This window comes from Cygnus atratus, chromosome 10 (assembly GCF_013377495.2).
Source record: "Cygnus atratus isolate AKBS03 ecotype Queensland, Australia chromosome 10, CAtr_DNAZoo_HiC_assembly, whole genome shotgun sequence".
Lineage (NCBI taxonomy): Eukaryota > Metazoa > Chordata > Aves > Anseriformes > Anatidae > Cygnus > Cygnus atratus.
In genome coordinates this window covers 13,436,206-13,717,440 of record NC_066371.1, presented here as the reverse complement: position 1 = coordinate 13,717,440, position 281,235 = coordinate 13,436,206, and the positions used below count along the sequence as shown (strand labels likewise).

Here is a 281,235-nt window from a genome sequence, read left to right as displayed (position 1 = left end):
CAAGTTTACTTTAGGTACATACTTAAACACATCTCACATTGAAAATGTGGGACTTCACAATGAAAATTGGGACTAAAGCAATCCTAGATAATAACATTTGCTGAAGAAACATTTCCCTGAATTATTTGCACTGGTTAAAGAAAGTCTTTTTGAGTATTAAGTACAGCTTTAAAATAGGAATTATTTTGGTCTGGGTGGTTAGATGAATTTAATGAGGTAAAGGGAGTAGAAATGGGAATGATAAGTTATGTTGGAGAATAACATAGGAAATGTCTACTAATGTATAATACTCCAACTGATTTTTTTTACTGCAGGTGCTACTTCTATACTGACATAACAGGATAGATTCAACTTTTTATTAGAACCTGGTTTACCACTGGAGGAGGAGGGTGTTTCTGTACTCTAGGGAAATGTGGAAGCTCAGCAAAAATAACCCCATGACTGCAGATGAACACCTATATTGATAAATCTGTAAGTGATGCCTAGCATTAACTTTCTTTCAAAATTCAGGTGCTAAGATCTCATAGGTCTGCTCTTACTGCGTAAAGGCACAGAGGCATCATTGTCAGTGGGTATCTCTGTACTGCTTGAGACTGCAGAGAAGCAATTGCTGAAATGCGCTGCAGCATTTTTAGCTTCCAAGAATCAAAAGTGTAAAAATGCATCTTTCAAATAGCTGGAAGTGATACAGAGGGCCAGACTGTCTTTAGTCTGAGGAGGGGTTGCTCTTGAAGGTAGTATACAGGTATCTTGATCTTGCTTCAGTTCAACTTCAAGATCTGATAATCAACATGTTGTAGCTGTGTGAGTCTACAGGCCCAAAATTACTAGTAAAGTGCTGGGTTTTTTTGCCTTTAGCCACTGGAATGTACTTATTTGGTCTATGGTTGCAAACCCTTTAGCATTATTGATCCTGGGACTGCACTGAAGCTGAATAAATCAAAAAGAAGTTTAATAATTTTCTTCCATTTTAAACTTCAAAACTTGTTTCTTTTGAATTATATTGCATTCAAGTTAATTACTGGTATTGCTAGTGTTAGAACTGTTTCATATCACACCTTTATTTGTTAACGGGGAGCATGAGTGCTTCTTTTGGGGGATGTCTTTTTGCTTTTTTCATCAGGAATTTTAATCTGGTTTTGGAGTTAAATGGAATGGATATTTTGCCCAATATTGTTCTCCTGAAATTTCCAGGCTAATCTATTTGGGAAACATGGGAGATATTCTCAAGAGACATTTCTTATTGCTTAGCTACTGAAACACCTGCTAAAGCTGAGCTCTTTTGAAAAACTGAAAATTATTTAAATGTGAAAAAGAGTGGGTTGATCTGGAAAAGAAACTTCTCAAAAGACTAAAATTAGAATGGAATGTGTTAGAAGAGAAATACTGGTGGGGGAGGAGGACTGAGGTTTTTAAAATAAAAATGCTACTGCTTAAGTAATGATCAAGGAAATTCTAGTTAGGATACTAGCTGTTGCTCCAACCCAGAGCAATTCCTGAATTCAGAAACAGAAATTTCAGAAAAATATCAATATACAATACAGATTATTTATTTATTTGTTTATTTATTGTGGTAGTTCAAAGCAAGGCTTGGTTTGATGTTTATGAGTGAGACTTTTGGGCAAATGCTGTTAGTATACCAAATAAATGGCTCTCCTTTTAGAGCAACTAATAGCTGAAGGAACATGCTTTGCAGATTAAGTTCTGCTCTCCCGAAGTTGCCTGAGTTGCCTTTTCTGCTTGCAGAAAGCATGTTAGTGTGAGGTAAGCTTTCTTTTTTTTTGCTTTCAGAGATTTGTGTCTTTCTGTCTTTCACTCTATCACTGTGTGTTTGGCTTTTGTCTTGAGTAAAAATTCTAAATAGTTGTCTGAAGGCTAACAGGTTCCATGATGCAGTGTTTTTTTTTCTTTTTGGCTCAAGTACAGTTCTACCACCTCTTCTCTTACTTGTGAACTTTTCGTAGTACTGTAAAGTATTGGAAGATTTTGAAGGAATCCCATTACCTAGCAGGAAATAAGAATCTACATTGTATGTAAAATGGCAAGGAGCAAAGTCCCAAGCACTGGATAGTAGTGGGAAAAGTATCCCTCTGTTGGAAGATAATAGAAGACTTCACAAGAAAAAAAAGAAATGACCCCAACTCAAACTGAGTACTTTTTCTTCCAGTTTGCGAGTGGGCTGTGGGTACACTCTACAATATTTACGGGTGCCTACTTTAGAGGTAACCCAAAAGGATGCTGGTCTTCCTTCAGGGTTGTAGAATTCCCTTCCATCATGGTGTGGCATGCAGCTCTGCCACACTACCCTTGCTGAGAATTCATGCAGAGGTTGATGTGCTCCTTCCATCATTGTTTCTCACACCCACAGTGCTGTAGTGAATGTCAGAGTGCAAGTAGTGCCAGCAGCCTTTTCAGCTCCCGTACAGGGTGTTTTAACCTCAGCTTTATTCAGAGTAAACATTTTAATTTCATAGGAAATTCTGTTAATTTCAAACCCCATTTCCCATGGGATTTAAACTTCTTCAGTCAGCTCTGTAAAGCACCATTCTAGTGTCCTGGGTCACAGAACCATTATTCTTAAATCTCTTGGTGTTGGTCATACATTATCTCACTGAGAAGTAGCCACTTAAAGCAGAAATACTTATTTCCTCCTCCTGACTTTTAAGTCTTTGTGTGGAATACTTCATTTAACCAAGAAGAGTAAAATGTTATCAAAGAGTAAAATGAGTTATCTTCATTTTAAATCCCTTGATTTTATTCTTCTTAATTTTGTTGGATATATTTTACGCATTTTGGAAGTCATGGGTACTTCCTTTAGAGAGACTTGACTGCGGTATTTTGGTTTCTTCTCTATACATTTTTAAAAAAATTCCTATAGAGCTTTTTGCTATAGGATATTTAAAATCTGAGGAGTAGGAAGGAATTGAATTTCCTGATTTAAAGTGACTCAGCTACGGCTGCCTCCTTGTTTTGTAATAGATTCTCTGCATCTAGCTCTAACCTTAGCTGGCACTAGGTAGAGCTATCAAATGTTTTCTCAATTAATTTGTCATTCTTGCACAGAGTCAGTTTCTAAGCTGTTCCTCAAGGATCCTGGAACAGCTTTCTGGTTAGCAATCATTAACTCCAAAAGTACATGACTCCATGTCATAAGGCATCACTTGAGGCCATTTCATCTCAAGTTATGTCAATTATATGCCTGGCTAACGGGATCTCAGTAATATTAAGAGATTACTTTAGTTTGTTAATATTGCTTGCTTTCATAGTATGTCTAGTCACACACACACCTGCTCAAACCTTCTTCACATAAGTTCAGTCTAATAGAAAGAGTCGTTTCATTTCTATTTGAAACTTAGATGGTGGGGGTGGGGTTTTTGTTCAGTTGGTTGTTTTTTGTTTTGTTCATTTGTTTGTTTTTGTACTATGCAAATTAATTTTAAAGCATTTTTTTGAGCCTGAAACTTTTCTTTGTAGGATTCCTGAAACTGTGTGTTTCCCTTTGGGGTAGATTTTGTTCGCAACTTGAGAAAATTATTTCCACTGACAGCTTAAAAAGAAAGTTGATATTTGTGGTTATGTATGATTGAATATGTTGAAGTAATAATGTGGACAAATCTAATTAGTCCTGTCCAGGCAACTGAAGACCTTGAGCTTGCTTTATTAGGATTAACTACTGCATACATGAAAGAAATTTAATTCAAATTTCTATTAATCACAAATACTGTTCTGCCAAAGCGATTTTTTTTTAAGACATACTAGTCTTCTGTTTGTATGTCACAGAATTCCATGTCAAGGTTGATTTTGTACGCTTACATCTTTGAAGTTATATGTCCTAAAGTTAAATGCACATGAAAGTATTTCAAGTATTGTGGCCCGAATGATTTCAATTTAGAAGTACAAATCAAATATATATATTTACATATGTAGAGAGATACTCTGGTGGTGCAAAGCCCCTAAAAATTCAGTCTGAACTTTCATTGTCAGGTTCACTTCTTTTTTCCATCCCACAGCATTGTTGAAGTAAGGTTCTCACTGCCAGTAAATGCGGCACAGTTTCATGTCCCTGTCATCTCTTTCCCATCTGCCACTGGACATTGCTTCATCCAAAGATGAGGAGAGGAACAGTGGGGAGAGCTCTGGCTGGAACTGCCTGTGATATTCTACACATGTAAAGGAGGCATGGAACGTCATCTAAAAGGACACAGAATTAGTTGTCTGTCTGTATGTGTGGCTCAGTACCTGTACTTCAGTGCCGTAGGAAATTTCAGTTTTGTGAGAAGCTGCCTGGCAGAGCATGTCCCATCATCCTCTCCCCGAGAGTGGACCAGTCCTAGTACACGTGTTGTAGGAAAGAAGGTATTAGCACACAATGAGAACCTGTCCTGTAGTATTAATGGTGAGTAGGAGCCAGCAGTATGTCTGCCCTGAGGGCTGGACCTCTTGCACTCGCAGCGTCTGGATGTGTGAACATGCTCCTCCAGCCGGTGTTACTGACAGCCCTCCCAACACGTCCTCTGCACTGTGTGGCAAATGAGGGGGAAAACAGACTGTGGTGGAGTGGTGCTTAGCACTTGGCTGACCAGTTTCAACTGGGATTCTGGAGCAAGCTTGTGTTTGTTCCTGTGGTTCTTGATTCAATTAAGTTTATAAGACTAAAACTGAGTTCTATTGAGATAGCCCTTCCCTACCTCTCTGTAAACCTATTTTATTTGCTGAATCCTAGCGTTGTGTTGATTTGTGTGTCACAAGTTATTGAAGAGCCCTGTGAAATATTAACTCTTGATCTGCAATACTGCCAGCCGCAGAGATGCCAGCATGTTTGCTTTGAAGGCTTGGACCAGCCCTGGGAGCTGTCTGCCCATCTTTGTAAGGATCAAGGAGCCAAGGCAACACAAGCCAGTATGTTGTGGCAATGCCATAGACCAATGATGTCCAGTCTTTCTGTCCATCCCAGACAGCATGGATAACATGGTCTCATCTAGAGAGACACAGGGATGTACACGTCAGTCTCTCTAACAAGTGTTTGGACATATTTTAGGCAGTCACCTCCATTTGTGTGACAGTTGGCAGAGAAAATCTCATATGTGAACAGTCATTGCAAAAATATCTCACGTGATAGAGCTACATACAAGCTGCTGTCCTGTTGTATGATGGAAGCGAAAACAAATTATCAAATAATGGCCAAATGATGAATTTATTTTTCTGCTGGACTGTATGTTCAGCTCAGGAGATGAACATCAGCCCTCCTTGATATAGAAATTAATAGATTCTCTTTGAAAAGAGATCAGAGAGGAGCGTGTTCAACTATGCGCTGAAATGCAGAAGTATAAATGCTAAACTAAATCCCAAAATCTGAGTATATGTAACGACAAAGGGGAAAATGTATGTAAAGTGCACAAGCAGACTTGCTGTCATGCTTTTTTTTAAAAATTGTTCATAGTAACCTGAATGTTATTTAGAATGCTTTCTGTAGGCACTGAATACTGTTTATGAAGAAACTGTGCAATATTTCTATCCTTGAAAGTTGACAGGGATTTATTAAATATCTTATGGTGTTTCAAATAATAGTCCTAAGGTGTAACTCTTTATATGCTTTCATGGGAGGCAAGAAATGTGAATCCAAAAGGAGGTGGGACGAAGTAAGGGCAGCACTGAGCATCAGTTCATCTATGTCTGCTCCTGCAGCAGTTGCAGACTTAGCAACTCTAGGGCTGCAAGGGAGGATGAGCCCAGGCTTCCATGATGGCAGAAGTTAGACCTTGAATTCCTGTGTTTCCTGCACTGGAGGGCAAAACTGAGGCTACAGTAATTTGTTTCTCATTTAGTCCTTCATCTTCTATCTTTATTTGTGTCACCAGAGATAGGATCACTCTGACAGCTGTAAAATTTATAAAGGGGGAGTAGGACGTTTCGGACACTTGCCTGCCTTATTTGTGATAAATGAAGAGCCCTATCCATGCGCAAAGTGAACTGCAAAACTTGGAGCCTGTGCTGAGTTCTAGCACGGTGCATGGAAGAGTTCTGACCTTGCACTGTTGGAGACAGGGTCCTGTGTCTGGCATCAGAGGTGTCTGGTGTTTCTCACATTGCTTTTTTAAATTATTTTTTATAGGAAAGGTGTAGTCATGTAAAAGACTCCTGTGCTCTCTTTTTTGACTAAGAGCCTGTATTTTCCTTCCCACTGCTTTCCTGGACTTTGTCATCTTTACACTGTTATTGGAAGTGAACATTCTGAGATTATCTTCTGACTATGTAGTGTAATTACTGGCAGACCCAGGCAGCAGCTACTGACAAAGAGGAGATAATGTCCCTTTGAATGTCCCCAGTTAGGATAATTCTGTTTTTTAGCTGTTCATTCATTAGCAAAGAAGTAAACAGTGCAGACAGAAGGTTGTGAAGCAAGGTGTTTATTCACTTGTTTTCTAGCCTTCTCTCCAGATTAATGAAATGACTCATAGACAGTAATAACATGCCTCGGGGAAAAGAAAAAAAAAAAACAACCTGGAGGTGGGACGTGTGAGGCCAGATCTTTGTCAGGACACCCACATCTCCCCATACCTCTGTATATGACTTGATTCTCTCTATTACATGTAAATGGTGGATCAGTTATAAAGATAGCCAAAACCAGCAGGGCAAAAGAATCAAATTGGCATCTTGTAAGTGCAGGTTGGTTTAGATGTGTGCAAAAGAAAATGATTGCTGGTGAGAACGTAAGACTATGTTACTGCATATGAATGACTGTGTAAAGTTACTGATAAGTATTTTCCTACCTTCCCTTCTACCCCTCTTTGTCAAAGAGGACAAATGGTGTGTCTCACACAGGTGAGTAACACCTGTTACAGTTCTGGCTCTGTGTGCTGCCAAACATACTCTCTGTGCAGTTTCTAAAATACTGATTCCAGACTCACGCTCAAACCCATGTCAGTCCTATGTAAAACTGAAGATAGAATAGTGAGACTGCTCTGATTTCAAAAATACTCAAGAGTTTGTTGACCTTTTAGAGTATAGAACTGAAAGACTTTGAAAGGTTACATGACTTTTGGGCAGAGAAGGAAACTGAAAACAAAACTAGGTATCACAGATGCACTTTCAGTGGTGCACCATCTCTTACACTTCCCAAGAAACACTCAGATCCATCTTTGTGAAGATTATGCATCTGCTTTGGAACTGTTTACTAATAAAAATTGGCTAATAAAACTTTCCATAATAAATGCTACGTGAATGATGAAGCACAGATATATTTTTGTTTAACAGCAGGATTTTTCAGCAAGATTGAACAAACTGAAAGCAGGGCAAGAGAAGAATAATAATTATGGAAATTCTGGTAAGAATTAATTATAGCATACACCACCAGGCAGCTCTGATATGTAAAAAAAAAATAAAGTGAGAAGCACCTATGTGTACCTTCCAGATACAGAAAATACTGCTTAGCCTTTGTATTAGATTCTGAAACAATGATTATTTCTAACTGCATTATCTAAAAGGAGATAGTATGTATAATGCAGTCTTAAAGATCTCTTTGATTATGATGGCTGTTTGTCCATGGGACTACATATCACATGGAAACCTAAACCCAGCAGCTAGCTCCTAGTCTCACAACTGCTTAATTTATAAATTCTCCAAAATTGGTATATAGCCAAGATGTTCTGCTATTTATTGTTACTTTATGTAAGGCTGTTTATTGGTGGTTTCTGTGTTATGTTTCATTTTGAGAGGAGACAGTATATCTAGGGTGGAGATTTAAGGCACACAAACCACACGCACAAAAAATAGTATGAAGCTGGAGAAGGAAGAGGAGGTTGTCAAAGCCTGTAGAGAAGAATTGAGGATAATTAATCAGACAAATGGAGATAGAGAGCAGGTGTGCAGAGGGAATAGTCTGATAGGAACAAAAGCCAGTGGAATGAAAATGAATGTCAGAAGAGGTGAGTGACTTTTTCTTTATTTTATAAATGGTGAACTGCGGCAATGAAAGTTTTCTTTGTCAGCCTGAATTTTTATTTAAAAAATAGTCTTATAAACATTAATCAAAGCAGTAACATTTTAGATGTTTTTGAAAAACAAATTATTTAGTAGAATTAAATTAATTCAATGATGACCTTTTAAACAGTGTTATATGACACACACACACACCAAGCTTATAAATTCCAGCAAACGATTAAAATATTTTACTTGAAAAAGTAGTTTTTATAATAAGGGTAAAAAAGGAAATATATTAGAGATGTTAAACTAGGAAGAGAAAGGGAAATGTAGGGCAAGGGCAAAAACAGTTTCCCCCTGGCATGTTTGTAAACCAAACCTTGCAGGATTTAGGTCAGTACAGGAGGCAAAAAATATGGTTTATATAAACCAATGTCAAACTGAGCAGTTAAGGTTTATATCCAAACAGACCTCTCATCTCTCTGTGCAACAAAATAGTGTCACCTACTTCTCCAAGGAGCAAGATTGTGGCTGACAACCCTGAAGACCATCAGAAATGGAAATTCATTCACTGCTTTTGCAAAGAGGAGCAGCTGGTATCACTTACTGTTTTGAGATAAGAGGAAGATGCTCTTTAATTCCCTGTTTACTTTGCAGTTCCTACACAGAGCTGCGAAGGAGCCTGTTGCTGCACTAAGGCTTTTCAAGTCTGTCTGCACTTGCTCTCTTCTCAGGGCAGGACTGAAGTATTATCCTCACCACACCATTTTGTTGTTCCCTTTAGGCTAAAAGACTGAAGGGATGAGCAAATAACAAAGTTTTGCAGAGAAGATGAGAAGGGCTGGCTTTCTTAAATTAATGAAAGTAAAATTTTGGGTGAGTAATTTTTAATGAATAGAAAGAAACAAAAGGAAAGAAACTTGAGGGATCCAAAGACCATGATACTAGAGCTTTGCAAATGGGATCATCTCAGATGATAATATACCTGAGCTGGTAAGCTGTGGTTAGGATACCAAGACTAACGTGAAAGCCTGCTTCCTTTCTTGTCCTCCTCCTGACCAAGCTGACTGGGAAATGCTAACTGTAATGGTGTGATAACAATACAGCTGAAGGAATAAGGTTCTTTAATAATAACAGTCTGAAATATTATCTGAGCCTACTTAGAGTGTTAGAGCAAAAAGAGGTGTGTGGGTTAGGTGCTCTTGTGACACGGGGGTACAGGTAGGTGAATTCAGAGCACTGATTCAGATCACTTCTCCCTTTCATTTGATTTCATTTGAAGTTAGGCCTTCACCATAAACTTTAAGCTGACAGTAAATTACAAATTATTGTAATTTGTAAGGGGCCCCAATATCAGGGCCCCCTGCCCCCAGCTCCATCCAGCCTGGCCTTGGGCACTGCCAGGGATGGGGCAGCCACAGCTCCTCTGGGCAGCCTGGGCCTGGGCCTCACTGCCCTCAGAGTAAAGAATTTCTTCCTGATGTCTAATTTAAATCCACCTCCTTTTGGTTGGAAGCCATTACCCCTTGTCCTATTACCACACCCCTGCCAAAGAGTGCCTCCCCAGCTTTCCTGCAGCCGCCTTCAGGCACTGGAAGGCCACTGTGAGGTCTCCCTGTAGCCTTCTCTTCTCCAGGCTGAATAGCCCCAACTCCCTCAGCCTGTCTTCATATGGCTTCAGCCCTCTGGTCCTCCGCATGACCTCCTCTGGACTCTCTCTAACAGAACTTTTCTAGCTACAGAGGAAGCAATCTACCAGAATTGTAGCAATGCTCAGCATTTTTTATTTTTTTTTCCTTTCCAGGAATATTTTTTTAACCTTTTTAGTCCTTTTTGTTTTACATTAGAGAAGACACTAGCAGACACTGGTCTGGACTGGTAGCTGAAGAAATTATTCTGTATGCAATCTTAGCAAGGTAGACTTGTCTTCAATCTGTCCTCTGTCCCTATGGATTTAAACCAAGATGCAAAAAAGGGAAGAAGTGCAGTGGGATCACACATGGGATATTTGCAAGTTTGCTTTCCCTTGAAGTTCAGTGAGATTTCTGCATGGAGGTGAGCAAAAGGCAGTCATCCCTTAGCAGTAAAAACTAGCCAACGTGGTTTTTCCAAGGTCATCACTGTTCTCAAACTCTTTGTACAGCAGCTCCTCTATAAGTAGTTGAATTTTGTACTCTTCATTACCTAGTAACCATACATACTACTCTTGAAAAGGAAAAAAATAAAAAGAATCCTACTTCCGGGCTCTGAAATCTTTTCACAATAGATGAAAATGATGATATGTAGATGCTTACTTATTCTCTGCCATGTCTAGCTGTGAAATTAAAACTATACCGATAAACGGTCTGGGATTAGGGATCTTTTTAATGGAGTTTTTTTCTTGGAGTTCTTTGGCTGTTTTTAAATTGGCCTTTGCGTGCTGTGCTGTCACATATGCTGCCATCCAAAGGGTTTAATCAGTTCCTTGTAACATGAAAGTCCAGGAACATCTTTCCTGTATTGAAAATAAAAATAATTTAATCCATATGAATTTAGCACTTGTAAAAGAAGCAGACTTGGCAGCTTCTGAGGAAAGTCCTTTGCTTAGCTATAAAACAGAGCCATTGTATAGCTTCCTTCTGTCTGCATCAGCCCTAAATGAGATTTTTCAATACCCTTAAACAATCATTCTCTATGTCAGATGACAGTCTGAACTCCACATTCAACCTGTGGTCATGACATCAATGAGGCAGGGCCTGCATCATGAGCTCTTTACATTGGCATTTAAACCATGTGACCTTGTAGTGAGGTCACAGCTGCAGGAATAGTAGGTTTGGGCACTTTCATCTTGCACTTCAGGGAATGCACATATATTCTAAATAACATTTTCCTCTTATTCACAGGCGAAGATATACATGGAGTTTGCAGTCCAGTTCCATTTTAAAAGTAAGTTATATGATTAGCTTTTAGATTAGCAGTTCTATGTTCACTTTATTATCTGGAATAGTGTCTGCATTATCTTGTATGTAACTTAAAGATTGATCCGGTAATTTTTCATGCTTTACCCATAGGAGGATGCTGCCCTAACCCGAGTAAATAAATAAATAAATATAAAATCCGTAAAGCCTCTACGTGTATGTTGGTAGGTCCTTTTTTTCTCCTTGCCGAAGGGGAAGTTGTAAATTCCTTCTTACTGATCCCACAGGTTAATAATGCAAGTGTTTAAAGCAGTTGTGAATCAGGAAAGTTAACAAGAACCCACAGAACAACCAGAATAATTTCATGAGAAAAATGACTTTCATAGAGAAATCTGTTGTCTGTCTCTTCATACATGGTGTTCACCCTAATCCAAGATGAATTTCTTTTCATCCTTTAGAGATCTAAAAACTGAGAGTCATCTTTTATCTGCTTAGTAAGGATAAAAATGTGCCCAGAATACTCTAGGGCTGCTGTGTTCCACGTGGTCCCTTTGTGCTTTTTGTAATGTACTCAGAGCTCACCATGGGTGTTCTTACGTGGTTTCGTTTATTTTGTGAAGCCTACTTATTTTTAGAATAAATTATGCTCTGCTGCAGGGTCCCAAAGTTTCATAGCTGTGTGAAGGAAGAAAAATGCTCTCAGAAATAAATCTTAAAAGAAAGAGATTGAAGGTGCTACCTTGTCCTACTTCTGCAGCTGTTAGGGAAAAAAAAGGTGTATGGGGGGGTTGAATTAATTTGAAACTGTTGTTTGCAAAAGGTGTCTTTCGTTCAGGGGGTAGTATCTGTACGTAATACATTTCAAAGGTGTACGCCATAAACCAAATAAGTTAAAGTTCTGATGAACGTAGACCTTGGGACCATGACAACAGCAAACGCTTCAGGGATCATCCGTGGAAAGTTGTACAGAGCATGGCTAATCCAGTCATCATGCGCAGCCCTTCTGAGCGGCAGGCTGTCATTACAAGAGAGTGAGAGTGTGTGTGCGTACATAAAAAGGTATAGATGGATGCAGATATATATATATATGGACAGACATGCACGTTCCCCAGCTAAAGGACAAGTCATGTGCTTGTAAGAGGTGGAGGGAGACTGGAGGCACTGGCACTGGTGTGAGCATGATGCTGCCAGGCCCACGGTCAGTGGTGGTGACTGGTAGCAATTCCTTGCTCTTTGTAAGGACTAACGGCTATGTTGTACGTCGTTCACTTGCTTTTGATTCATTCATAATGCACTGATATTTTCTACAGTACAGTTGTATTCAAGCTCAGAATTACTTTTTCATGATTTTGTTTATTGTGTTTTATCTTTTTTTTTTTGCTGTTATTTTTCACTTGATTTGGGGGTAAAATTACTGCTGAAAGTCGTATTTGAAAGTTAGTTCTTATGCCACCATTGAAAACATCCACGTCTGTCACGCCTCTGCTGTTGTATCTGATCAGAACAGCTTTTCTTCCCTGGCCTGACAACAGACTGGGGTTCTGTTTTCCAGGCAATGCAGAGGTGACCAGCTGAGTATAAAACATCACAGCACCTGCAAGATATCACACATATAACGCAGCAGACCTTTGTGTTGGGGTGAGGAATACTATGCCCCTGTTGGCAACAGACATTGACTTGGGAAATGGCTGGTGTATCTTTTTTGTTGTTTTCCATAGATTTCAGGTGTGGTTTTTTTTTCTTTAACATGGGCAGTACTGCTCCTTTCAACATCTCTTACCTCACAACATCAGAGGAAGTTACAATGTAAAATATTTGCTGTTTTCCTTTAATTAAAATTTGAATTTAGGAGTATGGATTTTAGATTGTGTTGTATTTTTCATGGTAAAATACAGAAAACTGTGTGTGTATATGTATGTATACACATACATGTATACATATTTAAACTTGAGGACTTTAATACATGCCACACCTATATAGGGGTTGGCAGGAACTGAATAAACAGCCCTGTAAGTGGCCTCAGCAAGTGAGCGTTGTGTGCGCAGCATTAGGCAAAGGAAGGTGACTTTTAAGGCCTAGGCAAATTTGAAAAGTAATCATAAGACAAAGCATAGCTTCATCTGGAGACTGTCACTGAGTTCAGCAAGTCTTGTTCTTTTAGCTTAATTCACTCTCAAAGTGAATTAAATTCCCCTGAAATAAATGTGTGTAGGAACAGTTCTGCTTAAAATACAGTATTTTAATCTGATTTAACTTGCTAGATAGACAACCAATAATTTTCCCCTTATCTTGAATAATTCTATATGCAGATAACACTGTAGGGTGAAATAAATAAGGTTACTTTTTTATTTGACTGGATTTATTTGCAAAGAAAAAACAAATGTTATGAAGATACAGTATTCTAGCACCTATCTGTTAGCTTTCTATATACTCCCTGCCAACAGGGTTAAAAGCAAATGATTGTGGTTCCTTTTCTGCTCCTCTTTCAGTGATAATTTAACACAAGCAGAGATTATTATCTGGAAAATTCAGATAGTGAATTCTGATAGTCTTCCCCTCATATTAATCTGCCGTTCTTGAAAATATATTAGGGTTAGGAAAGTTACCATTTATTATGAGTAATAAAGACCAAAAGGTTGCAAATGGGTTACCTACAAACCTATTCTTGGTCATTTCTGGTGGGCAGTTTTGGCTGGGAGGATTTTGCTGTCACATTTTATCGAATCTATTTTAGTTGGCTTTTCTTTTATTGCTGCACCATAACTCCAGTCATCTGAAAATCTTTTCCACATTATTCTAATTATTCTTTTAAATTTATCTTCTCTTGCTCTTTTCTGTCCTCCTTCGGTATATCGCAGTCTCATCTTTATTAATAAGTACTTTGTAGCTTCAGCGTACTTTGAGGAACAGTAAGTTGTTCATACAGTTCCTATTAGGCAAGTTGTACACCAGTGAGAAAAATGAAATAGGAAGAATTAAATGATTGCCTCACGGGAGGTTTGTTGTGCAGACCAGGACTAGAAATCTATTTCTAACCTTCCATTTTGTGATTCAGGTGTGGCTTGCATTTTTCTTTCCTGCCTTCTCATCTTTATTTTTCTGACCTGTGTTGTTGTCTCTTTCCTGCCTGCATAAATTGCATAATTGCATAAAAATGCCTCTGCATTCATTCAAAAAGCAGCTCCTCTGACCAGGGCCTCCGCTACATGGCTTTATGTGCCAAACCCAAGCTTGTTCTGGAAATGCTGATTCAGCACAGAACAAGGTAGCTTTGTGGCAGTGACAGTATTCTGTGAAAAGTGTTGGAAAATATGCTTGAGCTAGACACAGCCACAATTCTTAACTAGCTGATGAACCTTTCCAGAAGCTTTTCTTAATGAGAACATTACCCTTAGATGGGGACATTTCCCGCAGATGTTCTTGTATGGTTACAATCGACTCAGATTCTGCAAAACTGCCATTTTTCCTGTGCCTGCTGTGAAGGACTCGGAAGCAGGATCCTAAGGACTAAAAACCTGATTAGACAGCACTGTCACCTAGAATTCAGTCATGTCCAGCAACAAATCTTCACCCCTTTTTCTGCTCACTGTGCACTAAGTTAATGATTCTATTTCCTTCTGAAATCAGCTGGTGATGCTGGTATCTGCTCATCTATTCTTTCATGTAAGAAATTAGGATTATGTCTATAGAGGTTCCCTCTGGTGTAATTTTCTCTTGAAACCCAGAGAGCTTTATAAGTCATGTCAGGAGAAGTAAGGTTTTGAGGTATTCAGAATTCCTTTATTCATGTGTCACAGGTTCACAAATCTAAAACAGAGGTTCCTGATGAAATGCAGTCTTTCCCAAGTAGTTCCTGGAAAACAGTATAAGCTACCTAACAGTTAAATAGCATAGTAGGAGTGAAAATCTCAAGTGTGGTTGAACTTTGTTCATCTGTTTTATCTGTTTCTTCTCTGTATAAGCAGAGTGTTCCATTCCAGAGAAGGGAGAGAAAACTTTTAAATACATTTTAAGGTCCAAACTCTGTGATACATAAGGCAAGAAAAAGCTATTAAGTGTCTTGTATTCTGTCTCTCTTACTGTAAGACCAAAAGTATGAAAAATGGTGTATGAATGTGGAGTTAACTCAGCTAGAACTGATAGGTCTCCACTCTTAGTCAACCGAGGCCAGGGGGATGATTTCAAAAGTGAATTGCAATTAAGAAGTGCGGAGAATGGAAGGTCTGGGATCTGCTAACAGGGCAGAGCACCAGAACCAAGTCCGGTTCTTTTAGAGTGCAGCCTGCCATGAGGTAGCCTTGGTGGAAACACCGGGAGGGTTGCATACGAATAACCATCAGAAAAAATGGCTGAGTGGAACAAGCACCTATCTTGTTTGTGTTTATACTGTTTTTCACAGAATGGCTTTTAAGAAAAAAAATCTTTGATAGTAAATGTATAGATGTGATTTACACTCAACCTTCTGTTCAGAGCACACTGTGAAGGATATGATATCCTTTCACAGAAAGCCACTTCAAGCTTTCTGTGGAAGTCAGTCCAGCAGCAAAAAAATAAAAATAAAAAATAAACCCTCTTGCCTATTAAATACTCCCTATTCCTATTAATTCCCTATTAAATATTCCCTATTCCCTATTAAAATTAATTGTAATGATAAATGGAGGGTACGCTTTTAGGAGGAAGGAAATTTTCAGTTCCCAGTTACCCAGTCTGAGAGAAGAGAGAGACCATGGTTTCTGTCTTGAGTGCAGTTATTGAGTTGTCATCTGGCGATTTCCAGAGTATAAAAATTACTTCTAAGGGCCTCACTAGAAGAAAAGTTACTTGACTACTGCAGGCCTTAATTCAACTAAGAGTTGTATTTCCATTGTAATATATTTTAGCAAACTGCACACTAAGCAGTACGTTGAAAGCATGTGCATGCCCAGGGAGAAATAGGGCAATATCCAGTAAGTAGCTGAGGTGTACTCAAAGCGTGCTAGATTCCTGATCACTACAAACAGCAGCTTTTCCCATTTCTCGGTTGCAGCTGGTTTAACTAGACCCTGGGACCCTGTTTTGCTGCCCTGAGTTAACAGAGAAACATACATATACAGGCAGAATTGGCTTCAAGGGATTCTTGGGGGCAGGTAGAAGGAAAGAAACCTTTTCTTTCTTTCTGTGGAAGAGGTAGATCTAGGCTCTTTGTCTCTTCTGGGCTGCATGAGCTTCAAGCCTTTGCTGTTCATTTGCCAGGAAAGCACCCATACGATTAGAGATTTGCCAGTAGCAAGGAAAAAGGTTATGATCTAGGGGGCTGCAAAGAATGAATAAAAGGGAGAAAAAGTTTTATAGAGTAACAGTGTGGCCATCCATCCAAGGTTTCTATTTCTGTTCCCAGGGCTGTCGATATCTTCTGCATTCTATATTGGGTAATATACCTAACCAGTTTTCCACCAGTAAAGCTAATTAGCACTCATGTGACCCTTGACTGACACAGCTAATTGTTTCCAGTTCTAGCACTAGCTCAGTTATCAGCCTGTGTGACATTGTGTGGTGCAGATACAGGCTGAATCTTGATGTCTCAGGTTTGAAAAGCATATTTGTAAGTGGGTGTGTCAGACCTGAGATGGATGTGATTTATGAAAAACTTCTTCAGCCTTCACTGGCTCCAGTCTGCTGGGGACTTTTATTAGCATCCCTCCCATTGGTAGAATAAAATCAGTAAATTATTTCTGCAGGAATTAAATTGTGGCTGCATTTATATACCACACAAATGCCTGAAGTATGTCACTGTGGTTTTTCAATTACATATATATATAATATTTTACTGAAAACTTTTTATAAAAATATATTTATAAATATATAATGTTTTACTGAAAAATTTTACTAATGCATAAGAGAAGTAGTTCTCTACACACTGGTACTAATAAAAATGTTTTCCTATGCATTCATGTCTTGCTTGCGTGACCACAGTATCTAATATGCTGCAAGTTCAAAACATGGTTTTTCTTTTCATTGTGGTGCTTATCTGTTTGTCAAGACTTGCTCTGCTGTTGGTAAGAAGGTATGTACACACCAGTGTTTTCCCCTCTAACTCCCTATTTTCTGAAGCTATAGGATTTAGATGACTCCTCAAATCAGCCAACAGGTTGCAGGTGGAACAAAAGGAAAAGACAGATAAGACTATTGTTTCAAGCAAAATCAGTTTTCATGGTGCATTTTTCTGATGGGAAAACAGGCCAAAAATGCCTATTGATTATGTTTCCATAACTTAATATTTGAATGGAGTTTGGTTTTGTGTGTGTGTGTATTTGTTTCTCTGTTTCAATAAAAACAGAGAAAGGAATTATATTGTTTTAATGCTTAGGAAGCTCTGAACTTAGAACAAGAAAACTGTGCCTAGTAGGAAACTGCATTTATATTTTTTTTCTGAAATCCCCACTTGAAATGATATTTTTCAAGCTCAAAAGTGTGGTTTTATCTTTGTAATGACATTGTTAATCAACTGATTCCTTTATCTCCCCTGGAGATTGTTTTCTCATCTGAATGCATGTGAGTATACAACACCAGAGAAGTTCCTAAGCTACAGATACCAAGAGTAGCTTTGGGTTTTTGTTTTTAATGTAGCCTGCTGAGGGTTGTACAGCAAAATGGTTTGTTTACTCTCTGCAGCTTCTCTGAGTAGACTTCTGTGACAACTAGAATTTAACAAGTATAATTTCCTTTCATAATAATTTTTTTTTATTTCAGAAGATGTACATCATTTATTTTTCTTCCAGTTACTGTGCAAAGTCAACTTTAAATCAAACTACTGAGGAGTTGTAAACTTGTAAGTCCCTTGACACTGAAATGCAGAAAGATTACTCAATACACAGGGAAAATACAAGTGGCATATAACCTCCTTTTTACACCCCATTTCAAGATATATTAATGAGATGACAGATCACATTTTATATAGCTCTTATCTGAAGAACCACAGAGGTTTTGCCGAATGAAATATTAATTCCTAGTTCAAATGCAAATGCCTGCAAGGTGAACTGATGTTTATCAGCTCAGTGTCTTCTATTAGGAAGACGACATGACCGATACTGTGTTTGATAAAGCTGTAAGTGGATTCAATAAGTTTGATTGCAACCTTGCTAACCGTTTCCTGAGGAAAAAACTAAATGCCAGAAAATCCTCACTGGACTTACCAACTACCTGGTATTAAAAATATCTTGTGATAAAATTTGTAAGATTCTGAGTAGTCAGTTATTTTGAAATACTTCACTTCTGACAAACTTCTCTCAAATCTGTTTTTAAAAGTGCAGCCTTAGTTTTCAAAGGAGTTTGGTAGCCTTCTAAAATCCCAGTGTACAATTAAAATTCCTGCTATGTGTCATCAGATTTGAAGCAGCACATTGTCTCCTGCCTGATAACATGCTCTGATACTGTGCTAGCCCTGAGGAAATCCACTCCCTGTTAAACCTCCAAGGAAATAGAGAAGAGGGACCTCCTGGCTCAGAGTTGAAGCCGTTTCCATCATAAGCAATCATATCAATATAAACCCATTGGGCACATGGATTAGGCTTAGTCTCAGAAATGTAAGTTGTTCCTAAGGCTCCTCTTGGAAGACTGTGACAGAATCTTATTCCAGCTTTCATCTTACTACAACCAGTTTTCGTCTACTCATTCTTGATGTGGATGTTGTTTAGCCTGGATCATTTTCTTCTTTCCTGCTCACTTGTCTGAGTTTTTGATGCCCTAAAGTGCTTAAAATAATTGTTCTTCTCCTAGCTTTTTTTTTTTTTTTAGGTAAGCTAAACAAGCCAATCTTTCTATTTATCTTGCATAAGATAGGCTTTCTATTCTTTGTATCTTTATAGTAGTTCCTCAAACCGTTACTGGAGCAGGAAATTATTAATCACAGAAACACACGACCAGCGTTCTAAAGGAGGCAACTTACCCTGGGATATCGATACTTCTCTACCTCCTCTTGACCTTTCTCTGCAAGTCCTAGCATTGCACTTCTGTCTTCATGACTGTGTTTTACGCAGGTGACCTGGGATCAGCCTCAGATCTACTAATAAAGAGAATCAAGTTTGTTTCCCTCTATAGGGGGAAAGGTAAGCCAAGGTTTACAATATTTTTATTTTTTTATTAATAGTAGCTGTGTATTGTTGAATTTTCATCTATGTTGATTGTTCTCTTAAAAAAGTTCATCCAGGAGTAAAACTCCTTTGTAAAACTTAGCCTTTACATGTGCTGATCGTACCTCCCTTATATCATCAGAAACTCCCACGAGTGCTCTCCTACTTTTTGTACCAACATTATTAATTAAAATACTAAATAAGAATGCTCCCAAATGCAAAGTTGAGGAACACCAGTAGTGATCATCTTCATGTACAGCATTTTCCCAGTCAGTACAGCCTTCTGTCAGGTTTTCAGACATTTTTTTAAACCATCTTACAGTTCTTATACTGGTCTCTTTTACATTTCCTTCATGGTTTCTTGTGAAACAATATCATGTAAATGTGTAAAACATGACTGTTTTAGAAAGATGCAGATTGCTGTACCATTTCTCTTGTATTAAGTTTCCTTGGATGTAAATAATTTTTAAATAGGTGGCAAAGCCAAGTGCCTTAGGCGTTTCTTATTTGAAGTTACCAATACCAAGGTGTTCATAGCCCATCATAAAATCTAGCAAACATAATGTTTTGAGATCTTTTGATAGATTTTGTTGAAAACAGAATAAAAAGAAATTAGGTTACTTAAAGATGAAGATGAGGTAACTAAACTAATTGAACTAAGTCTGAACCAATGCAATAATTCAGATTAGTGTATATACAAATTAGTACACTGGTAATGAAGGCAAAATGTGAAGCTGACATTACAATTTTCTAGTCTTTATTAAATAAGACTTGCACTGTCTACTGTGGAGAGGATGTGAGGGGCGAGGTTCTTTCAAGCCGGGTACCCCATCAGCTGCTCTGGCTGGTGAAGTTGAATGATTTAGCTACAGATGGGCGCTAGGTACAAGTGCCTCAGCTTGTGTGTTTGTTTGGTTATTAAACCTCCTCAAAGGGAAGCTCTTAACCCTGATGGTTAAGAGCTGATTTGAATTGTTATGGCAACCGGGGTTTTTAACTTTTGTTATACTGCTTTTGTTAGCTGAAAGCAGGCAGCGGAGGCTTAGTTAGTTTAGGTATAGTAAAGCACGTGTGCTCTCATGTCTGATTAGGCAGTGACTCAGGTGTTTCCCCTTCTCCTTCTGCGTGGCATCTAAAGAGAAGAAAGGAATACATGCAGCCTCCAAAATGGTTGGGTCACTCTGGATGCATTTTGCCCCCATGCAACTTTTTTTTTTTCTTTTCTTTTTTGTAGGTGCCTTTTGCTTCGGAAAGAATGCTTGTAACTTCAAGATCTGCTGGAGCCCAGGTATAATGGACTGTCTGTCCAGTCCAGTTCTCAGTGAGCAAAATCCTAGAGGTGAATCGGAATAGATTTTATTCCAGATATGTGATTGGTTTCTGCTGGTCATGTTACACTGCCAGCATTTTACCTGGAGTAGTGTCTTGTATACCACAGGCAGTAACCATAATGTCTTAGAATTATCTAATAATCTAATCAGAATATTTTTTCCATGCAGATGTTCTTGTCATGGTAGATTTCAGTGTGCTCTCCCTTCCTCTCTTGTAAGCAGTTCCCCAAGACTCTTTGCTAAATAAAAAATCTGGGAACTTATCTTAATGCACAAACTGTTTTACATTTTATGCAAAATTTATGTAGAAAATATTATGCAAAAAAAAAATTTAAAAAGAGACTGAGTGTGTGATTTGAAGTTTCAGAGGGCTAACTTAAATAAAACCTTGTGGTTCTCATCTGCTGAATCTTTTTCCATTGCTTGATTCCTGAACTTTGGATTTCTTGCTGGGGATCACTGATGGGCCTGACATTGCATTCTTTGTGGGAACTAGGAGGAATGCAGGCAAGATAATAGGGCTATAACTACCCAGCCTTTCTGTGAATATTTTGGTAGAGATTTAAGATTTAGTCTGTTTATTATCAAATAGATTAATTATCTATTATGCAGTAATAAAATGATTGCTATCACTGAAGAATTACAGTGAAGAGGAGCAGTGACTTCAAAGAATCAGACAACTACAGCGAGTCTGTGATTTGCACACTTGAAGAACATATTCTATCTTCAAGCATGGGCCACCTGAATGAAAATCTTTTACCTGGGAGAAAAACAAGTCTGTGCTTCTTTCAGTATGTGTGCTGTTTCTATCAGCGTTAATTGGAGTGCTGGGTAAAATTCATAAAGGAAATAGACCCTGAACTGTTGTTTTCAGGCAGCAGCAGCAGCAGAAGCAGCAGCACAGCAGATCCTGCAGTTGTGTATTTGTAATTGTGCCACAATGGAACAAGCCCTGGAGCGAGCAAAGGGACTTGGAGATTTCCCGCCTCCCTGGCAGCTTTTCTGACTAATTCAGCTGTGCTGGCAAGTGCTGCCAGTCAGCTACGTGCTATTTTCAGAATAAAGTGTATACAGCAGCAGGGAAGAGGCCACAATAGTGAAATTTCTCCCTTTGTTTCACATGATTATATGTAACCCTTCTGGCATGTGTGAAGGCTGTTATGTGGGTGTGACGTGACATCAAAGATCCTCTTAAGTATTAACGAAATGTTGGCTTCTAGCTGCACGATCCAACTGTCCTTAAATTCTGTCTCTAAGAGTTTAAAATACAAATACCTAGAGGCCTTTTCAGTAGCAGTTCTTCCCTTCTTGCAAATACATCTGAGATCGTTGCTGGCCTGGGAAAGTGGTCTGTTTTCACTGAGTAAGAAGCAGATTGCTTTATCTGAAAATTTTGTCTTCCTGCAGATTTCTCTTCAACCCCTCCCAGCTCACCCCAGCTTACCCTGGCTCTGCCGTGGGCAGGGAGGTGCAGGGCTTGTTCTCAGCTGAGGCTTCCTCCATCCCGCTGACCTCAGCTCTGCACCGGCAGTAACTGGGCAGATCCAACTTTCTTGTCCCAGCTTGTGATGTCCCAGCTTCCACCTGGCTCCAGCCTGCTCCTTCCAGCCCTGTCTCGCAGTGGGCTGGGACTCCCCATCCTCAGATGAGACTCCAGAGGAGGTCCTGCTTTCTGCTCTCTTCCCCAGCTTGAACTTAGACTTAAATTTTAGTGTGAAGAAGGTACAATAATAATATCAAAAAAGCATAAAGAATACCAACAGGGCTGATTTTGTTTGATTTTTCTTAAAATAGGGAGAAAACAGAAAAAGCTTCTTCCAGTATGAAATCCATTTATTCTACCCAAATGAGACAAAAATATATTTGCAAAAAAGTGTAATAAAGAGGTAATTTCTTTGCATACAGTTAACTGGAATGACACGAGTGACCAGTCTGTTGACTCCTGTTTTATGCAAACTTTTTGTGCATCAAAAATTATTACCACTCCAGTTTAGAGACATTTTGACTATAAGACCATTCCTTTACTTTTGCTTGGTAGCCTCCACATTCTTCTCAAACTAACAGGGATTTTAGCTATTCCTTTGTAGCCCAGCAGAGGCTGGTTCTCTCTTTTCGTCTCCAGTTCTCTTGAGATTACTTTCTAAATGTACACCAAGGTGCTCATCGTTATCTTTTAAGCCGAGGGAAGCCTGTGGGGTCTTTCTTCTGAAAGCTTCCCAGATCAGATAAGTTAGAAAGTGGATGGACATGGAAGGTGAAATTCAAAAGCAGCGTAGACATTGCCTAGCAGTGAAAGTTTGATGAAAATTGTTTCAGTTAATTTTTCAAAAGTGGCCAAAACTTATTTTTACATTATAATGTATTTTCCCTACTTGAGCTTTGTTGTTACAACCAGCCAAGCCATTTGTCTGTAAGGAAAACAACTTACTCTGAAGGTGACATTCGACATGAAAATGCTCAGGTGAAATGAATAAACCTTTGCAAAATTATAACTAACTGAAAAACGAGTGTCAGGATATCACGTGTCAGGACAGCTTTAGGGAATAGTATGAGTTCTGCTTTTGCACCTTTATAGCAGAATCCTCAATGAGTTCTAGAAGGAAATATTTTAGAATCTGTTAACGCCTGTAAAAGTGACAACTGAAGTTTTTTGTTGTACTGTTTAAATATCTCCTTGTGTTAGTATTGCACTGCTCAGCATAAAAGTCTAAATGGATTTCTTCAGCTATCAGAGTGAAATAGTATATAATATCCCAGAGCTCCTGCAGCAACAGTCCATTGCCAGGGCTGCTGCTATTAGAATGATGATAATTTACAGGAGTAACTATAAGTCAGTCACATTTGAAATAAAAACTGTGGAAAATATGTTGCTTTTTAGGAGATGCAAATATATCAGCAATATTGATCCTGGTGCCATATGATGTTCTTGCTGAATTCAAATGTGAGAGGACAAAACATAAAAATGAAGATCTGGCTGCCTATCACATGATTCAACAGCCATCTAGGGGAAGGGATATTGCTTTGTGTTTCTCCTCCCTTTTTCTGGTTAGAAAAAGGTGTAAAGGGAGAGCCTCCTTGGTTTCTAGCTGTTTGCTTTGCTGAGAGAAATTCTGGATTTGTTTTTGAATAAAAAGCTATTCCTTGAGGCTAGAGCATAAGAGGCTTGAGTGAAAGAGCTTGCTACCTTATAGTGGGTAATTCTTGTCCAAAAATGTAGTGCTTTTGAATGGTATATAGGATCCTCTCTCTCTCTCCCCTGAATTTTCTGCTTTCTCTTTTTTTCTGCAAGAACAAGAACATTTTCATTCTCTGCTCTCAGATGCCTGGAAGTACAGACTCAGTGTAACCATGTTGACTGTATCAAAAAGTGATGAAACCTTAGGGTAGCTATATATGAAGATTCTTATCTGCTAGGAAAAAATATATATAATCTACAAACAAATAATTGCAGAAAACTGCATGCATCTAAAGCAAACAAACATATCCCTAAACATTCTTCTCAAGATTTCATGTAAAAGTTTTGGGCAGAATTTTACAACCAAAGCTATCCATCTCTTCAGGTAAAGACAAACTTAAAACTTATTTTTCAGTACTGAAACTGTAACTGAAAGTGATTAAGCATACTCTAATTTATTGTCATTTACAAGCCAACAGCAATATATATATATATCCTACAAATCCATATGGTGATATGCAAGCATCTCTCTCCAGTAGTACATGATTCAAAAATGTCTGTGCCAGTGCTTTAAGCAGTTTCAGAGTAAGCCTTTGACTAGTGTCATAAAGATCTTCTGTTCTTTCCTGTTTAAAAAAAAAAAAATCTGAAAACAGCTGCAGAATTGGAGCTGTATCTGTGCACCATACTCTTTCAGATCTTTTCTAGGGCACAGGCCCAGGTGTCTTGGTTTTGTTACGCAGAAATATCCGCATTTCTTGGAATTGTTTGCAGTAGATTCTCATTTACTTATTTCAGCAGTCAGAATAGCTTTTTCTGCCTCTCTGATTATGAGTCCAGATCGTGATAGCTTTATGGTTGATTGGATGATGTGCCTTTGCAGTTTTGAACTTGCTTGGTTTACTGTTTACTATGAAGTTGGGTGCTAGGGCAGCACTGAATCTAAAAAGGCAGCTCAGTGCTGAAAGGAAGGAACAAGTGCTGATATTTTCTCTGCAGTCCTTTTGTCATGTTCTGGTGAATCTCTAAGCTCTTGTAGCTCTTTGAGCAGTGGCTTTATCCATCTTCTTATTCCTGCTGTATTTGTGATATTCTAAACTGCATAGCATTTCCCTGATTATCATTTCATGTTTCCATTTGCATTTTACATACAAAGGTTTTCTGTTGGAGGGGATTAGAAACCCTGATTTTTTTTCCATATTACCAGGGTAAGATTGTGTGTAATATCTTTCACAGTTCTGGCTACCAAGCTGTCGTCATCTACTTCAGTCATGTTTGTGTCTGAAGACACGCTGCTGGCACCATTTTGTTTTATCTGTGCTAGAAGACTGCCTCTTCTCCTTCTGTTCTTATGCTGATCGAAGTCCCAGATTTTTCCTTAACAGGAAAGTTAATGTTATGTTTCTGTCATTGCAAATTCTCATGTTAGTTGAATAATCCTGTTTTTAACTTTCCAATCCATCATTATAAGGTAACATAACAAGACTTCAGTGGGAATACGGTTGCAGCATGATCTGTGTTTCATCATCTCTTGAGAATGTATGCAGCCACGTAAACCTGCTGGCTGCCTGAGCCAAAGTGGGCCGCTTGTAAGAATATGAGAAAGCACAGCACTTGGATTTGGGGCCAGGAGTGCTAGGGGGTGATGCTGGTCATATTTTCGTTTTATTTTAATTTTTGTATAAGATACTGAAGCTGGCCAAATGATTGAGAATGTTAGCAGGTATGGTCTACAGGAGGATTTCAGTGTAGGCAGGTGGCCGTTCTTAGAAGATAATAGTACCAGCTACAAGATTTTATCTATATTTAAATTGCCTTAATGAACAAGCAGGTTTCTATACAAAACTGTTTTTTTCATTACACAAAAATGGCAAGAGGAGGAATATTATTTTGAGGGGGAAAAAAAAACAAACAGTAATATCTGGTGAAAGACATAAGTTATAGCCGTTGTTCAATATGGATCAGTTATTTTCTGTATGTGGCTTCCACATGGAAAAACTTTTCTGTTGGAAAAGTTTTTTGAGTAAATGAATTTTGAATAAATCAATTATGTACTTTTCTAAGAATTATAAAATTTTGATCTTCCATTTTTGTTATTTCTTTCAATCATCTCAGTTCTGCAATGAAACAGAGCATTGTCACATGAAGTCTGAGAATCAGAGAATGGTTTGGGTTGGAAGGGCCCGAAGCCCACCCAGCCCCAACACCTCCATGGGCAGGGACACCTCCCACCAGCCCAGGCTGCCCCCAGCCCCATCCAGCCTGGCCTTGGGCACTGCCAGGGATGGGGCAGCCACAGCTCCTCTGGGCAGCCTGGGCCAGGGCCTCACCACCCTCTGATTGAGGAATTTCTTCCTTACAACTAATATAAATCTCCCCTCTTTTAGTTTAAAACCATTCCCCCTTGTCCTAATATTATCTGCCCAAGTAAAAAGTTATTATCTCTTTCCCTCTTCCCTTCTTTCCTCAAAATATCCAATGAGTCTTTAAAACTTCTGTAAAGCAAGAGAAATTTGGCAGTTTTTGTCCTGGAATTCTTAGATTAAAACAGCAACCAAGAAAACCTACCTTAGACCAAAGAAAGTTAATTTAATTTCGGACTCAATGTAATGAGACTGTTATCTTGTATTGTAGAATATGCAGATAAAGTACAGCTTTGAAGATACTGTAGTCTGATAAAAGACAATTTATCTACTGAATGTATTAGGCTCACAATTATATGGGTGGACCTAAACTAATTAACACCAAAAATGTATGTATTGCTGCTGTCTGAAGGAAACTGATGAGCAGGAAATGTGTAGATGACTCGGAGAATGAGAATTGGGTATGCTGGAGAAATCTGGTTCAGAAATGCAGTTATTTTTTATATATTTCCATGTGGAAATGATTTCTCCCATATTAAAGAAATCTCTCACAGCAAGAGAATCAATATCTGTGAACAACAACTTAATTGGTTAAAGGAAAGTATCCCATAGAAGGGCCTCTGCCATGATGATCCAAAAAAGTTCACTGGGAATATCTGCAAATAATAGCAAAGCAGCTTTTTTTTTTTTCTCCAAAAGGAGGGAAAATATGGATGCTTTTTCTATTTTATTTATGCCTCTGAATTGTGTGGTTTTTTTTTCATTGAAAATGTGCATGTACTGAAATTTTTAAAAATATATTCATCAGAAGATTTGTACACCAGTCAAATGCATGCAAAAGGATGCTGGTTTTGAGATTTCTTTTCTTTCTCAAGAAAACAATGGTATGAGGAAAGAATAGAAAGAACCTACATGGTTATATCTTTGACATTTTTCAGGGTTGAAGACCTTGGGTCCTTGCTTACATACCGTGGCTGTTTTCAAACCAAGACTGTTGGGAAATTTTTTGGATCAAAACCTTTGCTGCATGTACATCAAAGGCTCTCCTGTGCTGCACTGTGCCTCTTGGAAACAGCACTGTTCTGAAGTTTGTGTAGCCCCTGTTTCGTAAACAAGAGTATCTGACAGTTAACGCTGGTGCTGCCAGTCTTCAGCAACTGACTTTGGGCTCTCTCTCTTAAATCTCTCTGACTTCGTGTACCAAGAGACACTGAGCTGCTTGTTCTCACTTGCTCGTGGTACAGCTGCCACTCCAGGGCCTGCAGATGAACCCTTTCAGAAACAGACCTGCGAGCCGTGTTGCTGTTTCTGTGCTGGAGTTTGTGAGGTTTGCATGTCCCAGTGAGAAGGACCCATCTCTTAGGACTTAAACTGAACATAGGGAACAGTGCAATCCTAATGCAAAGTGACTGAAGTGATTATAGCTTTCGAGGAGTTTCTAAATGTAGAGAAAAAGCCATCAGTGATTTTTACTAAGTGTTAACAAATAAACCTGATGCATGCAGAGTGTGGTTACCTAGGAAAATTTAGGGAGTTTTAATCCTGGGAATCAAAGCATTAGTACATCGCCAGGGGAAGATGATGAACTTTTATTTCCAAATGCTGTACATAGCTCAGCCTTTCTGGCAATGTCCCTGGGATTATATTCATTTCTTTTGAAGCTGCAAATTGATTAAATTAAATTAAATCAGTGAAAGGCCACTAATGACATGTTTTGCTTTTCCTTTTATTGCAGCAGCATGTTAATCTTACATTTGGAGTTTGAATCACATGGTAGCTGGCTGTTCAAAAGAGCAATTGGTCATGGTCTAAACATGCACAATACAGTGAAGCTTCTCACCACAGCTATTAAGGAGAAAACAAAGAAGGGAAGTTGTACAATCGTGCCTCATGCTCATATTTATAGAGATGGAATGAGTGCTTTGCTTCAATCTTTTTTCTTTTTCCTAAATAGTTATGTGAAACTTTAATGTTCTCTAGTTCTAGTGCTGAAATATCTTTTCCAGAAACATTGTTCAATTTACTTCTGAAATGGCGAAAACTGTGTGTGTGTGCCTATCACTGGACTCCAGGCTTGTGCAAGTTGAAGTGGTAATACCAGCTGATGAAGCGATAGATATTTTTCCCCATATGCAATGCACATAGGAGATGAGTTGCTCTGGCTCACTGGGACAGCGTGGGGACTCCTGTCACAAGCTTTCAGTGGAATCTCATGTTTTATTCCTTATTCTTTTTGGCTCAAGTTTACCTGGTAACTGCTCTTTTTGCCCCTTTCTCACCCTCTCTGTTCCTGAGCTGTAGCGAGGCTTTTTGACATATTGAAGCTCTCCATCTCTTGCATCCTGTCCTTTCCTGGTGTCCCTCTGTCATCACACTGCTTCTCCTTATAGCTCCAGAGTATCATTTTGCCCTGGGTGGTAGTATCAACTACTGTGGATCATATATACGTATTCCATATAATGCTCTAAGTGAATCCTTAAATACTACGGAATTGATGGGGTACTTTCCACCACTATATTTTGTTTACATAGCACTGGCTCTAGCTTTATGTCTGAATACGTTTAGATTGTAATTTCTTTGGTATAGGAACTGTTTCCGTGCCTCTGTGTGTCCACGGTACCTACAACAGCAATTCATCTTCTGTCTGTTGAGAACCAAAGGGAGCTGAGGTATACACCATATACTTAGCGTATTTGAAAATATTACAACTACATTTATGCTTATTCAATAGTCAAGTTAAAGACAAAATATTTAAAGAGCTGTGTGTTCATGCAATTCCTGTGACTGTAAATGAGATTTAGGCATTAATTAAAGTTGCACCTTAAAAATTCTTTTTAACCTCTAAAACTTTTTTAACCATCATGAACTCAGTGTTGTATCTAAATTTGTATAATTTACATTTTCTACCCATCTCCATGCAAACTGTAATTATTCAGGTTCCCATTTTGATACTCCCCAAAATGTGATTCACATCCCATTTATACGCTACCATTGCCATTTAATTAAATTAATTCTTACAACACCCTCAGGTAACAGAGCAGATAGGTCTCAATTCCAAATAGACTTCACTGATTCGATCAGTTTTATTTAGTCACAGACTAGTTTTTCTGAAAAGCTCGTTTGCTCTGCAAGCACTGCAAATGCTCATTTATCTAAGCATTCAGCATTGTGGATATTCAGCAGAGTATTTTGGAAAACTTGGCTGTAGTTGCTGGTGCTGAGCCATACAGTCTGTCTCAAAAAATTCTCAGATTTTATTTTCTCAAGTTCTCTCAAAGTTGGGGATGAGGAAACCCTTTGAAACATGTATCTAGGCTCTAGATATTTCAGAAATGAAGTGGTATTTCTGAAAAACTCAGTTGGGATGTCTTGCCAACATGGATCTTAAGCAATGGTAAAGCTAGAATTGGAATAATGAGAAAAATAGAAAATGCCTTTGAAAGAAATTCCAAGATTGAATTATGAAAACGTGGCATCTTTAAAGCTTTTGAGATATCAGGTCATTTTGCTAGTCAAGCACATACATGTGCACCTATTTTGAAGTGTAGTTACACAAGTTCAGTATTTGAGATATACGTATACTTTTTAACATCAGCTTTCACAGAAGGACTAAATTTGAGAGAAGAGAACCACAACCTCTGAAAATTACCTTCTCAGAGGAGCTTCATTCTGAAATTCCTCCCATTACTAGCTGTCTGGAAACAAAAACAAGCATTCTTAAATAAAATGCACCTTTTAGCCATGTGAGTGATTGTCCTTGTAGTTGTAAAGCTGTGATTTTTATTTTTATTTTTTTTATTTTTTTTCTTGGAGGAATCTCTTTGTATCTGTTCCTCCCTATGAGGTTCTTGAACACTATTTTTCATATAAACCAGCTTTACTCTGTCAAGCAGCAGAGTCACAGGAAACCAAGGCTCCACAGATCCTGTACGGTCCTCCCACTCAGTATTGCCTGGCAAGCCAATTAGCTTGATATTTTTATCTCTAACTTGATTTGGAACTAATTGTAAATTGCTATTTTACCATTCTGTTTTCTGTGATAAATGCCCTACTCATTGTTAGATCCGCTCCTAGGGCAGCTGAATCGCCTTCTGCCTGTGCCACGCTCTGTGGCTCTGGCACCCAAGGATTACGGAGAAGCAACATCTTGATCGTAGCCCGGAGCACAGGGGATGTGTTCTCTCTTCCCAGCAGTGCAGGCTTTCCTACCATACCCCTCACTGCAGTGAAAATATTGTTCTATATTAAGGCTCTTGTCAGTTGTTTAGTATCCACTGAGTTGCCCTCAAAGCAAAGCCTAATTCTGTACACTAAATCTAGAAATCTGGAGACAGTTCATGTTTTACTCTAATTCCGTGCTTTTTATTTATTTTTTTATTATTATCTCAGTGTCTACCATTAGAAACAAATTATTTTAAAGCTTGAGATGTGGTTTTTACCATAGAGTACATCTTCCTTTACAAGTTTGAAGTAAATCTTTCAATCATTACCATTTACTGCAGTTTGCCTCACATCACTGAGTGGTATCAGAGCACAGAACATGGACTGCTTCTGGTTAAAACTAAGCTAGAATATGCACTCCATGAACACTCATGAACGTCCATTAAGCAGCTAGAGAACATTAATTCCTGGGCCCGTACCAGTGCTTATCCCAAGTGATATATATATATAGTGGACACTGGTTTGTCAGCATTGACTGTTCAGCTGTGCAGATGTTCTCCCATCTCATTTTATGGTGCAGGAACAAGGAGGTGAAGGTATGCACACGATATGTGTAAAAGTGGTGCTCTGGTCTGAGGAGGCTCTTCCTTGGCCCAGTAGGGGGAAGTTCACTGGAAGTGGAGAAGTAGGATCAGAGAAGTAAATAACTCTCTACTCATTACTCTCTTCTCAGGAAAATTTCTGTTCCTGTTTTGAGCTCAGGTAACTGAAAAACTTGCTGGCTGTTTCCATTAAAGCCGTTGAGCAGGCATAGTTCTCTTAACTGTGTTAGTTTAATTACCTTGATCCCAAGAGTGCGGTGTGCAGACCACCGATAGAAGAAGCTGAAAAGCAGTTTACAGTCTGACTTCTTAGTGTGTGCCTAAGTAACAGTGTCTGTCTAGCTACAGCTAACAGGAGACTCACAATCAACTGGAAAGACCCCTGAGGAAGGATGGAGTACATTGCAGCCATACCTACTTTCCAAGCCTGCCTCTTCCCTACAAATCTTCGCTACCTTACTCCATATAAGTACTGAAAGAAAATGCAAGATTCATTTATCTTGATTTGATCATCTGCATCTGAGCTTTTCATCTAACTCCACTGTGGTAATTCAAGCAAGCAGTTCTCTTCCACAGGCAGCTGAGTTCATGGAATTGTATATTGAAAAGTCTCACACAAAAGTGAACTTTGTGTTCTAAATTACTGAGATGATGCCTTTTCCATTAGCACTTTAATTGAGGCTTTTGCTGCAGCAAATGTTTAGCACTGTAAGTAATTGGTAAAGGCTGCTGACCTGATAATACTGTGATAGGTTCAACCTAATCTGGAAGAAAAGCCATAAAACAGTTAGTGCCTCAGCTAACCCAAAGAATCTTCAAAAAAGAAAAGCATAATCTGAATGTTGTGCACAGCAAGTTGAAACATGCCTGGAATATTGCAGAAGGGCAACAGTGAGATGAATTTAAAAAGACTGCTCATTTTCCATGCATTTTCCTGGGGAGTGGTCACACAGCTCCCCTCAGTCTGCTTTTGAATATCCCTTCAGCAACAGGAACCAGTATGCCATGGGAAAATGCTGTGACTGCTTTTAGCATCACAGAGTCATTTTTTATTGGAAAGTGTGCACAAAGTCATTATTTTATTGGAAATTCATCGTCTGCCTTCTAGTGTGTAGACTGTCTACCCATCTGAGTCTTAACCACTTGAGAACTGATTCAAGAATTCTATCATTCAAAAGCAGTAAAAGGTTAGAAAAGCCGATAGAGATTAGACGGTATTAAGAAGTCTTTCTCCTTTTCCCTAAACACAGAGAAGCTTGAGGAGACTGGGTAAACTACTTAGCAAAGAGTGTGAAATGAGTGTGAAGGCCGCAGCAGAAGCAAGTTGTTTTGCAGTCTAATCCATTTGCTTGGGAGTGAATCTTGAACTGGGTGTCGTTGGGTGCCTCCCCTGCCCAGCGCTCTGTTGTGCCAGGGAGATGGCAGTGTGATGGCACGCCGCATGCCACGGCCTGCGAGGCCCCACCAGCCTCACCTTCCAGCCCTGCCAGCATTTCATTAGAACCCAGAACTAGGAAGAAGAGATACGTGGGATCGTGCTGATCTTCACTTTGTTGTGTGATGGAGGTAGGACAAGGAGGGACAAAGACCCCATCTCTTTCTCTGGAGGTAGAACTAGGTCCTCCTTTCCAGACCTATGCTAAACCTGGAGCAGAAAAAGCAAAGCCTTTTCAAGTGGCGAAACCCAGACTGAGGACTCATGACAGGCAGAGAGGAAAGAGCAAGCACATGAACAGCCAGATAAAATACAAATGTATGTAATGCTTAAGTAGATATCATTAGAGCTGTGAATTTTGAAAACTGGTAATATCCATGAATTTCACTGGTCAGTATTTACCATCTCACCGACACCCCGCTCACTAAGCCATCATTTCCAGGATTTATTCAACCATTCCAAATCTCTGAGCAGATTCAGACAGCTGTATTTTGAAAATGAGCAGGTAAACCCGTAGTTTTCTCTTTAATACCAAATGTAGGTGGTATTGCCCACTGAGACCAAGCACAGTCTGTCAACATGCCAGTGAGAGTTTTCATATATGTAGCATCTTTTGTTTTATTAAGCCTGGAAGGAAGTTTTTGAACTACAAAAATAAGAAAAATCATGGGATCTTAACAGCTAAAACATTTTTTCCTGGCTGTGAAAATTCCAAATAAGCCATGTTTTGTGGTGATCTTTTTTTATCTTGAGACTGTTCAGTCAATTTATAATGAGGCTTCTCTTCCTTGACTCATGCACAGATGAAATTTTGCATGGGAAAAGATACAAAAATATTTTTAATTTTAATTTTTTTTAATTTCCCATAAAACATGCATAATTAAAAAACAAAATACCACATCCAGCGATGTAACTTCGAAGTAAGACCTTAACCTGTGTCATTTACTGTAGAAAGGCCTACAGCTTCCTCCTGAGGAGCAGAGGGGCAGGCGCAGAGCTCTGCTCTCTGGGGATGGCGACAGGACCCAAGGGAATGGCATGGAGCTGGGACAGGGGAGGGTCAGGCTGGGTGTTAGGGAAAGGTTCTGCACCCAGAGGTGGTCGGGCACTGGCACAGGCTGCCCGGGGCAGTGGGTACGGCACTGAGCCTGTTCAAGGAGCATTTTGACAACGCTCTCAGACACAGGGTCTGATTTTTGGTGGTCCTGTGTGTAGCCAGGAGCTGGACTGGATGAGCCATGTGGGTCCCTTCCAACCTGGGATACTCTATTATTCTGTGATGATTCTATGATGTTATGTTATATTCATATAAATATATTTTCATTTTGAGTATCAAATATAAATTTGTGTTAGGGTCACCTAATTAATATTTTGTTATATAGAGAATGGTACCAATAACCTACTCCTGAAAGACTGGAGTTTAAGAATTTCACCTGAGAATTGCATCAAGATTGTCCTTCCTGGTTGAGTTAATGAATGTTTCTTCAGGTGATAGCCAACCTAGAGTTAAAAACTGAAGCAATGAAGAATTTTTTACATCCTCTGGTAAATTGTACCAATTTACTCCCATGATTAAATATGTGCACCCATTCCAGTCTTAACAGGTCATCATCACTGAGTCTTTTGATCTTGGAATCCCTTTGTCTGCTAGATTTAAAGAGCTATCAGAAAAGTCCTTGTATATATACTTATAGACTCTGATCAAGTCATATCTTACCCTTCTCTTTGATAAAACTAACAAGATTGATCTCTTTAAATCTCTGTACTCAGAAGATTTATTTTTCAGAACTCAGATTATTCTTTTATTATTTTTTTTCTTGAACCTTTCTGATTTCTTTTTGGAGTAAGGTAGATATCAGTAGTTGGCACAGTATGTTACAATATGACCAGGATGCAAAATTATGTGGTTAGATTAGATTCATGCAAATTAGATAGAAATAATTGTTTTCTCTTTCATTTGAATCCATCCAAGCTCCATGTTGCTCTCACTGAGACTTGTAAGAGGATGACGTTTGTTATCGTTAGTTATATCGCTGATTATGGTCTGATTGTGTCATTCAAGCTGTCTGGACTGAGCTACTGCTAGTAGCAGTAATAAAATCTTCACAGTGTTGTATTAATCTTTAATAGATCTGTAATGCCCAGGATGCACAATAATGGTATTTTAGGAATGCCAATTACCATTACATTTTTCAATATTATAATACTTCCGTCCCCAAAGCATTTTAGCTAACACATTTATATGACATTAAGTGGGAAGCTTCCCATGATTCATATTCATTGTAAATAGAAAACTTTTTTTTTTTTTAATATTTCCGCAAATAGTCCTAGAGAAATTAGGCATCTGTGGATTGTAAGGATCTGAATTAGTAAAAGCCACTTCTGGAAGTATATCAGATGTCTTATAGCTTCAGAGTGCAAAGTTCCTTGCATAGGATTCATCAATATTTTATAGCTTCCTTGAGGAAATTACGTGGCTTTGGTTGGTCTGCAAATCAAGTATTTCCTAGGCTGCAATTCATATAAATATGTATTTAGAATAAACTATTAAAATATGGCTTCTTAAATCCAGGCAGCTCAACCAAATCCTGTCTGACTTTCTTTGTTGTCAGCAAGCTAACTTACTGTGTACATATGTCTTTTAGTTTGTTGTAGTTTTATGGGATCATTTCTAGTATAATATTTGGAATGTTTTGTAGAGTTCCCAACTGCTCTTGGCTATGATTGGTAGATGTTATATTGGTTTCATTATTTTTTTCTAATATTGTGCTAAATTCCTGCTGAACTGTCTGTACAAGGATATTCTTTGCATTAGACATGTTCTGTGCTTGGGAAGAACGAGTAGGCTCCCATACAAACTGCTTAATGTACATTCTGGGTGCTTGTTTTGGCTCCTGGATCTAACATATATCTTGCTACAGCAGGAAAAAGTCAAGTAGGTTGATACCTCTTTTATGGTTCCATCATGGAGTAATTTCCCTCCCTCTAAAAGAAAACAGTGACAATGAATTTACTTTAAAAAAAAATTTAAAAAGGGGTGGAGGGAGGGAAGGGGGGAGGAAGGCTGTAAATTAAATATTTATTTTACTACAGTAACAATCTAATACAAGATAAACCTTTTTACTGTATGGCAAGGTCTTTCTAATGACCATTGGACTTGCAATGATCTCCTAACAGTGACTCTGTCCTCTCTTTTTCTAAGCAAGGCAAGCAAAGTTTCTTCTTTTCATGTCTTCTCATGTAATAATGTTCCATTTCCCTACCTGTTCTAATAGCCTTTCTTTGTACTTGTATGAATCTTGCTGGAACATGGATGATATAATTACATAAAGTACTCCAAAGTTTTTGCACGTAAGTTTTACCGATGCTTAGCTAAGTGGTCTGTTTTCAACGAAAATATTTTGTTTCATCCTTGTATCATGCTTGCTTTTTTTCTGTGTGGTTGCACTACAAATCAGGCAGTTAGCCATCCTGTGATCAACCACACACAGACTTTTTCCCTCCTCAGTCATTTTCAACCAATGAATCTTAAGCTTACAGCAGAGTTGTAATTTCTGAGAGCATGATTTTCTAATTTGTACTATTAGCATTTATGCCATACTGATTACTCTGTTATTAAAATTATCCATTTCTTCCCAGGATACTCTGATCTTCCACTGTGACATTGTATCTCAGTCAGTTAATATTAATACAGTTTCTGGTTGTTGTGTTTTTTTTTTTTTTCCTGTTAGTTTATTTTTGGTTCTGGAAGTGCTGTTTAGTAAATACTATGTGAAAATATTATCTCAGAACACCTGAAGACTCTGGCCCCATTGGCATCCGTAAAGTACTCAGCTCCCTTACTAAGATCTTTCTTTGCTTCCTTGTGTACTGTTTAGTCTCACTGAATCCTGGGTAGGTTACCTGTAGATTATCCTAAATATAGTTTTATCTAGAAAAGTAATTTTGTATTTAAATAGAGCTTATGTTTTGTTACACTGCCTCTTTTTCTTTAGCATTGCATTCAAAAACATTTGAGAACTTCTTATGCTACATATTTTTGACTGGTAGGTAAATAGTTGCTTCGATCACCTATTCTGCCTTCTTAAATGAATCTGTCTCATTTTAGGACTGGGATCAAATGATTAAATATTTTACAAATTTCTGATTTCAGAACAGAACACTAAGGTGTCAAGATATTCTGGAATGTGGATATTTATACTGCAAGGTTCCCAACTAGATTGTGTTGGACCCTCTGACCTTTGCCTCTGACATGGGTTTCTTGTCACATTTCACCAAATGGCTGGTATTGATTTACCATTCAGCACATGAACCTGCCCCTCAACCTTACTGAAAATTAAAAGAGTGGTGTTCTGGATTACCCTCACTGCAATGTATCTCCACTTTTTGTTTTTTTTAAAACAAATAACTGACTTTTTATCATTATTATTGTTGTTATTTTGTTGTCTTTTCCATGACTTAGTTCAAATTAATTTCTGGAAGCTCTCACTTTCTCCTTTCACATTTTATACTCATAATTTGTACCTCTCTCTTCTCACTTCATCCCTTCCTAAAGCCCTGTTTGTTTTTTCATTTGACCTGTTGGCTTTGTTTGGGGTGCTTATTCATTTGGAGCCTGTTTTTACTGAAGTGTTTTTGCTTGGTGTTCGAATTTTAGTAATACTAATCTATTGCTTTCACATTGAACATGAAGGTCTAGAATTTATTTAAGTTTGTAAGTTTTTCAGACCAATTATTTTCAGTATACAGTTACCATAGTTACTCAGATTCTTCTTTTAAAATCAAGATTGAGTCCAATGTTTGTTTACCGTTTCATTTGAATTGCATCATCTTAGTTCCTTCACTCCAAGGTTATTTGATCAACTCTTTTGTAATGTCCTTCTTGCTAATCCAAATCACATTCACAACAGTATCGTTTTATGTGAATTTAAGAAACATTTGGTAAAGAAGTCTGGCAATGCTCAAACTAATGAGGTTATGAATGCTACCGCTGACAGGAACATTTATTTTCTCATCTCTGTCTGGAAAGTTAGGTCCTATGCTGATACAGTTTCTAGAAGCCATACAATTATTATTTTTTAATCAAATCCAATTCTAGAATGCTCTTGAAAATCTTGAGCAAACTCATTGTTTGCTTATCATCCCCCCAAAATATTTTGACTCAGAAATTATTTTGTCTGTGCTACCCACATTTCTTTAATCTATCATGCCCTTGTTTCATAATGCTAGTATTTCAGTATTTCCTGCAGTTTTTCTGCAATTCATTTTTATCACTTTTCATTATTGTTATCCTTAGATGTTTTCATCAGATTCTTTTAAACTACACAGTGGATATACAGGTTAATTATTAGTCATTTAGACAGCAGTCTCACCCACAACAGTAAAATACTTCACTTGCATCATATTGATATATATTTATTTTCATTTATTCTCTTTTATTTCTCTTTTTGTAATGTTTATATTTTATTCTTTAGGAATGCACAATATTTCATAATTCCAACCATAACATGTTTTATGTAGGTAATAAATTTTTCTTGCCCATTTATAGGCACCAATAGAAATTTTAATAACATTATTTCTTCAGTGACTTGTGCACCCAAAAATGTTTCTGTTCCTTTCCTCAAAGTTATGTGAGTTGGTCTAATAAAAGACACTTATACTCCCTTCATTACTTATGCTAGAATGAGCACTTTGCGAACTGCAACAGTTAGTACAAATTCCAAACTAACTAGTAAGGTATAGTACCTTTTTTTTTTTTTTTTTTTTTTTTAGTGGGTGAAAAACAGATTTTACCAGGTTGCAATAGAATTAGTATTAGCAGAAGATTACCTGTCTGCTAGGAATCCTGCCATTAGCTCAGTGGCTTGAAATGTTAAATCTCTGCTGAACACGTCCTGTCTAGAGTGTGACAAGAAACAGCCGTCACAGGTCAATTCGAGATAATACAGTCGAGCATTTTGAGAACAAAACAAACAGTATTTTGAAATTTCAGCAGGGAAGGAGAGATGCATCAGACACCAAAAGAAAAAAAATCATATTAAGAGGAAAATGTAAGAATTATACCAAAATTTGCACTCTTCTAATTCTGAACAGTAACACATTTGTAGCAGTGCACGCTGAATCTGGATGCTGAATCTGCATGCTGAATCAGGAGCGGCTGAGGGAGCTGGGATTGTTCAGCCTAGAGAAGAGGAGGCTCAGGGGCGACTTTATCGCTCTCTACAGGTACCTTAAAGGAGGCTGTAGAGAGGTGGGGGTTGGTCTATTCTCCCACGTGCCTGGTGACAGGACAAGGGGGAATGGGCTAAAGTTGTGCCAGGGGAGGTTTAGGTTGGGTATTAGGAAGAACTTCTTTACTGAAAGGGTTGTTAGGCATTGGAATAGGCTGCCCAGGGAAGTGGCTGAGTCACCATCCCTGGAGGTCTTTAAGAGACGTTTAGATGTTGAACTTAGTGATATGGTTTAGTGGAGGACTTGTTAGTATTAGGTCAGAGGTTGGACTGGGTGATCTTGGAGGTCTCTTCCAACCTAGACGATTCTGTGTGATTGTGTGTGATCTAAATTCGTGTAGATCCTTCTCCATTCCCAATAGGGAAAAAATAAAGGAGTTAATAAAAATTGCCTGAATCTTAACTTCATAATCCTAACAGGTTCAGGTAGTCAAGCAATCTGTTTGCAGTGTATGTTTGCACTTTGGTTGACAGGCATGTTGAATTTTTATATTGGTTGCTGGATTTAGTGCTACTAAACAAATATATGAGTTTGTTTATTCTGTGTAGGAAGGTAGCAATGTCCATAGCCAATCCAAAACCTGATGGAAATGTGACAATATGGTGGATAATTTATAATCGTAAATGAAAAATAAATCTTCTGAGTCTGTCCCCTGCTGTGTACCATGCTTTGCAGGAAAAAAAATGTGACTGTAAAAACAACTTTTACAAAGTCTCTTCTACATCTTATGTTGGCTTTAAGCGAATGAATGGGTTTAATATGGATGCTGCCTTTACACTTAAAACTTTTGTGGCTGAAACACTACCTGGGTCATAGCAGGTTTCTTCCTACCTTATTATTCTTTCAGTTTTTGAGATTTTTGTGCCTATCACTGAAAACTTTACAATACGGGTATACCTTCCTCTTTTGATGGCCTGCCTTCAGATGGAATATATCAATGAGATCTTTCTTGAAGAACTGTGCGCTTCTACTTCTGACAGACAATTATGTTAATGGATGGTATAATGCTAGTTATTTAGTATGTTGATGGCAACATAAAGAATTAAAATTTTATTGCATAGCCTTACAGGAGGTGAGAAACATATTCTCTGTCTTTAATTAGCACCTGTACAATCTTAAAAGTTGTTTGTTTGTTTGTTTTTCTCCATGTGGAGATGGTCTGCTTAATCCGGGCTTTTTCTCCTAATGGCTCAATCAGTCACTCCATGATAGGACATTTCTGTCTGTTTATCAGGAAAATACCTCTCATTTAGACTGAGCTGCTGTTTGCATGTCTGCTACAGATAGATAGCATCTTGAGGAGCTCTAGGCTAAGTCTTTACTGTGTGAGTTTACACCAGGGATATTCATTGAGCATTTGGGGGGAGACAGGACGTGAATCTGTGCCCTTTTGCTTGGTGAACAACTGTCAGAAATTTTCTGATTGCTAGAGTGTAAAGAACGGCACTAAAGTGAATATTCAATATCCTTGAGGGGACATATGGATGTCATCTATTTCTGAGTAGAAGATTGTTGGGTATATTAAAGAGTTCCTTGCTAGTTTGACTGTACTACATTAAGGCATTAGATTGTGTTTATGTGATTATTGATTACTTCTTTGTGGTGATAGCTGATGAGGTGTCCATGCTTTTGTTGTTTAGATGAATCAGCTGCTGGTCACTTTGTGTTGATTCACTTTCAGAGCTGGATGTAAGTAGACTGGATGGATTTATGGTAACTTAATCCTTTTCACTCAGAGATGTGCCAGTTTTTGTAATTGTTGTTCTTGACTAATTGTTCTGCTGTGTCAAGTAACAAAATGTTCCTACATTCTCTTATTCTGCTCAAGATGATCTTGGTTCCATCACACTGGTCAAAACTCCTAAAATATGTTTCTGTCAGCTTTTCGTTTTGTTTTGTTTTGTTCCCAGTTAACCTAAGTGACACACCTTAGTGTCTTTCGATGTAGTTATGGTTTCGGCATGAGTGAGACCAGGCTCCAAAGGTTTGATCTATGAAAGACTGAAGTGGAATGCTGGGAACACAAGTAGAAGATCTCTCTCTCTTTTTCTTTTAAAGATTTGAATATTGTAATGTCTTTCATAGGGATTACACTTCCAATTCTTTTTGGAATCTGAAGTTCGTATAAAGACTTAACCATTATCTACTTTTTAGGTAGAAAATCTCCCTCTGGGCACATGACACTAGCAATTAGAAACTTGGTTTAGCTATCTATTGAACTATCCATATTTTAATTGTTTCAATTTAGCAACAGCAAAAAGATAATCTTTTAAATATTAATTATATAAATATTAAATATCAAAAGGCATTATGTATTTTTTTGAATATACATATATTCAATACTGTATTTTGGTTAAAAAAAATCAGACAAACATAGAGGATGGTTATCATGTTTTATAAATAAATATGTAATTAATACGGGCAGTACAATAGAAGGAAAATGGTAAACACTGCTTCTTGGGTATTGAGCACCTTGCCATGACTGTTTATGCCAGTCATCGTGCTTCTAAGTAGTTGAACTGGAATAGTATGCCCCCGGCTAAGCTGTGTGCACCAGCCATCTGCAAAGTAAAAACGAGATGAACGTCGGTTCATCAGGAACATAGGTTCATCAGGACTTCAAATTATTCATCTCAGTCCTTCCAGACTCACGTTTTTCCTATGCTAATTTCCTATTGTTGATGATAGTTTTAGTTCCAGGCAAGAACATATTCTCTGTACAGGTCAAAGGGTGGTGGCCAGAAATAACGTAGCCCGCTGGTCCTGCAGCTCGCGTGGTGACCAGCACGGCCAGCTACTGCTTTCCTCATGAGGACGCGGAGGAACGAGATTTGGGGCCGGCTGACGCCGGGCCGCGGAGCAGGGGCAGGAGGCCGTGTCCCGCCCGGTCGCAGCGACCCTAACAGGCGGCGGCGCGCTGCGGGCCGCCATCGCTTCCCGGCCACGATCGCTTCCCGCCCGCGGCAGCACCACGGAGAGCGCCAGGGGCGCCGGGCCCACAAAATGGCCGCTGCCCGGCGGGCCCCGCGCCGCGCCGCAAGCGGGGGCGTCCAGAGCGCCGGTAGGGCCGCGGGGCCTGGCGGAGGGCAGCCCGGCCGCGGGTCTTCCTGCCCTGGCCTGTCAGACGGTTCAAAGGCAAATCAACCAGCGCCCTGTCTGTTTTACAGATCGACAGCGTGTGCCAGGGAGGGAGAGCAAGCTGTGAGCCTTCAGCCCCTAACCCCGGAGGTACGTTAGGTTGTTTTCTTCCCTACAAACCAAGGCTCAGTTGTCCTTGAAACAAAGCAATAACATGAGACAGAGCACTGGAGGAAAAAACAAACAAACAAAACAAACAGTAATAAATTACTCTGCATTCCCTTGAAGAGATTTGGCTAGGGATTGGTTAAGCGACATCTAAAAACACTTAAGGCAGCCTCTGAAACGGCAGCCCTGTTGCATTTCCAGGAGTGATGCAACCAGTTCTCAGATGTTTTCTCTCAGTAGTATAGATTTCTTAGAATCAAATCTTTCAAGGCAATAAATAAATATATGATACCTAAGATCAGAAATGAAAGACCACCACCAACAACAAAAAGACAAAAAAAAAATGTTCACAAGAAGAGTTCGCAAATATTTCTGAAGTCTCTTTTCAAAAAATGACAGGAGCTAATTGTTACTTTGGAAGGGCTTCTTATATCCTGAACATTAGAAGAAATTAATAGGAAAAGGTACCAATTTGTCACAACAATGCTAATTAACATTTTATAATTTCTCTCTCTCTTACCAGGTAATTTGCTGTAGTGAGGATATTAGGGATAAGTGAGAATAAGGCTGCAATAGTGTTTTTCTTAAATTTCTTGAGTATATATGAAACATGAAGATTCAAATGAATATTTACCCTTTTTACAAATTGAAGAACAAAGTATTCTGCTTTAGTATCAGGAAAATGTTTGTTCAGCATGAGCTGTTATGACACTACGGTGATGACAAATAAAGGTCCAGCTGACTACAAAATTACCACCTGCACTGAATTTTTAGTAATTATACGTGATGAACGCTATTTGTATTAACACATTAGTCAGTCCATTCTCTACTTTTCTGCTGAAAATAAATTAAAATAATTGTCTGCCTTAATTTGGACACCTTCTAGGCAAACAACATATAAACTTACAAATTGTTTTATGTTGGCATAACAACATTGATCCGTATTTGTTCTTATGCAAGTCCTGCTCTTTCCTGATTTTAAAATTGGTTTTCAAGCAATGTTACAAATAGAGTAAAAGTAAGTTAGCATATTTGTAACTGCAAGTTGTGTTCTTTGCTCTTAGTTGGTCATTGTGGATTTTTTTTGTTTGTTTGTGGGTGTGTTTGTTTTTTTTGGTTGTCTGATGTTCTGGAGATATTTGAAAGTACCTCTTTCCCCCTCTCCTTGTCCCAGGATGACTTTAGCTTTCCCTTGCTTTGAAGATTAGACCAAAAAATACAGGAAGTACTGGAATATTTTATGCTGACTTCCACTTCTAATGAAAGAAAAATTTTGGTGCTAAAGGAATGGAAAGATTGAACTATGGTCACTGAGAAGTTCCTAGGATTACCTGAAAAATACATTTCCTGTGTCGCACGTGATAAGGTTAGATGTGTTTTGGTTGCTTTCAATCATAGGCTCCCATTTCAGGCATTCAATAATGAACACATGATAGAGTCATAAGTGCTAGCTGGAAATGCTGCCTGGCATGTAGGGGTTGGCTTTCCTTGCCTGCCGCTCTGAGAAATGTTGAGGTGTGGGAGTAGAGAAGGCTACTAATAAAGAGCTTGTTCTGAATTAAAAAAAAAAAAAATCTAAAGATAATGGTCTTTAAAATCTTCCCTAATCCTGAGCAATAATCAGAAATTATACTGATGAAAGCGTATTTGGGTGAATGAGGTTGTGGGGCACAAACACTGCAATGGCTAGTGCTGTAAAGGAAAATACTGCTGTCCATTTGCTACCTTTAGATTCCCACTGTGGCAGTTTAGTCCTTTCTTCTTAAGGAAAAAGTCTGTGAGATGGCCTTGGGCTATAGGAAAAATAATATAATTTGGATCCGTACATCAAGAGCTGAGACCTCGCACTTAAAAGTTTCAGATGATTACTTCATCAAAACAAGAACAGCTCAGTTATTGAGATCTGTGAATCCTATTTTGAGGGACAAAGGAGAAATGCTTTGTGCTTCAGAAGGACCTGTGAGGTTGTGGGAGATGATGATAGAGTGTATTTGCTTTAGATCCTTTTGCTTCTCCTTGCAATTTGTAATTTTATAGGAAAGCCAAGTTGTTTAATGGCTTAAACCATCTTATGAACAGGGGAAGAATATGAACTATAAAAGAAACAAGCATGCAAAGTTGGAAGTGTAAGTGTGGAAAAGGAAGTAATGTAAGCAAATAAGCTGACTGTCAGAGGGAGGTTAAAAGTCATCGCTGATTTTCTCTGATAGCAGGAGATCCGGGCTGTGTTTGTAAAACAGATTTGCAGTAATAATGGAAGTAGGAGTACCAGCATCTATAGCCCTGAGAATGGGGAGAAAGGGTAAAGTATAGGGATGCTCGTACCTGAAAGGGAGGGCAGGAGGTGTTATGTTCCACAATACTGTAAGGCTGAGATAACTGGGAGGAATTTGCTTGCAGGGAGGTATGAGAATCCCTGCTTTCTGCACTCTGACCTTCCATTGTCCCTTGTAGAGCGTTTGAAAGGATTGTACAGTTCCCTTGATCTATTTAAGAGAAAGAAACTGTGTCAAATCTCTCCATTCCCTAGCCAGCTGTCTTTCAGATCACATCTATATTATAGCAAGATAGTATGATATAAGATGTACTTTAATTAATACTGTATTGAACATTAATGTGTGTTCTGCTTGGTTAAGGGCAATTGCATTTGTGGTAACTTAACCATGAGCAATTCACCACATTTCTGACACAACAGCTCCTGTACATGCACAGTAGTCGTTAAGTAACTTTTATCAGAGTTATGCAAAATAATTAATATTTTTTTTCCCTGTGACTTTCTGTAAGGGAAAGCTCCTTTTCTCTGAAAAACGTTTGGGATCCATGATGTCCACTGGCAGTTGTTCTTCTTGTAGGAGCTCTGCCATATGCAGCAAATTTTCAAATTTACTTTGATTGATGAAGTTAATTTTAAAAACTTCTTAACAAAACCTTCAAAACATCTAAATAATCTAATGAAGCAAGCATTGGATTTCAGTTCTGCAGTGGTGGTTTTGAAATGTGCACTCCACTTAGTAAGGAAAATTTAAAAACAGCTCCAGAAAGACAGAATTTGGACATGTAACCCTCTATATTTCTTGCTTGCCTTTGCACAATACTATTACACTTTTCTGTGCTTTACAGAACAGTGTGAACAGTAGTCAGCTGTGTTGAGAGGTACAAGAGAGAAGAAATGGTTGTTTTGCAGCCCCGCACAATAGTCGCTGTTTGCGTTGGTCTGTCTCTTCTGCATATGGATGATCCAGAATACCTATTTGCTGCCTGGGAGATTAGTGCTGCTGCCTGCTTACAGGATGAGGTGTTTGTTCTATGCTACGCTTTGGCTAAGAATATTTACCAAAGCAATCAGTATGTACGTAGAGGTGGTAGGAGACTCATTAAGCTGGTGAATGCGAATCAGAAGAACAGGTGTAAATATATTTGGTAGCTTTAAGTTATGCAAACTTGCATCCCACTAACACTACAGTTAGATGTACTGTTTTTTTTTGTTGTTTGTTTTTGTTTTTTTTTCTTAAGCAGGTCATGCACCCCTCTAGTAACTGTTCAAAAATAGGTATCACCAGCAGCAGTGCAGAAAAGTGTTGGAAAGACATATGTAGTAACACTATATTTCACATACAAGTAATCTATCATCAGTATAACTCTACCTGCTAATGCTATTGTTTGTATGTCCATGATGTGGAAATAAAAAAACCAGTTGTTCTGAAGCAAAATGTTTTAGTTTGTTGCAGGTCCTGTTCTTTCAGCTATTTTGTAGATTTCTGTGTCCTCAAGTTCATTAAACCTTTGGAGGTTCGCTCCTTCAAGTCCACCTTCATTCCATATTTACTTTAATGAGAAGCATGAACTTGGACATGGTTGTATTTTGAAGAAAATTCTGCTTTGTTCTTTAATTTTTCTTAAGCAGGAAAGGGATCTGTTTCGCTGCTCGTCAATTGGCAGCGAGAAGTATCCATGAAGTGCTGGGGAATGAGGAAACAGAGAGCTTGAAGAATTAACTGAATGTCATTACAGAGGTTTTCTGCTCCCAAAGTACTAGCAAGAGACGAACAGGTATTTATTACTGAAAAAACATACATCTGAAGTTCTAAATACCAGCAGCAGCCTATCTCCAACAGATGCAACTCAATGTCAGTTTTTGTCCCTTTGGAAAGCTATTTCTGCATGCTGTGGGAGTGCCTCAGGAAGGGAAGTAATGAAGCTATTGTAAATATATATGCTTAACTATGAATCTGAATTAAAATGTGATTGAATAAGTTGGGGTTTCTACATCAAGAATGTAAAACATGCATACTTATTGGCCGCTTTCTGTTTGTACTCTGCACATGAAAATCCAACAGCTCCAAACCAAACAAAAACCTAAACAGAAAGCTGGCCATCTTCAGTGTTGAAAAGTAAGTTGCACACGTTAAAAAAATAAATAATGAAGGTTTCCACAGCAACCTAAGTTCTGTAGTGCAAATAGATGACTTTCATTCTGTTTTATTACATAATGATAGAACAGATATTCTATAAAAAGTGTTGGGTACATCTGAAGTTATGTTATTAAAAAGTTTCATGTAATCCTAGAACTTTACATCAAGCAATTTGCTAAGATTTCTGAAAATGCTGTAGAGAGAGTGTTGTTTCTTCCTGTAGCTTTGGGAAGGCTCTGACTGGAGAAAAATTGCTAATATGCTGGGGGATTTGCAGAGACCACAATTCCAGTTAAAGTTTGGGATTACACACCTCGGCTTTCACTGTGTCGTGAGGAATTCAAATTCGGGTTCAGTGGAAAGATAACCGATTGTTGCGCCACCTGTCCGCATTTTGCCAGGTGCTTAGAAGCTTTGGAAATTAATAACAACGCGTAATGTAAAATAAGTCGGTGTCGTACACACGCTGGTCTCCCGAGGGGCTTGTGAATTTTCGCCTCGCAGAGAGCCCATTCCCTTTTTAGCCCGGTGCCCCCTCCGGTGCCGCAGCCCCCGGGCGCTGACAGGACCTCGGCCGCTCCCCAGCAGCCGTTTCCCGCCCGGTGCTGCGGGGCGAGGGGGGGGGTACCTGGGCCATTGGCTGCCGCCCCCGCGCCTCGCGCCCGCGCGCTCCTCGTGCGGCCGCGCGGGAGGGGGAGGGGAGGGGGGCGGGGGGGAGGAGGCGGTGCGAGCCGCGCATGCGCGCTGGGCTCCGCTGAGGTGGTGGGGGGGGCGCGGCAGCGCGAGTCCTTCGGCGGCCGTGACAGGAGCGGCGGCGGCTGGGGGCTCCGCGGGGCCGCCGCGTCGGCAGGGCCGCGCCGGGAGGGCCACCGGGCGTCCCGCCACGCGTCCTGCCACAGCCCGGGCGCTGAGAGGAGCCGCGGCCGTCGCCCTTGCGGGCGGGACGGACGGGCAGAGGGAGGGGGCGACCTCCTCTCGTTCCCCCTTCTTCCCCCCATCCCCTCGGCTCTCGCCCTGCCGGGACTCCTAGGGTGCGGGGAGCCCAGGCGGGGGCTGCCTTGCGGCGGCCGCGGAACAGCGCCCCCGCTGAGGGGGGAGGAGGAGAAGCCAAAGCCGCCCCCGCTCCATGAGCGGCGCTCGTCTGCTTCGCTCTGCCCAGGGGATCCGCGGCCGGCCGCCGCCGCAACAGCAGCAGCAGCATGTGGAGCCCGACCGAGGAGGAGAAATACGGCGTGGGTAGGTGCTGCCGCCCCTCGGCCCGGCCACTCGCCCCCACCGCCGGGCCCCGGCCTCCGCCGCCGCCCCGCGGGGGTCGCCCCCCGGCCGTGCTCGGCTCGCCCCGGTGCTCGGCCCCGGGGGTCTCCCCGGCGGCGGCCGACGGGAGCGGGCTGCGCGGCCCGGCCGCGCCCGCGGCGCTCAGCCTTTCATCGACTTAAGCACGCGATGCTTTTCCCCCCGCCCCCCCACCTCCCCCCTCCGTCTTAATCCGCGCTTTGTGGCGAGCTTGTTTATGTGGAGTTTGGAGCACGGGAACGGCTCCGGCGCGGTGTCATTAGGGGGCGTCGGCGATGCACCTGCTGCGGGGGGCGGGAGCGGCCGGCGGGGTCCTGCGGCGCAGCGCGGGGCCGCTGCCGGCCGTGGGTGGGAGCCGCGCCTTGCCGCCCCCGAGCGCGTGCCCTGCTTCCAGAGCTCGCCCCCGATGGCTTCTCCCTTTTTTGTTTTGTAAACGTCAGGGTTACAGAGAGTACCGAGCAATTTTTGGTAAGTGCAGGAATGTTGTGCATCATCAAAGGAAGGCACGGTCTTTCCTTAGCTTCCTTTTTATTTTGGTTTAATGTTTCAAATAAACCGTTGACGTGATGTTCATGGAATAATAATAAAAGTAGGTAGTGCATGCCCTGGCTACTTAGCTAAATGCTTTGTTAAAGTTACAGTTATCAGGTGTACATATAGTTACGTAAGTTCCACAGTGGGTAGTGATAATCCCTTTCTGCAAATATTTTTAAAATATATAATCCGACTTGTTACGAAGATCTATTAACTTGTATGGTAAAGTGGGATTTTGCAGGTTAACTTGTATGCAATTAAGAGCTGGAGCGCAACAATGCTTATAACAAATTCTGAAAGTGTCAGTAAGCAACAAAACGTATCAGAATGCTTTTTGCTAGTTTTTCGCCTCGTGCAACAAATGCTTTGCTAAATACGTCCCATACATCTTCATAATAAATAATAGAATTAAGGAATGAACTTTTTTTTTAAATAAAAAAAAAAGCAATCAAATTTAGTGTTTTAGATGTGAAACCATAGGTATGGAACAAACATTGAGAATATGTAAAAGTAACAAGTTTGGTTACATGTTGTGTGGATGTTTAGAGAATACAAAGTATCCCAGCCTTGTTCATACCTTTACTCTTGGTTTAAAAAAAAACAACTAACAAAACAAAAAACAAAACCACCTCTGTTGTCCCAGTACTAAACTTGCTGGTGTTATTGTAACATATGCTGCAGAAAAGAATTGTTTTTTCAAGTCTTGTTGGTTTTCCTGTGTTCTATTGATGTGGTCCCTTTTCTTTGCTGTGAAATACCAGTGCCGCAGGGTTTGATATTCAGAGTTGTGTGTGCTGCTTGGCCACTGTTCTCAAATAAGAAAATACGTATGCTGTCTTAACTGAAAAGCAGGTGGACTAATTTTGTTTAGGGAGATGCATGAGGGGATAAGGAGGAAATCTCAAGGTTGTAAACCAGTCTCGAAGAGGCATCTAGAAGAGAGTGTTCACTGAAGTAATCATTTGTTTTTGTTCATTCTGTAGTTCTAGGAATATTGCTGAGATTTTTTTGTTGTTGTTTCAGGCAACGCATGTATAGGTAGGTCTGACATACTAGGTGACTCTTTATGAACTTTGGTGCTGTCTAGACAAGGGTGTGTGTTTGTTGTTGTTACTATTTTTATTGTTGGGTTGTGTTAATTACTCTTCCTATAATTGAAATTGGTGGTTAGTCCTCTAGAGAGGGATAGTAAGCAAAAAATGCTGCTTGTGTCTGGAGCTTAGTTACTACAGGTGGTGAGAGAAGCACCAGAACTTGAGACTGGTTGTTTTCGTGCATTTTGGAGAAATTAGGCTATGGAAGGTATAATGGTATTGATAAAGTGTTATTGTTAGGAGATGCACTACCAAAAAAAAATCTCTATATATAGATTTTTTTTTTCTGATGCAAGTTACCCTGGTTTCACAAGCAAAATAATGCATGCAAAAAGAAATTTCTTGGTATGAGTTACTGCTAGGAGTTTATGTTTGGGTTTTATGAATTGTTTTTATTGCTGTCTATCCAAAGAAACCCTGCGTATTTTCTGCATGCTCTCCTTAAATTATGAGAAGTTTTTGCATTGCCTTTGGATTAGGACAATGGATGTTATTTCTCTATTGACAGAAATTGGGTGGGGGAAAAAAAAAATCAGATTTCTGCAAACATCACAATACCACGAACAGATTACTGGTGGGATACTCAGGTATCTCTGGAGAGCCAGGCCTTGCTGCCTGCTCACCTCTATTTGTCAGAGCAAAGTGGTGATACAAAGTAGTTAATTCAGATGCAGTTGGCTTTGTTGAAGGCAAATTGGAGGTTAGGACACAGATCACATAGCCTGGGTCAGAGATGATCCTTTATATACTTTTTTTTTTTCCCAGAAAGATTCCACATTTCCCCTCACAACAAGTTGCTATGGAAGGGTTTTGTACTCTGCTTTCAAAGACTGTAAAAAGACATTTCTCACATGCTTGCTGGCACCCTTATACATACATGCGCCCTTTACAGCTACCTGGGCTGCATGAGAACATGTTAAATTTACTGATGTGAACATCGGTGGCTTTTTCACAGGTTTGAAGTTCTCCTTGCCTGTCCAGCTACAAGTAAAAGAAGTTTTTGGTGCTTAGAGTTCTGTACTGTATTGCCCAACTCTACTGCAGGCCCCTGTATACTTTTGCAAGAAAGATATTGAAAGGTTGTTTGGGATGTTTAAAATAAATATATGAAAAACTCTAACAGCACTGAAGTTCTTCCTTGCTTGTCTTTCTCAGCTACAATGTGCAATTGGCTGTGAATAATTCCCTTCAGTTCCATTTGCAAGTACTTATATTCAGTGCCTCTTCTCCTAACTGTGCTTTCAAAACTCTGGACTTGCTGTTGGAAGGCAGGCAGTTCTTCTACGGGCATTGCTGAGGATGGCCTGCTGCAAAAGCTGCCAGTGAGACTTCCAAATGGATTATTGAAGATAACGAACTCTAGCCCTCTAGTGTTTTAATACTTTTAAAACAGTCTCTGTCTGAATGAAAATATTTATTGAAGTGATGTCATTAGTTACATTAGGCTTCTAAAGCAAGCATTAAATAATGAGAATGAATTAAAAGAAAAAGCTGAGAAGGTGAAAGATCTTTTTAGTAAATAACTGCTAATTAAAATTTGTCAAATGCTTATGAGCTGATTATGTAATTAATTAGGCTGTCAATTTCTGCCGATTTATTTTAGTGCAGGGAGCATGTTTAGGTGATTCTCAAGAAAAAAATAAATGTATGTAGTTAATCCTCTACTTTATATGGCTGACTACATTAAGTATGTATGTGTTAAATCACAAGGGTGGAGGAAAACCTGCCTTCATAAACAGCACCTATTATTCTATTCAGAGTTACTGGGTTAGAAGCTGTTCATTGGTTATTTAAAACAAATTTTGTATGTTTATTTTCACCACTTAATTGATAAGAATAAAAAGTAAATCTGTAAGCACACATGCACAAAACTAATGCTTCCCTTGCTGCTTCCACAAAAGGATGGAGCATCTCAATGTCCTAGTTACAGTTCTGTACTGCAGCTTCTGCTTTTCGATCACTATCTTCCTTTCTGTTTCCTGCTGCTGAACGTTGGTTTGCACGCTCTGCGCTTCACAGTGATGTATGGGAAAGCAGGACTGCAAGACTTAGAAAAGGTCTGCCTTCCCTGAGCATAGCTCATAACATACTGCTGGTTTTCACCTCATCATGTAGAAGGCAGTTACTAAATGAAGGAGTGCTTTGAGTTGATGAACACTGCAGCTTCTCTGCATCACTGGAGCAGTTTATTACAAGTTTAAAATGAAAAGTTTATGAGAGATTGGAAAAAAAAAAAAAAACCTCCACCAAAGTAGGAGAAACTCCATCTTCGATAACCTGGGAAGCCACGTCAGCCATTGCAACTAGGTTCTGTGTTGCGGGATGTATATTACACTTCATCTTCTCTCTTACCTTATTGCCAGAAACTGTAATAGCTTGGCAGCAGGTGGGAGGTGACTAAGGATGTGCTTTAGTGATCTGTCTTGGGACCGAAGCTGTACAGAGGGACGTACTCAAACCTTCTGTGTAACAGGGTTTGGGGAGGTGCTGCTAATACCTGGGGACTTCCTGATTCGTCAGGAAAACGAGGTGATCAGTGAATGGGAGTAATTTTTAGTTCTATTAAATATTTTGCCCAGAAGAACATGTTTTTATTCTTGAGAATGAACAAAAGAATTCGTTAGCCAGGGGTCATGAAGGAAATATATAGGTGTTATTTGGCTGAATGAGGAACGAATCACACCTTGAAATGCCTGCGGAAAAGCGCAACTCCGAAGATGCATCTGAGTAGAGACTTCCAGTATGGTCTCTACATGCAGTAGAGACTTTCAGGCAAAGTTTAGCACAGCAGCGAATGATTCAGCTGCAGTCTAGTGTACGGCTGCGTTCCTGTTACTGAGGTGACCTGGGGATTGAATATACTTCTCTGCGAGGAGGCTGATGTGTCTTGACTCCTATATTCTAGACAAGAGTGACCAAATGATAATGACAACGTGATTACTCTCATGAAAAGCTGGCCTATGGGTCTGGATAAGAATTAATCTATTGCTAGTTTGAGATCTAAGTATTAGTTGTCCACAATTACAGTAGAAATTGGCCAAAAACTTCTAAATACAGGAGGAATGAAATTGAAAAACAGTTCTCAAATGACATGCAAAGGCAAGGAATCGGCTGTTTATGTTGGCCTTTTACGGTGTGGTTTGTATGGATGTAGGTGTGATCTTAGAGTCAGAAGTGGTAGTATTGCAGTGTGGGTTTTAACTTGTGGTGTTTGGTGGTTTTGAGAGCGCTTCTCCGCCTAGTCCCTGTTAAGCTGTGTGATGTATTCAGCTAGGGCTTTAGGACTTCTGCTGGTTGCCAATGGGATGGGGATGGCAGTGTTTCCTCTCCGGTTCCAACCACAACACAAAATGGGTTTTGTATTTAGGCTGACTTCCCGAGGGTGAAAATCTTTGTGTACGGGCTTTCTGTCCTCACGTAACAACACCTCTTCACCAGTGATGAGCACCATCTTATGATGAGAATTGGCAGTTTGAGGCATACATTTCCTACAAATGTTATGAAAATTGCTGTTTGGCTGGGGAAGAAGGAGTTAGTTGGTGTTGTGTGGATAGACATGCAGATAAACAGCTGCTGACTTGCTGAAAAGAATGGATATCCGAGTTCTGTGAGGACTCTTCCCGATCCAACTTTGTTGTTCGCTTGCTGGAGAAGGTGGAGGGGGAGCTGTTGGTGTGAGCACAGCAGCGACCGGGAGGGTGCTGCGTGGGCAGGAGTGCTTGGAGCAGGACTGGGGGTGGAGAGACTGAAGGTCTGGTGGCACTGCTCTGGGTTTGTCATGGGATTATTTGTGAAAAGGAGGGGATGGGAACATAAGTACCCGTTTGTAGAAAACTAGGCTTTTCGTCCTTATTCAAGGAACAAGGTCTTCTGTGCACTTTTGCTGCGGCAGGTACCAGTTGCGGTTAAAAAGAAAAGTATATGCTAGTGTGCCTTGAATGCTTCTACTTCTTAGAAAATTTAGGTGTGTGCTTGATGTTTCTTATTTGTATGCTTTGGGTTTAAATTCACTGTCAAGCCTGTAGGACAGGAGGGGAGATTCTTCAGAGTGAAGTTAGCAGAGAAGAGTAGAAGGTAGTTTCAGTTCTTCAAAAAGAGAAGGCAGCATTGGAAGTTAGTGGGGGACTCGGGTGCCTGGTGCAGGTCGTGGCTTGCAGTGGTATGGTTTGTTAGTTCTTTCCTTCTTTCCTTTTCGTAGCTAGTAGCATAGCTCAGCTGAACTTGAGTCTCGCTTTCTTGCAGAGCCTTGCTTTAGAGTAATTCTGTACTTCTGTAAAAACCCAGAGTCCAGGACAAGCATCAGGGAAACATGTGAGAACTATTACCAGAACTCATGATCTAGAAAAGACTGTACTGCATATTGGGTGCCATTTAAAAGCCCACAGAAAGGGGATCATTGAGCATGGGGTAGATTTTCTTTCCTTGTCATCATGAGCGCAGTGAGATGTACGTACAGCAGCTTGTCTGATTAATGTGTTAAGCAGCGATTTGGAACACAGTTCTTGTGTGAAAGAGCTGTAAATGCCTGATGACCTCCAACAATTAATGTAATCAGTAGTCATATGCGTGTCATGGATCAAATGGGAGATCTTTTCAGATGTGGATGTGAAAACACTAACCAAAGAATTGAAAGTCTGAAAGATTATTCAGCAGTTACAGATTCTGGTGCAGCTTCTTCTCGTGCTTCAGGTAGAAATCCTGGATAATTTTTGGAGTTGGTTAAGTCTGTGTTCCTTCCTCAGCTGTGATACTCACTGTGGAAGAGGCTAAAGGAAGCATACAGTAGGATCTTGGTTGAAAGCCAGTTGTAACTGACAACAGTCTTTCCACTGATTGGTTTTGTTATGAATCAGCCTTAATATCACTACATTTTACTCCTTGTTCTGTTTCAAAATGTAAGCTCACTGAACCTCAAGGCAGAGAGATGAAATATCTCATTCAAATGACTGATGTTAAAAATCAAACCTCTGTTCAGGTGTTTGGGAGTCAAAATCAACTTGCTGATCTCTTCTGAGATCCGATCCTGGAAGTCTCCCTTAAGCTTTTTGTAGCTGGTTCCTTCCTGTCAGACGTATTGTAGTGTTCTTTTTGAACAAAGAGTCTCCAGTGAGGACTGAGGGTAACGGTGGGCCTGAGCAGGCCAAGTGCTTTGCAGAAGAGTTGTGAGGTGGTTACTTACTGCTGGGGATGGGCCTCTGCTTCAGCACCTCCCTTCATTTTCTTCTCTTGACTCTTTCTGGGTATTAAGCCTTAAGAAAGGTGTATGGCAGGTTGTGCTGGCTAACTGCTGGTGGTTGGGAGCAGGTCATTCTGCTTTCAGTGGTAAGCTGGTACCAGTTACTCTCTGAAACATAACTAAGGGTTTGTCTAGGTGTTACAATGTAAGGAAGCTTCTGTGCAAACAGTGTGGCACTAGGGAGTGGTGAATGATTTTAATTTTCTTTATTTTTAATACAAGTCTGTGAGTTACCCAGCATGCTAGAGTGTAGTGCAGTGTGCTTTGGCAGATGGCTCCCTCTTCTATAAATGTCTTGTTTCTGAGCGTTTGAGCAGCAGGGGACTCTCTCTTCCCTCTAAATATGCTTAAGAATGAGATGTTTATGCCAGCTGTAGATCTAGTGCACCTACCCTTTCTGTCTTCTTGCCCCAAAAAATGAAGCCTTGCATACATGTCAGGGAGACCCAGCGGAACTGTTGATTGACCCGAAGCTGGCTGAGAGCAATACACATCTTCTTACGGGCCTGTTTGGGTATTGGGTTGCATGCAGTCCTTCGTCTTGCTGGGGTCTGTGGTCCACCCTATCAAGTCAGAAAGGCAGCAGGAAATCTTTCCCAGTGGAGTATCTTAGGCAGCGCTGGATAGTTCCTGTGGGGAATGGATACGGGTGATTCCAGTAGCTGGGTCTGAGCCCGGGAGGGCAGGAGGAGATGTTCGCTTCACCTGTGCTCTGCCTTTGCAGAGGATGATGCCTGTGAAATATCTGCGTAAAGTTGCCCACTTCACCGAAGCGCATGTTTTCTCGTTTTTGTGTGTATGGCTACATTATATGCATGGAGAGAGTGTAGGTACACGTAAGAAAGTGTCAGCCAGTGTGGGATTAATAAGACAAAAATATGTGGATTATGCTAAAAATAGTTTGCGGTTCGAACTTAGATGTGGTGGTGGTGGTTTTTCATGGTCTGTAAATGGTCTTGAGCTGAGTGACTGGCAACTCAATTTTTGGCAAACGAAAGAGGCAGCAATGTAGCTTCAATGAATGCAGGATCAACCTTCTTGAAAGCAATAACTTTCCCTTGACGGCTGCTGTTACGTGCTGCATAAAATGGAGCTGCACGCTCCCCGTTACCTGCCCCCCGTGCCTAAGTGAGTCCCCTGCAAGCCCATTTCCCGTGGAGGGGAGGTTGCACTGATCGGCTGTGCTGCTGCAAGGGCTCCTTGGTGCGGGCTGCAGGAAGGCCTGGCTCTGCTGCTCGCTGACCACGCTTGTGCTCCTGCTGTCAGTAGCTCCTCACTGCCCTGGCACGCCCCTGGCATTTGCAGCTCGCTGCTCGGCCTGTCTGCTGTTCCCTTTCAGCCTTTCTGAATACGCTGATCTAATCAGAACTATTTAAAAACAAAAGAAAACAAAAAAACTGCTCTGCTGTGTTTTTTTTTTTTTTTCCCTCCCTTCTGCAATGTATTTGGTTCTTTGTGGTCCAAGGGTTTTCCCCCAAGGAAGATTCTTTTTGAAGAAAAGGGTCTTGCAGAAATGGCTTTTTTTTTTTCTTTTGTCTCTGGGGATGTGGAAGTAGAGAATAGGGCTCTTTCTCTAACTTTCTTCATCATAGCAATGCCCGAAACTGTGACTTCTGGTCTTGGATTCTTGTGTTTTTTGGTGCTGGAGTGACTGTGCTTCAGGTTGCTTGCCCAAGACAATATTCTCTTTCTTGTTGTTGTTAAAAATTCAAATTATTTCAGACTGGGTGAAGGATGCAGTAAGAGAAAAAGAGGATTTTGATAATGTGTCAAATGATGTTTATAACATTAAATAATGTGTTTGCTTAAGTCAAGATTAGAAGAGGGAACAATTCTGTAGATCTCATAAGAAAAGCGTCTCCACTTAAGTCAGGTAAATACTTCATTTCCTAGAAGGTTAGTAGCAAATGGTTGACCAAAAAGGTCAAAGTTCTCGTGTGGGGTTTGAAAGGTTTCTTGGCAGTCTTGCAAAAGCTGTCTTCAGATCTCCACAAAAAGTTCTTGTGCGGCAGACAGCATAGGCTACAATACAGTTTTCAGCTAGGATGCAGAAGCTAAATATGCTTTTATAAGTCTGCCATCTTCTTCCCATCCTCCTCCAGATGGGAAATTTGCAAATCAATCTTAAATGCCAAGGTATATTCGCCTTATGAACTTAGCAGTTAGACATCAGGACCAGAAGTTGTGGTCAATGTAAAATGGAGTAGGATATAAAGCATAGCAGCACACCTGCGGCTTTGGTGCAGGTGACTTGGCGGTGCTCTCGTAGCTCGCTGCGCAGCTGACTGTGTCCTTGGGCAGCTGAGGTGGTGAGGCTTCCACCTCGGAGCAGGCAGGCTGATGAGCTGCAGCAAGGTCTGCGGTGCTGCGGCGTGTGGAAGCAGGGGCCAGCAGGGGCTTGTTCGTGGGCAGCTGCTTCATAGGAAGCCACCGGCAGGGCAGAGCCCGACGCTCCGAGTTGACCAGTGGAGGCAGAAGGAGCCTGGTCGTCAGTTACTGTACAGGATGCTAATTTTCACAGCCAGTGTGCTGAAGCACGGGGACAGGCTGCCTGGAGAGGTGGTGCAGTCTCCATCCTCCAGGATGGTCAGAACCCAACCGGTGCCTTACTTTGCTTCCTGGTGTTCACCATTGCGGTGCGGCCTTGGGTGGCCCATGCTTGTTGTGAGGAACATGGCGAGCAGCATGCTGCGGGTGGGGTGTTTCTCCTCCGTGCAGGTGAGGTGCGAAGCAGCCTTTGTCCCTAATTAAAGGGCAGAAAAAGAAGCTGCTGCATTTTCTTCCCCCGCAGAGGGAATGATGCAGGGATGAGGGACTTCTGTGCCCCCAGAGCATTGGGAGTAGAAGTACAGGAAGGGAATGGGCGACCGGTGTTGGTGCCTGCCAAGTTAGAAGCTCAAAGTCAGTTCCTTAATATAGGTAAGAAAGCGGACAGTGCTGTGGGCTTCTGGTCTATATTTTTTTTTGCCCATCCTACCTCTTGTCACCAGGATGTGCAAAACTATTTTAAACAGCTCATGATTTTCGAGCCTAACCTCTATTTTTATCCTGAAGGGCGGGGGAAAGATGCTAGCAATAATTCACTTTGCTAGTGAATGATCACCTTTCTTCTCAGGCATCTGTTTCCTTTTTTACACGAATATTTTCATAGTGCTGGTATGAGTCAGTAGGAAGAGGCGGTGTTGCTAGGCAGCACTCTGAGCGCCGTGCAGATGCCGTGCGATGGCAGCGAGCTGCCTTGCAGCAGCCCGATGGTTGGTGGCGGTGTCCCTGGCCCAGGTTCCGCGCCGCCCAAAGCAGGCAGCAGCTCTGACAGGAGCAGATGCTGCCTAGCAACTGCCAGTGCTCCCCGGCCTGCCTGGAATACCGGCACTTAATTGTAGTGTAATTTTGGAAATACTCAAAGCCTTCCGTGGAACAGATTGGTTTCAACTCTGCAGCATATTTTTCTTCCTCGAGGTTTTCCCTAAAAGTTTGTGTAGACCATTAATAAGGTCAAAAAATTCTTTAGCCCTCTTCTTCATGTCTTCATGTCTTTTGTTTAATCCCTCCTCTTCGGTTGTAATGTTTGGATGGCTTTTAATCAGCTTTTGATAATCTTTTTTGTGTGTGTATTACATTAGTCCCTGGCAATTCCAATCGGATTAGAGCCCTGTTCTGCACTGTGTGTACAGGGATTTTTGAGTATACCCCTTCCTGCAAAAACATTGTGGTGTTTTACTTGGGTAGGTGTTCTTTAGGTTGTAACTGGATGGGTCCTTTCCTTTGCACCTGAATTCTTTATATTACCTGTTTGCTTAAACACAGTGGTTTGGAAGTATTTTGTTTCCTGTTTTCTTTGTAAGCGTGCATGCTGGCTGGGGCCTGAACTTGCAAATAAATTTGCCTGTCTCAGATTCATTCCTGGCAAATAATTGAAACCTTCACTGACAATTAATCATGTAAATACTAGGAGGGTATAGAGTGAAGGTGAAAATACTCTTTTAGGTATTTGTAGAACAAAATGAAAATGTTTTAATTTTAATTTCCTTGTGCTTCTGTTCCCTTGTCAAATATCATCAGGGTCTGATGGTGCAGTCTCTGAAGCTGCCAGGCTTAAATCAGGTGGTTCCACACACAAAAGAATAATATCGGCATTTAATTTTGTGATAAAAATGTGAAGGCCTTTTTTTCTTCATAAACTGTTTTTTATTCTTTTAAATGACCAGGCCCGTGATTATCTGTTTGCAAGAAGTACTGTTTTTTGCAGCAAAAAGGGTTGTGGGTTCTGAGACTCAGACTGGAAGGTGGTTTGGGAAGTATTAATTCTTTCTGCCTGTAGGAGCGGTTGTTTAATGCAATTGCCTCACAACCAGGTATAGCTATGTCTTGACTCTTAGGTTAATTTTCTTGTGCAGTCATGTTGCTGTGGTTTATAGGGATTTTTCCCTGTTTGCCATGTACAAGTGCAAAGAATCTGTCACCCTTCTTGGAAAATGAATTACTAAGGAAAGGTAGCCTCGAGGATCCTAAAACCATAAATGGTATGGAGAGGAAGAACAGAAATTGATAGTTCACTCTCTTTTAGTACAAGCCAGAGGGCATTGGTGATGCAGGAGCTGAACAAATAACAATGCTTTCTGTATGATGCCTAAGTGAAGTAAAAGTTCTGGGACAATACAGCTGTTTCGGGTTGGTGGGGTGTAAAAACATTTGAGAGGCGCTGTAGAGGAAAAGGTATGGAGCGTTTTATTTAATACATACATAAAAATTAATGCTGGTAGCCTCTGATTCAGGAAGTCCCAATGCAGAGATGGCTCAAGTTGTGGAAAGCTACATCCCTACCCTATTCTAATACCTTTCCTTCACCTCCTTATTTTAGCCTTTGCTAAGGAAAAGGGATTGTATTTAGAGCCATCTTTGCTCTTGCCTAATACAGCAACTCTTAAGTTACATGGGGTCATTGTCATTGTCTAGGTACTACAGGGAGCAAAATCGAGTTCATCTTATTCAGCTGTTAAAACTAGCTTATAACTGTTTGATATGAATCCATCTATTAAAAACATCTAATGTGGAAAAGCTCTTTAGGGAAACAGCTTATCCTCTCTGTAAACTTTAAGTTACCAGTCTGGAGCAATTACATCATTTTCTTCAAGGCCAATCAATCTTACGGGCAGTCTCAGAGATTGACTTGTACTCCATGTTACCCAGTAATAGTGATAACTGGCAGTGGTCAAATGGGAAGTTAAAATTTAAACTACAGTCTTGCATATAAGACTACGTAAGAAATGGTTGGAATTCACTGTGTTAGAATTGGGGTAGGAAGAGATCTTCGCTGGTGGGTAAATATCACTTAGAGTATCACTTTGTTTAGCAATCTTTCCCAGATTTGGAAATACACTGTAAAGTTAGAAAGATGAGTGCGGAGTTCAGATAACAGTTTTTACCAGTATACTTCTGCTCATGTAATTAGTAGTTTTCAGAGTGACCCACTCTTAACAGTTTTAAATTAAAAAAGAAATGAAAAATGCTTCAGGCAAACAAAGTTTACTATGACATTGGCAAAACAAGCAAGCGAATAAAAACCCTTTATGGACCACGGCAAATTTGTTGTAGAATTCAATGTTTTATACTCCTTTACAGGGGCTGTGAAATTCATGTTTATGACATGCATTTACTCAAAGTAAACGTAAACACCAAATTCTTAGCTGGTGTGATAGATGTGAATTTAAATATCGTTATGTATTATAAAACATAAATTACACTATCAGAAAAAAAAAATCAGAACTTTGGCATTTGTAGCATAGAATCCAATACAGTATTGAATGGTTTGACTATAAGCTGGTAGGGTATGGAGATAATTGATTTGGGTGTAGAGCTGCACAACTACAGCTGTGCTTCTCCTATGCATTATCTTCCTCATTGCTTTTGAAATCATTTGGCTGAAGATATGCTTGGGGGCATAGCCTGAATAACTTCACATTGACTGTAGTACAAACCAGATACAACAATTAAATGGCATGCTTCAACCTCAAACACCTCTACATTCTGTTGGTGTCTTCTAAAAGTATTAGAAGTCACCAGAACTTTGGTCAGACTGATAATAATGAAGAGAACTGGGATGAACCATCGCACAGCCCAGGAAGACTTGTCTTTTGGAGCAATGAATAAACACGGATATGTTGGAAGTTTGCAAAATGGCGATCCTTACAATGGAAGGAGTGCAGGAACCTTCTGTTTCTTTTTATCGTGTTATGCAACTAAAAATGACCCAATGAAACAAACAAAAAGCATGGTCACAACTGATAACTGATGTTATTTTTTTCCCCAAAGGTAACCCATAGAGTTCATTACCCTAAGATGTTGGTGAGGCCAAGCTTGGAAGAGAAGCAAAAATGTTTTAGTATATTGGATATGCGATAGCATATATGATTTCTGTTGTGGAAGAGAAAACATGAGAAATAAAGCAAAGCCAAAAAAAAAAATTTAAAATCCCAACTTTATGATCAGAAAATCATAATTTAGACTTGGAGAAGGAATGAAAACATGGAAAACTCTTGAACCCATTTTGTTTCTCAGCCCTTATTTAAATAAGGACTTCTAATTTTCACTGGTGTATGAGGGAATTTGGAGAGGGAAAGGGCTCTGTTCCCTTATGAAGTAAAACAAATGACTTATTGTGGGCTGAACTGATTTTTTATTGTAAATAGTTTAGTATGCAATGTCAAAATATTTCTGTAGGCTTTACTGAAATGTGTGGAAATAGGTTGGAGAATGATATATGCAGAAGGTGCATACATGTGCCAAGTTCATAGTGCTGCAAAGTAGGTTGATTTATATACTAAGGAAAGTGGTGTGGGGGGCAAGTAGACTAGCTTCTGCCTGACATTTCATGTGGAGGTATCGTGCTGCACGGTTCTCTGGCACTTACCTGTTTTCCTTTTAGCTTTTCCCACTATTCATGTGAAAACATGGGGCATTTCTCTTACTGCTGTTACGGTGTAACTGGCATAATCCATTGAGAAGAAACACATCTCTGGAAGCAATGAGATTCAGGTGAGACTGGGTGGGGAAGCTGGGACACAGAAATTGGATTAGAAGCAATTACAAAGTGAAAGACCTATTTTAAACTGTGGCGCAGCAAAATGAAGGCAGCTCTGCAGTCTGAGTGTGCTTTTGGTCCTGGCAGGAGTGAGTGGCAGTCGCTCCCTGTTCACCTTCTCCATGCAGCCTACCAGTTACACTTCCTGCATTCCTTTCAGCTCTCTGTCTTACTGGTGGAAGCATCCTATCCTGGCTAATAATTCAACATACAAAGGTCCCTGTGCAGCGTTTGGTGCATCTTCTCTCACGTCTTTCCTGTCATAGCAAGGTGAGAGGACATCGGTGTGCATATGAGGTTGTTAGGGCTGTTGGCCTCTGTGAAACCACCGCCCTGTAGGCAAACTGAGTGGTGTACGTCTGCCAGTTCTGCACGTGGCTGTCAGGTCCTTCTGAAGCTCATTGGTGCCTTTAGTAGCATCACAGACTTTCTCACTTGGCTATATGCTGGCTTTCCTGGATCCCTTAGAAATACCTTATAAAGAATAGGCTCCAACATGGATCCCTTTAGAGCTTGCTGGTCAGTCTGTCTTCATGAAGAGAACTGACTTTTCTTCTGTTTCCTACCTCTGTGCTAGTTATTGATCTGTGCAAATGTCTTCCCCCTTTATCACAGCCAAGCTCAGCTTCTGCAAGAGCTCTTGACAGGGGCTGTTCTTTAGCTTTTCTAAAATCCCAGTAGCTTGTATTGATTGGATCTTTGTCCATATGGCAAGCAGCTCCTTTAGTTATCTAATATATGAGGAATCGGCAAGCCACGCAAAACCAGTGGCTCTTTCTTAGAATGCTGTGTGTAGCTGCACGCCCTTCGATTCTGTCCTTTTGAGACAGTTTCTCTTACTGCTGGAGAGTTATAATGCAGCTGCTTACACCGTGGCAGGGCATGTCCTTAGGCAAGGGAAGCGCTTCTGAGGCTGTCCTCTCCTGCCTGATCTTTGGATTTCCGAACTATTACTCCAGTCCCATCTGTTATGTCCCCAGTCCCTTCATGCTGTCTCTCACAGCTGGAGAGCGAGTGCCTGTGTGAATGAGTTTGTGCCTTCCTTACTGAAAAATTGCAGAGGAAGGCGTTTCTTTTGCTGTGGCCCACTTCAATACGGTTCAAGTAGCACAGCTGAAGAACCTCTGCCCTGTAGATAGTTCCTGTGCATGGTGCTTCTTCAAAGCTGTCCTTTTTGGCAGGATGTTGGATTTAACTGCTGGCTGACATTAAGCTTGGGGAGGGATGACATTCTGACATCCTTTATAAGGCTGGCTGGTGAGGGGGTTTAGTATCTGAAAATCTGCATGTCTGTCTTGGAATCCGAGAGGGATTGTTTAGATCTGTTAACTGGTGGGCAGAACCTTTGCTGTGTGGCTGATGTGAAGATGCACTACTCTATTCTGGGGACTGAGGAGACCACTCTTGAAAGAAAAGATGGAGACTTACTGAGGGGTGGACTGTGTAGATAGAAGTTTGTGGTGCTACAAAGAATGTCTTTGTGGGAATGGCAGAAGTCAGATACTGGAGTCCTGTCTGTAAATGATTTTCTTTAGAATGGTTAAATTATTCTGTATTTCCCATACACGTTTGTGTTCATACTTCTGAAGTAATTCTGCAGAGAAGAACTGTACTTAGAAGTGACTTCGTAAATAAGATTTCGTACTGCATTTTTAGCTTAATAAAGGAGCACCATCCATAACTTTGGCAATAACCTTTGGAGTCATACATCAGGCTATAAAACAGCTGCAGAGCTCTGGGATTCTGTCACAATCAGTAGGTGTCTTAACATGTCTGAAATCAAAAAACTGTAAAATTTTGGGATATGTGAAATAGTTTTAACAAGATATGGCTTGATGTACTATGGTGGACTTGGTCAGCTTATTTGGGTTGTTCAGCTTTTCCTGACTTTTGTATAGTTTAGCGTGGCTGAAAAGTCTCCTACCCTTGAGATTTGGCTTCTGTTATTCTGAAAATGTTTTGCTATTCACATGTCCTTTTTAAAATTAATGATTATTAAAATCATCAAACAGCAAACTTGCATAATGCACAAATCTATTGGTGAAGCAGTTAATTTCATACTGCTCTATTAAGAATGAGGAACAGGAGGTAGGTGTTATTTTTGAGAACTTTCTAATTGAGATGGTCATCTAGATTGTATTTACAGCTGATGGAGTCAATTCGTTTGTGACTTATTTATTCTTTTTTTTTTTTTTTTTACTCAGGTAGACCTAAGAAAAGAGCTTTGGCCATCTCATGACTGAGTACTGTGAATTATAAAGAGCCCTTCTGAGATTTTCCTTGTGTGATCAGCAAAAGCCTTTTATAAACGGACAGTTTGCTTCTATAAACTAACAGATCTATTAGAATTATTTCTTATAGGCTTAAATATATTTAAGTCATTATTCCTGTCCTTGTTTTTGAAATTGACTATATGAGCAGTTGAAAGACTCAGTACTCTGTTTTCATAGTACTGTTCTGTTAGTGGTCCTTGCAAGCTTGCTCTTTATTGCTACGAAGTAGGCGGGTATCTGATGACCAAGGAGCTATAGGGTTTGCATCATATCCAATTCTTCCCTGGCTACATCCTTAATTCCATGGTTTTTGTATAGGAGATAATCGTTATAGGAAGCCAGCGGTTGTTCCCCAGTTCGGAACTTCTAGTGTGGTGTTAACCTGCAGCAACACTTTCCAGCTTCAGGTGTTTGTTGAACTCACCTGAGTGAGACCAGTCAGTCATTAACCTGCCTGCAGCTCAGATGGCTCTTTGTCTTCAGGCACTAATTGTGATGCGTCCCATGGCCTGCGTGTCCCTGTGTCTTGATGATCTTGGCATGTGCAGAGAAGTTGAAAGTGGCCGGGACATGGGATTTAATATTTTTACATACATAATAAATTTGTAATCCTCCTGTATCTAGAATTACCCTCTTACATGAATACATGTTGTTACTGTATTAATATTTCTCCATTTTGGGGGTATTTTCAATAGGAGCTTTTCACCCAGGATTTTACAGCGTTCTCAACATATGCTAGAATTTTTTATTATTTTGGGTAGTCTGAATGGAAGAGTAATGTTGTTTGAATATAGAACTGTATTTTGGACAACAGTTCAAAAGAAGTTTGTACCTTCCTGTTTGGGTAAAATGCCTTATTAGGGGAAAAAGAAATCTGGATTTAAAGGACACTGTTATCTAAATTACTGGAGGGGTGAGGAGCAGCACTGGAGGCTTGATTCTGGCCTGCCAGCAAAACATTTGGCAACTGCCAATGTTTCTGCACTTTGGGAGAAGTGTTAAGTGGTTTTTCTTTGATTGAAAACCATATTTATGAATTCTTCATGGGTGAAGAATGAATCCAGTATGCTGACAAGCTCAGTGTTTTCCTTGGATTATGCTGTCTGTCTTACTCCAGTCTGGAGCCAGTTGCTGTGTTTCTCCTGTCTCTTAAGTAAACAAGAATTTCAAACCTCGTTTAACCAGTGCTGTCTTCTGTTGGGCTGTATGAGCTGAGAGTTTTGATGGAATCCCTACTTTTTTCCTTTTTAATTAAACAGTGCACTGACTCTCAGAGCAAACATTGGATGTTTTCAGATTTTGATTCAAATTTTTTCTCATTACTTACATTTGTGTGGGTGATGCCTGCTTCATGTAATTCGATTTTTTTTTCCTTGATCTTTCCCTTTATGACAGCTTGTATGCATTTAATCTTTGGTAGAGATGTTTTTTATACCACTTTTTTTTTTTTGGCAATTGAAGGGTCAAGAAACATACCTTGTGGTAAATGGTGCAGCAGTTGCTCTTGGTTCTTTTCTTGGCGTTCTTCTTTGAGCTTGAACTTCTTTGTGAACTTCCCTTGTAAGTTCTGCACAAAGCAACTTAAGTTGTAAGAAATCAGTGGCTTTGACATAAAAAGGTATTCAGGGAGGAGATGAAACGTAGCTCCATCCCATCGAAACATCTCAACCATATTTTGAGCTATTTTAAGGGGAGTGTTCTCTTAAATTGGGAAAGGGACGTTGCCCACTGGAGGTCACTATTCCAGCTCTTGGAATTCCACTTGTGGTACTCTGTTGTGCCTGTGGGTGACACGCAGCGAGTGCCATGTGTTTGAGCATGCGTTTACTCAGAACAAGGTGCTCAGATGATTGAATTAAATCTGTGCCTGTGTAAGATTTTAAATGCTGCTGAACAGGCATATGGGGCTTGGGGAGTCTGGGGAAGAAACCTTATTTGCGATTCATCCTTTCTTTTGGTATGTCATTGTTCTGGTAATGCCCATGACCTTATTGCATTTTGATAATTGTGGTCAAAGAATGTATCTTTATACAATACCATATTTGTTTTGCATAGTTTGTTTAGTAATTCTTAGTTGATCTTCATATTTTCTGAAATGTTAGGTTCATATTCTCCCTAGTTAATGAAAACTACTGATACCTTGAAAAATATTTCAGATGTATAACATGATAGTTGTTCAGTGCTTCTGAAAACTACAGATTCCTATGTAGTCTCACATGTATCTAGTTAAACATAATGTATGTTAATATAGGATTTTTGTAGTGTATTAGCTGCACAGATGGTACCTGAGATGGCTTCAACTTGAAGGAAAGTGATTTCAAAGAAAACAAAAGGAAGTCAACGGCAGTAGTCAGGACTGCCTGGTCTATTGATGTAGTAGAGAAAGAATTGAGACAAGGAAATCTTTGTATCCAGTATGAATCTGGGGTTGGTGATTAAAGTCGTTATGAGCCTTGCTTAATTCAAAAGTCTTTTAAAAAGCACAGCTTTTATGCTACTGCTGAGCTTAACTTGTGATAAGGGCGAAAATAAGGATATCTGATGAGGAGAGTTGGCTGACAGGTTTTCTGGGCAGCTGTGTAATAGCTATTTTTAAGTAGGAAATGAGCTAAAGTGCTAGGCTTAGAAGAAAAATTTACACGCAGACTCATCCCTCACATGTCTCTCTCTTTCTTTTTTCCCCACCCTCTAGTGATATGCAGCTTCCGTGGAGTTGTACCGCAAGGCTTAGTCCTGGAACTAGGTGAAACTGTCCAGATCCTAGAGAAATGTGAAGGTAAGTGTGATGTTCAAGTGGGAATCCTATTTTCTATATAAGAATACAAAAATATTTTAATACGGCAGATTTTAATAAATTGCTTGGAAATCACGATGCATCAAAGCACTTGGATAAAAAAATCTAATCTGACCCACTTTCTGTAGGAAAGGCTGAGTGCTTTTGGCACTAATCCAGTCTGATAGGGGGTCAGTGTGTTTTAAGTTAACCATCTGTCCAGAAAATCTTGAACCCTGACATGATTGTTTTATTGTAATTGGGTCTTGTAATAAATTTTCAGTGTGTAAAGTGTAGAATTTCTTTATTTGTATTACTTTAACTGTATTTTCTTTAACTGCATTTTCTCAGTGTTATATATTTCAATTAACTATATCTGTGTTTATTACTTAGAAATATCTGAACACATGAAAAATACTAGTTATGAAACAGAGTGACAAAGAATTTGTGAACAATGCTGGAGGAAAAAAAAATGTTTAGGGAGAATTGCTTTGCAGTTATCTTCCCATGTGCTTTTATATCTAAAGGAAAATGCTATTGTAAATGTTACAAATACAGTTCCTTCTTACATGGCTGGAGATGTCTGTTTGAATAAATTGCACAATCCTCTTTTATTCATGTGACTAGTTTGATTGAAGTTGTTGCATTTAAAAGGAGAATTTTTATCTTAACATTCAGAGTAAGCAAATGGTGTAAAACATTTATTGAGAAATAGGTTGACGAGATACGGTATCAGAATGTTTCACTAAATTCTGAGATTGAATAATGTAACCTTAATCCTGAAGTATTAAAAAAACAAACTCAAAACACAGATCCACAAATTTGAATTCCAAGTTTACATTCCACAGTGTTATAGGTTTGTTTTTGTTTGTTTAGTTTACTTTCCTTTTTCATCTCCAGCGTTAAAGTTGCTACATAAACCTTTTGCATGCATGTCAGAAGACTGCTTTTCTTCTGTCATGTCTGGAACTCTTTTGCTCTTGTCTTGTATTCAGGCATTTTGTTTGTTTACCTGCTGACTTAACTCTTCAATGAAAAAGTAACCTAATGTATGCAGCTTTCCAGAATAGTAATGGCTTCCTCACTTGCACACATAAAAATTTGAATTAGTCTTGCAGCTCAGTGGTGATGTTTAATCCATGGAGAAGCATGCTATAAACAATTGATGTGTTGTTATACCCAAGAATTGATAACGTGCTTGTTGTTTTTTTTTAAGTGTGGTGTAATGGGCTAGGCTTTATTCAAATACTGGATGTTGATTATGTTGATTGTCATTTTTTACAAGGTATTGTGAATTAGTACATGGTGCAAGCTGAGGAAAAATTACTTGATGAGGATAATGCAACTCTAAGGGAAAACAGTATATATTGTTGAAAGTGGTCATAATATTTTTCAAACCATTTCCAGTAATCTGGGAAACTTTCAGAACTCTAGGAAATAAAGGCACAATAACAAAGGAGCAGCTTGTTCACAAGAAAGCAAAAGGTTAATCCAGTCTGTCTCTTTACAGTGTTACAATAACTGGTCTCTGTGTATTCCCTTTGCTAGTAGTTTTGAGGTCAATTCCTCAAGGGAAGTTTGTGTCAGTCTTCAAGTTGTTGAAAAAGGAGGCCCTTGGAAAGAGTCCTGGGTGGAAGACATTTGTGCTGGTGATTTTTTTTGCTTGCATGTGTTTTTTATAAGCCCCCTATCCTGTCATTTTGTTTGAGATGCCTTTAGCGTGGACTTCACATATTTAAAAAAAAAAAAAAAAAATTGATTATTATACAGTTCCAGATGTTGTTATAATAACTAAACTCCTCTAGATATCTAGTGGTGAATGGAGTGAAATCCAGCTGGCGACCGGACACCGGTGGTGTTCTCCAGGGGTCGGTGTTGGGGCTTATCCTCTTTAATGTCTTTATTGATGATTTGGATGATGGAATTGAGTGTACTCTCAGTAAGTTTGCAGACGACACCAAGCTGGGGGAAGTGTCACTCTGCCAGAGGGTAGGAAGGCCCTGCAGAGGGACCTGGACAGGATGGGTTGATGGGCAGAGGCCCATGGGATGAGGTTCAACATGGCCAAGTGCCGGGTCCTGCACTTTGGCCACAACAACCCTATGCAATGCTATAGGCTTGTCTCCACAACTTTCCTCTCTCTGATCCTCTTTGAGTCTTTCCATTTATGATTGTGCCACTGAGAAAGAACTGAAACAGTGGTATTCTGTGATGTACTTGCCATGCACTGGGAAGGTGAAAGGGTATGGCAACAGTGTGCCACCTACAGACGTTGAAAGGCAGAGCTTTCTAGTCTCAAGTGACAAGGCATGAGTACGTTCGTTGTTTGAGGTGCATGAGGACTGCACAATTAAGAACGCCCTCTCTTTGTGTCACAGTGGCTATTGCCCTGCCACTGACAGTAGCTGTGAGTGGCATTCTAAGTAAACTTACAAAGACAGTTTTGTCCATTTATTTTTGTTGGTAGGAAGCAGTTTTCTTTAGATTATAAACACTTCAACTTAAGTGGCTTTAATTATTACTTTGAGTTTCCTATATATTCACTGAAAAAAAAGAAATGGAAGGTGATGCCTGATGTACCAATTAAAAGAATGTTATCTTACCCACGTGAATTCTGGTATCCACACAAATATTTAGTTGCATGGTTTAATTTTTGTGTATATTAGTAGTTGTGTTCTTAATAAGCATAATACACGTAGTTTCCTTGGACAGCATGGTCAGATGAAGGCTTTCCAGTATTTGGGACAATTAAGAGCAGAGAGAGCTTGTAATTAGCTTTTCTTAATTTTGAAGAACTCTGCTTGAGAAATGGTGCTACTGGTGTGCCATCATGTCTCCAGTGAGATACCCCTTTTTGCTCCTTGCATTTTGTGGAGTGTGCATGGGGAACTGAAGTAGCTTGGACCCCTGCAGCTGCTGTGGAAAATTTTGCCTGGCTATTCGAACTAGCCTTTTGGAGAGCAGGGATGGCTTCTGGGTGGCTCTCTATTTGACTAGGGCCAAGATAAAATGCTGTGGTACAGTTCTACATCTTCTGCTTTTGTGGTGGCATCTCTGACTGCATTATTAGCATCTTCCTGTGGTTCTGCTGGCATCAGGCTGCTCCCTGAGGTGGTGTTGGCAGCCTGGGCTGGCATTCATCTGCTGCTCATCCTGTCCTGGCGCTGCTGGGAGCACCAGGCTCAGAACAGAGTGGTCTTGGCATTGAGTGGTGGTTGCAGTGTCAGACAGCTTTTGCTAAGCATCGTTGCCATCCCTCTTCTGGGTCACTTTGAATACTGTTAGCTGCACACAAAGATACCCTGCAAGCAGCTTACGTGCAGATTAAATGGTAAAAACAATTATTCATTGACCAACATGTGCAAAAGATAGCTTTCCTTCAGATGGGAGGGTTACGCACAGCACTGCAAAGTCTTATCAGTGTAAAATTCAGAATGAGTAGCTAAGGTGTCTGTGTGTGTATACATATCTATAAAATATATAACCTAATAGATGTATAAGATTATATATATAATTATACCTAATTTAATTAGGTATGCGTATTGGAATAAAAACTAAATACAGTTCGCAGGTTGAACTTCCCTACTTGGCTTTGGTATTAGCTATGGAGCAGTTTGAAAAAAATGATTGTTAAATGTAATAATTAAATAAAAGTAATTAAATAGTATTCCATAAGATAGTTGCTCATAATAAAATACTTTGGTACAATTTTCATAAAAGAAATCAGGTCTTTTTTCAATAAATCCCTAATTTGGGGTTAAAGATGCAGGGTGCAAGATCATGCTTGAAATTTTTGTTTGGTTTATAGTTAGCTGCAGAAAGTCATAATGTTGTCTGTGATAGTGGCCTCGTAGCTGAAAGTTGTACTTAATGAAACATTTTTTTCTTAAACACAGAAGCCTAGTCACTAAATAGATTATTCTGCCACTTAAATAACAGACATGTTGGGATTGAAATATTTGAAAAAAGTTCTAAAACACTGAAGGTTGTCAGAGTAGCAGAGCTGCACATTTTAGTTACAGAAACCCCTGGAGTTCTATTTTAATTTTAAAATATTTTTCAGAATTTGAAATTTTGGTTTCACTCTTAATTTTGACCTGGTCACTAGGATGGTAAATAAAGCTGTCCCTAAGGGAGACGGGTATAACTAACTACTGGTGTGCAGCACACTTTGTTTTTGCAGATTTTTGTCCTGAGAATCATTTCTTGCCTTCTATGTTTTTTAGTAGATTCTCAGAACAATTGTTGTGAAAGTTTGCTTTTCTTGACAAAATTAAGGTAGTGAAGGAAACTTGGCCTAGGCAAATGTAGTGCCTCAGAGAAACTGCTTTTTGGCCCAAGCTCTGTTTGGAGAACAAGTTGTTTATAATGTGATTGCTGCTGCCTTTTACATCTGATTTCCTCATATTTAAAAATCCAGTCTCCCTTTGAAGAATGCTCAGAACCACTGATGAGCAGGGCACCCTTCTGATGGAGCTTTAAGTAGAGGTAAGGGAGTAGAAGGCTGTTATTGGATCTGACTTGACTTTGTTGTGTCTCTTGGCACCCTCTGGTTAACAGCTGGGCTGGGTGCTCTATCCCGGTTACTCTTTTGTACCTTTATATTGTAGCAATTGCAACACGAGACCCTGGTTTTGCCTTGTTTAAGCTTGAGGGTGAATTCTGCTTGGCATCACAACATCTCTGTTTTGGAAGACTTTTTAATTAAAAGCTTCTAGTTTTTTATCCTAAAATTGGTGTTTTGAAGAGTTTCAGAAAGCATTTTTTTTCCTTGACATGTCACCTCAACAGAGACAGATATAGAATCATAGAATATCCTGAGTTGGAAGGGACCCATAAGGATCATCAAGTCCGACTCCTGGCACCGCACAGGTCTACCCAAAAGTTTAGACCATGTGACTAAGTGCACAGCCCAATCTCTTCTTAAATTCAGACAGGCTTGGTGCAGTGACTGCTTCACTGGGGAGCCTGTTCCAGTGTGCAACCACCCTCTCGGTGAAGAACCTCTTCCTGATGTCTAGCCTAAACTTCCCCTGCCTCAGCTTAACACCGTTCCCGCGAGCCCTATCACTGGTGATAACAGAGAATAGGTCACCTGCCTCTCCACTCCCCCTCGCGAGGAAATTGTAGACCTTGATGAGGTCTCCCCTCAGCCCCCTCTTCTCCAGGCTGAACAGGCCCAGTGACCTCAGCCACTCCTCATACGTCTTCCCCTCTAGGCCCTTCACCATCTTTGTCGTCCTCCTCTGGACACTCTCCAACAGTTTCACGTCCTTTTTGTACTGTGGTGCCCAGAACTGCACACAGTGCTCGAGGTGAGGCCGCACAGCGCAGAGCAGAGCGGGACAATCACTTCCCTCGACCGACTGGCGGTGCCGTGCTTGGTGCGCCCCAGGATGCGGTTGGCCCTCCTGGCTGCCAGGGCACACTGCTGGCTCATATTCAGCTTGCTGTCAACCACAACCCCCAGATCCCTCTCTGCGGGGCTGCTCTCCAGCGTCTCGTCGCCCAGTCTGTACGTATAGCCAGGGTTGCCCCATCCCAGGTGCAGGACCCGGCACTTGCTTTTGTTAAACTTCATGTGGTTGGTGATCGCCAACCACATATCTATATGTTATCTATATGATAGATAAAAGGTACTGTCCAGTATTTATCAGTCTTTTTGAAGCTGTATAATTAGTGGAATAAAGGTCTGCTTCCTGACTTAAATCCCAACAACTGGTCAGCCCTGCAATTTAAATTTAGGTTTGTTTTCATTGTATGCATAAGATCTGGAGTCATGAAATTTAAATTTTGGCCAAAAAATACAAAGCTTTAAGAGAGGAGCTTAATAATGCAAAATGTGATTATCAAATTTCTAGTTAGACTTCACATGGTAATGTTTTAACTGTAGCTGGGAATTCACTACTGGAAAAATTGTCAATAATTTGTGATGTATCCATGAAATTGTTCTTTATTCTGCCGGTTGGAGAACATGAGGCTGCAGCAAGTATTGGAACATAGGCTTTGCCTGGAGAGCCGGCTTTCAGAGCAGGAGCTTGTGTTACGTGTCCCTGTGCTTTCAATGTAGTAAATCTGTGGATCTCAGCAGTACAGTATGCTGCTGCTTTCCATCAACAGACCAAGATGTCCTGGATGCTTGTTTGTGTAATGTTCAGGGTTGTTATTCTGGGTTTTGAGCCAGCTTTGAGCTAGCTTAGTTTCCAAGGCGTTCTAATCATTTTAGAAAAACTTGGTTCTTTTTGGACTGAGGGATGTTAAGTCTTGATTTCTCCAAAGCAAAGCTCAGAAGTGCTAGTCTTTCTGTTCTGGATACATCCTTAATTGTAAAATCAGGGAGGGCTTGATGTATGAAAATAAAAGATAGCATTTCACGAGTGCTTTTCTGCTGAGAGCTGTCTTGTGAGAAACCTCAGCTTTTTACGTTCATGGTTAGCCCCAAAGGGGTTTCAGGCAGTTTTGATTGCTGTCTCTGCTGTTCTGGAGATGCAGGACCCTGTCCCTGCTCTCAGATGCTACTACATACTTGAGTTCTTCCACTCTGATGACCTCTCTTGTTGGATAGCCTTGAGACTAGGACAGATTTCCTGAGAGCAGTAAGGAGGCCGTATGTGGATTATTGTCAAGGATTTTGGTTTTGATGTGAATTAAAATCTTCTCTTATTTCAGCCTCTTTTGCCTGAGTCGTTAGGCTGTCCTTTAGAAAGACATGTTCTTTCTTAGTTCTGTTAAACTCAGTGACTACTCCTGCCCTGCACCCAGCCCGGAGGCATTTTAATGTCAGTCCTATCCCTGGCCACTTCATGAAATGCTTTCCTTGGGAAAATGTCACTTTCTCAATGGAATTTGAACCTCAGAATTGTGCCTGCAATGGGGACAACTTGAAACTCTGGCAAATGGTGGTCTTTGTTAATTATTAAAACCTGACTTTTTGTGGCATTATTTTTGCAGGACAATGAAGATTTGTGTTCTTGTGTTCTTGTCATGATGTTATCTATGGAGTTTTTTCCCCTACAGTCCTGGTGTTTCTTTACTCAACTTTAATATTAGAGATTTATTTTTTTCTGGAAAATAGATAGATATCTTCCAATTAATTTGCTTTGTTTTTCTGCTGTTGAGTACTCAAAAGGGGATTGGCTTTTTCCATGTGACAGATTTCCTGTTGTTTGACTGGAAATTTGGAAAGGGTTATGAGGTGGCTTTTGGAAGGAATATTGAGAGAACCTAGAACAAAACACAAAGGGAAAGATCAAAAAACATTGGTAGCTCTTCTAATCTCTCAGATTATGAGACTGAGATATGCAGGTCTGCCTCAGAGCTTCTTTTGCAATTTAGATAGAAGTTTCAGCAGTAATGCAGTCCTGAGTGATACATCTCTGGAAGGAGTGTTTTTTCAGTCCTTATCAACGAGTATGCAGGTTTCTGGAATAAGGCTTCAAGTTTCCCACACTGTGAATTTCCATATGTACAAGTTGTTGTAGGAGGAAATTTAAAAACAAACAAACAAAAAAAATGCACACACAACAAATCCACCTTTAAGTAACTTAAGTAAATAACATGTGATGCTAGTGTATATGTTTACAATGCGTTTATCTGTCCTGCCTCTTTCAGAGAACTTTCTGAATTCCAGGATTCAGAGGAACTAGTCAGGAAGCCTAGTAATTCTTGGAGCTGAAAAAGCCCCATAGACAAAGAAAAGGGTAGGGACACATTCTTGCAATATACTGATAAGAATACTGCTACTATTTTTTTTCTTTAGCTTTTATTACTGGTCTGCAAGTATCTTACTATGTGAGTATATGTATAGACAATGCATTTTGCAGAAAAAGTTTTGAGCAAGTGGTCATCTTAATGTTCAGTGGGAACAGGCATAATTGTGTGCTGTTGTTTTTGTTTTTCTCCAGTACTATTATCCTGGAAATAATTCTTCCTGCAAATCTCTGAGGGATTATTTTCCTGTGTAGGTTATACAGGGTACAGAGCTATAGATCAGCCTACTTTTCAATTTTCTTGGCTTGTATCAAATATTGTCAGGTAGTATTGAGGAAAACAAGTTGTAAATGATCTTTACCCTGGATTTAGATCTTCCTCCTTAGAAACACAATGATTAGGCTTTATGGTCGGTTAGTTCAGGCACTCTGCTTAGTTTATCTGCACTACGTTGTGCTGTCAGGTGTAGTAGAGTTCATGGGAAAGCATAGTTGGAATAGCACTTTAAGATACAGCAACTTGTCCAGAACACACTGGTATGGATATGATTCATTCAGTTTTCTTCAGTACTTGGATTAAACTTTGTATTACGCATACTGAAAATGAAAACCATGAGGTGTCCAGATCAGTTAGGTTAAGAAAGTGTATGCAATTCCTACTGCAACAATTTGTTTTACTGAGGTGTTATGTCCATCACACTATCAATTTTGTAAATAAGTAGAACAAAAATTGTTTTACATCACCACTCATCAAAATCTATCCATTAGACAGCCTTGTTGTGACACTTCCCTATAAATACACATTGGCACCGTATTAAGTCCAAAAGGCTGCATTTATCCCCAGCTTCTCCAAGCAGATGCAACAGTACTTTCCTCAGTTGTCACCGTGCTGTGGTGTAAGCAGTAGGCTCATTCTGTGCAATCTTCCTGTGTGATCATTTAAATAAAAAAACTATGCTTGCAGCATTATCTGTATCACTGAAGGTGTCCGTTCTTCGTCATTTTATTTACTTTTGACTACGATATAAACCTGAAATTAGTCAGACTTGCTTGTGATATACTTAGTGTTCCCCTTCCTATCCTGTATAGGATGCTGTTTAGAATGGTGCTTCTAATAGACTAATTTTTGGTGTCCTTATAGGAAATCATGTCATATAGTATGAGTATCCCATGAGCTGGTTCAGATCAGCTGTCCCAGCTGTGTCCCCTGCCACCTTCTTGCCCAGCCTGAGCCTACTTGCTGGGTGCAGCAGAGTGGGGAGAAAAATAGCCTCAATGTTGTTCACATGCTGTTCTGCAGGAGCCAAAACATTGCTCTGCTATCAGCACTGGCTTAGCCACCAATCCACAACATGGCATCATACAGGCTGCTGTGAAGAATGTTAGCTCCATCCCAGCCATATCCAGTACAGGGATTCATTTTTGTAAAACAGTTATCTACCTGCCTTCCTCTAGGCTATCCACTAGGTCAAGCAGATTGAGAATATTCTTTGCTGTTGGAAAAGAAAATGGGGAGCATCATGTATGTGAAGCAGTCCGTTTGTAGAGGATGTTGGTGTTCTAAATTTGGTCTTATGCATTAACTTCATCTGTCCTCAAATTCTTACTAATTAATAGTAATTACTAGAAAGTTAATCTGTTCAAATTGTAGATGCTCACAATTGTTGATAATATTAACTTATTCACAATATTCATGTCACTTCATAGACAAGTTTTTCTGTTTCTGAATTTTAAAATCTTTCTCACCATTTCATTTAAGTCAGTAGCCTTTAAAGGAAATGTATCACTAGAGAATGAACGACATAATTCTTAAGTAGTAGCACTTGGCTGTAGTATGGTAATATCTAAAGACGTTAGCACTGAGGTCTAACTGTAGTGCACATAGTGATCACAAATAGCTGAAGTAGCTCCCTGGATTCGATGGCTGTCATGATTAATCCTCTAAAATAAATATTCTTTAAAAGATCTGGTTAGATCACTATTAATGTATTTAAGACTAATTTTAAGAATACAGGTTTAGTTCATTGTAGTCAATAATGTAATGCAGATGCAATTTTCTACATCTATTTAAAAATAAAAAAGCAATGTACCTTTTCTTATTGCTTTGACTTTGAGATACAGAATGAGGTTTCAGTGGTGTTCATTGTAAGCAAATAATGAATTATATCCTACAAGTTAGTGCTTTGAAGTACTGGTGAGCTCTTCCATCTACTGCATCTTGCTTGTGAGGAGGTGGAGGAAACTTAAAACAGAGAAGGGTGATTCTAAAAATACTGTACTGCACTGAGAAAGAAAAAAAGGACAGCCAAGATCTGGAGAGCCTGATCCCCACGATTGAAGGGAAATGTGCAGGTTTTCAAATGTATAAAAGTACCTACAGAAGGGAAGTCAATAAAATATTTCCATGTTCTCAATAATAATAATAATCCTGGATTCAAATAGCGGGAAGGAAAATTCAGATTATGAAGTACGAATGTATTGTCTGAGCCGCTGAAGCAGATTGTGTGGTGAGGATGCACCATCTCCCCTTGGCAGAAATAAACACTGCCTTTCAAGTACTATCCCAAAATGTTGCTTTTACATGCAGTCTTCTTGGCTGATGCTGGTTATTGTGAGAAATTTATTCTGAAAGGATTCATGTATAGCACCATCACTTTCAAACCAGTCTTGGTGGAGTAGCAGGATGTTCATATACGTTCATGTACTGTTTGTGGTTATATGCTTATATTGATGTGATTGCCATGAAGTTTGACCAACTAAAAAATAAATTGAAAACAATTTTATTTTGCAATGTAAACAATGCCATGGGGAAATTTTGGCATTATATCCTATTTACATAAGGAGTTTGTATAATAGAGATGCTTTTTTTCATACTAGGGTTTATGAATGCCTTGAATTCATCAGTTTTCTTTTATATGGATTCAAGTTTCTTTACAAAAAGAAGTCAAGACTAGGAGGCTGTCCTGAAAACAAAATCAAGGCACACTGAGTCTCTAAATGAGTTATGTCATAACTCAGCCAAAAATAGTGCCTTTTCTGAGGTAGACAAAATACACAGTTACTTTGTTCTTTTCTTCTCTATTCTCCATAGCAAATCGCTGATCAGTTCTCCTAGTGCTCTTCTACATGCTACAGATATTAAATTATATCTGTCCTATACAGAAAAAAAAAAAAACTAGGAAGTTGCTGGGAAAACTACTTGGAGGAATTTTTATGGCCCATGGATTTGGATTATGTGTAGTCGCTGAGTTGTATCACGTGTTGGCTATTGCCTGTCTGAGTGCTGGGCCATGGTAGGAGAGCGGCCTACTGGCGGTTGTGCTTGCCGCTTGCCACCCCCCATTTATTGGCCTGGCCAGAGGCTCCTGATTGCTGGGGCTGCGCAGGCCTCCTCCCAGCCAGCGTCCTGGCACGCTCCTTCAGAACACCCCACGGGAGCCTGGCCTCAAGTCTTCAGGTCTGGCCTCGTGTGCTGGGGCTGAAGCATCAGACCCAAATCTGAGGAGAGCAGTAGATTTTTAACGATGATATGAGGCAGTTTTGTGTCGTATGAAGAGGAAGAGCAGCTCACCCACCATGACAACTTGAGTGTGCTCCTTTTCTGTGGTTAAACTAGGTGGTGTTTTCAGCACTTTTTTATCAGGTGAATCGTTGTCTTGCATGGAGTGACATTAATTTCACTAGTGCAAAATAGAAGTAATTCGGTTCTTCTGTTTGACTTGCAGCCTTTGTAGCTTTGGCTTTTACTTCTGATATCTTGTCCTGTCTGGTGCTGTTATCTGATGGGGGGGATGCAAGATTTAGTAATTGGATTTGTGAAATTAAATCCTGAAGTCTTTTCTGTAGTCTCACAGGTATACATAAGACCAGACATATGCAGAGGATTTATCATTGTTTAAACAATGTTAGGAATGTATGATAATAGCTTTTCCTGTCTTTTAAGGGACAGGTTTGGGCAGCCTGGATTTTTTTGGTTGAGATAAACACTAGGAAGAGACTCCTGTATCAGCGTGTAAGAAAAATGTTCACTGCATGAGCGCTGAACACATCTTTCTAACTGGCTTATGACTGAGTGAAGCGACAAAGTGTATATTAAGCTGCTTTTACTCCTGGTGGGAATAAATAGGAGTATTCCAAGTTCTTGATTGCTTATCATAGTTGCAGAGCAGAAAAAAAAAATTGAAAAAATTTGACATGTGAGGCACAATGGGTTTTTGAGATGATCTCAGTGATTGCATAGTTTTCAGTCAGCTTGCTTCTATGTAAAGCCAACGATACCAGAATTTAATGTAGTGTGTTTTGTCTGATTCTAGGCTGGTACAGAGGTGTTTCCATTAAGAAGCCCAATGTAAAGGTAAGTGTGAATAATTTTTTTTAAGTTAGATTTACTACTTTGCTCTTGCAACCCTTGTAAACTCTTAGTTTTCCCTGCACTCAGGATTTTAATTAAATCTAATCCTGCCACTTTCTTCATGTGGCAGGATTAGATTTATTTTCTAAACTGAGAAATCAATACTCGTCACCCCCAAAAAATCAGAATTTTATCCAGTTTGAGCCTCTCTCTACTGCTCCCAAGAAAACAGTAGAATGGTGATGCACTTGCACTCCTTAATTCAGGATTTTTTAAGAACACGTTTAAAATTTTATTATTCTAAAACAATTTTGGAAAAAGTCTGAGAAAGTTTGTTTTAGACTTTTACAATTTAACCAGTGCATTTGGTTGTTTTCCAGTGATACCCTGTTTTGCTCTTGGAGAGCTTTTTCAACTGTTCTGATATATGTATATTTATGTAAATGTATGTATTCAAACATGTAAATAGTTTCTCCTATGTAAACATAATTTCATTGTCTTTTGTTATAAGTCTAGCTTGTATTTAAAAAGAAAAGAGTATCGGATTCTCGTGTGTAACAGATCACTGTTTTCCTGACGTTACCAGCATTATGTTTGCAGAAGCGTAATCCTCTCTTAATGGAACAGCCTATACTTATTTTGTGTGCGTTGGTACACTTATGCTTGAGTATGTGTTCAGTTTTGATAAGAGAGCCCTTCAAACCTTCCTTGGTTTCTTACGTAACTAGCACAGGATCACTGATAGAGACATTAAGTATTGGAAGTGAACCCAACAAGAAACTGAATTAGCGTTTTTTCCTTTTCTAGATATTCATATGGCTGAAAGCATGAACGGTTACTTTTTTTCCTGATGAAGTCATTCCTGTTGTTCATCCCTTCTCCTTCTGCAGTGTCAGTCTTGCCTGTCCAAAGGAAGGAATTTTTCTTAGCATTTTGAATAAGCTTTACTTAGTATTCATTTCAAAACCCTCACCATCCTGAAAATTTTTCTTCCTTTTATACAGGTTTTAAAGCTCTAAAAATTTAAAGCTCAAGCTTGATTACTGAAATTTTTCTGAGAGTCCATCTGCTGTTTTTCACCTGCAGATTAACAATGCTGATCTTGTATTCCCCACTGAAGATGTAGATTTGCCATTCTTACAGGCCGAGGTTGATCTGAGCATTTGGGGCTGTCTTTTTTACAGAGATAATGGAATGCAATGAAAACTTCGGTTAAATTACTTTTCTCCATGTCTCATCTCACAAGAACTGGCTGGCACAGGCAAGGTTAGAATCCAGCTGTCATGGGAACAGCAAAAGGCAAATACCCAGAGCTGTCCTGGATGGGTTCAGACAGCTCTTTGTGGGGAGAGAGGGAGGAAAGAAGGGAAAAAGATAGCCCCAGGGTATGCAAATAATGCAGTATGTTCTTCACCGAAAGACTGGTGTGGGGGCTAGACACAAATTGGATGGTGGGCTCTTTGTTTTTTGTTTTTGTTTTTAAGCCTACATTGTTGTCATTTAATGTAATGCAGCATGCCGGCAGGTAGGCACGCTCTGGAATCATGCTGATGCCATGCTGTGAAATGCCCAATAGGTATTTTGCTGGCTGTGCTGGCTAGCTTACATCTCTCCAGTAAATGTCCCTGGTAGGTAGTACTGGTACTCTTGCCTTTCTGCTAACTGCAAGCTGTGTGTTTCTCGGAACTCATCCCACTTGTCACATCTTTTGACTGCTTGCTTATCACCTATTAGCAGATCATTGTTCTCACGCAGTCTGCAGCAGGAAGAAATTTTTTTAAGCATAGGTCTTTTCTCTCAATCTTGTCCATTCCAAGGCAGCTGGGTAGGATTAGAATGGCACCTTTGCATTTGGTCATAGTTGGCTTACCTATTATTTTTATACCAGAGCATATTTCCTAGAGAACAGTGTTTCTGAACGCTTTAGGAGCTTTTGGGAATGAAAAGTGCTTTGTATAAGTCTTTTTATTATGTTTTTATTGAATACACTTGCAAAACTTCCTTCTGAAGAAACCGGTCTCTTGAAGATGGAGGTTTGACTCAGAGTGCTGTCCTGTCCTAAAATGGATTAGAATGATCGTGTCCAATTTGAATGTTGACTTTTGACTGTGGTAGTGTCTTTGACACAGTAATAGATGGGTTTTAATATGGTATATTGGCAATTATATGTTGTGGAATAGAATATAAATGCTAAAAACTGCAAATGTACTTTTCTAACTTACAGGCTTTTCTCTCTTGCAGGGGATTTTTCCTGCAAACTATATTCACTTGAAAAAGGCAATTGTCAGTAACAGAGGGTGAGTGTTTTTCCTTAAGAAACTATAATTTTTCCCCTTTAGAAGGGAATCTAAGAAATAGTTATTAAAACTTACGGAATGGTTTTAGTTTAGTTTTTGTGTTTATTAAGTTTTTGAAATTTAAATGTTATTCTGTAGAGCTCTGTTATAAAATCAATGGTTTTCTTGGTGTTCTGTAATGTCACAAGAACCAGTTTTATTTACTCCTGTTCACTTTCACTCATAAAATCTTGACTTCAGAGGTATCATCTGAAATGCACACGTTTTAAAGAATTCCATTTATATTTTTCATTTCTTACTGTTCCTCACTGGCAGAATTCTATATTCTATTCTGTTTGCTATGGAGGTACTGGCATGTAGGCAGCAGATCTCACTTCTCAACAGATTTTCAACAAAATATAGCTGACAAGGTAACCATGTTAATTGGAAACTTCAAAAGCGTCTAACCCCCACACCTCACCCCAACGAATGACTGAAGTACACTCTGCTGAAAATCTTTTACCTTTGCTGTAACAGGAAGGCTTATTAGGTTTAATTTAGTTAATATGAATGGCAATACTGATGGCAACATAACATCAGACTTTACTGTATGTAGGCTCTATAACCTGCGAAGTTTCCTGAGATTAACTGAGGCTCCTCAAATCAATATCCTGCATGGTTATGACTGCTTTTACCTGCATTTCCTAGATTAGGACAACTGTGGGGAGATTTAGAAGTGCAGTATTTCATTAGTGATTCAAGGTGGCCGATGAAATGTGGGATATAAAAAGCATTAAATGCCATTTAATGAAGTGCCTGTAGAAAAATATTTGACTTCTAATAATCTTAAATTGTATGATTAGTCTCAAATGACCGAGTGAAGTTTGCAAGGGCAGCTGTAGTATTGATGCTTCTTCACTTTGGGGTGTAATCAAATCTATCTTTTGTGTAGAATGACTATTCCTAACATGTACTCTCTTTAGGGGGAAGAATACTTTCCTGCAATTTATGGTTATTAGTCCTTAATGTTAGTTCAGAATTTTTAAAGGGCAACCTCTTCAGGATATTTGGATACTTACTAGGATAATTAATGTAATTTTTTTTGAAGTAAGTGTCTAAGATAGTATACCAATTGATACAACAGAACATAATACAGTTCCAAATCAGAGCTCATGGTCACTGTCATGTTTTGGTAAAAGAAATTCTGCATCTGTATTTAAGAATATATTCAAAGTGCCAGTATAAACACTTGCCAAATAATAAAGCATGGTATATACTGTTCTTATATTTGGGTCAAAAATGCAATGCAGTGTCATTAATATGTAGGTGTAATATGGAGGAAGTTACAGTTATGGGAATGCAAAGCATTTTATTGAAATGGTTAAGTGTAGTCCTGATAGGCATTCATTTTAAATCCAGCCATACTATTGAAGGCTAATCTTCCAAAATGGTTTATTTTTCAATGATGCCAAGAGTTTGTAAATCCATTTGCAAAAATAATCTTTAGAAGAACTTTGTCCTTTGGCTTTAATATTTTTTCCCATATTAGCTAAAGTATATTGTTATTCCTTTCATCCTTTAGTTTCCTATGGTTTCCTAAAGGAATGCTGAGCTATTTTGAATCCCTTCCCTTTAATAGCATTTTCAAAGATCTGAAAAGAACTGAATTTTCAGCTAGAAGTGGTTGTGGCATCTTTTTTAATGTTAGTATCAATCAAACTTTTGGTGGTGTATACTAAATGCAGAACCTTTGTTTGACCATTGAAATGATCTTTGAATGTGAGCTCTTCGTGTTCTTAGTATCATACTTGAGATCACAAGCATATTCTGTGGAGATGTATTAAAACATGTGGCCAAATTTGAAGAAGGAAAAAAAAAGTGTAGTAGTATAATAGGGCACAGTCAGCGTTTCAGTGGGAATGGTAAGGTCATTGGCATAATAATAGAAAAAGTTGTGATTTGTCTTACTATCCTGGTATGTATGAATTGGTGCTTTCCAGTCCTAGCTTTAATGAGTTCAATGTATACCTAATATGGCCATGCCAGGTTTTTAAGATAGTGATGTTTCTAATGTATGTATATTTTAGATCTTAATATGAGATTTACTTATGTCGTTTATGTGAATTTGTCTTTTTGGTAGCTTGGAAACGAAAAATTGAAGCTTTTGCTTGATAACTTTTCTACTCCAGGAGTACCTTAACCTAAATTACTTTGTGACTCTAAGTTGGAAAAGACCTTCAAGATCACCAAGTCCAACTGTCAGCCTGATATACTGAGTCCCATTGCTAAACTATGTACCTTATGCCATGTCCACACATTTCTTAAATACCTCCAGGGATGGGGGCTCTGCCACTGCCCTAAGTAGCCTGTACCAATGCTTGACTGCCCTCTCTGTGGATAAATTCTTCCCCGTATCCAATTTAAACCTCCTTAGGCACAACTTGATCCAGCTGTTTGATTCATCCTCTTCCCTCCACATTGCATTTGGCCTTAGCTAATGAGGCACAATTATTAGTAGTAAAATTTTCAAAAGCGAAGTACTATAATACTATCATACTATTTTTAATGATGAATTGTTCTCCAAAAAAAAATACATACCGCCAAACAACCCACAACCTTTCAGAATTAAGTACATCTCATTGTTCTCATGTTTACGTCTTAGCATTCATTTAGCTCTGCACAGGGGATAGAACAAATAGTCTAAATTGTTTATGGAGTGGGGAGTTTGTAGCTTCCCTTCCGACGAATTTCAAAATAGCTGTGTGCATGGCTTTACTGCTAAAGAGGAAGGGCTGTGTGTCTTTCACCTGTGTTGTTGGATGTGCTGCAGAGACTCTCACTTGACACAACCTGTCCCAAAACACCTTGTGAGCCAGTGTTTTTCATTGGCACTATGCTAGGAGCTATGGAAAATTCTTCCAACAAGATGTGCTCCAGAAATATTTTTTATTTTTAATGCTCCCTCTTTTAAAAATTGCTGAAAGATCAGAAGCTTGAAATAGACCTTATTTTTACAGTGTTTCACATTTTTCTGTAATGCCATTCAAAATAAATGGCAAGTCAGGGCACTCATGACTCAGATAGTATAATGTGTTACAATGCATATATTAGTTATCACATTCTTGCATCTTAGTGTAATGATGGAAGACAGCACACTATACTTCTTTAATTGGAAAGGAAGACCTTGACCACAAAAGGACAAGCTCTATTCTTTTGATTAGAGAATAGCCTACTCAGGTTTCCTATCCAATATTGAAAAGCCTTCTGGATAGGAAGGGTTCAAAGATGGTAGATCTTTCAGGTAATTGATTATATTGGACTGGCTTAGATGGAACACAAACTGAAGGACCCTGTTTACAGGCAAAATAACGTAACATGCTGTAATCACGTAAAGTGTTTTCACTGACCTTACTTGGAATAATTTAAATATTGAACATGTAACTAGAAAATTCTTCACATAAGCACATTCTTGTTGAATATAGTGGAGGAAGAGTTAATATGATATGGGAGTTGCTTCAGTGTTACAATGGACAAAATGTTACCCTTAAAATATTTTCCTTTATGTTGAGAGATCAAAAAAAGATCAAGTTTCAGCATTTTGCAAATGACTGCTACCTTTAATATTTTCCCTCTTGTCTAGGCAATATGAAACAGTCGTTCCACTTGAAGATTCTGTTGTGACTGAAGTCACAGCAACACTACAGGAATGGGCTGTGCTCTGGAAACAGCTGTATGTGGTAAGAACAGTACCCTTCTCATTGTACGCTGTTTTTCAAGCAGAAGAGACACGTTGCATGCATTCCAGTCCAATAGGAAAAAATCATAAAATAAGAGTTGTTATATTCATTTTGTCTAGTGGGGGGCGGGGGGGGAAGTGCCTAATTGTGGAATCACTGGTCCTATGAACTTCAAATGGGCTGTGCTGGAAACTTCAGCAGTTTTTGAAATTTTACCTTCAGATCTGAAAGCTTCGTAGTTTAAAAATAGGTTTTTTTTTTCTTAATTAAGAAATAGGATGTGTGTTTAGTAACACAAAATTAAAGGTTTGAGTCCCTTCAAAGAATTACTCAGTGCAGTCTGCATTTGTTTTAGCATCTGGGGTTTGAAAGAAGAAGAGGTCAGACAGAAGACTTTCCACAGTATTGTTCCTTCCTCTATTAAAAATGAACATTCAAATATTATCCTCATCTATTTTATATAATTTTCAGTTGCTACCACATAATGTGGTGACATTTTCTTTGCTTTCATTTTTATTCCTATTATACCTTTTTTTTATGGCCAAGTCCTATGGAACAGCAAATAAGAAAATTGCACGTTTGAAAGTATTTTTTTCCTGTTCTATTTATTTATATTTTTTCTTAGTAATTTTAAGCCATAACTGTAAGATTAGGGTCAAGAACTGTAGGTGATACAGGCATGAGTTTCCTTTCTTCACTTACGTTACAGGAATACCTCTACGTAGAGTTTAGCTTCCTTATCTAAACCTGAAATGCCAGTATTTAGCTATCTAGGAAATGCAACCAGAAAAGATCAATTAAATGAGTCTGGTGTATCTGTAACACAGCAAGCCATGTTCCTTACTCCCTTCAAAAAGCAATCGAGTCTATTATGAAATTAGCTTTCTTTTTGTTACTCTCACTTCTTCTAACCTCTTCTATGATGGCACATGGTATATACAATCTCTTAATACTTCTCTTAACCTAGTACTACTTGTTTTTTCCATTCCAAATACTTACCTCTTTGGTGTATGTGAATAAAGTGATCTTTTCTGTTTTCTTTGTGTAAGATAGATTCTTTTCTCTCCCTGGTGTCTTATGAAGAAGGCAACAGTAGTATACTGACAGTAGTATTGAATTTGAGAAAAGGGAATTGTTTTACTGACAAATGGGTTGAACTTCCTTTCTACTAATCTATTTCTTTTTGATTGCTAAAACTAATTCTTGAGGGGAGGGAGAAAGAAAGCTGTAGCTATAAACTTTCAGTTAATGATTTTATTTCTGGGACTGCTTTCTATTCTAGCTCATTATACTTATAACATTGCACACAACATTATTGTATTCTTAAATAACAGGGGAAAGAATTTACTGTTTTTGTGTGACTTTGGAAGTAGGCATCTGTTTAAAAACCAGTTGGTAAAGCTTCGGAGTGGAAAAAAGCTTTTTTTTCTGAAATCATACAAAAATAAAAGTAAAATTATAATACAGAAACAATTACAGAATCATTTAGGTTGGAAGGCATCTTGAGATCATCCAGTCCCAACTGCCTGTTGAAGTAGAGTCAGGTAGAGCCAGCTGCTCAGGATTGGGTCTAGTCATATTTTGGGCACCTCGAACGGAGACTTGACAACTTCTCTGGGCAATGCTGTCAGTGTTTGACCACCTTCACAATTTAAAGAAAAATTTCTTATGTTCAGCACTACTGATGCAGAACTGTAGCTATTTTGACATGAAGGAACAATCTACGCTATTGTTAGGTGGGTAGCAGAAGTTTGTCCCAGTCACAAGCCATCAGTCTTAAGCCGGAGGAAGTGTAGATGGGTGCACAAATGGATGTGGCAGAGCTGGGATCAGGATTTTGTAATTGGTGTTCAGGCTAGAAGCTGTACTGGAAGGTCACATCTTAAAATGTGTTAAGAGACTAAACAGAAATGCTTGCTGTTGGGTCAGCACCAGCAGAAATTTTTATTAATCCCAATCTGTAAAATGAATCATCTAAGAAATCTAATTAAAGTTATTCATCATGCTACTGAGCCTAGTCAGCTTTGTAGAAAAGCCCCATACTATAGTTAAAGTTAAAATGTTAGTCGTTACTGCAGATATTTTCAGGAGGTCAGTGCTTATAAATGGTAACAATAAGCACTTTTACAGTGCAATACATAATAGACAACTGCCAAACAAAACGTACAACATCTCTTAATATCTCTGAATAGACTGACGTGTTCATTTAATGCTTTTTGATGAACTTCTTCCTTGGATTTTGGTTTCAAAGACCAAGTTTGTTTCAATTAAAAATTCCAAGGATCTGCTTTTAGTGATATAGCTGGGATGCATTGTAAGGTTTCTATGTGCCTCTCAATTGAACAGTGGGTACTAGAATATGCTATCTAAGAAGCCTGGAGCAATTAAAATACTTCCTGAACAGGGGTGCGGTGTTGTTTTAAGACAAAATAACTCAACTGGAAGAAATTGAAGAGAGGAGGAGAATACTAGGGAATGCAAGAGCAAAGCAAACTCAGGTTTGAGACATTGTTGTAGAAAATCGGGTCAAGTAAAGTGTTGGAAGTCTCCCTCAGCTCTCTGTGACCAAAGTTCATGCTATCACCAGGAAGAAACTGAGTGGGGAAGTTCGAATACCTTTATGAGAGCCATGCAAGTATTTTTAGTTTGTACATCTATATACTGGGAAGATGAGCCTAAGTTCACTGTACTACACAGTGTTGTGAGATTCTTACAAATTTTTCAATCATCATGAAAGTAAAGTAATAGTAGAACTAGAAGCTGTGACTGTGGAGAAAAAGGCATTTATGGGCAATGAGTTCTGAAAGGAAAGGTTGTGCTTAAAATTAATTTGAAATAAGGTGTTACATGATGTTCTCTGCTTTACTGTATGTCATGTTATAGTATCAGCATCCAGCTACTCAGAACATATCACTTCAAATGCTAAAAAAGCAATAAGGATTTCTGAAAACATAGGAGGTTTCTCTCAAAGTGGAAATGGATAGGGATACAAACAATCCTGGTATCAAAAACATGAGAATTTATTCAAGGTTGTTGTTATTTATATTGAGTTTTTGTAGCAGTAATGATAACCTAGTTAAAAATTGTGTGCCCATCCAAAAAATCTTGAACATTTAATATTTCTGAAGGAGTAAAAGCTTTTATATTTCAGGGATTTTAAAAAGTACATTTTTTTGTTTGAATATGTAGTCTGTGTGTAGATAAATATAGTGTCATGGTATGGCAAAATAAAGCAGTTCTCTTTGTTCTGAGCTGCCTGTGTGCAGGCTTCTAAAATGAGCACAAACAGCTTTAGTAGCTACTTTCTGTCAAAAAGGTCACTATTCTATTTAACCTACTTACTATGGATTTCCCTACTTTTACTGCAATTGTGTGATTATTTTTTTTTTGGGAGGTAGTTCACAGGGACTGAGGTTTAAAACTTGTACTGTGTAAGCACTGTATACTAAGTTGCTCACAACATGGGTAGAGTTTCTGATAACCATAGCTGATGAGGTGTGTACATACATGTGAGCATGTGCTTGTGTGTACGTGTGTGTTGTCACTAAGTGTATGATCTTGTATTTTTATCTTGTGTTATTCTTTTGCCTGGCATTCAAATGAACATTCAAGTGTTCTTTAAGATGAATTTGGACAAGATACCTATTTCATTTTGTGGCAAGCCTAAGAAATTTAAAAGAAGGTTCTACTTGTCCTTTCTTACTATTATAAAGGCTTACAAAGAAAAGATGTCAGGGATTCTCTTCCCTGATACTGCACTTAATATGGAGTGGGAGAGGAAAGAAGAATATAATTAGTGTTGGTACCAATGTGGGCAGATGAGCTTGTTCTTGTGACTACTCCAAAGAGTCAAACACAGGGCAGAAAAGCAAGAACTAACCTTTAGGAGAGACTTCTGCAAGCACAGAGGCGTATAAAAATGCAAAATTGCATTTGTTATGGTGAAATGCATGCGTGTAGCTGTTGTGTAGTTGCCTAGCTCAGTGTATGACTTCCATAGAAACAGAAGAATAATAGCAATAAGGTGAATAACTTTCTCTTTTCCTGTAGGTGTTGATAAGATTTATTTAGAAGTGGTACAAAAATAACAAAGGATGTGCAAGTTCTCTGTCAGCTTTAGTTAATTAGGTCAAACAAGACTCCTGTGAGTTGTTAAGTCAGCTAAAGAGATCACTGAAACTCACAGGTGGAGCATAGTAGCTATTTTAACAGTAAAAAAAAAAATCCTCAGAGTTTAAGATGTGATGTGGGGACTATTTCTGTTGAAATTGCAGATGACTGTAGAGAGACCAAATGTAACTGCCCAATTTAGAATTTGGTTGGATCAATAAATGTAATTCCCTACTTTTAAGCAGAAGGGGAGCACGGGGAAGAGTGTGAAATGACTTCTGGTTTAGTTTTAGGAATAAGATCTACTGCTATTGGGAATAGAGGGAGGTTTTGTTGTGTTTGTGTTTTTTTTGCCGAGTCTGAAACACAATTTGTGTTGACTATTTTTAAGTCTTCTGAGGTTCCTATCTGGTAAAAGAGACTGGGTAAAAGGACTTGGTGCAATTGAACCTGATCTTGGTGTTTTAAGACGGCCCTGGCAACTGTGTAGGAGCATTAGTTCAAAGCTCATCTTTGAAAACAAATGTCCTTTACTGAATCACTAGTGTAATTTGATCTTATATTGAAATATTTTGAGACATTTTTGCATAGTGATATGGCTTTAACTTCAAAACTGATAAAATCATAAACTGATAAATCAGTGCTGATGCCATTTCGTAAACATTGTAGACCAAAAAATGTGTGGTATTATCTAAAAGAGACACGTGGTGTCTGAATTCTACTTTAGAAGGTCTCCTCTGAATGTCCAGGATGGAAAGATAATGTTAAGCATATTTCATACATGTAGTTCTGTGCAAGCAAACTCTAGGAAAGGTCAAGTATTTGTACTTTGAGATGTATGTACAGAGACAGTCTTGCACGTATGTATGTGGTTGCCTTTTCTTTTTGAGTCATTTTCAAGGTTACCTGCAGATAGGAAAATCCTGTAGTGTGACTGTTCAAGCACTGTGAAAGAGACATCTAGAAAGCCTTAAGAGCTTGCCTGGCACAGCTTGATGCTAATAGACTCAGTCGTCGTAGGTTCTGATATTCAGCAGTATTTTTGGATTTTTTTTTAATCTTTCCCTGGTTACAGTGAAGGGTGGGTCTTCATGGAGTGGCCAGGATCTCAGATGAGAGTTCGAGTCAGTCACAGTTGATAGTCTTCAGTGCTGCACCAAACACAAAGGAAACAAAGAATAATTATTTCCACTTTTGGTAGCATCTACTGCTTCGATTTCTCAAAGGGAACAGTACACTGAGAAAACATCTGATTGCTTAGCAACCTAATCAAAGGCTTTTAGCTGATTTGTCATTTGATTACTGGAAAATACTTGAACATTTTTCTTGATTGGATTGTGAAGGGTATGCACAGAATGATTTGGAGCATGATGAACACTTCAGTGCTGTATATGTAAGGTGGATATTTTTATCATTTGTCATGTTTGGTCATGGAAGTGGAAGCCAGAGATAAAGAAGTGTCAGTGTGTTTTCTGTCACTGTTTCTACTCATTATGTTAAGCAGTTAGAAGTTTTTGTACCCTGAACCATAGGCTTTTATGCAGCTTAGATATGCTGTCTTTGGAAAGTCAGGTGAAGTCCTTCTTGTGTATTGTTCAATTGACAACTGCATTTACTTAAATGTATTATGCATGGGTTTTTGGAGGTCTTCAGTGAATGTCATGAATTCTACACTTCTTCAGTGGAACAGTCCTCATGAGGAATCTACACTTGATATTTATTAGGTCACTGCCACAAAATGCAGTCAGCTTCAGTACATCTCCCCTTTTTAGCATGAACTTGAAGTTCAGTTTAAGGGCTTCATATTTTAAGATTATAAACGGTTCCCATAATTGCTCTCTTTGGATTCCATATTTTTAAGAAATTTAATGCAGTCAGCCCTTTGTAGTGACTTGTGGAAGTCTAGGAGCTCTGAGGAATTAAAGCAGGCATAATTTTGAGGAGAATAAAATGAGTTTGTAAGCAAGTCTTACATCATAAAAATTTGAAGAAATACAATAATTGGATTGAAAGTGATTTGCCATTGAAGACCAAGGAGTATATGGATAGTTTTTAATTTAAAGAACAATATAATATCAGTATATGCAGTACATGTCACCTTTCTTATTCTTCCACATAGAAATTCATGATATCATGTAAGGTGATTGGGATCAACAAGCCAGTTCTTATGTATTTAAAATAATTATTTTAATTCAATTAAGTATTAAATTATTTAAAGTGATGGTAATAACAAAAAGCTGACCATTTTACAGTCAGATGAATACTTAGTATGTTTTGTATGGGAGAAATACATGTTTTGAGTTATCATGGAGATAAATAGATTTTAATAGATTTTAAAAATAAAGATAAATGTCACCTTCTGGTGTCCTTGACAGGTCTTACTCTGACACGTTGTATGCAGGCCGTTAAAATCTCCTTTGTAAAGGAAATGTTATTTGGTCATTGATATGGGAGATTGTAATATGCTCTTTTATTTTAATATTCTCTTTTAATATTTTTATTAAATTTTATTATTTTATTATATTATATTATTTTATTATATTATTTAATAATAATTTTATTTTAATATTTGTAATATTCTCTTTTATAAGAGAATAAGTAGATACCTTCCTAATACTGAAATTCACAGCAGGTTTTCTTTGTTTTGAGATTCGTTTTCAATTTTTGAAATACTAGTTAGCTTGTAGTTAACAGAGCCTTTCCTTTTAGAACAATGTCCAGTCTGCCATATGTTGTAAACAGTGTTACAGTATCCACATAAAGTGCAATGGACATATTAAAAGAGGGACTTTGAGTTTATTGAATGCTGGTTTAACATCAGCTCTGAACAAAAGAAAAATTAGTGATGGGAAAGCAGTGGCTGACTTGCAGATGCTTTCAAGCCATTTCTTTTGTACAGAAAATGAACTGAATGCTAAGTTTAGCTAAGACCAGGGAAAGAAGGGTTCAGTCCAAAATTCCAAACAGGAATTTGAGGGTTTCCTCATCAACAAATGGAGAGGCTCATCTGGATTGTTCCCAATATGGTGTTACGACAGGAATTGCATTTGAAACAGTGGGGCTTTCAAAGACATATTTTGAAGAACTGTGGCAGTTTTGTTTTTGTTTTCTTTTTAAAGAATGGAAAATGTGAGAAGGGGGGGAAAACATAGGTAGGGGAAACTAGCAATCTGGCTATTTTGAGCGAGCGAGCTTGCCTGCGTGCTTACAGTTTAGAAGAAAAAAAGACTGATCATCCCTAGTGGGTATTTATTGGAACTAAAAAGACAGTTTGGATTTCATTTTACAGAAGACAGATATTTTTTAATAGAAAAGCAAAGAACATCTGTCCTTTTGGCAGCCTGTATGGCACTGTCCATGTGGTATCAAGAAGCATATTTCACTCTTAGCCTGATTTGTTACTTTCCGTTGTTTCTATCCTTAAGACTTAGGAGAAGGTAACTAATATGTATTAGTTGTAATTAATAATAGTTATTTTCATATTTTTATAATAAAAACATACATATATGTTTTCTAAGGGGAGTGGGTAACAAAGTTTTCCACACCTTCCACCCATTAAACCAGGATTATGAGAATTAGCACATGTAAAGCCATACTGGAAGCCTTGTGGCTGCAGACAGAACAGTGTTGCCGCAGCAGTGAACAGCTAGCGCTTGGCTTGCCAGGTTTGATTACTCTCTGCCCTGTTGCATTTGACTGGGCAGGAAGTGATTGCTGATTATTGTGTCCTCCTAAACAAAAAGGAAAAAAAAGGCATCTTTATTTAAAAACTCCATGGTAAGCTTGGCAAATGGATAGATACTAGTTTTTATGTAAGGTATTACGGTGAAATTAAAATATTTAATATAATTATTAAGGACATTTTCCTTCTCTCTTTAACTTCTAGCCACATGATTATGGATATGCTGTAGAGATAACTGGGAGAAAACAAAACTTGTTTTCAAAGTGTAAGTAGGCTTTCAAAGGCAAGCATTCAACAACCAGGGGAATGCCACAGTTCTCAGTTTAATGTGCCTTTTCTTTAAGGTGTATGGTGAGACCTTTTAGCTTTGTGGTCAGTTGCCATATGGTGTGTGGTAATGAGGCTGCAACCCCCCTTCTTCCCTCATTTGTTCCAGCTGTTCTCCAGTGAATAAGGAGTGTGACAAAGACTTCCAGAAAGGGGGAGCAATGCTCTTAAAATGAAGAAAATGCAGTGCTCCCTCCTTTCTTTTAAGACGTTATAGAAGATATCCCAAGCTAGTCAGACAAAATTAGTGGATACTTTTTGTACTGAAATCTCTCTGCAAAACCAAGATGATATCTCTAGTCTCGTGTATTTTGACAAAACTGTTGTAGGTTTGAAGCCCTTAGATGCTGAATGTTGTGTAGAACCCTTCAGAATGGGGAATGTCTGCCTTTATGGTAAGGTTTGAATAGTTTGTGGTAAGCTAAACATTAGGAACCATACGTTGAGTCACAGGGGATAAAGAAAATCTGAATGGCTGATCTTTAATTGGTAAAAATAAAAAGGGGTTCTGCATGTGGTCATGCAATTAAAAAAATTGTTGTAAAGCATACGTGCAGGAGTGTGGGCTAATTTCAGTTAATGTTTCTCTTCATTTTCTTTAGTGCTTGATTTTCTCCTGAGTGGTTTTCTCATAACATCTGTTTTTGTGAATGATGGAATGAAAAAAAAAAAAGGGAAGAAATACAAATTTTACCCTCAGAAACCAAATTTACACTTACATGCTTCTTTAAATTGGTTATGTCTTTGTTTTGAGCTAACAGTGATTCATGGCCATTGGAGAAATGAGTTCTTTCAGAAACTCTTCTGCCTCTTTCCTCAAGTTTCATTGTTTAACAGAAGTTGTTATACTCTGTTTTACACACAAAGGTTGCTTAAATAAAAGGGATATAAAGAAAGTAGGAGAGGTTTCTATATGCAAACTGTAAAGTAGCTTCCCAAATTTCTGGTGTTTATCTTCATATACTTTTTCTTTCTTTTTGAATTTAGGAGGAGAGCCTTGCCCTAGCTGATTTGGTTATAGATAACAGCTTTGATTTTTGTCATAATTATTAATTAAATATTAGGAAAATACTGCCAAGTTTGATTTCAGTTTTTAGTTGCTATCACTACTCTTTACAGTGAGAGCAAAGATTCTATGACTATACATTTACCCCTGGAACAAAAACCCATGAGATGATATGAGAAGTTAATTCTAAAAATGAATTTAGGGCACCTCTATAATTTAGGAAACAAATATCCATTCCTTTTTAGTGTCAGTATTCACTGTTACTAATACCTTCAGAGCCGATGTGTTTAGATGAGATATACAGTACATGCTACAGAAAAACTGTTGCTGAAATAATAGAAACATAAATCAAGAAAACTGTTGCTGAAGTAATGGAAACATAAATCAAGTGTAGGATTATATAATTTTCTTATAAGCGTGCCTCTCTGTATCGGTGGCTTCCAGTCCATGTGGTCTCAAGTCTTCCTTTGGGACCAACAAGTGTTGCTGCTGCTGACAGGTCCAAAGGGCACAGCAAGCGCTGAGGGGCTTGGCCAAGCGCTTCCTCCCGCACCCGTGTGGCTGAGGGCGGCTTCTGTGCCGTACTGCAAGCAGTGCAGTGACGCGGTAAACTTAGGAACCCCTGTTCTGGGAGGGAGGGAGAGGTAATAGCTTTGGCTCCAAAGAAATATATTTTTTTCGAAGTGGTATCTGAAGTCCATTCTTTTGCACCAAGTCCTACCCTCAGCATTGAAAACCGCATGCACGCGTGACTTCCCATGAGGTTTTCTAGGCCTAATATAACGATATTAATTCTTTCTGCTCTGTTTTGCTGAGGTATGTGTGAATTCTGCAGTGTCCCTGAGCTGGAAGCACTTCATATGTTAGGAAGGTGCTGAGTGCCGAGTTCATTACTGTCATTTTACATTTAGGTACATTTAGGTAGCAGGGGAGGTAACGGTGTCTTTTATATACTTTGCCATTCCACAGCTGCTTAATCTAGATTAAATCACAGTTGATGAGGCAGATTTCAGTTCACATGGTTATTCTTTAGGTATGTCCTTAGAGGGGAGGGGGAATTTGTGAATGTTTGCTCTGTAGTCTGCAAGAGCAGACATTCAGAAATGAAGCTGAGACCACGTCCTTTCAGGAGGAAGTGGGGACTGCTTTTTAATATCTCTTTAGACTTTTCAAGCTGATGTGAGCTGGCACTGCTGCTGAAGCAGGCAGGTTGTCTCTGGTCCCCAGTCACCTGCTCCCGCACTGTGCTTTGCTGCACCGTCCAGCACTGCAGTTGGCAATGATAAGGGGGAGTTCAAGCTTCTATTTCGTTTAATCTGATGGTTAATACCTTTTAATAGAATGGCTACATTTTTGGTAATCAGAGATACAGGTTTATAATTACTATATTACTGCAAGTCTTTGATTTAAGAGTAATGCTTGCAGGTTTCTTCTATGGGATAGCTTAAGCTCAGTTTATTGTATGCAGGTGCACATATTGCATGTGTTTTCTAATTCAACAGATAAAATCCTAGTAGTGCTCCTTGTGCTATTACTTTTCCATACCTTCTCTTACTGTTAGCATTTGATATTTGCTTTTGAGTGAAGGTAGGCCAGTAATGGGTTGAAGGCCATGACTTTGTTTTAGAAATCCATCTGTTTCTGCTCCTTCATTTTTCATAATATATCATCAGAACTTGGGATAATAATTAATAAGGTCTTTTTGTTTTATATATGACCTTGTAATCTTAGCCAGAGTGCATACTGAAGAAATACTGAGTTATCATTTTTAAGGAATAAGGTAGTAACACTTTTGTTCTCAGAATTTGTCTTGACCTGAGTAGCTCAAATTGAATTTGAAGTGCACAGGGCTAGTTAGCTTCCACAGTGAGATAAACTCTGCAGGTTCTCTGCCGACAAAAATATTGCCTAGTGAGTATGTAGTGATTTTAAGTGGTTTTACTAATACTGTCAAATGGACTTGTGGATTTCTTATTAGAAGGATGTGCTTAAAAGCCTTCTACTTAAACATGGCTTAATGAATTTCTAAAATGTGGTATAGTACTTCCTCATATACTAAAAGGAAGTTAACTTATTTTCTGGGAAACTAGGAAATAACACTAGCAGAGGTTTCTTTTTAATATTGTTGGTCTTGTGTATTTATTAAGGAAAAGGAAGCTGGAAAAAACACAGGTGTATTGACAGTTTTTTGTGATTGTGTTGGTAGAGTTAATGGAGTTATTTAATTTACTGGGAATAAAAACAATTATGGTATGTGTGGAAAGAATGGAAGAGGGAAGAAAAAATCTTAACTGCTGGATTTTTCTAACAGCAAATAACAATCAAGGTATTCTGTATAAATAGTATCTTTTTTTGCTTAAATGTAGTTGGTTACAAACTTTCCATCTTGGACCTTGTTGGTCTGTGTGCTGGATCTTGTGTAGACATAGTATATCTTTTAATATTTCCAAAGTACGTGGGAAAAGAAGACTAACCTTCTAATTAAGAAGGTTATTTATTACTTAGGCATACAATGCTTTTGAAGACATGAAACTCCACCCTGTTCAAAAAGACTTGTGCCAATTCAGAACTGACTTGTCACATAGTACAGCACTGGACTCTGAATACCAACCCTCAGAACTCATGATAAACATTGAATTGATTTCAGATAATAATAAAAAAACTCTAAGAAATCACTAAGCATTGGGAAACTTTTATTTGAACTTATGTACAGGGAGCTAAGCAACCCCATTTCTTCCATCGTTTGTCATTTGCCAGATTCTTTCTCAGGCTCTCCATCTGAGCTTCTCATCAACTCTTTATCTCCCTTTCCCTGGTTCTCTATCAGTTACTTTCCCAGCCAGCTTCACTGATGCATTTACTAGTCTTTATTTTGATGAAACTTTAATATGTTTTCTCCTATTACCTGATTTTTTTGTGTACTTTTTACTTTCCTAACTACTTTTTTTTTTTTTAATTCTAAGTCTAGCTGTTATAGAAGGGAACAAGTAGAATAACAAACAGAATAAATTCATTTTTCTTGCAATTAAAAAGAAAAATCTCAGGAAGATTCACTTTTCTGGCAGAAAGTGACATACAGAGCATTTTAGCATTTATTATTTTTATTACTTCAAGAGGACCTTAAAGATGGTGAAATGGGGATATTGCTTTGCCTCTCAAAAGAGGAGAACATTGCAACCAATCCAGTGCTAAGATACAAGCCAGAGAGGTTTTCTGTCAACTTTTGTCTGAGCTAGTATTACAGAATATAAACAGAATGGCAGTTTGTTTTAGGGGAACTAGCAGCGTTGCTGACAAGTTTGGAATCAGAAAGAAGATTTTAATAAACCAGCTAGGCTTTTTGTTGAGTTTTGGTGTCATACTCTGAAGTAGCTGCAATGAGTTTGCTGTCTCAGATCTGACAATAATTGCAGGCATGTCAGCTCTCACTATAGTACTGTTGGCTGTCATCACATAAATCTACATTAGAAGAAGTGTTAGAAATGCAAGTATTCTCGACAGCATTTAAGAGTTATTCTATTACCAGCATAGTAGTCTAGAAATAACATAATTGTGATTTGATATTTCTGTTGAAACCAATAACATTGCAGTGTTAAAGTAGAGAATACTAGTATTAAAATGATTGCAGAAAGAGGAAGGACAGGAGTGGGGCATATCTTCAAAAATTAAAATCTGCTGCATGAAGCAATCTAAAGTTAGTATTTTCTAATTGTTGGCTTTATTCTAGAAAAGCCATACCCTCTTTAAGATATAATTTTTAATACCTTGGTTCTTTCTTCCTGCTCTGTTCTCCAGGTTCTGTATAAGGCGGACCCAGAAAATACATAACTGGGTAGCTCACAAGCATTGCACAGGCATGCACACACACACAACCACATACAATGACAACACAACCGAGAACTGTTGTACATACAGACAATAAACTGAAACACATACTGCGTGACTTTTTTTGATGCAAATAATGGTACTATCTCAGTGTATTCTTACAAGATGATGCTATGTTTGGCACAGTTGCTTTTTTTCTTTGAGAGCATTATTGTGCATTGAAGAACTATTTCTGACAGAGTTCTCCCATTTTATTAGAGGAGAAGAGAAAGCTATACTTATGAGTCATCTTCCTTTAGAGGTCCCCGAGTTGGGCTGGCCAGGGCCTTCTGATGGGTGTGCCTGGCCCTTTGGATGCTCCAGACAGTCCCTTTGCTATCTTTCTTCTACCTCTTTGCCCCAGTATGTTGAATTTCTTTACCAGTTTTAACTCAGTCAAACAGAAATATTATTTTCTTGAAAAGGAGTGGCTGTGTAGAGGGAAGAAATGCAATTTTATTGCTCCTGCCATAGGAGGGACTGCAGTGTTATTTCAGCCATATTGTGAAGCAGAAGGTGATTGAGACAGAAATAAACTATGAGAAACCAGGCTTCATAATGTACTAAGCTTATTGCCCTTGTGCACACTAGCGTCTGTGTGGCTGTGCAGTGGGAATTGTGGAATTATCTGGCTGAATGCTAACCATCTTGAATCCTGTTGCCGTTTTTCTGGCAGATTAGATTCTTGATGTGGCTGCCTGCATGGCTGTACAAGCGCCAGTCACAGTGCATGGAAAGAAGACAACAGGATCAGACAATCAAGTCTACTGTCAGTTGAGACTACTTGATTTTCTTAGCAACATGTATTTCTGATGGATTAAGCTGGCTGTACTCAATGGTACACTTCAGTGTAACAGATCAGTGGTTACTAGTAAAAGGAGTTTTTATAGTATTGGTAGCAGTCCAATAAGAGATGTTATAGGTTATCGCTTCTGTTGTGGAACTTGGTTATTGTTGTCCTTATTACTTATGACAGTTTGGTCTGAAAAATTGGGCAGAATGAGGCAAAGGATTGTCTCACGGCTCACAGTTTTACTTCTGTGTTTCTTAAGTTGTACAAGCACAGAATCATAGAATCATGCAGATCGGAGGAAAATTCTGGGGGTTACAAGTACAACTTCCTCCTCAAAACAGGTCCTATTGGAGCAGGTTGCTGAGGGACTTGTCCCTTGGACTTCTAAGTGTTTGTGGAGATGCCTCAACCTCTCTGGACAGCAGCCTGTTCTACATGTTGACCACTTGAAGCCAGGGATAGAAGAATGGGGGCTTGCTTGATCGTATTAATGATTTCTAAATAAAACAATTGTAATTATTAAAGCCAGGAATGAAAGAATGGGGGCTTGTTTAATTGCATTAAAATAGATATTGCTGAGTGTCTTTGCTTACTACTGTGCAAATTAACCGAAACAAGGAGTCTCAGGGCCCCTCACAGAAGATGTTTCCTGACAAAAATGGGGAACCTGTCTCAAAAACCAGCTGAGACGGACCTTGTGGTTTGGACAAGGGCCAAGGAGCAGCTGAGTCTGTAAAAAGGCAGGGGGTCAACTAGTGGTGATAAAGAGGAGTTATCGGACTTCATCCCCATGACCCCCGGACGACCACCACCAGACAGCACTGCGCAGGCGCAGATGGGAGGAGTTTATGGAAATGACTTCTTGGAGCTAATTTTAATACAAAACGGGGATAGGTTATGCATATGTATAGGTGTATTGGGAAACTTCATGCATACGTAACTTTTTACTGCATTATAACAAAAGCAAGTTGCCATGTTAAGGTGCGCATGCCTTTGGCAGCTATCCTGTATGCGCCAGGCACCAAAAGAAACCACATACCTACTTTATAACTCGTTCGCTTTGAGTTGTAGAGTTCTTCCACGAATCACACCTACAAGTTAAAAATGTTTTCCTTTTTATCTAGTAGGAAGTTCCAGTGTGTGATGCCTTTATTCCTGTTGTGGTATCTCTCTGAGAAGAATCTGGATCCCTTTTTTCTCAATCTTCCAATTAGGTGCAATCTTCCAATTAGGCGGTTACAGGGAAATACTCCAGGTGCCTCAAATGCTGAATAATTGGGAAAAACTGCCTCCCCTGACCTGCTAGTTATCCTCTTGCTAATACAGCCCAGTATGTGTAATAATGTGGTTGGTCTCTGCAGCAAGGGCAGCACTACTGGCTTCTGTTCAGCTTCTTCACCAGGATGTCTTCTGTACAATTGTTCTCTGTCCTCGTTGCATCCAGATGATGAAAACTTTGCATTTGCCTTGGGAGAACTCTGTGAGGTTATTTCTGTTCTGTTTTTCCAGCCTGGCCAGGAAGCTTCTCTGAATAGCAGCCCTGTCCTCCCTCTGCCCCCACGTGTAGTGTCATCTGCTAAGTGACTGAGGGTGTGCTCTATTCCAGTATGCAGATCGTTAATAAAGGTGTTAATACACCAAGGGATGCTGTTAGGAACCAGTCACAAGTTGGCTGATGTGCTGCTGATGTTCATCCACCCTTTGAGCCTGGCAGTCCAGTCAACATCCCACTCACCTTACAGTCCATTTGTTCAGTCCATATCTCACCAACATCCTTTATAGCAGGTGTTCTCCAGATATGTCCTGGCTGTCCCAGGACAACTATCTTTCCGTGACTGCAAATCTTAAAACTTTACAGCCAAGGTTCCCTGTTTTCTAGTGTTAGCCTTCTCTTCAGAAATTGTCACTGATTTATCAGAACCCTATACCATGTACATCCTGAAGTGCAATTACAGGTTGCACTGACAGAGTTAACAGTAAATGTGGGCTTCTGCAGGCATTAGCTAATCCTCCCTTGGCACTACGATTAAAGAAATTAACAGTACAGAATTAAATATAGCACTTACTAAATGGTTTTTAAATGGTTGATTTGATAACAAAGTAGATGAAAATACGGTTATTCAGAGGTGCTGCTTGTAATAGGACTTGCAGTTCTTGTCTCAGTGTTATTCAATAGGCTCATAATAGAAATGAGGAAAAAAAAGGTGCAGTTTCATAAATTTGCTGATGATGCAAAAGTGGAAACTTAAATCATGATTAGTTCAGAAATTGTATAGTTTCTGTCAGATACTTGGCTCATTTAAACAGCATTTATTCTAATACATCCAAATATAGAAAGGACCTACAGATGGTGTTTGTGTCCTGAGGTGCAATGACACTTAATATGATGAAACATTATTATGACTAACCCATTGAACATCAGCCTTTTTCTTGATTTTGATAGCTAAGAGGGTAATAAGTCTTGCCCTTATAGGCAGGGAGCCATCTTGGGGGGGCAAAAAAGGAGAATAATTGAAAATCTCTTTGTATGAAATAAATAATGTGATTAACAGCCACTGGTTCTGCTTGTGTCCTTTTCAGAATGGATGCATTACTTGCTGCAAGGAAAGGGCTGGCAGGAAGGGGAGCCTCGAAAGTAGAGGGAGGATACGTAGAGAGGGCCTTAAGGTTGCCTGGTCCATCTAACTCCTTTGTGACATGTTAATTTCTAACTGTGGCTTTTCCAGCGTGTGCTTGTCTTGCCTGTTTTGTTTTTTTTAAAGGATATTGTGCAACCTCTCAAAGCCTAGTATTTTTTGGCCCATACTGTTAAAGACTTATTCTGAAGCTTGTGCTTAGTCTTCCTGACTTGATGCTTGTTATTTCTCACTCTGTTTGTTTTGGACAAGAAGAAATGACTCCATTCCTGTTCCATGCAAGTTTTTGATTTAAATTGTTTTCCTAAATCTTGTTTTTTCTAGACTAGGCAGCCAAACATCAAACCCAGCGTATCTACTATATTCTGGATGTTCTCATTGCTTTAAAGAATCACCTATTTATCTGCACTTTCTCAGTGTTTAAGAGACAAAGAGAGAAGGGGTGGGGTGGGGTAGGGGAGAAAATAGAGCTGAGAATAATATTCCAGCGGAAGCCTGATCTATATCGAGTAGTGTGAAGAAATTACTTTGTAGATTTATTTCGTCGAACTGCAGAAGTCCAGTGAGGAGTTAGCCTATTCATGACTTACAAATAGGTATGTGGAAGGAGGGTTTCGGGTAGATCACAGAATCATCTAGGTTGGAAGAGACCTCCAAGATCACCGAGTCCAACCTCCGACCTAACACTAACAAGTCCTCCACTAAACCATATCACTAAGCGCTACATCTAAACATGTTTTAAAGACCTCCAGGGATGGTGACTCAACTGCTTCCCTTTGATCAGTGATCAATGACCCAGATCATTGTTAACAGAGGCAATCTGTCAAATATATGCCACAATCTGTTAGTTCTGTCAAAAAAAAAAAGGCACAAAGTTCAGTATTTACAAACTGAAGCCATACAAATTGAGAGTAGGAAAAAAAAGCTACCTTTTAATAATTAGGATAATTACCAATGAGGCCAACTTAGTTATGGAAAGCAGTTACTTCTATATTACTGGTATCTTTAAAACAAGACTGAATTGCATTTTAAATGATCTGTAGCTGCATTATCACACAGGAAGTATGTTGCAGCAATCTGTGTGAGTTTCTATGGCATGTGCCCTGCAGGAAGTCAGACTAGATAATCACAATAATCCTTTATAGTCTTGAAATAGATGAATCTTTAAATCTGTTTACTCAGGACCAGCTGTGTTGAAAAACAGCATTACTAAAATATGAAAAAAATGTTAAGAAGTGGGTATACTGCACTGATGTTTATGATATTTTTTTAGGCAACAGAATTGTATGCAAAAGTCTGGTAGTTTTTTAGGAGTCTTTCTCTAGTGAAGAGAAGGGAGATGGTGCTATGTTGATTCTTGTATGCCTTTCAAGACCTTCTTTGTAGTTTTTGACTCTTATCTACTTGTTAAGGATGACTGCTTATTTATATGTAATTTGTGGAAAAGACTGACATTCAATATGTTTCTTGGCTTACTCATGTTTCAAACACTGTAGAAAACAGCAGGTAGTTTGGATATCTTTGAGTGGGTGATTGCCAGAAAGCCACTTGGATGGTGAACAGGGGTATGAGGGTGAATCAACAGCTAGTTCTTTGGCTTTTGAGTCCATACCGAATCAGCAGTCGAGGGTCAGTAGCATACTTGAAGATACTGCTTTACCAGGTATGCTGTGTTTCAGTCAAGAAATAACGCTGATATATTGCTTGCTTATTCACTGGAATTTTTAACATACATAAAGCTGCATAATATTTTTTTCTTTCCTTTTCCCTTTCCTTTCTTACTCCTTTTGGTCTATGGAGTATCCTGTTTCATTTTCAGTACTGGTGAAAACACATCAGAAGGTCACCCTATTTAAAATAGGTGGGAAAAAGTATAAATAGTCAACACCAACAGGAATGCTTTGGTATTTGCTTTTTATAATAATTAGATTCCCAAGTGAAAAAAACATGTTTTTGTTCTGACAATGTTATGTTCTGACAATATTAGAATCTTTGTATTAAAATCTGGAGTTTTAGCAGCTGCCAACCACGAGTCCATTACAAATATTTGCGGAGTTACTGTCACATACCTGGTATAAACATTTTTAATTTGAAGAGGTTTAGAATTCTTTACCTTTAGGAGCTTTACATGTTTTATCTTACCTTTTTCTGTGTAGCTCTGCCTCTCATCTTTTAACTATTTTAATCTTTTATTTACCAAAAGCTTGAATATTGTAAAGAATTAGTAAAAGCAAGTATATGGGAAGAGGTTTTGTTTATAATTTACATAGTACTTGCTGCATTCTGCTTTTTTTTCCCCACTTTTTGTTTTACTACTAAATAATAATTTGTTTTTGTTGCTGCTCTATTATGAGGTGGCTATGAGCTCACTGCCAGAGTGTACAGCTAGTCTGCTTCATACGTTCTTTTACAGGGTGGAGCTTATTGTCTTGCATTTGAATCAATGGATTGATTACTAACTCTTCCTGAGGCCATATGTGCTGCTGCATTAACTGTCAAGGATGAAAAATTGTTTATATAGGTTTTACTTCAATGGCTCAGACTTTTTTAACAATATTTCTGAATGTTCTGAAATACAGACCATCTTGTCCCAGAGTATGAGAGTTGATCATACAGCACATTTCTGTTTGCTGTTAGCTGTCCTGAAGCGTCTTCCCTAAAACACGAAGGTGCCCTGCACCAAGCACAGCCAACACCACCTCTGTGGTTCAGGGTATCAGTATCAATGTCATTGCCAAATTCTGCTTTTAGTGTGTGCTAAGTAAAAGGGGGTTATTTTTTTCCTGTAAACTGTTTTCATCTTGTGGACTGTGGTTTCTGATTCTGGAAGTTCTTCAGTTATGGTTCACTACTAGAACTTTCTCACAATTCAGGGTGACTTTCTGGTAGTTCATCTTGCTCTGTTTCATCTCTCCTTAAAGAAAAGATTAGGATTAATCTTTCTAAAGTGTGTAAATCAGTTGTGATTTTATCGGTAGCATTGATTCAGTTGTCCTACAATGACAGAAATGTAAATTTGTAATATTTAGTTCATCTTGATTTTTTTAATGTATCAGGTAAATCTGGTAGGTTTAGTCTATTCAGCCTATGAAAGATGCTTTGTATTGTCTTCACTGCTTTTAACTGCACAAGAATAAATGCTACATGTGAAATGTGAATGTAGCTGCACTGAATGCTTATGTGGAAATACGGGAGTTAATGTTAGTTTTATTTCTGAGTAGTTGATTGCAGAATAAACATATGATAAAAAGGGAATTTTCATGTTGTTTGCTGACTCTGAAACAGATTTTTGTGACTAAAATCAAAAACAGATGTGACAGGTGGTATCACAGACTAAGGCACAAGAAACTGATGTCTTTTTTTTTTTTTTTTTTTTTTTTTTTTTACCTGGGATTGCTCCTGAGTTGGAATTGTCTGTTTTGGAGGAATGAAGCTAAGTAGAACCCGTCTATGGAAAACATAGCTAAAATGTTTTTGTAGTTGGACAATATTGAAATGTCTGCAGTTTTTTTTAACTTGTGTGAGAAGTATGTAGTTGGAAATCTGTTGGGATACATTGTCGTTTTCTTTAGGGATTCATAGGAATGTTGTAGGACAAATGGTGGCATCCTGCCCGGGATCACTAATTACAAAGACAGCTGATCAAACTGTTCTGCAAATACTTCTGTATTTTATTGGAATAATTGTGTATGTTTTGCTGTTTTTTCTTAACATTTGAGGTATCCCTAACAAAACGTTTTTACTTTAAAAAAAAAAAAAAAGAAGGATTTTGGCACAATCTTCTCTAACATAATGAACTTGCATGTCATGAGTTGCATAAGCATCCTAACAAGAGACAAAGATTCATTAGCGACATTTCAGTTTACGTATATAGCCTCAGTTCTAAAGGCCCGGTAATTTATTTGGAATTTTTTTCTCTTACTGCCATGTTTGTCAGGTCCAAAGTAGTAATACTGCTTCCAGACTACTCCACATGTATGCATAAGAATATTATTTTTGGGTGCTGTGCCTCACTGTGTGAGGGAAGCTGGAAAAAGTATTAATGTGTCAGCTTATATGCTTGAACACCACTGGATGTGAAGTATCCTCTTAAATATGTAAATAGCATTGAAAGAGCAGATGCTTAAGTAAAATGCAATGGAAGTGTTTTGGGGATTTTTCAACTTTGGCACACCAGTGTAAAGTACTGTTAAGTGGAAAATATTTATCTGACAGCATTTGTTATATGATGTAACTGATTTGAATTTCTTGATAGTTATTTATCATATAAGTTGTAATTTAGACAATATGACTGTTGTTGATTAGTATGAATGTGTTAATTATTTGTTAATAATCAACCATCTAAGGAACCTGAAGGTGCACAAGTCTATGGGACCTGATGAGATAACATCTGCAAGTCCTGAGGGAACTGGCAGATGTAGTTTCTAAGCCTCTCTCCATCACATTTAAGAAGCTGTGGCAGTCTGGTGAAGTTCCCAGTGACTGGAAGAGGGGAAACATAATCCCCGTTTTAAAAAGGGAAAAAAGGAAGACCCGGGGAACTACAGGCCAGTCAGTCTCACCTGTGTGCCTGGCAAGATCATGGAGCAGATCCTCCTGGAAACTCTGCTAAGACCCATTGGAAATAAGGTGACTGGTGACAGCCAACATGGCTTCACTAAGGGCAGATCATGCCTGACAGATCTGGTGACCTTCTACAATGGGGTTACAGCACTGGTGGATAGGGGAAGAGCAACTGACATCATCTACCTGAACTCAAAGCATTTGACACCGTCACCCATGATATTCTTCTTTAAATTGCCTATTCTCTATTTAAAAAAAATGAATATAGAGTAAAAAACCTATGTAAAATACAAAATACAGAGGCTTCCACATCTATTCAATACGGTTTAGCTTCTTTCAGAGTAAAATGTTTTCACTTACTACTTCTCTGGCAGGTAAATACTACCTGCTAGTACTGAGTGCAGGGCCTCCCTCAAATCCTTCAGATTTAAATCTTTTTCAAATGGAGGTCATACAGCTTCCCGTTTTCTAATATATCAGATAAATGGCTTCTTTTGGCAGTGAAAGACAGTAGTTCCAGCAGGAAGCGTTTTGATTGACTATAACAGAGATGGCAGTAGCAGCAGGCTGTCCTTTTTTGGCCAGATATACCAGTGCTCCAAGCTCTGCTGCACCAGAACTTCCTGGTCAGTAGAGGAGGGGAGGAAAATGCATTTGCTGTGGATCAGAATAATCAGTCCTCCCTGTGGAAGACCATATTATTCAGCAATTATGTTTTGAGATATAAAATACCATCATGACCATGATTTTTCATGTAAACAGTGGACACAAGTCTTCAAGCCTGAACAGAAAATGGAAGGTGATGATGTGAGCAGGGCACACTTGATACCAATTCTAGTTCTGGTTATTAAACCACAACTGCAATGTAAGTATGGGGTGTCCTTCATTGCAGGGACCTCATACTAACAGGCAAGGAAGGGCTAGTTGGGGATGGGAAGGTTTCAACCTTCAGTAGTTGTCAAAAGCATCACTTTGGTTCTTCCTCTTGCAGAGGGAGTGGTGTTGAGCACGACTGGCAACCTGCTTGCCACAGGCATCTTCAGTATTGTCCAATTTGGAGATGCTGTCACGAGTCTCATGATGCTTCTAGTTGTTCTCACACCCCCAGCCTCTACGATCTTGCAATCAGGATAATTTATTTTTCATGTAATAAAGGAAAATTGTCATGCTCCTAAGTTCAGAGGAAGTCTTGAAAATGTAACCTGTGAATACTCACCATGGAAGGTCTTTATACGTCTCCCAGAGGAATGGTAGAACTGTCTGCTGTATAAGTCAGCTATACGTACGCCAGAGACTTATTTTTCCTGTAGTCAGTTTATAGACCTCTCTCTTGAGCTCTGCTCATATTTCAGTTTTGTGCTGATCTTATTCAGAGAGAGATTTGGGACTGCATTTTGGGAAAAAGGAAGCCTCTTTAGCATAGCAGTGTGTGTTCTTGAGCTCTTTCCTCTTTGTAACAGCATTTAGAAGGCTGTATTTCTTTTATTTGGTAATGCTTCTAAACAAATATGGTAAAGCAAAGTGTACTGCATTGTCTTTGTGTTATGTCTTTTCACCAGCTATGTGACATGGTGAAGGCTTTCAAAGAAGGGGGGGGAAGGAAATGTGGAGACACCAGGAAACTAAAAGCCAAGATACCATCCCTGATTAAATAGCAAAAACCTTGCATGTATATTTTTTCCTCAGAAGGAAAAATAAGTTTTATGTTCTTACATTTGAAAATGAAAAATTAAATAATGTAATATGCAGAGAATTTGGAACTGTTCTATAAACATGATAGGGATTGAAAAGGAAGGAAATGTTATTAATGCCACTGGTTTTACAGCATTAGAAATGCTGAATGAAGAATTAAATCTCTAAGTTGGTCTGATTAATTATCCCCTTCAATTCCATTTCCTCAAGCTTTGCAAAAAGTCTATTATGACACTATAAAGAGAGGTTAATGTTGCTGCTAATCCTAAAGAATTAGGAACTTCAATCAAATTTCAGCAAAATCTCCCTTGTTCGCATCCTACTTTTTCTGTTAATCAAAGAATTAAACAACACTAATTTCCACCTAGAATACCTGTCTTATTCAGGCCAACTTGTGTGTCTCAGTGGTGATGGTAGAGCCTGAAAGTAACACGAGAATATAAGTACTACTAGCATGAAGTCAGACACTAAAGCCTTGCCAGACTTGTTTAAAAGTTTGTGGCTGTTAGATGTTGTCATCTCTTACTCATTTCAAGTTGCTGTATTAGATAACTCAGGTGTATAAAGGTGTAAGTAAGGGAAAGACAGACCAGTTTAAGATACATGTCTTAAGTGCATGTACAACAATTTGTGTTTGGTGTTACTTACAAACGCAACATAACTGAATATGAAAATGGAAAAGTTATTTATAAAGGAAATCGAAATACATAATTTTCCTTGTACCCTACTGCATTGCTATCCACAAAAACATGTTCTGAGTTGCATCTTTAGGTTAGACAGTTAAGATCTGTGACATGATATGAAAAAATAGTTTAAAGAAAAAACAACACTAAAACTTCGGTTCTTGAAGAAAAGCTACAACCACTCATGAATACAACTTTCTTCATAGTATTCTCTGGAGTCTTCGTATTATTCTCTGGAGAGCTCTAAACTTGAGATGGAGTAGAGGAGGAAGCTAGCACTAGTTCTTCAAAAATTAAATTTCTAGTACATTTCAGATTTTCAGAGAAATAGTCCGAATAATGATTTGTGAATAGTTTGAATATGGACTGCAAGTCTGAGGATGCCCATATAAAATCAGCTTCTGTATAACTTAAGGCTTCATATCATGGGCTTCATTCTTTTGAGAATATATTAGTAAGTCAGAGAAAGTCAGTGATCCTGTCATTTTTGCTTGCTTTGTTGCCAAGAGTGGCAAGGAACATTTTCACTGAGTTAGTGATGCAAGTTCAATGGATCTAACAGCTCTTAGCTCAAGGATTTTTGCAAGAAAGAAGCAGAATATATCCAGAAAAAAAAAGTTACTGTACTAGTTAAGCATGGTATATGATGATTCAGATACTGTCATTTAACATAAGAAAAAGCTTGCCTGCTTACCCTGTAAAGGCTTTATTCTGTTATTTTGCCCTACTTTTGCTTTCTTTATTGGTGTTCTATCATTCTTATTTACTGTTCAAGTTCTCTGTTGGTAATGTGTCAGTATTTTAAGCAACTCTAGATACTTTCATTGGCAAAAGAGTCTGTGAAGAATTTACTAATAACAATGTGAAATGGTCCTTTTCTGTCACTCTAATTTACTCAGCTTTAATACACATTGTCAATTGAAATTCCCTCTAATAGTGAATAGAATTGAGAATCAATTTAAACCAGATTTATCTTAGGGAAAATTTATGTTTGAAGCTAGGGGCTATGAATATTCATAGGAGAGAATAAATGCGATTCATGTTAATGCATCCTTATTAACTAATAGAGAACTTCTGTTCTGGTTTATTTTCATTCTTCTATCCTGAGGTGCCCTCCTTTCTCAATCTGTTTCTTGTTTGAGAAATTAATGTTGTTTGTTGAATGTTTAGTCATATGCCATTTAGGAAGCATCAGCTCAACCACAGACTCTTGTGAAAACTCCAGGATGGCTCCATGCAACCCTTTAGAAAAGTACTTGGTAGTTTTAATGGGGAGAAGTTATAGGTTAGTTTATTTTTGCTTAATATTATTTTCCCTATTAATTTTCTGTATTTTTTTAATGGTTTTTAAAGTATGTTTTAGTTCTACAATAAAACAGGACTCACTCCATGTTTAGGCACACATGTATATGTTTGGCCATTTAATTCATCACGAGTCATACTTAAATATGTAGGCTTGAGTCAATAATTTTCAAAATTTTCCAGGTGGTTTTGTTATGCTTGTAAAGAGCCTAAAATTAGAGAAGACTCTGTATCTCTCTCCTTTATTCATTAATAGCTCTGTCTATATCTTCTAACCTAGAGTTCCTTTTACATAAAACTGTAAGACTGGTTGTATGGAAACATGACAAAAGTCTGTCTAGTCTAGTAGTTAGATTCTGGTCTTGGAGAATTCCGTATGTCTGTGGTGGGGATAGAGGAAGAAACACAATGTTTCTGCCCTGTCTTTAGATCCTCACCTCATCTGTTTATCGTTCCGTGCTGTTTACCATTTCTTAATACTTGTTTCTTGCCATTCCTTATCAGATTTTTTGCATTCAGTTTGGAACTATGCCTTCTGTCACTTTTGTTTACCTTCCTCTCTAGAAGTATGGATTTTTTTTCTATAAAACTATGTCGAGTTTAGTTGTATTGTAGAATCATGTGGGGACATTCCCATCCAGGGTTTTTTACTTTCAGTAACAGAAATCCAGACAGTATCATTCATGTCCTGTATTATAATGGAAATCTAGCCTAGATTCCCACAGGGAAGTTTTTGTTCATGTTGTCTGTCAGGATTTCTCCTTCATAACACTAGGCTTTGTTGCCTGACTTAGCTAAATTTATAGCAGAAATAAAGTTCCTACAATTTTTGTTAAGACACCAAAACCTGCCAGCCACAAGCAACTGATCTGTGGAAGGTAGATGTTGTAGTCCTCACAGAACTGCACATTTTTAAAATAATTGACTTGTCAAAAATATCCGTGTTCTCAACATGTTTTAAACAGCTTCCTCATCATGTTTGCCAAATTTTTAGGATTTGGTGTTTAAAAATTTTTCAATGATTCTGGCTAGGGCTATTCTTGTCTAGAATATTTTTATTTAGAATTTGGGGAATCTTTCACTCTGCTCCTCAGAAATAAAACTAGAACATTTTAGGGACACAGCTGGCCTAGCTAAGTTTGTACTTGTCTTTTTTTTCCACTGCATGTTGGTATTGGCCTGCACCATCTTCACAGCTCTCCTTTTTAATACATTCACGTAAACTATGTTCTCAAATTCCTTTGCTTTGCTGTGGGTGCCAGGCTTGATAACTGCATAATCTTGTATTATCCACATAAGTTTTACTTCATACCTGAGATATCCTGTTTGTGTTAACCTGTGAAGTCTGAACTTTATTCAGCAAGAGGCACCTCATCTGTCATCTCTCTGAATGAGACAACTAATAATTACTAAGCAGAGAGGTAGCTGGGATAATTGGTATTTGTATAAATAAGGTACGCTGTATTTTGATGATCTATTTTATTCCCCCTTGTCTTTTGTATATTTGTTTCCTTGTGCTGCAGTGTCTTGAAACAGGAGACAGTCTTCCTCTGTCCACATAAAATGTCAAAAAAAAAAAAAAAAAAATCCCAAACCCCTAAACCTTAAATATATAGTCATTAAATAGTTTCATACTCCTCACAGAAACATGTGACAGGCCAAGTTTCATGGTGCAGTTTGGATAAACGTATATCAAGGCCAAATATCCTCTAATCAGCAACAACTTTGTCTGCTTTATACTAGAAATACAAGCTTTAAAAAAAAAAAGAGGTTTTAGACACCGAGTCAGAAGCCTCTGTCAAATTCTGACAGTTCTTATCCTTCTGTAGTCCTCTAGAAGAACAGTATCTGAAGTAAAATACATCCTTGTAATTGTTTGATACTAATGTGAATGATTTGAAACAAATTTTGTTTTGGACAAGAAGTCTTAAGAGATGTTGTATGATATTTGCAAATATTGTGATAGTTCTATTAAACTGTTTCTTGTAAAGTTTGTAGTGTTTTAAGGTTTGCATGGTAATAACATTAAAGACTTTGTATAAGATTAAACTGTAAATGCAGCACAAATCTGTAGCACAAGAGCTTTAATATGAAATAACTTGTTTAATTAAAAAATCCAGACAAAACTGGAAAGGCATGCATTTTGTATTATTTTGAGGTTTACTGTTTGCTTTCATGTGCTTATGATGCTTCCAGGCTTTAATATCTAAGATACTGAAATCCATAAGAAGGAGCCTGGGAAACATCTATTCTTGCTCTTAGAACAAAAACAATTTTTGTGACCTTCTCCCCTGTTAGAGCCCAAGGCAATTTTATAGGAGATGTCTTAAGGGATGGCTCTTAGAGTTCTAACTTCTTTACGGTAGTGTTAAATCAAGTCATGATAACAAAATTACTATAAATAGGTCATCTGGCCACAAAGAGAGGCTGTGAGAGAGTTGGGGCTGTTGAGCCTGGAGAAGGCCCCAGCGAGACCTCACAGCGGCCTTCCATTGCCTGATGGGTGCTGCAGGGAGGCTGGGGAGGGACTCTTCTGTCAGGGGTGTGGTGATAGGACAAGGGGTAATGGCTTCCAACCAAAAGAAGGTGGATTTAGATTAGACATCAGGAAGAAATTCTTTACGCTGAGGACAGTGAGGCCCAGGCTGCCCAGAGAAGCTGTGGCTGCCCCATCCCTGGCAGTGCCCAAGGCCAGGCTGGATGGGGCTGGGGGCAGCCTGGGCTGGGGGCAGGGGAGTGGTTGGGCTTTGGGGTCCCTTCCAAACCATTCTGTGATTCCATGAATATACCACCAGTATTTTATATATTTTCATGGTATGTGGTATTTATTTAGAGAGAAGTGACAAAGGCAGTGTTAGTATTTCAAAGCCACTGCAGGCATGAAACAATGAGGTGGTTGTACTGAAGAATGAAGCAGTTTTATCTGCTAGCTTCTGCTTTTGGAATCTTTATGAGGCAGAGAGAAGATACCTGCAGTGTGTGTGTCAGTAGGGGCTTATTTTATGTTGCCACCTGTTATTTAAAAATAAAATAAATAAAGGAGCTGTGCTTGCGTGCCCAGGCACTGGGAGCAGGGCTGCAGGCCTCTGTGAGCAGAGGCGGGCTGCTCCAGAACCAGCCAGACCCAGCTGTGTCTGGCTCCAAATGGAGCTTATTAATCACTAGGCTTTTGTGGTATGAAGGAAGGCATGATAAACTGTTGTTTTTTTTGTTTTTTGACTGCATCAAGCTCTTTACTATCTGCAAATCTGGAATTAAGCCACATTCAACTCTGTTGTAGCTCTCCTTTCTCTCAGGAAAGTACTTCCTTTCACTTCTGTGGGTCTTGAATCTGCAATTCACCTTATATCTGTTTGCCTGAGATCACAGCTACAGCTCCTCTGGCTTTTTTAACCATCATTACAAGAGTGAGGGTTCAGCTTTTTCATCTCAGTATGTTTATTTAGGAAGTCTGAATATGATGATTTTGGAACTGATTCTCATGATTACTTCATTGCCAAGTGTTTTATTGATGGTATGTAGCTCATTCGCTGGTTTAATAGGCCTGAACTACGTTGTTTTCGTCTTGTGTCAGAAAAAGTTGCAACTTTTTTGTTCACGTAAATAGGAAATGTCTGGTTTTATGTTCTATACCTACTGTCTTCAGCTTGGGTTTGATTTACTTTGCACCACATTTAGTGAGAAAACCTGAACACAATTCTAGTAAATTTATGTTTACCAGCTATGCGTGACTATCTTCTTAGAACATTTTCAGCTCTGGAAGTAGATGCCTTTCTGTTGGGTCTGGTGTCTGTATTTCACTTTTTTTTTCAGATGGACCAGAACCAATGTTGATGCATAGTTGAAAGATTGCGCATCTTTTAATCTCAAAATTGATTAAGAACACCAGATGATCCTGTCTGTACTCAACCTGCTTCAGCAAAACAGATGTTTAATCAGGTTCAAACAAATTAATAAACTCCTGAACTCCTGATCAAAATTGAATGCATTGAAATTTGTTTCTGTAACTCATGCAAGTCTAGTATTCTTGCAGGAAAACAAACTCAGGTAGATGGAAATTATTTTTTTCTTGTTACTTGTCTTTGGTAAGATTTGTCTTTGGTAAGATATACAAAAAAACATTTTTTCTAATAAATATATTGTAATAGAAAAACACATTTTTCTTAGTGGATGTTCCTCTGTCAGATCTAGTAGTGATAAATTGAATTTATCTTCATTTAGAGAGCTTTTATGAAATACTCATTTACAATCAGAAATGCAATTGAGACAGTGCTAGCCTGCGAAGTGTCAGTTTCAATCCTTGTGGTCCGTGTTTTCCCCAGGTTTTAAGCTTTCTTAGGCTTCAAGTTTTGCATACAGGTAGGAATGGAGCTTAGTTGTTTCAAAAACGTGCATACAAAAAACAGCATTCAACCACAGTAGTGATCATCTTTTTATTCCTTTTCTTTGTCTCCTTGAGATCTTCATTTATTACACAGGGGCCATTTTCTGCAGTATGGCCGTGTAGACAAAAGCCTTCTTGACACACACACACACACACACACAAAAAGAATTCTGGAAGATACGGGAGTAGCTTGGATACCCTTCCTTATCTTATGGGTGCTTATAAGCAGTCTTTGTTAGCTTCAGAGTTGCCTTCTGGGGGGTTCTTCCCATGTAGTTATTTCCTGCAGGGGAGAACAAACATTTCCAATTCTGTTTTTTTCCACATGTTGGAAGAATGCTGCTTCTGTTGGCAGTGATTGCAGGGTTAGTTGCTTAGGATATTTTTGCTGGTAGTGGGTGTGGTTTTTATTTTTTTTACGTTATAAAACTTTCAAGGAGAAAAGTAGTTTTGCAGGTATATTTTATAATTGTTCTAGTCCCTTTCAGAGTGCAGATAATTAATATTCATTTCACCACCACCACCTATCATAGATACCTGTGTAATTTTCAGTGAAGTAGAATATTTAAAATATTAAAAGTACTTTTCCGAAGTGATAAAACGTTGTTAACTGTTCAGAACACTACATTAGCTTCTGACTTAATGCAGTCTATTTTCCCCTCTCTGTTACTTTAAGGCTAAAACTTTGAATTTATTGTGTAGTTGGAATAAGTGATCCCTGCTGCACATAACGATTTGTTTTAGCTGTGACATTAGGGTCTATCAGAAAATGGACTTCTTAGCAGATTGAGCTCAAAATTTAGCAATAAAAAGCTATTCATTTTAAATAGCATCAGTTAACTCTGCTTTTTGATATAAATATTTTAAAGCTTGTACAAACTGGATTAATGTTCCTCTAGGGTGATTAAATGAAAAATTGGTAACTTATTAATCTCTCTCTTTCTCTTTCCTCTGTTCCTTGCTCTCTGCCCTCACTCCCCCTCTTGTTCTTTCTCTTTCCAAACTGATAAATCTTTCTCTCCCTGTCTTGTCTCCTCCCCGTCTTCCCGGTTTCTTCTCCCCCATTCTTCTTTCCCCCTTGTTTCGCTCCCCCCTTTCCCATTTTTCTCTCTCCAAATTTAATCTTTTTCTTTCATTTTCTTTCTTTTCTTTTTTTCCTTTCTCATTCTTTCTCTTCCCCTCCCAAAAATATGCCTTTACAGAAACATAAGGTAGATCTTTTCTACAAACTGCGCCATGTGATGAATGAACTCATTGACCTACGTAGACAGCTGCTGTCAGGTCACTTGACACAGGATCAGGTGCGAGAGGTCAAGAGACACCTCACAGTGAGGCTGGACTGGGGCAATGAGTAAGTACAGGTACCAGCTGGGTACTGTTTGTTCTGATTACTTTAAATAGCTTTTATTTAAAAAAAAAATATATTTTCAGTAATATTTGTAAGTAGGTAGAACATTTGCTTATTTGGAAGCCAACTTTTTACAGTGAGTTTACTGCATAGGTCTTCTACTACTACTATCAAATGACCAATATGCTTATTAGTAGATTCTCTCTAAGGCTGCACTTTTAAAAGGTTCAGGTCAATTTACTTTATTTGTTTCAGTGAAGTGACCGTTATGCCTGGGAAGATGTGTTCATAGATAGTAAAAAAAAAAAAAAAAAAAAAAAAAATCAACAAAAAAACCACATTTTTTTAATGAAGAAGTATTTTAATGGTTGGTGCAATTACTATAGAATCTCACTGACAACAATGACACTGGAACTGAGGCTGTGATAATGTAGATTTTTGATATAATCTATGTATTTGGCTATTGATGACATTTCTCAAATGTTTAGACTGCTTGGTCAATTTCACTGTGATTTTGTGGAGAATGTTTTTAAAGAGTCAATGAAAACTGCAATTCAGATAGAAGGTGAAATGGTAATAAGCTCCCATTAAACAAAAACTAGCTCTTCAGCAGAATTGTTTTTGTTCTTACATAAAGTGTATCAGACAGGTAAGTTTTGCTTGATATGCATATGACCTTTTCAAACAAAGTATCACCCTCAGGCATATAGCCACTGTTTTTCATCCAGGAGTAGGATTAGTGCTAATTAAAATACAGGGTGGGGCAGGAGGCAGTTCTGTAACTCCATAGCTAAGGAAGAAAGGCAAATATTTGTCACTAACACCTCTTATGACTTCATTCCTTAGTCACCTACTTCAGGTCTTCCTCCAAGAGATATACTTAAACACAGTCATGAAACTTTAGCTAGCCCCCACCCTACATTTCATATCTCCCCTGTGGAAAGAGAGCTCTGAAGGACATTAGCTAATAGATGTCATCAAGTCATTGTTCTGCAGCTTGGTCTTATAGATCATGACCTTCCATTGTCATTCCCACCAGAATAAGTGGGATCTAAGAAACCATGTTTGAACATTATGTAAAACACTTTTTTCTCAGTTACATAAAACATTTTTTCTCAAAGAGTGTATTTAAATTAGTAACAGCAAGTAGCAAAAAAGTTGTAAGAATAAAAAATGAGGAGAGTGGACAGCAATGAAGAGAATAAGCTGCTCAACTTGGTGACTATAGAAAGTTTTTTTTTCAATACACTAAATGTAAAATCATTAAATTCAAATTACATTAAAACTATAAAAAATCTAATGCTTGACAACTGTGGAAAAGCATCAGTTAAATCAGTAAATATAAATATGTTCATGATTAAATTCATTTGCTCAGAATGCTTATTTAGGGGGAAAAAAGTGCTCCTTACTGTGTAAGAACCGGTATTATTCTCACTAAAGAAAAAGGTACATAATATCAAAGATGGATTCTGAAACAGAAGAGGGTCTCAATAAAGGAATTACATAAAAAGGCATATGACTGAAACGATATTTAACTATGTCCGTACACTACGCAATATTTAAATGGGAGTTTGGGAGGTCTTTCTGCAACATCACTTTCTTGTATCTCCCCTGACTTTTATCGTGAAATTCATGACCACATTTCTTAATCTGTTGAAAACAATGGTTTTCATATGCATGTTCACATAGTAATGCCAAATTTCTCAAACAATGACAAAATTCTTCTTTCATATTTGAGATTTGCAAATAAATGAAAAATGCCATTACTAATATGCATTAATATTAACTGAGAAACTTAAATACATGCAGTTTGAGTAGGTATGTAATTGTTTAAGGTAGTATAATTTAATGGAAGACATTCCCCAACCAAGTTACTTAGATGTGCATATGTACTATGTAGCACGTATCATTTAGGGTAAAGCTATTTTTATCTCTACCTTGATCATTAATGCATTGCATTATTTGGGATGGAGTGATACAAACATGAAATTCACATTTGTCTCCACCAGTTAGGAGGTTTTCTTTTCTGTTTTTTTTAGCTAGTATTGTTTTCCTTTAAATAACCTGGTAGTGGTTCTGGTAGTCATCCTGTGTGTTCTTGTGGGAGTTGGCAGAAATCAAAGAAAAAATATATGCCCTGGATTAGTAGTTACAGGGTGGGTGTTTGTTGTTTTGTGTGTGCGTGTAGTTTTTTGTGGGAGAACTCCTTTGGGCTGTTTTCATAACTCCACGGGGAATTTATTTTTTGTTTAATTTTGTATGTTTAGCCTAAAATATTAAGAACGTTTGCTCTGTAGTTTGGTCTATTAAGAATGTAGGGATATAATTTAAAATTATTGCTGCTAACCTTTTGTATTGTTGCTAGTCATTCTTATGATGCAATACTAATTTCTACATACTGTAACAATTTTATTTTTTTGTTGCTTACACATTTTTTTTCTCCTCATTACAAAACTATGATACTGGATGAATCTTTTTTATGATGCTTTATTATCTTTGCAAGTTATCCATGGTTAGGTTACTTGTGTATTCATGCAGTGGCTGGTATTACTGCAGTAGAGCTTTTTGTATTTCACATTTAAAAGAATACCTTCAGATCAGCATCTTAGTATCTTTAGACTTTCAGTTTTGAGCATCTTCGTTTGTATTTTTGTGCAGTTAAAGTCTCATATAGTATCTTTTGCCTGCATATCTTGCTAGATTTTATACAGAACATTACAAATACGTTTTAAAAAAAAAAACAAACATTTCACTCTGATATAATTTGTAAGGACATTGACCTATTGAAGTCTGAAATGCTATTAGAAATTTCCTGTAGTCTATAAATAACAAGGAAAAATTTGTATATCAGGAAACTATTTATATAAAATACATATTTGGAAGTCTGCAGTGATCATGTTATAAAGCTGAAATCTGCAGTTCATCTCAATTTAAGTCAAGTTACAAGTGAAATCAAAACTTGACTTTGAAATATTCCTTTTTTTTTAAATGGTTGAGTTTTTCAACTTTTACTAATGCTTAGTGCTTTAGAACTTGTGAAACGACATCTCTGATAGGAAAGGCTACCTGCAGATGTGCTCTAGCATTCACAAGAGAGGACCGTTGATACTCTGATTTGCATACCTGCTATGTGCCCCAGCACTGTTTGAATGCACTTGCTCCAAATCAGAATTAAACTTATTTCCTAACAAAAATCTTTGTTATTCTAGAGACATACATCAAAAAGGAAGGAATTTGCCTCACAGAGCTTCTGTTTGAAATGGGAATGCTCTGCTTCTGCTCCAGTGCACAAAATTAATTGCAGCAGTGTGTGAATGCTTTATTTACCAAAAAGGCAGATGAAGATTCTTCAAAGTAATTCAACTTAGAAATCAGAGGTCATTTAAAATTGTCTTCAGGATTTATTCTTTCAGATTAATATAATACCTGTCAGGAGATTAACAGAAAGCATCCAAGCGTCTGACCACAGTCACTTTCACTTTTATACTGAGCAAAAATACTTGCTTCCCTACAAATCTGGGATACTCTATGTTAAGGCTCAGAAACAGAGTAGGGAAGGAGGAGCCACCAAAACTTTTGGACAGATAAGACATAAGCAAGATGAGTTGGTAGGCTTGTGTTACTTTTTAGCCAAAGGTTATTCTTTCTTATGTGAAATGTTATTGAAGTCATTGCACTGAAAGAAATCTTCCAAATATAATGATAAGCTGCCATAAATTTTGCACTGAAAGATCCATAGGTAGCCGAAAGTTACAAATGAATGATTAAGAAGAAAACCAGAAAAAAAAGATAGAAATAGAATATATATATTTTTTACATCATTAGTAAAATGAAACACTTTTAATTCTGTGGTTTGTCTTTTACCTCAAAAATGTCATGGGCAAGCCAGTGGCAGTTGCAGTGTTAGTACCTACTTAATACTAAAATTTGAAGCACTTTAGAGGGAATAGTGTGATCCATTGAACTAATCCATAGTCTGAAAGCTCTCAAAGAGTCCAGAGTTTCAGTGCTTGCATCCTTAGAAACTTGTTTTTGGAGTTTGACTTGCCACCTTGTTGTAGTTTTCTTCATATAAAAAAAAAATAATGACTTCCCAATAGTGTTGCAACAATTAGCTTAAAATTTGTAAAATGTATCTGAAGATATGTATTGAATGTATACATGAGGTCACAATGTCTTGAAATCCCTGTGAGATTTAAATAAATTCTTACTATTGTAGTTGTCACATATTATAGTAATTGTTGTTGTTGCACTGAAGATGATCAAAGTAGGAGTGAACAATGTAAACAACCATAATGAAATGCCTTTAAGAAGGTTGCAGAAATAATAGCTCTCATTTCTTCTGAATATGTTTTTTGTTTGTTTTTTTTCCTCTGGAACTCTCTTGGATGTCAGCCTTGGAGGAGAACCTTAATACCCTCACTCTGTAGCCTGATGCTTCCATGATCAGAAGTATTTGCTGTCATTACTGTTAATCAGTTCCTTACTAAGATTGCTTACTTTCTACTACTCCTCATCAACTTCATTTTAAAAATAATTTCCTGTGTAACATTACATCAATGCTTTACTAATTTCTTCAAAACTTAGAGTCTTGCAGTTTATGTACAAAATAATTCTATCAAAGTATCAAGTTGTATAGTACAGTTTATGTATGTACAATATGTACAGTTTAATTTTTTCAAACATGTTTTTCGTATATTTCATTTTCTGTTAATGTTTCTATTGTATTTCCATCAAAGTTGTGTTTAAAGTCTGCGTGTAGTTTATGTAAATAGCTGCTGGAATCATTACCATTCACCCCCTTTATAAATTTGCATAAGAGAAGTATGAATGACATTAAATGAGGCCTTGCCATAGTCAGAGAAGGGATACAATGAAAATTTGTGGCTGCAAAATTAAAGCCAGAGTCAGGGTAAAATGCAAATCTTTTGGAGCAAAGGGGAGTAGATCTTGAACACTCTCAGAAAGTGATAAATTCTCCCAGTCTTTTCTTCAAGACTGGATGTGCCTCCTAAAAATGTATTTCAGTGAAATGACAGTCATTTCTGCAAGGATGTTGAAGGAAAATTTGCTAGGACTTCTGGTTTTATGAATTCAAAATTGTCTAGTATTCATATTTATAATATATGAAAGCATTATAAATTAAGATCGTTCTTTGAAGCTGTCATTAAAACCAAGTTGATTTTTTGTAGAAACCCAGTCAACCTGAAGTGGAGTTGTGTGTTCGTCCCTTTCAGTCTTACGTTTAGTTCATTCAGCCTTACATCAGGTAGCATTTTTCTCTATCAGTTTGTCTTGGCATTACTTGAGAGAAAAGTACCAGGAGATTTATTCAGGTGGTATATTTATTTATTTATTTTCTCCCGGAGAAAGTAAAATTAAATCTTAAGTTTTAAAGATTGCTGCATGGAAGAGAAGGAATATCTGTATGTCAGCAGGACTTGTCCTAGACATATGGTACCAAGAGATAGTTGACAGGCTTGGGAATTTTTTGTAGGTGCACTTGGGAAATATTTGTTAAAGTCAGTAGAGTGTTAAGGCAGAATAAAAAAAAAAACAGAAGAATTTGCTTGTAAAAGAAATGTTGTGGAGAGAGGAACTGTCAAATAGACAAAATAGCACATTATCTAGTTTTTATGCATGCTGTGTTTTGCAGAAAAAATTCTTGGCAGCTGGTGCTCTTGTATTCCCAAGTACTTGATAATAGAGGGTGAAAGTGGGCCACTAACTGTCATTGTCATTGCAAACATTGTCAGTCCTCTGTGGACAAAAAAAATAAAAAATAATGACACAAATAAAATGCGTAAACCTGAACTTCAACTTACACAATATTAGTAGTAAAGGAAAAAATACCTTTATCTGCTGGGAGGAGGTACTGCACAGGATTAACATAGTATTAGAGAACGAGAATCTTCTGGCTGGAAATCCATGGTGTTAAAGGATTTAACTAAAAATAGGGCATCAGATAAGTTTCACGGGGATACTGGTGCAGTTATGTTGAACATTATTAAGTAGAAGATAATACCTTTGTCATGTATTGGGTAATGAGTCCAAGCAGTTTGACCTTAGTTCTCTAGAGAGTTGAAATTATGAGACCAGAACAATATCAGGCTGAGATTAGATGTGGCAATTTTATCCTGTAAATTTCTGACAGTGCTTTGTAACTGCATAAGAACTGTAATGCAGCGTTCTGTGTGTTTGATCACTTTATTAGGAATTTGTCATCATCCATATGTTGAGAAATTACTTCATATACTTTAAATGTGTGCATGTGTGTACACACACGTGAGTGGTATACTCTTTTAAAGGTGTTTTAGATATTCAGACTCAGGAAAGCTTCTGTAAATGAATACGATGAGCATTAACTTTAATTTGAAACACTTTGAAGTGGATCTTCTGCATACTACTATTTTGACCTGTAACCATTTCTGTTACATTTCTGGACTTCCTATACGTAGACTCCAATGGCAGCAGCAGTTGAGGATTACTTAATGTGTTCTCAATTTAATCTTTTTCATTTGGTAAACAGAAAGTAATTTTCAGCTTTACAGATGCAGTTTTCTGCTACTGGTCTAGGCTTAAAACACAGTGTGTGAAAGGTATAAAATTATCGTTTTCACAATTTAGCCCTAGAGTTTAGAAATTTCTATTTGGCATGAAAATTGAATTGAAGAAGGAAAAATGTTCTTTTTTCCACTGAAAATGTAATTGTTTTTGTCAAAGAACTAAGAATACAGAAATTCCCATTTGTCTGTACAATATTTTGATGGCAATTATAGTACTGCCTAACTCTTTGCCAGTAAGTGGACATGGGTTGAACTGTGTTTTTTGAGAGATGATGGTTTGGGGACATAATTAAAGAAGGAAAGCCTGATTAAGTAGAGTTTTTAAAAAATAAAAATAGGGACTTGGGAACTTAAGGGAAATGATTAAAAGCGCAGTGGTCAACAAAGGCATCAAGGCTTCATACAAACTACTGGCTCTTACTTGCTGTTATTTTAAGTTAATTGCTCAGAAACAGATGCTGCATTGCCTGGAGGCTTCTGTTTATTGCACCGTACAACTATTCTGTGGTACCTGAGAGGTTTTTCAAATAAAAGTTTTCATTTGCCATCAGGAACAATGCGGTGCAGAATGTTTCTCTAAATACAAAATTAAATTGGATTTTGCTGTAGTTGTCTAGCTCGTGACAGAAGTGAAAGGGTAGTGTCCATAAGGGCACCTCTTCTGATTTTTTTTATTTTTTCTAGATTATTAAGAAATTTCATATAAAATATGTGTAAATGAAATATCAAAGTTATGTAAGAATGAAAGGGGGGAAATGGTTCCTTTGTGTGTTTCTTTAATTTTACTTCTAATGTGTGTAATTAGAATAGCTTTTTATTGTAACTGTCTGAGTGTTTTATGCCTCAGAGCCTGAGCAACTATGGAGCAAAAAAGAATTTCTTGACCAGCCATCCTTTTTGCACTAGTAGACCTTTTTTTAATAGTTAATGTATTTATATATTTGATCTAAGCTAAAATCCTATTTTAGTTTAGACTAATCAGAAGTGTGCAAATATTGTATGCACTACAAATACCAATTAAAATTCCTTTTGGTATTTTTCTAGCTATTGCTCAAGAATTTATAAGAATGTTTATGTATCATGTTTCTACGTTGATAAAGTTGGGGGTTTAGTTGCATGAGCACCAGGAATTTCATTCAAAGCAACTTCCCAAAGCAAAGGATGTATTTGCACATTTGAATAGGGTCACTGATTGAACTTTTTTTCATTACGTAGCGAAGAAACCTACCTAATTACTGCAGCAGAAATCAGAGTACTAACTTCACTTGCCTACTACATCTCCATGTATAAAATTAACATGTTCTGGATACTGCATGAACATACTGGCCAAAATCCTCATGTAACACTACTTGCTATAGCTTCACTGAAGTCAGTGAACAACAAGGAACAAATTCAGTGTCTTTCGATTTATTTACATTTACTTTTATTTAGAAAGCTTCTGTTTATTCATTAACAATTGCAAAAAGATTTAAATACAATTCAATATTTGTCTCCTTGTCCTTGAGTAAGTATATGTAGCAGGTGATTGTGGACGCTAATGCATTATACTTACCGTTGTTCCTTCCTTCTCTTTTGCAGACATTTGGGCCTAGATTTAGTTCCTCGGAAGGACTTTGAGGTTGTGGATTCAGATCAGATCAGTGTTTCAGATCTTTATAAAATGGTAAGAAATCCATGAGAGATTCCTGTGAATTTTCACTTTGGGAGGGAAAGAAGAAGAAAAAACTCTTTCGTCTTAACGTATTATGTTTTGATTACAATAGCGTGGTAAGCTTTTCTTAGGCTTTTTTTCCATGTTTTTCATCTACACCCTTACCATGAGAATAGTCAGTGTCTCAAGTACCCTGAGTTCATTTTAGTAAGAATGAACCAACTTTGTTTTGGAAGTGGCATGCTATATACAATTTAAATGCAATTTACAAAATAACCTGGTATGAAAAATAGAGAAACTAACTTTGAATGTTGTTTCTTTCTACTTTTTTTTCCATAAATGTTTTTTCAGAAGTAGCAAAAGAAGTCATAAAAAGACAAATCCATCAGGCAGATAATGGAAATAATTTTAAACTTTGATCTTTGTTGCTAAAATCAATGTATTAGCATTGAATGAAGTAGCAATAATATTTTTTATATTTATATAATTTAAGAAAAATAGGTCTGGAAAATCTTAAAAGGTCATCCAGTCCATTCTTCCACATAATGTCAGGATCAACAGTCTCTGTCAGTTGTGACAATTTCTTCTGTTTCTAAAAATCTCCTGTGACTGAGAATCCACAGTCTACTCAGGCAGTCTTTGCAATTTGGTAATTTTATTAATGGTGAAAAGAAAATGCATACTTTTGTTGTTGTTGAAGTATAAGCTTCACATCTTTCTGTTGTGTCCACGGTGAAAGATTACTCCCTGCCTGTTTGCACCACACTTTATGTACTCGAATACTGTTGTCCCATTTGGTCTTCTCTTCCTTAGGCAAGACAACTCCATTTATTTTTATTTTCCTTCAAAGGTCAGATTTTCTAGACCTCTGCTTCCCACATGTATTTTGTAGACATTATACAAGATAATCTGCCATTTGCCATATGATACCTGCCTTTTCCATTTATACTGTTGAATTCTGTCCAGTGGGAAATAGAAGGAAGCTTCATAGTATAACTGTCGTAATAGCTTGCAGATGTCTGTTCATTTGAAAGTGCCATGAACCAGGCAGATTACCCTGCAAGTTTTATTGACATACAATGAAGAAGTTTTAACAGGCTGCTGTTGGGTTACATGATTGTTAATTCAAACAACAATTATTAACTTGCTGGTAGAGATAAAAATGTTCCTTACTGTAAGATCTAGTGTTAGTCAACCTACTTTCGTTGGTTAAAACTTCCTGAGCCTGCAGTTCATCAGAAGTTGTGTGAGTCTAGAAAGTCCATGAGAGCCACTATCTGATTCTTTCAGGAGAGTCTGCAGATGTGGATAAAAAGAAAAATCTGCTTCTAGGATGTGCATAAATAATAAACATCTTGGCCCCGTTTCAAAGATTTTTGAGCTCACAGAAGATGGAAGGAGACTTGAATAAGTTACATAAAGCAAAACTAATTCTTGAACATTAAGGCCATCTGTGTTGTGTGGCAGTGTCCTTTAGAAACCATATCTGTTGCATTTTAGTAGAAATGTTGTTTTGGATTATTTATACCATATTACAGTGGTTTTCATGGAAAGAAATAAAAATTGTGCTACGTAAGGGAAAAGAAAACAACGACAATAAAGTACAGCACTCTACAGTACTGATTTATAAGTTTGTTCTTGAGTTGCCATAGACTGAGGAGGGTTTGGTGCTATTACAGGAGAATTTTCCTTCACATAGAGTACAGAAATAACTATCAGTACAAAATTAAATTGGTAATGACTCAAAGAATGCAAGTTAAGTTGCTAATGGGATTACTTTCTTACTCTGTGCTTCTTTCTGAAGGTGTTGTGTTGTTTTTGTTTTTATTCTGAATACTTGTAGTACAGCAAATAGCAGACGTTTAATTGTCAGAGTTGTCTGATTACGTCCCCATCTTAGTCCTGTAGAAAATGTCCATGGCAGTTTTCTGCTCAGATCTGTGCTGGTATTTAGAGCATGACCATTAGTTGGTTCACACTTCACTATCGCTTTAGTTTGTAGATTCAGGAAGACAGTGCTGTCTAATCACATCTAGTACATAGAAGGCAATTTCAGGAACCAAAACATCTGAGAACTTAGTATTTGCCTAACTTAAATTTTGTAGCGATTGAAGATTTTTTTTAACCCATAGAGAGAATTCTGTGTACTCCCAGCAAAATACTTAATGGATTATCAAATCAGCAATGAGGTTTTACGTTGCAAAATAATCTTGTGGGAATAGTCATGAGAGCCCAATTACTCTTCCGTATTTGCAGAATTGTAGAGTGTTAAATGTACCATAGAAAAATAGTCTCATATTAGCAGAAAAATGGATGAAGTAACCCTAGGCTTTCCCATCTGTGAGAAGAAATTGAAGCATTTTATACGGAGTCATTAGGCTCAGCATTACTTCCCCTGGTAAAATTTTCAATTTAAAAATTTTGTGCTTCTTTTTTAACTCCCATTTTACTTTGCTATACGTATTTGTGACTACTGTGTGAGGGTCGTTCTCTTCATCTCTTTGTCAGAACTGTTGTGCTCTGAGGCCTTGTATATCCAGCTTCTCCAGATTAATCATTATGAAGCCAAATGTTAGTGGCTTCAGGACGAGCAGTCAGAAGTTGTCTTTATTCTTGAAAGAAACCAAATCACTCATTCCTTATGACGATATTTGTGATTTTAACTAATACAATCAAAAACCTTTTTTCTTACTTTCATTTTTTAATTTACATTACTTTTGAAATGGTGAGATAATACGTTGTCAGAATTCTGCCCCAGAGCTCAGTGCTGGATTTGCCACTAGATTGAAGCTGTCATTCATTAAGCAACACAAGTCCAGCAGAATGTCAGTAACCCTTGGACAGTACTTTTTAGTAAAAGGAGTTACAAGAGAAATGGCTGGAGGTATTTTGAAGAATCAGAAGTGTTCAAACCTGGCCATTAAGTATGTTTTGCTTTTCTATAGATGTATTGATTTGTGTGCGTGTGTTCAGGGAGAATTTAGGAGTTGCATGAAAAGCACAACTACTGGCTGTGTTACTGATAGGTTTAATGATTTCTCTCAACTATCTTAAAAAAAAAAAATTACCAGAGTTCCTAATTAAAAAGACAAGTTCAAAATTAATATGCTGCCATCACCTCATAATTGGTTATGCTTTACTCTGAAAATGAGTTTGGTAAAAGTGAGTAGTTATAAAACTTGAAAATAGAGGCTTCAGTTGCTCAGGTCTTTACTAGAAAAGGAAGCTAACTGAACACAGACTGTGGAGGAAGTTCCTAAAACCTCTCAGTGATTTCTTTGTTTATTCAGTGAAGCAGAGGACAGGTTTGTATATGTTTGATTCTAAGCCAGCTCTTAAGAAGTTGGTTGAGAATGTGAAGTTAGAAAGCAGTTTGAGGCTGACATGGTTGTGATGGGATTTACTTTTCAAGAATCATTAGGGAAGGAAGGTGGAAGCACAACAATAGAAAACCAGTATTGGTAGATAAGTAGAACAAAATCAAAAAATCCCAACTATTTCCAACAAGGAGGTAAGTAATAGTGAATGTGAACTTGTTCAGAATAAGCAATGTTAAGATGTTCCAATGTATTTCCAGAACAGAAATCCAGTGGGTAGAGGAAGAGCAGCTGATGCCACTGTTAGATTTTCATATAGAAAAATCTTTGGTTTTAATTGAAATTCTCCTAAGATCTTTAGTTCTAGATGAAATTTCTGTAAAGTAAGCACAAAGCTATTTAGTAAAACCCCATTGGAAAAAAATAAAAAGTGAAGAATGGTTGTCAATAATTTGGTTAAGTGGGGGGGGAATGAATCTTGCTTGCTGCCCGAGTGCTCTTCCAACTTACATTAAGCTTGCTGTTAAACAGAACCCTGCCAGTCAATTCCCAGCCTACACCACAGAACTATTAGCCTGTCCAGGTGCAAGACTTTGCATTTGTCCTTGCTGAATTTCATAAGGTTCCTATTAGCTAATTCCTCTGGATTGCCTAGGTCCCTCTGAACAAAGGTGGTCTCCTTGAATACATTGATTACTTCCCTCAGTCTAGTATCATCTGTGAATTTATTAGATCAGGTAGGTCTTAAGATAGACTCCTGACAATCCAAATGTGTTGGTTTTTGTTTTTACTGATACACTTAGACCAGCCAGGTGTAACTTCACAACTTGGGTACAAGGATGCTGCAGAAGACTGTATTGAAGGCCTTGCTAAGGTCAAGGTAGACATCATCTACTAGTCTTTTATCATCCAGAGATCTAGTCATTTTACCACAGAAAGCAATTAAGCGTGATTTAACTTTGGCAAATCCTTGTTGGCTGTTTTCAGTCACCTTCTGTTTCATGTGCCCAGAACTGGCTTCCAACGCATGCACTTTGGGAAAGGGTACGTGAAACTAAGCGGCTGTGTAGTAATCGTACAGAAACCAGGATACCTTGAGCAGTTTAGGTAACTGATCTTTTCTGTGCCAACTGCTTCTGAATGGTCACAGGTGACAAAGATTAAATAGGCAACCCAGCCAGCTAATCTAAGAGGGCTTTAACATTCTGAAGATGCTGCAGTAGAGAGACAGGCAATGGAGCTGGAGATCGTTTCTTCTGTTGGCAGTATGAAAGAGGACGTTTTTACAACTGTGCATGTAAACAGAAGTCAAAATAGGCCATTTAACTTTCTATTGTCTTGATTTAATCTCATTATGGAGATTATCTTTTGTGATAGCAAATTATATTTTTCTTCTGTGGGGAACAGTTTGGAAAAAGTGTTGATGAATACATGTTGTGGAATATCTTTTACTTTCATCTCTTAAAGCTATGAGGTTATCAACAGATCATGCAGCTCCTACTAGAGAGCGTGTATCTTTTTTCAGAATAAGATGTTGGGTATGTAATAGAGATAGCGGAGAATGAAAAGAATATGTATTAATGTGTGGTAGTGTTAATGTTTCGGTTAAAAATGTTAATGTTAAGATGAATATGCATGGACAGGCATGGCGGAATCACTAATGATGCGCTTTTTAAAGCGCTCAGAAACCTTTTCAATTTGGATTAGTGTTTAAATCTCCATTTGGAGATTAAATGGGTTCAGTAAGACTTGCAGTCCATTTTCTGATTATAACATTTCCTTTTAGTATTGTTGTGGTTTAACCCCGCTGGCAGCTAAGCACCACACAGACGTTCGCTCACCCTTCCTCCTCCCTCTCTGGGATGAGGGAGAGAAATAGGAAAATGAAGCCTGTGGGTTGAGATAGAGACAGTTTATTAAGACAGAAAATAATAATAATAATAATGATAATAGTACTACTACTAATAATGTGTACGAAACAAGTGATGCACAATGGAATTGCTTGCCACCCGCTGACCAATGCCTAGCCTATCCCTGAGCAGCTGGCCCCCAGACCCAGGCCAGCCACCCCTGTATATTGCTCAGTATGACGTCAGATGGTATGGAATACCCCTTTGGCCAGTTTGGGTCAGCTCTCCTGGGTCTGTCCCCTCCCAGCTCCTGCTGCACCCCTAGCCTGCCCGCTGGCAGGACAGAGCAAGAAGCTGAAAAGTCCTTGGCTTATTTCAGTTACAAATATTGCTTGGCCCTTAAAATAAATATCACTGCTCTGCAACAATTAAAATATCAGTGTGTTATCGACACTCTTCTCATCCTAATCCAAAACATAGCACCCTACCAGCTACTAAGAGGAAAATTAACTCTATCCTAGCTGAAACCAGGACAAGTATGAAGGGCTTTAAATACAGGATCATCCTCTGAGTTCCACTGGAGATGTAGCTCTCTATACTGACACTTCTGTATAGGTGTTGGACAGCTGAAATTGTAGAAGTGTTTTTAACTATATATCAGGATCTCATTTCCAGATCTGAGCAAACGTGTGGTTTTTTAATCATCTTTCTGTCTAGATGTCAGTTGTTTTTGTTTTTAAACAAATGCAGCTTTTCATGCACCAGCATACTGATGGTTGAGGACTTAGGTATCCCCTTATTTAGAAGGAGAATACATAAACTATGGAGTATATGGTGATGGACTTCTTAAAAAAAAAAAAATGCTTTTAGAATGCTGGAAATTCTGTCTAGCTCGTGCAGCCATTTATATTCAAAACTAAGGTAAATATCACCTGTAAAATCTATTAGTCTAACAAATGGCTTAATTGAAAGCCACTAGGAAACCTAGTGGTCTTGTGAGTAATGATACATTGTGGAGGGAAAAAAGACAGTGAAGAGTTGGTAATAAGCTTGAATGATCATATTTTTAAAATAGAGTTTAATGCTACACAGATGTAAATATTTCTTACTCTCAAAAAGGCTTAAATTTTACTCTTCTGTATCTCCACAGCATTTGTCAAGTAGACACAGTGTCCAGCAGAGCACGTCACAGGTAAACATCACCTACATAAGAAGTTTTGTTCTCTTTAAGTCTTTAATAATGTATCTGTATCTGTAAAGGTAGGATGGTGATTATTGTTTAAGTCACTACCCAAGTTCATCAAAAGATCCTCCAGAATAATTAACTTAAGCTCCTTCTTCGACTTCCACGTAGGCCTCTTTTCCTCAGTTCTGAGTGTTCTGAATAGAAAAAGTTCTCAGTTGAGATCGCAAGCCTCTGTCTGCCCACGTGAGTCGTCTTTCTACCTGCTAACACATAGCTTAGGAGGCTTTTATTTCACGTATCCTTTCTGTAGTAATGTAATCCTTTCTTGGTCTTGAAATCTGGGTCTAATCTTTACTAGAGCACTGTGCTTCCACAGGTACCAGTCTTTAAAGGATGAGGATTTACTTGGATTTAATTCAAAATCCAGAACAAAATTCATTTTAAGCTGTATTGTGAAAGCTAGTACAGATTTGGGTGGAAAGTATGAAAATATTAAGATTTTCTTTGTTAGCATCTACCTATCTAGCATATTCAGAGGAGACTAGCCTAGTGAACGTAGGTTATTCATGCAAACCATTTATTAAAATCAGCATACAATCGATAAAGTGGTACCAGAATTAAAAAATAATTATTTCTAGTTAATACTCCTTTTTCTCCACCCCAGTTTTCACTGTTGTAAATATGTCTTGATATACTGAGTCAAAAATAAAAAGCTTTCTGCTATTTGACTTCATTGGTTGCTCATGTTATCAACCAATATCAACTAACAATGAGATTTTTTTGTTATACCTGCAGGGCTATTAGCCTCTAAGGCCTTGTTCTAAATGATAACCATAAATGAATTACAGCTGCTAAAAAGAAATAACATAAAAGTTATTCTTAAAAAATTGAGTAGAAGCCCATCTACTGAAAAAGGAAATCATCAAGAATTACCATAACACTGTCCTACTAGAGCTCATTTTTCGTACCAAAGTCAAGACAATATTTGAGAAGCAGGGTTGATTTGGTTTACTTGAAAAAAATACACTTCAATTTTATAAACAATATGTTTTTTACTTGATTTCATGGCTTCTCAGCTGTTCAAATTAAAAGTGGGGGAAAAAAAGAGGAAGAAAAACCTTGTCATTTATCATAGAATCATTGACTCCTTCAGGTTGGAAAAGAGCTCTAAGATCACCTACTCCAACCTTTAATCTAGTACTAAATTCCACCACTAAACCATACTACTAAGTTCTACATCTTTATGCTTCTTGAAGACCTCCAGGGATGGTGACTCAACCATTTTCCTGGGCAGCAGATTGCAATGCCATACAACCCTGTCAGTAAAGAAATTTCTCCTGATACCCAACATAAACCTCTCCTGGTCCAAGATGGGATGTATTTGAAATTAAGCTTTTATTTGATGGAGAAAGGAAAGCAAAGTTTCAGTTGAAATTAAGTCAGTCATATCTCCTTTATTTGTGACAAAGTAAAATCACTGTCATTGTTTTTAATCAGGTGGATACAATTCGTCAGCGTCATGGAGAAGCTTGCCGTATGCCAGTGCCTCATCACTTCTTCCTCAGTCTAAAGAGCTTCACCTATAATACAATTGGAGAAGACACAGATGTCTTTTTTTCTTTGTATGATGTTCGAGAAGGCAAGCAGATCAGGTAGGACTTTATCATGTAATTAAAATGTTTTATAGGAAAAAAAATTGTGAGCAAAGCACATGATTATTGGAGAAAAGCATGTGAGCTACTCTTGTGACACAACTGAAAGGAGAACACTAAATCAGAAGCTGACAGTCCTGCAATGCATACATGAGAATATCAATAATGCTGATCATTGTGTATAGAATTTGTTGCTTACATATAACCAAAGTATTGAAGGTACAGAATAGTTGAGTTTTATTTAGGTTTCTGACTTGGTCTCTGCATATTACTGAAGGTCTTAGTGTTTAGTAGCTACATTTTTAGGGGTGTTGTTTAAGAAATACCAATAATTGCAGGGTCATACTGTATGACTTTTGGAAGGAAGACTGCTGTGTGTTTGTGTGCTGAATTGAAGCTCTTGAGCTTTCATCCAGTCCTTGCTTTACAGGCATGTTATAATATCACTTATTTCCATCACTCTTACTAGCAACATAAATTGGGAAATTTGTACTCATCCTTATGTGTAGGCCAGACAACCGTGCTGCTAAGTACCTTGAGGGTACTGATACTATGTCAGCAAATATGAAATGTGCTGCATTTTTCCTTTGTAAATGTGTGTTCTGAAAACATCAGAACATATAGAAGAGTACTGCAGCATATATGTTGTCTCAGAAATGAAGCGATCATAGCTTGTTTGTGGGTTTTTTTTGAGCTTTGATGAAGGTATGTCCTGACAGTTGACATTGACGACTTCTGGTACTGTAGTCAAAACCGTCCTATATATTTCATCAAATGAGATTAGATTTGTCCCAAGCTGAGGAAAGAGCCCCTAGAACATTCCTTCCTTTCTTTTGAAGAACATCATTCTGTCCAAGGAAGCTCAGAGTAGAAAGGTAGTGGATTTGTAGCTTTTCAGAATACAACCCACTAAAAAGTGTTATATATTAGAAAGCTCTAGTGACTTGATTACATCTGTCACCATTTAGTTTGGCAACTTAAATATGGTTTTGCAGAATGTGGCAAGAATGTCTACTGTGATGCTACATTATGCTTATTTCACCCCCAGTACCTGAGAAATGCTTGTTTTTATATAGGTAGGAGTATATGCCTATGATTCTTCTATGAGAGAATTAACAGAAAATAGTTGTTAAGAGGGAAAGATAAAAATGGCAAATGAAAACAAAACAAAAACCTGTATCAAAAAGCAGTAAAATATCAAATTATTTGGATGAGGAAAGCTGCAGAAAAGAGGAAGGGACAAACTGCTGCTGTGACGGTGGAAGGCTTCAGAAACAGCTTCAAAAGATTAATAGTCTTGGACAGCACTTTGCTTGGTATGTTAACATAGAGTGGGAAAATCTTGAGGGTTTTTGCCAGTGATAAAAAGAAAGTAATAGTTACAATGAGAAAAGGTGCAAAGGGATTCAGGCAGATTTAAATATATATAATAACGCTTTGATGTGCAAGCAGTTATTTCTTAGCTCTTCATATTATGCATCAATGAGCTGCTGTAGTAAAAACATTATTTTTATATTGTCTTATGTCCCAAAGAGGGGTGGTGAAGAAGTGTGTAATGAGGCTAGTCTCTATTTTAGAGAAGAAACTTAAAACTAGAAAACAAAGACATTGCTACAAATTTAGAATGATGTGCTTATATCTGCTTTGGAAGATGGAGTCTCTTTCCTGTTTTATGTGCCTCAGGAAATAGTACATTAAGGCGTGTTGTTTTTTTTTTTAAAAAAAAAAAGAAAAGAAAAGCTACATTCTGCATTCTAAGTGAAATGGACAAATTGACTTTTCTTAAATGGTTTTGATCTTGATGAATTTCTTATCCAAGCTTTTTCTACTGTTATGCTGGAGATTGACTGGCTTTCAGTGTTATTGCTTTGGACCCAGTAGTTTACAACCTCATTGATCCTGTTGGTTGCAGTAGTTATTTTCAAGTCAGGTTAACTGAAGAAAAATTTAAACATTCCACTGTTTTTCAGTAGCTGAAGTAATAGTATGCACCAGTTATGGATTAGCAATCAGAAGACTGGAGCTAGAGTTGAAATACAATTTGAGATGTATTTTCTGCTTCTGAATACAAGTATGGTATTGTACAGCTAGTGATATGTGCTTTCTAAAAACAAGCAGACAAAAGACAATGGTGGGGAAATACAGATATCGAGAACAATGCTGCTATCAGGGGTGTAAGACTTAGAGATTTTTGAAAAAGATTTTACTGTGACAAATTATAAAAACAAATACTTGTGAGTATATAGAACTGGATTAATAAACATCTGCCTCAATAACTTGTTTCAGCCCATACCAGAAACAACTTGTCAATTTGAGCATTAGATAATGGCTTAGACCAAAAGGGGCAAAAGTCTATTTGTATGTTTTAAAGTCTTTGGGAAATTTTATTGCAAAAGTTGTTCTGTATTTTTACATTCAAATACATTAGAAAAGCAACAAAACTTTAGTCCTAAACTTTAATACCTCAGCTTGTTTGTCATGTTGAAGCTCAAGGGAAATGAGAAACTTCAGCTAGTTTTGATTACAGCCAACTGGAAGTACAACTCATTGTTTGAATTACCTTGGAATGAATGACCATGAAATGATAGTTTATAATAACTAGAAAAGAAAGAAAACGTTAACATGAAGATGGTGAACTTCAATAAGGCAGGTGTTGATAAACATTTTTAATAAAATGGTACAGAGGAAAGAAATTTGAGAGTTGTCACTTCCTTAAGACAATACAAAGAGCACAAGAAAACTATTCCATTGTAAAGGAGAGATGAAATATATGGCAAAAACAGAAAGTCTGTATTGTGTTCTTTGACATAGTCTGGTAGAAAGTATGAAAAAAGAAACTGATGAAACTGCACAAATGGGGATGGAAAAAGACAAAGTTGTAGAAAAATGCAATTAGCAAGGGACCTCAGTAGCAATGAAGAATAAGTCCATAATGCTTTTGTTGCAAAAAGTTTTTTTTTTTTAAATCAAGAAATAATAGAATAAAGGGGACATTAAGCTATCAGCAGATGTTATCAAGATAGCTGGAGTATATAATAGCTGTTTTGCGTCCATCTCCCTCAAAAGGTCAAGTGCAATCAGATGACAAATGCAAAAAGTTCTGGAACAAATAAACTAGTTATTAGCACTTAGAAGCTCATAAGAAGAAAAGTAAAAGTCAACATAGATTTGTCAAGCAGACATCACATCAGAACACACTAATTTTACTCAATTATACGGGAGCTCACCTCAACAAAAAAGAAGCATTAGACTTAATATGTTAATACAGGGGGATACAGGATTGATGAAACTACTGTAAAAGTGGAAAACTGGTGGAAAAACTTACCCAGTGTTATCTGTGTTGGAAGGATGGATTTAATAAGTTCTGTTGTGTTTTTTTTTAAAGCAGCAGGTTTTGGTGCAGCAGTATATTGATGGATGGAAAAAAACTAAATTAGTTTATTAACAATAAACTAAATAGCTTATTTTAAAGTAGTGAGGCTTAGCTATCTTTACTATAGGTCTTTTTTATTAAAAATGCACAAAATTATGCATAACTTCAAAAATTACGCATTTAAAAACATGATAGAAATTTTGCTGAAAATAAACTTGAAGAATCCATTAAGTGTAAGAAAGGGTACCTATATTTCAGAATGATTTTTTTCTTTATAAGGTTTATCTTTAAACAATTTTCATTCTGGCTACATCTTAAACACATCTTAAAACAGTCGAAGTTTCTAGCACACTTTTTCCTTCTTTTTTTTAAAATATTAAACTGTCTTTATCTCAGCTTGTGAGTTTTCTAACATTTGCTCTTCCGATTCTCTTCCTCCATCCCAATGGGGAGGGAGTGAGCAACTACGTGGTGCTTAACTGCCTGCTAGGGTTAAATCCTAACAAAGGTAAAGGAGGAGAGAAAGATATGCATGCGCACATGGCTTCTGTGGGTATATTGGCAGTAAATGGAAAATGAAGGCAAACATGGCCCTGATGGACAAGTTGAATGTGGTCAGTAGCAGGCCCTTGCAGATTGTAGCCAGCAAACTGAGGGAAGTTACTGATTCTTTGTTTTTTGTAGGAGTAGGTATCCTATCTCATTTCTCATCCCTGCAGATGGGTCAGTGAACTAGAGCTAGTCTGGAGCTCCTTTAAACTGAGGTGGGATTATTTCTGCCTAGCACACCTCTTTCAGAAATAATGGTTTAAGTATATGATGTGTCATGAAGAAAGGGCAACTATGAATGGTGCCTCTTTTAGATAGTGAATATTTCCAGCTTAAACAATTAAAGTAGTAGCAAAGATTGACTGTTTGTATTTTTAGATTAAAATTTACAGTGAAGATTGGCAGCTAAGAACATTATCAAAGGCATGGTAATGAAACTAAATTTTTTTTGTCATTGGTGGTTTTTTAATATGTTCATGAAGAAAGACATTGAAAGCACCTTCTTTGGTGTACATTGTGCAGAACTCAACAGTAATTTATTGCTCTTGTGACACCTGCCTTATAGCCTACTTTTCATTTACAAGATCATGTCCTCTTCGCTGAGCACCATAGCGCACGTTATATTTTCTCCTTCCTGCTTATATGACTCATTATTAACACTTATTATTCTATTCTGTCTAGATCAAAAATCTATGTAGCTCTTTTTGTGATGTTTTTGTGGTATTAGTTTTGGTCTTGGAAGCAAAGAAACAGAAGAACTCAGTAGCAATTCTCCAGAATATTGCATCTTTCTTCAATTCATGTACAACCAGGTTTCCCAGAAGTGACAACATAGAACAAAGACAGTATGTATGGATAGGTAGATGTTGCTCAGTTTAAGAACTGCTTTCTTTTTGCATGTGCTATTGTAGTGTTTCTCATTACGATGCTCCCAGCACATCTTATTATCTGATTGATAGTTATACTCTGAGAAATATTAACTGTAAGCCAGAATAATTTCAAGCTAGAGAAAATGTACTCTGGAAATGCTACATGAGAAACCAGCAGTGATGGGAAGAACAGTAATACAATCTTCTGAACACTATCTTGTAGTGCCCTGGGAAACATGGAAGGAAAGCTTACCTAAGCTAAAAGCTAGCAAAAAGAAAGGATACAACAGGGGAAAAAAAAAGTTACTTTTCGGTGTTTTCCCTGGAGGGAGAGAGCAGAGAAGAGGTAAAAAGAGGCAGCAATTATCTTTAGCAAAGGGAGAAGATTCCAGTTTACCCAAAGAAAGCTAGAAGCTAGCTCAGATGTTGGCAAAGCCACAATGGATCCTTAGTATGATCTTTGCAGTGCATTCTGTGGGTTTGTATTATTATAACTTTTCTCCAAAATCTAGACGTCTAAGTATTTTATTTTATCCATAAATTTATCCATAAATCTATCTAGGTAAAGCTGATTGCTTGTGACCAGAATCTAAACTTGTATCACCCAAAAGTGTGACCAATATTTAAAAACAGAGTACTGTGGCGTGTTAGTGACTGACCGGTTCCTCAGCACTTGTATCAATAGGATGTACAGAGTGGAATAGAAGTTTTCATCCGGAGAACGTGCAAGTGGGGGGAATCGAGAGGCAGATGCATCTTCCACTGACAGGAAAGTTTTATGTCATATGCAATATGGTAGTGGTATGTCTACACTCAAACAGTCACTAAGGAATTTTCAACATATCCAACTCCCTGTTTCATCACATAAGACAAGCTTAGGGTGATCATTCATCCGGCACAGTTCTTTCCCGTGAAGAATCCTTAGGATACTCTGAATCCTGAAGCAAGATGTTCTCAAAGCCTCTGTTGTTACTAGAGCTGTTATACAAGAATGCTTCTGAAGTTTAACAGTTTAGATTCAGATATCTTTGGCTGAACTGGAAGCCTATCTGTATGTCTGTCCAAGAAAATTGAGTTTGCGCTACTAATTGTGGTTCTCCAACAAATAAGAAGGATCAAATAACATTTAAAAGAAAACACCATTTTCACTGATCCATTTAATTATTTTCTAGCTACTAACTGCCTTGGATTTTGTTCAGTGTTATAGAGAAAGTAAAACAGGATGGGTGTATGTTCAAATGAAATACAATTGGAATGATGCTTATAAAATAAAAGTTACAAAAAATATATAATGTAATTGATGTATTTTTGTGGGACGTGTCCAAGTAAAGATAAGAACAACTCAGGGTGAAAGGGTATAAAACTGGGAAGAAAATAGTTGGTTGTTCTGTGATGGTAAGGGCTACTCTCGATTTCTCATGTGAGGATACTTGTAGATACTATGTGATACTTGTATCACATAGATCTTGTGTTATGTATGTTTCAACAGGATTGTGTTTGACAGTTTTGTAGCCTTGAGGTGGCTTTGAAGGAATTTATGAAAGCTATCAGAGGTGAGAGAGAGTGTTAACTTTCTATGGTGAAGCAGAGAAACAAACGTGCCTGCTGATGAGAAGCTTACCATGAGCTGGCAGTCATAGAATCATTAAGGTTGGAAAAGACCTACAAGATCATCTGGTCCAACCATTGCCCTACTACCAATGTCACCCACTAAACCATGTACCCAGGCACCACGTCCAACCTTTCCTTAAACACCTCCAGGGATGGTGACTCCACCACCTCCCTGGGCAACCCATTCCAATGCCTGACCACTCTTTCTGAGAAGAAATGTCTCCTCATCTCCAATCTGAACCTCCCCTGGCACATCTTGAGGCCATTCCCTCTAGTCCTATCACTAGTTATCTGTGAGAAGAGGCCGACCCCCAGCTCCCCACACCTTCCTTTCTGGTAGCTGCAGAGAGCAATGAGGTCTCCCCTGAGCCTCCTCTTCTCCAGACTAAACACTCCCAGTGCCCTCAGCCCCTCCCCATGGGACTTGTGTCCCAGGCCCTTCACCAGCTTCGTAGCCCTTCTCTGGACACGCTCCAGGGCCTTGATGTCCTCCTTGTAGTGAGGGGCCCAAAGCTGAACACAGCACTCGAGGTGTGGCCTCACCAGAGCAGAGTAGAGGGGGATGATCACCTCCCTGGCCCTGCTGGCTACACTATTCCTGACACTAACCAGGATGCTGTTGGCGTTCTTGGCCCCCTGGGCACACTGCTGGCTCGTGTCCAGGTGAGCATCAACCAGCACCCCCAGATCCTTTTCCTCTGCACAGCTTTCCAGCCACTCTGCCCCCAGCCTGTAGCGCTGCATGGGGTTGTTGTGGCCAAAGTGCAGGACCCGGCACTTGGCCTTGTTGAACCTCATCCCACTGGCCTCTGCCCATCGACCCATCCTGTCCAGGTCCCTCTGCAGGGCCTTCCTACCCTGCGGCAGATCGACACTTCCACCCAGCTTGGTGTTGTCTGCAAGCTTACTGAGGGTGCACTCAATTCCCTCATCCAAATCATCAATAAAGATATTAAAGAGGACGGGCCCCAACACCGACCCCTGGGGAACACCACTGGTGACCGGTCACCAGCTGGATTTCACTCTGTTCACCATCACTCTCTGAGCCCGGCCGTGCAGCTAGTTTTTAACCCAGCAAAGTGTGTACCTGTCCAAGCCACGGGCTGCCAGCTTCTCCAGGAGAATGCTGTGGGATACCATGTCAAAGGCCATGCTGAAGTGTAGGTAGACAATGTCAACAGCCTTTCCCTCATCCACCAGGTGGGTCACCCAGTCAAAGAAGGAGATGAGGATGATCAGGCAGGACTTGCCTTTCATGAACCCATGCTGAATGGGCCTGATCCCCCAGTTGTCTCCCATATGCAGCGTGATTGCATTCAGGATGTTCCATCACCTTTCCTGGCACTGAGGTCAGGCTGACAGGCCTGTAGTTCCCCAGGTCCTCCTTATGACCCTTCTTATAGATGAGCATCAATGTGTGCTTGCAGCCCAGAAAGCCACCTGTACCCTGGGCTGCACCAACAGCAGTGTGGGCAGCAGGGCAAGGGGGGGGATTCTCCCCCTCTGCTCTGCTCTCATGAGACCCTACCTGGAGCCCTGTGTTCAGCTCTGAGGCCTCCAGCACAAAAAGAACAGGGATGTATTAGAGCGAATCCAGAGGAGGCCACTAAGATGATCAAGCAGCTGGAGCACCTCTCCTATGGAGACAGGCCGAGGGAGTTGGGGTTGTTCAGCATGGGGAAGAGAAGGTCCCGGGGAGATCTCACTGCGGCCTTCCAGTGCCTAAAAGGGGCTACACGGAAGCTGGAGAGGGACTCTTTGTCAGGGCGTGTGGTGATAGGACCAGGGGTAATGGCTTCCATCCAGAAGAAGATGGATTTAGATTAGACGTCAGGAAGAAATTCTTTGCTCTGAGGGCAGTGAGGCCCAGGCCCAGGCTGCCCAGAGGAGCTGTGGGTGCCCCATCCCTGGCAGTGCCCAAGGCCAGGCTGGATGGGGCTGGGGGCAGGGGGACCTGCCTGTGGCAGGGGGTTGGGGCTGGGTGGGCTTTGGGGTCCCTTCCAACCCAAACCATTCTGTGATTCTATGATTCAAATGCAGGACCGTGTAATCCTTCTGCTTAAGTAGTTCCCGATGTGGACTCTTAAGTCTCTGAATATACCGGGAATTTCAAGAGATCATTGGTGATAATCAGGTTTAAAAGGTTTATATAAATGTATATATTAAAGACCCATTTACCTTACAGCAGAATGAAATGAGAGGAAAAATGCTGCAGAATTAATGACCTTGAAAGGTATGTCTGGTTCCCATGCATGCAAATTTGTGCCCTATATCTTGCTTCTCTCAAAGTATTCCTTTCATTTCCCTTTTGCAGGTGTCTATCTGTCAATAATTTAGTTAATTTTTTTCTTCAAATGTTGACTCTTCCTCTTTGTTCTCTGTACAGGAGAAACATCCAGATGGAATTAGTAGAATTTCTTTCTCCCGTTATTGTTTAAAATAATTTGATTTGGAAGGGAAAGTACTTGTTGCTCAAAGGGGGAAAGAAAAAGAGCAATGGAATCATAATCATTCATGAGACTAATTTGTGGGAGTGTGAAGCACTGCAAGGAGAGATGAACGTAGGAAAGGCAAAGCTATCGTGTAACAATAATTTGGGTCGTATTAACTTGGACTGATTAGCATTTTTCACTTTTTTACTTTATACTAAGTTGTGCCTTTAGGCTTCACCTAAATGACGTTATACCATATAACTTTCTACAACGAGCACATACTATGTTATTATCATACCTTTTCTCATTACTTAGGTGATAAATGTAGACCTGACTGGATACAGTGTGTTCAGGCTTCCAGGTGTGGGGACGGGGTATGACTACCTACTGAGAGATGCTTGCTGTAACATAAGATGCCTAAAATTTTGTGCTCAAGTACTGAGTAATACCAGAGTACACATCATACCTTTTCACAATAAGTTGATGTCCTGATGTGAATCATAAGCATAGAACATTTGCAATCTAATGTAAGGAAAGAGACAGCAAATGCTTGTACGAAGAAACATCAGAAGATAGGGGATACAAAAAAGGAATAACAAAGTATACATTTTTATAGGTCGGACATCTTCCTCTGACCCTCCTTCATCCTCCTTAAAATAAATCCAAAGATATATTTTAATGTAAATGGTATGTAGTAGACAAGTTTTAAGCATTATGGTGATCCTATCTCCTCTTAAAATTAATGTTAGAAATCTTTTCTACTACGTTAGTAGTAATCAGCTGTTAGTTTTGTAGCAGCATCATGGTAGAAACTGATCTTGACCAGAGATTGCAGTTAAGGAAAGACGTATTTTTCTCCAAAGGTTCTACCTTAGAATTCTGAATGTCACACTATTCCTCTCTGCCTCAGATGACAAGACACAGGGCCTATCAGATGGAAAAGCATGTGGCAGCTCAGAAACAAGACATTATTGTTCAGTGGTTAATTTATAAATGCTTGTAGGTTTTCTGAGGCAAGCCAGCATTTATTAGTTAGGTGCATTAGAGAGAATGTCTGTTGAAGTCCATGAAACAGCTTCATACTCTCGTTCTTTTCTCGTTTCTTTGATTCTTACCTCTGCGTATGTCGAGGTATTAATGAGGGTAACATCTAGGTCTTTATAAAGCTTCTCATTGTGCCTTTTTGAGATGCCCTTTCATATTCTTTTGCTTCCCACTGAAGGATAAAATTGTAATCCATTCTTTCTTAGCAGATGGCTAAGTGAAACACATACAGAAATGTGAAGAAACCGAGTCTCACGGGATTTTAAAACACTTAAAATGCAGAAGTGTATCTTTCACTAAGCAGCCAATTTTCAATAAAGTGGTGGGAATTCCATAATTTCAAAACCTCTATTTCTGTGTTAAAGCATCTGTTTTTGTGTTTGCAATAGGCAAAATGAGAGAGAACACAGCTTTGTTCCTGATGCTGTAGGTGATAATGGAGAGATGAGTTTCATGTAAATGTTGTCAATTTGTGGGTGGATGTTGGGGAGAATGTGAATAGTAAAGTCTGTCTCACATCTTCTGTCTTAAGAATTTAATGCCACTGACAAAGTTCTAAGAAGTGTGGTATGTAAAGATAATGATGTTCAAAAATTTGCCATTAATTTATATCATGATAGTTGGATTTCGGTATTTCCAATGTCATGTAACTGAAATGAAATTATTTGACCCTTTTGTCAAGGCTGTATCAAATAATGTTAAGTGTCAGCGTTGTTACTAATGTTGCTCTGCAGTCATGTATGAGCTGGAACTGCAGCAGGAATGTAAACAGTGATTTCCCTCATGAAGTTGAGGCAGCTTTCAACCAAGTTACTTTACGTGATAAAAGTTAGCAGAAAAATACATAAGAGATTAAGATACTAAAGGTGTAAAAATGATTTGGCCAATGTGGGGGCTAGAAAAGGAAGAGTGTTCTCAAGCTAGTGACTTCTGCAGTCTTCTCCTGTTTTAGTGTCTCTAAGCTGCCTTTACCTTCTCATAGATGAATTGATAGAAGTCACCATACTGTTTTTTATGCTCTAAAAAGAAATTCTGATGGTGTTTAGGTAGAGAAGAACAAAATTCACCACTTTGAAAGACTACAGATGTAGAAATAAAGAACTTTTTGAGGAATCAATTCCGAGTCAATATGGAGTCAAGCTGCGGCAGGGGAGGTTCAGGCTGGACATCAGGAAGAGGTTCATCACCGAGAGGGGATTCTCTGATTTTTTCAGTAGTAGGAGTTTCCTCAGACACAGTATCCCTAATTCATATGTCAGAGTGCAAATTTATACAAAGTTGCTGAACGTAACCTTTACAAATTTGATGAGAGTCTCTCTCCCTCTTTATCTGTGGTGTTTCACACTGGCAGCTAGCTGAACTCCACCACGCTGTGCTCCCGCTCTCCCTCTTCAACAGAACAGGGGGAGAAAATGGAATGAAAAAGCTCGTGGGTTGAGATAAGGACAGGGAGATCGCTCACCAGTTACTGTCACGGGCAAAACAGACTCAGCAGAGGGAGATTAGTAATAGGCAGTACATTACATTACCAGATGAGAACAGTGAGAACTGAAAGCCAACCAAAACCACCTCCCTCATCCTCCCTCTGCTGCCTCCTCCCAGCAGCAGTGCGCCGGGCTGCGGTCAGTCCCCAGGGCTGCATCCCCGCTGCTCCTTCACGGTCACCGCCTGCCCTGCTCCACGTGGGGTCCCTTCCCAAGCTGGTCCTGCGTGGGCTGCCCACAGCTCGCAGCTCTTCGAGCACCGCTCGATGTGGGCCCGCACCGCGGGGTCTGTCCGTCAGGAGCAAACGGCCCCAGCACGGGTCCCCCCCGGGGGCGGCTCCCCCCGAGCCTCCTGCTCCTGCGTGGGCTCCTCCACGGGCCGTGGCGTGGGGATCTGCTCCGCGTGGTGCCCAGGGGCTGCAGGGGTCAGCCTGCTCCGCCATGGGCCTACTGCCCTGGCACCCGGAGCACCCCCTGCCCGCCTTCCTCATGGGCACTGGGGCTATGTAAACTCGTAAACTGTCAATAGGAATATGTATCAGCTGCACCAAAATCTTAGCAAGAACATCAGAGCTAAAAGTACCTTGCATTTAAATGTTTCTTCTTGAATAATATTCTTTTAATGCTTCCTATCATAGACAATTGTCATTGTCTGGAACTTTCATTTTAAACTTTAAGCAGACTTGTTAACAGTGATAGCAGATTTTCCAGAAGTTCGACCTGAGTAGGGGCTTGAGTCCTCTCAGAGCTCTGTTAGGTGGGATCAGCATGTTAATGGGAGAACACCTGTACGGCGTGACTCTATACGCTCCTAAACAGAGATGTAGGAACTGTACACGTCCTAGAAATCAGATGCTGCTTGTGTGGAGGGGAGCTCAGCAGCTCAGAGTGGCAGAGGGCTGGAGACATAGACAGGGGAAGAATAGGACAGAGTCTGGAACTGACCCTAAGATGCTGCCTTCTACATTGCTTCTCTGTTAAGGCGACAGATCTGGGAGTGCTGAAGCAATGTGCATGTATGTCCCCTGTTAACTGCATTTAAAATGTTACCATATTCCACTGTTGTCAGTTCCTATGTTAGGAAACAGAAAATTATACTTTTATTTTATTGTGCAATCGCATACTAAACTTCCCATTTGTTAAGTTTGAATAGCAGCCTTCTCATAGTTATTTTAAAATGGAAACCTTATCTAATTCATTGTCACTATAGTTATTTGTCTACTGGGAAAAATAATTTTGTATCATTCTGAATTATTTCCTTAATATTCAGAGAATTTACCTAGGGATTAGGCTTACCAGCTAATGAGCTTTTTCTTCAGCAGCTTAGTCATGAAAAAAAGTCCTATTTCTTATTGTTACCTCTTCTGGTTATTTCATTTGCTGGAATAGCTAATCCTCCACTAGTATTTCCTATACTTCAGTTTATTGTGTTTTCAGTGTTTCGAGGAAAATATTTTTCTGACTTCCATGAAATAGATAATCCATAGCAATAGTAGTAACAAGGATACCAGTTTTTGGTTCTGCTCAAAGTGAATTTAAAGATTATCAAATAAACAGTAAAGAATATTGTTACCTACAGCAATGGCCATTGTTCTGGTCATCCTAGTTAATGTGAAAAATATGTGGGTCTCTGAAGTCTACTGCAGACGCATTGGTGGCAGGGGAAGAGTCTCTCTGGCATAATATGCAACTCCTAGAAAAAAAAAAGGCAACGGAGTAATAATTTCTTTCCATTTTTATTACCACTTGCTCCAGCTGACTTTTATTCCCTAGACATCTCTCACTAATTTGCATTTGCTTAGTTTTCCTATTTATCCCTTTTCCTGTTAATACTGTATATTTTAAAGAAACAATTATTGTCTGAATTGGTATATGAAAGTTAGAGAGATAAGTGGTTTTATTAGAGATTTTCACTCTATCCTATATAATTTCTAATATGAATTCATCATAAATGAGGATCTTTTACTATTATATCTCAAATCTCCCCACCACTGCCATGCTTCCCAAAAGAAAGCCTTTCACATTTGGGGATCAGATTGCACATATCGGGACAAGGAACAGATTTTTCTTCAAGTGTGATTCATTTTATTTTTAATAGTTTTTTTTTAAATACCTGCAACTGATTTTTCCTATTATGTTTTTCTTCCCTGTTCCTGCTCAGAAAGAACAAAAACAGACCATGAATACATACCACTAGAAAGATTGTGCTGTCTCAGATGGTAACGGTGCACATTGCTAAAATGTTGAGGTAAACTCTGCAGCTCAAAGAAAGCAAATACTGTAAGCAGCTTGGTCTGTAGGAAGCCACGGTGTCATGATCACTGTTCTTGGATGCCTCAGCTCTCTGTTGAAACCTTTACTGGCAAAGACCAGTTCTTTTCCTCTGCCTGAAGTTGCCACGTGCAAAGCCAGGTAACAAGGTTGTGAAGTTTACAGAGCAAGAATTAAGAGAGCCAATCGCTGTATTAGACCTCAGACCCATTGCTGACAAATAAGCTTTCCCAGGTTATAGGCAGTGATGAAATGTTCCATAAAATACTTGTAACCCAAACTTAGCAGCCTTCCCTACAGTTATGTGTTGCACACCTACCGCCTGTCAGGGTTGATCTGCCTTGCTTTTCAGGAGTTAAACATCAGGATCACCAGCAGGGACTAAGAAATCACACTGTATGACTAACTTCTCTTTTTTTAGAAATAGAAACTTCTAGCTAATAGAGAGGGTTCCTTTCAGGAGCACAAATATCTACCTTTCATGATGTAAATAACAAAAAAAAAAAAAAAAAAAAAAAACACCCTAATGACAGTGTCAAATGCTTCTGTGGCAGATGCATGAGAGCCCAAGGAGATCATAATTGGTGCTTAGCCACGTTTCTCCTGCAAGCTTTAATAACGTTTTTAACATTTTGGTTGTTTTTCCTTGAATATGGTTGAGAGAAGTGACAGGTAGTTATTTTAACTAATTTCTGTTTCTATGGAAACCCAGTGTTTGCAGTAACAGTCTTACTGTAAGCTCTGTAATCCTCCCTCGTGGCTTCCAGCCAACAAGGTAACTTAATAATTCATGAGCATTAAGTCTGAATTTGCCGGGAAGCAAACTGCGTTGCTTGGAGCTGTTTTGTCAGAGCCAGATTCATTTCCCTCACAAATTTGGTGTTCTTTTCTCTAAGATGTCTTTATAAAATACACTCCATAAACCAATGCAGTGTACTTTTCTTCACTTGTTTTTGGAAGTGGGGTTATTGCAGGTCATCTGGATAAGGCAGCTGATGACCAAAAAAAAAAAAAATCAGTACTTGCCTGAAAAAAGCAAGATTTTAAATAGTTCATGAATCACTGTGCGATTTGCAAACAAAGTTCAGCAGAGGTGATGGTTCTGTCTCAGGCATTCAGGAGTGACCCCTATCGATGTTGGACTGCTCAGATGCTTCTGTGCCATGGGGTCTGAACACATGCTCAAAGGAAAAGTTTCTGGTGTAAGTGAGAATTGAGTTCCTCACAGAGACACGGAACCTTTCTGTACATATGCTTTGACTTGCTCTCACACTTAATCTGAGAACTGGAGACTCGTTCTGTGGCATACTGGGAGATTTTATTATTAGGTCAGCCTCACAGCAGCTGTAAGGATGTAGATTTTTTCCAAGAGATGAGCAAAAATTAGCTACTCTGAGAGGCTAACACCATTAACAGAAAATAAACTTGAAAAGCTTTTTATAGAGTATGCTCCTAAATGGCCTGCAAACAAATTGCTTAATCATCTCAAGAGTTGTGCCTTTTAAAGTACAACAGCAACATGTAGATGCATTCTGAAATACTTTCACAAACAGGAAACTTTACATTAAAAGTATGTGATCTTCTTACAAAGCAGTGTTCAAAATGGACTTCAGCTTCTTATGAGGAAGCAAAATGACATTTCTTGATTATGTATTGCTTTACTCTTCCATTTCTTTACATACTTACATAGATGTCATGAACAGTTGTACTTCATAAGAAATCTTCTTTTGATGCTTAAATCATCTTTCAAGAGAAAAATTAATCCTGTATTTATGACAATGGGAAGTGACTGAAATGTCAATACACACGTGCTTTCTTCATGAATATGAGGCAATCTGGTTGAAGTAAAAGTTCAGAAGTCCTGATGGGAGACTTGTTTCCTTTTCAGAAGGTTTCTAAAGGGTGTTCTCAAAAGTGTTAGTGTACGATGCTGTCCTATAATGACCTGCTTTGATCACAGTGTAGTACTGTAGTACTGCACTGACAAACATGAGAAAGATTTTGAGGAATGTAGCAAAGGGAATGAAAATAAAATTCTGTGTTTTCCCTGATCTTATGCAAAGTTGTGCAACCAGATCTGATAAGCCCCCTGGTGCTATTGCTAACTAGATTGCAGGATGGGAAGCCAGGGCAATACAGCCATGGTTTTCTCTCTGCCACCAGATAAACACCTGGACAATTAAAATTACTTCCCTAAAATACTAGCTAATGCTGCTGTGTCAGGGCTTTAAGTAACTTCTCCTGTGCTGAGTGTGCTTCCTCTTTGGTACAGAGAACAGTTTCCCAAGTTAATTCATGCAAATATTGGCTTGTGGTTTAGGGACTGTAGTTCAATTTTTATTTTTATTTTTCTTTTCAAAACCAGGAATCTTTTTCATGGTATCTCTCTGCTAACTTACAAATGCTTTGAAATAAGCACCTTTTTTTGTAAGCAGCTTTAAGAACATATATTGCTGATATATATCAGCAGTTCCTAATACAATTCCATTTGCTTGGTCAACATATTGTCCTTGTTTGTATACACAGCGATAGGAAGAATGCAGCATTTCATTGCATTGATGAATTAAACTACCCAAAGTATGGTGGGCACAGCAAGGCTGCAATATTTTGAAGGCAAGTGTTCGCAAGCTTTCTGTTATCATAGCAAACAACTGGCTCATCCAGAGGTCTTTGTACCTGAGCTGCGACCTCATGCTGTGAGTTCAGTTACTGTTAGCAATTTATCAAAAGAATAAATGATGGTATCTAGCCATTAACCTCGGCTTGCAGTACACAGAGGTGATTCTTGGGTTTTTATCTGGCAGAAAAAATGGTGTTTCTACGTAACATCTTAAAATGCTTATGATATCCATTTGACAACTCTTTTTTTTTTCTAGAGTTATTGTCAGGCTACACTAATATATATCAGTATTCATTAAAAAATGAGACTAGAAGACTTTTTGGGTGAGAATAGCATCGTGATCTTAACCATTTCTTCATTGGTAGGACTAAGTGTGAAGAAAGGAGGTGAACTTTGCTGGTTAGGCAGCTCTTTGTATGTAGCTTAGTTCTGCTAGCTGTTGCGACAGCATTTTCAGATTTTTGTTCCTGAATTTTTGTTATATGCAGGTAGAGATTGCATGGTAGTAGAAGAATGAGGAAGAAACTTAGGGAGGTGCTGAAAGAAGATTCAAGGGCTAAAATATCAGTGATTACATGAACTTTTCTGCCATATGATCCTTCTCATTATGAGCTGGAACATAAGTCATGGGACCAATATGTATTTTAAACAATTGCCTTTATCCATAGAAGTGAGAGGTCAAACACTAGGTTCTGAAAACCTAGTTAAATACAGCTTTTGAGAAGATCTGAAGAGCTTGTAAAAATGTTGGGGTTTTTCAGTGGTCTTCCAATTGTTTTCTGGAAATAAAAACCACTGAGGGAAGGAAAACAAAAAAACAAAAAAAAAATTGAGTGAACAGATCTGTACATTTCCCTTTTTATTGACATACCAGATTGGAAAGAGTGAAGGAGGCATTTGTTTCTGGGAGAAACAGCTGCAGAACCATTATTTAAGACAAAGGAAAGGTACAAGATGTGAGGTTTCTGCTTAAGGGGATTGATGCCCTAATGCGTCACTGTCTGTGCCTCAGAAAACCAATCTCTTGTACGTTCTTAAGATTTTTTTTAATCCTTGTTCTTTATCATTGGTTTCCAATTCAAACAGAAAATTGATCTGCATTCTCTCTACTCGGGCAGTATGCATCTCTTAATGCTGTACCTGGATTTGTAAATTGATGGTCAGGATTTTTGCCTTCACAATCGCACACTAATTAACTTGTCAATGAGTTGATACGAAGGAGTTCACTAATCCATCTCAAGCTCTTTGCCAGACCTTTTGTTGTAATCTTAGCATGTTGTAAAAAAAAAAAAAAAAAAAAAAAAAAAAAAAGAAAAGAAAAGGCCTCAACAGCAAAAACTCCCTGTGGGCATAATGCTGTTCCTGCTCACCCAACAGTAACTGTTGTCCCTATTTGCCCCGTCCTTCATGCTGAACATGTAATGTCCCAAACCACTGGCTGCTTCCTTCCTTTTTGCAGAAACAGATGTCAGTTCAGTATGGTCCAGCTTTTCACACAGTCAAAGGAAGCCAAGAAGTGAGACACTATACTTCTTTCACTTTTCTTCCTTTTGAGTTAAAGAACAAGAAGCTATTTGACTTTGCTTATCAGAGCAATGTTTCTTGTGTTTGAATAGCTTTAGCAATTACTAATCAAGCCAGTGATTGTAAAGCCTGAGTTACTGCTATACAAGAAGTAGTTTCACCACAATGTGAGTTAGCACAGAAGGAGATCTTGAAGTTAAAGTAATTGAAGATTGCTAGTAGCACATATGAACAAGATGAATAAATAAGCTTTTGTTTAAGATACTGCTACTGGTGTGGTTCTTCTTAGGTCTGAATCCAGCAAGGCAAAAGCTTTAATGCTTTCCTACGTTTTGGTGAATTTCTTATTTCTGATTTGATGCAGAAAAGAACTGGTTTTGATATATTTTCAGAACAGATGGAAGTGAGGTTTATTTGATAGTAGACTGCATCAAATACTCAGAATCTCCCCATACTTCAGCAATTGTAACTGCTGCAGGTTTTTTACATTTTCCTTATGATGTATTTGAATATTTGAAGAGAGTTGTATGTATCCTTTTTCTTTAAGCAAGTAGAGCATATCCAATTATAATAAAAATGTTTAATGCCTACAATTATAGGGCAATTATTTCAATATCCAGTTTACTTAGATTTGGCATTTTTGTCATACTAACCTGGACTTTAGTGTTGCCTGTGCATACTCTTGTCTTTATGCAGAAGATAACCTTGAGGAATAGACAAGCTGAGGATGGAACTCTTTGAAAGGAAGCAGATCCTAAAATAAGAACTGAATTGATTGAATTCCTGCTAGGTTTCCTGAGTCTAGATGTGTATGCCTTACCTTTGTCTAAAGAAGGAGCTACAATTACAGCTGAAGGCAGTGAATATTGTGGTCAACGGTTCTATGTCTGGGTGGAAGCCGGTCACAAGTGGTGTCCCTCAGGGGTCAGTCTTGGGACTGGTGCTCTTCAACATCTTTATCAATGACAGAGATGACGGAGTTGAGTGCACCCTCAGCGAGTTTGCAGGTGACACCAAGCTGAGTGGTGCAGTTGATACAATAGAGGGAAGGAATGCCATCCAAAGGGACCTGGACAGGCTGGAGAAGTGGGCCCATGAGAACCTAATGAGGTTCAACAAGGCCAAGTGCAAGGTGCTGCACCTGGGCTGGGGCAATCCCAGGTATTTATATAGACGGGGTGAAGAAGAACTCGAGAGCAGCCCTGCGCAGAAGGACTTGGGGGTCCTGCTGGATGAGAAGCTGGACATGAGCCAGCAGTGCGTGCTTGCAGCCCGGAAGGCCAACTGCGTCCTGGGCTGCATTAAAAAAGGGGTGGCCAGCAGGGAGAGGGAGGTGATTGTCCCCCTCTACTCTGCTCTTGTGAGACCCCACCTGGAATATTGCGTGCAGGCCTGGGGCCCCCGGCACAGGTCCAGAGGAGGGCCACTAAGATGATCAGAGGGCTGGAGCACCTCTCCTATGAAGAAAGGTAGAGGGAACTGGGCTTGATTAGCTTGGAGAAGAGAAGGCTCCGTGGAGACCTCATTGCAGCCTTCTAGTACTTGAAGGGAGCGTATAAACAGGAGGGGGAACGCCTGTTTATATGTGTTGATAGTGATAGGACAAGGGGGAATGGTTTTAAACTAAGACGGGAGATTTAGGTTAGATATTAGGAGGAAATTTTTCACTCAGAGGGTGGTGAGGCACTGGCACAGGTTGCCCAGAGAGGTTGTGGATGCCCCATCCCTGGAGGCATTCAAGGCCAGGCTGGATGAAGCTCTGGGCAGCCTGCTCTAGTGGTTGGCAACCCTGCCCGGAGCAGGGGGATTGAAACTAGATGATCTTTAAGGTCCTTTTCAACCCAGGCCGTTGTATGATTCTGTGGATATTCAGATCTTTAAAAATAGGGTTATTCTTTCTGGTTTCTGTTGACATAGAAGTATACTTACAGCTGTAAAATGGGGGGCATCTGACTAGCTGCAGATATGGGTCAACAGTGTCATATTGTCAAAGGTTCAAGTCCATTCCAGCATTTCCTAACACCTTTATCAGCATTAGTAAGACCTTAGTGGAATATTTTAACTAGTTTCTGTAAACTACTCTTGAAGAGTCATACCAAAGATCAGAGAAATTCTGCAGTTGAGAAACAAAAATGCAAGCTTGGGAGGAATGACCTGCAAGGAAAGGTGGAATAATTTGAGGAAGCTTAGACTTTTAGCATTGCCTATTAGCACCACTTGCTGTCTTTTCATTCGCCCTGTCCTGCAGTGGGATCTGACCTAACACCTCTTCATGTTCCACAGTTCTCAAGTGCTGTGTTTGCCTCAAGGTCCCATAATTATGATTATTTATTCCCCATTAATTATTTAGTGACGTGAACTCGAGTGGAGTTCAGGGAGGACTGGAAATTAAAGGAAGGAATTTGAAGGTTGTTACTGGCATACTGCTGGAATCAGGGGAAGGCTGATGAAAAGGAAGGTGGAAAAGATGGCAGCTTCATGTGTTAAAGGCACTGGAATATGGGTACAGGAACCAGACTGTTCTCTGTAGCTGTAACAACAAAAAAGGCAAATTTTAAAAGATTTCCATTTGTTAATAGAGTAAACCTTGCAATAGGCTATTAAATAAGCCTTCAGAATATGTCTCTTCCAGTCTTTTGAAAGCAGACTAAGCAATACAACTTCTGGTAATGAATCGGGTATAAATAGACTATCCTAGCTCAAAGACTTGTCAGTCCCTTACTTTGCCATTGTCAGAGGGACAGCCTGCAAAGGGTGCTGTGGCATACAGTATTGTATTCAACTTCAGTTACAAAAATGAAATGCTTATTAGTGCTGAAATAATTTTTCAAAGAAAACCTGTGTTGGAAGTTAAAAAATATAAAACACACTGGAGGTTTAAAATGTGATAAGCGACATTATTACTGAGATGAATGAAAGTGTAAGAACTGTTATAGCATTATTTCTTGAAGATCATTATTTTTTGGTGTAAACTATGTACTACTGTATGCTTACTTTATTCTTCTATTCTTTCCCTAATTATCCACTACTGGACATTACAGGCTAGTAGGCTAAGGTGAACCTTCAGTATGGAGGGCTGTTGTTACAGTTTGTCTATTTCAGATGTAAACTCATTTAACCTTTATTTGTGAATCAGCCTCTTCTACTTCTATAATATTGGACAGTAGTATGCGTTTTTAGTATTTTTATCCCAGAATTTGAAAGTACTCTCAGTCGACAGTACTTTTTTAAATTGCCATTTTCCCTTTCCCTAAATAATTCTTCATGTCTCAGGAGTGCTTGGTGCTCTGCTAGTGGTTTGGTTTCCCTTCAAAATTCAGTCATTCTTTTAATCAAGACAACCAGCCTTGCTGTGACTGCTGCAGTGATGTGAAGGTATTCTGAGTGTGCCCTCATGCAGGGCAGGTATAGGATATAAGAACTTCCAGGGATTTGCAGTCAAATATGAGCGAGCAAGCCCTGATTTACACTTTGATTTTGGATGGACATCTTCACCATTGAACACATTTTCCCCTGCAGGTATAATTTATGTTGCTCATAATCTTCAGCTGGCAGTCTGATCATTGGCTTGTTTCTTCCGTGTGCTATGTTGCGTGTTAGAATCACAGAATCATTAAGGTTGGAAAAGATCTCCAAGATCATCTGGTCCAACCATCCCCCTACCACCAATGTCACCCACTAAACCACGTCTCCGAGCACCACATCCAACCTTTCCTTGAAAACCCCTGGGCCGGTGACTCCACCACTTCCCTGGGCAACCCGTTCCAATGCCTGACCGCTCTTTCTGAGAAGAAATGTCTTCTCATTTCCAACCTAAGCTTTGTGTTCATCTCATGCGTCCCTGGCTGAGGGCTGGATTATGTTCTTAGCAGCCTAAGTGGAAGAAGAGTTTGCTAGAGATCTTGTTTGTGTAATATCGATCCATTTTATTCTCTTACCCTTAAAATGGGACATGGTTAACATGCATAATGCATAGTAATTGTTTTTCAGTGTATAAGTAGAAAGTGACAGGATTAAATTTAACAAATAAACTACTGTCAATTATCGTTGTTTCAAGTTCAGTTTTAAAGAGGAGTGATGTTTATTTTATGAAAGTAACTTTTGTATCTCTGAAGGTCACGACTGTTGGTTGCTTTTTTAAGGAATTTTGCTTTTCTTCATGAAAAGATGTCTCTTATAAACTGCAATTTTAATAGCAATTAAATTAATGTTACCTCTTAATCTTACTAGATGAAAGATTGTACAATTAAACTGATTTAAGGATTAAGTGAATTTGTTGAAATTAAAGTCTCCCTAAGCAGTGGTTTTCAGACCATTGGAATTATTGATGCTTATTCCTTATTGGAAGGAACATGGCTATGAGTTAATATCTCTTGAAATTGCTACCTGTTTTTAGTGATGTAAAGCATGATTCCTGGTTAGAAATTGATGGTATGAAGTGCTGTATTCTGTTGTTATTTCCCCTGTGTGAACTGGAGTCTACCTGCAGGTGTCACCGTAACTGTCCTGCCCACTGCTCGTTGGAAATCCCTTGCAGCAGGGGCGCTGAGCACCAGCAGCTGTAGGTGCTGGGAACCTGACGCCGGCCTCAGTTCATATTAGGGGTTGGAGTTCTGCGGTGTAATTGTTGGGGTGGTGCTGCAGGTCCTTTTCGTGGGGCCCTTCCCAGGGACAGCAGCGGCCTGAGGCAGGAAGCTGGGAGAAGCAGCTGCTTGGGCCATGCTGTGCGAATTGCCTGCTGCTGTGCCTTCCCCAGCCTGAATCAGATACCAGCAAAATAATGGGTGCAAAACTGAGTTAACAGATAAAGGTTAAGAACATAATTAATGCATTTTTCTTGAAAACAATCACATCTTTAAAAAGTTCTGACTTCATTTTTTGTGATTGTATGTTTGGTAGATAGAGGTAAATATGAAGATGTAATATTGTTACTGTAATGTAACTGTTACTGTAATGTGCTGAAGATGTAATTCTGCACTGCACTTAATACATCGTAAAATTCTTATTAAAAGATTATATTATACACTAAAGCATTTGCTAAAACATTAAGTTACTAAATGACATCTCAGAAAGTTGTTGTGGGTAAGGAATCATCAAATGTCTGTGTCTTGTGGATTTCATCAGGGTATGTTAACAGTCTCAGAGTTTGAGCATCTGCTGCAAATGAATTGAAATTATTGCTGAAAGAAGTTGTGGGTTACATAGAGTTCAGAGTAACAGTAAGTAACAGAATGAAACAGCTGGAGAGTATGATCTGGATTGCTTAGCAAGATAAACCTAAGCAAATAAACATGCGAAGATGTAAACCGAGATGTGTGAGCCATGCTTAAAGCATTAAGCACCATTCCTACAAAAGTAGCAATTCAAAAATATACCAGTATTTATGATGGACAGGTTGCTCCAAATGAATTCATGGTGTAATGCTGTGTTAAAAAGGCTAATATGTGAAGCTTGATAAATTACAGAGCAAGGAGTAATAGGGAATTACTTGTGTGAAACACAGGTGTATTTGTCTGACGTGGGTGATACTAGGACTAGACTGTTGCCCATTGTTAGAACTGTTCTTGAAATGTTGAAAAATTGCACTCTGGGTAAGTTCTATAAAATGATTCTAGCACTTGAAAATGAGTTCCTTAGTAGTGTTGAATTGCTTATGTGTTTAGAGAGTTGGTTGATTACATTATGTAATTAACGATTCTTACACTGTAAGAAAATACCTTCTCTAAATGTCTCTTTAACGTACAAAAGAAAGTGTAACAAAAGTGGCTGAACACTGAAACCAGACATTGCCAGACTGATGATAACCCGTGTATCTTGACAGGAGGGATTGTCTTTTGGAGCAAGCTACCAAAGGAAGTAGTGCATGCTCTGTTTTCATATTTTTCAGACCAACAGTGGGTACCACGCTGGAAAATGTGTTTAGTCAAATAAAGGTTACTGGGGTTGATACAGTTGTACTGGAAAAGATTGAAAGGATCTGTAATATAAGGGAAAAGTTACTAGAAGTTTTAGTGGTGTGTTCTTGCTTTACTTGTATGAATCTGTAGGAAGAAAATTCTGGTCAATATTTAGTGTATTGTCATACATTCATGAATAATTATTTTTATTCATTTAATCTATATGTAAATATAAATTCTTTGTTTTACCTAAGAATAATATTAATGTCCATGGCCTGCCATCCGCAGTAAGGGTTATTTATTTTGCAGTTTTCATTTACACACTGTTCTTGCTAGTAGAAGTAGTTTAATTGGCTTGATGAGCAGTTCCTATCAGTTTTATCACAATGTGTTTGAATTAGTATATTACTTCTAAAAATAGTATATGTGGTTGGAGATTGATCAGTTGGTACTCTTGTTACTTTTAGTTCTAAGTGAATTTTAATGAAATTAGTTTTCCCAAAGGCATTACATGCCTCAACAAGTGTTTTTTTGGCCTTGCCTGAAGTACTTGTAATGTGTTCAAATCCTGTGCTTCATATATTCACATTATTGTAATGTTATTGCATCATGAATATACATCAACCTGATGTTTTCACATCAGAGTACTTGATTTGAAATCTTCTGGGGTATTCCATGTAATTTTGTATAGATCAATGACTGTTGTTTCATGTGCTTTGGGAATTAAAAAAATTACTAGTGCATTGTTTTTTAAAAATGTATCCAGCTGTATTTTTGTTAAAATGTATATATGAAACTCATTTTTTTAATATTGTTTGCTTTGTAGTGAGAGGTTTATGGTGAGGTTAAACAAGAATGGAGGCCCCAGGAATCCAGAGAAGATAGATCGAATGTGTGCACTTTTCACGGTACGTGTCTGTTCCCTTTCTTCTTCCCTTTATAGTAGTGTGATTGTGGTCACCCTGAGAGGAAAAACACAATTTTTCTTTCCAATATATTGAGTAGAAGTGGATGCTGTTTCTAAGTTTTGTTATAGTTATAACTAAATGTTAACAGAAGAAAATAGAAATACTTCTCAATTATTTATATGACTAAGCAAGTGTTCTGAAGTGCTTCCTTTTAACTGCATTTGTTCTTGCTTATAGTTTGAAATTTTGTATATTTTCATTTCGTGTATTATACGTTAATTAACAGGGCACAAACTAGTTTGGCCTGAATGTAAAGCAAGGCACTTTTGCCAAAGCTGAAGTTAGAAAAACAACTACAACACACACATTCACACACACACAGAAAATTCTCCAAACTGTCCTGGCCCATTTGAGAGTCCATGTAGCAGCCCCAGGTATGTGGTACAGCAGGAGCCTCCCAAGTCAACAGCATAGTGCATATGATGGAATGGAGAATCCAGGACATGCTGTGAAAGCAGCAGCCAAGGCGAGGTACAGAGAGTTGGTTTTACGTAAGGAAATGCAATGACTTCCTTAGTTTCTACAGTAGGTCATGCACAGATAGCTATTCCAAGCTGATTCAAAGCAGATACGACCAACTGTACCAGCACTCTTTAACCATCTGTGCCAGCAAAACGGGATATGCAATATTCAGCTGTGGCTCCTATCAGATTATACCTCAGTTGGGAGTGAAATAGCCAGCTAAGATTTACTTCCTTTCTATTCTTCAGACTTACCTGTCACCTAACTGCCTTCTTGTTTTGTGTTAGTAGTTTTTGAAACTACTACCAAGGCAGACTACTACCAGGATAGTAGTTTCAAAACACTCAGGCTTTAATATTCATTCTACAGTGGTGTTAAGTTGTGTTAAAAGTTGCCTCAGAAGCATGTGTCAGACCACTTTTGTTAGTCACTTCTCAGAAAGAATATGGAAATCTAGAAATACTGAAAGTACAGCTCATCACAGAATAACTGTAACTATATTTCACATCCCAACTGTGATAAACACCTTCCTTCATGATTCACCTTTAGCTGGTGCACATGCTAGAAGCTATTTGGGAAAAGCATGGTTGCCTCTGATGAAGAAAGAAGATGGAAGACAACTTTGGTATAAACTGTAGTCCTGGCAGTGAAACCCTCCATGGTCAGGCAGGGCTGGACACTGAAATAGACATGGTTCTCAGCACCATTCCCTTTTCTCCTTTAAGAAAATATCCAAATTTCTCCTCTTAAGGAACAGTGTATATCTAGCCAGGAGTAAGGATGCTCAATTCTACCTCTATCTGGACAGAAAAGATACAGGCATTTCCAAAAATAGCACAAACAGTGATGCTGACATCAATATTAGTACTTCTGGCACAATCAGTGAAGTGCTACTGGCCGATTAAACGTCAGCAGAGGTAACAGTGTCTTTGTTTTGCACTGGGCACTGATGACACTGCTGTCAGTAACTTGAAAAATGTCTGTCATCTAAGAGAAATATGTCCAGGAAGCAAGCTTTAGCATTGATGTCTGGATCATGGAAAAAGTTTGAGTGTAGGGTTAAGAACTGCTCTAAGGATTAGTCCCAAGAGACAGCATGGACTGATTTCTATCAAGTTTGGTACTTTCTGGCCTCTGAGGTTCAACATTCTTAAAATGATTTTCATCATCAAACTTCACCATCTGTGCTGATGGCACTCTACTTAAGGCTGTGCAACAACTGTCCTGTTTCATACTGTGGAAATGTTGCTCTGGTGACCTGCGAAACAGTCTGCATGATTTCAAAAAACACAAAGAATAACGATAATGTGATATGGCCTAGGGGCATAACAGTTCCAGAAGAGACTTGTTATGTGGTACAAATGGGGCCAGCCTCTATTGCAGATATGCCGCTCTGATCCCAAGGACAGATACTACAGAGATCACTCCAAAGCTACCTTTCTATTTAACTGTACAAAAATACCAAAGATGCTTCAGTGTCACTTCTCAGATGCACATAGACTTGCTGCCTATTGCTCTCTTGTCTGGGAGATCGTATCTTCTACATAATGTGAATTATGATAATTGAGAAAACTATCTGTGAAAAAAATGCTCATTTCTGATGCAGTTTTTCATCAATATATTAAAATAACAGTCCAAAGTGTGTACCAGGGCAACAGATAAGAGTTTTCAGAATAACCTTTCTGTCTGTCATGGTTTCATCTTAATCTGTTAGTGCTAAAATTTTCTTTTAATCTCATGCAACAGTTATAGCTATGCAGAAATTCAGGTGCAGCTTTCTGGTCTACTCTGTGCAGATCCTGGCTGCATGTCCTTGGTTAATAACAGCAAGGAAGTTCTGTACAGATCGCTTCCCCTACATATGAGCCCTAATAAAATTGTGGACGTTATATTAATGATTTGGGTCTGTAGCTTTGTGTATTCCAGAACTTAGTACTGACACTAAGTAGACACATAGATGCAGTCAAAAATAAGAAGACATATCTATCCTGCAACATATTTGTACTTCAGGGGAAATCCCAATTCTGACTATTATCAAAAGCAATACTGGATGACTAGCACAGTATCTTTTGAGGATCACTGTGAGACACCTTTCCCTTATCAGCCATTTATTTACTTTCACTGAGAACGTTGATTCATGTAGTGAAATGCAAGATCAGGCAAGATGCATTCATTGCTCGTAACGATGGTTCCATGTTGGCTAGGACTTCTTGCTAAGTACGTTTCTGACTCACTGGAGCATTGAGTCAGAGCTTTGAAGGAGACAGACTTTTCACCTGTTCTGAGCATCCCAAAATGCCTTTGAGCTCAAAAGCCAACTTTTCTGTGATCAGACCTAAAAAGCCAATACGGAAAGTTTCAAAATGACTGAGCATTAATACAAAGGATTTTAGTGTTCACCCGTCCGTCGTGTTTTTGTGTGGTGTGTCTTTGCTTCCAGGCTCCATTTCAGTCTTTCCCGAGGTCTCTTGGACTGTATCAGATTGCACATCTCCTCCAGGCAACTTCTCTTTTCAGAACCCAAGAGGCCCAGTATGTCTTCTTCCTGCTGCTTTTAGCATTTTCCAGTCTCTTATGCTGCAGTTTCTGTGCTACATGCATTCTCACTACCTGCCCTGGTTGCTGAATTGTTCTGACTACTGCCTTTTGAAAGCATACAATTTTAGGAAAGACAAGACAGATTGTGTCACGGTGAATACTGGCTCATCAGAGGGAAAATCTTCCTTCTGGAATGTTAGTGCTGGTTTTTATAAACCTTATTGAGATTCCCTTGAACATTTCTCTGTATGCTTGTTTTACCATTTAACACCCAAGATAATTTTGTAGTCAATTTATATTACTTAAAAAGAAGAGGGAGCTTGAGGTCTTCTGGATGCTTCCAAGATAAGGTAGTGCTGTGATTTCAATGCAGCTTTGTTCCAAGATCGTGTTAATCTTGTATTTAAATCAATATAATTATTTCCCACTCATCTTCGCCAGCCCTCAGAGTTGTTCCAAAACTCATCCTTCCCAGAGGGAAGAAGCCCTATATATATATCGTAGGTAATACAACGTATCCCTGTCTTTTCCTGCTACCTCTGTTTCTAGGTGTTCAGCCATATCTTTGTGTAAGTTTTCAAAAGTACTTAGGTTTTGGATCTGTTGTCATATCACACCAGAGGTGAGAAACTGCTTCCTCTGAAGATTCAAGCTTACTCAACTGAAGTTCAGGCTATTCACACTTTGGAAGCATTAAAACGTAACTATGCTGTATCAGTTTTCTTTTTCTTTTCTTTTATTTTTTTGTTAAATACTTTACTCTCTGTGATAACTGAATTTGGTATAACTATTTAAATCTCTCTTTTATTAATTGCAGTCAAGTATCCTTGATGCCACTGTTTTTGGCTGTTTCGGTTTTTTTCTTGCTTCTTTGTTTTTAACGTACAATTAAGTCTTTATAGACCCCAGCATTGGAAAGAACTAATTGTCATCAAGTAGTTCTCTCCCATACCTGATATGGAAAGCTTTTCATATTGGTGATTTTTTAAAAAGCCATGCAGTTAGAATTACTATGAAATTATCTTGTTTATCAAGCAGTGTCATTTTAAAATGACGGCAGGATATGGGAAATAAACCCCTTATGGATGCAATGCCAAGACCATGGTTGTGGAATTAAATTTATTTATATTGCATAAAAGCAAACAATAAACGTAGCTTTTCCTTTTCTGGGTCCTAAGTTGTGTGCATGGATCTTGTGCAAAATAATTATTTAAAGATTTTCTCTCAAGGGTGGGGTTTTTGGATTGTTTGGTCCATGTCACGGTAAGAATTCTTCCATTTGTAAAAAGCTGTTAATGTAAAGGAAAAAAAATGGAATACAAATACAAGGCCATCTGGGCCCACTTTTTTTTTTGTATTTTGACTGTGATACAGTATTTTCTTTGTGAAATTGAAAAGCAGCTAATGTGCGAAGCCATCAATATGTGCATGCCCTACCATTTTCTGATATTTTGACAGCTGCCCTTTGAAAAAATAGTTCTCTTAATTGCTGTTAATTAAAACTGGTAATCTCATAATAAAAATCCCCCTGTCAAATCACAGATATTTTCACAGAAAAATCACAGAAAAATTTTTTACTATCTAGAGTATTAACTACCACCTCCGTGGTTTTGGGTTTTTGAGTTATGTTGCCAGGCACTGCTGAGATTAAAGCTATGTCAAATCCCTTCTTATCACAGAGCTTCAATTTCTCCAAGACATACAAGATAAAGCCTACTGTATGCTATGCTGGTATGTTAGGTAGCAAAGAAAGCCTAGAAAGTACATTGTCTTCTTGCAGCAGCTAAATAAGAGTTGAAGAGAAAACACTAAGGAAGATTTATATAGCTTAATTCTTTGGCTTCAGAGAGACATGGTCTGTTAGCTAGTAAGTGTACCAAACAGCATATTTGCAACTCGTTGCATATACTGCCCAGAGACATATAGTGCTCCTTTCAAATGGAGTAAGAAGACACAACCGTGAACTTACTACTTGCCCACTGTAATTTAACAATGTAATGCTATTTGAAGGGGGCTAAAACTTCTCCTTAGAATAAGTTTTCTTTATGCATAGTCCCTGTGCTCAGATTTTATTGTGCTATCTATAGGAACGGCACTATAACCTGAAGTTCAGTGTTTATGTGCATTGCCATCATAATCTCCATCACTGAGATTCAGTTTCTCAAGTCACATGGGAAAGAAATTTGGTGTGTGAACTGAAGTTGATGCTTTAGTGTCCAGCAAAATAACGTTTTTAATTCACTAAATCGGTTCAAAATAAGAATGATGGAACTTTGATGTCCACGTTTTAATTTTTTTTCAAAAAGAGTATGATTTCATTTTACAGTGGTTCTAATACCACTCTGGTTTTTGAAAAGAAAAATACAAGATTTTCTTTGAATGCTACTGAGATTTTTCCAGTTGATTTTTGCATTCTGCTTTCCAAAAAATGCAGTATTAGAAGGACAGTGTTTGTGCATAGCTGAATCCACCAGTGGTGTTCTGCCCATGCACCTGAACGCTTTAGAATTAACTGTTAGGACTGGAATGGATATCAGTATTGAACTGAAAAGAAAAAAAATGTGAGCACAGAAATAGTTATCAGATCAAGTTGTTTTTAAAGTCATATAAATAAAGTTCATTTTGTTTTAAAATGAAGTGAGATGATGACCATTGCTTCAACATAAGGGAAGGGGTGAAATGAACAACAAAAACTGAGCTTTGAACCTTTTTTCGGATCTTTTTCTTTCACATGTGCACATGCTTCACTCACTCTCCCACCAGCTTAGGCAGAGTATTTTAATCAATTTGAGATTCCTGTTGACAGTTGATTTTTCCTCAGAAATGTCTGGAGCAGTGCCCATTATGTTTGGGGAGGATCTGGAGGCTATATGGCATAAGTCAGTACATAACAATAAGATGATAGCATTTAGTAGAGCAGAGAGGCAGCAGCTGTTGCTGTAGAGCACAAGGAGCCTTTTTGCATCAGAATCTAATATCAATGAAGATTCTCACAGCGCACAATATCTTTTTGAAATCTTGTCTTGGAGTTAGTAACAAGGAAAATGTGTTGAACAGTGCTAATGTTTTAGGAAGAAATTTTTGTTGGATTTTAATGCAAAAAAAAAGCATGGGGGAGAATGTCAGAATTTGTTCCCTATAATGTTTTCAGAAACAAATACAAATCATCAAGGGAATTGCAGTTGAGATAGCTTCTAACCTGGGAGTGCAAAGTGCTGTATTAATGAATTACTGACAAGAACTCTGACTATCTTCTTGATTTATTTTCTTTATTTGGAAAGATTTGCAAATGCCAATAATGCTTTTTTTTTTTTTTTGTCTTCATCTTCAGCTAACCTTTCACTCTTCTGTGGTTTCTCCTTTTCCCACTTACTGGGTTTTCTTAAAGCTTGTTTTTTAAAAGTTTGGACCTGCTATTCTGTGACATGACATTTTCAGGGTTTTCATGTATGCGTGTAGTTGCTTGCCCTAAAATAACTTAGGGGAGATCTTAAGGTCGTGTGTTTTTCTAAGCCAACAACCACATCTTAAAACTGAGGTTATTTCTTAGTTATTCCAATCCCCTGTCACTGTTCTTAACCTACTAAATTTAAGAGCAATCACCTGTGCTACTTAAACTCTTAAAATGTTTTTAGCACAAATGTGGCCCTTGCTGACTACCACACCCCCAAATAATCCCGGGGCACAGTTTGTCAGTTAGAAGGGGACATAAGTTTGCATGCAGGCTCCCCTGCTTTTGGATGTCTAAGATGGGGAACTATGAACTAGCTTGCCTTGGCACCCCTCAGCTTGTATGGGTGCACAGCCTGTAGGTTCTGTGCATGGTTGAGATGCTGCCTTGCTGCTTTCATAATGTAACAAACGTATGCCATACGAAACAGGATTAAGGCCGCACATTGAAAAGTCTTCAAATAAACCATGTCCCTGAGTCTCATATTTTTTATCATCTTCAGACTTTTGATTGTTTGGAGGAATTGCATCTATGCACTCATAAAAGGGAGATAGGTTCAAAAAGCACTTGAAGGTTTATTTAAGTTCTGACAGTCATGATGTAATTTTTTTTTTCTATAGTCATCATGTGAGATGGAGACTCTGTGGTGAGGAATTAAAAGCCAAAGAAGGAAAGCAGAAGCAAAGGAACAAGATTTGGGACAGGTCCAGGACTTGTAGATAGGGCATGGGGTGAGGGAGGCCAGAATGGTTGCAGCTGAGGTAAATCAGACATTTAAAGTTATGTTGATATAGCAGTGTAGTAACATCTTCAAATTAGGGATTAAATTAACATTTTAAATGCTTGCTAGGATTTTGATATGGCATTACTTGTCAGTGGAGTCTGACTCTCTTCATTTCTTTGTCTTTTAGAGAAAATGCCAACCAAGTAGAGTCCTTTTATGCTTTATTGTTTTTTTTTTGTTTGTTTGTTTTTTAATTAGTAAATTGGAAATAACTTCCTGTTACTTAAAGATGGAAGAGCTAAATGAATGCAGAGTATACTTTGTAATCCTTACTATTGCTCGTGGGAGTCTTGCAGACTTATTTTGGAAGTGCAATGTGTTCTTTATTTTAATGTTTCAGTTTTTTCCAATCTTTTAGGATCTCAGCAGCAAGGACATGAAGAGAGATTTGTACATAGTTGCCCATGTAATTCGAATAGGTACAGTATGATATATTACTTGAAATATTTATATAATTGTGTTTTTAAAGTATTCCAAGCATTTATTTAACTGACCTGCCATTATGATTTAACAAGTTAGAAATCTCAGTTATAGGCCATGCCTATCTGCTCAGATTAATATTCAGACCATCTGTAGCCAAGTGTTAAAAAGTTACTGATGATTCTTTAACAATGATGGGTTTTTCTCAGTCCGAAACAAAATACTTGGCTAAACACCACAAATGGGGGAAGAGTAGGGAACTAAAGAAGGCTTTTTTTTTAATGTTCCAAAATTCCATATGAGGTCTTTCTGTTGATGATAAATAGCTAGTTTATGATGCAGGACCTCAGCATACCTGGCCATTTATAACTAGTACATCAGAGGCTGTTAGATAAATACATACATATATATATATATATATATATATATATATATTCTGCAGTGCTTCCAAGAACCACATTCAAGTTTAGGCAGGTGCCTGTAAAACATAAGGGAAGCTGTCATACCTGTCAGTTGTTCTTTCTACCAGCTAATGCCAAGAAGGAGCATTTGGAGTAGTATCTGCCTGCTGGAAGCCTATCAGTCTTGCAGCCAACATCTAGCAACATATGCTGCTTCTTTCTGGTTTCCCTTGGGTGCTAACAGAGACCTACCCCAAGGAGAGATGTGGATGTATAATACTTTCTTCCTTGTGTAGGGTGAACTGAAAGTCCTTCCTTGCTAAATCATTTTATGTAGTTCCCATTTCTAGAGTGGGTTTCTATGACTACTCAAGGTGATACAAGGCTTCATCTTTTCTTCTTGAAAATTATAGTAACAAGAATGGAAAGCCTTTAAGGTTAAGTTTCATTTGCAATGTATCTTATATGGTGTAACACAGTGCTTGAAGTAGTTCACGGACAGCTACGTGAATTTATTAGCCCAGCAGGATGCTTAAATGAAGTGCCTGTGTGGTTTCTGGTATGTGAATTAAATTGCTAGAATCTCTTTTAGATGGGAGGTACTGGATAGAAAAAAATCTCTTCAGTTAATAAGGATATAATTAGTCAGTAATAGGGAGTTAAATGGTTCTGAATTATGAATGTGTATGCTTCCACAGAGAAAAAAGCAAGTAAATGTTTACCTCTGTTGCATATTCTAAACAGCTGAGTAATGCATGTCTTTCGTGTTTCCCAGGTTTTCAGTTAACTGAAAAATGGTGAAGTAGTGTTTATAATGAAACGGTATTCAACCCTATTCATTACTAGTATCCATTACCAGCTGCGGATATCTTTTCTGAATGCAGAATGTCTAAATGGCCTAATGAAACCATAGTTTTGCTGCATTTTCTTGTGAATGACAATAATAGCCTTCAAAGTCACAGATGTGTTAGGAGGATCCAATTTTCATTGTCTGTCTTCACTGTGTTGTGAAACGTCTGAAAGTTGTAATTACTCTGTATTACCTAAGCTCTATATCAAATGAAGCTTGTAGAACTAATTAAAGATGTGCTGTAGTTCAAGTTCAGATTCTTTATGCTGATGCAAGATGTGCTGGACAAATTATGTGTGATGTTACAGGTTGGTTTAGATGATCATAGTGATTTTTCCGGTCTTGACATTCTTGACTGTTAGAAAACTACATTACCAATAGGAAGTTAGTCATTGCACAGCTTCTTATCTCAGCATTCTCCTTTATATGCTACAAGACAATTGTGACAAACGACTATATATTCAATACATTCCCTTTAAACAATTGTATAAAGTGAAAATATGTGTAAATAGCGGATTAAAATGGACGGACTACAGTGGATCACTGTATGGATGCAGAGAGGTGAGCACAAGACACATTCTTGGCTCATTCAAGAGATGGTTTATAGTCAACCAAGCTGGTTGCAGATATGCGTCGTGGGGCAAATCAAAGATGGCCAGACACGGCACTGTTCACTTTGCTCTTTAGTGTTCTGTTAGCTAAACAAGCTCATACACCTTAATTTGAAGTAGCCCAGTGGGTCAGCTAGGTTCAAGTGGACCTCTGAATTTGAAACAGTGTAAGAAGAAAAAGGAGTTACAAGTATAGGGAAGGCTTCAGTTTAGTTGTAATTTACTGTATGTATATGTACTCAGAAGGATAATAGAACACAGTTGATGGAATGGCTGCATTTGAGTGTTTAACTATTAAATTTCTGTTAATTTTAGGTCGCATGTTGCTAAATGATTCAAAAAAAGGGCCCCCACATTTACACTATCGCCGCCCCTATGGCTGTGCAGTGTTAAGCATCATGGATGTACTTCAGTCAATCTCTGAAATAAAAGAAGAGAAGGATTTTGTTCTCAAAGTTTACACGTGAGTAACTCTTAGAGTATTTTTCCTAATTCTTTTCCTTCTGTATATGTTAGTGATAAGATACTGAATGTGCTATAAGCTTCATTTGGTGTTTCATCCTCCTGACAAGTTGAATTAGTGCTGTTGGCACTGGTTTCTCTGCATTTATTATTTCAGATGCTCATACAAAGTAATGAATATTATTACAGATGTTTCAGGTATGTGAAATGCTTTAGAAATTATTGAATATTGCCCAAATGTGTGTGGCATGCAAAGCTACACTTTTATTAATGTGCCTTATTTAAAATCTGTTAAGCTCAAAAACATAGAAATATGCTGTATTGAGCTTGAGGAAGGGATTAGTTACTCATGCACCATCTTCAATTTTTTATCAGTCATGATGACCAACAAAAGAACTAGAAAACAACTGAAGTCAACAGCGTGTGACCAAAAAACTCAAAACAAGTCAGAATGTTCTGAGCAAGAATCTATCTTCAGTTTATTTGTGATTTTGAACTTTAAACTGCCAATTATTATTATGAAATGTGGTCTCACAATAGTAATAAAGAGAGCACAGATGAACTGCAGGGAACATTTAAATCTCTTGTCAGTGAAGATAAATACTGGCAAGATCTGCTTTGCAGATGGGCTGAGGTACAGCTGACATTACTCTGTGGTCTGTGGCCACCATCTGAGTAATAAGATAATTTGGGGCGGTTTTTGAACTTTGTTATTCTGTGAGAAGTGCATTCAGCAGCAGAAAATCTGCCAGTCAAGTGAAACTATACATGAATAAAATGCTTTCACTGTTCAGTGAAAGATTCTTGGATATTTTTTAATATGTTAGAAATCTGTATGTCCAAAGAAAAGTCTCTCAGTCAGCTCTTCCATTCTTGTTTTGCCAACAGTTATGAAAACTGTAGCAAGAATCATAGAATGGTTTGGATTGGAAAGGACCTCAAAGACCATCTAGTTTCAACCCCCTGCCACGGGCAGCGACACCTTCCACCAGCCCAGGTTGCCCAAAGCCCCATCCAGCCTGGCCTTGGGCACTGCCAGGGATGGGGCAGCCACAGCTTCTCTGGGCAGCCTGTGTCAGTGCCTCACCACCCTCAAAGTAAAGAATTTCTTCCTAATATCTAATCTAAACCTACCCTCTTTTAGTTAAAAGACATAGAATGGCTCGGGTTGGAAGGGACCTCAAAGATCATCTAGTTCCAACCCCCCTGCCATACACAGGGACGCCACCCACTACATCAGGTTGCTCAGGGCCTCGTCCAACCTGGTCTTGACACCTCCAGGGATGGGGCATCCCCACCCTCTCTGGGCAGCCTGTGCCAGTGCCTCACCACCCTCTGAGTGAAGAATTTCCTCCTAACCTCTAATCTGAATCTCCCCTCTTTTAGTTTAAAACCATTCCCCCTTGTTCTGTCATTTCCAACGGAGCAAAGAGTTGCTCCCCATCCTTTTTTTCAGTCTCCTTCAAGTACTGAAAGGTTGCAGTGAGGTCACCCCGGAGGCTCCTCTTCTCCAGGCTGAACATCCCCAGCTCTCTCAGCCTTTCTTCATAGGAGAGCTGATCCAGCCTCTGATCAGCTTTGTGGCCCTCCTCTGGACCCCCTCTAACAGCTCCATATCCTTCTTGCCTTCTTGTGCTGGGGGCCCGAGACCTGGATGCAGCACTCCAGGTGGGGCCTCCCAAGGGTAGAGCAGAGGGGGACAATCACCTCCCTCCCCTGCTGGCCACTCCTTTTGACACAGCCCAGGACACAGTTGCCCTTCTGGGCTGCAAGCGCGCACTGCTGGCTCATGTCGAGCTTCTCATCCACCAGAACCCCAAGTCCTTCTCTGCAGGGCTGCTCTCAATGAGCTCTTCTCCCAGTCTGTCCTCCTGTCTGGGATTGATCCATCCCAGGTTCAGCACCTTGCACATGGACTTGTTGAACCTCATTAGGTTCATGCGGGCCCAATTCTCAAGCTTGTCCAGGTCCCTTTGGATGTCATCCCTTCCTTCTGGTGTATCAACCACACCACTCAGCTTGGTGTCAGCTGCAAACATGCTGAGAGTGCACTCAATCCCACTTCCATGTTGTTGATAAAGGTATAAAACAGTACCGGTCCCAGGACAGACCCCTGAGGGACACCACTCATCACCAGCCTCCACCTGGACACAGAGCCATTGACCGCCACTCTCTGGGTGCCACCTTCAAGCCAACTCCTTATCCACTGAATGGTCCTGCCACCAAATCCATCTCTCTCCAATTTGGAGACCAGGATGTCATGTGTAGCCAATAATCTTGGCATTTTGTAACCATTCATTTTCAGCTTATCTCAAACCAGTGGTCTTTGGTTATGATATTTGATAATGTTGGCTTTGTAGAGATATGCTAATATATTGCAACTGCTACATTTTGAATGTTTACAGTAATGGAACATTCTGAATATAATTTCTGTTTTGATGCCTTTTTAATGCATCTTTAGTTTCTTTTTCACTGAAAAATAAGAGAAAAACCTCTAAAATACTGGACTTGTCCATTTGTCGGTGACAAATCATCAATTCATGGAGCCTCTTAGAGCAATCCAAAGTGCCAGTACTATTATCAAGAAAAAAACACAGGATAGAGATCTTCCCTTTTCTTTCTCCTAATCTGAAGTGTGCTGTTAATATGGATTCCCTGCAGACCATCCAAAATACCAGCTGTATCTGCCTAAACGCTTAAGTAGGTTTATACCATCTGTTGTTCTTTGCTTCTGCTTCCCAAAACCCTTTGTTTTTAACATCCACACACAGCCATTATTGTCTTCTCAGAGAGGATGTAGAGCACCTAACAGTATTCAACTCTATAATCAGACACTTTTAATTTTTATCACCATTATCTTTTGCTTGAGTGTTGTACATCATTCTTTAATGGCACTGCTGATTGGAGTGTTCTCTGTAAACTTGCAACATAAATCCTCAGAAGGGAAAATATATTGATGCGTCTAAGGGATGCCAGTTTATCCCTTTGCAGCTTTAATAGCTGTTGATCATCCATGACAGAATATTTTCACAGGTCTATCTGCTTACATCTTCTCTTTGCACATTCATTTGGTTAAGCTAACTTTTCTTGCTTTGTAGACAAATATTGAAATAGCATTTTTGTTTTGTAAATTTGAAGTTGTACACGAATGCTTAAGCAACACTGAACTAATTTTCTTACCTGCTGCTCTTAACTCTTATTATTGTTAAAATGCCTCAAGCCAAGCCAAAAACATCATAAAGATGAAATAAGGAGGGAAGTGTGTTTGTATTTTTAAAGGAGCAATAAGAAGCATTCTTTTTGCACTATCTGGCTAAAGCTTATATCCAGAAAAGCCTTTTTATTGGGAGAAGCTGGAAAAAAGTTGAGACACTGAAAACCTAACAGACGATGGAACAAATACGTGGCATTTCAGTTGAGACTATTGCTGGATCCACAAGAGAGAACACTTACAAAAAATCGATTTACTTCACCAGTCTGTTTTACTATTGTTAAAGATTTATGTCTGAAAAAGTCTTTCTGCTCACAGTGCAGATTCTCCTGTTGGTTAATCCTGCAGTCATGTTATAATCTTACTAAGAGGATATAGTACCACAGCTCTAGATATAAGCTCATTATGGAAAAGCATGAAGATTTACTTTTATAGTTCTTTTTAATAATATACATTTAAAAGTGAGATGGAAACTAAAATCTCAATCCACGTATTTTTTTTCTTGGAAAAATTGATTTCATACTTTTATATGAATTTTTATCTTTAGTGCAGTTTTTTGCTTACTGCACCTTATTTTTTGTGTTGATTTTTCAGTTTCCTTAGAATCTTCATATATTTCTCTGTCACATTATCTTTTTCAATTTTATTTTTATCCTATTTTTTCTCAATCCTTTGTGTATTTCCTTCCTTCTCCAGCACGAGGTCTTAAAATTCTTTCCTCTTAATGTAGAGTATTGCCTGAATGCCTTTCCCTTTTGAAATTCAGTTGTTGCTGTTTGCCCAGCTGGATGTTGCATTTCTGTCCTCATCTGTTTGACATCAGGGTCTGATGTAGTATGGCAAGCATTCCAAATGGTGAATTTATTGTAGAACCAGCCAACCTGAAGAGGTAATGGATGGCTTAGGAGGAAATTCTTAATGAAACCAGAAATACATTTGGTAATATATTTGGTATTTAGACAAGTAAAATGATAACAAAACACAATAAAATGCATTACTGGTAAGTGTTTTCAGGCCAGCATTTCAACCTTGGGAGAATATTCTTTGTGTTCAGGATGTAAAGTGCAGCTTACGTCCGTAGTTGGTACAAAACTGGCTTTAAGCTATATTTACACTCCATTGATTTTGGGACAACTTTGTTCCAGCTTAATTTACAGGCATAAGTCATTGGAGGCTGAAATCTATTTTAACTTGCACTCTGGTGGCTGGTACAGCAACTGAAAAGTTATCAAAGTTTAGAAATTTTCTGTAGTCTCATCTGTGATGGTGACGGATGGAATAAAATTTGTCCTGTTGTTTTAATTTTTACTTTAAGGAAAATACTATTTGCAATAGGAAAAATTGTTTCAAATGTCTTGGCAAGAGAAGAGGAGTAAAGAATGTGAAGATAATTTTTTCCTGATGAGTAAGCTGAATATTGGTTCAAGTTCTGAGTTCGCATAGAACAGCACAATAATCGATAGCTTTTTTGTATGGTCCATTAATGTCTTAGCCCTGTTTTGTTTTGATTTTGAGAGATTGTTTTGGGGAGTGCAAATGTAATCAATTTGCCATACTGTTATGTTCTGAAAGGCTACCGAAGTGCTCCCATATCATGGGCTCTGTGCGAACATCTGGCCTCCCCTCCCAGAAGGGCATAGGAATTACAGAAGATATGGAGAAAAGTGACTAAAATTTTCGATGGCCTAGGGTAGTTTCTTTATGAGACTGAAAAGGTGGGGAGCTTTAGTTTGAAGAGGAGGAAAAGGGTAGTGGGAAGGGATGCAACTGAGTCTTACAAATTTGTGGAGGATGGTAAACTGTTGCTCACTGAATACAAGAGTACACGAGCTAGGAGTAATCAATGAAATCAGGAGATCACATAAAAAGAGATGGAAGAAAGTACTTCTTTAGGAAGCAGGTAGTGATCTGGATTTTACTACCACAGGATGCTGTGGAGGCAGGCAGAATTAGCAGGTTCAGAGTGGGTTAAACAAGTTTAGCAACAGCAAGTCTATAAATGGAGGAATAGGAATAGTCAGGGATGTACACTCTAACATCCCTAACACAAAAACCTGAGGGGAATGGACTGCAGAAAGCAGCCAGGCACGGGCACCCTGCCTAAGCAGTATCTCCTGTGCCACTGTGGGAAGCTTTTCTTCATCTTTGTATGTTCTGACGGTCAGCTGAGATGTCTGATACCTAAAGCCAGCACAGTGAAAGGAGGGATGCTGGGATAGGTAGAGCTAAGATTTCACATGGGATAGCCCCAGCCTGACCTCACCTTGTAATAGAGGAATACAACCTGATCAGCATTTTAAGTTAAGCGAATAGTTTTATATAGCATGCTGGGAGGAAGTAACTCTATTTTGAAGTGTTTTTTTCTCCATTTTTCATTTATTACGATTTGTACATCATGCTTAATTTATTCCAAGTTGTTTATTCCTTTTGTATTTATAATAATCAACGTTTGCTGGGGGTATTGGTAAATGTACCATAACAGGCTGCAGGGATTCTCTCATTATTCTTGACAGTACCTGGTTTTGTAATACTGAAGAAAATTACTAGCTGGCTACCAATTCTTCTAGATAGTCTTAATTCCTTTTGCCAGACTGATTTTCAATTCCATAATGCAGGAGCCAAAAAATCCCTATTGGCTTTGTAGTAGCTGGTACGTGTCATAGCCTAATTTTGCCAAAATCATATACTCTTGGGGGAAAACAATAGAGGGAAAAAATATTAATATGCTTGGAACAAGTTTTACAAAATGACTTCTCTCTCAAGGCTCCTTTCTTTTTAGGAGCTGAAAGTTTATAACCTGGTTTGGGTTTTTTTGGTGTTTTTCTGTTTGTTTCTTTTAAGGTAAAAGTCAACATGAAAGAAATTTAATTGTTTAATTCATTAGCATTTCAGGAGAAATAAGAATCACTATTGTTGCTAAGTTAAAAATTGCTGACTTTGTAAGGAACTTTAAATCTTTCATTTATGCTTTAGATAATCTGAGCAATGATTGAATCTAAAAGGCAATTAGACATGATCACTTTTTTTTTAAGCAATAGAACTGTTTGTGGTAGAGATTCCATTTTTTGTTTTTCAATCAGATTGTTATACTTGTAAAATTGTCATTACAGCTGTGCTTACACTAGTATCAAGTACTTTGTAACATTTATAGTTTCTCTCTTCATTATGCAGTAACAAGCTATAGCACCAATGGCACTTTTTTCCTGCTATGATTCTGTTCAAGCCTAGCAGATTGGTTATACAGCTTTACTCATTGCTAGTACAAATACAGCCATTCAACTTTAATGTTCAGATAAATAAGAGCTGTCATTCCAGTTGAGAGAGACCTCTCTAGTCTGAGCTCTTGCTCAGAGCAGAGCCAGCTGTGAGACCAGAAAAGGTTGCTGAGAGCAGATCACGTTGCTTTATCCAGTCACTTCTGCATAACCCCTAAGGATGAAGAGTACGTAGCCTCTCCGGGCAACCTGTTCCAATAATGCTTGACTATCCTCTTGGAAAAGCCTTTCCCGATATCCAGTCTGAACTTTTGTTACTTGTGTTTATGCCTGTTGCTTTACAGCATCTCACCAAGAAGAACCTGGCTGGCTCTGTTGTCTTAATAACTTTTAGTAGGTATTAGAAAGCTGCTGTTACTGTTCTCCCTCTGGCCTTGTCTTCTTCAGGGTGAAAAATCCCCGTTTCCTCAGCCTCTTCTCGTACAACACGTGCTCACATAGGAGAAAGACCTTTTTTGTATTAGGGAGCACCAAACTGAGCGCAAGGTTCTAGATCCAGACTAACTGCCAAGTAATGTCTTCTCCCAAAAGACAGTAGAAACACATAGGAAAATACTAGTTAAATGGATGTTTACACAACATATTGATATTTACAAAATATAGTAGATATTCAACAAAATATAGTTGTGAATGGATCTTAAACATCGTGACAGCAGCCTGATTATATCTGACTGAGCCTTTTTATCCCCTTGACCCACTGTTTCCCTGCAATTCATGTCTTGAACAATCCCAATATGCTCTTCCCCAGCATCCCATGGTGAGTCCCATATCCCCAAAGGCAGTAACCCATTTCAGTCTTTAAAGCAATCCAGAGTGCCTTTCCGATTGACTTATCCGGGTGGACAATGTGCTGAACATCCACCTACGGCAGCTGTGGGAGGAGCGGGGTCAGGGTGCTGTGTTTCCTCTGCTGAGATTGTCACAGTTTCCCCACATGCTGTTATTCCTCTCTTCCTTTCTGTTCAAAAAAGATAAGCCTTTAATTGCATGGCCCATCAGGAAAGACAGAATTAGGAAATATTTAGAACAATTTTGTTTATAGACTCTGCCATTAAGTGGTGGATTTGGTAGATGTACATCCAGCTGTTTTGGATTTGATTGCTTGATCAAGTACAGTGCAGCCAGCTATTTTGCATGAATATTGTTAGAACAAGGTTATAATCCACACCGAATTGCAGTGTATTATTGAAACTAATATTAGCAATTGAATTTTTCCTGGTGAAAAAATATTGAATGGAAATATGATAGATCTGTTGACAGATAGTTATATTGTAATTTGTATCAAGGACTGTATCAAGGACTTAGAGGTGTAACTGAAAATGGAAATAGTATTTACAAATGCTTATTAAAGTTGCGTATAGATGAGTAAACAATTGTGAAACACAATTGTGAAAACGTATTTCACAAGGTAAAATACAAACAGAAGTGTACGTATCCTTTTCCGACAGTTTGGGGGCTACATCGTTTTTAAGGCATTCTATAAAGTATGTAGGTAAGCAAAAGACACAGTGTCAATATCTGAGATATTTAAATATCAAATTTTTATTTAATCTTCAAAAATTCCACTTTTGATTTCTTGAATCCAACTTCTTTTTGTGCTTAACAAAAAATATATATATATATATGCATATATGGCAATTTACTTTCAGCTTGAAATTAATTTTCTATGTACAGAGAATTCAGCTAAAGATGTCTAAATCTTTCCTCATTTTTTTCATACTATGAAGAGTGAAACAATTGCTTTAATGATAGAAAAGTCACCACAGGCTCCAAAGTGTCCATAAAAAGGAGATAATAATATGGGAATGTTTTGTTTCCTTCCACTTTTAAATGAAAGTTTTTCTCGTTCATCAAAACCCCACAAAAGCTTTCATGTTATTTCTACAACAATGCTGACTTTCTCATCATAAGATGGTTTACCAGAAAGCTTTTAACTTGAATTAGTGTTCTTTAACTTGAATTAGTGTTCTTTAACTTGAAATAGTGTTCTTTTATTTTAGGTGTAACAATGAAAATGAATGGTGTCAGATCCATGAAAATATTATTCGCAAGTCCAGCACCAAATACACAGCACCCAGCTCAAACTATGGTAAATATTTACTTGTATGCTTTTGTCATAAGTACAGCTAAAGGTTTCCTTTAGGAGACTGCTAATTAATTACAGTGGAGTAATTCAGTGAGATGTGAAATTATGCATAGCTGAATTTTTCTACTTACTTGTGATGACTTAGGTGTAATTTAGGTAAAATTCAATTGTCTTCAGTTTACAGATGTAAACTGTATTGCCTTTGCCAATTTAACCAGGAATTAAAAAACCTACTTGATATCTTCACTTTTCAGATACAGTTGACAATAATAATAATGTGAATTCAGTGTGCTAAATTTCCTTCACCTTTATATCTGTAGTGTAATTTTATCTCAGAAGATCTTACTGGTGGAGAGAGCTAAGGGGTTTGCTGTAGTATTAGCTTATGGGCTATTACATTTACTGTATATCTATGTATATCTGTGCTTGTGAAAACTGTTAGCCTATTGGAGGATACAACATCAGCGGCTATCAGCATTGACAGAACTCCTTTAAATGTTTCTTTGTGACACTGACTCACATTACTGTGACCAGACTTGGCTACACAGGAGGTAAAGGATTTAAATGTACTCATTGGAATTTCCCTGAGTAAAACAGGGATCATCCTTTCTTCCTGTGATTCCCTCGAAACTTCCAGGTATCAGACATATGTAACACTTGCTCTCATAGATTCATAGAATGGTTTGAGTTGGAAGAGCCCTTAAAGATCATCTAATTCCAACCCTCCTGCCATGAGCAGAGACACCCCACACTAGACCAGGTGGCTCTCCTGAGGATACTGTGCGATCTTGTCAAGAGAAGTAAAACCAGATGTTAAATTAGTCTAAGATCTTAGTCTTGTCTGACTGTCCAGAAAATTCTGACTGACACAAAATAAATGGTGCTTTCATACCTACAGGTTAATTATCAAGAAGTCTTTCTGTGATAGTTTTAGTACTAAATGTTCCATTAAATAGGTGAGGAGAGTAACTTTCCTGGCAGAGTCTTTGCCACCTTTCAAATTAATTTTTATTTTCCTGGCGAATGACAAATAAATGTGTAAAGTAAATCTTCTTTCTTTTTTCTTACCTTGCTACCTCATTTAATGATTCATGTAGTTTGCTAATTTAGGTATGTCACTGCTATTCCATTCCAAATGAAACCGGCAAATAAACCCTTCTGCTTAGTTGCAGGTAGCTTTGCATTAATTATTAAGGGAGTGTATAATTCAGAATGGCATACTGATGTCCAAATACTAGTATTGTCTTAATTTCACCTGTTTGCATATTCAGTTATTGTAGCATAATATGCAGTTCACAGTCCCACAGAAGGTACTAAGCAAATAAACAATAAGCAAAACAGTTTTGAAGTTTGGAAATTATTGTATCCAAAGCTGGTCTCCTTCCCTGCTCTTCCTCATTACTACAGTTAAGGTCATCTACCACTTATTATTAAAGCATTGTTCTGAATTGTTAAAAACTTGGAGAACTTGAACTGTTTGCATGTATTTCCACTGCCAGATGTCTGCCTAAAACTTTTCTTTTTTCTTTTTTTTTCGGGCATGAGATTTTCTGAAGTGCAGAAAGAAGGGGAAATAGATTTTTACTCTTGTGTTCAACTTTTTAAAATAATTATTTAAATTACTAAGATCTAGTACATCTCTGGAGCAGAAGCTTGAAACAGCAGCAATATTGCCCTAATGTGCAGGATAATTTTACAGGCTGACATGATTTTAGCATAAGTAATGCAATTTGGACCTCTCGAACCAGCTCTTACAATGAGAAAATGCTCAAATCACATTTGTGATGAGAAAAGCTCCCTGGTTGTTTCTCCCCCTACCTCTTCAGCTCTTGCATAAGATTAGTCTTTCAGATCTGCTGCAGGTAATAGAAAAAAATGAGAGGCTAGGCTGGATAGGAAAGGAGGACTGGACAGTAGATGACAAACCTCCTGGGGAGAAGAAGCAGCTACGCAGAAGTTTGTTGGAGTGTAAAGTGTGGTGGGGCATCACAGAAGTATTGTCTGTCGATATCATGGTGGAAAATTGCATTACAAATTCTATTACAAGTCTGTTTTATATAGGTAATAGAATAATTCTGGTACTATTTGTTAATTACTGGAGGTGTTGGGTGTGGACTGGATATTACTGGTTTCATTTCCCTAAAAACTTGTGTAACAAAATGACTAAATGTTGTTTGCAAAGCCAAACAATATTGAGCTTAGGAAATAGCAGAGCTTCAGAACTTTGTGCAAGTTTATGGACAGAAGGCAGTGTTTGGTATGTGGTGTTCCATTCAGTGAGCAGAGAGGACAGAAAGAACTATTGACTGACTGTCATTCGTTGAATGAAATAAAGGTTGTGGAAAAAAGACTATGTGAATGTAATTCATGTTGCTTTGTGAGGCTGATAATTCTTGCTCAGTAGATGAGACTAAGCCTGCATGGTTGGTCTTACTGTTGGCATTTTCTGGTATCTTAATGCTTTATTTTCTAACTTCACCAGTACATTATTCTTTTTTTAGGGACGTAGTATACTATAAATTAAAAGCAACTTAAGAAAGCAATTGGACTGTGATTAACTATGTAATTACTCCTAGTCGAGCTATTCAGTTGATATACCAAACAAAGGGTCCCATTGAAAGAGCTAGCTGCTGAGCATTGCCTACTCTAGTTTTCTGATAGTTTGACCTGTTGGTTCTGTGAGACATGTTGAGGTACTGAATTTCATTAAAATCAGCATTCTTGTATGAAGTAGGTAAAGAATCGAGTAGAACAGATAAAATCTGAGTTTTCTTGAATGGTATTATGCGCTGTTAAAGCCACTTTTGGGATGTTCTACAGGATTATATGATGTGAAGTTTCAGATAGAGGTGATGTTCATGCATGTGTAGTAATGCACTGCATACAATGAATGGAAATAATGCTAAGTATTTTAACTTGTGATATCTTTTTGAAATTAAGTATTCTGATTTTTAAAACATTGTAGTTGTATATGTTATGCTCCTGACAACCTTAGAGCAGATTTGTTTCTTCCATTTCACTTCTGAATGACTCCAAGGGAAAAAAGAATTCTGTTATTTGTGTATTTGTATTAAATTAACCATGGGACAAAACAATATTTTACCTGCACACCTTATATGTTCAGACATCTAATTCTTCGATCTGAAAAAATGAATATCTATTGGTTTTTTTCAGGACTTATAATATCTCTTCAGCTTCTTCGTGGTGACATGGAGCAGGTTCGAAGGGAAAACCCCATGATCTTTAACAGAGGGGTTTCTGTTACCAGGAAGCTGGGCTTCCCTGATGTCATAATGCCAGGTAAACATAAAAGCTCTAATCTTAAAATATTGATCATATTTTTCTCAAATTCCCCTAAACAAGTGTCACTGGGATGGGTGCTTCACTCAAACAAGGTTAAAAACAGAAGAGTTGCCTTGCTTATCACTAAATGCCAATTCCAGATTCAGGGAGGCATGCTAAAACATTTTAATTGATGGACACACTATTAATAGATGATGTTAAATTCACATGTACAGGAGTTGATCTTGAAAGTTCGCTCTATTTTTTCCCCAAGTTTGATATCCCTCATGTAGGCTAAGCACAGAGATGTTTATCTTAAAAGGCATGAATTTTCTTCTTCATGATAATCAAAAGCCTGGCAGAAGAGTTTCCACTTTGCCACGCGGGTTTTTGGAGTTAATATGATCCTTTTACATTGGTTGACAGTACGTGAGGCTGCAAATCTGGTCTGATTTTCCAGTTGGTCTTACAAAGCACCTAGTCCCTCCAAGAGCTGCCTTGGCTGAAGCGTTGCTGTACTCAGTTTGCTCCTTAATTCTGGAGCAGCAGCTTGAGATGGTTGTCTTTTTGGCACAAGCAGAGGTAGCCCCAGTGTAGCCAAGAGTTCATTTAGGGAGGAAACTGGAATCTAGCCAGTCATACAACCAATAGATATAAAAACAGGCATTAAACAGCCTTGATTTTTACAGTGTAGTAGGAAATGGGCTTACTAATTATGTTGCATGTATAGCATTTGAAATACTACATCATTGCCTTGCATTATAACCAAGACCAAAGATGACTTTCCAGACACAGGAAATTTTATGAAAGCATAATGGGAAATGTATCAGATTTTATTACTGGAAAGACTGCAGTGACACATCAGTATCAAAAGCAGTTGTTGTAGCCTCATTATGGAGGCTCTTCAGGAAGCACAATAAAAGTAGGGAGTAAGTTGGAAGAATTTCTAGAAACTAAAATAAAAGGGTTTAGAACAGTATGTGTTTTATTTACTAATGCACTTGAAAACCACAGGAGCACAGGATTTTAACACTAGACAGGATGGCTTACACAGGGAGTTTGGATGGGATAAACATATCTGTTGGTCCTACACCTTTCTTGTCTTTCCTGTCCCTGCTGAAGGAATGCTTTATCTGTTTGTAGACTTTAACACCTAGTTTGTAACTTTAACAGCTAGTATAATTTATGGCTCAGTGTATTGAAATAACCTTAAATCAGTGTAAGGTCAATACTGTGGCCAATTACAAATTCTAGTTTTTCGTGACCTTATAGCAGTTTCAGTCTTAACCAAAAGCAATCAAATACAGAAAAGATTAAATATCACATGTTGATATGCAGACATAGCTCCTGCATGTTGATCTGCTGTAATTGAGATCACAGCTAGATACGTCAGCTAGAAAAGCTAGATCACAGCTAGAAAAGTCAACATCAAAAATAACATTTACATACCTGTGTAACTGAACAGATTATCCTGAAAGAATTGCTTTATTCTACGCTTCTGCATGTGTAAAACTGTCCCTCAAGACCTTCAGACCACTGAATTTTAGCAAGCTTAAAGAATAGCTTTGTGACCTCAGTGCTCCCACTCATATTTTGTCATTTTCTGGGTCCTGGCCTGTTTATGCAACCTGGTGTTGTGAGACTGTCTTCCCTGTGCTTTTGCTGGTTTGAGTGATGCTTTTGTCCAGGGGTTGGATAAGCAGGTTAGCAGTTTTCAGCCAAAAGGTGTTCCTACCCTAAGCTTTAAAGATTCTGTATTCACTGCAGCTAATTCAAATTTCCAAACTTACTTTCTCTAGTTAAGAACTCTAGAGAAAACTGCCTCAATGCGAAGGATGTCTACCAAATCAGAGATATATTGTTACAGTCTTTGTGATATTCAGCCTTGAGATCTTGGACATTTAACTAAATTAAAACCAGATTCCACGGCATATGTCTGCAGTGCTCCCATCATAAGGCTCACTGTACATGTACAGTAGTGATCTTCCCTGCTCTGGTCAGCCAAGTTTTCAAGGAATACAAGTTTTTCAACTTGTCATCCTCAAAAGATATTCTAAGTCACTGTTGCTAACTAATGTCTTTTTCTGTGGGAACCACAATTACTGGAGAAAACAGGTGTTTTAAGATGATAATATATTTGGAATTGGGTTAATATAGAGATATATTGATCTGCTGAAGTTATTGATTGATACAATGAATATGTGAAAGGACCACCATTCTACTGTTAAATGCTTACAGCCCCTCTAAAGGTGGTGAACACCAAGAAATTCTCCTCCATTCCAAGGGAGGCACAAGAGGTCTGCATATATAAAGTTTAGCTGCCAAGCTGTAGGCATTTCTATTCAAAAATAAAAAAGGCTCAAATTTGTGGAGAAAAGCAGTTTGTAAATGTCCTTGAGTACCAGGTGAGTAAGCAAATGCAGCCATGGAAGTGTGAACGGACTTTCACTATAGTGATACATTAGGAAGTTGCCAGAGTAGAGATGAGATGCAAAGAACGAAATAGTCATGAATGGTGCTCTGAACAAAAATTTTCATTATCCTGTATATTCTTCACCTGAAAAATTAGGAGGATCAAAATGTAATGCAACTGCACTGATTCAGTGAACGTTGTTCATTCTAATTGTGAGGGTTTTTTGGAAATGAAAACGCTTGACAGTATTCAGGTGACAGCAGATATTTGTCTGTTGCTTTCTTTTTTTTTTAAGAAGCATTAGATCAAACTGTGGTTTGAGTTTACGTTATGGCTAAGACAGAGCATTTGGATAGAGTAAGTTATCTTTTTCAGGTGGATTAGCAAAGCTACATCAATAAGGAGTGGCCATCAATGTACTTTGCACCTATGTTATTACAACCAGAATCAGGCTGGCTGTACTAGTGTTGTCTGGAATTAGGAAAGATGTCGTTTACAAAACAAACAAACAAAAAATCTGTCATGTACTTTTAGCAGTTCTCAACCATGCTTGCTTCTTTAATTGTCTTTGTCAATCTACCTTTTCCTTGCTTTGCTTCAGAACTGTTTCTTTCTCATGAAAGACAGGGTTTCCCCTCTGAGAAGAACACAGAAAGTTTGTGGCTTGTATTTTGCAAGTGGATGCTGCTTTTTTGAGACAGTGTGATTTTTAAAAATATTTTGATGAATTAATTGATAAAGGCTATGTCATCTAGTATTGTTAAAATATGCAGTGATCATTCTGCTGAACCAAGAAATCTATATTTAAAAAAGCAAATAGCTCTAACATTTCAAATGAATCTTCTTGGTCATAGGTTTTAACGTCTTCATTTTCTTTTTTAACAGGAATTCATTTCAAGCATAGACAGATTAACCATTAAAATTCTGTAGCTGTGTATTACCACACAATTGTACCCTACTACAATTTCTACCCTACCTAGTAGCCCTAGTTCCTATATCAGGTGCACTTTTCCCTCACTCAGTTAAGACCAACACTAGTGGTCATCTTTAAGGAATAAAGTTAAACTAGTTTTTATGTGTTTATACCTTGCATGGTTATGCAGGAAAATGTAAATATCCTTTAAAATAACCGTGCCTGTCTTCATTTCAAAGCATAAAATGTTCTTTGTTTCCTATTGTATTGTGACCTGAGAAGAGCATCATGAAGAATTCTATGGTTTTTTGTCCGAATTGGAAGGGATTCAGTCAAACCAGCCTCGCGAAGAGGTGGTGGGTTTTTGTTGTTTTTTTGTTTGTTTTTCTTTCTAAATTGCTATTGGGTTTAAGAGCGTCCATCTGATCCTGACAATTTTACCTTTCCCCAGAGATAAAAGCAATGAGGCATGTGCTGCTTGCCTTTTGGATTGCAACTTTATTTGTATACAGAACTTGCTGATCAGAAATCTATTGCATAGGCATGGCGTTTGTCAGTTCCCCAAAGGACATCCCTTCCCTTCCCCATGTGCTGATAAGTATTCTGTCTTTTACTTTGATCCTCTGATGAAAAGTGCATGCTTCATCTTCTACTTGTAAGTGATGTTTCTTTCTCTTTTTTTTTCTCTTTCCTTGTCTTAATTTCCTGGCTTCTCTCTCTTTCCTTTCCTTTTATTCTCTCCCCTTTCTTTCTGATGCAGAGATGAAGATAGTTGGGTGTAAGTTTCTGCTTTTCTGTGTAATGTCTGCTTATTGCTTGCTTTTTCCCATTTTCATATCTTTCATGGAATGTTGGGGATTGGTAAAGGTAATAAATCATAACATTATAGAGAAACTTTGGTAACAGAGGGACATAGATTTGTCTTACCAGTCTCTTTTCATACCACAGCGTTTCAGACCAATTTAGTAGATATGGCTTATGAACCAGCAGCAAAGGTGAGAAATACCTCAGCATCTGTTCTTTCAGAGATCACCGTCATGGCAAAAACAAAAATACATTAAGAATTGGACATGGCAGGATTCATCAGATATTTTCAGAATATTCAAGGTGACAAAATTGATGAGTCTAAAAGATACAATTATGTGATAATTATTGACAAAAAATGTTTACAAGGAGAATAAAAAATGTTTTTGTCATTAATAAACTTTCAGAAAGCGACTAAAAATTCTAAGCTGGAGGAGATAAGACAAAATATATTAAAAATTCAGCCTAAATCTACTGGCAGGAAACTTTTTTGGGCAAATCATTGAATTTAAAAAGAGCATTGTATTAATTCTTTTGCATGCATAGAAGTCCAGCAATGGATAGCAAATAATCTAGTAAGTATTGCTTGTTCCTTTTCCTCGTTCTTCATTAATTACAAGAATTGAAGCACTTTGAGCATTTTGTTCACCAAAAACTAGAGGATTGCACAGAGTTAAACTTGTGTGATGTTCTTTTTATAGAAGGGGAAAAAAATTAATTCGATATGTAAGCAGTAGATAAAAACTGTTTCCCCTTCCTGGTGCAATATTACTTCCAGTGATGGTGAATAGTTGCATGCCATAACTATTTCAAGAATATAGGCTTTGAAAAAAACTTAGTGACTCACAAAAGGGCAGAGAAATAAACTGTTGAAATGGATCTAAAGGGATTCCAAGAAACTATCTGACTATCAGGCCTCTTCGTTTTAGCAGGCGAGCAGTAATTCAGCACGCACTTAGTAGATTTTTACACCAGTGTTCAAGGAAGGGAACATCGTGCAGCATGAGGCCTGGCACTCTTAAAAGTTTTCAGAAATGACTGAGAGCAGTCAGCCAGGAGGCATTTGAGACACTTCCCAGACAGTGCACTTTGTTGATTTTTTTTTTTCATTTTGTTTTTCAAAAAGCAACATGATCACAAAGCTAATTGCGGGCCCATTCTGTTAACCTTGTTTGTGTTGAAATTACAGCACTTCAGAAGTAGTTGCCTGGTCGTAATTTGGAGGAAGTTATTACTTAGCATGAGGGTGTAATGGCCTGCTGAGGTCAGATGCCGATTCCTGGCACCGTGCTCTGGTGCAGTGGCCTCACAGCTACTGCGGAACACAGCTGTCCAGCCAGGGAACAGTTGATACTCTTGCCCAGAAAGAAGAGCAGTTACCCTTGTAAAGAGCTATATCAGTATTCTGTGCTTTAGTTTGTTTCAAAGATTTTACTTACTCGCAGGCCCCTGTCTTACAGAGGCAAAAACCCTTGGGCTTACGTCACTGCAACTGCACTGAAGTCAGCAAGGTGATGCTGACTGAGGGTGTTGTGAAGATGTTCGTTTATAGGGTATAAATGTGTGATTTTTTTTTTTTCTTCAGAAACCATTTCTTGCCCATTTGCTCTCTAAGAGTTGGCATTCTTCAGTAAAATGCCAGCATTTTCAAAAAGACTCTAACCCCAGTGATGTTAGAGAGCTGAGAAGACTCTCAGCGTTGGACCTCTTAAAAACCAAATTTGCTAGAGTTAAGATGTTTGAGATCCATTTGCCAGTATGAACTTCTGGTGTAACCTATTTTCAGCAGAGGGACCATTCCTGTCAGTGTACAAAAACTTAGGATTCCTTTTAAAAAAAATAAAAAAATAAAAAAGTTAGATTAAATCCAGACTGTTTCTGTAAATTGTTAATACTTTGCAGTTCAAAGAATTGGCTAGTTTTGTGGTGGAAAGCCTGCAAGTCTTACCAGTGTACAAACTACTTATTCTAATAGATACTAGTCAATTATTGTCCACTGGACTATTTAATGTTACTAAGTCCTTAAAATAAGTATTTGGAAGTCTTCCAGGGCATTTCTTTATATTGTAAACACAAAATCAATATGTGACTTGCATATTCTTTTCCACTTTTTTTCCCCATTACCATTAAAATAGTTTTAGGTGATAGGATTTCACTTCATTATAAACAAAATGCCCAACAATATAAATTATGACTTGTAGTTTAAAGTAAATTTGTATATTTGACCAAAAAAAGCCAAAAAAAAAGGTGAGGTTAAGTGAAAAGCTGCATACATCACAAAATAATTCTTTTTCTATTATAAGAAGTGTTATATCTCAGGATGTTTCATAAAGAATGTATCTCAGGAACTGCTTATGTAAAATGTCACCCGCAGGTTGTAATCTCTAAGTACTTTTGGCCCACTAGCCTTCTAGCACTTTTTTCTCTTGTCCTAATGAAAGGAGGCCAAAGCTAACCCAGTTTTATAATCTGCACTGTGCTCCTTGTGAAGATGCGAGGGGCCTGCATGATCCAGCCTGCTGCACCACACTGGTTTTTCTCTCAAAACGCAAGAGAAGCGTTATTGTCCCTTCGGAGTCAGGACTACTTGTTACAGTAGTTTGCCACACAAAGGGTATGAATTGTCTGCTTTGTTAAGGAAGTTCTTTGTCTATCTCTTTTCATTTTTAAGATGGAATTAAGTAAGGGAAAAGCTCTATCAGCCAAGATTTTTGACATGAATATGTAGCTGTCATTTGGTGGTAAAGCTGACAAGGTTCACTTGATTTCGCTGCTCACACTTTCTGGTTGGTCACAGACAAGCTGCACAGTGCTATTTGTTCGTGTGCTTGGACGCTGTTGTGCAGAATGTTGCCTCTAGCCTTGCAATTTGCATACTCAAAAATTTTAATAAACTGCACTGTGTTCAGGCATTTGCTCTATTTTCTGAGCAGCCCTTTAGTGCATCTGAGCTAAAAAAAAAAAAAAAAAAACTCTTGACAGTAGCCGTCAGAGGAAAAAAATGGCTTGCAAGGTCTCAGCAAGAGGTGAGGTTTTAACGTGCTAGGAAAAGGAGATCGTTCTTTATAGGAAGGTTATTTTCATTGTTACACACCATCAAACTGAAGTGTTTGAGTTTGTTGTTTTAACTCTAGGTCTTCAAGAAACTGATGGGCTAAGTACCTGAGAGTCAACTGCTTTTTGTCTGTACATAGAACCCAGTGTATAGATACATTTACTTTCCTATTTTTTACTATGCATAATGGCCTTCTCTATTTTTTTTTAAGGTTCTATAAACTTTTTATAAAAGAAGACGCACCATTACATTTCACTCAAGTACTTTTCCTCCTTTTTCCTTCATTTTGATGCAAATCCGCTGTTATCTTAGTTTTTCTGCCCCCACCCCACAGGCATTTTTTTCAATTAGTGAGGTAATATCCCTCCTGTTAAGCTTAATGGAAGATAAGATACTTCAAATGCTGCGTTTAATTTAGGCTGGAAAATGATTTGCAATCTGACATTGGACTTTGTGTAGCCAGACTGTCTTCCAGAGAAGAGGTTATAAATAGGAATATCCAAAATGCTAATTGTAGTGAGTACAATTAATTTCTATTAAGAATTATAGCATATAAATTGAATTCTTTCCTCATTGTGCACACTGCTATGAAAAAAGGCCTGGAGTCCGTTAAGCAAGAGGAGTTTCAAAACAAAAGCCCTGACTTAAACTGTCTTTTACTAGGACTTTTATATTTCCTTGATATTCCTGTAGTCAACATATAGGTAGCTTATCTGTATTTTGAACAGCAAGAAAAATGCACAGATAATTTTCTCTGCAGAGTGTTGCATTTGATGGCTATTCTTTGAAGGGAAAAAAAACAGATCAAATATTTGAAGGCTGTCATGAGCCTCTTGCTGTCATCGTTTTCCTGTTAATGAACCACAGCTTTTTCATACCTCTAGCTGTGAGGCATTTCAAGCAGTCAGCTCTGTGTGAATTCACAGTGAGATCCAACGTTGACGGAAAAAGAAGGACATTTTGCATACAGATTCCCATTCATAAAGAATTCCTAGCAGAAAGCACTGCATGTCAGCTACAGGGTCGTATTTTCCATGCTTAAAAAGTTGTACTTATCTCCAGAAATAAAAATGACAGTAAAGCCAAGACTGAAAGCTTCCATTGTTTGTCCCCACAGTAGAATAAGGAGCAAATTCTGTGGGGTTATAGACTCCAAGAAAAATTTGAAGCACATCTTTGACAGACACAAAAGGATATCCCTTGCTGCCTGAAAGCATATGCTGCTTATTTCATTGTGCTTCTGATTAATAAACGGATTTAACTGCATCAGCTTCTCCAAGTACTGAGGTTGAAGAAATCAGACATTGGAGGAGTCTCTGCTTTGCTAGATAACCATTCCATTACTTCATTATTTAGTCTCTTGAGGCTGCTTAACAAAATACTTGCCTTGAAAGGGTTTAATTTTTTTTTTTGTATTTTTTTTTGCATTGCCCTTTAGTACATTTCTCTTTGTGGCAAATAAAAAGTGATAAGTGAACCATCATGAAATGGTAACAATAACTAAATCTTACGGAGAAATATATGCTACCTGCTATCCTTTTGGTGCACGTTTTAAAATTGACTCCAGTAGTTGTGAAAGCAGCACTTCCTAAACCAGATTCTTAAAACAATAATTGAACTAGAATTCCTTAAATGCAGGATAATATGGACCTGTGAGAGATGCCAGCATTTGTGTTTCCAAATATAGTCATTTGTTCTGAAAGCTCTTGAAAATGAGGTACTGAGAAATCAGCAATTATACATACTGTCCACTTTCATATATTCATGCATATGAATACAAGGCGCTAGCCAGAAATCTGGCAGAGAAATAATTTAATAATTGCTCGATCCATCTCAACTGAATTACAACCGAGTTTCCAAGAAGGCTGCTTTTACTTGTCATTTTGATAAAAATAAAATTTCAATATATAGAAAATAAGAATAGCTAAATGAACTTAATTTTCTGCTGATCACCGCAAAAATACTCATTCATTTTAAAGCATCTTGGAAATAGGAAGCCTGATACTTGCAAGTCAGATAACTAGGCAAACTCATAGTGATGTTTTCCCCTCTGCTCACAAACAATAAAGCAAGTATTTATTCTGAGTTCACACTTAATAAAGGCATTACTAACAACGGTCTGATTTTATGCATTGATGTTAAAATGTTCATCTTTATTAACAATTAACTTGCTGCTTGGAATGATTTGGGCATCAGTCATAGTCTTGCAGAACACAGAAAATGGTTTGCAGAATCAAAATAAGTTTCACATAGGCATTGAGTCATCCATAGTGAATTTAAGCACATGCCTCTGTCTTTTGCTGTAGGTGATATACGCAATGACTTATACCTGACATTAGAAAAGGGAGACTTTGAAAGAGGTGGGAAGAGTGTGCAGAAGAACATTGAAGTGACCATGTATGTTCTGTATGCGGATGGAGAAATCTTGAAGGTAAGTGCTTGTTTCCTATTTGAGCTTCAAGTGCCATCTGCTTGCTCTGTACACGTGTTGCCTTGGTTTGTTGTCTCTGATGCCAGGGAAATTCTAAATTAAGATTAGTTCTTAACTATTTTTGGTTTTGGTTAAGGTTTTAAACTATTACAATGAAGGAAGTGGTCATTTATAAATTTGAAAGAATTCGGAGCATTGCACCATATGGGAATAGGGGATTTGGAGAAAAATTTATAAACTGAAAAACTTGTGTAATTTCAAAATGTGATGTCAGTGGCTGGAGTAAAAAGAACATTGGAGTATGAAATAGTGTATCATACAACATGAGGAAATATGATTACGAGAGAGACTGTTTTAAGTCTGACTTCTTGGAGTTATGGTTTTGAGAGTAGTTTTGAAAAATAAAGTAGCCTTATTTCCAAGATCTTGTCTTTCACCCTGGAATGACTCCATTCCAGCTGTGGATGGTGATGTTCAGTGTTTTTCTTTCTTCCTCTGTTCTTACTTGTAGTATTAATGAAAAGAACAAGGTAGTTAAGTCAGCTTTGTTTGGATTGGACAGATTAAAAATAGAAAAATAAACATAGTATTTTTGACATAAACATCTATCAGGAATGGAGAAATGGCTGTATTAATGCATTAATCATAACTTGTCCTATGCCTTTTTTAAACCTCCAATGCAGTAGAATGGTCTTTGTAGCTATTCTAATAGAACAGTCTAAAAACCAAAGTGCTTGTGTGTCAAACTCATTGCCACAATCTTTTTTTTGAGTTGAAAGAGGAAGTTTCCTTTGTTACTACTATTGCTTATGATTTGATTAAAAATTAAGTGCATCTCTTGTAAGGAACTGTCTTCTGCTCAAAGCTGTTGCTGGAAGATCACAATCCTTTTCCGTTTAATTGCTTTAGGCATGCATTTCAAATTGAGTGACATGTATTTTTAATCATTGCTGTATCATCTGCCAAAGACCAGTGTAGATCTCTACCCTTCAAAGTGCAGTATCAGCATCTTCAAATCCTAACACAGAGCATAATTAGCTACCATTATCTAACTGTGGCTAATGGTTAAGTATGAAAGTCATATAATTTCTAGACATTATCAGTCGTAACTACTCCAGTTTTCAGCTGGCATGGTCACTCTCAAGTTACCTTGTTCTTACCCTTGCCTGCCATTACTACAGCAGTACTTCAGGGCTGTACCTGAGACTGGGGATCAGGCTTGGTGCAAGCTCGCAAAAAACAGTAAAAGGTAGTCAATCCGAATTAAAAAATTAATGTGAATATATTCGTTGTGAAATAGAGACTTTACACATGAAGGATCTTCTGTGATTTTTAAATTCAAATCACATATTTAAAATAAAATCTTTGTACCAATTTTTGTTATCGCTCCTCAATGTAGTTGCAGTCAAAGCAATAAACATACTAGGTTTATGTTAGGGAGATCTTTGGTTCATGAAGTCTAACGATGCCTCAGATTGCATTTCAAACATGGAATCATTATGATTTTTCTGTGTAGGAAATTCTTAAAGATACAAGCTGGCATATCTACTGAAAAACAAGTTAAAGGGCTATAAAGGACAATAAAAGCTGAACTCTCCCTTTAATGTGAACTCCTTCTCACTGCTTAGGTTACATCTCTGTTCTCTTTTATTTCAGAGTAGAAAGAAAAAGGTACTTATGAAACCAAACATCAGTTTAACTGAATATAGAGACATTAGTTTAAAGCTCGAAATGGCAATTTGAAGGAAAAATAATATGCACATATGAGAAGGAAACAGCTACTTAGAAATGAGTTTGGAAACTAATCATGTCTTATCTTTTTTATCACTGATATACTTTCTACTTGATGCAGAAATTCTGCAAATTCATCTACCAAAGGTAAAGCAAATGAGACAGCCATCTGGAATTAATTTTAACTTGGTGGGTTATCTTACCATTCAGTGATAATGTCATTGTAGAAGACGATTGACCCCATTAAGTGTATATGGCTGTTCCGAGTCTATAGAAATGCCTTGAAACTTATAAGAATTCAGCTCTGTAAGAAGTAGATTTCCAGTTTATCAAAACTTTCAGAATGCAGATTTTAGCTGTTGAATACAGGCAAAGGTCATCCTCTAGATCTTCCCCGTGCTTCAGGTGAAAAGCCTCGAGAGCATAGACCTCCATCATTTCTAACAGTTGTACCTGCGCAATGAAATTTGAGAAGTCTGTATATTGACGGATATCTAAAACTTGACACAGCTTTATTAGTCTGGGTTATTTTAGTATTCCAATATATGGGTATTTTTTCACCTTTTATATGAAGAATTTAGTTTTAAACCCTAGTAGCTTATTTTTCACTGCAGACATCTGGTTTATGTAATCTCCAGTATGGACAGCTAGAGCAGCGTGTTAGAATCTGCCATTTTCTACTAGGAGGGAAGCTGATTTCACTCAAAGACAGAATATAACTGTACTCCTAACTGGAAGGAAAAGAAGCAGCTGTAAAGAGACTGCTAGGTGGGGAACTTTCATTTCAGTCATTCAGCATAATCTAAAAGAAAATACTAACGCTGCAACAAGAGGAGTCTAATTTACATTTTTCTGTATAAATGCAAAGAATAAGGTGTGTGTTGGGTAGGGCTTGTGCAGTACCGATGAGGTGAATTGCTTTGTTTGGGTTGCCTGTCCTCTGAATGATCCCTTGCATGACCTGGGGTTGCACTCGCAGTCAAGTGTAGCTATTGGAAATGAAGGATCTTTCCATTTCGTTTTTCTAATTACAAGGTTAATTTAGTAACTTTCAATTGCTAGCATAGTAGAGAAGCTAATTAAAAATCTCCAATTCAGGCTTAACAATAGCATGGGCAGCACACTGAAAGTTTTATCATTGACCCCAAAGCACTACTGTTGTTGGTTGAAACCAACACTACTGTTGTTGGTTTACTGTTCCTGACCTATGGCATTTCTAAAGCAGACACTGCCAAATAAGGAAGTGTGTGCTGAGTTACACGCTATGGTGGAGAACTGCCACATTTTCATCTGATAGTAAGATAAAAACTAAACTTTTCCTGACCAGCAGCACAATCCTAATCTGAATTACGGCTTTGCGAGACTGTAGCAGAACCATACTAAGCGTTAATAAGAATATTCTGTCTCAAATCCGTATTGCTGTTGAGTATACCTTGGTCCAGAAATACTCCTGTTGAAAGCAGTGGAAATTGTATGCAGAATGCATTGCTGTTCAAAAGCAAAATGAGCATTTTCTTTTCAAAATGGTTTTAGCCAATTACTAGTATCTTTCAAAATAGTCTGAAAAATAAAAATAAAATAAAATAAAATGACACAATTCTCTCTTATTCTTCTTTCTGTTTTGGTAGCAATAATATCTTATTCGTTGCAGAACATACCTTAAATGATAAAAATTGTTACCTGATCCTTTTTCTAGTTTAGCCTCCCTTACTTGCCCGTGCCCTCTAATTCACCTACATATTTGGGTCACCTGGTGACTAGGTGTACAGAGACTAGTATCATGTCTGTATTTTGCACATCACTTCACAATTCAGAGTTGAAGATTAAATAATCCTCTCTCCTCAGACTATAGATAATAGTATAAATGCATAGACACAGAACAGTTAACAACAACGAAAAAGATTTCACCAGTTCATTTATTTAACGTTCATAGCATGAAACAGCATTCAGAGACTGACCATTTGCCTGCTAAGACAGGTCGATTTTTGAGACAGCAGAAAAAAAGCTGATTAAAATTTCAGTTTTTCCTGTACATTTTAAAAGAAATACCGTTTTACTTTCTTTTAGGAACCTAATGCAGAATGAGCTTTTGGAAAGGTTGCATTAAGCCCAGCAAGTTACGTTTATCCAGAAGTATTAGAAGGAGATTGCAGGCATTGGCACTGCTGCCACCACTACTCTCACGCCAGCCTGTTAATATGTGCAATAATAGTTCAGTGGTTGTTGCTGTATTTAAAAACAAAACAAAACAAAAAACGCCTTTACGCCTGGATTGTGGCAAATACCATATGGTTACAAAAACTCAAGAGGACTGAGTTTTGTGGGTATGCAGTAGCATACAATGAATCTCTGTCCAGAGAGACTCTTCTTGCATTGAATTCCAGAATGACAGTGAATTTTTCTTTCTTTTTGGGCTCCTTCACAAATTCTTAGCTTTCTGAAAGTCAGAAGGATATTAGCACTGACTGAACTAACTGGATCTGGTTAATGGGATATATATGACTTGATATGACAGTCCCTTGCCTACACATGAAAAAGACCAAATCAAATCAACATTGACAGCGTTTCTTGGAATAGAATTGAGAGATGCCTTGGGGAAATGACCTGTAGTTTGTCTTGTCGTGACTCTGTTCCGTGTGGAGTGTTTTCATGTCAGGATTTATATTGCATGCATTGTTTTGGTCCTGCTTGGCTTCTGTTTCTTCCTGGATTCATTATTCCGAGAGATATTAAAAGTGAAGAATCTCTAACCTGTCATTTTTCTGCACGGTTTTATGAGATGTCAGATCTTTTGGATTACTTTTTAAGTGCTAGGACTGGAGTATAGTTTAGAGCTCATAAAAGAAAATGTGCCTCAAGTTCCATGTCTTCATTACAAGGGACCTTTTAGTGTCTTTATTTCAGGACTTCATATTTCTCTTAACTTCCTTCTCTTGTGTGGTGACGGGGAATTTCCACACTTCCAAAATAAAATGAATTCATTTTTCTCTTCATCTGTATTTTGACAAGATCCCTGAGCTTTTTAGGTATAAAAGCAGAAATTTAGATACTATGATATTTTCAGGTAGTAACTATTTAACAAAGTCTTTACTTGCCACTAATGAAAAAAAATCAATCAGAATTTTCTGGGTTACTTGGTGAGGCGCTGGGTGATTATCGTTTTGAAAGACCAAAGTTTTTAAGACCCTGTAAAGGTCAGGTACAATTTTGAACTGAGATACTGAAGGAGAAATCATCAAATGATACTTCCAGAGATGTCTAATATTACTTTTGATGATTCTATTAGGTCCTTTTTTGGACATGTGTTTATTTGGATGTGTGTTTATTGTATCTGTCCAGTTCTTGAGAGAAAACAGCTTAAATAATAATTGAGCTTAAATAATAAGATACTGTAATTCATCCATTATCATAGGTGTTCTACCTTTTCTTTTGACCCAAAGCATGGTTTTAAAATCTCTTCAAAAATTTCGGTTTTCATTGTGTTTTGAGTTTCTGCTTCTGACTCTTCCTTTATGTCTACAGGAATATATGAATTATGTGAAGGTTGTCACCATGTAATAAAATGACTCATCTGTAGTGATTTGATGTCTTTTTAATCTTAAATTGTGTTCTTTTGTTCCAGGACTGCATCAGCCTGGGCTCAGGAGAGCCAAGCAGAAGTGCATACCACTCTTTTGTTCTTTACCACAATAACAGCCCTCGATGGGGGGAAATCATCAAGTTGCCCATCCCCATAGACAGGTTTCGTGGGTCTCACCTCCGGTTTGAGTTCAGACATTGCTCCAGTGAGTGCAGAACATAACCAAAAGAAATGTAAAAAGGCTGAGGTCTTTCAATTGTCAGTTTATACTTAGATGAGGCTGTTACTCTGTGGAGAGCAGGAGAAGGGTGCTAACTTAAAATACCATGAAGGTGCACTACTAGTTAGCCTTTTGCTACGTTTGTTAAACAGTATATTCAAAACATTATGAGAAATCAGTGCAGGCCAAGGCATTTTGTAGTTATCTGTCCCTGCTGTTCTTTTGCTGTGTTTTCCTATAGAATGTTTTGTTTACAGCATGTTCACTTTATATTTTACTATGATCGGCATATTTGTATTTGGCAGGGGGATTGGCACTAGATGATCTTCAGAAGTCCCTTCCTACCCAAACTATTCTGTTATTCTATTACTTGTTTTGAGGCTTGTTGATAACTTGCATAGAATTAGACATGGTAGTACATTATATGTTGATTCTTAAGTAACCTGTATGTTTTTTGTTAGGAATGCAGAGAATTTAGTGAATAACCTTGTGAACAGAGAATGTACAAATATGACTCCTTATTTCTATCTCCTGCTACAGCAAAAGACAAGGGAGAAAAGAAGCTCTTTGGTTTTGCATTCACTCCATTGATGAGAGATGATGGCACTACCTTATCAGATGATATCCATGAACTTTATGTTTATAAGGTACCATATCTTCTCTGCAGCCTTTTTACCTACTGATCTCTACTTTAGTTTGAATAAGTAACTATCACTGCATTATCGTGTTTTGTTTTGTTTTGTTTTGTTTTGTTTTCCCACATTAGAAGAATGTGAGGAACAGATTAAAAGTAGGTTCAACATTTTATAAATTCCAACTCATGTAACTGGGTATCGATACATCCTTCTATTATAGGGGCAGCTCACCTTTTCTCCTGAGGTAATCATGATTTATCATCTGTTAATCCTGTCTATTTTGGATTCAAGCATACTAGTTTTAATGAGCATTCAGTAGCTTCACCAGCTTATGGCATTACTCTGTATGTTTTTATTAGGAAATTATGCTGTAATGCCCAGAAACTTCACGTGTATCATGTTACAATGCTGCAATTCAACGATGCTGTAGCAAGAGATTTTGGGATGTTTTTTTAGTGTGGGGTTTGTGGGGTTTGTGGTGGTTTTTTTTTGGTTTTATTTTCTTTTTGTTTCTTTCTTCCGGCTGATTTACCTTTATTTCCTCAGAAATGATTTTGAGACAGCAACACTAAGTTGTACAGCTGGAAGATCCTAAAAGTTCTAAAGAGTCAGTTGTTAGGAGACCACGCTTTCTAAAGCTGGGTCTCTTTTGTGTATATACAGGCCCTGAAGGTGGTAAGCACAGCTTTTTCTTAGAATTGTTTTTATGCACCCAGAAGATCAATAAAAGTACCGTTAGGCAATTGCTATCAGTATGTGTGTGTGGAATGAAATAAATAAACCAGGTAAAATTCCATTTCCTTTCCTGTATCTGCAGTGTGATGAGAATAGCACATTTAATAATCACGCACTCTACCTGGGGTTGCCTTGCTGCAAAGAGGACTACAATGGCTGCCCCAACATCCCTTCCAGTCTCATTTTCCAGCGCAGCACCAAAGAGACCTTTTCAGTCTCCACACAGCTTTCTTCTACCAAATTGACCCAGAATGGTAAGTAGCTGATCCTTCCAAATTGCCTAAGGCAGCAGGCATTATGGCAACAGGGCAGATGTGTATTCTTGTGGTCTCTCTGTTTATTTTACTAAAATACTGCTTTGCTACAATTTTGTGATTTTTTTTTTTAACTAACACTATTGAAATAAGCAGAAACATTTTTCTGAGGAAATAGGGTTATTGACAAAGGGCAGAGACATGGCAGGCATTTCTATAAGTGCAAGACGTAATGTGTTAAAATAAAGGCAATTTTAATTAAATGATTAAAGAACAAAAAATCTAATGCTAGCACTTATACACAATCCAAAGTTTGTTTCATTAGGCTTTTGCAGGGTTACCAAGTACAGTAATGTTCTTAGGCATAGGAAGACAAAAATGAGTTGTTTGCAACTTAGTGTCAAGTCACCATAGGGAAGGCTGCAATATTTCATCTTTTTTTTAAACTTTACCATTCCTCCATTTGTTTCTTTGTTAGTAGCATAGGACTTACTGCTTGTTTTCCTCCTTGCTTTCTTTGTTTTTATGTTTAGTTCTTCCAAGATACATGAACTACAAGAGCAGAACTGTTATGTAATGAATCTCAGTTGGGTCTGGGGTTGCCCTTCTTTGCTCTGTGTATGGATTGTAGCTCTTTGTCTCTCTCTGTTCTGCAGTGGATTTGCTTGCCCTGCTGAAATGGAAAGCTTACCCAGATCGTGTGATGGATATCCTAGGAAGACTGAGACATGTCAGTGGCGAGGAAATTGTTAAGGTACTACACAAAATAACAATCTTTGGATATATCTGAGTTAACAAGCTAATTCGGATCTGCAGTGCAATTCTGAGTGTTACCTCTTCATGTACTTGGATTCATACTGGGAAGTCTCAGAGTGTATGAATTGGTATTTTTTTAATATAAAACTGAATCATCTTGCAAATGTACTTTCCTGTCCCGGCATTGTGAAACGGAACTCTTGCCTGGAGCACCAATTTCTCTCTGAAGCATCTAACCTATCAGTAAACTATCTCCTATCTGCTAAGTTCACCCTGTTTCATAGTCATTGTTGCTGTCTGTGGTAATCCTATGTGTGACCCAAACTTTATCATCTCAAAGAGTTGGGGGGAGGAATTCCAGATGCAAAAGCACTTACAGCAATCCATCAGATAATTTTAAGTGTTCTAAGAACTTTCCCTATAATATGTTTTTATTGTTCTAGAAATAAAAGGAGATAATTTGTAGTGGCAAACAACAAAAGAAACCAAATAGAAATCCCATCACTTGAATAGGAGTTTATGCTAAAAGCCACTTTGTTGTAACTCATTTGAATGTTGCCATATGTAAATTTTAACTTTCAGGATAACACTTGTAACAATAACACAAGGAAGATACCCTGTGTATCTTGAAATTCTTCAAGAACATCACGTTCTGTACATTTTGTTTGCAGGACAGTACAAGTGTTTGTTTTTATAGAGAAAATCATTAAAAGATATGTATTAAATTATTACAAGGGGAAAACCAATTGATTCCCTCCCTAAATTGACTGCCATGTGGCATTGGGATATGAAGGACAGCATGTAGTAATTCAGCAAAAAGAAGTTTTATCCTTTCAGAGACTTTATAAATTGCGGTTTATAAATTGAGGTAATTTGAGGTTTTTAATACAAATTATGAGGTTTTCCACCTCATAATCTATTTACAACAGATTACAAAATCATGATGACAGAAGCAGCAGTTGACTTCATCTTCAACATCCCTCTTCACAGTCATCCTTCCTGAGGACTGTGCCTTCTGGAAAGAAATCACTGAATTAACAGCTTTCGGTGTTATGGATGAGAGAAACAATTGGCCATACGTAGCTCGGATAAGTTAATGCGTGTTATAAAGGCCCTACTTCCATTCATAACACAAATTTTCAATACTAAACATAATTTGGAGCACTATTTAATGTGCTTCCAGGTCGTAAATTTGATAAAGAACAGTATCTGATGCACTAATGATGTAAGGATGAAAGTAAGTTGTTTTGCCACTCAGGCAGCACTTCTGGTCAGCTCAGACACAATGAAAGGAACACACAGTTATATTTAAGTGCAGTATATATTTCTTCTTTCTTTTTCTATCATTTTCATTTAGAAATATTCCTTGTAAAGAAAAAAATTCTTAATTAAAGAAAACAAAAAAAATCTGTCATTTCTCATGGGTGAACCTGAAATGGTTTGTTCTTGGAAAGTGATTTACAAAGATATCAACATGTATGACATAATTCAAGCAGGGGAAAAAGTCCTTCTTCTGAACACAACTGAATTTGAAACTTTTTGTTTATTAATGTCATTTTAGTTCCTACAAGATATTCTTGACACGTTGTTTGTAGTTTTGGATGACAACACAGAAAAGTATGGCTTGTTGGTCTTTCAGTCTTTGGTAAGCTGCTGAATTGTTACTTTTCTTTATCTTATGGTCAGTGATTAATTTTCTTATTAGCATGTTACTATTGTTTTCCTTCAATTAAATATGAAATATTCAGCTGAATCCAGCATTAGTTAATCTATAATAATCCTGGGTGAGGAGGGTAAGGATAGCATCAGCCAGCTGGAGATAGGAGAAGAGAAGCATTTGCTATCACTTGGGAGAAGCAAGCAATAACATCTAGTAACGCAAGTATTGACTGTTTAAAGAAACTAATATATCTCATTGTTCCTTAGCTTGTGCAGCTTGTTTATAGAACACTAGTGACTGTGCAATTACTTTCAGTGTGGGTTCACTTTTTCATCTCTTACAGGTGTTCATCATAAATCTACTGCGTGACAGCAAGTATTTTCATTTTCGACCTGTGATGGACACTTACATTCAGAAGCACTTTGCAGGAGCACTGGCTTACAAGTAGGTTTTGTCTATCCATCTCTTCAGGAGATAGTATTTAGAAGCCTTTGAGTGATGTCACCATCTGAATCGTAACGCTTATGTTAGTGGTTTTTAAAAATAGAACTACCCAGACGAATATTTTTCCAACACTGTTTCAGAGAAAAGCTGCTCAATGTCACCTGTTGCTATGAATGAGCAGACTCTGAATTTTTATCTTGCCTTTCTGAACTGGCAAATTCTATTTTCATCCTTTTTTAAATGAAGAGACACTGTCACACAGCAACACCTCATTATCAATCTGTACTAATGAGCTACAAGAGCACATACGTTTCTTGTCCAAGAAGGATATTAAGATATAGGATGCATGGAAAAGGCGTGAAAAATAGGAAAGCTTGGAGAACTAATCGTAATTTCCTCTTCCATAGTAGGCAGGTGTTCACATAAGATGATGGTGTTCCATTTTATTAGAGTAAATGTATAATTTCAGTAGATCAGAAACTTAATTTTCACTCTAACTTCAGAGATTCTGCCTTATTTTCTAGTATACTTTTCTGTGTTTTCCATCAGACAACAAGACAGATTTGGAAAGCAGTAACAGTTACCAGTCAGCGTTTATTTTTACTCTCTTTTGGACCATTTATTTTGTACATTTGAGAATATTCTATCTTTGGTCACAATAAACTCTTAAAAACAGCTTATAATTGGCTTGGATTGTTTTACTGCATTGACATTTTAGTATAATTTTTAAAAAAGTATCAAAAATACTTTGTCAATGGCAGGCAAAGAACTGCAGGTACTGTTCAACACTAGAAGGCATAGTCATGTTCAGAGGCTGAAAACATGTTCTGCCTTGTGTTAATGATCACTTCTGTTAGGTAAATCAAACTATTTTTGTAGTTCGATGCCTGAAATAAATGTTTTCAACAAAATTCTTTAAACTAGTCCAAATGGTACTGTGCGCTTAGGAAAATATATGAACACATTTTCTTTGTGATCTTAGTTTCTAAAGACTGCTTGCTTAGAGGAAATCTGAAATTTCTTAACAGAAAATAAAAATGTTTTGATTTTAGCTTTGATAAAGGCAAGCAATATAGCTCTTTTTAATAACATCTTTTTAACGTTCCCTTAGTGCATCTCATGGTCTAAGTCAATTACAGAGAAGAAATTATTTTCTGGTTTTGAAATTTAAATAAATGTATATGTTGTGTAAATTCAATCAGGAGGACAGCTATAGCTGATCTTTGGAATGGACTAAAATGAGAATTTCTTCTATAGATTTCCCCCTGAAACCAAAATATTTGCTGCCTGACTAATTTAAAAATGGTGCTGACTTTTCACTGTTTGTTATTTTCAGAGAACTGATCCGATGTTTGAAGTGGTACATGGACCGTTCAGCTGAGCTTGTACGTCAAGATCACATCCAGGAAGCAATGAGAGTATGTATTTAATAGAAGAATTTGTGTGTCTGTTCCATCTGTGACTCCAAAAGAGTTGGGGAAGCTGCATATAAAATTGAGGGTAGTCTGGCACTGATTTCTTAAGCGCTAAACCAATTTATTTTTTTTTTCCAAAATTTTAATGTTAGAGGGAGATTCATTCTTAAGCAAAAATAAAATGGAAAGAACTATGTTGTCTTAACTCCTTTTAAAGCCTTATGGAGGACTTAAGTGGAACTTACGTGGAATATATACGCACCAGTCATACATATGTGGTCTCTGCCTTGCACTTCAAGAAACAGTTATTTCAAATGTATTAGACAGAGGTGCTGTGGATCAAAGATAAGCTTTTTATTTCTGGCTGTGTCACAGTTTCATTTTTTCACTGGTTGAAGTTCTGGAGTGTTTTAAGAAGCAGATAAATGAGCCTTTAACTGGATGGAAATTCTACCAGTTACTGCACAAGACCTGAATCATGGTTCTGTGATGAGAGTATGATCTTGCAGGAATGCACAGCATTCTATTACTATGTGAAACATAGGGAATATTTTTGGTGCTAATTACAGAGAATTAAGAGAATAAATAGTGTATTAGTTTTACTATATGTAATTGTAAAAAAGATACTTTGTTAACTATATGAATACATGATTCAAAAATTTCAGGAAGAGGTTTTTTTTTTGAGTGATTGTCCATCTGTACCTTCTTACTGTGAGCAGGTTTATGTCCAAACATGTGAGTCTGGGCATTTTTAAAACTAGCAGCAGTGGCAGAGATTTGCACTTTCTTTTTCTCTTTTTCATGTCAGTACAAATAGGTGAAGCATATCACAGCTGAAGTGCACCAGACACATAAGCTATTCCTATAACTTCTTCTGATGACCACATGGGAAAGTTAGAGGTTGTTTCTTGTGAATGTCTTTATGCTTGGGTCTTGGCACATATTTCAGATTTTCATTTCTTTTTCTTCCTTCTTGTGATATTTTTGTACTTTATATTGCCTCCTTTGGTCTAACTCAGTCAATATTTTTGAGGAAGTAATTTTTATTTTTTGAGAATAATTGATTGTTTCATTGGAATGATCTGGCATCACTGCTATTACAAGGGTGTTATACCAGTGTTTACTTTGTCTTTTGTAGATATTCATGTATTTAGAAACTACTGTATTGCAATACGTTACAGATTCAGGGGCCAAAGATGTCTTCTCAAGAAATTCTGTTGGAACTCTCAAATTTCTCATTCTGTTAGTTTCCACCCTTATCTTTCATTTTTTTTGGATTACAAATAAACCTATTAAAATTGTGAGGTGAGAGGCAGATCCCTAAACGGACTGGCTGCTAGGATGTTCTCCCTTCTCCTCCCCCTGTCCCCCCAAACTACTTATCAGTGTGTTATGCAATGCAGCAGATACAGATGTATGATATTGTTCCTATGTGGTGAGCATGTCTTGAACTTCATAGTAGTTCTCTTCAGCGATTGCGACTGTGAATGTGAGGATGTCTTTCAGAAGCTCAGTTATTCAACATACTGTTAGAATACAAAGTAAATTATTTCAAGGATTCCAAGGCAGCTCTTTGCTTACTGGGAATCTCAGGTGTTTGCCTAGACAGTAGCAGTCCCATAAGTGAGCAGGGTCAGTTTGAAGATCGGACAGCCCAAGTCTTTCCAAGCACAGGAATTACAATCACAACCAGAGATTCTGCAGACCTAACCTCTACCATTGAAGCTGCTGTTGTATCTTAAAGTATGCAGTTGCCTTTCCAAGTCTATCTTCGAGGCCCAAATGAAGATATTCATCTTCTCCCACTATAGCCAAGTGATCAATGCCCTTTCTTTCTAAATTTTATTTCAGGCATTTGGAACGAGTTTGTACCAAAACCATTATCACTGCTAGTTTGTCATTACTTGTCGTATATTCTGTTGCTGGGAATTTCTGTGGTCTTCGGTGTCTTCACTATGCTCCTTGCATTAGCGGCTCTTCAACTCATGGAACAGGATAGCTTTCTCTTTGTTTTCCCCTCAGTTAGCTGTTAAATGTAGTACCCTAAAGCAGGTTTTGCAGTATCTCTGCAGTCTCTTTTTTGGCTCTTGACTCCCCATATACATTCGTGGGACATATGCAGATATCTCATAGCATTCTGATTCAGACTTCGGCATTTCTAGACTATTTCTAAACTGGCTTCCCCCCCTCAAGACTTTTTCTCAGAAACTTCTATGAAACCTTGAGGAACAGTAATGCAAGGACTTCTCTAGCTTTGCCAGAACACAGAGCATCTTGTTCCTTGTTTATGGCCCATAACAAACTCCATGAAAGCTGCATCCAGATACCCCTGCCTGTGCCTACATGGGGAGTTCTGTAACAATGTCTCAATGGATTAGCTCCACGGACAGTTGTACTTTCCCTACTAGTCATGGCAAAACTAGTGAAATATCTCCAGGAGGTGCTCTTTCAACATCATACATCTTCTGGTAGTATAATCACAGGTGGTCTTTGCCTAAATCGAGGAACCCACTAAAAAAGCAAGACTTTTTTTTTTTTCCTCAGGAAGTCCCATTAGTGTTCTGGAGCTGAAACATACCATTATTGTTTGGCTTTAAATGAATTAGTGATAAGCAAAAGATCTGTCTTTGGAAAAGACTGAAGCAATGTTATACTTCCCAGGTGATTTCTTGAAAACACGTATTTTCTGAGCCATACTAGCCAGGGAGATGAGAGATATGAAATTATATTCTCAGCCTGCCTTTTGAGACTAGGGACTCCTCCAAATTGTTTTCTTCACCCTGAATTTCAAAAAGAAATGCCAGTCCGTTGCTTTTAAGACCAATCTGTCTCTGGACTTATTCTTAATTCCCTCATTCAGAAATAATTATCTCATTGGTGATTTACATTTTCTACAGTCTCTTTTTCTAAGAATACTAGAAATTGCTGAGGTAATTATAATTGTTATAAATATATATAAACCCTGCAGTCTGTTTGTGGGACTTGTTCCTTCTTTTATTGTTGATACCTTAAACTTTGCTTTAGGTCTCTTATCTGCTCTCACAAGACTCAAATTGATACCTTCACTTGAATCTCTGCACTTTTTTTTTTATCTCACTAATGCAGAGTACCTGCTTCTTGCACTTGAAGCAAGTATGCTGTTCTCTGGAAGAAAACATTGCCAGTAGCACAAAGGAGTTTGCTAGCTGCTCTTGAATGGTGAAGTAGATGGTCGTATAGACTACTGCCTGTATTTTATTACGGTGCAGAAGCAGCTTGCAAACATCCTCTTGTTTACTCATAAGAAGGATGTTCTTGTGTTCATGTTTTTCTCACAAGCTCCACTGAGATTGCTTAAAGGCCAACAAAACCAGGGCATCTTTCTTCAGCTGATATTCTAGTTTCTCACTGGGATTTTGCCTGGATGTTGGTGTCTTGTTTGGGGTTGTCCTTTGAGACTTTTGTCTACATATTTATTTCCTTGTATTTTTTTGAAGGTGTTTTTTGAAGATTACTTCTATTCACTTTGGTTAGGATGGTGAAAGAGCTTCAGACTTCCAGAACTAATAATCCTCTTTATGTATACTGTGCATATGATAAGGTTACCTGTTCTACGTAACTCCAGTTTATTTTCTGAAGTAGCGTTTAGGTTTCTTGAGTTAGGAAATTAAACTACGCTTTTTCCTAAAGCAGATCTGTACAAGATTGATTCATCTGTTCATACTCTGAACATCAAGTACAGTTTGCCTTTTGTTCAAATTGAACAGACACTTCATATCTATAGATGAGTCCAGGTGTGCAACTGTACTGTCCCCAAGACTGTCCACTGGATGTATGAATATGCTACAGTAAAACCATCAAATATTGTCTGAGTGTAGTTCCTGAAGGCTCAAGTGATACTTGTGGTGTCTCTAAAGAATATATTTATCCACTAGACCTGCAGAAATTTATCCACTGTTTCGCCTGTGTCATCCTAGAAGCTTCTAACTGATGCTGCATTTGTCAGAGTGGTCTTCGGTTTTAGTTGTCCTGGGACATTGCAGCCGAGCACCAGGTAATCTGTGCAAGCTGAGCTGTGCTGCTCCTGTATTCACAGAGTGAACATGCACATGGACAGTCACTCAGAAGAAAGGAAGGTTACTCCTTAGTAAGTGGAAGGTCTTTGAGATGTGTTAGCTATAAGCACATTTCTTTCTCCATTTCTTTTCTCTCCTGGAGTATCACTGGTAAAAGTTAGAGATTATTTAGTTGAGTTGAAGTGAGGTTATGATGCTATTTGTCTATTTCAGTTTTTCTTGAGTCGTCAGGCTGCTGGTCACAAGTGATTGATGTGTGTTTACCTGTTGCGTGACTGCATTTTTTAAGAAAGTTATTTTAATTTATTACTGATTTTCCTTTAGCATCTCCGTTTTTATATCATCCTGATATAATAGAGGGCTTGTTTCTTTTCAGTGCACTTCTACATCTTTAAGGGTCTATATGTGTCATGTCTGTGATTTTGTTAGTAGTAAGATGCAAAGTTATTCCATGTGCTGGTTTGTGCTAACAGGGCTTGGTTTGTGTTTTTATCATCTCAGCCACGTGTCTGTGAACACAGTGAACTCTTCAGTTTATTGTCTTTCATTCTAGGCAGCAGTTTGGTGTCTGTGCTAAGGACGTAGTGTTGCTGAAAGCCTGTCATTCTGCTTCCAACAGAGAATTACGGATTCTCAGACATATGATTCACTGTAAAACATAATCTTCATGTTAAAGCCATGAGTTTTCATGTAAGAATTTGGGTTGCCTATACCAAGCTGGTAAAACTTGACAGCGCTTGACTTGGTGTATTAGGCATTAGCAGCAGAGGTGCTTACCTTAAAGAGTGGGCCGTTGTGAACCAACTGACCTTTGTCTGGCAACTATCCAGAAATACAAGGTGCTATTACCCAGTAAAGTCCTTTGGTGTAAGGAAACTAAACAGGAAGATGTTTTACTAGAGAAGGATAACAGTGTACTGCCAGGTTACCAAGGTTGCTGTCATTCAAAAAAAAAAAAAAAAAAAAAGGCTGTAATTATCAGTGGGATTTTGAAATCTGTGATGGGTTCACAAGGAATTTCAACACTAATGTTCTCTGTCCTTAAATCTGTAGCATTGTAAAGCTTAGAACATAACAGTGCATATTTGTACATTATAGTGTGGTGGTTCAAAGAGAACTATCGTATGGATGCAAAAATTAAATGAGGGCAAACTTTGTTGTTAGAATTACTTTCAGCTTTGAACAAAAATGCAGACAAGAATACTTTTTAGTCAATACAGTGTAATAGTACTAATGTTTCTGCATAAACTCTGATTACTGGAACTCCAGCCTGTTTGTTTCCTGTGCTATCATCCTAAGCACGTGATATCATAAGGATATCAGCCTATATATCATGTCTTAATGCTCTCTTAATGGTATATTACATTGAGCACTAAGGAAAGGAGTGAAGTCTAACTGTCACTGATGTTTAATACATTTCAGTGTTGACACTTGTGTGCACCAAATGATGAAAAAGGCATTCTTCCTGTGTGGAATATTAAATATGCCATCATAGCATCTCTGAGGACTTTTGATAGATTGGCAAGCTTGTTAAAGGCTGCATCGAAAAAGATCTCTTTCTTACTTGACGTGGCTGCCAAATAAATGGAGTACTAAATAATGCCAATTAAAAAATTTTAGTTGAAGATGTTTAGGTTGTAAATTCAGACTTAATCGAGACAAGTCATAGAGCAAATTTTTTTCTACTACAGATGCACTTTGCCAGCCCTTTAGACTGCAGTGTCTGTCACATGTATAACAGTGTTAAATGCCATCTTCTGTGCAGATGATTCTCCCTCTACTGTGTGCTCTCCAAGTTTCATGTGTGACGATAAAAGAAAGACTCCTTAACTTATTCCAGCTGCAATTAAAGGGATACCCACTTACTGTAGCACAACTGCTGCTCGCTATTTTTGTGGGCTGCCAGAGAACTTCACATGTCACCCTTGTCTTTTATTTCTGCATCTATATTTACTTCTATTTGTACCTGTAGCTGCCAGAAGTAAAGGCAGACCTTGCTGTTGGGTTAATACTGAAAAGTAGATACTTCTTTTTCCGGGTAACACTTCTTCCATTTCACTGACAGTCCACTTACCTTAATCCAGATTAGCAAACTCAAGTAATTAAAGATAAAATTTGAATGAAAACAGGCAAATAGGTTCTTCAGACACAGTTGTCATGCCACATCATGAGAAAACTATAAATCTCGTATCTTTACCAAGATTTTTCTCAGATTATGTAAATTGAATTTATCTACTTGAATTAAATACATACTTGTTATTTTTTGCTAGTGGAACACACCAGTAGCAAAGGTTATAGGTTGGGAAGGAATGCTTGCCTATGAGTAGCTCTTCCTTAATTGAATTATGTAACTTACAAAACCTGTTTTTCTTTCTCTTTTCTAAAGCTGAAGAATTTTGTTATTAATTATGCACCTAAAATCTTTCCTGGTTCTCTTTAAAGTTCCTTTATTTTTCTTTCTCTCTATCTTAATTTCCTTCCTTTCCTGCTCCCTAAGGCCTTGGAATATCTTTTCAAGTTCATTGTCCAATCTCGGATCCTTTACTCCAGAGCTACTTGCGGAATGGAGGAGGAACAGTTCCGCACCAGCATCCAGGAGCTTTTCCAGTCCATCAGATTTGTGCTCAGCTTGGACAGCAGGAGCTCTGAGACTCTCATCTTCACACAGGTTTGCTATTTTCTGTACTTTAACTGGCAAACCAGAAGACAGCTATTTTCTGCACAGGTAGTATATGGGCATGTGCCAGTTAAGTGCAGGTTAGTAGTGTTTTCTTCCTTTAACAAGCTGATGATATTGAAAAACAACATAGTCAGTCTTATAAGAGAGCACCACTTCAGATCCAGGTGAACTGAACTGCGGAGTCTCAAGAGAAAAATGAGTAGTCACGCAGGAATACAGTTTCTGCTCCTCACAAAAGTAAACTGTATTGCCAAGTCTCTTGTATGTCTTAGAGTTATCGTAAAGAAATTTTAAATCTTTAATTGTGGTAGGTCAAGTCAGTAATCAAGGTTGTAGAGACATCGCTGTAGAGAAGTTCAGCTGATGTGCTCACAGTCAGAAGAACTTAATTCCAGCAGTCTAAAATTAGTTAGAATGATATGCAGTCTGACTGCAAGCATATTGTGATACCTATGCTCACATCTAATACGTTATTTTGAATATGGCCCAGATGCCTTCACTGAGACATCATGTGCCCTTCAGGTACTACTCAAAGTGAGTAAGAATGTTGCAGTGTTTTGATTCATATTTGAAAGATCACTGTACTAAATTACATACTCCTGTGTTCAAAATTTTAATAGTAATATCAAATATTATGTGTATGCCTCAGCTCAGAGAATCTCAAAGATGGACCACCTAGAACATCCTGTTAATATGAAGGTGATTTGTAATTACTAATTTACTATTTACAGACATTTTGAACACCTACTGTAATTTGGCAAAGCAGCAGTTACTGTGAATGTCACAACAAAACAGAACAACTCCAGGGGTTAGGGAAGCTGCCAGCAGTGTGATCTCTTTCTTAAGAAGGTGCTCTGAAAGATTTGAGAAGAGCTTCTCTAATCTTTTATTTAATCACCCATTAGCTGGTATAATAAAATGACAAAAACATGAGAAGTCAGAGCACAGATTCTTTCAAGCAAAGTGACAGTGAGTGGGAACAGCATTTTGTGAATGCAGGATGTTTAGGGTTTGTTTGGTTTTTATTTCTGGTGATCACCGGTACAGAGAGAGACTAGATTTGAGGAAGGGGTTATTTTCCCTTTTTCTGTCTTTTTTTTTTCTTTCACTGTGGTCTTTCTTGCTGTCTTTGCTCTAGACTTGTAATTTGGGAAGCCTGTCCTTGTTTAACCTTTGAAAAGTTTACTGTTTTGTTTCCCCCGTGCCACTATCTTGCCCCTTGATCCCAATTGCCCCATAGGCCTCTCAGCCTGGAGGTCAGGTGAGCGGAGCTGGGACATGTGCCCCACAAAAATGTGGTGGTACTTCAAGGCCGTCATTTAATTCTGTAAGTAATGATCCCCAAAACTGCACAAGTATTTCATCATGGATGTTCCCAGTGAATCCTTTTCCCCTACCCCAATCCATCTTTTCCTCCATATAAACTGGAATTTAATGTTTAAGTGGCTGGTACTTTAAAACCAGGAAATGTGGAATGTTTCTGTCATTAATGGAACAACTTAGGGCATCAGCACTTTGAAAATAGAGTACTGATTACATAAATCAAATTGTTCAGGCAGACCAAGGAAATTGTGTACTAGTTCCAGAAAGCTGGACAACTCTTAAATATCTACAGAAATGCTTGAGGCCTTAGTAAACATAATTTTCTTCGCACTTGTCCTCTTATCCAGTCTATTAAAAAGATGTTGGTACAGTTCTTCTCAGCAATGAGATGAAAACTGTTTATGTCCTTACTTCCAGGCAATTAGTTTGACAAGAGTAATGCTCCAGAATATTTTCGGGTGTTGTACAGAAAAAGACCTTTCAAGGAACTGATAAAACAATATAACTGTACCTCAAGATGGCTCCAGAGCTTCCTGAAAAGTTCCCATGCATATCCTTAGATTGCTACTGGATGTCCTAAATCACCATAGAAATCCTCCTGCCTCATAGTAATAGAAATAAGTTTAGGAAAACCGTGAGGATTTGTTGGGCCAGTATTGTAATTTCACTTGCATTATCTCAAAGATAAAGATGATGAATGGATTTGCAGCTGTTATAGCCTTCCAATAGTACCATGAACTATTTAAATGATTCATATTTGTTTATTTTGTTAGTACATTGTATGTATGTAGCAACAAATAGGTGACAACACCCAGGAGGCTATGTGGGTTTTTGTGTAATCTGAATTGATTGTAACAAGACAAGATGTTGAGAGAGATAACAAGCACGAAGAAGAAAGAGGTAAATTTATATTCAGAATAATTTAATGAGCTCTTCAGTGTTTGCTAAGTTAGTTATAAAAATAACTTATATTTTGCTGAAAGACTATTAAATAGGTATCACAGTTGTTTGAAGGAAAAGATACTTAGAGGAAAGACTTGGCAAAGAAGGAAGCCATATATTGTATGGGATCAGGAGAGGCATTCCAAGTGTTACAACCAGCATGGGAAATGTACAGTAATGTTTATGGAGTGAGAAAACAAATCTGTTCCGCAAGATCACTTTTTCCTCACAGAAGCAAAATGGTAGGTCTTGGGTAGGGCTAAGCTAAACAGAAATCAGCAACCAATTTGACTAAATGTGAACTTCTACAGGAAGGCAGTGTGGTTTGTATGGACAGCTTCAGACAAGTGAGGGGAAAAAGGTGAGAAGCATGCCCAGTGGTGACACTGTGGCTGAGATAGGTGAAAGTAAGAATGCTGAATCAAAATGCTCTGTTTAGGAGGAATTTTTTTACAGAGAGGGTGATCAAGCACTGGAATGGGCTGCACAGGGCAGTGGTGGAGTCCCCATCCCTGGAGGTATTTAGGAGACATGTAGACATGGCACTAAGGGACATGGTTTAGTGATGGGACTCAGTAGGTCAGGTTGGTGGTTGGACTTGGTGATCTTGAAGGTCTTCTCCAACCTAGATAATTCTATGATTTTGTAAAAAACAGTATAACAGTTCAAGAAAGCAACCATCAGGGAGTTTCAGTAGTTGTAAGGAAGAAGATAGGGATAGAGCTTGGGTAGGATGTAAAGGAAGAGAAGAATTTTAAAGCTTTGGAGGTGAGTGGCAGTTGTTAGGTATGACACCAAGTCCGTGGAACTTGAGAATAGGAGATGCATGGAATTTTATAGTTATGAAGAAATTAATTGAAGTGTGAAACAAAAGATGAAGAGTTTGATTTGTGTTGTGGTGATATTGTTTCTGCACTCCAGCTTACTGGATAGCTCCAGGTTACTGGAAATATCCACTATTGCAAGAGTCACGTGCACACTTACTTGCATGATGTGATGCTTCTTTCACATGAAATTGCACCCTATCCCTGTTGTAGGGGATTGTGATGTAATATCACATGACAATTATGCTATGGTTAAGGGTCTGTCAACATGTTATTGCAGGGGATTGTGATGTAATATCACATGACAATTATGCTATGGTTAAGGGTCTGTCAACATGTTATTGGGAATATTTTTTAGAGTTCTAACTCTCTTATGCAGTTCCTCAGTACAAAAAAATCAGTACTGAATTCTATAATCAGAAGCCATTTTTACAGTTATTGAAAAAAGTAAATTGATGCAAACGGGCTATTTTCTGTCCTTCTGTACCTTATTTTTTCTGTTTTATAAACCATGTCCTAAAATACAGCCTTTTGCAGGTCTACAGAAACTGTGCTCAACTTACCATATATATGACTTAGTATTGCAACAGTGCTTGATTTTTGTAGGCATCTTGTGATTTGGTCACTACAAACTTTAGGTATTGCAAAACATTAATGCTAGCCATAGTGCACTATGTAGGAGCTTTTTCCAGACCCTTAATTCAGTTTTACTGTTGTTTCTATTTCACTGCCTTTAGTTGCAGTTACAGAATTCAAAGTTTTCACATTCTTCATTTGGTTTTTACAGGCTGCTTTGCTGAACTCCTTCCCCGCTATCTTTGATGAGCTGTTGCAGATGTTCACTGTGCAGGAAGTAGCAGAGTTTGTGAGGGGTACTCTGGGCAGCATGCCCAGTACAGTGCACATTGGGCAATCAATGGATGTTGTTAAGCTACAATCCATTGCGCGCACTGTTGACAGCCGCCTGTTCTCTTTCTCAGGTAAGACTGTGGTATGAGTCTAAGTTTTGCTGTTAACTAAGAATAAGTACACATTACATTTATTTTGCAGTTGCTTTATTGCAAGCTTAAATAAATAATCTTGGTAATTATCTATCTAGGTGGCATTGTTGTTACAGCACACACACAGTGAATTATATGTAAGTTTCCCTATGTTAGAAAATGTTAATAAATTCATCATGGATAAATTGTAGCTACTAAAGGCTGATAAAATTATGTTAACAAATCAAGGCAATTATTAAAACTGCCAAATCTCACTTGATACTTTATATTACTTTTGTATTGCTTATTACTGTAGTTTCAAAGACATGGATAGGAGGATTAACCTACTTTCCAGCAAGCTTATTGTCTGAGAAAGAAACAGGGAGACAATTGCATCAGAAACTCAACACGTTTGTTTAAAAAAAATATATTTAATCTTTACATGACAATACTTGTATAGCTCTACATATTAGTAATTGTTTAAGATGCATTGAATGAATAAGGGTTAAAGACGGAGTCTATTTCATATGTAAAGGTCCAAACAAAAGAAGTTATGAAGATAACAGAGGAAGGTAAAAAGTACCATAGGGTTTATCTTCCCTGTAGTGAGGAACAGAAGTTAGTGCACTCTGTACTCAATTCCCAGGTCAACAATCTCTCACGTGTTATTTGCCCCTAGGAAAATGAATGTAGTTGCCAAAGTCGTCTTTTGCCTGCCAACCCTGCCTACTCTTCTGGCTGTGTAATTAAAAGCAGATATATTCTCTTTTTCTTGTCTCCTGTATGGTGATGACTTGTTTTCCTTCCATCTCTCCTATCAGTCAGCTTCCTGACGTCCCACTCTTTTTCCTCCTTTTTTCCTGTTTTGGCTACTGTCTTCTGGAGCTGCTCCCTGCTCTTCCTCCTTTAATAAGGTTAAGGTTTGTAAGCCAGCTAAATAAGAAGAATTAGCCAGTTTCCAAGAGGCATATATTGGAGGAGCCCTATTAGCTGTGACAACAGAGCTGAAAATGAAATCAACATCAGCAAGTATCAGTTCACAACTGTTATTTCCAAGCTGAATCAATATTGAAAACATCATGTATACTTCATTTATGAACTTCTGAAACTAGAAGTACCGTTAATTCATTATGTGTAGTTCTTGGAAGTGTGTTGTGCTGCGATAGTAGAATTTGCACCAATTAATCAAATATGCTGTTTATCAATAGGCTAATTTGGATACCAAAAGGCTGCTGATGGGGATGGTTGAAATTCAAGTTTCTTTCAGAAGAACTGTGATATTATTTTCCTTCTTTCAGAGTCCCGGCGTATCCTGCTACCTGTGGTTCTTCACCACATTCACCTTCACCTACGACAGCAGAAGGAGCTACTCATCTGCTCTGGGATTCTCAGTAGTATTTTCTCCATAATCAAGACCAGCTCTTTGGTAATCTTCTGCTTCACTTTTTAATTCCATCACTGACTCAGTAAAATGACGGCTGAGGGATTTCTATAGGTTAATACAGGTTTTTCAAAGATCCTTTTAAAAATGAAATTCTGCTAATTTTCTGTCAGCAGGAGAACATCTGAAATGAGGGTCTGCTTTTGTATGTGTGACTCAGAGCATTCTGGTTACACAGTGTTCTTGCTGTTAGGAGGGGAAAAAGGATATGCATATACCAGGTTTGACACTGTTTAATTTTCTTCATCCAAGCCCAGAACTTAGATGTCAATGGAGTTCAGAATCCTACACAGCTCTGGGACTGGTAGTTCTGCAAGAGACAGTAACTAGCACTTTATGATTCATGTTAAATAAATACTCTGAAATTATCCAATCAATGAAATCACACATACAAATTAGAAATTGCTGCTGAGTTTAAATACCCAGCTTTGATGATCGTAAAACTCTGATCCAAATGGTAACTTGATCATTTAAAACGATGCTCACAAACAGGGTGGTGAAGTTTCCCCACCTGACTCTAAAGGAGGAAGCTCATAATGCTAACTATAAATCATACCAACGAGCTTTCTTAATAACAAATTAAGGCTTTGTGTGAAGGGAATGAAATGAAAGGTACCATGGTAATAAGCTATGTTAATGCTGCCATAGAATAAAGGCTATTGAACATATTTTGATCCCATTTTATTCTAGAGTGTATGCAGGCCTTTGATTATAGTTTTACCTTACGGCTGTGACCCTGAATGTTTCTATCAGAGAGGGAGGAGGTAACACACACTGGCATCATAACAGTATCTGGTATCCGTGATGAATTTGATTGTACTTCTTTGAACCTCCATTATAGAGGCTTCTACCAAAATAAGTGATTGTGATATGGCTGACTGAACAGAATTCTCTGCCAATGCCATTCTCTCCAGTTTCTAACTGTCTGTTTGCTCACCACTTACTGTAGGAGGGAGATGTCGTGGAGGAGGTTGAGATGATGGTGGAAAGCCTCCTGGATGTGCTTTTACAAACTCTGCTTACAATCATGAGTAAATCGCAGTCTCAGGAGGCGGTAAGAGGGCAGCGTTGCCCGCAGTGCACAGCAGAAATCACTGTTAGTAACTAACAATCAGTTTCTATTTCCTGCTTCTTTAACCTTTGGTTCAGTCCCTCACCACCACCTGCACCTCATTATCATCTCTCCTGCATGAATGCCCAGGGCTTTGTCTCTTTTCCTTAATAAGCCACAGATCCATTCCTTCCTCTGTGTGGTAGTGAGGTCTGCAGGAAACAGTAGGGCTAAAAGAAGCTTTTGTGGATTTCCAGGTTATTTTCTTGTTTGCCTTTGCAGCCGTGATTAAGAATTAGTGTTTAGAACTTGAGACATGCTAACTGGGTAGCTGCCTAGGGTGGCAGCTTCCCCTAAATAGGAATTGCCAAGGGCAATATGAGCATCAGGCTCTGATTCCTAAGTCTGAGAACACCACAATTTCCAATGGACAAGTCCCTTAACACCCTGGAGATCTTCTGTTCAGGTTCACTGATTATTTCATGCAAATGAAACACAACGTGCTTTTGAAAAAGAAATTAGCAGAACCTAAGTCAAGTGAGCTGTTGAGCTTGGTGGGAGAAGAGGGAAAAGCCACCACTTCGTCTAGGCTGTCAGCTTAAGCCTATGGGAGGAAATTTTTTCCTTAGTGCAACAAGAGAAAAGGAACAAAATTACTGATCTGCTTTCATCTTCTGTATTCGTTACCCTTTCTATACTATCCTATTCTGGTCTACTTTTGCTTAGGAGAGTCTCTAATGCAGCTTTTGCACTATGTATTATCTTATGGTGTTGTCCAGGACATCCTTTTTTTTTTTACACTTGCTTTTTTTTTTTTTTTTATCAAAAGGCTGAAACCTCAGAGATGCTGGGGGGACAAGTGTACACTAAGGTACACTTTTCACATAAATGAAAAGATGGTATCTTTCTATGTTAGCTCAAAGGAACTAATAAATGGTAGAATCCTAATAAAGAACAAGGCATTTCATAGTTCTTAAAATGTCCAGTAACATCTCAGCTTCCTTTTACTTCTGCCATTTGACTTACCATTATCACATACCACCTCACATACAAGAGCACACTATTTTTCCCAATCAAGTTCATCCCTATGAAGTTTATTGGAACAACATATGTCAAAGCTTCTGTGTTGGTGCTTGAGCCAATTTTAAAAAATAAAAATGGAAGGGAAAGTCACAGTTATAAAAACCCATCATATTTGTTCCTGAATGTGTATTTTACAGCACAGTGATGTGTGTAATCTTTTTAGATACTGATTAGAAAGTAGTTTGTATGTTTTGCAAAGGATTGGCAGACAAAAGACATACTCCTTACCTTCTTGCCACTGCCACGCTTATTATCTTGGACAAATTGCTTAACTTCTCTGTGCTTTACTTTCAGATATGTAGAATGGGGGAGCCCATCTTTGGAAAACATTTTGGGATACTGTGGTAACTGGTTAGGGTGCATATGCTTTGCAGGCCAGAAATGTAATTGTAGCTCATGTAGGCTTACCCAAGCTATGTTCAGAGTATCTTAATGGAATACTGTTAATATTGTAGCTATGACGGCATGTAATTTGGTGAACGCTAATCAGCCAAATATTTACAAGATTCCAGACACCTTTCGTAGCCCATACTGATCCCATGCTGTTATCGCTATACTGTTTTCAGTATATCAGCCAATTAGTTTAAAATATTCCTGGTATGTCTGCATGAGCAACAGTCCCACCTTTGTTAGCATAGTATATTGAGTATAAAGTAACTGAGAAGGTGACTGTCAAAAACTGCATGCTTGGAGGGAGATTCGTTAATGTCTGTAATAGTAATTACAAATTATTTTTGTTTAGACTACAACACTTGCTAAGTCTTTTAAAAATGGCATCTGTGGGAGAGCCTGTAAAAGGTGTATTCCTGTATATTAACAGTAATTCAAGAACTATTAACTGTTAATGCAGTATTTTTAATTTCTGTGCATGTCAGCTTTCCTTTCATAGGCATTGGGGCCATTTCAGACCCCTCCCTTTATACCTTACCCTAGGTTGAGTTTTATATTTATGAAATTTCAGATTGTCTGAACTAAATAATTTCTTATCTTGTCAACAGGGAGAATATGTGTCCTGTCTTTTATCTTTGCTCCGTCAGATGTCAGACACTCATTTCCAGCACTTACTGGACAACTTCCAAAGCAAGGATGAACTAAAGGTACAACAGAACATCTTGTGTGTAGGGTCCTTCACTCCGGATGAGAGAGAAGAGGGGAATCCCTCCAGCATTACTTGCTCTGCTAATTGTTGCCATTCATTGGCACTCTACTTTTATAGACCTTTCTTTCCTTCTTATGGTAATAGTTGCTACGTTATAAAAGCATTTAATAATTGACACTGAACTATCTTGATAAACAAGAGCAAATAAAAACCAAAGATGGGTATTATCAGCCATAGAAGCTTATCATTGTTGTACAATGTAGAACATAGAGGAGCAAGTTTTTTAATCGCATGAATGTAGTCAGTTGTACTATAGTATATTACCAGATGTGAAATACACATTAATGTTTACTTACAAAGAGTGTTGAAATTCATTTTATGCCAGAGCAGTGTTTCAAGCCTTTTTTGGGATACAAATATCTCTAGCAGATGGAATCTTTCTTGGGTAAGCAGTAATCTTACTAATTCTCTTGCCGAACCCTCCTAAATTTGCAAACATTAACTTGAATTATGGCTATCCGTGAACAGACGATGGCTGGTAAGGGACCAACAGACCTCTCTGTTGGCTTTTTTTTTGTCACCGTCATTTTGAAATGGCACATCTCAAAACAGCAGAAACTGACTTTTTATCTCAGCTTTCATAGGAAAGAGGAGTATCTCAGACAACAGTCTATTAAAGAGGCAAAATAATTTTGTAAATAAAGACAAGATTTTATATAACATGCTTTTGATTAGTATGACACTTGATAAAATAGGGACAATGAGAAGAGTGTAATGTGGCAGGAACTTAAGTTGCCTTAACAAATGAGACGGAGAAGTCTGAATAGGCTTTGGCTTCTAGGTGTTTCATGCACATGCAGGGAGGCTGAATAAATTGGGGAAGTAAATTTGGGATGATGGAATTCTCACCTGTAGGTTGCAGGGTTCAATGCATCTCAGATTGATAGTTACTTGAGATTAATACCTTTCAGACAGTTGCTTCTAGGAAAATGATTTGGTATATTAACTCATATTCATTCTCATTAAATATTTTTAAAAGCTATCTAAACTATAGTTCGTATTTCATAACAGTGAAAAATGTGTTGTTAAAGTAAAATTTATCTTTATGCTCATAAGAATGAATACAGTTGTATCTCTGACAATCTAAGGATGTGTTCAGCAGTATGACAGAAGCTGAAGATATTATCGCCAACTTTTTTCCAACTATCGGTCTATCAGTTGATCTAATAAAATACATTACCTATCCCTTTAAATATTGCTGTAATAATACTTCCAGTACTTTTTCTTGAATAGGAAAGCACTGTGTTCGCTTACCTATATTACATTTAGGCCAAAATGAGGCCAAAAGTCAAGGAGCTTCTGATCCTTTGCTCTTGGCTAAGTTACACCAAGATACTTATTTTCCCCCCAGCCCATCAGAATTAAGGCACAAAGGTAGAACAGTTTTGAATAAATCTAGTACTACCACTTTCTATGCTGTCTTAATTTTGTGTAGAAGAAAAGTGAAACAACAAATCATAATTTGCAATGCTGACTAGTCACCTTTCATCCTCACTGTTCTTCATAGATGTAGAGGTGCAGGTAGTCAAAAATCAGAAATGTTTTCAGGTTTGGGGAATTTTTGGAAAGCAAATGTTCAGTGGAATATGTTTGAGAGATCTTTTCTGCTGTCTGTCAGAAATGAGGTTTTGTGTTGCTATTTTAAAAAGGACACGTAGGAGTTCTACTGAGTTTGTGTGTGTGCTTTTTTGTCAAATTTGTGACATAAGTGCAAAAAAATTTGGACAGATGCTGTCATTATTTGAATGCATAAACCAAATAAATAGCTGTGATTCCAACCTGTTTGAAAATAGCTGCAAATTGACACCGGAACTCTGGATGATGGTATGGAAAGTCATATACATAATGCACATAAGGAAGTTTTTCATCTCACTGTAGATTTAAAAGACAGCTACAACCCAGTCAGTACATATTAGATGCAAACAAAATAGAACAATATCCAAGTATTTGTTGTTATCATATTTTCAGATGAATGTCCTGGTGACACAAAGCTCAAGGGGAGCGCGCTCTTAGCTTAAGAAGTGCTTGTAATCAGGAACACAAATTAATCTTCAGCTGCTAATGCTTTTTTTCCTTTTCTTTTTTTTTCCCTTGCAATAGGAGTTCCTCCTGAAGATTTTTTGTGTATTTCGGAACCTGATGAAAATGAGTGTCTTTCCTCGAGACTGGATGGTGATGAGGTTGCTCACCAGCAAGTAAGTAGAGAAGCAGGTATAAACTTTTAACATTCTATATCCAATTTTTTTCTCCTCAGCTGGACACTTAAACCTGTGCTGCAGTGTTTGATCTGACTGAAATTTGGTGATCAAGGCAGGAACTCTGCAGTACTCATCCTAATTCTTCATTTGTTTTAACAATCCATATCAAATTTGGACTTCTGTTATCATTCTGTTTCTTATACTCTACCAGTATGCACAGGTGTCAGGAATTATAGGTCTAACCTCAAAGCTGAAGTAGCTGCACTGAGGGTAAGAGTGGCACAGCAGATCTCATAACACATGGCAGGGAGCAGGTACCCACAATAAGTTGCTATTAAGTCAGGCTTCTCGTCTCCCTTTCTCTGTAAATGACTACTTTAAATGTCTGTCTTTTCCCATAAACAACACTCCTTAACCTACAGAGAAGAAGGACTCGAAGTTAGAAAAGGAGGGTCAGACCCCAGCAAGGTTACCAAATACATTACAAATAGTTATTTCTCAATAATGTTGTCATTGGCCATTTTAATGCTTAATTTTATCTAATTTTGTTTCTGTTGAGTTAAGTACTACGCTGTTTGGAGTGGTAGCAGCATGATGAACAAATGGTGGCTTGAATTATTTACTAGTTTCTTGTTTCATTAGATAAACTAGCTGTAGAATTAGCACTGGCTGAGAACTGGAAGGGTTCCCATTACAGGAAGACAGGCTGGCCAGCTGCTGAGCTGTATGCTCTGCATGTTCACAGAGCTAATGAGAAGTCAAGGAAGTGGATTTCAGTATTTCAAGCTCTCAAATTAAATGAAGTTCTGTAAGAAAATAAGAATCTACATAAAAGAGTAGTTACCTCAGGTGCTCTAAGTTACCTAGTTCCCTTTGGTACTATTTTGTTATAAACTCTTAGGCTAAGATACGTATATTTAGCAGTGTTACTGAAAGTATTGCTTGCATGTGAATGAGAGAGATGCTGGATTTTTTAATGCTATTGTAGCCTTATCCTACATGCTATTTATTAATTCCTGAATTTATCACATGGCTTGATTGCTTTTCCTTGAAGTGTATTTAGCCACCTTCAAAAAGGGGGTGAAGGGAGCCTGGGGGGGCGGGGAGAATTGGAAAAATACTCACAAATATATTGAGTTGAAGCATGTGCCAGATAAAGGACCATAATATAGCCAAGAATTAAAACAGTTCAAGCTTTTTGAGTTGCTGCTCTTTGGAAAAAATATTTCTGTTAAAGTAGGAGAAAGATGGGTGTATTCTTTCATTTCACTGTAGGTAATATAGCTCAGCCATACAAAATAGATGTCATTTGTATACAGGATACATACAAAATATAATTATAAAAGCTTCTATATAAATCCCCCAAATTACAATAATGATAAAGATTCTTAATTTTATATTACTTAATACAAGCTGTTGATTGAAACACAGAGAATAAGTGACTTCTATGCAAATCTAGCAGTAAAAACTAAGAATGCCTGTCTCTGTATGTATAGTAAAATCATCACCACAAACCACTGTGATATGATTTATACTCCAGATTCAAATGTTTTCTCTTTTCTTTTTTTCTTTTTTTGACTGCAGTATCATAGTTACAACAGTTCAGTACCTGTCTTCCGCACTGCACAAGAATTTCACAGAAACAGACTTCGATTTTAAAGTAAGGATTGATACTGAGAAAATATTACAACATGTTTAAACTAGTAGTACCACAGGCACAAGAGCTATATTAGCGATTATACTTGCAGCATTCATTTGATTATCTATGAGGAAAGATGATGTAACCAATGAACGAGAGGAATTTGAATCTGCTGTGGATTGAGGGAAGTAGAACAGAATGCTCAAACCTAGTAAATGGAGGCCTTTGTAAAGGAAACAAATGCCTACATAAGCAGTGGAGGTAATGAAGCCTGTTGTCAGGCCTAATAAAATATGAACTCAAACAGTGCTTTTCCTGAAGTCAGGGCGTTCATGATCTTCCTCTCCCAGAGGCCTCTCTCTTTGGTTGTTGACTTAAAACTTGGAGGAACACAGTATCTTAGAGTGTTTTCCCTATGTCTGATGTGCTTGAAAGCGGTCACAAGCTCAGTGTTGCTAAGGAAAAGCAGCCAGATGTGTACCTTTCTTTGCACATGCGCACACACAGCCTTAATGTATAAGCCTCATTTCTTTCAAAAAACAGACTATATTATAAAGCTCTCGTTCATAATATAATGTAATCTCTGTTTTGTGTTTTGTTTTTTTTGTTGTTGTTGTTGTTTTGTTGTTGTTGTTTCGAGGGATAAAATCTGCTTAGCCTAGAGAAAGAGAACAATTTAAACTTTTGTGAAGTGGCCAAGTTTAGTCATTTTTAAGCTTCGGTGCTAAGAGTAAAGCTTAGTGACATTGAATCACAGAATCACAGAATTGAAGGGGTTGGAAGGGACCTCGAAAGATCATCGGGTCCAACCCCCCTGCCAAAGCAGGTTCCTTAGATTGCCTTCTTTAATATCTTTTCCTATCAGTTTTTAACCCTTGGTGTCCTTAAGAGTTTAGTATCTCGAGTCAAGAGGCATATTGATTGTTACATCTGTATTACAAAAAGGAAAGTCTGATTCTACATACAAAAGAACGTATGTCCTCCTACACTTGTTTAAAACTTACTCATTGGAGTGTAATGTTATAAAACTTCCTTTCTGCGTTACAGGTGTGGAACTCCTATTTCAGCCTGGCAGTGTTGTTCATAAATCAGCCAAGTCTGCAACTAGAAAATGCCACACCAGCTAAGAGAAAGAAGATTCTAGATAAGTAAGAAGACTTTTTGTTGGCTTCCCAGTCTTTTCTGCCACCTGAAAAATTGAGGCTTCTTTTTCTATCATAAGTCCCTGTGATTTATGATGGAACTTGGGATGTAGAAGTGCTTGGGAAATAAATAAATCTCCTAATACAGTGCTCAGTGATAATTTTTTTCATATTCTTATGTTGATTTAAATGTGAATTCAATGGAACAGGCTTCCTGGAGAGGTAGTTGATTCCGTCTGTCTGTAAGTGTTGGAGGCGTTTGAATAATGCCCTTAACAATACGCTATAACTTTTGGTTAGCCCTGAAGTGGTCAGGCAGTTCGACTTGATGATCCATGTAGCTCCCTTCCTTCTATTCCAATTCTATTCTTATTCTATTTTATTCCTTACTTTTTTAAACGTCACCGCCTTTGCTGGTGTTTTTTCCATTAGGCAGTTGTCTATCTCCTCTCTTACAGATATGGTGATATGAGAGTGATGATGGCATATGAGCTCTTCAGCATGTGGCAGAACCTGGGTATGATTCTTCCTTCTCTGTCTTAACAACCGAAGCCAAAGTAACCCCATATTTCAGTTAGATTTTTTTAATTTATTTTAGTATCATGTATTACTTTACATTTCTCTTAGTTGTAAAACAAGGAAGCACTTCTCTTCTACCAAAAATATTCTGCGGCATCATAGTCTCTACTTCATTTGTGTAATGTGTTCCTACTAATTTGAATGCTTTCTTCTCAAATGTGACAGTGGTAGGCTTTGTTTTTTGGCATGTCAATGACAGTTTTTATGTAGCTGCAAATATAAAATCAGCTTATTTTAATCCCTTCAACTGTGCCGCAGTCTGCTTCAAATGGAGGTACTCTCTGACTTCTGTGTCTATTTCCTGGCTGTAAAGCAAATATTTACATTTTCACAGATATTATTAATTTTATCAATCTGCATATGATTCAAAAGCCAAAGTTGTTATGATGCAAAATTATAGCTACAGGTGTTTGATTATAGTGCCCAGAAGTGACATACAGTAAAGCTGCTTTTTTGTCTTCTTCAGGCATTTAGTATGCATATAGTAACAAATTCTACATTACTGCTTAAAAATACCCAAAACAGAACATAAAATTTCAACTTCTATAATTTATGTGACCTTTTCTTATATATTTTGATAAAGAAACTAAGCATATTACACAATGGGGAATCTTGCTACTGGTCTCAAAAGGTAAATGGAGAATTTTCATCTAGGACTTGTGCTTTGAGAAGTGTTCTGCAGCAGTCTTGGGTTTAGGTAGCTCAGGATTTTATTAATAAAACAGCCAAATAACTTCTGTACTAGATGAGAGCAAGTCCAGCTAGGCCAGTATCCTGTCTCGGTCAGGGATCAAAAATGAATACCTATGGAAACATTTGAGGACAAAGGAAGCATATAGTATGCTAGAGGAAAATAAAAAAAAATGTTGATAGCAATCACAGATTATGCAAGGTTCTGAGAACAGTTAAATCATTAAAAGAGCAAAGGAATGATGCAAATGAAATTGAGTAACTTGATAATGCGGCTGCAAGCAAGTAATATATTCAAAAAGCCAAATACAAACTTTTTATATGTAGAAACGTATGTAGGACTGCTATTCAAGAAAAGAAACTACAAATGTATCGTGCTGATAATCAGCTGAATGGGAACTACCTGTAAAATGCCATGAGTAAAAACAGTAACATGATCTTTGAGAAAATATATAAGAATCTTAAGTAAGAGAAGGAGGACTATATTACTGCTGCAGTTTTTTCATAGGTGCACTTGATTTTAGAACAGTTAGTCTGGCCCTGCAGCTTATAAAAACCAAAGACAAGTTCAACAGAGTTCAGAAGACAATTAGGAAGATGACTACAGAAGTAAAAAAGAAAAAAACCTTAATCAAAAAGACTAAATAAGCCTGAGTTGTCTCGCACAGCTAAGATGGTACAGGCAGACTCAATCACAGTCTTGAAGTATCTGTGTGGGGAATAGAAAGCTCTCTAATATAACAGAAATCAAATAACTGGAAAAATATGTTAGAAAACTTTAAATATGAAGAAAGAAGTCGATTATATACATATACAGATAAAGGTATTTATTACTGAGCCTTGTTCCGAATATAGCTATTCCAATTTATTCTCTGCAGCTGCAAAGTAAGCAGGCCACAGAAGAGGTTGTTAGTAAATGCCTTGAGTTGCTGTTGCTGAGAATCAATGCTATTTTGTCCTAAGTCAAGGTCAGCAATGAAATTGTGACTTCTATAGCACTGAGGACAAAGAGCTCTCTAGTTATTTAAAATCTAGGTATGTTCTACTAAACATAGTTGTTCTCACCAACCCTTTCCAATACTTTCATAAATTAAAAGTATCTGTCCTTTTTTCCCCCTGGTTAGTATGTTTTAGTTTGTTTGTCTTCAATGGTTTGAATTCCATTACAAATGAAATGCAATGACAGTTTTTGCTGAAGGCTTTGGCATTGAAATTAAAAATGCAGACTGCAGGAAATGGTGTAAAGCAAGCTGTTGTTTCAGTCCTTTTAGGAAAAGAATGTACTTGCTTTCTTCATGCCTATTACTTTGCATTGGGCCTATTATTGTCATTATTGCAGAGGCTCCCTTCCTTCTCAGTGACAGATAACAAATGCTTTTATTTAATCACAATTGCTTTGTGTTGTACAGGTGAACATAAGATTCACTTTATTCCGGGAATGATTGGCCCCTTTCTTGGTGTTACGCTTGTTCCACAACCAGAAGTCCGAAATATCATGATCCCTATCTTCCATGACATGATGGACTGGGAGCAGAGAAAGAATGGCAACTTCAAACAGGTGAAGTAGCTTCCCGGGCATCTGCAGTGTTCTTTTTCTTGCTCTGTCTGTCTTGCAATACCCAGCTGGAAGCAAGGAGTTTGCATCTGTTGAACCATTTCTGATGGTGAGGAAGATGTGATGCAGATATATAAAACCAGAAAATTTGAAGCATCATTCACAAAAGATTACAGTACTCCCGGGATTATTTAGGCAGTGCACTTTAGAGCTGGCTACGTTTCCTGTGAAAATATAGAAGAGCAACGTGCTCGTCACATCAGAGATGAGAAAGAGAAAAGAATTTCTTTGGTCCTGGGCTCTCACTGCTCTCATTGGTTTCCATGTAGATCATTAGTCAGTCACTAAGTGGGTAAGACTGGGAACCAAAAATGGAGACTTCAAGATTTAGCCAGTATTTGTGAAAATAGTGGTCTTTGCTTCTCCGGCAAATTTCTAGCCAGAAGGCAGTATTGTATAACTAAATAATTATGCCATGCTTTGAAACAGGCTTTGTGACTTGTATATTCTTGGAGAAATTGCAGCATCTCTCCTGAATGCTTATGTCCAACAACAGTTCTGTAGTTCCCACCTGCCGTGAGCTATGATTGCAGAACAGGCAGAGGAGTCCTCATTTTGTTGCTCAGTCATGGTCAGAGAATTGCTTGAATTTTCCACTGCATAAAACAGATCCTAAAAGTTCAAAGTAGTAATAACAAAGTGTAGGTTTGGAATGGATCCTTAGAGGACATTGCTTCATTGTCATTGTGTTTGGGACAATAGTGAGGGCAAGTATCTACAGATAGGTACGCTGAAGGAGGCAATGCTAGTGTACAGTTAAACAACACAAACCATTTCCAGAAATACTTAATGATTGAACCTTTTGTTTAAATTACCATAATTCATGTGATTATTAACCACATTAAATGTCAGTTCTAATCATTCCAGGAGAATAACAAACCTTTCCCATAACCTGGTATATCAAAGGCTGTGTGGAAGAGTATTACCAAGGGCTTATGGTTTTTTCCCTCCTTGCTTCAACTCCTTTGACTGCTATTATTATTATTACTACTACTACTACTACTATTATTATGGTGGCATTTGATCACGGTACTCTTTTTGCTTTAGGTGCTATATTAGCATAACAATAGAACAGTTTCTGCTCTGGCATTTACAGTTGGAAGTACCTACAGTCATCTTCTAGTTTCTGGATCTATTTATACTTTCTACGTGACAGATGAACTTCTCATAATCATCATATAATTTTTATACTTGTTCATATGTTGTAAGCTTCAGCCATAAAAATCTTTCTTAATTTACTCATGGAGCTAATTCTCACACTGAAGCATGTATCGTAATTTTGTAAGACTAAAGATAGAAGGTTCATCTAGATTAGTGAGAATGAAATGTATAGTTGAATAGTACAAGATGCATTAAACCTTACTAGCATAAGCAGCTGGAACCAAGAAGTTAATTTTTTGTCCAGTGTAATGTTAGACAGCTGGACAGATGCTTTGCAGAATTCTGTCAAATTGTTGTAGCTTACAGACTAAGAGACAGGTTTTTTTTTTTTTTTAGTTTTGAATTCTGTTGTCTTTTTGAATACTAAATTGGTCGTTAGAAAATACAAAAATCCTGGAAATTCACTTTCATGCTTTTTTTTTCCAGTAGCTTGTTTTAACATGGTAATTTTTCAGCAATACTAGAGAACAATGCAGTCTGATTCATGGACTAAATCAAGTCCCCCTTTAATGATTTCACTAGCAAGAGTGCCAATTCCATTTGTGTGTCACTGGGTGATTTACTCTTCCTTCTCATCTTTACTTACTTTGCAGTTTGGCAGCTGAAAAACTGAGAAACTCAAACTATGCTAATCTTTGAATAAAAACAAGTGATAATTCTACAAGCCATTTCAACCTTTAGAAACCTGTCTTCATTAGTGTTGAAAGTATGTTTTTTACAAGACTTTGAAGAGCGCACAATTTTTTTCTTTAATATTGGATAGAATGGTTTCTGCACTTGAACCAATTTTATTGGAATATCTGATCTCAAACTTGACAATAGGACGTATTAGACAAGGGGAGAAATGAATGCATATTCATGACCTTTCTAAGGGAAGGGCAACATAATGATACCGTTCTGTTCCTTTATATAAGTGTGAAAAGAAAATGCATCATATATGCATAGAGAAGCTTGATAAAAAAGAGTTTAATGAACAAATTACATTCCAATGCAATTGTGTCTGGATGGCTGGAAATCAGTTAGCTACCAGCAGAACCATCACAGCAGGCTAGTGGTGATCATGCCATAAACTGGCTTCTCTGCATGGATATTCAATTTATGGTACAGGATATATTTTTCACAGAAAGTGTGTTCAGAGTGATTTATTTGTTGAGAGAATAAATATCAAAAATTGCTGTGAAGAATCAACATTATCTCCCCTGGGATGTTCGTTTAGACTCTGATAAGCAAATGGATAATTTAATTTTAGTCCTGCTATTTCATTGAAAAAAATAAGAAAAGTGTTTCCATTTAACTGAGATACAGAGAAATAAATCACTCACACAAAGAAGGTGGGGCAGCCTGCAGGACAATATTCTTTCAGTCCTCCTTGTGTTTGGTACTCTTGTCTTCTGCATGAACAGCTAATTTGTAACCAGTCACTTCTTCATCCAGGTGGAAGCTGAGTTGATTGATAAGCTGGACAGCCTGGTATCTGAAGGAAAAGGTGACGAGAACTACAGAGAACTCTTCAGCCTACTGTAAGCTATGCTAATTTCTGCTTGCTCTGCATTCTGTGGGGTCACTAAAGGAGTCTAAGTAGTGACCTGTGCTGCAGTAGCAGCTTCAGGGCTGATCTTCAGAGAAAGCAGTAGAAGGTTTTCTGGCAGGTTTTTATGACATGGCTGTCAGGAAAACAGAAATGTGTCACTCTGATTCTGAAAAGAATATAAAAATTAAATTTTTCCTTGTTTTTGTTCTGTGAAATCTAATATAAGGCTCCATAGGTAAGTCATTAATGTCCTCCTATAAAAAATTGATCTGCTAAAGGAACCGGTGCCTTTCTTTTTTTTTACCTTAGCAATACGTGAAATCAGGGCCTCGGAACGATTTAGAGAAAGTCTAGCAAGTCAGACCTTGTTAGAGCAAGAGGTTTTCCTCAACGTTTTCCTTTGCTGCTTACAATTTTTGAAGGTCATTGAGTTGATTCAACAGTTGTAAGTTTATTCCTCTGGAGTCAGTCAGGACAGTGTTTACACTCCCTTTCACACCAAATACGCAGTACTCATAAGGATAAACTTAAGAGTGGAAACAGTCTAGGAGATTCGTGGAGTGTTATGAGAATAAATACATGAGAAATAAATACATGAGGCACACTAGTACCACTGCAGTGGGGACCAGAAAAGTACTTAAGTCCTTGTCATTCAAGAAAGGAACCTGCATCAGAAATAGTGTGGCCAGCAGGACCAGGAAAATGATTGTTCTCCCCGTAGTCAGCACTGGTGAGCCCACACCTCGAGTACTGTGTTCAGTTTTGGGCCTCTCACTATAAGAAGGATATTGAGCTGCTAGAGCATGTGTAGAGAAGAACAATGAAGCTGGTGGAGGGACAAGGAAATGACATAGGAGGAACAGCTGAGGGAATGGGGATTGTTTAGTCTTGAGAAAAGAAGGCTGAGGGGAGACCTCATTGCTCTCAACAGCTACCTGAAAGGAGCAGCAAGGAAGGTGCTGGTCTCTTTTCTCAAGTAAACAACTGGTAGAATGTGAGGAAATGGTCTCAAATTGCACCAGGGGAGATTTAGATCGGATATTAGGGAGAATATCTTCACAGAGAGGGTGATCAAGCACTGGAACAGGCTGCCTGGGGCAGCGGTGGAGTCCCCATCCCAGGAGGTATTTAGGAGATGTGAATGTGGCACCAGGGACATAGTTTAGTGATGGGGTTTTGCAGGCCAGGTTGACGGTTGGACTTGGTGATCTTGAAGGCCTTTTCCAACCTAGATAATTCTATGATTCTATCTTCCAGACAATTTTATGTGGCCCCCAATTGTATGGAGGCAGTTTAAGGCATAAACCTTTGTATTTCTCAGTTTACATTTACACATTCATTCATTGTCAAGATAAATAAGCCAGCCCATCCTGTATGCTCATCCTTAGAAAGCATGTAAATTTATTCTGTTTTGACTTCTGCATATTCAGCCTTGAGCAGTCTGGCACTTCGTGTCTACAGATAAATATATTTCATGTTTGTTTGTGGTTTTTTTTTAAAAGAAAGAAAATATCTTTTTATTTTTATTCACCTGGCAAGAAGAATGTTCAACTTTTCATTAGCTCCAGAAGAAGGTACTTGATAGCTGAAACGTTAAGAATTCAGGGATCATAGTTTCACTTATTTGTAGATGATAATGACTGCATGTGTAGCCAAGAAAAATAACCTTGAACTTGAAGTCCAGCAACTTTTTAGTTTGTACTTGTACTGTCTTTTCTGAGAATGCTGTCAGCTTTGAGGAAACAATTCCACAGAATTGGAAAATCTCATCTCTTTTCTCACAAACTTAATAAATGCACCGTGAAATAAACAGTTGGCCCTGACTTCTGTTGTCTCAGCTGTACTGGTGAAGTGTGAATTGGGTCCCATGGTTGGAAATTATTTCAGTATAAAAGAGTTTGGTTGGAAATTATTTCAGTATAAAAGAGTTTGCCTGTTGTGAGGACATGTAAGACACCTAACAGTATTTCTTTGTCAGTATGTAAGTGGCAAGTTCTTTGACCAGAGATCAGTTTCAGGAAACTAGCATGTAAATTTGCTTTCTTTTCTCATTTTTTAATGTGATTTTCAGTGTTCTTACTCTAGCCTTTTCTCTTTCTTCTCAGTCATCTCAGTGATGTGCTGCCTGTATTGTTTAGCTTGCTGATCAGAAAAATATCGCTTTCATTTATTTACAGTTTAATAAATTGTGATGCAAGGTTAGTTGGTTGCTGATTAGAGACCAAAATTAATGTGAGGATGTACGAAGAGGAATTTGCATTAGGTTTAGACTCCCTTCCAACTTGTGATTGCTGTTAGTAGTATTTAGGCTACAGATAATAATGTGGGAATCAACTGTTGCCATGAACATTGCTATCTTTTACATGTTTTGTATGGCAATGTGAGGATAATTTTCCTTTTCCTGTCAATTCTGTAATTTCCTTGTCTTTGCTTCATGCTGCCTGGAGTAGAACCCAGCTCTTTGGGCCTTATCCCAGGTAAGATAGTAATTCTGTGTACTTGTCTCATGAGGGAGAAATGAAGTCGTCTGCAGCTGTCTGCATGCACTACACTGTTTCCCCGGATGCCTTATCTGCTCTTTTCATCTCTGAACAGTTTGCTGGAGAAGATTGAGCAGGAAACATGGCGGGAGACTGGAATCTCTTTTGTTACATCAGTTACTCGCCTCATGGAGCGTCTGCTTGACTATAGGTATCTGGCAACAACAGTAATATGTTCTGAGTATATGTATTAGAAGTTTTAGTATCAAATTTCTTTTGTACAGGGAATGTTTTTATGGTTTATCAAGCTGCATGCTTCTCTGATGGCAGGTATTACGTCTGCAAGCCTACCTCACTGCTGCAGGATTCTGAGTAGAAATCCAAAGTTCACAGCTCCAGAGCCCTAATTCTTATTCTTGTATGCTCATTCCCAAAAACAACAAAGATGAAGTTGTTCATTCTTAGTTTTGGACTAAGGTTTATTCAGGTTGCTAAATGATTTATTCCTTTTAGCTTTGAAGTGATCTTGCCTAATTAAGCAATATACATGCTAAATGTAAGAATGATTCTAAATGGCTTGCTGAACCAAGGTCTTTGACACATGCTGAACGCCTCATCTAAGTAGGCAGGGTTAGAAAACTTCATCTGAGGAAAGCCTGACATGTCAGCTGGTGACTTGTGTGCAAGACTCCACTACAAACTAGACATCCTCTGTTTGGATTTAGACTAAAACTTGCAGGACTATTGTGAGCTTTGATTTAGTTACAAAAACATATTTTACTTTCTAGCTTGTGTGTGTGCACACTCAGAGTTATTTTTATGGAACAGGAGGCAATTAGAAACTATATAGAACTGCCACGTATATTTCTATCTTTAGCCTACTGACGAGAGTTCAAATCATTTTTTTTGTTTTTCTGCTGCTCATTATAGGTGAAAGCCTGTGACTAGGCTGGGTGTTCAGCAATCCCAAATTCTTTTCTGTGCTTTTTAGTTTGTTCTTTTTGTTGTCCTGAACAGTTTGATCCAATCTCCTGTGTTGTTTTTTTTTCTTGACAACTGCCATACAACTACTAAGAAAGACCAAATATCTGAGAGACATTTAAAGAGAATGCAAGGGAGCTGACTTTTTTAATGGAATTTGCTATCAACGCAACTTGGATGAACAGATACTCATTTTCATGCTTAATTTCAGGAACAGATACCAGTTTTTAACTGATACTCAATATGCAGCGGAATATTTCATTCCCTGAGCAGAGCAGGATAGGGAACTGTATGAAAATTTGGAAACACCCAGATGAAGTGTGTCAGCTGCTGTGATAGTTCTGCAAATCACATAGAGAGCTATGAAGTGAAGAGCTCTGCTAATCAGTTTTGTGGAGCCCAGATGCCAACTAGCTGACAGTGTAGTTCTCAGGAAAGTTTGTAGTGTCACTGCTTTAAAAAATTTGTCTTGCCTTCACAAATGAATGTGACTTTCTCAAGTCAAAATTGGTAATTTCTGAGGCCTTTTTCTTTTGTGCTGCTTACATCAAAATTATTTATAAAAATTGCAGAATCCACAGATTTTTTGTTTGTGTGATTTATCTTACCTGTGAAAAAATCAGTAATCTAGTCTAAATCAGTCAGGTTGTATCTTTCAGGATGCCAACACTACATTAGATACCTGAATTTCTGAAACCTAGTCCTTTGACTAGGGAACCACTAAACAATTACATCTGGGTAAATAACTTTTCACTTTTATGGTAGCTTTTTAGTTATGAAGATGTTTGACTACTGCCATCTGGTATTTGTTCAGAGTTGTAAGAAATGCAGTGGTCACTCCAGGTGCTTGTTCTCAGATGCCATTAAGGCAGTTTTTATATCGTTTAGGCCATATTATGGAATTTTTTCTTAGAGCAACTGTATAAAATAAAGTATATGGTTCACTGTTTTTTGTGATCCAAGGAAACTCTGGACGTTAAGATAGCTTCAAATGTATTTTAAAAGGAAATTTTGCAGGTGCACGTTTCAACATTACTCTGCTTTCTTAGGGATTGTATGAAAGGCGATGAAACAGAAAACAAGAAAATTGGCTGCACTGTTAACCTTATGGTAAAGATTTTTTCCTTATGTTTATCTCTTTGTGATACTGTGCAATGTAATTGAAGCAGGAATGGGGAAGGTTGGGTAGGAATCTGTGTCAGCAATTGTAGGTTCAGAATCTGAGCACTGGCATGACAGAAAATGATGGGTTGGGAGGATCCCCTGGAGGTCTGTGGTCTAACTTTCTGCCTTTAGGCTGGGCTCTCCAACTTTAAGCTGGGCTTCTGAGGGCCTTGTCCAGCTGAGTTCTGAATATCTCTGTGACAGAGGCCCCACAACCTCTCTCACCTTTTCTTCCAGTGTTTGACTGTACCATCATTTTGAAAAAAAATCACTACATGAAAAAGTTAGTGGGTTAAATCAGTGTGAATGTGAAAAGAATTAGTCCTTTCACCTTACACTAATAATGTATTCTCTTTCCAGTACCTATATACATACACAGATGCTACTGATTGTCTTGAATGAAGGAAAATTCTCAATGAAAATAAAAATTCTCTCTTTTACAGAATTTCTATAAGTCGGAAATTAACAAGGAAGAGATGTACATCCGCTATATCCACAAGCTGTGTGACATGCACTTACAGGCTGAGAACTATACAGGTTAGTAAGACATCATACAGGGTCTGTTTGAAATCCTAGTGAAAGTTTTTGACTCTTCTGATGTTATTCTCTAACATCTCTTGAATTTGTTTCAAAAACTTCTGTTATGGATCAGTTCACTGTTAAGACCAGCCCTCAGGAATCTCTGACCCTAGAGACAAGGGAGGAAGACTGGAGAAAGGAGGACTTTCCCTTGGTCAAAGAGGATCAGGTCAGAGATCTCTTAGGCAAACTCGACACCCACAGATCCTTGGGCCCAGATGGAATGCATCCATGAGTACTGAGGGAACTGGCAGATGTTATTGCTAGCCCACTCTGCATCATCTCTGAAAGGTCATGGAGAACAGGAGAGGTGCCTGAGGACTGGAAGAAAGCCCACGTCACCCCAGTATTGAAAAAGGGCAAGAAGGAGATTGGTGGATCACCTGGAAAGGTGATGGAATCACTCATCCTGGAGGCCATCTCCAAGCACATGGAGAAGAAGAAGGTGATCAGGAGTAGTCAGCATGGGCTCACCAAGGGGAAATCATGCTAGACCAACCTGATGGCCTTCTATGATAGGATGACTAGCTGGGTGGATGAGGGAAGAGCAGTGGATGTTGTCTACCTTGATTTCAGTAAGGCTTTTGACACTGTCTCCCAAGACCCATGTCTTCCCATAGGCAAGCTCAGGAAGTGTGGGGATAGATGAGTGGGCAGTGAGGTGGATTGAGAACTGGCTGGATGGCAGAGCTCAGAGGGTTGCGCTCAGCAGCACAGGGTCTAATTGGAGGCCTGTAGCTAGCGGTGTCCCCCAGGGGACAGTACTGGGTCCAGTCTCATTCAACTTATCCGTCAGCGACCCGGATGAGGGAACAGAGTGCACTCTCCACAAGTTTGCTGATGACACAAAGCTGGGAGGAGTGGCTGATACCCCCGAGGGCTGTGCTGCCATTCAGAGGGACCTGGACAGGCTGGAGCATTGGGCAGTGCAGAACCTCGTAAAGTGCAACAAAGGCAAGTGCAGGGTCCCGCACCTAGGGCGGAATAACCCCGTGCACCAGCACAGGCTGGGGGCTGACCTGCTGGAGAACAGCTCTGCAGAGTAGGACCTGGGAGTCCTGGTGGACAGCAGGCTGACCAGGAGCCAGCAACATGGCCTTGTGGCCAAGAAGGCCATTGGGATCCTGGGGTGCCTTAGGAAGTGTGGCCAGCAGGTCGAGAGAGGTGATCCTGCCCCTCTGCTCAGCCCTGGTGAGGCCCCACCTGGAGTGTTGTGTCCAGGTCTGGGCTCCCCAGGACAAGAGGGACATGGAGCTGCTGGAGCGAGGCCAGCGGAGGGCTACGAAGATGCTGAGAGAGGGCAGGGGCATCTCTCCTATGAAAGGCTGAGAGAGCCGGCCCTGTTTAGCTTGGAGGAGAGAAGACAGAGAAGGGATCTTATCAATGTGTGCAAATACCTGAAGGGAGGATGTCAAGAGGATGGGGCCAGACGCTTTTCAGTGGTGGCCAGTGACAAGACAAGAGGCAACAGGCACAAACTGAGACCCCTTCTTTGCTGTGAGGGTGACAGAGTGCTGGAGCAGGTTGCCCAGAGAGGCTGTGGGGTTTCCCTCTCTGGAGATACTCAAAACCCACCTGGATGCCATCCTGTGCAACGTGCCATAGGTGAACCTGCATTTCAGGGGGGTTGGACTAGGTGACCTCCAGAGGTCCATTCCTACCTCAGCCATTCTGTGATTCTTTTCCTGTAGTTACAGCAGTCGGAACGATTAGAAGCCGAGGTCTACCTCACTCCATCACACAAAGTAATGCATGTCTCTGCCCACGCAACTGTTCTGTCGCACCTTGAATTTTACATTACAGTGTTCTGCAAGGACAGTTGATTGAAAAATCACAACAGTGGAATCAAAATTAGGGGAAGATTGAAATCACGAACCCACCATCATACTACCGTTTGCCAAATTTCCTTGCATTGTAATACTTAGAGGGCATGACTCTAGTTCTTTGTTATCCAAGCTCTGTTTACAACTGCAGACTCCAAATCTAGTTACACACCTGAGTATCTGACTGTGCATTTAAATCAAGTATCTAGTAGAAAGGAACTTGACAGATTTGTACCTAAGAATCAGGTTTATCGGAAACAGCTATGTGCTGCTATTTTAAGTAATTGAATAATTTAATGTTAATCTAACACTTCAGAATTTTTTCTCAAATTGTACATCAGAACTTCCAGACTGTTTTAGAAGCAGCCTGTGACCTTTTAGCCTATTTGCTGAGTTATTTGTTGTCATTGATTCAGTGTTCAATGATTGCGTTTCCAACAGAGGCTGCATTTACTTTGCTTTTGTACTGTGAGTTGCTTCAGTGGGAGGACAGACCTCTGAGAGAGTTCCTGCATTATCCATCTCAGTCAGAGTGGCAACGTAAGGAAGGTCTGTGCCGTAAGATTATCCATTACTTCAACAAAGGGAAGGTATGCCAACTTCTTCTCTCTTCCAGCAGCTTCCTTCCCTTTTCCTGACTTAGAGCTTGCAAGGCTATCATCTTGGTTCAGTAGTCTGGAAGTAAATTTATATAAAAAGGTTTAATAACTTGACAAATTGCGCCTTGGCTCTCTAGACCAAAAAACAGATGAGAAAATGGATATGGATATTTCATTATACATATCATTTGGAACTAGTTTATGCAGGTCAACGGGAAAAAGGCTGGAATGTTTTTATACCTGTAAAAACTTTGGATCACCTGACATGACAGAGAGCTTGATAAATGCCAGTTGCTTAATTTAAAAAAAAAAAAAAAAAAAAGCATTGTCTATGCAAATTGTTGTTTTATGACTTGCTTCTCACCTAAGGACTTCTGTTTCTAACTTCCAGAAGTAAATGGCAGGCAATACATTCCAGGAGTCCCTTATTAAAAAAGTTTTAAGCCTTTTCAGTATCACTGGTGTTTTGAAGTGGCTTTCACTTAAAGTGGAGTTCTATCCATTGCACAAGAAAAAAATCAATACATTTTCAATACATTTTAATTCCACATATTTGGTATGCTTTTCCTACAGTTAATCACTGCAGAGGTAGGTGTTAGTCCCTTGTATCATGGTGTTTTGGGATCGTTTCAGAGGTGAATATTAGAAGCGAGATCATCTGTCAGAATATTTTCAAATTTTTCTTTAGAAAAATTCGTATAGCTTATATTATTAGAAGATAACATCTGTATGTGCACCTCAGGGCTGGTTTTCCCTCTGATAGCAATGACAATGAAATTAAATACAAATGTGATTCCAGTCATGTGGGGTTGACATTCCAGATATTTTTTCCTGGCCCTAATAAAAGAAAGATGCTTATGGCAGAGACATTCTCTGCCAAGCCTGCAAAAAGAAGTCAGATTGCTGTTTGTAAGAAGGAGTGGCCGGTTTATGAGGAAGCGATTCATTATCTAGGAATCTTTTCTAGGTCTTCTGAAATAATACTGCATGTGGTTCTCTGTTTAGTTTCAGAAATTTTCAGGGCTTTTTAGACTGCACTTAAATTTAAATTACTGACTTGTGCAAATATTGCAGTACTGTACTGTCTGACTAGACAAACATAACATAGAGACTATGTACATAAATTGAGCCTGTGTTTTCGACAAACAGGCCATCCACATAAACACTGAGGGTGAGTAAAAAGTTAATGGATGTAATTTTGCTATTAATCTCCTCGCAGATTATGGAGTGTTAACCTCTTAAGGTTTTTTTTTCCCACGGGGTGTTTCTGGAGTTACTTGGCTGTGTGTTTTAATCCTCCTTTATTTTAAATGTTAGCTGAATGACTGAATAATCCACTTAAGCTGTATGTCACTCGAGCTCTGGAGGTGAAAGATGCTGAGAAGCCAAATCTTCCTGCTGCTTTCTGCCACTTTTTCTGTGGCTGTGTAACTGAGAACAGCTCAGGGAATAGAAGAAGCTTGTTTCCCTCAACTTGTTTCTGACAGGCTGTTTTTCTGTGCTCCCCTAAGGTGAAGCAGGACCTCCCTGGGTCCTGAAGAAAGGGATTTGTTGTTCTGTGTTCTCTTGCGTATCTAGACTTAAGTTTCTCATGCTGCTCCTGGCATTTCCCATTAAGGAGGGGTCAGAGCAGCATGAAGGAGGTGTAAAAGTTCTGCATTTGTTCATGGGAAAACCTCACCATGGTAAGGGGGGAAAGCTAAGGCCATATGACTGTCCTGTGAGTCTGACATAAAAGGGCATGCTGGTGGAGTGCAGAGAGCAGCTGCGGCACTGCAAGGGAGTGCAGGATTGTCTAACTCCCATTCTCAGAAGTAGCCCTGTGCTGGGAAGGAAGAAAGCTTTCCAAAACCCTTTTACCCTTCACTCTGCATACTCCTTTCTACTGCTGTCTTGCTATGCTTTGAATCGGTTTATGGCTCAGCAGGTAGCATGTGCAAGTGCGTAACTAATTTTTTTTATGATTGATTTTTGTCTGTTAAGACTCAAGGTCTCCTAGCTAAAGGAGACTGAATGGAACAATTTGAACCTGACCGATCCTGTTTCTGGACAGCAACGTCTTGAGAACTGCACAACTCTTTTCTGCCCAGTTCACTGCTAATTTTTATTAACTAAGAATTCTGACCAGCTCCCTTCACAGCATCACAGTGTGTATTCAGCCAAGTGCTGCGAGAGACCCAGTGCTACGTTTCCAAAGCAGTTCATTTTTGCATTGTGTTCTTTCTACACAACGTTTGAACTAATTTCTCTTGTGCACACTCATTTGAATCACACTTTCAAAAGAAATCTGCACGTTGGGATGTGAGTAAATAAAGGCTCCCATTCATAGATGTTGATTGCCTATCTGCTTCCTGTGTGCCGTCAACAGCACTCAGCTGAGAGTTGCTGGTGTCATAGGAGAAGGTTGCAATAAAACTCAGATGAATGAGCTTTACAAGCGAAGGATATAATATGCAGCATACAAACAGATCAGACATCAGCAAAAGAGAAAGCAGTAATGAATGAAATTAACAGTGGAGACATTAGGAAATTATTTGAGAGGGGGAAGAATGATACTTTAGAGGAAAGTAACACTTAGCACACGGAACTGTATATTCGATTTCTACATTGTGAAGATAGTACTCATTAACATTACCAATTTTAAAAAAAGGAGGATCCCTATGACTCATCCATTCATTCTGCTTTATTTTCAAATATCTATGAACTCTCTTTTCTAAGAAGCTACCTGTATATTGTGTTTCTTCCACTTACATATCACATCTTTATCATCAGAGTATTCAGCTGGCATGGTACAATTTCTCTGTGTTGAAATCTGATTGAAAGGAAGAGAGAGAGCCTGAGCTAGGATGACAGACATAGTATCAGTGTACATGTGAAAGAGCTTGTCTAAATAAAGAGAAATGAGATGTGGTTACATATTGTTAATTTAATTCACATCAGAAAAGGAGCATAAAAAGGTTACACCTTTAGGATCACTGTAAGGGAAGATAGCCAGCTTTCTGGTTCCATCCAGAAGACAGATTGCAGAATTATGTAATGCTTTAGCCACAGCATCACATTTGGAAGTGAGACTCTGCCTCTGTCCAGTGTAACAAAAGCCATTTATTCCTAGCCAGGTGTTCTAGAAGAGATTTTTCTTTTCCATTCTTTCAGGTAAATATAGATCACCAGAAGTCTATGTACTGATACTGTAAACTCTGTTGAAACCTTAAAAAAAAAAAAAAAAAAAAAAAAAGGCATGCAGTGCTAGTTGTGTTTGCAAATATAAACACTTAATTGGGCAATGATCAAAATTCAATGTATCTATTTGTGTGTCATGGACTTTGACAGCCCACAGCAAAAATCCTGTTAATTTGAGATCACAAAATTCCAAGTAATAATCTGAGTTGTCGAGTAACTGGTCTTTCAGTTGCATGTATTGTAATTATCTAAATAAATCTCAGGCTTCCCATCACCCCAAACTACTACTATAAGAATATCAAAAAAGATCCTGAAGGAATCTTTTACTCAGCAAGTTCTTATGTAGGTTTTTTATAATAAAGAGAAGCTAAGGAGATGTAGGAATGTTATTTTTTCCTACTTAGTTTTTCAAATTATCCTCTCTTTTAATAAAGAAATTCTTAAAGTTGATAATGTTTTTGCTGTTCAGAGGACAAAAAAAACTTTGGTATTAAGGATGAGAGAACAGACACTGAATGTATGTGTATAAAGGGAAGCATGGCAAAGTACCTACTACATTAACTCAAATGGTGCAGAGGTTCTCTTCTTTAAGTGAAGGTACATGAAACCAGAAAAGCTATTTCCATATAAAGTGCTAATATTTTACATCACTACTGTTAATTACTGTTACCAACAATGTACAATATTATGCTTTTTAATACTGATGAGGACAGTATAACTCACATCAATTTTGTTTTCACTGTAATACAGTCCAAGCTTAAAAAATAAAAAGGCAAGTTAACCCAATAGTGCATAAAAATTAATCTAACCAAACCTCAGCTGAGACCTTTGTGTTCCAGATCCTTTACATAACTATGATAAGAAACCATCACTCCCCCAAAGCACTTCCAGTCTGTGCAGGTGCAAGATGATGGGAGAGATTTCAGTTCAAGGGTGTATAAAATGAACACTCTAAAAAGCTAACAGGTAACAAGGGAAGCTTCCTCTCTGTGTGGGCATGCCCAAACGTAATCTCCTTCTTCATTATCCTTGAGGGCCATGAATATGATGTGCTTGAAAAGATTTGGTGCATGCAGACTGTAAGTTAAAGAAGTGGGTTTTGCTTTTGGTTCTGAATATAGATACTGAGTGCAATAATGCAGCTCAGTTCTGAGAATGATCTGTCTCTGCATTTGAGTATTTCCTATCGCTTGATGGTTTTATGCTTTCAGTAGGAAGTAGCACCCCTGGGAAGGGGAGCACTTTGCCACGGAGCTATGCCCTAGATGACAAGAGTCTTCACTTCAGGGAGTTCTAGTGCAGAAAGCAGAGGAGATACTTGGGGGGGATTTAACAGGAAGAAAATTTGTTAGTTATATTTCTCCAGAGAAGTTCCCAGTCTCATGAGTAAACTGTCAGTAAGAGCAGTGCCTGCGTGTAATTTCAATGGAATATGTGCCTCTGTTACCATCTTGAAGAAGGAATCAATCTGATATTTAATGGAAACTGTTTCATCACATTGCATTTTCATATCTAATCCCTGGCATTTCATAGCTAATGAATTGCCTAAAACAAGTTTCTGTATTCCTCTCAGCTGAGTTGGTGATAACATGCCAGTCACTGTGAGTGTGATTTGCTTTGGTTTTGCAGAGCTGGGAGTTTGGTATCCCGCTGTGCAGAGAGCTGGCCATACAGTACGAAAGCCTCTATGACTACCAGAGCCTCAGCTGGATTCGGGTAAGTAGCAGCAGTTTCTCTCCTTGCAGAATCTCTTCCATTCACTAGGAAGTTTTCTCTCTCCTGTCAGAAAATTCTCAATTGGAAAAAAAGAAAAAAAAAAATACTCCTTTGCCATTGATTCGTTCCAATGACATTGTAGGCCTACTGAAGTAATTCTAGGTCTGCCAACCGTAACTCCCATGAGTATATGGAAAACGCATGCAGAGGATCTTGGTTTGCCGTTGCCTGTTTATGTTTATTTTTGCATAAAACATCCTTTGCTAAACTAATCATGAGTGATGAGCAGACAAACCTATTAACAAGTCTTAGTCTAGTAGTGCACCAAGGTATTCCTAAAACATCAGTAAATTAGCTATTCTCTCTGCCTCTATTAATTGGATTTAATCACCTGGCAGGTGAGGAGCATCTCAGCTCTTTGTTTTGCTCACCTTTGCATGATATGTTTTCTGTTCGAGACCCCTAAATCTGTGTTGACCTGAACTGACTTGAATTTCTCCCCACTCTAAGTTTTTCTCTGTGCCGTTCACATCATTCAGCCCATTCCTTTATTCTTCCCACAACAACTCTGGGACATTCTCCATTTTACAAAAGGAGATAACGTGTGTGGGAACCAAGAACAAAACCTTGGTGCAGTGTTCAAAGTCAAAGCTACTGTTAGGGTTCCCTGCAGTGAAAGCAATGATGTTAAACTGATGCTTCTCTTTAAAAAGCTATCTTTTTGCTACAGAGAAACTCTTACGAGCATTTCAGAGATTCAATTTGGCAAGGGGTCTTGAAATCCCACTCTTGATGCAAATGCCAGCACACTGCTATGGAACAAGTAATTGTAAACAAAGTCCTTTTTTCAACCCTCCACCCCCCCCTTTTCTTCCATGTTAAACTTGCTAGTATACAGAGCTGTAGAAGATTTAATTTTGTTTTATACTGTTTCATGCTCCTCAACTCAATTAAAGCAAACCCCATTGAACTGATAAAATTTTTCAGACAGCAGTATAGATTTTGAGCTGTAGAAAGCTGTTGAGAATACAGGTAGAAAAGGGCACTGGGAGCCAGGCGAACAGATACCTTAATCTCAGCTTTGCCATTAATTCTGTAGTGCAAAGAGAATTACATGCAAGACCCGTTTAATTTGAGGTACAACAGAAAAATTTTCATGATACCTCCCAAAATGTAAAATGAGCATGGTGATATTATAGTCTGCTCCACCATGTAGACTGATTAATTAATAATTTTAATCTTTAAAATAATTTCACTCTTTTCATTAAAAATGTGTGCAAAAGAATAATGTAATATTTTAATGTAACTTTAGATTCTAATGTTTTAAGTGCAGTTTTAAGAGTCTGATAGCAACTAACTTTTTCATTCACAGAAAATGGAAGCTACCTATTATGATAATATCATGGAACAGCAGCGCTTGGAACCTGAATTTTTCAGAGTTGGTTTTTATGGTCGAAAATTCCCATTTTTCCTGCGGGTAAGCCAGAGTTATACAAAATATGGCAAAGTGACCAGGCTCAGAGTAGCATTTAAGGCTTTGAATTTCAGCTGTGGAGATAGGACATCTGCTGTTCAGTTTATATTTTACACCTGTGCAGGTAGAAATAGCTTTCTGTCAGAACCGAAGGATGTGGTTCATTGGGAGCATTCTTAGGAACAGACATCAGAAATTTGACTCATGCCTATGCGTATTTTTGACAATCTGGAGATCAGCAAAAATTGCCTCTATATTAAGCAAAATGCTCTATCACAGCAATGTTGGGTCATTACTCAACAAATTTTCATCATCTCAAATTATCATGCTTTAAAAAAATCTCACATGACAGAGTGATTCTAATACCAGACTAATGACACTCTTCTGCTATCTACAAGTAAAATTTTCCTAGGTTAAGCAAAAAGCCTATCAGCTTCTCGGAACACATCCTCTCTTTGATCTTCTTGTCTTTGGTGTATACAGGATCAGTTGGGTCTGAAATCCATTTTAAAAGTGAAATTACTTTCCCTTCCTGATGAGGAATAAAACGTAAAATGGGTATTTGTTCATACAACTCCTCCTTGCTGGTTCAGAGCAAGGAAGGAATATAATCTGACAACTTCTGTAAAAACTGCCTGAAAATTGATGGTGGATGCCATCTAGCTTGACAGGACAAGCTAACCTGAAGCATGCTTTCAAGGACTGGAGCTGCATGTTTTGTGTTCTCTTTGAAGAAATGGTTTGACAAGAGATGGCACCGCTCTTGAGTCACACAGTAAGAAGTTATAAAAAGCAAAAGTGTGTACCATTTTTATTTCATAAGGTACATGTTTTGAAAGTTGCACTCTTAAATTTCCCTCTATTTTTTTTAACCAAGATTTAAACATCGGTGTTTAATTATATTACTTTAATGGAAGCCCAGGGGAAGTGAAGGCAAGGTGGAAATGAAGGTGGAAGTATCAGCGGATAAAGGGCAGTGTTGTGTAACTCAAAGGTGAAGTTGAACAGTGCCGTAATTCAGGATCCTGAACCAACGCTTCAAAGAAGTGTGTGCAAAGGAATCTGAGGAAAGCAAGTGTTGCATATGAAGCTCCTCTTTTATGAAGATCTCCAGAGAAAACAATTTCTTTTTTAATCTCTAACGACAGATGTTTCCAAACATAAATGACAACAAAGTCATTACAGTGTATAAATGTTCCTACGTCTGAAGTAATATCAGTGACTCTAGCTATCTTTTATTATGGATCCCCCAGTTTTGTCTTGGACTGATTGGCCTATGCATTTAACACTGCACAAGTTTTCAGTGCACAGCACTTTTCTGAAATGGTGTATCAGTATGGGTACTTTGCTGGAGACATTAACAGCAGACATGAACATACATAATTATAAGCCTTGTTAGTTCTGCAATTATATTTGGTAGCAGTACTTCTTATAGCAGATTACTAATGTAGCAATCTCGTTAGAAGTCACCCTCCTCCTTTCTCTCTCTAATGATCCATACAGCCTACGCATTGCAAAGCACAGACTAAACCCATTAGCAGCCGCATCTGCATGGATCACACCGTAAAGAGATTCATAGCAGCCATTCTAGAGAAGAAAAAGACTTACACGGATTTAATTTTTTTAAATTGATACAGGAGTGATTTAAAGTGATCAAATAACTTCATGCACTTCTCTCATTTAGTTTTCTATTGATGTATAGCATAACACAGAAAATAACCACTTGCTTCTACATCTTTGATTTTGTAGACCTTTTGTCTAGAAAAGTCATTGCTCATGTTGCCATGAATTCTGCATCTCTTTCTAGCCTTCCTACATAAATTAAAACTGTTCGTGTCTTCACCTACCAGAAGTTCAAGTAAGGCCTGACAAGCTACATTCTGAGATCTTATGTTGGCATCTGTCTGAAGAGTCTATTAAATTCAGCCCTGAAGTGTTTTCAGGGCATTATTTTTAGAATCATAATAACTTTATTTATAGGCTTACTGTTTTCTCAATTGCTGCAATCAAAAGCAGAATATGCAGTGTCATGAAGAGATTCACCTTCAAATATGGACTCACTCCAAATTTAATAATAGCTGCAGTTTGGGCATTATAGACTGAACTGTCAAGATTCATCACGCAGGTTTTCTCCCAGTTCATTGGCTGCTGTGACTGATTCATACAAAGTGACACGTCACAGATGGAACACGTGGTCTGTTCCAGAAAGATGAAATGCAAAGCCAAAGACACTGCACTCCTTAAGTATATTTTATGATTGGGTTTTGCTGCTTTCTCTTTCATTTTGCTCCTGCTCTGCTGGAACCCTTTTGCAAAGCAGTTAGCAAAAAATCATTGCATATACTGCAGCTGCTTAAATGCAAGAAATAGAATGGGGGGAACTATTCTTGTTTGCCATTTTTGTTTTCTTTTCTTTTGTAATGGTGAAAAATCACCCTGTACTTATAGCTATAGTAATGTGTATAAGAGTTAAAACTACCAGAATCAGAGTTTTGCCTGCTTTGATAGGTCTTGCATCAGGCAACATTAACACCAATCAAAATTGTATTTTGTGGCAATATAGTTCAGACACTGGAATACAATCTTTATGACACTGAGGACTATAGAGATCCTGTATCTTGCTGTTCAGAGTTCAAGATGTTTCAAAAGCATCCAAGAACTCTGAGCAAATGGTTTAATGCCTCAAGAGACATGTTTAAATGCAAGCTTTCCATCACTGGCAGAAGGGAAATTCTGTTTATCAAGAGGAGATTGCTTTTAGGGCTAAGTGGCCACTCAGAACTCTTGGTAAGGCTTTTCCATATTATTCCACTATAGACAAGGAGCGTTCCTGAGGATGATCGACATGATCGGAAGTGGATTGTATGGGCATGACAATACAGCAACGATTAAACAATGATTTTTATGATGTTTGTTATGACTCCTTTCTAACTGGTAAATTGATAAACATTTAGCTCCCTCTGTCCTGTGAGATCCTCAGAATTTTTATCCATCTCATGGAGATTGCATTTGATGGCAGCTTTCCCAGTGCAGAACAGCCAAGCTGGTGACTTAGTCTGAAGTATTGCTTGCTATGTTTCAGTATAGTCCAATTAAATAATAGTCCCTGTTCAGTTAGCTGAAAAGCAAATCAGACAAAACCATAGGACTGAATGCTACATGTGTAGGGAGCAGAGGTACCTTTCTGTTAGAGATCAGTGGAATGGTCTACTTATCAGTTGATGAAATACTTTGTAATGAAAAAGAGAGGAGTAAAATACACCAGCTGTGTTACCAGTACTTTTTACTCTCACGTTAGTGTATTGACTTTGTCACATACCTTGCTTTTTGAAGCAGTAAAATTCAAAGTGAGATAAAAAAACAATAGAATTTAACCTAACTTTGAGAGAGACTAATTTATGATTGTCCTTCTTGCAGAATAAAGAATATGTGTGTCGAGGCCACGACTATGAAAGGCTGGAAGCCTTCCAGCAGAGGATGCTGAGTGAGTTTCCACAAGCCATTGCAATGCAGCATCCCAACCACCCAGACGACTCTATATTACAGTGCGATGCCCAGTGTATCCTTTCAGAGAAAAGGGCAAGCTATGGTTAGGTAGAGCACAGTGAGGAAAGTATTGAAAAGTCATCATCGTGGATATCTCAGTTCATAACTGTCTTGGGTAGAGCTGGATACAGACAAAACCATACACCTGTCTATAGCAGACACTGCAGAACGTAGCGTTGGAGAGATTTGTTGCCTTTTATTCAGGGAGTACTGCAGGTCGCGTTGAATGTGTAAGAGAGTGCTTGATCACATCCAGGCCTTCACCTTTACCAATGGCATTGCCATAATGGACGTTTTACTTCATTAATCATACAGTCTGATGCCTTCTCTTGGAGAACATTTGTTGGGAACAAGTAGTAATTTAAAAGTGTTATTTTTCCATTGTGTTTTTCACTTCAGCTTTTTTCTCATAGTCTACTTTTCTTTTAAACTACTTGAACTCTTTTCTAACTAAGGCTCTGAATTTACTACTTCTCATTGGCGATCAGTACTACAGTTTGTTTCAACCAATGCAATGCTATCTGTGTATATTTAAGGACTGAACCACATAACAATGAATGGGTCTGCAGAGACTTTGGAGATTTTACTTATAAGAACACTGCCATTTGGCTTGTGTGGCACCAGCAAGGATACTACAGGATTTTAGCCATAAGAATACTGTCAGTAAGTGAAATCTTTTGAAACTGATTAGCATTTACCACTAGATCTTCCTTAATGTGCTTTCCACTCTTCTTTGCTATGTAACATTGATACTTTCATAGACAGAGGGTTTGTTTGTATGTGTATGTGGTGAGTGTAATCAAACCTATGAGGGACCTTGCCTGTAATACCAAGGTTACACCTGTTTAACTAAACTGATAAACATCAGATAACAACTGTTTGCAGACAAAGTTGAAGTATCTAAGGCAAAATTTATCAAAGGTAAATACTAGATAGTTAGTTTCCTAAATACATAGAGACACAAAGATTTACTGAAGTGCCTGCAGCAATGAAGCACCTAGCTCTAATTAAAACTAATAGGAACTGTTTTGTCCAACCTAGATATTTTTGAATGTCTTAGTATGTACTCTCTGCATCCTCAGGTATCTTTTTCTGTTTAATCTGGCTGTAAAGTACCGCTCCGTAGACTGTCCTAGTAGCTCTAGTCTAGTGTGATCTTGTTTCACTTGCAAAAGAAGGGTGTTGGAAAACAAAAGGGAGTGTTACTTTCTGAATTCACAATCCTGTTTCTTTCCATAGTAGAGAGAGCTTTTCCTGCTTTATGTCCCATGGCTTTCTTTGACTACACAATTTGCAGATTTACAGATCTATGCAGTCACTCCCATCCCAGACAATATAGATGTGCTACAAATGGACCGTGTCCCTGATCGCATAAAGAGCTTCTACAGAGTCAACAATATCCGGAAATTCCGCTATGATAGGCCTTTCCACAAAGGCCCAAAGGACAAGGAGAATGAATTTAAGGTACAAGTAGTCAGCAAGCTGTGTTTTAAGTGTCAATCTCTTCAAGGCAACTACTCTTGTGTTATTCTATGCTAACAGAGCCTTTCAAGTAATCCTGATATGATGGCCAAAGATACTATAACACAAACAACAAGTGGCTGTTGGTGGCTACGCATCTGATCTGATTAAAATGTTGTCCACTTTAAAGATAAGTCATTTTAGTGCCAGGAGAAATGCATTTTGAAGCAAGGATGGGTTTTTTGTTTGGCTGGAATTTTTTTCTTACTGCCATAGATGTTCACAAGATCTTCTCTGTTCCCATGACAGAACTGGTAGCCAACCTCAACCTCTGGAAATTAACAGAGATGTTGAATGTATTGCTATAGAGCATACTGATTTTTTTTTTTTGGGGGGGGGGGGGAGGGGGGGACATTTAAATGACATTCAGTATGACATTCTGCAAAGTATGTTACTGCTTAGGAGGAGGTTAATATATTCTTCTCTGACCTTTACCCCCTTAGCACCTGTGGTAAGACTGTAGATGATGTGATTGTGGTTCACTGTGTACCTCACATCCTCAATTATTCTTTGCAGAGCCTGTGGATTGAACGTACCACTCTGACCTTGACTCACAGTTTGCCTGGGATTTCTCGTTGGTTTGAAGTGGAGAGAAGAGAACTGGTAACATTTATAGTTCCTATAGTTGAGGTTTGAAATGATGACTTACTAAGGACATGGGATAGGCAACTTAACTTCTGTCTGAAATCTTGCAGTTTAAAATGATGAGGTTTACAGCAATTAAGTATGTCGTTTTTCCACCACTTAGTCTAAATAACTGCTGAATGTAACCAGGGGAATTAGGTGAGGGAACATGACAGCATAATGCAGAAAGTGCCAGAAAGATAGAATAATTGCATTGTTACCATGATGTTAGTTTGCAGAAAGAAGTTATCACAACTCAGTGACCTGAAATACAGTGTTACTGACAATAAAGTTTGTTAATGTAGCTAATTTTCTAGCAGTAAAAACTAAGAGATCACTGAACCATCTTAGTGTATCATTTCTTTATAAGGAAGGTAACAAATCACAATGAAGTGTCCATGGAATTAAAGTGTGTTTTATTGCCTTTTGAGGTTGAAGTAAGTCCTTTGGAAAATGCCATTCAAGTGGTTGAGAACAAAAACCAGGAGCTGAGAACACTGATAAGCCAGTACCAGCATAAACAAATGCATGGTAACATTAATCTTCTCAGCATGTGTTTGAATGGAGTGATTGATGCAGCTGTGAATGGAGGAATTGCACGATACCAGGAGGTAAGCGAGGCTCTGCTTCTGAATATAGTATCGACATTTTTCAATTTTATTTCCATTGTTGTTTCAAAGAAAGTATCATTTAATAAGATAAGAAATTTTCATGAACATTTTCTAAATATAAGGTTAAAACCCCCTGCTTGCTTATTCTGCATCAGCACTTGCATAGCCATTTGTCAACAAGAGGATCCAAATGTAGAATTGGGATACCAAGTAGGTACGGTTGACAGTGGGGTTTCTTAAGAATAAATCTTGGCTTACCTGGAAGCCCTGACTTGGCAGGTATAGGAATGTATCATAATTTATTTATTTTATTACTCTGCTTACATTATAAGTCCATTTTGCAGCAGAGGCAGTGGAATTCATGGTAATTTAGACTGTTTGGACCTGTAATCAGGAAAAGCTGCTAATTCATGCTACTCAACCATTGTCTTTGCTAGCCTAATTTCAGACTCACTGAGACCCTAAAGTTACATGATGTTAGCTGGTATGTTACCTGTTATGCTCTTTGGCAAGCTGTTACTTAAACTCCACATTGCAAAAGTTAAGTTAGGTTGAGATACTGAGAAATGGCAGCAGCAGTCCAGGGGTCTGGGACATGTCTTCCCTGCAAACCATGCAGAGAATGCTCTTCTTCCTTTAGCTTAGTTACCACTTTACTCGCTTAATTTAAGGACTTTTTTTTTGAAGGAAATGATACAAAATTCAAATCCCTGGATGATAAAAGGTTTAGTGGTATTGTTCATCATTGTCACATAAGTAAATATGATCAGATTCATGATCCTTCAGGGCTGAGGACTGTCTTATGCTATTTTACACTGTTTTCTTTAAATGAGCAACAGAATCATGTAGGTTGATACACTCATACTGTAGCTTTACCTGGATCCCAGAGTGCTAAAAGTGATAAAATTGAGCTGCTTCTGTTAGCTTAATATATTTAGCTCTCTTAAGATTTCTGGACCTTTTCCTCTCATCTTTTGAAGACAAGTTATGACGAGTATCTCCCAATAAGCAGAAAGCTTTTTTTTTCTTTTTCCTACAGGCCTTTTTTGATAAAGATTATATCACAAAGCACCCTGCAGATGCAGAGAAGATCACACAGCTCAAGGAACTCATGCAAGAACAGGTACTGCTTTTCAGACACAAAAGAACATTGGTGTCTGGATTCATCAGCAGTCAGTTTAAACACACCAGATCCAACTGATTCATTCAGAAGCAAAGAATTTCAGTACAGGAGATTTAAAGTACATTTAAACAAAAAGGAGGGGAGATGGCCGAGGAGTTTATGAACAAGCCATTCACCTTATGTAATGTTAGGTGAAGCTCTGCTAGCATAACATGAATTTTGTTGTCTCCATTTATTATCTACTAGATATCTTGCCACATTTCAGGCCTGATGTTCATTTTTGGCATTTTGAATTATGTCTTCCTAGTATATTTCAAAGATAATCAGAGTCAGGACAGGTCAGGGTTGAGATTAAACTGGCAGAGCTACATGGGAAAACTTAATGTCTATTTATACTATCTACAGTTCTGTTTTTCTTTAGTGTCTCTGTGAAACATCTTGGTAGATAAAGCTTGCTGGATGCTTTGATGGGAGTGAAATCAGAAAATCACATCCCTGTTAATGGAAGGTTTGGCAAAATACACCCCATTAAACAATGTGGCCAAGTCTTTACTAGGCCTGCTTTGTCAACAAATAGCTTAACTGCATTTCAGATTTCCCATTTGTAAAATGAAGATAATACTTATCTCCCCTCAATCCTCAAGAGGATGTTTGAAAATTAATTAGCTATTGTTTGTACTGAGTTTGGATCATGTAGGGAATTATACGTATTTTAAGCCTGCGATCATTACTATTTTCTTTCATCTGAGAACTTAAATAATCTCTTTCAATTACTAATATTGTATGATTGATCTTTGAAAATGTGACCTTTATAAATAAATAATGAGCAACAGAAGGAGTGAACACTGCTGAACACTTACTGTTCAGCTCAGTTATCAGAACCTCCTTTGTTTTGAAATCTCTGTTGGCAATTTTGACCCCTTTTCTGACACTGTTGGGAAGGAATTTTCTTGTTCACAATGAATTATCTGTATGAGGACTCAGTGCTGTTAACTGCTGGAGACACAATCAATCTGGTAATTTTTTTACAGTTGTCTCTAATAAACGTAATCCAACATGACATAATGTACTTGTCTCACACTTGAAGTACTTGTTGAAGTAATATAAACTTGCCAGGTCTCTTAGGCTTACTTGATTATCAGCAGTCTTGTACAGAATGGTGGTATATTTTACAGTATTCCCTTACACAGTGACGGACCTGAGGGACAGGCTTCAATTCTGTCTCTTAAACTTGATTTATGTAGTTTTGTCATCTTGTTTTCTTCTTAACAGGTACATGTTTTAGGAGTGGGTCTGGCAGTCCATGAGAAATTTGTACACCCAGAAATGCGTCCTCTGCATAAGAAACTGATAGACCAGTTCCAGATGATGCGATCCAGTTTGTACCATGTAAGCTGGTCCTCATTTAACATCACAGAACAATTGTAAAGTTCAATTTTCAGGCTTTTGATAAAATAATATAAAACAGAAGAAGAAAGATTAACAAAGCACGTTAGATGTTCAGCTCTTACAGCTGTCATAGTTCGAGTATCATGACATGGACTAGGCCCTCCAGAAGTGTTTTTATATAGACAGCAACATAAATTCCTGTTGGTTACTTCAGGCTTCCAACTTTGATTTAGGCACACAATATTATAGGTTTGCATTTCCTATATAGTCAACAGAACTGCCTCGAGTGCGTGGCTTACACCACCTGTTATATACCAGAAATACAAGTATCATCCTCTAGGAAAGGTACTTTTCCATCCGTTTGTGCCCTGCTGTCCATTAGTATTCTGTGACAGCTATACTTGAGACATCTTTGCCAGATGGGTCTCAGAAATTGCAGTGCATTCTCCTCTTCCTGTTCAAGTGTAATTCTCATCACTTTCTTGAACAATATCACAACGAAACCAAAGGACACCTTTCCATATAATGTAAAAGAATTACCTGAAATGTGTTAGCAGTTTACTTTCCAACTGAAGTATTTTCTAAAAGCTTCTAACTTGAAGGGTTTTACCTCCGCTCTTAGGAGTGAATACTATGCAAGGATGACCAGAAATAGCAGCACCACAATAATTTTAATACAGCCTTTCTCTTTCAGCAGATGAGATCCATACAGGTTATAGCCTGTGTCCAGCCTGTGTTCATTGCCTTTCTTTAGAATTTAGACAAGATCTGTATTTTTGAGTTCAGGTTTCTTTTCAGAAAAAAATGGAGATGGTTGCAATTTGAACAACACTGTACCTCTCTTTTTCTCCAAAATTCCTGAAATGGTGGCTGGAAAGTATTGTTAGAAATAGAGAATAGGGATATAAAACGCTGAAGCTCTTTATCCTGTGGAAACACAGGTAACTGTAGATGATTACAGAGAACGTGGAAACAGATCAGATTTTTTCTGAGAAGAAAACATTGTAATTTTCTCATTACTAATTTAGCTAAAATATCTATAGTAATTAAAAGACTCTGTGTCTCATGTGCAGGAGTTACCTGGTTTGGATAAGCTGAGTCCAGCCTGTTCTGGCACTAGTACACCACGCGGCAATGTTCTCGTTTCACACGGACCAATGAGCCCAGAGAGCATCAAGCTGTTGCATCGACACAGGTACCCTGTTTTCTTCTGCTGAAATATCAAAGATCTCTGCACACTGTTGAATTAAGATTCAAGGGTCAAAGATGCAGTTAATAGTACTGGAGGAGGAGGAGGGTCAGTTTTGGTATAAGCATCCTTTATTTTCGTTCAAAGCTAATTATTAAAGTTTGAGGATGGAATCAAAATGTTGAGAAATCCAGTTTGCAGCATATCCTAAATACCTCCAGATGTTACTTCATCTCTTTTCTTATACATCTGCCACTCAGATTCTTCTCAGCTCTCCAGATTCAATCTGACTTTGGAGGTTCCAACTTCTCATACTTCTGTTATGCAAATAGCAAATAAATATTATCTACCATGAAAGGAAAATTGCGTTGCTTGGTTTAGAAACTGAACTCAATATGTGCCCATTTTTAAGACTCCAAAAATGTTTGCGTAATTGTTTTTAGAGTTTTAATCAAATCAGAACCCAAATATAAGAGGCTGCCAAGGGTGTTTTGATCAGAATACCAGAAAATAGCTCAGCATTCAGAGAAGTAGCTGAAAACATGGATGTTTATTCAAACAGAAGAACCACCTATAAAAACTGACTGAGGACAAAAATTGGGATTTTTCAGGTCAAAACAGAGTTTTTATATCCAGCCAAAACTGCTTATTTGAAAATGCACGTATCCATGCCAGTCTGAGAAACAGTGAAAAGAATGTCACTCAGATTATTAAATTTCAATGGCTCTTCAATCTTTATTTCCCTTGGTGGGTCTACATAGTTTAGCCTGGCATAAAGAGCTGTGTAAACTTGGTCCTGAGTTACAGGATCCATGGTTCCCTTCTTAAAATTACAATTGAGTAGCTCTTGTACTACTTTAGTGTCTTGGCAACTGACATTAGGTATCTGGGTGATATAATTCTTTTCTTCAAAATTCATCACTTTGTAAAGCCTGTTTTTTTTTTAGTTCTTAGGGTAAAATGGGGAGATTCTATAGTGTACAAAGTATGTATTTGTGGGTGTGATTCACACTGACAAAAAATGAATCTGAGAAAGATTAGAGTGCAGACTGCACACCAGTTGGACTGTATTAATTTACTGTCAGCTAGAAAGTTGACTTTAACTGCAATGCAGAAGCCCAACAGTGCAGTAAGAAAAACTGCATTTTGGCCTGTCTCTTGTGCTTGGCTTCCTTTGGAACGTTTTATTAAGCTGCTCCTACTCATCTTACTTGGGTATTAAGAATGAGAGTGGTTTCAGAATGTTTTGAACAGCTGATATGTATCACAACATGTTAACCTGGCCTTGGATTCTGAAATTCAACACCCTACACACTGTTATATTAAGTATAATCTTATTTCCATTTCTTTCATATTTACTCACATTTATGGATTTGTTTAAGCTTTTATTTGGCCTGATACTTTCAAAAGTGTTTGACATGTAGAGATGACCTAAAGCAGGTACTTAACCAACCTGGAAAAAAATCAGACTTCAGAAGTTAAAATGCAAATTAAAAAATAATAATGCCCCTGTTCTTTCTCTGTTTTCGTTCTAGCCCACTGAACATGCTTGGTTCAGTCCGACACTCGTCATCCTCTCTGTCATCACACACCTCCAGCGAAACAGGAAACCTGGTTATCCTGACAGACAGTTCTGTGGGGGAGACTGCTGAGGATATGTACCACATGCAGGTACGGCTCCAGCACACCCAGAAGCAATTGTTAGAGATGGCACTGAGCATGCTTGGAGTGTTACACTTATGAGTGCAATGTACCTATCCACACGCTTGGTTCTGTCCAGTGAGATTTTTGTGAAGAACCGAGTAGTGAGAATCTGAGGTTGTTCAAGAAAGACGACAGAGTAATTCATCCGGGTTTACTTTGGGAAGAAATCTTCTGTATTCATACAGTGAAAGTTGCTGTCCAAGATCATAGTATTGCTTTCAAAAAGTGAGATTTTAGTCAGCATGTTATTTATCTGACCTGTTCAACACACATGCATTATTGTTCTTGTTTGTGAGAGGCTGAGATGAGTCCCAAGTCTTGAGTGCAGATTAATAGTGGCCTGCACTGAAGCTATTTCCTAGACAGAGGTCACACTGGGGAACCTGAGACAGGTAAAAATCTGATCCACACAGTTCTCTTTTCTGCCTTCTGCAGCTTGTTTATCCTAACTCCAGGTACCAAGGCTCAGTCACCAACGTGTCTGTTTTATCCTTGTCCCAGGCCAGCCCTTCCACCTCAAGCCTGAGTTCTACCCACTCGGCACCATCCCAGATGATCAACTCTGCCCCTTCCAGTGCACGAGGTAAGAATGGATGGACCCAAATGAAGGGTAACTGGAACTGCAGGTATACCCCCTAAGTCTTTCAGCTTCCTTATCATATTGGTTGAAATACAACCTGTACTGAAATAGACCACTGTTTCTTTTTTGGAGCTTGCCTCATCAAAAATGATTTCTTTAAAAATTTTGTTTTTTTTTTTCAAAAATTTATTTAATCTTTTTTTTCAGCAGTATTTGGAGTGCATTCCTGATACATGCTGGTTTCAGGCAGCTGAATTTCATAATAGTTTCTGTTGTTCTGCTATGAAGTTGTGACAGGCAGTCTAGAGGAAAACAAGAATATTCTTTGGTACAGTACTTCAAAGAGAGAGATCATGAAGACAAATGCAACATTTTCATTTTAGGCACTTAATGAAATTATGGCATAAAAAAGAACTGCAGTTAAGCAGAAATTTGTGTATACAGAAGCATATGTATACAGTGAACACTGAAAGATATAAATGGAGACAAAGAAGGATTTTCCTGCTGGGAAATGCTTGAAGAAAGGAAAAATATAAAATGAGACTCTAGGTATGCTTATATTGCCTTTGCTGTTGTGGTAGCTGGTCTTGATATAGCTAATCATTTTCTTCCCAAGCCTCACAGCTGTAGCAAAAGTATTCTGTGTAATCTCCTGACTTTGATAACTTCTATTCAAGTTTTTTTTATCTCATTTTGGATTCTCAGTTGCAGGTTCAAAAATTTCTACACTTCTTTTCACAGGCGTATGAAGAAGGTATCCAGGATACAGTCAGAGATGGAGGCTATTACTTAAATCTTACCCCTTTTTCCCATACAGGGGAACTGTATGCTTCTTTATGGACAGAGAGTACAGAGCAGGGGAGGTTTCTATTGCTCGTTAACAAGGAAAATCCTCCCTTTTCTCTCAGGCCAGCTTGGGGCTTTTTTGTTCAATCTTGCAGTAAAATCTTAATTGACTGGTTGTTGTTATGACATAGATGTTATCAAAGTGATTTATTTGAAAGATCCGATGGAATAGGAAGGTGAGAAGTGGATGTCTTCAAACAAAGGCATAGAGCTTCACTAATTACCATGAGCTGGAAGGGAAGTAATGACATCCCAAATAGTAAAGTAACAAGATGAAAGTGGCATAACAGAAAGGGGAAGATGGAACTGAGTACAGGGCCATCACACCAGGAAGACACCCTTAAATGGGTGTGCCTCAGCTGGCATCAGAGGCCTGAATCTTAGGGGGCATCTGAGGGGATTTGGTGTTCATGGCATTTCAGGATATTTGTCACTTTAAAAAGCTAGTGCTCGCAGTGGCAGGCTGTGCCAGTCTTTCTGAGCTTGCTGACTTCACAGCAGCACCAGCTTCCCTCTTAACTGTATTCTTTGCTGTTGCTTAGAAACTAAAGCAATGAATGCTACGAAGGGCATGGTGCTGATGGATGAGTCAACAGCACCTCCCAGAGATGAGTGCTGTAAATGGCTGCTAATGAGGAAACAGTAAGAGAAATAATGATATTGAAAAATACTTCAATGTATATTGATTTTACTCTTTACCTTTACTAATGTGTTGATAGCCTTTGATAATACATTTCTTCTCTGCTTTGTTCACTTTCAAGTTAGGTGAGCATAGCATCCAGACACTGCCCACTTATATGAGATTTTATTTCTAGTAAAGTCCTAGATCCTCTCTGTTTCACAGTGTGCAAGTCACTACCCAGGTTATTACAACACTGCTGTTTGGAATGGAGTTGTTTGTAATGATGAAAAACCCTATGCTAAGCTCCTCTGTGATAATACAACTTTGATTTGCTCCTTGGTGATTTTTCCTTTTGTTTTCTTTTTGAATTGGGTGAATTTGCTGCTTGTGAAAATGAGAGGCCAGTGTCGCTGGCCTGAGCAAGATACTTCACAAACATTACATGTGCAGCTCTGCCAATGCACCTCTATTCCTTTTTTTCTTTTTTTTTTTTGGTATTTATTTATATTCTTTTTAATTTAGTGCTGGTGAAAGGTGCTGGATTGACACCACTGGAGGCTGAAGCCCTCTATTTATCCACAGAACAGATACAGCATGGGCGGCAGCCGTGCAAGCTTCCCCACGCTGCCCCCACCAATGTGCCTCATCTCTGTCCTGGAGGGACCACCTCTAGAGGTGAGAGGATAGTTCAGTCTCCATGACCCATCCAGTCCGTGACCTTTCTGCTGAGACTGCCAACAAAGCTGTGATAGTCACGATGCTACAGCTATCCACTTTCCAGACAGGAAGTACACGAAGGCCAACAATTCATTTCATACAGGCCATCTAAATTTACCAACTTAGCATCGTTGTCACCTGTGACTTTAAGCTGAGCACAGTTTTCTAAGATTTCTAGTTTTTTTCTCAGATGTTTAAATGTTTTTCATTGGTTCAGATGTTAATGTAGAGGTTAAAAAAAAAATTCCTGTTATCAGGATTCTTTGACACCTGTTCTCTGTTTGACTGCAGAGTCCTTTCTGGACCTCAGCTATTAGTGCTGCTCTGAGGAGACAGGGATCTTGTTGACATAGATTAGTTCCATTAGCAACCAAAATAAGCCATGGCCATTTGCATTAACAGTCCAGCAGGAAGTTAAATCTTATTTCTAATTCTCCACTTCCAAACGTGGCCCTTTCATCGATGTTTAAAACAACAACAAAAGCAAATTATTTGGTTTGTCTAAGGAAAATCATAAAGCCATTAATCCAACATTTTGTTTAAGATACTCATGAAGGGTAGTATTGATGCTGATGTGATCATAACACTGAACAGCAGATAAAAGCAGCAAGCCTTATACTGCAGTTACAATCTATACAACTTAGAGCAAAAGTCTTAAATAGGAGTGTAATCAGAACACAGTAAGAACTCTCTAATTCTATGCTAACAGTAGAGAAGGATATTACTAGTCTGTTTTTCAGATTAATGAGTATCCATCCTTCAGTTTTCACTTGACTTGACCCTTGCGTAGCTTCTTTCCTATTAAGAAAGCAACGTGTTTGTTCTGGCTTCATTTGAGGTGACTCATGTGAGGCGCTGCTCTAACCCTACTCGAGTTAAAAGATTATGTAAACCAGTGTTCCTTAAGCAGATACCGTAATGCAAAAAGACCTGGAAAGAGCTATGAGTGGGTTAGGGTTCTTTTTCCCATAATTTCATTGACAATGTATCTGGGACTCTTCCACTCTCAAAGAAACTCCCAGTTAGCACTTCATGGCTGACCTCTTAAGGCATCCCTACTGCTTCCTCAACACAGCCCCCTTCTTCAGGGGCAGAAAATGAGTCCCAGAGCTTGCCTTAGCACTGTGCAACAACCCATATACTTGCATAAAAACTTCCTTCTGAAACCCAGAAAGTTACAGTTTGGTGCAGGAGCAAACTGTTTTCATAACAGTAAAGAAAATGATGGATTGGGAAGAAAAAGATGCATTGAGTTTGGAGTTTAACTATGTTAATTTTCAGATTCGTTCCTTAAAACTAATACTTGTTACAAGTGGATTAATATTTTCAAAATTAAAAAAAAAGAAAAAATACCTCTGCCTTCAGCATAGGATTTCCTTTCTCACTAACAGTATATACAGTGCTGCACACATCCAGTGTACCCAGCTACATTCTGAGGACAACAAACCCTGGTACAAGCTGCAGCATTTTATATGGCTGCTGTGGCTGTTCTGAAAACTTTTTAAAAGTTTTGATTTGTTTTTTACATGTTGCCAGTCCCTGATGAGAGCCTTGGTGATTGTGTTCTCTTTGTCCAAATTATTAATAAATGCTTCAGTTATAGACACTCCTGTTACGGCATCCAATTTGGATGTATCCGTGCTTAATTTTGTTAGCAGACTGGATATTTGGCATAATCTGCAACAATCTTTGTAGCTATAGTTATTTACCAATTTAAGGCACCAAACAGCAGAGCTGTTGTGTAAACTAGGCTCTGCCACCAGATTTAGCACATGCGGGATTTTTCAGGTCATGCAATACACAGTCTGGTGGAAGCTAGTGGTTTGCATCTTGGACAAAAAAAAAAAAAAAAAAAAAAGAACAAGGATGGTAAGATAAATAAAATGGAAAAGCTTACCATATAGGTTGTGCTGTGATGCGGTTCTGGGCACACCTAGAAGTTTGGCACGTTTACATCTGTTACGTAGAAAGAGGACTATTTGTGACGTGTGAGTAAAAGAGACTCAGCATAAAGCATAACACTGTGTTTTCCAAGCTGACGTTGTACGTAAGAGCAAATAATGTTGTGTAATTATGTTTGTTTTATGTCTGGGGACAAAATGAGTTCGGAACTAGAATGCAGATACTCTGCAGCTGTTCATGTCAGGGTGGGGACGTAGATTAATCTGGGATCTTCCACCCCTGATGGAATCGTTGCAATTGTGGGAGGTTATCCTGCATTCTGCTGGACACATTGTTCCTTCCACTGTGTGCTGAATCAGTCCCAAAAATTGCATGTTTGCTTTTGCTGGGGTAAGAGCTGCATTAACCAGCACCAATGCCTTTGCTCATATGTTGGAGTGCTGTTAAGGTAATGTGTGTGGTTGTGGAAAGTTTGCAAAAGGGGGCATGTATTCCCCAAAAGCCGGCATGGCTCTGTAATGCGCTGTGTGCTGCCATCTGTTAAGTGCGTGTCCGTGACGCAATGAAATAATCAGTGCAAATTAAAGCTCACTCTAGCAGCTTCAGATCATCAGTTCCTGCCTAATATTGTGCATCCCAAGGGATGTGTCTATCAGTAGTATTGGATTTCAGGAAGTCACTAATTGAAATCATTCTTCTAGCAAATCCGTTGTCAGCTGTTGCATATCAGAAGATATATTGTTGTGTGGCACTCATCTTGAAGGACATGAATCACATGCTGCAGGAAGATACCTACATGAAATATCCTTATATCTTAGATGATAAATATTCAGATAACTGATAAGTCTACAAAGTCAGACATATTCCTCTGATATCTCTAAGCATTGGTAAACATCCTGTTATCGTATAATGGCTCAGTATACCAACACTAATAACACCTTAACCAGAGGAATTGTAAGGAAAATGCCACCCATGTTTATAGAAAGTTCTGCTTATTATTATTCTTTGTTTTGTCTTAATAAAGAGGAAGCTAACAATGGTATCACCAACTACATGGCAATGCCTCAGTCTCTGTCTGCCAGAACTGAGGAATAAAGTAGCTCAAGCTTTTATCCCTTTCCGCCACATTCAATCCTAAAATATAAAATTCTATGGCATTTGTATAACTCTACAAAACTTTATGGGGTAAAAGAGCATTAGACACTGCAAAGCACAGCCACAGCTGATTGCCACTTTTTTTTCTTAAGAGAAAGCTCTTTGCAGCACACAACTAGGCACAAGTACATCTTACACACCTTACACGGTATGTCCTTAATTGTATGTAACATGCCAAGTTCTTATTTCATCTTGTGCCATGCACCCCACCAACAGCTGCTTAGTGGGCTCAGCACCGTGTTTTCTTGAGTCCTGTTAAGATCATCATGTGAACAAATTGCGAAGGAGAAGTAGATCACTGGGCATGCGGAGACACGGCTGTTGTTTGTCACGTGTACGTGATTATTCTCACTTGTTTACAGGCTCTCCCTCTCTACCAGATAAGTACCGCCACACTCGGGAGCTGATGATGTTGCTGCCAACCCACCGGGACCGACCTAGCAGTGCCATGTATCCCACGGCTATCATGGAAAATGGACAGGTAGCAGATCTAATTTCTTTTATGTCAGTTCAACCGCCTGAAACTGTGACTTTCATTTTTACTGTTTTGTCCACTTTAAAGCTTCCCTTCTCACCTTTAGAAAGCACAACTTAGGATCCTTTTCAAAGTGGTCCAAGAAGTAACGTGGAACTTTTCGTATTAATCACCCACGAGAGACACCCGCTTTGGTAGTCAAGTGATACAAACTGTAATGACTGTTAAAGCTGTATTTACTTCCCAGCCTTGTCCTCTTTTTTTCTTTTGGTCCATTGCAAGCAGTCATACCATTAATTTACTCATGTTTCCATCCTGCAGTATAGCCTCAAAGTACATTTTAAATAGTTCTATGGTGACTTCCAGAGGTAACAAAATACACAAGAGGCTGAAATAATATACTGATACAGGGTCTCCAGTCTAGGCCTGTTTCTACTTCTTTCTCTGGACAAATTGCTAAATTCATAGCATGCTTACATATGAGCATTTTAATTAAGCGCTGGCATGCACTTTTGAAGGGAATCTGCTAATCATGCCCACTTACTGTACTTGAGTTCACAGCAGAGAACTGTCTCAGCATGTGAACTCAATTCTTTCAAATAAAACCAAAGCAACAGGTAAGCTTCAGAAAATTTCCTCCAGAGAACACAGGCAGGTTGAATATTTTGTCCTCACCACTGTTACGCTCTGGAGATCCACTGCTATTGCACTGCAGTACTTGCTAATGTAGACACAGTCTAATCTGATATTTCCATGATTCTTTTTAATTAAATAACCTTCCTTGCCTAAAAAGTGTGAACAGAAATCCACAGGTGCACCATCTTATGCTGGTTTTGTTTTTTATGCTTTTTTCTGTGCTTTCTTCTCCCTTAGCCTCCAAATTTCCAGCGCGCCTTGATCCAGCAAATGATTGGGCCATGCAAACCTTGCAGTGATCCCAACCTGTCTGTGGCTGAGAAAGGTACTCTTTTTCCTAGGTAACATGCATGCTTTCTAAAATGTTATTACTCTGGTCATGCTACAGCAAGTACTGACTGAATGGGCTTCTACATTTCTTGGCAGAGTGCATTCTCTGACAGTTTATTAACAGTTTAATTAACTGGGCCTTCTGCCAACCTACAGTCACTTTAGATCATTCACAGAAGGAGTTACACAAAGCTCTCTATTTCAGAAAGCTTTCTGAGTTTAGCATTTTGTTATTGAAACAAATCCTGCAGCCTTTATCAAGCAAAATCCCCAAGCAAGCAAATGAGAAGATATCTGAAAGAAGATCATGACCATTTTCAAAAAATTATGAGGTATACTGTTGCTTATCTTTGGATAGTATAAATCTTTTTCTTTTTTTAATGTGCGCTTACTCTTCAAAATAGTAACATTTCTTGTAATCTCTCTCTGAGGTAGTTTTATACTTACTTAAGTTTATCATTAGGGATGTAAGCTTAACTCACTGCTTTGAAAAAGTACGAGTGAGTCACTGGTTTTTAGTAAGAAATTTTTAAGGAAGGGTTTAAAGAGAAACAGCGAAGTGACTATAAGGTAAGATGCAGCATGGGAAAAATCGGAGGCTTATGTGAAAATTTCCCAGATGATCCTGGTGGCTGGCATGACAGATCTGCAAATAGGTGGGAAATGAGTCTGTCAGTAGCTAGCAAAGGATGATAAATAGCCAAGCAGGGAGGAGGAAAAAAAAATGAAGGAAGAGAAGGAGCTTGTTTGATGTAATGGAAAGGGAGAAGTTTGTGAAAGGGTGCCATGGACAAAGCGATGGGCTCAAAAAATGATCTGAGGAGCAGCATTCTGAAAAAACAGAAAAGTGGACAAAAATTCATGAGTTGAAATCTGAAACAAGGGTGCTGCCATAAGCGGGTAATGGTCATAGGCTAGGCAAACAGTGTCTTAAAGTCAAACGTTTTTAAGGCCAGGAAAGACCACTGCAGTCCTCTAGGCTGACATGCATAACGTACTCCATCAGACATCTGTCAGTATTCTTGTTTTGTCAGCTATGCCTGAACTAAACTGTATCTTTGGGAAAAAAAATCCAGATTTTTTAATAGAATTTCTAATAAGTCAGAATCCACTACTTTAACAATGTGGCAGCCTTACAGAACAGTTGAGATGGAAACCAAAACGCAACGTACAGTTCTAAATAAAAGACTTTGACGATAATAAATGGTGACAACAGTTAGGACTAGGGAATGAGGAATTAAGAGCTCTGGCTTAGCCATGTTGCATTTGAAATGAACATGACAGACATGGTAACTTTTTCTTATTGGACAAGAGAAGGAACTGGAAAAGGCACATATATGATGTATTGCCAGTTAAGAAATAATTCTTGAATTTGTATTTGTAGCCAGTCTTTATCCAACAGCGTAGTATGTAGCACAAAGAGAAGGGGATCCAAGACCAAACTCCCTCCAGAGGAGCCATGAAAGACAGACGACATTCAGTAACTGTTTTTAGGGGATGGTGTTACGGGAACCCCAGCTCTTCAGCCAGGTTGGTAGCACAAGCACAGTGACAAGCAGTTTTGCAGTCCTTGAGCCTTCATCATTCTTTGTTAGTGAGGATGCCTTGTTTTTTGCTAACAGTCATGCCCCATGAATTTTTCCACCCCCTTCCTTGCCATGACAGAAGCATTGCTCAGAAATTCTCACTGACAACAGGGTGACATCAGTCACCCAGAGCAGAATGGTTCATGTTCAGCTTCCCTGCTAATTGAACTTGGCTACTGAGCCACTGAAAACTGTTGAGAAGAGAGAGCTGGGCTAGGACAGAGCACTGGAGCTCCCTGGGTAGGTTTCTTCCTGAAGCATTTTGGATTAAGCACTGGTTTTAACAGGCAGCAGCCATGCTCCAAAATTGTCTGACCTGAGGATGATTTCCAGCACTTACACTCAAAAGGCAGTGAATGAGGGAATGAGACAGTATAAATGGCTTACACGTTGGGGTACCATGTTCTGTTCTTCAGTCTTCTGCTGCATTTCAGTGTTAAACAAAAAGCAGTCATTCCACAGGCCAAGAAAGCCAGGTATTGTTCTGTCCTTTTCACTTGATGCTGGTATCATTATGTTTCTTGTCCCTCTCCATTTTAGCCTTTTGACACCAACTGCAAATTAGAGCACTCTGGCGTGCGTACAGCATGAGCAGGGGTGCTCAAGAAGCTCATCTGAAGCCAGCTCACCTGTGTTGAGATATATCCCTTGGTTTGAACCTGTTCTCTGTCAAGATTCTTGGTATCTCACTTGTACACCTTTCTCAGTTTGAGAGTGTCTCTTCAAAAACAACATTTTCTTTTATATTTTATTGTTTTTGTTCTGTCTTATGAGGCTGTTACTTTCTGATCTTTTTTACCTTAGGGAATTTTAGGTCTTGGGCAGCCTGTGTTTGTGAGCGAAGGAAACAAAAATACTGAAGAAACTCTTCAAAGTCATTTTAGAAAAGAAACACACCAAAAAATGGTTGCAGGCATTTTAATTACAGAGAAATTTTCTTCGTATGTCAAACTCCATGTTTGTTTCTCCAGGCCTCCATTTTTTGTGTTTCAAAACTTAACAATGGCAAAAGCTATCTTTAATCTCAGTTTTCTTTGGTAGACTCACTGAATTACTTTTTTTCCCTTTTTTCTTTGGCAAATCTGAAGAAACTCAATCATTTATAAATAAACATAAAATTATTGCATTTCCATCTCCTCAGAATAAATAGAGTCTTTCAGTGTGTTTGGAAGAGAGGAAGATGCGTTTTAATAATCTTCGTCGACAAAATTCTTGAGATCCTGAAAAATTCTCATTGTTAGAAGCAACTATTATTTTGATGAGAAAAAGTCACACATACCATACTGGACATCTGTCGTGAGGAAAGCCTTCTTGCTGTTGTCCGTAGGTTTGTGCCCAGTGCACCCCGCCAAGAAGCACACAGAGTGGGAATCCCCGAAGTAGCTTGGGACTACGCTTGCCTCTACCTTTCCTGGTTAACAAAGGCTTGATCTTGTCAGCTGACCTTGTAATACAAGGAGTCCAAACAGCTGTTTTTAAGTATTTGGTGATCACATTTTTTGATCAGCTCTGTTGCTTAGTAAATTGGACCTGTGAAGTCCTGATTTCTTCTGTAACCGATTGAGGTGTCCACAAATTCAGTCTTTGCTTAGCCACTGTAATACAGCTACAGGCCATCCTGTTTCAGGACACACGTTCCCTCCTGCTCTGTAATCATTTGCCGCCAGGCAGAAGAGCTCACAACTGAGAGCTAGCTGCTGTTCTGTCACTGAGGTGTCATTTTTACTTACTCAATGGCTTGGGAAAAAAAAAAAAAACACGCCTTAGGAGTTCTACTGCTCTTCACACTTGCTAGAAATGGGCTGGGGGGGCATCAGAGAAGGGGAGATGGGCAGACTAACAAACACTGTGATCACCTAACTCTCACTTCTTTAACAAAGTACCCTGTAAACTTAACACGCTGTAGATTAGATGATGCCTTTGTTTGCCTTCAATCTTACCATACACCAAGTTTCTAGAATCTGTCCCCTTTTTACTACTGAAGAGCACACCAGAAAGCCAATCCTTCTGGCCCCAAGACCTCCCTGTTACATTACCCAAGTTAAATCTGTTTCAATCCTTCAGCTGTGCCAGCAGCGCCCAGTAGCTGGAGCCTAGACAGCGGAACAAGAGAGGCCCTGCCATTCCTGTCTGCCCACGTTGGGAGCATCTTGGCCCCACCAGTACCTCCCCGAAGCCTACCCCATGGTAAGGAAAAGCCCAATAGGTCTGCTGCATAATTGGTGCAGTCACGCCAGATAAATCTAGGCCACCTGAAAGCTGACCACAGCCTTTTGTTTTTCCCTATGGAAACAACCAGAAACAAGCCAAAGTCTTTCCTGGTCTGCTAGGTTAGTGCTGGACAACACTTCAAATTTTTATAATCCTTACAGTAATAGGTGGGCTTGTATGGACTAGAATTAGGTGTGTGCGCGCTGGAGGTTTGGCCTGGCTTGTTGCCAATGGCTATCTTCAGCAATAACTTACAGTTACAAAGCTATTAAATAAACCTTCAAACATTCATTGTTTATGAGCCTGTTGCCTTGCCATGAGATCCTTGATAACAGGGTTGGGTGGAAATCTATCACTGCACTAAACTTCTCATTAGCATTTTGTGATGTGACAGATGCACTCCACGGTATCTGTCAGAAAGGAAGCCTAGGCTGGAGTGGAGTTATCAGCGTTTGGAGCTCTTACCTGGCACCAGAGCATCTAAAACCCCAACTCTTTCATGGCAGTTGAGGCTGCACAAGCCTGTATTTCTGATGCATGTCTCATTCCAGGACACTACGCGCTGCACTTTGATGCCTTCCATCACCAGCTCAGTGATGCTCCTCCGGCACTGCCTGCACGAACATTGCGCAAGGTAAAAAAAAAAAAAAAATTTGCAGGAGAGAAGAGAGTAATGCAGAAGTGCATTACAAAGGAAGTGCACATACAAACCATTAATAATTAATATTTTGAATACAAACGGAACTGCATTGTTGTTCACATCACTGTCAAAAGCTGAAATGTGCAACAAGCTGTAGTGTTGCCTCCCTCATCAATTTTAACGTGGTTTTTGTTTTTCTCTAAACAGTCCCCTCTTCATCCGATCCCTGCATCACCCACCAGTCCGCAGTCTGGTCTAGATGGAAGCAACTCCACTTTATCCGGCAGTGCCAGCAGTGGTGTCTCTTCCTTGAGCGAGAGTAATTTTGGACATTCTTCTGAACCACCTCCTCGCACAGACACCATGGATTCTGTCCCCAGCCAGGCCTGGAACACTGACGAAGACCTAGAGACACCCTACCTCCCTGTCAGGTACAGTCTCTCTGAGCCTGATGTCCTTGAGTCGCTCAAATCCCAGCCATGCCGAAGTCACTCCGCTCCATCAGGAGTCATTCCTCAGGACACCATGGACCCTCCCGCTCTACCCCCCAAACCGTACCACTCCCGGCTGCCAAACATGGAGAACGAGGAGGGAATGATAATTGAAGATGATGACAAACACCGCCCATTGCATCGTAAAGTGTCCCAGCCAGTGAGCGGCGGGAAGGAAGAGCAGGCCAGGGTAGCATGGGAGCATGGCATCAGTGAGCAGTAGGAACAACTCTTGGTGAGCAGCTTGCGTCATCAGTCCAGGTCTGAGCAGAAAGCAGAGAGATGAGGACTCAGAACAGCAAGCCGCCTTTCTACTGCCGCAGGTTTATGGCTGGAGCCCACACAAGCAATTGGGCTAGCACGGGAGGTTGCTGCTTTCCTTTTTAATTTCTTTTTACACCTTTCCGTTATGTTTTTTAACTTTTGGTGCAGTGGATGGTTATTCCTTCTGCAGTTTCTTAACCGCACCACATGGCACACAAGCCATAGAGACCTGCAGAAGCTGAAGAATACAATTTTAAGCAGCAGGGGAAGAAGAAGGGGGAAATTTGGCAAGTTGATTTTGAAACTGCTTTCCTCCTAGTTCTGAGACCCACGTGAGTAGAAGCAGTTGCACTAGGGACATATTTTGTTGCTGTACAGAAGTGAAAGCTCATTGCTGAAATCAGGGATTTTATGAACCGTCAGTCTGGAAGGTGCATGAGCTGCAGGCAGTGAAAAAGATGGCAATTCTAAGAAGAAATTGGCTCTTTTGAGAGCAGGATTGTACATATCTGTGCAGTGATCTCCCTGCATTGGTTCATGGGTGCTGAGGCAATCTAACCAGTGCTGATGCGCTGATTTCCAAGATATCATTTCCAACAAACTCTGCCTCCTTTGTTTTTTATGTACTGTTTGATTTCTTAAATTTTGCTTTCACTGGCTAAACCAACCTGCTTTCTCATTGGAACCATATGCTATTCATCAGTGCTACAGGATGAGGGGAGGTTAGTAGCCATTGGAGCTGCGACTGATTGTAGGCTTTTCCCATGCCCAACTTCGGGCAGGCTGTTGACACCAGCATTTCTATTCTGGTTTAAAAAAAAAAAAAAGTTTCTCATGCCACAGCTGGTTGGCGACTCACCAGTAAAGAAAAGGTGGCTTAAATGCATCATGTCCAACAATCCTTGCCTCAGGGCTGAGCATCACCGTTCTCACCACCTTCCATCACCCAGGAGCTGAGATTCATGAGATTCATTACCCAATACCATGCTGTCCTCAGTCCCTCTAAATCTCACTGCAGCTGGTGTGCAGCAGCTCCATCTCTCACAGCAGACAGAAAACACTAAGATGCAAGAAAAGCCCAGTGTTTAGTGTGCACCCTAGAGTCAGGAATCTTAAAGGCAACCTGTAAAGAAGAAACATTTGTTTCCTCTTTTGCTTCTTTAGAATGTATAAGAAGCTTAAGAGCTTCTCCTCTCTTCTAGGTTTCTTTTCTCCCCATGCAGTAAAACAGCTTTCCCCCTATGCCCTGCCTCCCCCTCCCCATTTATTTATTTATTTATTTATTTATTGTCAGGCTCCAGAAAGGGATGAAGAATTTGGTGCAAGTTTATTTTTTTGCAATTTTGGTGAAAAAAGGGAAAAAAAGAAAAACCAAGAAATGGAACTATGCAGAGGTGGAGACAGTACAAGTCTATGTATACAAAACAAGCCTTTTAATCAGTATTTTCTTAATTCAGTACAAGACAAGCCAGAAAAAAGTTCTGTGGTAACAGAGCCAAGATCTGTTCTTCAAAAAGAACTATAAGAAATCTTTTATTCCTATTTTCATATTTTTCAAGAAACTTTCAATCTAAAGAAAGCATCAAATACTTAATGTTTTTAGATAAGCAATGCTCCTTTCTGCTACTATGCACATTTTAGCCTTCCTTATAACCATTTCCACCTGCAGACTGCAAAGCACATTTCAGACGATGGTAAGTTACCACTGAAAAATCTGAAGCACATTCAAATAGAAGACTTACCTCCACCACATAAATTAGTGTCAGAAACAGGAATAGCATCAACTGTTATATCCAGTTCTTGCCCTAGCCACTCAGTTTCTCATGCTACAAACAGTGTAAAGAAGCAAAAAAGGATCTAAGTCTTTTACAGGTCACCTTTAGCACTACCTCTAAATACAGCGACTGGGCAGAGTACGTTGCTTCTGAACTCCTAAAGATGGTCAGTATGAAATCTGGGCTCTGTCAGCTGTCATACGAAGGGGATTGTAAGAGGATGTATTCATTTTCTTTCTCAAGCTCTAGCCCATGCAAAAGTAATAAATTATGGATTTGTTTCTTAAATGGCCTGTTTGGCCTGGAACAAAGTCTCTCGTGCTTCCTCTATTTTGTTACTAACACAGGCTGCTTGTAATCCTTATGACCTTCACAGTTAAGAAGAGAATGATATTAAAACCTGACCTACAGTGGACATTTCATCTCTAGCAGGAACAAGTTTTCCAATGGTAGGACCATTCTAACTGGTAATGAACCAAGCTGGGTCTCTGGTATAGAACACAGGTGTGAAAATTCAACTCAATTATGTTTTCAGTGAAGGTAAGTCAAGGTAATTCCTTAGAAATTAGTGTAATATTTTCAATGTGTTATCCTCCAATTTGACTGAGATTCTTCAAGAGAAATTTTTAAGAGAACCAAGTATTCGATTCCATCTCCCCTGCCCGTTTCTTGTTTTGTTTTTTTTTTCTGGCGGGAGGGTTGAAAGTAGTAAAGGTACCGATTTACTGAACTTCCTCATTGGAAAAAAAAAAAAAAAGAAAACAGCAGGTCTTGAAAATAAAAATTTGCAAAAGCAAGAATGCAATTAACATGGGACTAAGTCCCAGTCAGCTGGAAAACCTGCCACCTGGAGCTCTAATCAATCTCTTACAATGTGTTACCTTGCTCTGATTAGAGAGACTACAACAGTAGTTGAGTCCCTTTTGGGTATCTGACATAATTACATATTTGTAAGCGTTTGAAGATCAATCAGATGTTGTATACAAATACCTAAATTATGTCAGGTCCACACAAAAAAAGGACGGAATTACTGAATTTACTAAATATGAGCCTCTCTGAAGTTAAGGTTCTGTTACTGTTCTGATATCTACCACATATTCTGTCTCCCTTTTCAGTGCTTAACTTAAAGGGTGCAGAAGATAGACTCCTATTGAGATTTTGTGAATGCTGGAACTAATAATTCATGGAACTAATACTTCTCTGGAGGGTGGGGTGGCTGATAGCATAGTACAACTCCAACAGCAAACTCAGGCCTGGAGCAGGTGGAAGCAACAGCAGTTGTTGCACTTGTCTAACAGGATTTGAAGATTCTTTGTATAAACCACAGTGACGGGATGTTTTGAACAGGACCCATTCATGCTATACCTAACTCTGATTTAAATGTAATATGTACTTGCCTTCCTCGGGTTTTCTTTGCATAACAAAATAGCATGTGCATTCCTCAAAAAATTGGCGGAATTCTGCTGCAAATCTCTCCATCGTGAGTGTACCTGCTGGCCCCATCTGAAACAAAAATGAGAAGAAACTACAGTAATAGAAGAAAAGCAATTAAAAAAAAATTCCCTGAATCCCACCCTTTTTTTTTCAATGACTGGGTTGGTTTTGTTGCGGTGTCCAAAATTAAGATTCTTTTCCGTCCTTTCCTTCATTTCCTTTTTAGGTTACTTACCATTTCTTAGGTAAGGGATGCTTGCATATCCCTTCTGTGGGAGAATCAGCCAAAACTGGGGAGGCTGGAGAGAGCAAGAGCCGTTGGGAAACAAATTATGTGATATTTGAAATTTCCTCTAATCATGCTTCTTTGTAAATACCCCCATTTGAATGCTGTGTATTTGTACAGGAAATTGAGCAAAAAATGTATAGATTGTGATGTCTGACTGGTATTCTGCCCTGTAAATGTGTTTTTAACCTCTGGCATTCTGTGCTTATTTAAAAAAGGCAAAAACCTCTAACCACTTCTCTTTTGTGTATCCATGTTTAAAATAAAATCAAAACAGCTATCTTATCTATAACGGAAATCAAATTTAAAAGGAAAAAATAATTTGTACAAGTGTCTTAAAGGTAATTCATTGTATATATTGTGATAGCATGTTTCCAGAACCAACAAATAAGTGGTGTGAATTTTAGATGTAAATATCTGCTGTTTGTTTTGGGTTTCTTTCCCTTACCCATTCACTCGACTGCTGTGATGTGGAATTAAAGATTAATACCTGATATTAAAATGGTACAGCTGTACATTCATTGCTGTCCTCCCGACAGGGTTATCCTCAGGCTTCTCTAGCTGGTCACCACAAGACAGGCAGCTGTCAGAGAGGGGCAGCACCACTACCCCCTGCAGCAGCCCAAGGCACCTCCTTGTCTGGCAGAAGCTTTAACAGAGTTTTGTGGGAGTACTTCCACAGGCCAGCTGAAATCAGTTCCTTGATAGGTACCTCACTGCTTGGGTTGGTATGCACTGAGTGGCAGCCTAGTTCACATTTTTATGCAATAGCAAGACGTTTTGGCAGCGCTTTTGTTTCTCAATTTTAAATATTTAAATACCAATCATTTTAACAGAACAGATTTGAAAGAATAAGATGTAGAAACTAAAATTTACAGTCATTACTACATGAGAGTTAATCTCAAAGATGCCCATCTTCTTCCATTAGAACTAATAAATCAGGTCAAGGCCCAGGAGACAGAAAAAAATAACCCATTTCTCCCATCCTGTCTTGACAATGCAACAAAAAAAATATAAAACTCATCCCAAAAGCCATTTAGCAGTAAAATATAATAAAAGTGTAATTTAAACTGGCACTGTGGTGTACATAGACTGCCATCCCCACCCCCCTTCTTCATTAACTACATACCCCATGAATCACATAAAAATACAACAAGTTGTACTTGAAAGTACATGTAACGTGGCAAAAGTGTTCAGCTGACACCTGAAAAGTGTCTGTATAAAGCACTCCCTTTGAGAATCTCTTCTTAGCCCAACTTACCAAGTCTGGTTTTTGTTTGTTTTTTAATTCAACTAAAAAATCTGCTACTGGAGCATAGGAAATGAATATTTGGTACAAAAAGACAGGTGAAGCCCTCAGCTTTAAACAAGTTAAATCTCATTTCCATTAAAGCCAAAAGAACAACTGTTTCAATGCAAGCCAAATACTTTATTTAAACTAAGCCACAACAGTCAGATCAAAATCTAAATACCCTAGCCAAATACTTCGCCCTAGCTAAGTCAGAGCTTCAGCAGTTTCCATATATGACCTGTGTAGCACAGTATGAATTTTCTTGTGAAATTGATAAGTAAACCTCTAGAAAATACGATAACCTAGCCCATAAAGATTCAGCCACCTCTGTGCAAATATACCTCTATTCCTAGAGGCTTTAAAAAAAAAAAATGGTACCCATCACTGAACTTCAGGCAGCTGAATTTTATTGCTCAGCAGAAAGTTGTCATAAATCCCAGCTTCTTCACTGACACTGTGCCAACCATTAGGGGGTGCTCAGTCTGCGATGCGACCATCCCCGCCTGCACCGTTGTACCGGATCTGTGCAACAGCTCCGTAACCTGCGGAGAGTTCAGCTGCTGTCTTCCACCTCTCACAACTGAAGCCTCAAACACAGCATAGTTTTGTGTAAATAGCATGTTTCAGAGTATTCACAACTTTTTTTTTTTTTCCTATTCCTGGTTTTCGTGGAGCTGAACGAGCAGGCACTGCACAACCTGTCGCCCACTAGCTGGCAGCTTAGCTGGTGCAGAGTCCCACATGCGCCAGGCAATGGACTCCCTTACGCTGAAGCAGCAGCAGCAGCAGCCCTGAGGCTCTCGCTAACTCCTTCAAATTACCGTTATCCTGCAGCCATTAATGTAAGCCCCGTGCTGTCCCACCACCACCTTTATCCACGCCACCTGCTTATTCACCGCTGTCCTCCTCTCACCCCCTGTGCTTACCTCGGGAACCACAGTATCGTTAGGTGAGCATATGCTGAATACTGTCTTCCTTGATCTAGCAGGAAAGCAGCATATTCTATACCAACAATTACTTGGCTTCTTCTGCCACCACTTTTTACTCTGATTTGAAACTAGCTTCCATGCTGCAGCCTACCACATAGATTAAAAGAACCATTTATGAATTCATAGACTTCATTCACGTATTTACCATTGGTACGGACATACATGCACAGTTTTATTTACTGTACATATTGGTAGTCATACTAGCCTTAAAGTCTGGGCAATCTCATTAGCCCATTCCAGTGTGGCTAATGAGCTACAGGCATACAGCAAGCTCTTTGTTTTATTTTTCTGTTTATTTCTGTAGCTGCATTAGCATGCACTGTACTAACAAATGCTTCACTGGACAGTGTTTGGAATGATATGTGTACAATTATATATATATATATGTACACACATATATACACGTATACACACAAATTATAGCCCAATTTCAAAAGGTCTACAGCTTTCCTCTTTACTATCATGAGAGAATTGATGTGCTGTTTTTTCCTTTTCACAGGCTTCTCTATCCACCTGACACAAAGTAAAATCAAATTCACATTAGTGTTTCCACTATGTCTCCTACTCAAGTCAGTCAGGGCAGTTCCATGCTACATTTTCATCAAAATGTAACCTGGTTTCACCTCCACCCTTAGCAAACACCACATTTCATTGTCCCCTCCAGCCTCACCACAAGCACACAGTGCTGCCCTTCCGGTAACTGTAACCTCCTATCGGAGAGCTGATCATAAACCAGATCCCCTAGTAGCCCTACCCTGCTCACACTTTCCCTTCATACTATTAGCCCACCAAAACCATACATTGCAGGCATGCTCAGCACAAAAACCTAAGGTTTGGCGATATGTGGTTCCCATTCTTTTTTTCCCTTCCCCAAGGCAAATATTTATTAAATTAAATAGAAATTGCTTGACTAGAAACAACCTCAATCCCAACTTTGGCAGTTATCAATGTGGAAAACAAGTGAACCATGTAAGTGCTGGAATCAACATCTGCATCTCCATAATGGTTCACTCTCTAACCATCATCCTTTTCCACACGCAAAATTGAAAGGGAATGTTTTGTTTAGGTATTCTTCAAACTACCCTCCCTTCCCCTCACTCATACGTGACCAGATACCTATGCCTAGCTTTCACCATGAAACACCCAGGGCCTGCAGAACTTGGTCACATGCAGCACTGAATTCCTAGCAAACCACCTGCACTACCCATCCATAATCGTGGCACTCTGGGCTGCCATCGTAACCAGCTCCATAAGCTTTTAGAGCTGACCAGAAGTCACCCAAGGTTTTACTCCTCACTTAGCCATGTGCTCCAGCTTTAATTTGGTCATCGTTCACTGGCACAGTACTTCGCCTGTCTCCCAGGGCTCACTTCCTCAGCGCTATTGAGCTTAGCTAAAACAATGAACAAACCCACAGCCCAACACCACTGCGAGTGTGAGGAACAAACACAACCCCTCTGCCCCTCTCAGCACCCTGGGGGGCATGGCAGCCCTAATGGGCAGCACTAGCAGCTTCCCCAAAAGAGAGTTAATACTTGCTGTTTAACCAATATAACAGGACAATTTAGAATAGGGACAGAAATCCTAATCACTGGCTCCTACAGGCTTTGTGTCTTAGTAATCACAATGTAAAACACCACCCACATTTTATCTATCCCAAATTCTCACATCCAGGATCATCTCACCTCCCTCCTCATTCCTGCAGATCCCTCTTTATGCCAATGAGGGAATTAATTGAGTATCCTCCTGCAGATATGGTTTCCGTCCTTATTTCTACTCACCTGCCAGGTGACGTTTGCTGAACAAGGTCGCTCCTCATCCCCACCTGCTGAGGTGAGCCGTCACACCCACCAGGGCACCTGTTAGTGATTCGTGGAAGAACTCTACAACTCAAAGCGAATGAGTTATAAAGTAGGTATATGGTTTCTTTTGGCACCAGGCGCATGCAGGATAGCTCCCAAGGGCATGTGCACTCCAACGCAGCAACTTGCCTTGGTTATATGCAGTAACGAGTTACACATGCTTGAAGTTTCCCAATACGCCTATACATATGCATAACTTATCCCCGCTTTGTATTAAAATTAGCTCCAAGAAGTCATTTCCATAAACTCCTCCTGTCTGCGCTTGCGCGGTGCCTTCTGGTGGTGGTTGTCAGGGGGTCATGGGGATGAAGGCTGATAACCCTTTATCACCACTAGTTGACCCCCTGCCTTTGTACAGACTCAGCTGCTCCTTGGCTCTTGTCCAAACCACAAGGTCCGTCTCAGCTGGTTTTTGAGAGAGGTTCCTATATTTGTCAGGAACCATCCTTTGTGAAGGGCCCCCAGACTCGTTTTGGTTAATTTGCACAGTAGTAAGCAAAGACACTCAGCAACATCTATTTTTAGTGCGATTAAGCAAGCCCCCATTCTTCCATTCCTGGCTTCATTAGCACGGGGCTACACGATGTTGTCTCCTTTGACAAAATGGCATCCTTGGACATGCAGTTAAACATACAGCCCTGCGATATAACAACCGAGGGGTGCGCATTCCTCCCTACAACTTCAAAATTGTGTAAACGACAGACTATTTGCTCAGGGCAGTTCCTAGCACCTTGTTGTGATGGCTTCGAGAACAAGCGATGCACGCAGCGACTGGAATAGCACGGAGGAATTCAAAACGCGTTTCCCGCAGCACCCCCCCCCCCCTCCCCCCCAAGCCCTACAGCCCCTGGGAGCCTGGGCGCAGCCAGGCGCTTTCCCCACGCCGAGGCCGAAGCGCTGCGGGCCCCTGGCAACAAGAAGAGCCCCTCAGTGCCGCCTGCCCTCCACGGCTCCCCGCCACCCTGTTCAGGCCCCGAGGCCGCTTCCGCCCCGCCCCGCCGCGGGCGTGAGGCTCTGCCCCGCTACAAGATGGCGCCCGCAGCCAGCCGCGGCGAAGGCCCACGCGGACACCTTTCCCTTAACAAAAATGGCGGCCGAGGGAGGCGGAGAAACTCCCCGTCCCGCCGCCTCCCCCAATCAGCGGCCGCCAACTCTCCCGTGGAGGCCGCGGGCCGGCCAATGGGAGGAGGCGGCGTGGAAGCCGGGCGGGGAGCGGGCCAATGGGGGAGGCAGCGGGTGGAGCGGGCCGCGGCGCGGGGGCGGCGGTGCCGGTGCCGGTGCGGCGGGCGCGGAGCGATGCGGGCGGCCCACGGGCTCTGGGCGGCGCTGGCCCTGCTCCTGCTGCCGGCCGGCGGCCGGGCCCTGCGCGACGGGGAGTGCGAGGGTGAGTGGGGCCGGGCCGGAGGGGGGGCGGCCCCGGGGCCCCGCCCGGCCGGGCGAGGAGAGCGGAGCGGAGCGGAGCCGCCCGCCGGGACGCGGCGCAGCCCCGCGGCGGGGCCGGGCCGGCCGCCGGGAGCGGCCCCTCAGCGGGCAGCGGGAGCGCCCGAAGCCGGCCCGCGGGGCAGCAGGGGGCGGCCGGAGCCCGAGCTGCGCGGCCACGGCCCCGCCGCGGGGCGCCGAGCTCCCGGGCGGAGCGAGGGGAGGCTGCGGGGTGCCGGGGCCCGGCGGGGCGCGGGGGGAGCGCAGAGCGAGGAGGCTTCGGGCCGCTGCCCCGGGCCGGGCCGGCAGCGGGTTTCGGCTGTAAGGAACTCACCGGTACCGCCGCCTGCAGCGTCTCTATTCTTTCCGAAGGTTTTCACTTCCAACCAGCGCACAGGGGACATCAGTGTGTGTCTGTGGCTGGAGACAAACTGATGTGAGGTAAATGATGCTGTTGTGTGCGTACAGAAAATATTTTCCCAAATGCTCCAGCTCGTAATCGCTTCCAGCTTTAATGTGACGAGAGTAAGTTTGTATTTGATTTCATGACGGTCGTATTTGATTTCCTGCATTTACGGTTTTCTGTGCCACAGCTCGTGTTGGGAGCTGAACACAAGTTTGTGACACTTGCCCGTCCCTTCCCGTTGGGAAAGCCAAATTACACAGGACGCAGCACTTAGGGACAGGCCATACCTGACACCAGCCTCACACCTGGAAGCTCTGGGAATCCACAGGTCCTGCCGCAGGAATTGGTGGAGCTGCCGAGCTCCCGGTCCCGGCGGTGCTGCTGTTGGCAGGCGAGCTGTGTGAGCAGCCGCACGGGTGAAATCCGAAGCACCACAAGTTGCCGGGTCTCCCAGGCAGTCGCCCCGCCGCACCGATCCCGCCGGCCGCGGTACCCGCAGCCGTGTCCCTGCCCTGCTGCACGCGGCTGTGCTGTGTTCTGCCAGGAGCATGAGCTGCCCGATCGCTGCCACGGGGACGGTGCAACAACTACGCTGCGTGTGCTCTTCCCGCAGGCAGGGGCTTGGGTCTGTCCTCTCAGCTGCTGAGGCACTTGTGGGAGTTTTGTTACCTTTAACCCTGCCCTCTTTGAATTTGTTTGAAACTGATGCAGAAGCTTGTGGGAAATGAGAGGAGAAACATGCCAAGTGGGTACAATGGGTAGCGTTTTCTCTTGGAAATAATTCACCTGGGAACAGGAACTGATCAGTGATATCATGTTACTAGAGACTGTACAGGCTGGAGTGGGATCATGTAAACGGTTGTTTTTCAACTTGTAGTCTGACAAGTTGCTTTCCAAAGCAGCAAGAATAAGACGTAAATTTAAGTTTATGTTTTTTCCTCGGGCACTGTCTTGTGTTGTGCCCCCCACAGCTGAATGCTGCTGCTCGTTCAATGCAGTGTACAAAAGCCACCGGGCGCTCCCATGGTTTCCACCAGAAGTGTCAGGGCATAGTGCTGATTGACCTGTGCTAAGAAAGACCTGCTGGAACACCTATGAAGTCACTGATTGCTAACACAGCTTCTAAAAGTTCTGTTCTCCACATCCCTTATTCTCTTTCCCTACGAGTGCCTTCTGAAAGCTGCACTGCAGAGGCAGATAACTCCATCCATCTTCCCTTCCAGTGTGCGTTACGTTCCTGGGAAGGTTCTACCAGAGTCTAAAGGACAACGGTGTTGAGTTCACACCCGCCAGTATTGAAAAGGAGCTCTTGAAATCCTGCAAAGAGGCAAAAGGCAAAGAGAACCGGCTGGTAAGTAGTAGTCAACAATATTTGCCTCTGGAGGAAATAAACTGTAGAACACTTGGCAAATGAAAGGAAACTAGTGCTTCTTTGTTAGTATGGTGTGCCCCTCCCAGGGGGATGTTCTGCCTAGCTCTGTGGCTGCAATTGGTCTCCTCTGTTCTTTCTTCTTGTTGTAAGAGGAGACGAGGAGTATGACCGCTTCACTTGAAATGTATATGTATGTATCCGTCAACAGACATCTTACTGGCTGACCTTATTACTCCTTGTTACTGAAGTGCTGGGGATTACAAAGCTTTTATTTGCTGTAGAACTTTCCTGCCAAACTGTATTTGGAGTGTAATATAAACTGTTAAAATACTTGCACTCTTCAGCTGTTTAGCTGAAAACTAAATAAAGGAAAACCAAATTGCCTTAAGTAAAAACAGATGACAATGCCTGAATGAAGAGCCCCAAGAAAAAGGCCCTGAACTCTCCTAAGAAGAGAATGGCAGAGGGACACCATGAGAAATGCGGAGGGAAAATGCTTCAGAGCGTCTTTCTCCTCGAATGAAGAAGACTTCATTAACTCAATTCAAATTTTTAAAAACTTGAGACACAAGACAACCAGCCTCGACAGCTGCGAAGCAGCGTGACGGGAAGTGCCTGCTCAGTTCCCTTGGCTCAGAGATAGGCTTTCTTTTGCCCTTGTGTAGCAGTTGCTTGGAAAGTTCTGTCACTGTAAGCATCTAGCTGCGTAACTGTGCAGGGAGAGAAGACGGATAGAAAACCCTCCTTTTAGAAGCATTTTTCCATGCATCTCCACCTCATTCTTTTCTTCCCTCTAGTGCTATTATGTTGGGGCCACAAGCGATGCAGCCACCAAAATCATTAATGAGGTGTCAAAGCCCATGAGTCATCACATCCCTGTGGAAAAGATCTGTGAGAAACTTAAGAAGAAAGACAGTCAGATCTGTGAACTAAAATACGGTGAGTTGCCAGCGTAAGGGAAACTGCCCGTGCCTTTCTGGGGCACTGGGACGTTTGGGGTAAAACAGCATGCTAAAAGCGCTCACCCAGTCTGAAATTCTGTAAAATCCTGGTGAGTTGCACACGCCGGGGGGTTCTCCGCAATGCCCCAGGAAGCTTTGTGGAGGCGCTCAGCCGGGACTGCTGGCCACTAACCCGTCCTGGCTGCCGCAGAGCCACTCACCTGCCTGAGGCAGGCGCCGGCAGCGCTGCGCTCGGCGTCTCCTTGGGACGGGGCAGGTCGGGCAGCACGCCTGGGGGGGGGGGGGGGGGGGAGCGGTGTGCGGGGCTGCGGCCACGGCTCTCGGGTGAGCTCCGCGGAGCGGCCTCGGCGGCGCCCCCCGCGCCCTGCCCGGCCCTGCTGCGTCCCGCGGGGGCCGGGGCCGCTGAGCTCCGTCCGCCGCTGTGCTCTGCCCGCAGACCAGCACATCGACCTGAGCACCGCCGACCTGCGCAAGCTGCGCGTCAAGGAGCTGCGGCGGATCCTGGACGAGTGGGGCGAGGCGTGCAAGGGCTGCGCCGAGAAGGGCGACTTCATCCGCCGCATCCACGAACTGATGCCCAAGTACGCGCCGCGCGCGCACGGCGCCCGCGCCGACCTCTGAGGCGCCGGGGGGCGGGGCCTGGGGGAGGGGGGGCGGGGCCTGGCGGCGGGGGGCGGCGCGCGCTGTACGGGACGCTCATTAAACTGCCGACGGTTTCCCGCCTGCCGTGTGACGTCATTGCGGGGCCCCGCCCCTCCCTCCCTCCCGCGCGCGCCCGCCCGGCCCGGCAAGCGGGGGGGGGGGGGGAGTTCCCGCGCGCGCGCCGCCGCCGCTCCCGATTGGCCGCCCGCCGGCGGGGGCGTTCCCGCGCGCGTCGCTGCGCGGCGCCGTCGCGCTGGTGCCGGCGCCATGCGGCGGGGCGCGGGGTGATGACGCGGGGCCCGCGCGGCGCGGCGGCCGGAGCCGCCTTCGTTCCCTTTTGTCCAAGATGGCGGCGGCCGCCGGAGGCGTCTCCTGAGCCGCGGGCCCCGGCGCCATGAAGCGGGGCGGCGAGCGGGACTCCAGCCCGCCGGGGGCCGGGGGAGGCCGCGCCGCCGCCGCCAAGCGGCCCCGCGAGCGCGAGCGCGAGAGCAGCAGCCGGCGCGGCCCGCACCGCAGCTCGGGCGCCTCCCGCAGCAGCCGGGACAAGCCCACGCCCGGCGGCGGCGGCGGCGGCGGGGGAGGCGGCGGCGGCTCCGGCTCCGGCTCCGGCTCCCGCAGCCACCGCGGCGATGAGCGCGCCGGGGGCGGCGGCGGCGGCGACTCCAACCACCGCCCGGCGGGGAGCGGCTCGGCCTCGGGCGCCCGCGGCGGCGGCGGCAGCCAGGCCGCCCCCTCGGCCTCGGCGTCGTCGTCGTCGTCGTCGTCGTCGTCCCGGGCGCTCGGCGTGCCCAAGGCCAAGGCGCTGCCGGGCGCCGTGGTGGCCCCCTCGCTGCTGCTGGCCGGGCCGCCGCCGGGCGCCGCGCCCTCGCTGCTGCTGGCGCCGCTGGGGGGCTCGGCGGGCCTGGCCGGGGAGCCGCCCGGCTCCTGCGAGTACAAGACGCTGCTGGTGAGCGGGCTGAGCGCGGCCCTGCCCGACCAGCTGCTGGAGGACGGCCTGTTCCGCCTCTTCCAGCGCTTCGCGGGGGGGGGCGCCGGGGACATCAGCGTCAAGCTCTCCCACACGCCCGAGCTCGGCCGCGTCGCCTACGTCAACTTCCGACACCCCGGGGACGCCCGCGACGCCCGCCGGCACGCCCGGGCCCGGCAGCTGCTCCTCTACGATCGGCCCCTCAAGGTGGAGCCGGTGTACCTGCGCGGGGGCCGCAGGAGCCGCACGCCGCCCCCCGCGCCCTCTCCGGAGCCCCTGGGGTACCTGCCGCCCATCCACAGCACCTACCAGTACAAACAGAGGTCGCTGTCTCCTGTCACCAGCCCCCTGCTGCGGGAGCCGCGGCCGAGGCACGCTCACGCTGCGGCCGCCGCCTTCGCTTTGGAAGCCGCCGCCATCGGGCTCTCCCGGGAGCGGGAGAGGGCCCTGGATTACTACGGGCTGTACGACGAGCGCGGCCGGCCCTACAGTTACCCCATCGTGGCGGAGGAAGACCTGATGCCGGAGGACGATCAGAGAGCTACCCGCAACCTCTTCATCGGCAACCTGGACCACAACGTCTCGGAGGTGGAGCTGAGGCGCGCCTTCGAGAAGTACGGCATCATCGAAGAAGTGGTGATCAAGCGCCCTGCCAGGGGCCAGGGCGGGGCTTACGCTTTCCTCAAGTTCCAAAACTTAGACATGGCGCACCGGGCCAAGGTTGCAATGTCGGGCCGCGTTGTCGGCAGGAACCCTATCAAAATTGGCTATGGTAAAGCCAACCCTACTACCAGGCTGTGGGTGGGTGGTCTCGGTCCGAGTACTTCCTTGGCTGCCCTGGCGAGGGAGTTCGACCGCTTCGGCAGCATCAGGACTATTGACTACGTGAAGGGAGACAGTTTTGCCTATATCCAGTACGAAAGCTTGGATGCTGCCCAGGCTGCCTGCGCGCAGATGAGGGGCTTTCCTCTGGGTGGACCGGAGAGGAGACTTCGAGTGGATTTTGCCAAAGCAGAAGAGACGAGATACCCACAGCAGTACCAGCCCGCACCTCTCCCCGTGCACTATGAACTGCTCGCTGATGGGTACAGCAGACACCGAAGCCTAGAGCAAGACTTGCGGGTGCGAGATAGGACTCCTCCACACCTCCTGTACTCGGACAGAGACAGGAGCTTTGCAGAGGCAGAGTGGGCCAGCCCTGCCAAAAATGCTGAACGCAGAAACAACTTGGAAAGCTACAGCCGATCGGTGCGTAGCCGGAGCGGAGAGCGCTGGGGCGGCGATGGCGATCGCACCGTGCCCAAACCGTGGGAAGAGAGGCGGAAACGCCGGAGCCTTTCCAGTGACCGCGGGAGGACTACTCACTCGCCTTACGAGGACAGAAGCAGGACAAAGGCCAGTGGGCCAGCTTTAGACCGCAGCCCAGACAGGGCTCGCAAAGAGAATCACACTACAGAATCCGGAGCTGAGAAAGAGCAGAGTAACTCCCTTCAGAACAATCGTCATGCGACTGAGGAGAAGCCCCATCGCGAGGCATCCGATGCTCCGCAGCCTAAAAAAAGGGACAGCGAACGCAATCATCGAACTGGCGAATCGGAATCAAAAACTCACGAGGAGCCAAAATCAGAGACCAAAAAGTTAAAGAATTTATCGGAGTATGCTCAGACACTGCAGCTTGCTTGGAATGGGCTCCTTGTGCTAAAAAACAGCTGCTTCCCCACCTCTATGCACATCCTGGAGGGAGACCTCGGCGTCATCAACGGACTCCTTAAAGACCATTCGTCCGGCGGGAAGTTAACGCAGCTCAAAATCGCTCAGAGACTTCGGCTCGACCAGCCCAAGCTGGATGAAGTCACTCGCCGCATCAAACAAGGCAGCCCCAACGGCTACGCTGTGCTCCTGGCGACCCAGTCCGCCCCGGGAGGCGCAGGGGCTGAGGGGACCTTCCCTGTTGTAGAGCCTGGCTTGCAGCGACGGCTTCTCAGGAATCTGGTCTCCTACTTGAAACAGAAGCAGGCTGCTGGGGTTATCAGCCTGCCCGTGGGAGGGGCGAAGGGCAGAGACAGCACAGGCATGCTTTACGCGTTCCCTCCTTGTGAATTCTCTCAGCAGTACCTCCAGTCAGCACTAAGGACATTGGGAAAGTTAGAAGAAGAACATATGGTGATAGTTATAGTCAAAGACACTGCCTAGCCCACACTGTCTTTTCAAATTCCATGTTTTCTTTGTGTGTCACACAGCCCCGTTGTTTTTAAGGCCGATCATTTTGGTGGAGGCTCAAAACACCTCGACCAAAGTGGTAAGATTTTTAGTTTCTAATTAATTTTAATACCATTTAAATAGAGCCCATTTTATTCGTTTTTAATATGTGACACTGTCCGCTGTTGTTCTGTATTTTTATTTTTTAACTGTATGAAAAGTTGTCAGTAAAGCCTTGTTCACTGATGGATTTCTAAACTTGTGCAGTATCCTAGTTTTTATGGCCCTGTAAAGGGCCACCCCCTGTGCCATCAGGAGTTGGAAGGTGATGGCCGCAGCCGCCAGCCTCCTGCCCCTCCTCAGTCTGTGTGTCCTGCAAGGTGGGAGGGGGAGTCCTCTGTGTGATGGATGAGAGACTGAAAGACTGGTCCTGCTATTCTTTTTTTTTTTTTGCTCTGTTTGCTTTTTATCTCACAAATTTAAGTCTTGAAGCACTCCTGTTGATTCTCTATTTGTGGATTGAAGCTTCCCAGGAAGCCAGCTACCAAGGAAGCAAATCCTGCCTAAGAACAGAAATGGTTTTTAATGCGCAACAAAAAGTTATAGTTGATACTTCGGCAAAAAGTTTGCTGCTAAGGAGGCAACTCTGTACTCGGTTCTGTGAGGTTCGAAAGCAGCCAATACATGGCTTGGTCAGAAGTTCTTGGGCAAAACAAAAACAAAAAAAAAGAAATGAGGTTTCCTGGTTTTCTTAAAAGGAAAAAAAAATCAAGCAGGAGAAAAAGGAAAAAAAAAGTCAATGAAGTGGGAACCCTGTTGGGCCTGTGTTAGATGTAGACAAGCAAATAAAGGGCGTGAAGGTGTGTTTTTTTTTTTTTTGTGAATTATATGTGCCCTTTTGCATAGTCAATCATATTGCACTCTCTGAAATCCTTTATTGAAAGGTAATTTTTTTTTTTTTTGCTAAAGTTAAAACTTGGTTGCAAGCTTACAAAAAGAGAGGCAAAACATCTGGCTGTCAGAAAACATGGAGCATTACCACAAGTAGCACCTGTCTGTGGCTGCAGGAAACCTGCAGAGCAAAGCTGGACATTGAAGCTGGGCTGGCTGCTTCACCTTGCCCAGCTATGGTATGGGACCGTTATTCAGGAGCAAAGCCAGGACACCTGCAGCTCTGATTTTTGCCATAACTTAAGGATGTGGTAACTATTTTAAACTTGAGTTACAATCCACACTGGGGATAATTTTTTTTTTTTTTTTTAGTATTTTGAAACAATGGCTATGTTTTTTTTTAGGAGACTTACAGAAGTGTGTGGGATTAAAACCTTTTTTTTTTAAAAAAAGGTTTCTTTAAACTTGCAGGGTTTCTTTGTTGTGGTTTTTTTGGTGGTAAGCAAGTGAGCAGAAGCCTGGGCGACCCAGAGGCTTTTGCACCTCTGTGTCTGTGCGTGACTGAGCAGCCTCACTTGCTGACAGCTGCCAAAGGCCCTTTTAAAACTGTTCTCAGGTATGATTGGTGGCAAAAAACCTATATAGCAGGGAGCATAACTCAGCCTAACGATGCTTCTATTCCTTTTTTTTTTTTTTTTTTTAACCCTGCAGTTTCACAGTGTGGACATCATCAAGTGATGATGTATGAGCTGTTGCTTAATTTAATATATTTATATCAAGTATGGTTGGTTTTGTGTGTTTTGTTTTGTTTTTTTAACATTTACTACTGTGATCATGCTAGAAGTAAATCTGACAAGTTAGCTTGCTCATGAGGGGATATTCCACTTGCTGAGGCACCCCAGAAAACTCGCTGCTGTCCCGAGGCCCGAGTGCAGCGACAAGGCCCGCGGAGTGCAGGGCACGTGCTGGGGGCGCTGGCAGCAGCGGGGCTGTCAGCCCCATGCGGGGCAGTGCTGCTGTCCCAGCAGCCGAGCCGTGTCCCCAGCAGTGCTGGGCTGTGCCCGGGCCTGGCCTGCCTTTTACCCCGGTCACAGGGCCGCTGACTTTTAACCTTGTGACCGAGTCCCCGGTGCTGTTGTAATGCGGCCAGTGCCAAGTGTCACCGACTGTAACCACCGAGTGTGATCTGAAACCAAGTGCTATTAAATACCCCTGATGGCCAGAGTCAGCGTGATCAGAGCTTTTTGTCAGCGAGGCTCCTCTGTGTTGGTGGTGTCCACGCAGTCGGCGGCAGCGTGCGTGGTGGTGCGGTGACGGCTGCCTCGGTGGCTTCTGGCTGGCAGGGCGCCGCAGCTTGTGCTAGGGGTGGGCCTGGTGTGAGGGGTGGGAAGAAAAAGGGAGTCCCTAAATGACAAAAGCTGCAACTACCTAACAACAAAGCCAGGGAAACACTAGAAACACCCACTCCCCTACTTCCTTTTTGAGACAGTTAAACAGTAATACAGCTTTTCTTTTTTTTAAGGATACAAAAATTGTCATGCTTTGGGTTGGGCGAGTTGTTTTCAATGACAGGCTTTCTGTTTCCAGTGAGCTGGCCAACTGCTGTGAGCACGTCTGCAAGAGTGTGAGCAACATCTCTGCCTCCTACACACAAACTAACAGGTGTAAAGTTGGAGCACACAAGGAAAAACACAAAAGGAGAGCAGCAGCACCCACTCTCTAGCATCAGTGTTTAGAATTAAGTGCATCTTTCTTTAAAAAAAAATAATCTGTAAATATCCTGGCTTACATCACCTCTCCGAACAGTGGTTGTTGGCTGTCTTTACTAGAAAAGAAACACGGCCAAGCCTTAGCTTGTTGCCCCACCACGCTTACCTCCAGCACGATGGCCACCGAGCCACGGGTGCAGCTCTACAGCCCTGCGCTGAAGCACAGCAAGCAGGGCGAGCAGCCTCTGGGCCAGGTCGGTAGGAAGAGCGCCAGGCTGGGGCTCAGCCTCCTCTCTGCCCACCTCGTGGGAGGGCCGCAGCATCCTCTGTGCAAAGGCTCCCCTCTGCTGCAGCAGTAGGTGTGTGTTTCAGCCAGCTGGCAGCACACTGAAATGCCCCTTCCAGCCCC

General features: G+C 39.2%; 3 protein-coding genes across 3 annotated transcripts; all 3 read left to right on the top strand.

Moving 5' to 3' along the window:
• Positions 1-46,979: 46,979 nt before the first annotated feature.
• On the top strand, positions 46,980-263,117 carry DOCK3 (dedicator of cytokinesis 3). The gene is made up of 53 exons (XM_035547066.2): positions 46,980-47,117; positions 66,085-66,168; positions 78,188-78,228; positions 80,467-80,522; positions 84,142-84,238; positions 114,483-114,631; positions 122,773-122,857; positions 129,163-129,204; positions 130,696-130,850; positions 155,351-155,432; positions 163,086-163,146; positions 165,325-165,472; positions 173,958-174,046; positions 177,218-177,343; positions 186,817-186,941; positions 192,295-192,457; positions 193,013-193,119; positions 193,925-194,096; positions 194,753-194,850; positions 196,414-196,497; positions 196,856-196,956; positions 198,293-198,374; positions 204,924-205,094; positions 208,983-209,175; positions 210,474-210,601; positions 211,566-211,712; positions 213,749-213,847; positions 216,010-216,104; positions 217,692-217,767; positions 218,794-218,894; positions 219,347-219,405; positions 221,567-221,715; positions 224,368-224,453; positions 226,915-226,941; positions 227,060-227,155; positions 228,975-229,035; positions 229,533-229,626; positions 231,933-232,081; positions 236,900-236,986; positions 238,359-238,463; positions 241,878-242,019; positions 243,304-243,470; positions 244,044-244,130; positions 244,583-244,762; positions 245,802-245,885; positions 247,158-247,274; positions 248,348-248,469; positions 249,999-250,134; positions 250,603-250,750; positions 256,352-256,470; positions 257,338-257,425; positions 261,779-261,861; positions 262,075-263,117. Exons 1-53 carry the CDS (start codon positions 47,081-47,083, stop codon positions 262,579-262,581), a joined length of 6,087 nt encoding a protein of 2,028 aa, XP_035402959.1. The 5' UTR covers positions 46,980-47,080; the 3' UTR covers positions 262,582-263,117.
• An 8,391-nt stretch (positions 263,118-271,508) lies between these two features.
• MANF (mesencephalic astrocyte derived neurotrophic factor) lies at positions 271,509-275,062 on the top strand. The gene is made up of 4 exons (XM_035547067.2): positions 271,509-271,643; positions 273,308-273,435; positions 274,254-274,395; positions 274,855-275,062. Exons 1-4 carry the CDS (start codon positions 271,556-271,558, stop codon positions 275,037-275,039), a joined length of 543 nt encoding a protein of 180 aa, XP_035402960.1. The 5' UTR covers positions 271,509-271,555; the 3' UTR covers positions 275,040-275,062.
• A 392-nt stretch (positions 275,063-275,454) lies between these two features.
• On the top strand, positions 275,455-278,841 carry RBM15B (RNA binding motif protein 15B). Its single transcript, XM_035547069.2, has one exon. It carries the CDS (start codon positions 275,455-275,457, stop codon positions 278,218-278,220), a length of 2,766 nt encoding a protein of 921 aa, XP_035402962.1. The 3' UTR covers positions 278,221-278,841.
• The last annotated feature ends 2,394 nt before the right edge of the window (positions 278,842-281,235 follow it).

Coding starts and splice junctions, on each gene's coding strand:
- DOCK3 (XM_035547066.2), top strand. CDS start 47,081: ATGTGGAGCCCGACCGAGGAGGAGAAATACGGCGTGG. Junction 155,433..163,085: donor GAATGTGTGCACTTTTCACG/GTACGTGTCTGT, acceptor CCAATCTTTTAG/GATCTCAGCAGCAAGGACAT. Junction 218,895..219,346: donor AGAAAGAAGATTCTAGATAA/GTAAGAAGACTT, acceptor CCTCTCTTACAG/ATATGGTGATATGAGAGTGA.
- MANF (XM_035547067.2), top strand. CDS start 271,556: ATGCGGGCGGCCCACGGGCTCTGGGCGGCGCTGGCCCTGCTCCTGCTG. Junction 271,644..273,307: donor GCGCGACGGGGAGTGCGAGG/GTGAGTGGGGCC, acceptor CTTCCCTTCCAG/TGTGCGTTACGTTCCTGGGA. Junction 273,436..274,253: donor AAGGCAAAGAGAACCGGCTG/GTAAGTAGTAGT, acceptor TCTTCCCTCTAG/TGCTATTATGTTGGGGCCAC.
- RBM15B (XM_035547069.2), top strand. CDS start 275,455: ATGAAGCGGGGCGGCGAGCGGGACTCCAGCCCGCCGGGGGCCGGGGGA.